This window comes from Homo sapiens, chromosome 4 (assembly GCF_000001405.40).
Source record: "Homo sapiens chromosome 4, GRCh38.p14 Primary Assembly".
Lineage (NCBI taxonomy): Eukaryota > Metazoa > Chordata > Mammalia > Primates > Hominidae > Homo > Homo sapiens.
Window position 1 is genome coordinate 165,156,604 of NC_000004.12, and position 220,619 is coordinate 165,377,222.

General features: G+C 38.6%; 3 protein-coding genes, 1 long non-coding RNA gene, 1 other non-coding gene and 1 pseudogene across 18 annotated transcripts, besides 11 other annotated features; 4 read left to right on the forward strand and 2 right to left on the reverse strand.

Annotated features, from left to right (window-relative positions):
• Positions 50,579-51,079: an enhancer, noted in NCBI's record as "H3K27ac hESC enhancer chr4:166128334-166128834 (GRCh37/hg19 assembly coordinates)". NCBI's record gives its function as "activates a minimal SCP1, AML or CMV promoter by ChIP-STARR-seq in primed H9 embryonic stem cells {active_cell/tissue: H9 hESC(primed)}" and the evidence as "EXISTENCE:reporter gene assay evidence [ECO:0000049][PMID:30033119]".
• Positions 50,579-51,259: a biological region, named in NCBI's record as "H3K27ac hESC enhancer GRCh37_chr4:166128334-166128834".
• Positions 50,610-51,259: a silencer, noted in NCBI's record as "silent region_15783". NCBI's record gives its function as "represses an Ori minimal core promoter by ATAC-STARR-seq in GM12878 lymphoblastoid cells {active_cell/tissue: GM12878}" and the evidence as "EXISTENCE:reporter gene assay evidence [ECO:0000049][PMID:35858748]".
• KLHL2 (kelch like family member 2) lies at positions 50,958-166,553 on the forward strand. Of its 12 annotated transcripts, none has more exons than XM_047449560.1 (16): positions 50,958-51,299; positions 61,422-61,612; positions 63,331-63,456; positions 72,204-72,310; positions 82,175-82,296; positions 106,594-106,756; positions 137,756-137,865; positions 141,006-141,122; positions 142,904-143,053; positions 149,005-149,122; positions 153,950-154,147; positions 154,861-154,962; positions 156,635-156,763; positions 157,423-157,563; positions 161,223-161,366; positions 165,429-166,553. In XM_047449560.1, exons 1-16 carry the CDS (start codon positions 51,219-51,221, stop codon positions 165,455-165,457), a joined length of 2,028 nt encoding a protein of 675 aa, XP_047305516.1. In that variant the 5' UTR covers positions 50,958-51,218; the 3' UTR covers positions 165,458-166,553. The 12 variants fall into 12 exon arrangements, with proteins under 12 accessions (XP_047305516.1, XP_016863163.1, XP_011529874.1 ...); XM_017007674.2 differs by lacking the exon at positions 61,422-61,612 and adding an exon at positions 63,041-63,119; XM_011531572.3 differs by lacking the exon at positions 61,422-61,612 and adding an exon at positions 67,335-67,454.
• Positions 57,660-58,204: an enhancer, noted in NCBI's record as "NANOG hESC enhancer chr4:166135415-166135959 (GRCh37/hg19 assembly coordinates)". NCBI's record gives its function as "activates a minimal SCP1, AML or CMV promoter by ChIP-STARR-seq in naive and primed H9 embryonic stem cells {active_cell/tissue: H9 hESC(naive and primed)}" and the evidence as "EXISTENCE:reporter gene assay evidence [ECO:0000049][PMID:30033119]".
• Positions 81,675-81,744: an enhancer, noted in NCBI's record as "active region_22117". NCBI's record gives its function as "activates an Ori minimal core promoter by ATAC-STARR-seq in GM12878 lymphoblastoid cells {active_cell/tissue: GM12878}" and the evidence as "EXISTENCE:reporter gene assay evidence [ECO:0000049][PMID:35858748]".
• On the forward strand, positions 95,977-96,058 carry RNU4-87P (RNA, U4 small nuclear 87, pseudogene; annotated as a pseudogene).
• On the reverse strand, positions 121,204-123,101 carry GK3 (glycerol kinase 3). Its single transcript, NM_001395953.1, has one exon. The coding sequence runs from the start codon at positions 123,040-123,042 to the stop codon at positions 121,381-121,383; it is 1,662 nt and encodes a 553-aa protein (NP_001382882.1). The 5' UTR covers positions 123,043-123,101; the 3' UTR covers positions 121,204-121,380.
• Positions 123,484-123,985: an enhancer, noted in NCBI's record as "H3K4me1 hESC enhancer chr4:166201239-166201740 (GRCh37/hg19 assembly coordinates)". NCBI's record gives its function as "activates a minimal SCP1, AML or CMV promoter by ChIP-STARR-seq in primed H9 embryonic stem cells {active_cell/tissue: H9 hESC(primed)}" and the evidence as "EXISTENCE:reporter gene assay evidence [ECO:0000049][PMID:30033119]".
• Positions 136,520-136,706, reverse strand: LOC124900915 (U2 spliceosomal RNA). The gene has a single exon (XR_007058555.1). It is a non-coding gene; the product is annotated as a U2 spliceosomal RNA (small nuclear RNA).
• Positions 138,653-138,702: an enhancer, noted in NCBI's record as "active region_22118". NCBI's record gives its function as "activates an Ori minimal core promoter by ATAC-STARR-seq in GM12878 lymphoblastoid cells {active_cell/tissue: GM12878}" and the evidence as "EXISTENCE:reporter gene assay evidence [ECO:0000049][PMID:35858748]".
• Positions 170,665-171,004: a silencer, noted in NCBI's record as "silent region_15784". NCBI's record gives its function as "represses an Ori minimal core promoter by ATAC-STARR-seq in GM12878 lymphoblastoid cells {active_cell/tissue: GM12878}" and the evidence as "EXISTENCE:reporter gene assay evidence [ECO:0000049][PMID:35858748]".
• Positions 171,066-186,561, forward strand: MSMO1 (methylsterol monooxygenase 1). 3 transcript variants are annotated; one of them, NM_001440534.1, is made up of 6 exons: positions 171,066-171,343; positions 176,737-177,022; positions 181,186-181,334; positions 182,049-182,175; positions 183,618-183,772; positions 185,148-186,561. In NM_001440534.1, exons 2-6 carry the CDS (start codon positions 176,768-176,770, stop codon positions 185,341-185,343), a joined length of 882 nt encoding a protein of 293 aa, NP_001427463.1. In that variant the 5' UTR covers positions 171,066-171,343; positions 176,737-176,767; the 3' UTR covers positions 185,344-186,561. The 3 variants fall into 3 exon arrangements, with proteins under 3 accessions (NP_001427463.1, NP_006736.1, NP_001017369.1); NM_006745.5 differs by having other exon boundaries at positions 171,066-171,161; NM_001017369.3 differs by lacking the exon at positions 176,737-177,022 and having other exon boundaries at positions 171,066-171,161.
• Positions 171,095-171,364: an enhancer, noted in NCBI's record as "active region_22119". NCBI's record gives its function as "activates an Ori minimal core promoter by ATAC-STARR-seq in GM12878 lymphoblastoid cells {active_cell/tissue: GM12878}" and the evidence as "EXISTENCE:reporter gene assay evidence [ECO:0000049][PMID:35858748]".
• Positions 189,434-189,728: a silencer, noted in NCBI's record as "tiled region #3657; HepG2 Repressive DNase matched - State 13:Ctcf". NCBI's record gives its function as "represses a minimal TATA promoter and a strong SV40 promoter by Sharpr-MPRA in HepG2 cells {active_cell/tissue: HepG2}" and the evidence as "EXISTENCE:reporter gene assay evidence [ECO:0000049][PMID:27701403]".
• On the forward strand, positions 191,592-204,909 carry LOC105377519 (uncharacterized). The gene is made up of 3 exons (XR_939416.2): positions 191,592-192,012; positions 195,388-195,535; positions 204,487-204,909. It is a non-coding gene; the product is annotated as an uncharacterized LOC105377519 (long non-coding RNA).
• Positions 194,845-196,044: an enhancer, noted in NCBI's record as "BRD4-independent group 4 enhancer chr4:166272600-166273799 (GRCh37/hg19 assembly coordinates)". NCBI's record gives its function as "activates an origin of replication core promoter dependent on BRD2, P300/CBP, MED14 and CDK7 cofactors, and independent of BRD4, by STARR-seq in HCT116 cells {active_cell/tissue: HCT116}" and the evidence as "EXISTENCE:reporter gene assay evidence [ECO:0000049][PMID:35650434]".
• Positions 204,910-220,619: the final 15,710 nt, after the last annotated feature.

Sequence of the window (220,619 nt, forward strand, 5' to 3'; positions counted from 1 at the left end):
ACTAAACCACAAATACAACATAAGCAGCCAACAGAATACATGGAATCAATAGACACTTAATTAAAGATAATAAAATAAAATACTTAAGAGTATAGGTGACCAAGGAGGGGAAAGATCTCTACAAGGAAAACTACAAAATGCCGTTGAAAATCATAGACAGCACAAATGAAAACACATCACATACTCATGGATGGATAGAATCAATATTGTGAAAATGACCATACTGCCAAAAGCAATCTACAAATTAAATGCAATTCCCATCAAAATACCATCATCATTCTTCACAGAACCAGAAAAAACAATCCTAAAGTTCAGATGGAACAAAAAAAAACCCTCATAGCCAAAGCAAGACTAAGCAAAAAGAACAAATCTGAAGGCATCGCATTACCTGACTTCAAACTATACCACAAGGTTAAAGTTACCAAAACAGTACATGGGTACTGGTATGAAAATAGGCATGTAAACCAATGGAACAGAATAGTGAACCCAGAAATAGAGCCAAATATTTACAGCCAACTGATCTTTGACAAGGCAAACAAAAACATAAAAGTGGAGAAGGACACACTATTCAACAAATGGCCCTGGGATAATTGGCAAGCCACATGGAGAAGAATGAAGCTGGATCCTCATCTCTCACCTTATACGAAAATCACCTCAAGATGGATCAAAGACTTAAATCTAAGACCTGAAACCATAAAAATTATAAAAGATAGCATCAGGAAAACTTTTCTTGACATTGGCTTAGCCAAAGAGTTCACGATTAAGTATCCAAAAGCAAATGCAACGAAAGCAAAGATAAGTAGATGGGACCTAAGTAAATGAAAAAGCTTCTGCACAGCAAAAGAAATAATCAGCAGAGTAAACAGACAACCCACAGAGTGGGAGAGGATACTCACAAACTATGCATCTGACAAAGGACTAATATCCAGAATTTACAAGGAACTCAAACAAATCAGGAAGAAAAAAACCGAATAATCCCATCAAAAAATGGGCAAAGTACATGAATAGGCAATTCTCAAAAGAAGATATACAAATGGCTAACATGAAAAAATAGCATCATTAATTATCAGGGAAATGCAAATCAAAACCACAGTAAGATACCACCTTACTCCTGCAAGAATGGCCATAATTAAAAAATTTAAAAATAGCAGATGTTGGCATGGATGTAGTGAAAAGGAAACACTGTTACACTGCTTGTGGGAATGTAAACTAGTACAACCACTATGGAAAACAGTGTGGAGATTCCTCAAAGAAATAAAAGTAGAACTGCCAGCAATCCCACCACTGGGTATCTACCCAGAGGAAAAGAAGTCATTACATGAAAAAGATGCTTGCACATGCATGTTTATAGCAGCACAGTTTGCAATCGCAAAAATATGGAGCCAACCTAAATGCCCATCAACCAAAAAGTGGATAAAGAAAATGTGGGGCCAGTGGTGGTGGCTAACACCTGTAATCCCAGCACTTTGGGAGGCCAAGGCAGGTGGATCATGAAGTCAGGAGTTTGAGACCAGCCTGGCCAAGATGGTGAAACCCCATCTCTACTAAAAATACAAAAATTAGCCAGGTGTGGTGGCGGGCACCTGTAATCCCAGCTACTTGGGAGGCTGAGGCCACAGAATCAATTGAACCCAGGAGGCAGAGGTTGCAGTGAGCCAAGATGGCACCACTGCACTCTAGCCTGGGTGTCCGAGCAAGACTCTATCTCAAAACAAACAAAACAAAACAAAACAAAAAATGAAAATGTGGTATACATATATACACACCATGGAATACTACTCAGCCATTAAAAAGAACAAAATAATGGCATTTGCAACAACTTGGATGGAGTTAGAGACTATTATTCTAAGTGAAGTAGCTTAGGAATGGAAAGCCAAGCATCGTATGTTCTCACCTATAAGCAGGAGCTAAGCTATGAGAATGCAAAGGCATAGAATGATATAATGGACTTTGAGGACTTGGAGGGAAGGGTGGGAGCAGGTGAGGGATAAAAGACTACACACTGGGTCCAGCATACACTGTTCCGGTGATGGGTTCAACAAAATCTCAGAAATCACCACTGAAGAACTTTTCCATGCAACGAAACACCCAAAAACTATTAAAATTAAAATCATAATAAAATAAGGATAATAATATCAGATAAGTAGATTATTGGTTCTGAAAGTTTTATTTTTTAAAAAAAAACACTTCTCTGGTCTTCTTCTCTTAAACTGATTTTCCCTTCTACTTTTTCCTATATTCTCTTTGCATATTCATCTGCTTTAAGGTAGTTTTGATGCTGAATTCCAATTCCCAAGTCCAAGTTTGTACAAGAACCTTGACTATCTGTTGATAGGTACAAAGGTCAGGATAACTCAAACCATGCTAAAAGGTCATTGTAATTCATTCCTATTTCCAAAATTGCCCACAAAGTGTTGAGAATTGAGTTACCCAAGTTATGTGAGTTTTTTAACCTCTAAGTTAAAACTGCAAATGTACCTTTTTTTTCCAGGGGATAAAGATACACATGAAAAGTGAGAATATACTGTAGAAAGTGGGATGATACTAAATGGATGAACTGAACAGAAAACTGTAGCTAAGATGCTATTAAACAGAAAAATGTACTGGAGAGTGGGAAAGTAAATTAACTAAAAGATAAGAAAAAAAGTTTAATGTAATATAAATCCCAAGTAGATCCTTTCTTATAAGAAGATAAAATTTAACAATGATGTGAAATAAATGAATTTAGGAGCTGATGATAGAAAAGAATTAAATAATAAGGGGAAAACTGACATTAAAATATATGAATACAAGTAATATTTTAGACATAAATGTACTTAGAGGAAAAACAGTGAGAAAAACAAGAATAAAGCCAGCATCACTGCAGAGAAGGAACTCTAGCCCAGGAGTAGCTGCATGCATTTGCCAAACCAGTCTGGAATCCCTCTCTTGGAGTTCTGGGTAAGCTGGTCTGGACAGCCTGTTGTGCCAATCACAGAGGGGACCTAATGTGGAGAGGCATAAGAGAAGCCAACAATGCTTTAGAACAATCAGAGATTAAAAACTGCAGAAAGAGAAGATAATGTTTTATCAAGGATTTGGGGGAATGACCTCCATTCTAGTTTTCCCACCATGGCTGCATCTTTGTGAACATGATAATATCAGAAAGACAAAAATGTTCATTTTAAAAGTTTGCTGAATTATATTGTCATTTCCATTCAATTGTTGTTTTGTTTTGCTTTTTTTTTTTTTGGTAGAGATGGGGTCTTGCCATGTTTCTCAGGCTGTTTTTGAACTCCTGGCCTCAAGCAATCCACCTGCCTTGGCCTCCCAAAGTGCTGGAATGACAGGCATGAGCCACGACGCCTAGCCCCATCTCCATGCTAGTCAGTGGTCATATGAAAATAGTGGTCTTGCTGCTCCAATATTACAATGATTCTCCAAACGTTAAGATTCAGTTCAATGTGTTTCAATCTTTTCCGTGTAGTTCTGACTACTGTTTTTGTTTGTTTGTTTGTTTGTTTTTTTGTTTTTTTTTAAGATGGAGTCTCACTCTGTTGCCAGGCTGGAGTGCAGTGGCATGATCTCGGCTCACTGCAACCTCCACCTCCCGGGTTCAAGTGATTTTCCTGCCTCAGCCCTCCGAGTAGCTGGGACTACAGGTGCCCGCCACCACACCCAGCTAATTTTTGTATTTTTAGTAGAGATGGGGTTTCACCATGTTGGCCAGGATGGTCTCAATCTCTTGACCTCGTGATCTGTCTGCCTCGGCCTCACAAAGAGCTAGGATTACATGCGTGAGCCACCATGCCTGGCTTCTGACCACTGTTTTTATATCTGTAAGTAGTATCATACACACATTATTACATGAATATTAACTACCTAGCTACGAGAAAGTGTTGAGCAATTGCTTATCTGGTGAATAAAATGCATATTTGGAACCAATTGGTGTAAATTAGTAACCATATTGTAGTTTAGAAAATATATTTTTTCCTCCAAGTTATTTTTAGGGGCTTGATTTACCTGAACAATGCCCTAATCCCTCCATTCTGACTAGATGATCTGAGACAGATTATTGAAAGCACAGGTGTGGATGAAGCGCTCAGGTTAAGGGTGAACTTTGCTGCAATTGGTAAGATCTGTTCTCATTTGAAGGCACACAAGCCAAACATAATTGTTTTGATTCACTGGTCTCTGGCTAGATTTCTTGCATAAAAAATAATAACAGAAGGCAATTAAACACATGAACAGACTGAGTAAAACTGTAGTGCATTCACCCTAAAAGAGAGCACACCTAAAATGCCATTCTCCTGATTGTGAGATCTCATCACACGTTAAACAGTTCTTGCAGATGTGTGTCTCGCAGAGAAGATGGTTTAATTTCATAAATAAACCTAAATCATACGAGTATATATAAATTCAACACATTCATGACATTGAAACACCTTTTCATTCTTCTCCTAACTAGAATTTTTTTTCTTTGGTATTATTCTGGTTGTTGTTCACTGAGTAAACTCCATAGAGATTTTTCTGTTTTAAACTATTACATAAATAATTCACCTGGCTTTAAAAGCCAGGAAAATAAGGGTTATAATCAGTCATATGATCATCTACATTTTAACAATAAAGTACTTGAACTCTAGTTTGTTGTATAAAGTTAAGAAGCTCAAGATCTTCAAAGGTCAGAGAGAAACCAAGTCTAAGTATGGTTGGACAGCTGGACGGAGGCAGGTAAAACCATGCTTTCCAAATGTTTCTATCCATCCTACCTCTGTGTACCTCTGCCTTGTTAGTTCTAGGAATATTCATTTCTTTTTTCTTTCTCTCCCTTTTTTTTTTGTGTGTGTGAGTATGTGTTTGTGTGTGTGATGGAGTCTCACTCTTCGCCCAGGCTGGAGGGCAATGGCACGACCTTGGCTCACTGCAGCCTCCACCTCCCGGGTTCAAGAGATTCTCTCACCTCAGCCTCTCAAGTAGCTGGGATTATAGGTGCGTGCCACCATGCCCAGTTAATTTTTGTATTTTTAGTAAAGATGGAGCCTCACCATGTTGGTCAAGCTGGTCTCCAACTACTGGGCTCAAGCGATCCACCTGCCTCGACCTCCCAAAGGCCTGGGATTACAGGCGTGAGCCACCGTGCCTGGCCGTGCACATTCATTTCTAGATCCAGCTAGATTTTCTTTAAACTTATTTTTCTTAAACTGTAAGCTTGGTGACTATTTTTCTTTTTTTATTTTCCTGTGTGTCTCTAAAATGGAACTAAAGGCAAATGGAATGAAAGGAACATATTTTCCATCTTCCGACTCTTATAATGAGGGTTGGCAAATAACTATGTGGTACACATTTCAATTTAAAATGTTGTAAACAGTCAAGTTTATTATTTCAGTTTTTGATACAAACCAAAATACACTTACATTTACCCACTACTGGGCTTCTTTTTATAAAAGTGTTTTATTGGTATATATTGTCAACACATCAGTAAAGATCTTAAAACATATATTTTACTTGGATCATTTGCAGAGTAACCATGTGCTTCAATATGACTATCAAGATTGAAATAAAATTGGCCTCAAAAAAAGGAGAGTATAATCTATATGTTTATATCTCTCTTTCCACATATTTTCTATTTCCAGACAACATGTAAAGAAATTAAGAGGTAATGACAGTAAAAGGGTAATGATGTAGTCTACATTTGGCAATGTGATTTTTTTTTCCTTTTAAAATAGAGTTTTGAAAGAGTGTATTGTTTTAGAAAGGAACTAAGATCACCTGGAATTTGAAGAGCTGCTATGAATACATTATCTAGAAATAATTCATTTGCCAAGTTGATGTGATTTCTCTTTTTCCCCTGAGCTGATTTCATCCCAATTCTTTACTTTCCCTTTTTTGGTAACAGTAGATCTTCTTGTTTAGGCACTAAGACACTCATTTTGTTATTTTGAACTATCAGAGACTTGGCTTATCGGCATAATAATTCAAAAATTTTAATTAAAATTTGTTGACGGGGTAATGGGGAACATTGCCCAAATATATGATAAGGACAAAAATCCTTTCTCTTCTTTTCTTTGTTTTGAGACAGGGTCTCACTCTGTCACCCAGGCTGTAGTGCAGTGGTGCAAGGATCTCACTCTGTCGCCTAGGCTGGAGTGCAGTGGTATGACATGGCTCACTGCAGCCTCAACCTCCTGGGCTCCAGTGATCCTTCCACCTCATCAGCCTCCCGAGTAGCTGGGACTACAGGCGAGCACTACCATATTCAGCTAATTTGTTTTTGTATTTTTTGTAGAGACAGTTTTCACCATGTTGTTCAGGCTAGTCTCAAACTCCTGGACTCAGGTGATCTGCCTGCCTTGGTCTCTCAAAGTGCTGGGATTATAGGCATGAGCCACCATGCCGGGCTGGGACAGAAATATTTTTAATGGGTAAATCATGTTTTTTGTTTTTGTTTTTGTTTTTTTGTTTGTTTTTAATTATGTAAATACTTGGCACCTCTAATTCCTGGATTCTAAGCAAGTAAAAGTATATTGAGACACTGAGCACAATGGCTCACGCCTATAATCCCAGCACTTTAGGAGGCTGAGGTGGAGGTATCACTTGAGGCCAGGAGTTCGAGAGCAGCCTGACCAACATAGTGAAACCCCCTTCTCTACTAAAAACACAAAAATTAGTAGGGCGCTGTGGCATGAGCCTGTAATCCCAGCGACTCAGGAGGCTGAGGCAAGAGAATAGCTTGAACCCGGGAGGCGGAGGTTGCAGTGAGCGGAGATCATGCCGCTGCACTCAGCCTGGGCGACAGAGTGGGTGAGACGCCGTCTCAAGAAAAAAAAAAAAAAAGTATATTGAGAATGCTTAAATTTAAGCATTTCTAGTTAGTGACAATTAGCATATTTATAGTAATCATCACTCCATTTACAAAGATCTGAGTTTTACCAACCATTTGCTTGACCTTGCAAACCTGTCAGTCTTAGTCAGCATCCAAGGCAGATTCAGAAGCAAGGGAAAATCTAATTTGGCCACCCTAAGATTCTTAAAAAGTAGTAGATTCTATATTTCTACAATCAATATCTAAACGATGTTTTGGTTTTCTTTTTTTTCTTTCTTTTTTTTTTTTTTAGATAGAGTCTCATTCTGAGGTGCAGGCTTGAGTATAGTGGCGCCATCTTGGCTCACTGCAACCCCACCTCCCAGGCTCAAGCGATTCTCCTCCCTCAGTCTCCCAAGTAGCTGGGATTATAGGCATGTGCCACCATGCCTGGCTAATTTTTTTAGTACAGATGGGGTTTCACCTATGTTGGCCAGGCTGGTCTCAAACTCATCACCTCAAAGGATCACGCCCTCCTCGGCCTCCCAAAGTACTAGGATTACAAGAGTGAACCACCACGCCCAGCCTATGTTTTGGTTGTCTTAATGCCCTTTTGACCACTATATCCACATCTTTTTTACTGCAACACTTTTAGAGCTGTTTGTTAGAGGTGTTTAGAGCTTCTCCGAGGACTTAAAATGAGATAAACTACTTCTGATTCCTTTTAATATCATGACTTCCTTCTTTTACTCCCCAAGATTACAACCAATGTCACCTTTCATATTTACTAAACATTTATGATGTGCCAAAAACTACATAAAAGACAAAATTTCTTCTCTTGAAATATTAGGTTGGTGCATAAGTAATTGTGGTTTTTGCCATTAAAAGAACCAATGCACCAACCTAATAGTAACTTAAAGTATCAACTTACTTTGATCTTATTGTGGCTATTTGGGAGCTGTTTTTCTCTATCACATGTGCACACATATATGTATTAGCAGTAACTACAGGAGCTGCTATCTGTCAGAGAATGGGACATTTTGTTCACGTATTAGACAAGGTGATTGTGAAAGGAAAGGTAAGCAAGGGCTGTTCCTCCCAGTGTTTGCAGTGTGACTTGAAACTGGTCAAACATTGGCAAAAATGGAAAAAGGAGGTGTGGTAGGACCGTGGAAGAAGGAGGAAAAGGACAAACAACTGATGCCCAAGAGTGAGAAAGAAAAAAGTGAGATTAAAAAAAAAAAAAGAAAAAAAGAAAAAAGTGAGATAATAATACAGTTTTTTTAAGTAAAAAAAAAAAAAATTAGCTAAATGTGGTGGCATGTGCTTGCAATCCCAGCTACTCAGAAGGCTGAGGCAAGAGGATCCCTTGAGTTATGCTTGCGCCACTGCACTTTAGCCTGGGTGACAGAGCAAGACCCCGTATCTTAATTTAAAAAAGAAAAGAAAAGAAAAGAAAAATGAAAGAAAAACACAGCTCTTAATAGCTGGGAGCTGACCTGGTACTAGCAACTGGGCCTTAGGGCTGATGGCACTTGCAGCTAAGCCACGGATTCCCCCTGCTGAACATAAACAATCTCCTAGAGCACCTATATTAGATGAGATCACTCTGTGTCCATGATGAAGTGAAACAAAAACAAGACCACTTTGTAACTGTGTTTGAGTGCAACAGAAAAAACCAAGGCTACTGTAAAACCATAAAAACGCCAATTCACCCAGTAAGAGTAACTGCCAGTTTTCTACCAATTGAATTTAGCCCCTCTTAATTTCTCCTGACTTCTAGATAAAAATTATCATGATACCCAATCATGGAATTGTTCGTTTCCTGACAGCACCCAATCCATAGCTAATGCCCACTCTCTTGAATCCTTCCCCATAATACCTAACAAGCTGAATTCCTTGAGAAAGTTTTTTCTAACTCTTAATGCAATACTGTCAAAGTTCCCCCCATGGTGTGTGGGCTCCCTGGTTGCAATGAGCCAAGCCAATGAACTCAGATTTGTTTGACTGTAGTTGTGTTACTGGTGGTCTTTGGCTGCAGCTCATCAATGAAAGGCAGGCCCAGATTTCTATATATTTCTGTATATGTCAGAATTTCTATGTATTTTCTTTTCTAAATGCATCAGAATCACTGGAACCTGCTTTTAGAAATGATTTCTGGGCTCCAAAATCTCCTTAAGCTGATAAGCAACTTCAGCAAAGTCTCAGGATACAAAATCAATGTGCGAAAATCACAAGCATTCCTACACACCAATAACAGACAAACAGCCAAATCATGAGTGAACTCCCATTCACAATTGCTACAAAGAGAATAAAATACCTAGGAATACAACTTACAAGAGATGTGAAGGACCTCTTCAAGGAGAACTACAAATCATTGCTCAAGGAAATAAAAGAGGACACAAACAAATGGAAGAACATTCCATGCTCATGGATAGGAAGAATCAATATTGTGAAAATGGCCATACTGCCCAAAGTAATTTATAGAGTCAATGCTATCCCCATCAAGCTACTACTGACTTTCTTCACAGAATTGGAAAAAACTACTTTAAATTTCATATGGAACCAAAAAAGAGCCCACATAGCCAAGACAATCCTAAGCCAAAAGAACAAAGCTGGAGGCATCATGCTACCTGACTACAAACTATACTACAAGGCTACAGTAACCGAAACAGCATGATACTGGCACCAAAACAGAGATATAGGCCAGTGGAACAGAACAGAGGCCTCAGAAATAACAGCACACATCTACAACCATCTGATCTTTGATAAACCTGACAAAAACAAGAAATGGGGAAAGGATTCCCTATTTAATAAATGGTGCTGGGAAAACTGTCTAACCATATGCAGAAAGCTGAAACTGGATCCCTTCCTCACACCTTACACAAAAATTAACTCAAGATGGATTAAAGACTTAAATGTAAGATCTAAAACCATAAAAACCCTAGAAGAAAACCTAGACAATACCATTCAGGACACAGGCATGGGCAAATACTTCATGAGTAGAACACCAAAAGCAATGGCAACAAAAGCCAAAATAGACAAATGGGATCTAATTAAACTAAAGAGCTTCTGCACAGCAAAAGAAACTATCATCAGAGTGAATAGGCAACCTACAGAATGGAAGAAAATTTTTGCAATCTATCCATCTGACAAAGGACTAATATCCAGAATCTACAAACAACTTAAACAAATTTACAAGAAAAAAACAACCCCATCAAGAAGTGGGCAAAGGATGTGAACAGACACTTCTCAAAAGAAGACATTTATGCAGCCAACAAACATGAAAAAAATGCTCATCATCACTGTTCATTAGAGAAATGCAAATCAAAACTGCAATGATATACCATCTCATGCAATCATTAAAAAGTCAGGAAACAACAGATGCTGGAGAGGAAGTGGAGAAATAGGAACGCTTTTACACTGTTGGCGGGAGTGTAAATTAGTTCAACCATTGTGGAAGACAGTGTGGTGACTCCTCAAGGATCAAGAACTAGAAATACCATTTGATCCAGCAATCCCATTACTGGGTATATACCCAAGGGATTATAAATCATTCTACTATAAAGACACATGCACATGTATGTTTATTGCAGCACTGTTCATAATAAATGCCCATCAGTGATAGACTGGATAAACACAATGTGGCACACATACACCATGGAATACTATGCACCCATAAAAAAGGATGAGTTCATGTCCTTTGCCAGGACATGGATGAAACTGGAAACCATCATTCTCAGCAAAGTAACACAAGAAAAAGAGAAAACCAAACACCAAACATGTTCTCACTCATAAGTGGGAGTTGAACGATGAGAACACATGGACACACAGAGGGGAATATCACACACTGGGGCCTGTAGAGGGGGTGGAGGGCTGGGGGAGGGATAGCATTAGGAGAAATACCTAATGTAAATGACAAGTGGATGGGTGCAGCAAACCAACATGGCACATGTATACCTATGTAACAAACCTGCACGTTGTGCACATGTACCCCACAACTCAAAGTATAATAATAAAAAAAATAAAAAATAAAGAAATGATTTCTGGGCTCAACCCTAGATCATCTGAACCTTTGCAGAGCCACAGAACCTGCATTTGAACAAGGTTCCCAGGTAATTCTTATATGCATGAATGAGTGTGAACACTGATACGTTTTCCAAGCAGGCTGAAGAAGTGTACATCCAAGCAAAGCCAGAATGATACTATGCCCCTTACCCATATGTGTACCCATCTTATTGGGGGATCACTTCCAAACCTTGCCAAATCTAAAAATACAATTTAGTAAATACAGTTGATCCTCCTCATTATGCACAGATTCTATATTTGCGCATTCCCCTACTTGCTAAAATTTACTTGTAATCCCTCTAAATCAACACTTATGGCACTTTCATGGTCATTTGCTGACATATGCAGAGCATGGAAAAATTTGTCGCCTAACGCAAACATATCCAGCTGAGGTCACACAAGGCAACTCTGCCTCATTTCAGAGCTCATGCTGATGGCCAGAGGACGAGGCAGTGCAGGGTAGTGTGAAAGCTGCAGCTCTGTGGCCAAATGGAACCAGTTTGAAATCCAACTCGCATCTGTTAGCTTATTCGTGAAGCAGCCTCAGGCACCTCACAACACTTTTGAACTACATTCTCATTCTCTCTCTCTTTCTCCCCCATCCCCCATGATTTTCTTTTACTTTGTTCAAATATACATAACATAAAATTTACCATTGTAACTATCTTTAAGTGCACAGTTCAGCGGCATAAGTACATTCACAAAATCCTGCAACTATGACCACTATCCAATTTCAGAACTTTTTCATCATTCCAAACAGAAGCTCGGTATCATTAAACAGAAACTCCCTATCCCCTCCTCCCTGTAGCCCCTGGTAACCTCTATTCTACTTTCTGTGAGTTTGCCTAGTCTAGAAAACTTATACAAATGGAATTAGAAAATACTTGTCTATTGTCTGGCTTATTTCGCTTAGCACAATGTTTCAAGTTTCATCCATGTTGTAGCATGTATCAGAATTTTATTCCTTTTTCCAGATGAATAAGATTCCACTGTATGCATTACCACATTTTATGGATCCATCTGTTGATGAACATTTGAATTGTTTCCACCTATAGTGAATAGTGTCGACATGAGTATTGGTGTACACGTTCTCTGAATTTTTTTTTTCAATTCTTTTAGGTATATACCTAGGAGTGAAATTGCTGGGTCATATGGTAATTTTGTGTTTTAAGATTTTTGAGGAGCTGCAGAACTGTTTTCCACAGCAGCCACGTCATTAAAACATTTCCACCAGAAATGCACGTGTTCCAATTTCTCCATGTACTTGCAAACACTTGCTATTTTCCATTTAAAAAATAATAACAGCTATCCTATTGAGTGCAAAGTGGTTGTTTTCTCTTTTGTAAAATAAAGAAAATAGGATCTATCAGAATGCCTTGCTTTCAGGTTTTAAGATTATACATGATGTGAGATACACACACACACACACACACACACACACACCTCCAATCCCCAGAAGCAATGGCTCAGTATATATTTCCCCTAGGAGCAATGGCTCAATATTTGCTAATTCAATGTTCACTAGCTACTTTATAGAACATAACTACCATGAATAATGAAAACCAACTGTAACTAAAATAAATGAAGATGCCTAAGAAGCTACGAAAGACAGAATATGCCATTTGATGAACTCAGAGTTAAGTGAGATTTCTCCTGTTTGAAGGATTTTTGCTGCCTGAGCAACAATTTCCTATTAACTAAAATGAGAATATTTATACCAACATATGTTAATAATGTAGCACATGGTCTGGAACATAGTGCACACTGGAAATATGAGTTCTTATTAACGCCCCGAGAATAGATCCACAGATACAGTCCCAGTTACCACTGCTCTTCAGAGTAAATAAGCAAAGTGAATTGGAAAAAACAATGTTGAACTGCGTTTTGATTATTTACATACTAACCAATACAAAACTGTACAATGTAAAATAGCAAATATCCAGGCTGTTGCTACCCAAGGTGGTTTTATTTGTATTAGATGAAAACAAACAAACAACAAAAATTATTTTTTTGAGACAGGGTCTCACTCTGTTGCCCAGACTGGAGTGCAGTTTAGTGATCTTGGCTCACTGCAACCTCCGCCTCCTGGGCTTAAGTGATTCTTCCACCTCAGCCTCCTGAGTAGTTGGGACTGCAGGCATGTGTCACCACACCTGGCTAATTCTTTTGTATTTTTAGTGGAGATGGGGTTTCAGTATGCTGCCCAGGCTGGTCTTGAACTCATGGACTCAAGAGATCCACCCACCTTGGCCTCCCAAAGTGCTGGGACTACAGATGTGAGTCACCATGTCCCGCCTAGAATTTTTTAAGAAATAAACTTTGTAGGTGATGTTGAAATGCCCCTGTCTTCCTCTCTCCAGTTCTATTTTTTCCCTCTGTTTCCAGACATAACTACTATAATGAATATAGTATATTTCCAGTTAATTACTATATATTTGTAATGCACATACAGAATTATAACATGACCATTAAGGACACTGGCCCTGAAGCTGAGATATGAGTCTTTGCTCTACCACTTTCCAGCTGTGTTACCTTGGGAAAGTTGTTGAACCTCTCTGTGTCTCAGTTTTTGTATCTATAAATGGAGATGTGTTAGATTGAGTCCTCCAAAAAGCATATTCTAAAATGACATTAGACACCCAAAGGATTTACTGGGGGAACACTTGTGAGAGAAAAAGAGGATAAGGTTTATTGTCTATTGCTGCGTAACAAATTACCCCCTGGAATTTAGTGGCTTAACACAATATACATTTATTATCTCAGAGGTTTTGTATGTCAGGAAACTGGGAGTGACCTAGCTGAGTGCCTGTGCTTCAAGATCCCTCAGAAGGCTGCAATCAAGATGTCAGCCAGAGCTCTTGTCTCTTCTGAAGCATAGAGTGGGGAGGAGCCACCTCTCATTTCCCTTACATGGTTGTTGTCTGGATTCAGTACCTCATGGGCTATTGGACTGAGAGCCTTAGTTCCTTACTAGCTATTGTCCAAAGTCTTTCCTCATTTTTTTGCCCTTTTCTACAAAGAGCAGCTTGTAGCATGGCAGCTGGCTTCCCTCACAATTTTTTTTTTTTTTTGAGGCAGAGTCTTACTGCATTGCCCAGGCTGGAGTGCAGTGGCGTGATCTCAGCTTACTTCAACTTCTGCCTCCCGGGTTCAAGCAATTCTCCTGTTTCAGCCTCCTGAGTAGCTGGGATTATAGGTGCGTGCCACCACACCTGGATAATTTTTGTATTTTTAGTGCAGACAGGGTTTCATCATTTTGGCCAGTCTGGTCTTGAACTCCTGACCTCAACTGATCCACTTGCCTTGGCCTCCCAAAGTGCTGGGATTTCAGGCATGAGCCACCGTGCCCGGCCCAACTTACCTCACAGTTAAGGAGAAAGCTAAGCACTAGTGAGTGCATTTAAGATGAAAGCCACAGTGTTTTTGAAATTGACTCTCAGAAGTGGCATTCTACCTCTTCACTGTATTCTATTTATTAGTAGCAAGTCTCTAGGTCCAGCTAACACTCAATGAAAGGGTTACACAAGGATATGTTTACCAGGAGGTAGAGGCTGTCTCAGACGCTGCCTGCCACAGAGCTAGGGACTTTGGAAGACCTGACAGCCAGTGACGTATGTCTGATCCCTGTGAAGGGGAGAGGAAAGGAAGAAGAGTTGAATTGGCACAGATTTGGATGAAGCATAGTTTTAATAATATTTTAGCTAGGCTGCTGGACCAAAGTCACCTATCAGAGGAGTCTCCATATCACCAGAAGAGTCTTGCCTTTAGAGCCCTGCTTCAGTCACTGGCCGAAAGCAGCATGTGGGAAGTATGGTCTCAGAGTGAAGGACGTGGTGGATTCAGCGTACAATAGCTAGGTGATCAGTTAATTACATGCTCAGCAGATCTGAGTGGCACATTTTCATGGCTGCAACAGGGAATAAAAGTAGTACCTCCCGCAGAGGGCTAGGGAATTAGACAAATAGACTATTTGGAAGGGCACATAGAATAGTGAGGGCACATAGACTATAAGCCCTATATACGCTCTACTTATTTATTATTATTACCTCAAAAATACAGTATCGCTTTCTTTTTTTTAGTTTACATTTTTAGTATTTCACTGTATATAATGTCCTGCAGCTTCCTTTTATAATTCAGCGTTATGTTTATGAGGTCTCAGATTGTGTGTTACGTATTATTCTTTTGCAAATATTTTCTCCCAGTCTGTGACTTGTCTTCTCGTCCTCTTGACATTGTCTTTTGTAGATCAGAAATTTTTCACTTTACTGGTGTGATCCTAGAGACAAAGCACAGTCAAAGCAATGGCTACCAAGAGGCAGAAGTGGTCCAGTCAAAGCAGTAGTGGGTGGGTCAAGAGCAAATATCATGGCAATAGTTTTTTTTTTGGATGTTCAAGCCACTTTGCTTGTTGACCTTCTGGAGGGCCAAAGAATGATAGCATCTGCTTATTATGAGGCGGTTTTGAGAAAGTTAGCCAAAGGTTTAGCGTAAAAATACCTGGGAAAGGCTGGGCGCGGTGGCTCATGCCTGTAATCCTAGCACTTTGGGAGGCCGAGGCGGGTGGATCACGAGGTCAGGAGATTGAGACCATCCTGGCTAACACGGTGAAACCCCGTCTCTACTAAAAATACAAAAAATTAGCCTGGCGTGGTGGCGGGGGCCTGTAGTCCCAGCTACTTGGGAGGCTGAGGCAGGAGAATGGCGTGAACCCGGGAGGTGGAGCTTGCAGTGAGCCGAGATTGCACCACTGCACTCTAGCCTGGGAGACAGAGTGAGACTCCATCTCAAAAAAAAGAAAAAAAAAAACCTGGGAAAGCTTTCTAATGTGTTTAAGATATGTCCTTTTGTTTGTATGAGTTCGTGTGTTTTATTTACATAGTGTTATGTGTGATTTGTCTCATTTTGTTTCTTGCTCTTTTCAGTCAGCACAGGTTGTTGGGATAATCCATGTTGTTATGCATATATCTGGCTTTTTACTTCTAACTGTGATACTTCAAGTTACGCATCTACCTTAGTTTGCTCGTCTGTTTCCCCAGTGTTTGATATCCCGATGGCGTCCAACCACCTCCATCATCATCAGTACTGCAATGAATGGAGTGAGACATGCCCATTCGTGGACCTGTGTGAGGATGTGTTTGGGGTATACACCCAAGAGGGAGACTGCCAGGCCATAGATTATACTTGTGCTTAATTTGACTAAGCATTGCCAGACTCCTCTTCAGAATGTACATGAACCTACCTCACATCCGTAGTGCATAGTCCTATAATCTCTTCAAAATATTATTCAGCTTTCCCATTTTTGCCAGTCTAACGGGTGCAAAGTGATACCTCATAGTTGTTTTAGTTTACATTTCTTTAGTTTTTAATGAGTTTAAACAGCTTTTTTATATGTTTGTTAACCTCTTGGGTTTCTCTGTTGTAAATTCCCTATTCTTATTCTTTGCCCATTTTTCGACTGGGATTAATTCTTTCTCCTGTTCATTTGCAGGAGTTCCTTGAAGATTCTAAGTTAATTATTCTAGGTTAAACCCTGTTGAATTAAGCATTGCAGTTATCTTCTCCCAGTCTGCTATGTGTCTGTTAATGCTGCCCATTGTGTCCTTTTTTAAAGTAAAAATCTTTTCTTTTTTCATAATCAAATTTATCAATATTTTGCCTGATAATTCTTGCTTTTAAAATTTGAATATTTTTTCCCATTTTTAGATTACAAAGATAGGTTTTTCTTCTGCTAACTTTATAGTTTTTACCTTTTCTGTTTAGGTCTTTAGTCCATCTGGAGTCCATATTTGTATGCAATGCTAAGCATCCAGTTTTATATTTCTCCATTTGTAAAAGCAATTTTCCAACGCTATTTAGAAATAGTCTCTCTCCTTTAATTTTTTTAAAACCCCTATAGCTTTCTAGTATATTTTGTTATCTGGTGGGGAAAATGCTCCCTTTTATTCTTTATTTTTAAAAAGCAGATTACTGGAAAAATTACCAAAAAATTAAAACAGTATTATTTTTATTTTATTTATTTATTTATTTATTTTGAGATGGAGTCTCGCTGTGTCACCAAGGCTGGAGTGCAGTGGCGTGATCTTGGCTCACTGCATCCTCCACCTCCCAAGTTCAAGAGATTCCCCTCCCTCAGCTTCCTTAGTAGCTGGGATTACAGGCACTTGCCACCATACCTGGCTAATTTTTGTATTTTTAGTAGAGACGGGCTTTTGCCATGTTGGCCTGGCTGGTCTCAAACTCCTGACCTCGGGTGATCTGCCCGCTTTGGGCTCCCAAAGTAGTGGGATTACAGGCGTGAGCCACTGCACCTGGCCTAAAACAGTATATTTTAAAATGTAATACACACATACATAAAACAAAAATATAGTTTCACAAATTATTATAAGGAAAACAACTGTGTAACCAAACTAGGTCAAAAGAAATCATCACTAGTTCTCCAGTATTCTTTCCCAAATATAAACTTCTCCCTCCCTTCAAAGAGCCATTCTTATAGTTTTAATAGTGATACTTTCTTTGCTTTCCTTTACAGTTTTATTATCCACATATCAATTCCTAAGTAATAGAACTGCTATTTTTAACAGTATATAAATGTATAAATGTATTCAACATTATATTTTTAAAGTGATCCATTTTGTTTTAGTAGCTGTAATTTTTAATTTTTCATTGCAGTATGGTATTCCATTGTTCCTTGGACCTTTATGCTTTCATGTAAATGGTAGCATAAATTTATTAAATTTCTCAAAAAAAAATCCAGCCAGAATTTTAACTGCAGTTGCCCTAAATATATAGATTTATTTAGGGAAAATATCCATGTATGTATAAAAACATTGTCCCAGTGAAGCATGTAGAATTTATCTTCATTTAATCCATCATCTTCTATGTTTATAATTAGAGTCTAAAAGTGTTCTCTATAGAGATCTTGTGTTCTTTGTTAAATTAATTCCTAGATGCCTTATAGATTTGTTGTAGTTGTGAATGGTATCTTAATTTTTCCAATATTTGTAATTGTTTTTTGATATGGATAAATAATTTTGATTTTAGAAAATTATGTGTACAGTAACCATACTGAATCTATTTTATTAATTCTAATAATTTATCGATTTTGTTTTTTTGTAAGTATTTGTATTACCTAAAAGAATGACAGTTTTGTTTCATTTTACTTCTTTTTGTTTCCATTTGCTTTATCCAGGGCTTCCAGGACTGTTAAACAGCAAAACAGCAACAAGAGTAAGCATTCTTTTCTAATTCTTTTTTTTTTTTTTTTTTAAGAGACAGGGTCTCATTGTGTTGCCCAGGCTGCTCTGCTAGAGTGCAGTGGCACAATCACGGCTCACTGAAGCTTCAACCTCGCGAGCTCAAACAATCCGCCCACCTCAGCCTTCCTAGTAACTGGGACTACAAGCATGTGCCACTATGCCCAGCTCATTTTTTTTTTTTTTTTTTAGAGATGGGGTCTCACTATGTTGCCCAGGCTGGTATTGAAATCCTGGGCTCCAGTGATCCTCCTGCCTTAGCCTCTCAAAGTTCTGGGATTACAGGTGTGAGCCATCATACATGGCCTCTTTTCTAATTCTTGAACCCAAAGGCAATGCATCTACCAAATACTGCTATAGATTGGCATATAACCCTAAGGAAATTCTTGTCTATCCCTGCTTTGCTGTTTAAATCATGAACTGCTGTTGAACATTATCAAATACTTTTTCTACATTAATGTAGCTAAGTATATAATTATTCTCCTTCAGTCTACTAATGTGGTAAATTATACTACATTTTGTTTCTGATGTTGAACTATCCCTGCATTCCTAAGATAACTTCAGCCTGATCATTAATTTTTTTTTCATTTCTGCAGCATCTTTTTTTTCCCAATAGTGTTTGGGGAAAAGGTCATATTTGGTTACATGGATAAGTTCTTTAGTGGAGATTTCTGCGATTTTCGTCCCATCACCTGAGCAGTGTACACTGTACCAACTGATCATTAATTTTTAAATACACTGTTGGATTTAGATAGCTAACATTTTAGTTAGGTTTATAAGCAAAATAGGCCTATAATTTTTAAATCCTTGAATCTTCCTTACCTCATTTTGAAATCAAGAACTAATTTAGTCTCACAAAATCAGCCATTCATCTTTCTCTCTTTGTGCCAGCCAATTGCCTGTTTGCTTTCAGCTCCATTTCTGTCCTTCTGTGTGCCCTGCCAGTACCTGGTTCACAGTAGAGACTTCATAAATATTTGTTATGGGCTGGGTGCAGTGGCTCACGCCTGTAATCCCAGCAGTTTGGGAGGCCGAGGTGGGAGGATCACCTGAGGTCAGGAGTTTGAGACCAGCCCTGGCCAACATGGCAAAGCCCTGTGTCTACTAAAAATACAAAAATTAGCTGGATGTGATGGTGTGCCTGTAGTCTCAGCTACTCGGAAGGCTGAGGCAGTACAATTGCTTGAACCAAAAGGCGGAGGTTGCAGTCAGCTGATATTGTGCCATTGCACTCCAGCCAGGGTGACAAGAGTGAAACTCCGTCTCGAAAATAAATAAATAAATAAAATAAAATTTGTTACGGTGGGGAATGCCATCAAATCAAAAGCGGGTCAAGCTCGAGTTGGTTTGGGCAGCTGGCCAGCATTTCACTGACCTCATTCTTCTCGGCCTTGTTGCCTGTTCATCCATCATCTGTCATCTTGCCTCCAGATCACCAGCAAGAAAGGAAACTAACAGTTTCTGTGTATTGCCTTTTTGTTTTCTTGACTGTATCTTTTAAACATCAGAAGTTTTTAATTATGATGAACTCCAGTTTATTAATTTGTTTCTGTTTTGGTTTGCACCTTCTAAGTATTCTAAGAAATCTTTGCCTAACCTAAGATCATAAATATTTTTTTCTACATTTTCTTCCGGAAGTTTTAGCTTTTACATTAATTCAAGTTAATATTTGTTTATGGTGTATATGGTCTTTTTTCATATAGAGATTCAATTATGCCAATGCTGTTTGTTAAAAAGACCATGTTTTCTCAACTAAATGGCCTTGGCATTTTTGTTGATAATCAATTGACCGTATACATGTGGATGTATTTCTTTACTTTTTATTCTGTTCTATTCATCTATCTCTATATGTCTCTCCCCATTTCAATATCACATTCTCTTGATTACTGTAATATTAATAGTAAGTCTTGAAAGCAGGTAGGGTAAACCCTCTCACTTTCTCCTTCAAACCTAAGCTTTTGTAAGTAAAAGTTGATTATTAGGTAATTTGGGAAATAAGCACCCTTCTCTATATATGAGCCTCAAACCATCTCTGTTCTTTTCCCTACTACTGAGCTTCACTGAGTTCAATGAAGTTAGAAACGGATGAGGGGAGGGATGGTGAAGCTCCCATCCCTGTTAGTTGGCAGACCCAACCCAAAGCACAACCCCAATCTTCCCAGCCAGTACCCTGCGTATGTCCATGTGACCCATTTCTGATTAATAAGACATGATATTTCAGCTGTCACATCTGTCACACAAATATTTCCCTTATGAGAAAATCTTGGCAAGAAAGGGATCATAAGTCAGTATAAATTCATCCCTACTATAGGAAAGAATCTTAAAATTTACGTCTATTAATAGTAAATAAATAGTGACATCTTCATCCTTGAGGACATATTTTATAAAATTTTCCCCCTCTGTGATTCTTGTTCTTATAAGAAATGCTACCTTTTGTGTGATTGATTACCAGGAATTCTATGGTAATGAATTATAGACTTCAAGGGTATTGGATAAGGATATGTCTAGCCCTACATAAGTATCATTTTACTACTACTACCAGTAATATAGCCTGAAAGTAATGACAATATAGTTCTGGATTGTTTTTTAAAAAAAACAAGCATTCTTCATGTGATGATTGTTTCTCAAAGCAGTCCTGTAAGGCAGATACTGAGCTATCACAACAGTTAGATCATAAAGCCCCTTAAAATGATATTTCAAAAATTAAATCCAAGTTTCTCAAAGACATATGGCTGCATACACAGTGATTGCAGGTGAGGGCAAACACAGAGGTAGAATTTTTCCTGTGTAAGAATTAAAATCAGTGCTACTGTGCCCTACAGTATTATAATTTCCAAATTAGTCAGTGTTCATTAACACACCCTACTGAATTGGGAATTCAGTATTAAACACAGACTTGATTATGTTTTTCTAAAAGATCCCTAGACCAGACTCTGACTGATTGCCTGAAACAACATGATCTTTTAGACAACAACAACAAAAAGATAACTTGGGTTTTGACTGGTGACTTGCATGAGTTGGTGTGGTTTTTTAGGATTGCAGTGAGGAATAACTGTCTCAGGATGGTTTTGGAGTCTGACAACAGGAACTGCAGTCTTTTTTTAAATTATTATTATACTTTAAGTTTTAGGGTACATTGCAGCCTTCTTAAGAAGGGTGTGAAGCCTGGACAACACTTCCGTGGGTGAGAACACCTTTCCCTGACAAACAGGTCACTGTTCTCTTACACGGCTTCTTTTGCCTTTTGCATATCCTTCCTACCTATCCACCTCCCAACCCACTGCCAGCAGTTTTGTCATTACCTTTGTAGTCAGAAAGACACACAGAATCCACTGGACTTGTGCAAATGTATTTTAAGTTTATGTCTTCCAAAATGTAAAGCTCTTTGTTAGCAAAATTGTACAGATCAAGAATATTATTAGTCTGTCATTTTCTGGTGCTAAGCCATGGTTGTTGGCTGGAAACCCCCATACAGTTCTCAGTTTGCATAACACAAGTGGTTTAGAGTGTTTTTTGCTCCTTTTGAAGCAAAACTTCTGTTTTTAACAGGGGATTTCAAAATTCTTAGGCTAGCCTTTGGAAAGAGGGAGGAAAAGGAGCAACTACTTCTCATCTGTGATGGTTGATTTTGGGTGTCAACTTGACAGGAATATGGGATACTCAGCTAGTAAAGCATTATTGATTCTTAATGCTTCGGTAGGCACTGAGCTTGTTTTTCTTCTGCTGAGAGCCAAACCCAAGTAGGTTTGCTTTTGATTAGAATGATTAGGCTGCCCCAGGGGTGACTGGGAGGGTGTTTTCAGAAGAGACTGGCCTGTGAGTCAGTGGACTGAATGAGGGAATATCCACCCTCAATGTGACCAGGCAGCATCCAATCAGCTGGTGGTCCAGCTGAATAGAAAGGTGGAGGAATGGGCTGGATGTTGTGAGAGGCTGAGGCAGGAGGATTACTTGAGCCCAGGAGTTGGAGGCTACCCTGGGCAACATAGTAAGACCCCAATCTCTTTCTAAAAGAGGGGTTGGGGGAGGAAGGATGAATTCTTGCTCCCTCTCTTCCAGAGTTGGGATGCCCTTCTTTTCCTGTCTTTGGATGTTCAAACTCGAAGTTCTCTGGGACTCCAACTAACGGCCTCTCAGGCCTTCAGCGTCAGACTGAGAGTTACATCAGCTCTCTTGGTCCTAAGGCCTTCCAACTTACACTGAGCCATGATACCAGCTTCTCTGGTTTCCCAGCTTGCAGACAGCCTGTTGTGAGACTTCTCAGCCTCTATAAGTGAGCCAATTCCCTAATAAATCCCTTCTCATATACCTCTCTGTATGTGTCTGCTATCAGTTCTGTCTCTCTGCAGAATCCTGACTAAAACACCATCTGTGACTCCTTTCCCCTCATATAATTTTTTAAATAAGAGTTTTATTGAGATATAATTTACATATAATGAAATTCAGTCTTTTAAAGTGGGTGATTCAGTGATATTTAGTATATTCAGAGTTGTGCAACCACCACCACTATCTAATATGAGAACATTTTTATCAACCTAAAAAGTAATCTTGGCTGGGTGCGGTGGTTCATGCCTGCAATCCCAGCACTTTGGGAGGCCGAGGCGGGCAGATCCCCTGAGGTCAGGAGTTTGAGACCGGTCTGGCCAACATGGTGAAACCCCGTCTCTACCAAAAATACAAAAATTAGCTGGGCGTGGTAGTGGGTGCCTGTAATCCCAGCTACTGGGAGGCTGAGGAAGGAGAATCACTTGAACCTGGGAGGTGGAGGTTGCAGTGAGCCGAGATCGTGCCACTGCACTCCAGCCTGGGTGACAAGAGAGAAACTCTGACACACACACACACACACACACACACACACAGATATCTTATACCCATCTGCAGTCATTCCCTATTTCCCACTCTCCCCAGTCCCTGGCAATCACTAGTCTGCTTTTTGACTGTGGATTTGCCTGTTCTGATGTTTTATATAAATGGAATGTGTAGCCTTTTGTGACTGGCTTCTTTCATTAACATATGTTTTCAAGATTTTCATCCATGTTGTACCATGTGTCAGTACTTCATTCCTTTTTATTGCTGAATAATATTCCATTGTCTGGATATACCACATTTTGTTTATGTAGTCATCAGATGACAGACATTTAGGTTGTTACCAATTTTTGGCTATTATGAATAATGCTATGAACATTTGTGAACATGCTTTTACGTGGACATGTTTTCAATTCTCTTGGATATTCACCTGTGACTTCAAAGTTTCATTGTAATTAAACTATTGTTTAACAACGTCATGTAGACTGTTTCACTAAGGGTGAATTCATATGTGATAGTTGTTCCATTTTATAATACATAAAATATTTTCAGTTAATTGACTACGAACTTACTCTTCGAAGTTGGACTAAAAAATTGTGGGACTGAAGAATTAAATGTTGTGATACATTGTTTACAACTGAATTATAAATATAAAAATAATACTGAGTATCTTGAGTCGAAACCAGAAGCACATTAAAAGACTGATACTCCATGGCCAAGTAGGATTTATTCCAGGAATGTAAATATGGCTTTATAGCTTTAAAAAGCTATGAATATAATTCACCATATTAATAAGTCAAAAGAGAGAAACCATATGATCATCATAATAGATGCCAAACATGGATTTAATAAAATTTAGCATTCATTTTTTTAATTGGTACTCACTGGTTATAGCAAGCATTCATTTACTTTCTTTTTTCTTTTTTTGAGACAGAGTTTCGCTCCTGTTACCGAGGCTGGAGTGCAATGGCGTGATCTTGGGTCACTGTAACCTCCACCTCCCGGGTTTAAGCGATTCTCCTGCCTCAGCTGGGATTCCAGGCATGCGCCACCACACCCAGCTAATTTTATATTTTTAGTAGAGACAGGGTTCACCATGTTGACCAAGCTGGTCTCGAACTCCTCACCTTAGGTGATCAACCCACCTCAGCCTCCCAAGGTGCTGGGATTACAGGCGTGAGCCACCGAGCCTGGCCAGTTCAATGGTTTTTTTAAAACTCATTAACGTCAGGAATAAAATAGAGATGCCACTAATATATTAAGTGAAGGAATCAACTAAGAGCTGGAGTGGAGGCCACAAAAGGTTTATTTTTCAGGTGATTTTTGAACTATATATACAAAATTAATAGTCTGATTATACATAATAAAATTACCTAGTTTAGAAAACATATTGTCAGAAAACACACTAATTTATAATAGGAACTAAAATGTAACTGACATCAGAAAACCTTGACGAGAAGGGTTATGTAAACAAAATGATCAGGGCTGGGCTGGTGGCTCACTCCTATAATCCCAGAACTGTGCGAGGTCAAGGCAGGTTGATCACTTGAGGTGAGGAGTTCAAGACCAGGCTGGCCAACACGATGAAACCTCGTCTCCACTAAAAATACAAAAATTAGCCGGGTATGGTGGCACACGCCTGTAGTCCCAACTACTCAGGAGGCTGAGGCATGAGAATCTCTTGAACCCAGGAGGCGGAGGTTACAGTGAGCCAAGATTGCGCCATTGCACTCCAGCCTGGGTGAGGGAGTGAAATTCCATCTCAAAAAAAAAAAAAAAAAAAAAAAAAAGAAAATGATCAAATTTTACTGAGTTCTGTCGTCTGATTCCAAATACAATTAATCACTATTGTGGATATATTTATACATATTCACTTATATGATAAAGGTAAAATTTCAAAAAACATGGTAAAAAATTGATTACTCCGTAAGGGTTTTGGACAACAGGTCAGTTATCTGGGAAAAATAAAACAGATCAAGATTTCAACTCCCAAGCAGAATTGTGGTTATCAGGGGCCGGGGGTGGGGTAGAGTGGGGAGCCCTTGGTCCAGGGATACAAAATTTCAGTTAGACTGGAGAAATAAATTCAAGAGTTCTATTGTACAATATGTAGCTATAGTTAATAACAATGTATTATATACTTGAAAATTGCTAAGAAAGTAGATTTTAAGTGTTCTCACCACACACAAAATAATGATAAGTATGTGAGGTAATGCTAATTAGCTAGATTAAGCCATTTCACAAAATATACATATTTTACAACATCAGGTTGTACACCATAAATATATATATATTTAGTTCTCAATTAAAAAAAGATTTCAACTCCTTACACACAAATGTCTTCTAGATGGATCATGGATGCAAGTGTGACTGATGAAATGTCAGAAGTGCTAAAAGAAAAATAATGGATATTTTTCCTTTAAGGGATGGCAGGCCTTTTAAAACAATATTACAAAAATTCAGGAACCAAAAAGAATAAAATTGATAACTTTGACATTTTAAAGTTCTGTGTTGCAAACGATCAAACAAAAAACAAACTCACAACTCACACTATAAAGAAGGAAGAGAGAGAGGACAAATTGAGAAATGTTTTTGCAGCATGATCTATAACAAAGGGCTGAAAATAAAAATATATCTTACATACAAGGAAGAACAAACAAAAGAAAAATGACAAAAGATAATGGACAGAAAATTTATAAAAAGAAGATATCCAAATGACCAATACATATATTAGATGGTCTAGTTTATTAGAAACCAAAGACCAGTCAAACAATATTAAAACCATCGTTGAAATACTTTTTTTTTTGTCCAATTGTTAAATATTTTAAAAGATAGTAACATTCAGAGTTGGAGATGATTTCAGGAAATGGATACTCTCATATCCTATTGGTGTAAATGTAAATTAATATAATACTTCTAGAGTACAGTTTGGCAATATGCATAAAAATAACCCAAACTGCCACATATAGGAATTAATACAAAAGGAATAACTGAAAACATGAGAACAGCTGGAACCATAAGGATACTCACTGTGGCTTTGTTCATAATAGAAATTCAGAATCAGCCCAGATAATTAAGTAAATTATGGTACATGCATTCAGTAGAACACACTGCAGCCTGTAAAAGAGAAAAGTAGCTCTGTACTGATAGGTATGGAAAGATGTCTGGGACAAATGGTGGACTGAAAGGAAGCATGTTTCAGAACAGCAAGTGCAGTATGATTTCATTTATGTGAAACTGTGTTTGTCTATAAACGTGTGTATTTGCACAGAGAAATGTCTAGAGGATATTCACCACACTGATATCAAGCTTTCTCTATGGTGATGAATTTTAGGTATATGTTTACTTTCTTTTCTGTACTTTTCTGTTATGTGAGATTTTGTTTACATTGAGCACGCATTATATTTAAAAACAGTAAGTTGGTTTTAATATATTGCCCTACATGTGGCTCCTTTTCAACATGGCAGTGCATGTGTTAGCAGTCTTGTACAGACATGAGAGCAGTGACCATGTCAACAGTATTTCTACCCTAAAAGCACACTTAGTCCTAAAGGAATACGTAAAAACAGCTTGGTGGCTAGAGGAAATACTGGAAGGTACATAGTACACTGGAAAAAAAAGGTGGTTCATATACACTCAGATAACTCCATTTCCCAAAATGTGGCCTCGAAGAGTTCAAGTAGCATTCACGTATCCCTTTTTAGAAATTATTTATTTATTTATTTAGAATAGAGATGGTGTTTTGCCATGCTGGTCAGGGTAGTCTCGCACTCCTGGCCTCAAGCAATCCTCCTGTCTTGACCTCACAAAGTTCTGGGATTATAGGCATAAGCCACCATGCCTGGCTTCATGTATCCCTTTGAAACATTCTACCACCAAAATATCACATTTATATTCAAAAGTGACATTCAGTGTTCAGAAACTTAAATTTTTTCAATTTGCAGACATTCTTGTGGCGAAATATTAAAAAGTAATATATCACAAGACCAGAAAAGGCATTACTGTAAAGCATCATTGACTCCCATGAAAGAAACATATCTGCAGCCAGAAGCCAAAGAACAGTATTATGGCAAGGCCAAGTTCATTGCACATCATTGCCAGAAACGTATTTCTGGCAAAGAAACAAGAATTGGTAATTGAACTACCAAATATATTTCAAGAGGTTATTATGTTCCAGAGAGAATTGAATACATTTAGAAGTAGATTTCGTCTGATTTTCCCTGACCTGAAGCATGTCTGAATGCCAACATCTATTAGGCAAGATCTCCATAATATTGAATGCAATAGAAGTCCTTTATATTTCTTATAAATTTTTACATATGCTTACTTAGGAGGGTTTTTTTTTTTTTGTATAACGATGTCAACAGACATCCTCTAAAGAAAATTTTGTCTTTACTAAGTTTCCTTGAAACCATATACAGTCAATAAATTTGTTATTGTATTAAAACATGATTGAGAAATTTTAGACCCTGTCATCTTGAATTATATTTCTACCTGCAGCACTGTAACACTGTTTAGCTTGAACAAACTTCTTTATTTCTAGATTCTGTCAGCCAAATTAAAAAAAATTTTTAAAAAGATAACATTACTGTACTCCACAGGGAGCAGTAGGGTTTATGATGAGATAATATTGATAATTTATTTTGATCAAAAAGAAAAAAATACTATGAATAAACTTATTGTATATTGATAACTAAAAGGAAAAATATAGTTCCACAATGAAAAACATGTGTAAATTTAAATATTTTCAATATTTCATGTTCATAGATGAATCCTAGCTCAGTGCCTTGCCAAGGAAGATTAAAAAAAAATTCAGTTTTAGAAAGCTCAAAGTTCCCAAAGTCAGAGAAATGCGAACAGAGTCAAGCTTACTCCATTGTTCCAATTTGTTCAGCTTTATCCATTAGGCTGTCACTAACTTCCGGCTTTTATTTTTTTTTCCCAGTAATGTGCGTAGGCCAATTTAGTACGAAAGCTACAGTGCAGAACCACATATTTTGAATAAGAGATTGAAAACAGAAAATTTGTTTCAATTAGTCAAACAGCTCTCTAAATTTTCTTTAGCATGGATGGAAGCACAAGGATTACCATGGGCTGCTAGTTTTTATTAGAATCTAAAGTCATTATTGTAAAGTTCTAGTATCAACTTAGAACTTAAACATTTTCCCCAGGGACCAGCTACATCCCTATTTATAGCCCAAACTCTTGGTTTAATGCAATTTAGAATATCTACAACAACCACAACTTTTCTTTAGGGTTTCTTTCTCAATTTTGACAGTTCACTAGTCAAGCTCCAAAGAACTGTACAGTTAGTTGGACTGGTGATTCTCAAAGTGGGCCATGTTGGAAAATGGAGAGTCAAACCCCTCCACTCCTCAGGATGGATGAGAGGAAAATAATTCAACATTATATTTTTATGTTTTTGAAGGAAACACTTTGATTTTTGTAATAAAACTATAGAAAGCAAAACTTCAGGGAAAAACTACATATATATGTTGAAAATGATTGAGAAGCACTAGCAAATACTGATAACTACTGTAAAGGAAGGAGAATGTAAAAGAACTGGTCATTTAGATGGAAGCAGAGGAAAATTTTCGGCTGGGCACGATGGCTTACGCCTGTAATCCCAGCATTTTGGGAGGCGGAGGTGGGTGGATCACGAGGTCAGGAGTCCAAGACTAGCCTGACCAACATGGTAAAACCCCGCCTGTACCAAAAATACAAAAAATTAGCTGGGCATGGTGGCATGCGCCTATAGTCCCAGCTACTCAGGAGGCTGCGGCAGGAGAATCGCTTGAACCTGGGAGGCGGAGGTTGCAGTGAGCTGAGATCACACCACTGCACCACAGCCTGGCTACAGAGTGAGGCTCTGTCTCAAAAGAAAAAAAAAAAAGAAAATTTTCTTGGTGAAAGAGGTGACAGAGGGACGAATAGGATCATACAGTACCCAGAGTGTTCTGTTCCAGTTTCCTCCTCCATTCCATACTTGTCTAGTTCATTAGCAAGCTGTGAATTTGGATGGCTTAATCTGTGACTTGATTAGCTTGATTAAAGGCCGAGTTAAGTTGAAATATTTGGCACTGAATTTCAGAACTGAAACAGATAATCATTACCCTTGCCAAGTGGCAATTCCAAAAGTTCACGGGTTTTGTTGATTGGGGCTGGAGGTGACCAGAAAAGTAAAGACGGGGAGATTTGGTAATAAGGACGGTGGTGGAGGGAGCACTTGGAGAGAGACAGAAAATTAAGAAAAATATACTTGATTTTTAAGTTTAAAAAGAACCACAAGATCAAAATTAAAAATCGTCATAAAATTGGATCTATGGTAACAAGTAGAAAATGCTGTTCACTACAATGCACAGGGATTTAACATTTTAGGATAACAAGTCTATTGCTGCCAGAAACTGGAATTACAAAATAACAATCAAAAGCATATATAATTTGGAAGCAAATAACATAGGAAATACAAACATTTTCACATTTATACCCATCTGTTTCATAATAGCTATGCTGAACTCTTCGAGAAGAAACACATTCCTGAGAGAACAAATGGGGCATTCCACCTGTATTCCACGGAGGAAGACTTATTTCAAGACATAAGCAGAGCCACTTGTAGAAGGATACTGCTCTTATCTTTTTGTGTTTTTCATGACCTTTCTTTTCAGGCAATGTGTTGCAGTTTGGTCCCATAATATGCAACTAGGTTTGTCTGGGCTGACTTATCTGGGTTAAAATATTCAAAGTAATTCTCCATTTGCTATCCTTCCCAAAACACTTTGTTAAAAGTTATCAGTACATAGGTAAAATAGCTTAACACAGTGAAAATTCTAATTCAGAATAATTATCTGAAAGGCTTAAGTGAATTAAAATCTGATTTATAAAATTCTTTTTGATATCTACGAATGTATTTTTAAGTTCTCTCAAAATATGAGCTGATTCTCAGACATTTTCAAGGAGAGTTCCTTTTGGACCTGTTTTAACAAACAGGTAAAAATCATTTTTAATTAGTTCATCATTCATATGCAAATAAATGCTGCTACAGAATTTCAAGAGTGCCTGAAAGGACTTCCTAAGGAAAGCTAATAGTTCCCTCGTGATTTTTTTCTATTTATAGTTTATTTATCAAACACTTTCATAGAAAAAGTACAAAGATCGTGATCTTACCTATGCTAGAATTATCTCAGCTTCTTAAATACTGTTTATTTAATGAGATTTTACTGGAATCCTCATCGTTAGTTTTATCACACAGGAATGGTAATTGTGTCATGTGTATAAACCTTCTGGAAAACATTCCAGACCTCAGTTCCTTATGGTTTGATTTTAGCTATTTCTAGGACATTTATTTTAACATTAAACAGGATTCTGAAAATTTTGTGGATTTAGTGTTGATTTGTCTAATGCATATTTGTCGGCATCTTTTTCCTCATAAGCAACATGTTGGGAGATGGTGTAGACAAAGGTAAGGATCCAAATCATCAGTTGAAAGTGACAGTGAGAATACTAAGGTTGGAGGGTGAAGCAGGCCACCCAGCAAAGTCCAGGCTGGGTCAGTGTATTAGTTCGTTTTCACACTGCTGAAAAAGACATATCTGAGACTCGGCAATTTACAAAAGAAAGATGTTTAATGGACTTACGGTTCCACGTGGCTGGGGAGGCCTCCCACAATCATGGCAGAAGGTGAAAGGCACGTCTCACATGGTGGTCGACAAGAGAAGAGAGCTTATGCAGGGAAACTCCCCTTTTTACAACCATCAGATCTTGTGAGACTTATTCACTGTCATGAGAACAGCATGGGAAAGACCTGTCCCCATGACTCAATTACCTCCCCCTAGGTCCCTCCCACAACACATGGGAATTCAGGATGAGACTTGGGTGAAGACACAGCCAAACCATATCATTCCACCCCTGGTTCTTCCCAAATCTCACATCTTCACATTTCAAAGCCAATCATGCTTTCCCAACTGTTCCCAAAGTCATAACTCATTTCAGCATTAACTCAAAAGTCCACAGCCCAAAGTCTCATCTGAGACAAGGCAAGTCCCTTTCACCTATGAGCCTGTGAAATCAAAAGCAAGTTAGTTAATTCCTAGATACAATGGGAATGCAGGCATTGGGTAAATACAGCCATTCCAAATGAGAGAAATTGGCCAAAACAAAGAGGTTACAGGCCCCACACAAGTCCAAAATCCAGTGGGGAAGTCAAATCTTAAAGCTCCAAAATGATTTCTTTGACTGCATGTCTCATATCCAGGTCAAGCTGATGCAAGAGGTAGGCTCCCATGGCCTTGGGCAGCTCTGCCCATATGGATTTGCAGGGTATATCCCTCCTCCTGGCTGCTTTCACAGGTTGTCATTGAGTGTCTGTGGCTTTTCCAGGTGCATGGTGCAAGCTGTCGGTGGTTCTACTAATCTGAAATCTGGAGGATGGTGGCCCTCTTCTCACAGCTTCACTAGGCAGTCGCCCAGTAGAGACCCTGTGTGGGGGATTCAACCCCACATTTCTCTTCTGCACTGTCCTAGCAGAGGATCTCCATAAGGGCCCTGCCCCTGCAGCAAACTTCTGCCTGGGCATCCAGGAGTTTCCATACAGCCTCTGAAATCTAGGCAGAGGTCCCAAACCTCAATTCTTGACTTCTGTGCACTGGCAGGCTCAATATCACATGGAAGCCGCCAAGGCTTGACGCTTGCACCCTCTGAAGCCTCGACTCGAGCCCTATATTGGCCCCTTTCAGCTTTGGCTGGAGTGGCTGGGATGCAGGACACCAAGTCCCTAGGCTGCACACAGCATGGGGACCCTGAGCCTGGCCCACAAGACCACTTTTTCCTCCTAAACCTCCAGACCTGTGATGGGAAGTGCTGCCATGAAGACCTCTGAGATGCCCTAGAGACATTTTCCCCATTGCCTGGGTGATTAACATTTGGCTCCTCGTTACTTATGTAAATTTCTGCAGTCAGCTTGAATTTCTCCTCAGAAAATGGATTTTTCTTTTCTATTGCATTGTCAAGCTGCAAATTTTCTGAACTTTTATGCTGTGCTTCCCTTATAAAACTGAATGCCTTTAACAGCACCCAAGTCACGTCTTGAATGGTTTGCTGCTTAGAAATTTCTTCTGCCAGATACCTTAAATCATCTCTCTCAAGTTCAAAGTTCTACAAATCTCTGGGGCAGGGGAAAATGCCTCCAATCTCTTTGCTAAGATATAACAAGAGTCACCTTTGCTCCAGTTCCCAAACAAGTTCCTCATCTCCATCTGAGACCTCCTAAGCCTGGGCCTTATTGTTCACATTACTATCAGCATTTTCGTCAAAGCCATTTAACAACTCTCTAGGAAGTTCCAAACTTTCCCACATTTTTCTGTCTTCTTCTGAGCTCTCCAAACTGTTCCAACCTCTGCCTGTTACCCACTTCCAAAGTTGCTTCCACATTTTCAGGTATCTTTTCAGCAGGACCCTACTCTACTGGTACCAATTTACTGTATTTGCTCATTTTCACACTGCTGATAAAGACATACCCTAGACTGGGCAATTTACAACAGAAAGATGTTTAATGAACTTACAGTTCCACATGGCTGAGAAGGCCTCATAATCATGGTAGAAGGTGAAAGGCACATCTCACATGGCAGCAGACAAGAGAAGAGAGCTCGTGTAGGGAAACTCCTCTTTTTACAACCATCAGCTCTTGTGAGACTTATCCACTATCACAAGAACAGCACGGGAAAGACCTGCCCCCAAGATTCAATTATCTCCCACCAGGTCCCTCCCACAACACGTGGGACTTCAAGATGAGATTTGGGTGGGGACACAGCCAAACCATACCAGTTGGATACCCTAGAAACCTGTGAATGTGAGAAGTACTGTCAAAGCCACTAAACCATGGGGGCAGGAGTTAAATGCAGCATAATCATGGCAATGGCTGACAAAGATATAAGTGGTGACCATTTTATTATTAACTTAAAGAAGATAAATGGGAAGAAATTAAGACAAAAGGAAGTGTTATAAAGGCAAGATAGGTGGAAAAGATCTTGGTCAAGATCCAGGCAAATGTCAGCCAAAGTTCAACTGGAGTCTGTATTGCATGCTAGGACATAGATGAGTTCAACTGAAGTCTATACTGCATGCTAGAACAGAGATGAGTTGCGGGTAGGGGGGGATGGTGTGGGCAGGAGAGCTTCAAATTTTCATTTTATAGAGGAAAATTGAATCTCAGGGAGATGGAGTTACAAACTTACTGGATGGCAGAAGTAAGTCATTATTTTTCTTTATCTGTCATCTCTGCAATGGAAATCCTACCCATCCTTCAAAGATCAATTCAAAAGCCACCCTCTGTTACTCACTTCCCTGTTTTTCCTAACTCCTGATCTCTTTCACCTCTGAATTTCTGCAGATTTTAGTAGTGTTTATGTAACAATTTCTACTTATATTTTGGTTATTTGTATGTAATGTCTTAACTTTCATAGTCTTCAGACTGTATACACCATGTACGTGACAACCATAAACTTTTGTTGATATGAATAAATGAATGGACCAGGCACAGTAGCTCATGTCTGTAATCACAACACTTTGGGAGGCCAAAGCGGGAGGATCTTTTGAGCCCAGGAGTTTGAGACTAGCCTGGGCAATATAGTGAGACCTTGTCTCTGCAAATAATAAAAAATTAGCCAGGTGTGGTGGCATGTGCCTGTAGTCCTAGCTACTCAGGAGACTGAGGCAGGAGGGTCATTTGAATCCAGGAGAGACTGCAGCGAGCTATGATGGCACCACTGCATTCCAGCCTGGGTGACAGAGTGAGATGTCCCAAAAATAAATAAATAAATTTCAAGACCATTTAATGGACAGATTCCTTAGCCCTGTCTGAATTTAAAAGCAAAACAGTTTTATTTTGTTTTTCCTGGCTTACTATCCTGTTCCTGTTGCAGGCTGCTTGAACTCAAAGAAAGAGGCTCACTGATGAGTATGTAGGTAGGGAGGGCCTTCAACGTAGTGTGTCCTCTTGCTGGAGAGAAAAGAACAGGGAGAAAAAATGAAATGTACCCTGACCTCATCATTTTTTTCTCTTTTTCAATAAATGACCTTCATGAATTCTATTTGTTTTATTTCTCCCTGTTCCTATGAAACCAGAAGGTAAGTTTTTTAGGGTTTCTCCTCAGAGCATTCTATTACCTCCATGTTATGATTCCAGTAAATAAACAAATTCTAGGGACCTTTGGTAGACCAAAGGCCAGACAATGTCAGCTTTTCTCTGCTTTCTACTTTGAGTGACAGTCAGGTAGTACAAATGCAGCCCAGTGTGGTGTGGGGTCACAGGACCAAATTAGTCAGATGTATGGTAGCTAACTGATCATTTCAAAGTAAGAAAGGATGGATTTAAAACTTTTGCTATTATTATGATGGTAAAGGAGAAGTCATTATGAAATTACATTAAAAGTAAAAAAGATGGTTTATACCTAAAGGAGGAATTAACAGCTCAGAAATAAAGATGTTTTTTTCCTCTCAGTGAGCACTTGTGAATTTAGAAACCCCAGGAGTGAGTCACTGAAAATGTCCCAACAGATAACATATTGTTAATCTTTTTCTTCTCCTAGAAAATCCAATGTGAGAGACTAAAAAATCTAAAATAAAGTCCACTGCCTATCAAATATCTGGAGAAACTAATGGTAGAACAGTGATGAGATCAAAACAAAATAAAACCATCAGCTGATCTAATTCCAAGAACTAGAGAGGGTGTGTTTTGGTTTCTGCAAAATTCTGGAAAGCAAAGCAGCTGGTCAAATTCTTAACTCCTTCAGGGCAGAGCTGTGTTTTATTTTACCTATGAATTCCCTTTAGCGCTCAGCAGCACAGAGTAGGTGCTTGGGACATGTTTGCTGCATTAAAAGCGTTGAGCCATACTTGGTATAGCAAAGGCAACCATGTGCTATGTTAGTTATCTCTCATATCAAGCCTTTCTGAGTCTCTGCCAATCTTCTGTGTTCTTTGTACTTCACAAATTGGTGACAGAAAAGCAGATGCCCGTAGTCTTTTGTACTATCTGTTCTAAGCCTGGGTTTCACAGTTACTTCTTGCCTTTTGTGTGTGTGTGCTAGTGAAAAAGTGATGACTTTTCTGGTAAATGATATATGTCTCCACTGCCTCTAAAGATGCTACATCAAAAGACCTCCAGGACTCCTATTTTTCATGCCTAGCAACTATTATTGATTGGAATTCGGTCTCAGAGTTTAATAATTTCATTCCCAAATCTCTGGGGTGCAGAGAGCTAGTCTCAGGGGTGGGAGGAGGTCCACGTTTGGCTGAAATACCTGTTCCTCTTGTTCCCACTCATAGGCCCGTTTCACATTAATGAGCCAGACAGCTCTGCCTAGAGAGCCTATTGCTTTTTTTTTTAAATAAGTTTCTTGATCTTAAAAACATACATTTTATTGTTAAAAGTGATTGCAGACAACCGTATAGAGTAAAAAGGAGGAGTGTTCCAATCTTTTGCCATCCTATCATTGATCCCTTTCACCAGAGGTCATTGCTGATAAAATCCTGACCTTCAGAGATTCAGACAGATTACATCACTGCCAATGTTTGAAAAAAGAAAACTCTTACATTCAAAATAATTCTGTCTGCATGCCTTGCAATAGTTATTTTGCAGTTTTGATGAAACACTGGTCAGGTACTGTAAAGGATCTCAAAGTTATTACTCCCAGTACATCCTGTGTGTGGTACAGACTGTCAAACGTACACCTTGTATTATTCTTCATACATCCTGGATTCCTGGGGAGAGGGTGTATGATGTGGGCGTGTTTCGTGTGCTTGATATCTATAAATATACTCAGAGGCTGCTCAAAGCTGCTCACTGTTATTTCAGCACATTCACTATTCCCGGTTTTTACATACACCCGCACCCTCACAAAAAAGGAGTAAAACTGAATTTATTTCTGCTATCATGATCATGATTCCAGATAAATTGCTACAAAACTAGTCATCATTTTCTAGGTGTACCTCACCCCAAAGATACAAAATTAACTTCTAGTTTTTCAGCAGCAATGTGTAGAACACTCTGTTTCTACTCATTTTCTTGACCTCCTTCAGGGCTGACTTGAGATGCTGACTTCTATTTATGCCTCCACCTGCCTTCTGCAGTTTGACTCAGGGATCATCTTCTTTTAGCTCATGACTCTGACTCCATTTTTCCGCTAAAGCTTTTCCTTTTTCTTTCTCCAGGAATCCCAGCCCACAAGTCTTCCACCCACTGCTGCCTGTACCCTGCCCTTGCAGTCTGCACTTATCTGGAGTATGGGACCTTGAGAGTGTTCAGGGCCCATCATGATCAGCCCCTATTCACCCAGCCAGTCTCACCTCCCATGGCTCTTTCTCATATGTAACATTGTGGTTAGGAGCATAGATTCAGGAGTCAGTGTCTGGGTCCAAATCTTGGCTTTGTTTCTTATAAGTTATGGGTTACTTAACACCATATGGACTTCATTTTCCTCATCTGGAAAATGGGGATCTTAGTCCAGTTACCTACATCACAGGGTTTTTATAAAGACGGTGGGTGGACTGTTGCAGTAATCGCAAACCCAGCAAATCATGCCTGAAACCATGCTCTTGCGAAGTCCCCTTTGACATTGATTTTGGGTTTGGCCATGTGGCCTGCTTTGGCTGATGGCACAAGCAGATATTTGATATGTGCTTGCACGTTGAGTTTTGTACTCATTTGCTTGCTGGTTTTTGGAACTCAACCACCACCTGAAAAAGCCTAGGGTAGCCTGCTGGATTCTGAGAGATGCTTGTCTCAATAGACTCCATCCCCCAAGTCAACTGAGACATGTGGGTGGGGGGACATCTGGGACTAGCCAGCCCCAGCTAACTTGCCAAGTGACTACAAATACATGAGTAATTCCAGCTATTATATGGAGCAAAAAGATGGACTGTGCTAGCCCAAATTGCCAACTCACAGAATCTTAACCTAATAAATGGTGAAGGAGTCACTAAATTTTGGGGTGATTTGTTATGTAGCCATAGTTAACTGATAGAAAGACAAGTGAGTTTTTACTTGGTACATGCAAAGTATTTAGAAAAGTGTCCGACATTTGGCATGTCAGTAGTTGTTTATTATTATTTATCATTAGCTTGAGTCGTAGGGGTCACCCTGGAAACTCCTGAATAGGCTGAGCCTTCTTATGCTTCCATGCCTCTGCATATGATTACAGTTTTCAAAAATGCATTCACTGACTGCCTACCTCCTATGTGTCCCTCAAGAAGGGGGATATTTAAAATATTTGACAATTAGTATGGTATGGGCACCATTAATCAGAATCAGGTGTGTACCACCTAAATAAATATCAGGTCTGCCTTCAAGACTGATGAAGCATCACCATCATCAGTCACCTGAGTTATTGTAATACCTCATCAGATTTCTCTGCTTCTTTTCTTACATCTCTCCATCCTCACCCCATAGTTTGCTCTAAACATGGTTGTCATTTTTCAATGGAAATGATCCTTTAAAAATATAAGTCAGATCATATCACCACGCAGAGAATCAAAGCTGCAATGGTTCTTCGGTTCACTCAGAGTAAGATCTAAGATCCTTGCAATGGTTCACAAGTCCTGCAAGTTCTGAGTCTTCCACTCCTGCTCCTTACCTCTCTGATTTTTCTCTCCTTCCTTCACTGTGCTCCAGCCACATTGGTCTTCTTGTTCTTTCCCAAAAATCCTACCTTAGAGATTTTGTTCTAGCTGTTATTTCTGCTCGAAATGCTTGTCCTGAAAGAACAGACTTGCCTAACTACTTCACCTTTTCTAAGTCTTGCTCAAATACTTCTCAATGAAACCTAAACTGAGTATTAATCTGCAATCTGCTCCCTAATGTTACCCTACACTCTCACTCTCCCTTTTACTCTATCACCTTCTATAATAGTCAGGAATCCCCCAGAGAAGCAAAACCAGAAGGATATATATATATATATGAATATATATACACAGAAGGATGTGTGTGTGTGTGTGTGTGTGTGTGTGTGTGTGTATATATATATCCTTGCAAGGAACTGGCTTATGCAACTGTGGGGGCTGGCTAGGCAAACCAAGATCTGTAGGGCAGGCTGTCAGAAAAAACAGATTGAATTCCCAAGCACAAGCTAAGGCTTCAGTCCATAGGCAGAATTATTTGTTTTTTAGGGAAACTGCAGTTCTATTTGTAAGGTCTTTCACCTCACTGAATCAGGCCCATCCGGATTTCTAGGATGATGGTCACAGCAACACCTACACTGGTGTTTGACTGAATAACTAAGGACTATAGCCTGGCCAACTGGCACATAAAATTGGCCATCACATCTTCTAATATATTATATAATTTTCTAATTTCTTATGTCTATCATCTGTCTCCTTCACTAAAATAAAGTTTCCATGACCATTGGGGATGTTTTTGTTTGCTGATACATTTCATAGTAAATATTCAATAGATGTTTGTTGAATTAAATAGAAACATCACATCCCCAGGAAGTCTTTTGACTACCTGCTATCCCCAAAACAGACACCTACCTACCCTAAGTTAGGTGCCAATCCTCTTCTTTCTACCTCCTAGTTAGCTAAATCCATCCACTTTAATTAGACTGATTTAACTTCATTCCAAGAGATTAAGTAAAGCACCAGGAATAACTAAGCATCTTATGGTTTCATTTATTTAACTTATTTATCTCTTTGCTCCCATTAGCCTCCTATTTTGCATCTATTCCTTTATCTTTCTTCTGCTTCTTTCTTCTACTTCGAATCATTAGGAAAAATAAAAAGGAGGATGCATTATGATGAAATTTATAAAAAGAAGCCTTACACTAAAGGCAGTGTTGACTTGTGTGATATCTCCACCTATAGAAATAGTCTTTCAATTTAGCAACATGCCTCCATTTATTTTACCAGCATTTATTAAGCACTAAATATGTCAGACATTGTATAAAGTACTGAGACCACAGAAATAAAAATCAATGTCACTGCCTTCAAATTGCTTATAATCTTTAGTAATTGTTAATTATCATATATTATCAATCATTACAATTATTAATGATTCCTATCAATTATTTATTGTTTATTACTCATTACTTAAGCCTTTATTAATTATTAGTTAATTATTGGTATACACAGTGTTTGATATTTAAATCAGCTGTCGACATTGAAAAATTAGGCCGGGTGAGGTGGCTCATGCCTATAATCCCAGCACTTTGGGAGGCGAAGGCAGGTGGATCACCTAAGCTCAGGAGTTCGAGACAAGCCTGGCCAACATGGTGAAACCCCGTCTCTACTAAAAATACAAAAATTAGCCGGGCATGGTTGTGGATGCCTGTAATCCCAGCTACTTGGGAGGCTGAGGCAGGAGAATCGCTTGAACCTGGGAGACAGAGGTTGCACTGAGCTGAAATTGTACCATTGCAATCCAGCCTGGGTGACAAGAGGGAAACTTCATGTAAAAAAAAATGGAAATATTAGAATATTTTACATAGAAATCAGAATTTCTAGCTTCCCTTGAAATATCAAAAGAGGTAACAAAATGGCCTGCATTTTTACACAGCATAAGCAGCTCAGATTTGAGGCATGAGCTCTCCATTTCTAATTCACCATATTCACTACTTCTCTGTATTGCTTCTCAACATTAAGGTCAGATATCAGTTGCTATTTATCACCTTACACCTAGCCTGATTAGTTATTTAGCTACCTTCCTGGCCTCCTGCATGGATTTGGTTTGTGGATCTCTAGTCTAGTTCGTTGTATTTGATAATGTACTACTAAAACAATTTTTAACTCTGCAAAATAATTCTGCTTCTATGATATAATTTGATGTTCACAATAAATCTAAGATGTAGGTAGGCCAAGTATTATTGGCTCCGTTTTTTACACAACATAATGAAAAATTGAGGTGGTTAATTTACAGATTTGGAGTGTAGTGGTGGTTCTAGAATTTACATGTCCTCCTTAGCTACCTTAAGTCTAAAGAGTATTGCAGAGGGATTTCACCCCCTTCCTCACTTTCCTCAGTACAAGATTTTAGACTGAAGTAGGTCAATGATTGGGAGGGGCAGAAAAATGAACACAAAGTTACATTTGGAATTTTAACTATTACTTAAGGCTGAGTTGTGGCATTTTAGCACTAAGTGGCTGGGGGACTTTTTATTATCTGAGAGTCATGGGCCTGTTCAATGTTTCATCTTAGGATAGAAAAAGATCACACCAATGAATACATGTGTAAAGGGACAATGGAAGCAAATATTGAATTTTTCTATGCAATCAAAATGTGTCACATTTATTCAGCTTACCAGTTACAGAGATGCACACACACCACACACACACAGACACTTTTTTTCTTTTACATAAATAGGCTCATACTGTATACAGTATCTTTTACTGTTGTCGTTGTTGAGACAGGGTCTCACTCTGCCATCCAGGCTGGAGTGCAGTGGTGTGATCATGGCTCATTGTAGCCTGGATCTCCTTGGACTCAGGTGATCCTCCCGCACCAGCCTCCTGAGTAGCTGGGACTACAGGTGCATGCTACTATGCCTGGCTAATATTTGTATTTTTTTTTTTTTATAGATACAGGGTTTCATCATGTTGCCCAGGCAGGTAGTATTTTCTAACTTACTTTTTCCTTTCAACAGTATGTCATCTTTTTATGACATTAAGTTTTCTTATACTGTGTCAATTTTAATGGTCCCATAGTAGTCTACTATATGGTGGTTTTATAATAATATTTATCCAGTAACCTGTGGGCCAATTTGGTTTTCCAGTGTATTATTATATAAATAAGTTGCACTAAATATTCTTGTAGCTGACTCAGTGCATGTATGAATATTTCTTTTCTTTTTTTTTGAAACTGAGTCTCTCTCTGTTGCCCAGGTTAGCATTCAGTGGGGCCATCTCAGCTCACTGCAACCTCTGCCTCCCAGTTTAAAGTGATTCTACTGCCTCTGCCTCCCAAGCAGCTGGGATTACAGGTGTGTGCCACCATGCTTGGCTGATTTTTGTATTTTTAGTAGAGACTGGGTTTCACCATGTTGGCCAGCTGGTCTTGAACTCCCGGCCTCAAGTGATCTGCCTGCCTCGGCCTCCCAAAGTGCTGGGATTACAGGCTTCAGCCACCACACCTGGCCATATGATTATGTCTTTAGGATAAATTCCTAGAAGTGGAATTGCTATATCACAGGATACATCTATTTTTAAAATTTTGATGCACATGTAATGACTCCTTAATCAATATCCTTCCTTCCAAAATCTCCCAACTCCTAATTAGGTCTAACTACTTCAGCCAGATAAATCTCACTAAATATCATACTTGAATATTGTACTCCCTTGTTAAAAAGTCTCAGTGGTTTCTAGCTTATTAGATAAATTTAAAAGCTTTGGGGGTGTGGGGGGAGGCCCAGGGAAAATATCTCATCTTAACTTCTTTAATCTCACTTACCGCTCTTCAATTCCAGTTAGGGCTGACCTATAATTTCTGCCAGGTCCAACATTTCTATTTTTTTTTTCCCCTACATGAGGAAGCTGCTCCCTTTTCTTCTCTGCTAATCTAAATCCTATATGTCCCCTGAAGTCCAGATCAAATTATACCTCTTCCAGAAAGTGTTACTGGAATAATCCCACCCCCAAATTATCATTGCACCCATAAATCATATTCCTCTATAATTTTAGTATGTATATCCTAAAATTTCCTCGGGGTGGGCAAGCTGTTTCTGGGCAGGTTATATTTTGAATCTGCCTCCACAGCAAACACAGTGCTAAGTTCTGAATCTTGAAAAGGACTGTAAAATTGTACAATGAGTTACTGGAGAAAGTTCTTGAATATTCCCTGAATGCCTTTAAAATCGGTTATACTCCCATTTGAAATTAGGTAAATGGACTAACTGAGTTTTCAAAGAGGCTTCAGCCATATTTTTCTAAGAGTATAACTATAATTAGTTGTTGGTGAAGTATGAATCATTTTCAGCTGGCCCTGTGAAAGATACCTCCACTTACTCATAAAAATTATTTGGTGTGGAATAAGGTATGAGAGAAAAATCTCTCAAAGATGATTTAATCACCACAATTACCAAAGTAGTTGGTGGTGGTCACATGATGGATTTTGAAAACCACATAAGTGAGGTTCCATTGTATAAAGATATTTTTATTCATAGCTTATGATACAAAACTGAACCAATGAATTTTCAAATTATCCTAGATACTGAACATTAAGAAAAACTTTGATTCATTTAAAAATACATAAATTATTTTCATTTCACCCCCCAAAGTATGGTGCTTCACTGTTCCAAAAATACTACACATTCAAATAAACTGTAATTATGAACACATACAGCTTCCCACAGTTAGAACTTTAAAGATGAATTGTGTTAAATAAAATGCATGTTGCTGCAATATTTAAATATGCTTTAAAGTAAATCATTATTATAAGTAGGTATGTAATTACTATGGCTTTAGGAAGGTTTAACTGGGAACTAAAATACAAAAGAATAAAATTTCTGCAGCTTTTGACCAAAATACAATGAATAGATATCCACCATAAATCTGCTCTCTAATCCCTCATTCCAGGTCTTCCTAGATGAGGTAACTGGAATGAAAAATCATAGAGAGAAAAAGTAAAATTTGGAACAAAAGATATGAAAAATAGAAATAGAGAATCTAGAAATATTAAGAACTTCAGGCAATGTAAAATCCAATTTTTAAAAAAACGAATCTTTACTGGAGGAGTAGTGGCTTTGAATCTATCTCCCTAAGGATTAGAGCAAAAATAAGATTTCCAAAAGAGTGGGTATGTTTTGGTCAGAATGGAGGAGGAAGTTGTCTGTGGTACTAAGATGCAATGTAGTACCCACCTGGCACTAGGTACTCTTTAACCTAATGCATTAGTCAACCTTCTAGTATTCAAGTTTTTCCCTGAAATTTGCATCATTTTAACTTGTACATGTACTGGCAACTGGCAGCTGAGCTCTCCCTGCCTGGGTCTCCCACAGTTACAGCAAATTGGCAGTAAGCCTTCCTTAGCAGCTGCTAATGGGCTGAAGGTACCTACAGCATGATTCCACTTACATGAAACAAATACAAACCCACCTATTTCCATGTGTACCACATATGTATGCAACTACACAGAAAAATGTTTGAAAAGATACACTTAAAACTGTTAACATGTGCTACTTCTGGTGAGGAGATTAAGGGAAAGGTCAATGAGAACTTTCATTTTATGGTTTGAATTTCTACTATAAGAATGTAATCATTTTCTTTCCAGTAAAGCCTTGTGAAAAAAAAAAGGATGTAATCCTGTATTATTTGCTTTGAATTATTTTAAAAATTAGCAACCAAGAAAGCAGCCCTGGGACGCCAGCCAATGCCCAGAGCAATGTGAAGAACAATGTAGTTGACCACAGAAAGCTGCATTACCAGTTTCTTCAGGGGCCAATAACTTTATGAGAGTGAATCTATCTTTGTACCAGGTGTCCTTGATCTGGCTAATCTACAACTTTCCGCTGGACATTTCACTGGGATATCTTGAGGTTCCTGCAAACTCTGTAGGCCTAAAACCACACACCATCATCTATCCCATGTGACTTTCTTATTTTTACCAACTCTATCATCATATTTTCAGGCTACTTCATCTTCCTTGCCCCCCATATCCAATTAGTCACTGAGTCATGTTTATCCCACCATTGCCATTTGGCTGCTTCTTTTCATTTGTGCCACACTACACTACTTCATGCTTTTATCATGGATAAACTTTTTTTTTTTTTTTTTTTAGATGGAGTCTCATTCTGTTGCTCAGGCTGGAGTGCAGTGGCACCATATCAGCTCACTGCAACCTCTGCCTTCCAGGCTCAAGTGATTCTCATGCTTCAGCCTCCTGAGTAGCTGGGATTATAGGTGTGTGCCACCACACCAGGCTAATTTTTGTATTTTTTAGTAGATACAGGGTTTTGCCATGTTGGCCAGGCTGGTTTTGAACTCCTGGCCTTAAGTGATCCACCCACCTCAGCCTCCCAAAGTGCTGGGATTACAGGTGTGAGCCACCGCGCCCGGCCACTTTTCTCTTTCTTAAGTGCTCAAGTCAGAGTTTATCTTACTTGTGAAGACTCTGTTGTCTGGTATTTTTGTTTAATTAGTTTTATTTATTTAAAAAAAAAATTTTTTTTTTTGAGATACAGTCTTACTCTGTCGCCCAGGCTAGAGTGCAGTGGTACCATCTTGGCTCACTACAACCTCCAATTCCCAGATTCAAGTGATTCTTCTGCCTCAGCCTCCCAAGTAGCTGGGATTACAGGAGCCTACCACTATGCCTGGCTAAGTTTTTTGTATTTTTAGTAGATACGGAGTTTCACCATGTTGGCCAGGCTAGTCTTGAACTCCTGACTTCAGGTGATCCATCTGCCTCAGCTTCCCAAAGTGCTGGAATTACAGGTGTGAGCCACTGTGCCTGGCCTAGCTTTATTTTTTAGAGACAGGGTCTGGCTCTGTCACCCAGGCTAGAGTGCAGTGGCACAATCATAGCTCACAACAGTTTTGAACTCCTGGACTCAAGCAATCCTCCCACCTCAGCCTCCCAAAGTGCTGAGATAATTAGTTTTATTTAAAATTTGGATTTATTTTTATGACTGAAGTTGATTACAGTTATCTTAAGGGGAGAATCCTTGTCCTAAGTTTCATATTACTCCTAACTGCTCCCCCAGACGGACTCACCTATCACAGTGTAATCATCAAAGAAGGCATTCAATAAATTTGTTGGCTGATTGACTCACTGAAATCAAAGAAAATTTCTCTGTACCTTCTTTATTTCTGGGTATCATTGTTTATATGCTTCCAAAAGTAAAAAAGAATAAATTTGATACATTGATGTAGCCATATATCTATTAAAATGCACATTGCTTGAATTTTGAGTTGGAATATATGTTCCTGGAGGTAAACATTTTGGTTGGTGCCAGTTCATTCATTCAACAGTATTTCTTGAATGTATAATATGTGTTAGGTATTTTGCTAGGCCCTGGGACTGAACAGACTAAAATTCATGCCTTCATAGAGCTTACATTCCAAAGAAGAGAACAGAAAATACGTGAAATAAATAAGACACAGAGTTGGTCAAATTGTGATAAGTGCTTGGGGAAAAAACAAATCCGAAAATAAGTTTAGGGAGTGTTGAGGGTGCAGGGGGAGTGCCAGTTGCAATTTAAAATAGGGTGGTCAGTATTTTCCGTATGTGACATAGAAAAAAAGTTGATACGTATATCTAAATATAATACAATCAAGATCAGCTTGAATCAGTTTGCCTCAGAAAATATGACTTTGAATATTTTTCTCATGATTTAATTTTAGTTGGCTTTTAACAAAGACTTCAAAATGGCAGCTCAGGTTCATTTTTAGTTCAATGAAGAATAGTTCTCATACATATGCAGCCTGGATTTAATTCTATTTCTTGGGTTGGATTATTACCAAGATCTTAACAAGGAAAATGAAGAAATATGGATGCCTCAGGAATTGACTAACCACTTATATCCTGCATTAAACATGCTTCTCTGCATCCAGAAGCTGACTAGTACCAGATTAAGAACTAGAAAGGATTTCTTGGCAAAGGACTCTTTCTTGCAAAAATAATTCCAAGACTTGGGCCGAGCTCAAATTTTAGGATTTATGTGGAAATTCAAGACTTATCTTTTTGTATTAGCATGTGAACAATTTGAACAAGTAATACAAACTCCCTGAGGTATGGTCTCAAAAGGTCTAGAGTTTAAGAAGAATACTTTTTATCTCCTATACTCTGCATTGTCCCTTATCAAAGTAAAGCATTCATTTCACAGTGTTATTCAGTAATACCTATATTAATGAAAGACACATTTAAACATCACAACTTGTAAATAATTTTGTAATTAAAATAATATAGATGACATGGGAATGCATTCTAGGAAAGACAATAGGGGTAGGGTATAAAGATATTATTCAGCTCAAATGATACTAGTATGAGGTTACCCCATGTCTAAAAGCCATTTGTTTTAAAGTGTAGTTCACTAATCATTCTGTTGGCTGATGTCTGATCATTTCTAAGTTTTGATTAGGGATGGAGAGAGGACACTGGAGACCTGTAGATGGTGTCAAAGGTGAGAGATGTATTGACACATGAAAAAAGAGAAGAAAATGGGAAAAATGAGAATGCCAAGGCAAACTTATTTCACAATTTTGCTTAGGGCCTGTGCTATTAACAGTCAGCTGTAATGGACAGGCAGAAGCTGTGGGGAGAAGTTTTTGTGTATGTGTGGATGCATAATTTCAGATGAATGACAACAACCTAATAATGCTTCGCATAATTTATCAAGAAATTTTACTTGCTTTTTCTTCCCCCCAGCACTGCTGACTGTGTAGAAAGATGTTCAGTCCTAGATAATTCTATGAGGGATTACATCACCAGACTACATAAATAGATACCATAAAGCTATATATAAGTAAAAATAGATTAAGTAAATTTCCTTTTCTTAAAACACAGAGAAATTGCTTACCTGATATACATTAGTGTGAAACCTATTTTTGGATACTTCCTGTACCAATTCCAACAGATTTTCAATTAAATTTTGCAGCAAACAATTTGCATTCATTTCTCCAGGAAGCTCAGATACGGGGTAATGGGGAGGTATGCTGTGTCGGAAGTAAAGTTGCTATCTTACAGACTACAAAAACAAGGAGGCAAGCATTTGAAGAGTAAATTGGATTCATGGAAACAATGGACTCCATCACTTAAGGATTGTCTATTGATCTGGAGCACAAGACGCACGTCACCCCATTTGACACCATAAAGCTTGTAATACATATCTTAATGTATTGACAAATCCATTTGCTAAACCGCAAAGTATCAAAAGAACATTTTGAAATGCTTCTTAATATATTATGCTGCTAAGTTTCTCCTAAGTCAAAATATTAAAAGCAAAATCCCTAATTTAAAATTAGTAAAGCAACTTAAACTAAGTCTTTAGGATAGAAAATGCGACTTTTTAGAAGGCCTTTATCTTCTTTAGTACCTAATTTTGAATGAGTGAATCTTTTCATACTTGCCATCTTTGCACTGGAAGGAATTACAAATATAGCATCTAATGGTTTTGTATTCTTCAGCGAAGTTAAGTCTTTTCTTTATAGGAGCAATTCTTAGCTCCCGGATACTTGCCATGAGATGTGTTTGTGCCTGCCATGTCATGTCATTAGTTCTATTGCAACATCTGATTTCAGCTCAATCTAAGGGATTTTTGCCACTAGCCACTGTCACGGACTTGTTCATCTGAGTGGTTCCATTTTCTTTACAAGTGATACATTCCATTTACTTACATTAGCTTTAGATTATGGTTACTAACATGCTTAAGGAATTGTTCTATCTTAACAGCATAGGAGGCAGATGGACTTTTGTAAGATCTCATTCCTCTGCCAAGGGTGTGAAGGGCTCAGCTAAAGAATGATGAAAACGTGGGTGGAGGTAATAACCTACGCAAGGGGAGGTCAACACCGTTGCATGTTCAGTCAGACCTTATGTCAAGGGAAATGAAAAAGAGAAGAGCTTGGTGGTCTTAGGTAGCCGCTCCTAATCCTTAGTGTCCTTCACTTGAGAAGATAGTGAAACTGAGAGTCAAAGGAAGAAGTGTTAAAAAGTTTCTTCCCCACTGTAATGTTGGATTTGGGCTCAGCCTGTCAAGCATTTTTGTTTACTTTCTCTTGTGAGCAGAGAGACAGGTTAAGGGTGGAGGCTGTATCTGGCTGAGGACCAGTTTTGGTGTGACATTTAACTCCAAGTAAGGCTGAATTGTATGTGGGTAATGTACTCTTTCCCAGTATACTTGTGAAGCCTACAAATGGGGGTGGTTGTGAAAAAAGAAAGGTTTGGGTTGACATTTAGCATGCTAGATGAGTCGAACCCCTTAAGCAAAGAATTATGATAGACAAAACTAACCCAGAGGAGGATGTGAGAGGGGCTATGGTTTGAAGTTATGTGCCTAGCTGTCAGACGGACACATCGTAATTTTTTAGTATTTATTTGTACACATAACACTATTTTGGGTGGGAAGATACAAAAGCAATAGAAAAAGTCCACCTCCCACCCCCCGCCTCAAAAGAGTTCCTGAAATGGCTGATGAGTCAGCCCTACTCACTGAGTTTGCATGCAGAAGGAAGTCAGGCCAAAGGTTTGGTAAAACCTAAGTCAGTATCTCCTGGCTCTAGGACTTAACCCAGTTCCTAGCAGAGTAAGGTATAACTGATGGCCACAGAAGTGTACAGAAATAATAGCAGCAACTAACATTTATTAAGTGCTTCCATTATACATTTATGTGCTATATACTTTACATCAATTATTTCACTTAATTCTTAAAACAACCTTGTAAAGTAGGAAGTTTTATTATGGCTCTGAACAGAACCATCATACAGAGAAGTTAGCTCATGCTGAAGTGTACTAAGGGTTTTTTGTTTGTTTGTTTGTTTGTTTTCTGGAACCCTTCACTAGGCTGCCAAGACACCTGCCTTGGATCTCCTTCTACTTCCCTGGTTGTTCCTTTACCATCGCCTTTGCTGAGTCCTCCTCCTCTTCTTTTTTAATGTTGGAGTGCCCCAGGGCTTACTTCTTGGTCTACTTCTTTTCTCTAGCTACATAATCTAGTTGATCTCAATACCCATCTGTATACTAACAACTTCCAAATTTATATCTACCCCAGATACATATATCTAATTGTCTACACCTATCTTCACATGGATGTTTAACAGACATCTCAAACTTACCATATCTAAATCAGAGTTTACAAATACAATCTCCACCCCGCCCTCCAATATTTGTTCTTTCTCAATATCCCCAATCCCAGTAAAGGGCAACTCAATTCTCCCCAGAGATCAGAACAAAACCCTTAGGATCATCTTTCTTTTATATGCTAATCTGTCAGCAGTTCCTGAGTACTTTACCTTCTAAACAGATTCAGAACCTGTTCACTTTTCTCAGTCACTCGGACTCTAATCCAAGCCATCCTTACCTTTCATCCCAGCTAGGCTAATCTCTTTGCTTGCTCTCTTGCCTCGCTATGCATGTTGCCCATACAGCAATCAGTCATCTTTTTTTTTAAAAAAAACTTTGTATTATGAACTTTTATTTATTTATGAATTTTGAGACGGAGTCTCGCTCTGTTGCCTGGGCTGGAGTGCAGTGGCCCGATCTCGGCTCACTGCAACCTCCGCCTCCTGGGTTCGAGTGATTCTCCTGCCTCAGCCTCCTCAGTAGCTGGGATTACAGGCACCCACCACCACACCCGGCTATTTTTAGAAGAGACGGGATTTCGCCATGTTGGACAGGCTGGTCTTGAACTCCTGACCTCAGATGATCCGCCCGCCTCGGCCTCCCAAAAAGTGCTGGGATTACAGGCGTGAGCCACCGCGCCCGGCCCATTATTATCTTTTAAAACATACACATAAACACACATAAATGATGACCACCCCTATGCACCCAACACTTAGCCTCAAAAATTAACATTTTGCAAATATTCATCTATTCACTTCTCTGTCCTTTTTTTTTTTTTTTTTGAGACGGAGTTTGTTTCGCTCTTGTTGACCGGGCTGGAGTGCAATGGCACGATCTCGGCTCATCGCAACCTCTGCCTCCCTAGTTCAAGCGATTCTCCTGCCTCAGCCTCCCGAGTAGCTGGAATTACAGGCATGCACCACCATGCCCGGCTAATTTTTTGTATTTTTAGTAGAGACGGGGTTTCTCCATGTTGGTCAGGCGGATCTCGAACTCCCGACCTCAGGTGATCGGCCCGCCTCGGCCTCCCAAAGTGCTGGGATTACAGGCGTGAGCCACGGCGCCCGACCTCTGTCCTTCTTTTTGTGGGATATTTTCAAACAAATCCCAGAAAAGTCATCCTTTTAATGATCAGATCAAGCTACTCACCACTTTCTAATTGCTTCTAATCTCAGTAAAAGCCAAGTCCTTTATCACGGCCTGCAAGGCCTGGGTGATCTGTGATTACTCCTCGCCACACCCATTCCTGCCGCCGTCCTCCTGACCTCACTCTGCTTCATTAGAGGGTCTCCCACCCTCGCGGCCCCAGCAAGCATCATCTGGAAAGCTTGTTAAAGCACACGCTGCTGGGCCCCACCCCCAGAGTTTCTGGTTCAGTAGGGCTAAAGTGGGACTGGAAAATTCGCATCTCTAACAAGTTCGCAGGTGCTACTGCTTCCAGCGGGCATACTTGGAGAACCACCAGCTGCACTGTTCTCCTTCCCGTTCCTCAACAAGGCAGGCAGGATCTTGCTTAGCAGTCTCCACGCTGCTCTTCCCTCTGCCCTAGGCATTCTTTGCATTACTCAAAGCCCCTGTTATTCCATCTCTTTAACTCATGCCTTTTGAGAGGCCTTCTCTGACCACTCTTTCTAAAATCTCTTTCCCTCTCCTCATCCTCATTTATGTTTCTTCATGGTAAGCATCACTTACTGTTTCCGTCACCCCGTCTAGATGGACAGCTCCACAAGCAGAAAGACTTGGTTTTGCTGTCACAGCCGCAGCACTAAAACCTTGCTTAGCAGGTGCTCACTTCACTTGTCCAAGGAATGGCTAGCATACTGAGGAGGGAGAGCCTGCTTCCTGCCTGGGACACTGGACAGGCAAATCACTTCTTCTTGCCTCAGTGCCACCCTTTGTAAGGACACTGGTTGGTTATGCCTACCCTTCCCATCTCCCTGGGTACAGGCACAAATGAAAAGAATAACGTGTACACGCCCGCGAAGCAGAGCAGCAAGTGGATACCGAGCATTATTACGCCGTGCGTTCGGCCGCCCTTTTTCTGCACGGAGAACCCCCTCCGCTCCCATTTTCCAGCGCCCCCGTCCCGGCGATCCAGAGACCCGCTGTGGGCGGCCGCCGCCCGCGTCCCGGCCTGCGGGCCAGCGTCTGGGCACGCCCGCCCCGCACCCGGCTGGCGCCCGCCCGCCCGCCTCCAGAAGCAGAAGCGGCAGCGGCAGCGGCAGCAGCAGCAGCAGGAGGAAGGGGAGGCGCCGAGGGAGGGGTACTCGGCCGCCGCGGGAGGCCGCATCGCAGTCCCGTCACAGCGTCGGCGCCGGCCGGGGCCGAACCCGGAAGTGGCCGAGCCCGCGCGCCCGCCGGTCCCGTCGCCGCCGCCCCGCACTCGGGCGAGCGCGGGAGCCGCGCAGTAGACGGAGCGCGCCCGGCCGAGCGGGCCATGGCCGCGGGGGCCGCCGCCGCAGGTGGTGGCGCGCGGTGAGGAGAGCGCGGCGCCCCCTCCGGGGCGGATGGAACGCGGCTCGGCGGGCGGGCAGTGCCGGCGTCCGCGGCTGGAATGGTGCTGGCTGTGTTGGTCGGTGCCTGCGTTCTGAAGCCCGAGAGGAGCCACAATGGAGACGCCGCCGCTGCCTCCCGCGTGAGTGAGCGGGCGGGCGGGCTGCGCCGCTGCGGATAAGCGCGCCGCTGCGGCGCGTGTCGCCGGCCGCGGGCGCAGCTCTGGGGACAGCCGCCGGGGCCGGCGGGAGGTGGGAGATGCGGGGCGTGACGAGGCGCTGTGCCCGCAGTCCTGAGCGGACGCGGACGGAAACTCAGCCTGGCCAGGCGGTGACTTAAAACGCTGCCCAGGATTTCTGGGGAAGGGTCTTCCCCATCTCGGGCGGATAGAAGATTCGGGGTGGGGCTGTGCATGGGTGACCCTGCAGGTCCTGTGTGTACCTCCCTGAAATGCATGGGCACCTGGTGCCGAGTTTGCCTACCCCTTTATAAGAGATCAGGCTAGGATGCACTGAGTCCGTTGAAAAAAGGAAACTGGAAAGTACCAGTCACCCGCTGTCTAAATGAATTGATCTTAGGTTGCTTGATTCCCCGAATTTCTAACAAAATTAATATCTGAGGAGCTTTTGCATCACTCTAAATGAGCGGCGGCCGTTCAGGGCATGTGACCTCTTTTACCTGGCACTGCAGAACGTTTTATCCAGAAATCAGCATCTTCTGTTTCGTTCGTACCTCGGGCAAATTAGTAGCGTATCGACCTGCCAGGCACAGGTGTCTTTTTTCTTTGGTACCCAAGTACATTCAAGATCACTGGCAACAGAATTACTTTCTAGAAATAATAGCTGAAACATTATGTAGAAGACATTATTGCATTATTCAGAACAAGGGTTTTTTTTTTAAATTTTAGTTTTTAGTTTTAAAAACATCTTGGTAAAAGTGAACTGTAAATACCCAGGAGTTTCGAAAATTTCAATTTTGGTTCCCTCTTCTCTTAGGAAGGAACAAGAGTCCTTTGAATCTGACTTTTCAAATCGCAGACAAACCTCATCCTGAAGAATGGTTTACCTTTTCATGAGAGCTTATTCATGGAGGCTTGTCGTTCTCCGGTCAAATTTGGCAAGCTTCACTCCATGCCGATTGTACCGCACCAGTCTCTTGTGGTTATTTGGCAGAATTCCAGCCAAAATAAGGATACTTGGCTTGGGTTGAATAATTTTTTGATGTTCAGCCCTTTTAGGAGAGCTAATGGGATTCTGGAACGACAGTTTCTAAAAGTGCGTTTCAGAATTTTTAGCTTGAGTGGAACAGGTCGTGGAAATCTAGGGGGTAGATAAGACTCTTGAATTGGCCTTCCTGGGCTGACAGAAGCAGGGGCTTAGTCACCTCTCGATAGCTGTGGCTTTGAGGGCTCTGAGATTTGGTCATGTTCTTCAGCAGGCTGGAGGAAGGCACCTGAACCCCTAGGAAATATGATGGTGGATGGTTCACATCAGCAGCATGAGCACACGGGGGTCTGCCCAGGCTCAGAAGCACTTAAAGCAGGATATGCTAGCTGTATTTAGCCAACATATGGTATATAATATGTAACATGTAGGTATGCTATCTGTAGTAAACCTGCCTTCTACATAAGTTCCTGCAGTTCGTTTTTACTTTTGGAACAGAGGGAGCTAAAGGAAAGAACAAGGGAATACTTAGAATGCAGGTGAAAAGAAGGGTGTGGGAAAGCAGCCTCTGGAGGGAGGGAGGGAATAGAGACACAGATGATTTAAATTGAAATAATAAAAAATAGAATTGATGTATGCATTGAAACATTGATAAACTGACTCTAGGGTAGATCAGCTAATCATAATTTTGATGACCAGCGCCATTTTTGGCATTGAGATTCCATCAATAGTGCTGGAACAATGAGAGGCTGAGATATAATGGAAAACTTGGAATGCCAGCATGGATGAAAGAATTGTTAAAACTCCTTTCAATCAGGGGTGGCTAAAGTTGGTGAGACTTTTTCATTGTTTCTGTCTATTTAATTATAAATACAAGTAGGTTTTTATTTTCATTTGGTTCTGTCCAGGATTAAACCTAATTCAAGAACTCGTTATGGTGTTATTTGCCATTCTGTGGATCAGAAATAGTTTTTTTCCTTGCCACCCCTTGGCCTGTTTGCCTCCACTCCCATTAACATCCCTCCACCATGGATCCCGTGTGCCGGATTTGAGACTTGCAGGCAGTGTCTTTAGGAAGGAACTTTACCGGGCCTCACTGCCAGAGCTGGGCTAGAACAGAGGCCAGTGGAAACTATTAGGAAGACTCAGCTTTTCATGAAGTTAGATTTTTAGCCTGAGCTTTAAGTCAAAGAAAGATGACCTGGACTTAAAGTGCCTTATGGTATGGTTGGAAGCACGGCCCCAGATTCTCTTTGTGTAAGTGTCTGTTTATTAATTCATTCAATGTGCAAATATTTGAATGCCTGTCTCTGCCTGGCACTGTGCGTGGTGCTTTTGCTTGTGTTCTCTTTTAACATCCAAATTTACATTGTTCTCAGATCCCACCTTGTTCTCCACTGGCCTGTTGGCACATTGTCTTGGAGGGAGGTCAGGCATCTGTACCCACCATTCCTGGTTCCTTCAGGATGGACTCCTTGAAATTAGCTTTTGATCTTTTGTGCTTTTTCTATTCCTTGCCTCCAACTTTCATCCTTTTTAATTCTCATATAATTAAAAATTGTCGTTGGACTATATATTTGTGCTTATTGTTTTTTGCATACTTGAGTATATGTGGCATTTAGATTCTGTTGCATTCTGGGTCTGGGTGATATTGAGACTGTGTTACATTTGCTTCTGATCAAACCTGAAAGATGTGTAACTAAAAGATGTAGCTTAGTAAAGGAATTTCAGGTAGTAAATTGAGAGATGTAGTTTAGATGTAGATTAGTAAAGGAATTTCAGATGGTAAACTGAGATGTGCAAAAGGAAATGTAAATTGACCAGCCCTGACCTCAGGAATGTATTTTACAGTCTGGCTTTTATAGTTATTTGTATAAAGGATTTTCATAATAAGTTGAAGGAAGACTGTGAGGTATAGGCCTGAGTGCATCCCTCTGATCTTCTCTTACTGATCAGTCTTCTTGGCACTTGTTTTTTTACTGGCTCCATTTTCACAAGTCGGCTTACTCTCTGTAAGCCTTGATTTTTTTGCTTTTCCTTCACAAAACTAAGCAAACATCCCTCAGATAGAACCATATCTTTTTTCAGTTGATGGTTCCACATTACTAGAGACTTGTCGTCAGAGGTGGTCATGCATAGGCAGAAAAACAACTTGTTGACCATGTTCTAAGGCATTTAGGCAGCAGAAAATTGGTTGGATTAGAGCAGAGGTTCTCACATTTTTGAATTTAACTGACCTGTAAAATTAAAAAAAGAAAAAAACAATTGAAGTCTAACAATTGCTAAGTTTTTTGTTTTGCTAAGTAAAAGAATTATTTATGAAACAACAATGATCAACTATCACCATCTTTTTATGAAAGAAAAAAACATTTTAGTATCCTTCCTCAAATATAAGGAAGAATATAATCTGACTAAAGGATTGTCTTTAAATTTAAAAAACTTAGCCTTATGAAAACTTATTACATTGTCCTCATTTTGACATAGATCAGTAAAAAGTTCACTGAAGCCTGACATTTGCAGTCCGCTGGACCGGATGACCTTTAATGTTCTTTCTAAGATTCAATTGCTGTGAATTTGGAACCTTGCTACAGGATACCCAGTATTCATTTGTTTGTCTGTTATAGTGCATTGGAGTGTATTCTTATTTTTGTTTAACTAAATGTACATTGGGCATCTCTCATATCACAGGTGAATCTCCCCAGTGATAGACAAAGACATTTAAAATATTTAGGAGTAATAATGGCCCACAAACAAGGTAATGGTGAAAGAAGACATGTGGATCAATGTGTGTTGAAGGAAGTGTTACATATAGAGACAACTTTGAGGTGCATTTGGGAACTTGAGAAGTGAATTCTGGAAATAGGTAGCATTTATGTAGTAGTTTAAAAAATTTCTGATGCTGGGAAATCACTCCACCTACTCCCTGCAAAATGCCCCAAACCTTTTGTTTCTGATGTACATGGTAGGCATGCAGTAACTATTAGTAAATGTGCTTTTCTGAAGGTGACTGTAAGTTTACTCATCTATGGCTGTTACGGATTTACACTAGTAGTGCTTATGAAGACCACTGAACTTCTTTCTTAAGATCAGGCAGGTTTTTTCAAGGTGATCCAGAGAAGGAAATTCACTTTATGTTGCATTTCTGTAGTGTTCTACCAAATCCAAATGCATTTACTCTTTATGATGAGGTAGTTTGAGTTTTTAATTTATATTTATTGAGTGCCTACTATGGCCAGATTTTGGGGATATCTCAGAAAACAAAGTTCCTTTTCCTATGATTGAAACTAATAGCAAACAAATATGTAATATTGTTAGTAGTATTACAGTAAACAAAAATGAAGCAGGATAAAAGGGTAGAGAATAATAAGAATAATAGTTCAGATAGGGTCAGGGTGTCTTTGACGAGGTGATATTTTAGCACAATCCAGAGGGGGAATAGCATTCCAGGGAGAGAGAATAGCAAGCACAAAGGCATTCTTGAATTCTTCCCCTGATGAGATAATTGCTGCAGTGAGTGGGTCCGTAACTTTTTGTGTGTTACGCACTGTACTTTCTTACATTTCAGACTATTGGCATTTGCTAAAATATTCCTTTGACCAGTTCCATTCTCTGATTTTACCTTGAAAAACAAGCCCCTGCTTTTTATGATAGCTCTTTTTCTTGTTTTCCTACTCTGGTTTTTAGGTTGCTAAATGTGATTTGCATACTTTATCACTTAATCTCACTTAGTCTTGTCAACAACCTTATAGTGGTAGGTGTCTTATTTATCAGATGAAGAAGTAGAGTTTAAGTTACTCTCTCAAGCTTATCAAGTATTAGAAAAAGTGGGATTCTAATCTCTCTGTTGTATCACTTTTTTCTGTCTTGCATGACTTCTCTTCTATCACTGCTTGTGGGCAGTATTTCCTCACGGAAGTAGGCCTTGGCCAGTTCTTTTCAATCACCTGTTAATCATTGAGCTCTAGCTCCATCTATATCTTAAGTCGGGGCTCTAGGTCTGTGCTTTGGTGTGGAATTTTGAACTTCTCACATCTCTACTCTTAGCTCATGCCTCTAAACCCAATATATCCAAAACTGATGTTTGTTCACAAACTGACTTCATTTTATAACATTTCCACTTATTCAATGGGATAACCATTCTTCTGGTCCCTGATAACCAAAGCATTGGAATAGTCTTTGATTTCTCTCTCTTTCTTCATCCTCCACATCTTATCAGTCCCCAGGAACTGTGGTCTTGGTTTCAAGTGTCCATTCTGGTTGCTACTATTCTGATGAATGGATTTCATCACTTGATACCTGAACTTTTTCACTGGTCTTCTATTGAGCTCTGTGTATTCTCTCCTCATCCTTCAGTCCCCACACTGTTTTAACCCTCCAACATCTTAGAGTCATGTGAAGTGACTTATCAAAACCAGAGACTCAGGCAGTCACAGCCTTTCATCATTTTATCTTATCCTATATATCCAAGATCATCATGTGCTTTTAAAACTCTCCCTTGTCCACAAGCCAGGATTCTCCAGCCTTTTCCTATGCTTCTCTTCTTCTCTCCCCTGTTACAACAACTTGAAGTTCCTCCAAGGCCCCATTGGAGCCCCATCTCCTTCACCAAGTCTTTCCTCTTTACTCCAACTCATTCCAGCTCATCGTTGCATTCCTATGGTGTTTGTCACTGCACCTATGTACTGACTTGTGCCATTCCTTAGTGGTTTCCCATGTACCTTCCTGTTTAGATGGTAAATGGAGGAAGATCTCAATTCAGCCTTCCTAATGTTTCTTACCCTTCTTAGTACATGGCATGCAGTGGGCATCTAGGCAGCACTTAAATACTTAATTTATTGGCTTTGGTCATTTTGAATATTGCTATTAACTTTGAATTGAATGTTGCAATTAAAAATGAAGGCCAATAAGATCCATAAAAATATATCTGCATATTCAGTTTAGATCCTGAATTCAACAATTTTCTTCTAAACTTTGTTTACATTCATATAGTGCCTAGTGCCTATACAGCTCCCTGAGATAGGTAGGTGAGATATTACTATCTTTGACTTTCATATTACATTTCACATCAGACATATTTGTGAAATAAATTTTATAAGTAGTCTGAAGCCCAGAGAGGCTAAGTGACTAATCCAGGGTCTCTTGGTTAGTATTTGGCATAGACAGAACTACAATTTTGGGCTTCTTTCTGATTCTGGTTCTCATCTAGTACCTTTTCATTTCAGTGCTGGAAAATGTATCCCAGTCAACTGAATTGCGGAGTCGTATTGCCGCCCCCTTACCAACGAAGTGATGGCAATAGTAGGAAGAGGGGCAAAGGAAAAGTCAGAAATATAAGTGATAAAATAAATGGAAATGTTTGAAATGGATCATCAACCTCCTTTTCCCTATTTTAGCACCTCACAAATATCCCACTCTGACAATGCTTTGTTAGTTATTTATAAAATATTCCTTAGGAGATTGATCTTGCATAAGACATGCTTTTACCGTGGTCCTTTTCCTGGTAATAGTCACTGTCAGGGACAAAAAGTGCCTGATTGTGTTCTGTTTGTCATGTAGGTGGGAGGGAAAGAGGGAGAGAAAGCTGAGTTGAACTGAAGCAGAGCTTTTTACAGCTCCATTGTTCTACTATCAGAGAGCAATTATACTCCAACTTCCATCCACCTCAGACATCCCAACCTCCTCCTCCTGCCAATGCTTCCCCACACACTTAACATACAGCCGCACAACTGAGTTCTCCAGAGAGAATAGGGTGCTCTTTAATACCTCCCTCTGCCCTTCAGTGAGTTCAGGGCTCTGCTTTTTAACTGCTAATATATTTTAGTAAAGTTTGGCAATTCAAGCTTTTCTAGATGTTTCCTTTTCAGCTCTGGAAAATTGGAAAAATAATTTTTAACTATATATGTTTAAAATATTCAATGGCATTATGATATTGTCTGAAAGGCATTCTGTGACTTGATGCAAGATCAGAAGTTTTTTTTTTTTCTTGGAGAAGTAAGTAATACAAAGAAAAAAGAGATAGAAGTTTTTATCTCACAAGATACCTCATATTCAGTTCTACATACTGAAGACCTAATCCAAGTTCTTACATGTCTATAGGGCAAATGTTAACATTTTTAAAAAGCTCTATTTATTTGGTAATATGAACATATGTTTGTAGATTAGTCTACTGTTTCCATACCTAATAAAAGTTTAAATTCCAGACATGTGAAGAAAATTTGCAGTGTGTCTCTTTGCCTTAGCTAACTGCAAAAATTGAAATCACAACCCTACCATAGACCCAAACGTGTTTCCAACTGAGAAAGTCTTCTACCTTCACAGCCTCTAAGTAATATAGTGGTTATTTGTTTGAAGGATGTGAGAGTATTTTGTTGAGAAACTGTAGAATGACATAACAAATTTTAGTTAAAATGTTAGTTATGGTTGACTCTGTACTTCTGATATCCTGGATTTGTTTATGAGAGCAATGCTAGTAAGATGCCTGCTTCTGAATGCAAGTTTGGCTGGGAAGACAGCAGAGAAATAGAAGAAATATTATAAAGTAATGGAGAAACCTCAAAACATTACAGCATGGATGTTGACTTTGAAAACAACAGCTGCTGACGTGAACTTGGCAGAAATTTGTGAGTAATGGTGGGTGACTCATTGCAAGCAGGGGAGTCTTGCAGCTTTTGAGGTGAACAGGCAAAGGGGAGAACAGTGATGGTGGCCACCCAAGGGCCAAGTATTTATGTCCTAAATGTCAAAATGTCTTTGATCTCCTGTTAAACTTTGCAGCTGCATCATTCACATGAATGGTTGCATTTTTTTTTTCTAAAAATACAACATATTTTCTAAAGCATTTGTTTTTAATCTGGGATGATTCTGAGGTGGGAGGTAAGTTGGTGGCAGGACATATTACATGACTTTTGTTATTATTATTATTTTTAAAAATCACGCATTGCTGGCTTTCTCCTATACTCCTGGAGATGCCATCATGTATGTATAGCTAATTCTAAAAAGGGCTTGTGTGACTCTTCATGTGAGAAGGGGTGGTTATTTGTGGCTTGAAAAAATTGCTTGGGTGATTCTGATCTTTCTCTTTCACGCTGCTGAAAACCATTGTTTCAAAGCCAATAATAAATATCTAAAGAAGTTTTACTTCATTTCTGTGGTGTTCTCAGAATTGTTACAGCAGGTTTAAACCTTTGCCTGGTTTGGAAATCTTGACTATTTGAGAGAGACAGCCCTGTTAGAGTCTTTGTTTTCTTCCTGTCTGAGAATTCAGTTATCATCAATAGTGTATTCTTAGGCAGAGTCAGAAAGTCACCTCATCTGAGAAGCCACCTGTGTCCACAGCTGGGAATTTGCAGAAGTCAGTCACTGAAGGAAGGCTTTAGGATATCTATGATAAAACATAGCAGTACACTGGGATCCAAACCCTGGGAAACCTCAACTATTTTAGAGTATGTGTTGATAACAATAGGCTATTGGATAATTGCCAGACTACTTGAGGAGTCTAAGAGTTGCATAAAGACTTAAAGGTGAAAGGAACTTGGAAAAATATCTTCTTCAGGTATTTTAAGGGAGACAGTTCTCAGAATGAGAAGCTTTTCTGGAAAAGGCTAGCACTTTGCTTCAGAAGAGAAGCAGGGCAAAGGTGTAATTCTTCATTTAATGTGGTACAACCTAAAGGGTAAACCTTTACCTCTCACTTAACTAGTTATTCCTAGTATGTATATGTATATATGTCTCACATCTATAGTTTTAGACATTATGCATCATTTTCTGTTCTGCTTCTGAATGAGAAGCCATCTAACACAAAGCCACACAGGGAATGGAAATTTATGGAAAGGGCATTCGTTTTGAAAATGGACGTTTGCAGAAGGGGTGATGTATTTGTAAGTGACTCTCGGTACAGAGAACACTTAACAAAATTCAGTGTTTTTTCTTACTTATTCCTTTAAGCCTTTGAATAAAGTCTTCTTTGCAGGGTTTCTGTAGTACATCAGAAAAAGGAGGAGCTGAAAATAGGTTTAAGAGAGCACCAATGTGGGCATTGATTGTTGTATGGCAACTGTCTTAAAGTGAATTCTCCAATGCAGGGAATTTTAATTCCTAAGTTCTTAAGCAAATATAAACACTCCTGACTCTTAAATCATGACATTCTTTCTGGGGCAGAGTTGCTTTTGCTTCCACTTTCAAGCATTGAAAATTCTTTTATGATAGTTTTGCTAATCCTCAGTATAACATTCTTCCTTTGTTGCACCTTCTAAATTATTAAACTAGAAGCAAATATAGAATAAGTATTACCTTGCTATCGTATATAGACATGCAGTGTTACATGGTTAGAAAGTTTGCATGGGTTGCATATATCTACGCATTTTCCCCTTTCCCTGGTTTCTTACTGTTTCCTTTACAGGTAGAATGAGAATATCTGTCTTATACTATAAAGTGTTTCTCCAGTTCTCTCCCTCCAGACGTGAATGTTCTGCCATCTTTTTGGCTTCTAGACTTATCAGTGCTTTTCCTTTCTTAGACTGGGTGTAACTAATTCCCTACACACACACCTTCAAGAGGGCATAGGGAGTAGAGTGGCACCTCCTTATTCTCCCACTTCAGCTGTAGGCTTTCCCTGTGGAGGTAAAGCCTTGCGCTAATTCATTTGTTAGGCCCCTTAAAAACTCTCAAGCGGTGAGGAAGTAGAACTGATGTGCACTTGTAGTAGGCAAGCCCTCAGAGAGTCAGGTGCTTCAACTAGTGCTGATTCTGGGGTTTGGGGTTTGCTTAATTTTAGAGGTTATATTCATGTTGAGTACCTGTTTCATGGCTTCGTGTACCATCCATGTAACCAGTGATTCCCACATTTCTGACTCCAGCTAAACTTTTCTCTCCAGCTCTAGACTCCAATATTTATCTGGTGATTTGATGCCTTCACTTGGATGTCTGATGTTTTAAAACCATTAGGTATAAAAACAGCTCTTGATCTCTGCCTATCTCAAACAGTTTCCACCTGCAGCCTTCTTCATCTCAATGAACAGAAACTCAGTCCTTTCTCTTGTTCAGGCCAAAAGACTTGGAGTCATTCTGACTTTCTTTGACATGTCATATGGTTGTTTCAACAGATCTCGTTGGCTGTATCTTCAAAATGTCCAGAACCCAGCCAGTTTTCATCACCTCCACTGCGACTGTCCTCCCTAAGCCACTGTCATTTTTTAGTGAATTATTGTAATATCCTGCTAAATAGTTGCCCCCTTTTCATCTTTGACCCGTGTAGAGTGTTCTCAACCAGCAGCCAAAGTGGTCTTTGGAAAACGTAAGTCGGATTGTATCACTCTTTTGCAGTGTCTCCTCATTTCACTCAAAGTGAAAGGCCTTAGGATATCCTAAAAGGCCCTTTGTGATCTGCACTCCCCTCTCCTGCTCAGCCCCAGCCTTTTGCCAAAGCTGCATGGGTCACAGTTCCTGGAACATACCAGGTACATATTGGCCTTTGCTGTAGTTACTACTTCCATCCGGATGTTCCCACACCCCCTAGTCTTTTGTTCAAATCTCAGTTCTCAACTAGGCCTTCCCTGAGCACCCTATTTACTGCAGATTACACCCCTCCACCGTCCCCACATTTCTCTCTCTCTTCACGCTGCCCTGCTTTTTCTACTTCCATAACACCATTTCCCAACATGCCAGTTGCTTCCCTGACTTGTGCTGTCTTTCCCTTTCCCCCCACCAGACTCCAAGCTCTATGAGGACAGGGATCTTTGTTTTATTCACTGATATATTCCAAGTGCCTTAAGAGTAGTGATTGGTACATGGTTGGTACTAAAAACAATTGCTGAATGAATTAATGAACGATAATGTTTAAAAATGAATCATCCTTTTAGAAATGGGTCAGGAAAGGAAGAGAAGTGCAGCAATTAATAATGATGTTTGCTTGTTCTTTGATATATATACAAGTATGATATTTTTAGACTTCATTTTTTAAGCCTAGTTAAAAAATTGGTGCCCTGATTTTTTATGTAATAGCTTTATTGAGGTATAATTTACATACCATAAATCCACCCATTATAATTGTGCAATCTAATGATTTTTATTAAATTTATAAAGTTTTATAACCATTGCTTCAAAAAGTTGTCTTGTGTTCATTAATTTGCAGTTAATTCTTGCCCCCCTCCTCATGGGACCCTGATTTTTTTGGTTAATTTTATGTCCTAAGTCTTGAAAGAATAATTCATGTAGCAATGCTAGTATAGCCTTGTGTGCTTAAAAAATGTAAATTTAAATATTCACTGTTCAGTGTAGGAAATGGTATTGAAATATTAGTGAAAAGAACAAGATGGAGAATCAGACTGGCCATACTCTTACCCAGCCCTACCATTTACCCCGTTACTCAAACTATTCTCTTCATCTGTTAAATGGGGATAATAATAGTAATTTGCTCAGAGAGTTGTTGTGAGGATTAACCAAATAATGAAAGTAAACTACTCAGCACAGGGCTGCCATATGGTAAATACTCAATAACTATTAACTAACATGATTAATCTCGATTAATCTCTTGTTAGTATAGGTCAAAATATATGGGGTTAATATATCCTGGCAGGTAGAGAGCAAAATTTAAATCAGATTCTAAGTTTCTGAAGTTTGTGTAAAATATGATCCTGCTCTGTCTTGGTTTGTTAATAACGTATGACTATAGAAGTTTGTAAAAGCAAGTTAATTTCCAATGGAGAAGATCATTTCTCAACAGTTTTATTTGGAGATATCTGCTAAGCCACTTCTGCTGAATATTCTGTGTTGATCTTTGACGGAACTTGGACACCAGGGAGGTAATTACCCACTTTTTAATTGAAACCATAGTGTCCATCAGAAACTGTTCTTAATTGTCTTAACCTTACATTGGGATATTCTGTCCATGAGACTTCCTCTAAATAAGTAGGGGAAGGAGACATTCATTGTCTCTCTTGTAGCTTGATAAGCTGAACTAAATGATCTTTAATAAGATCTTTTTCTGTTTTTGTTCTTTTCTTTTATGTACAGATGCACAAAGCAGGGTCATCAGAAGCCTCTCGATTCAAAAGATGATAATACCGAAAAACACTGCCCAGTGACAGTGAATCCTTGGCATATGAAGAAAGCTTTCAAAGTCATGAACGAATTAAGAAGGTATCATTATACTAATGTACATGCAACCATTGGTTTCGTCCCTTTATTTTTCAGTTGTTTGTAGTGAATATATAATCAACCTTCCATTGTTGCTTTGTCTGGTACACAGAACATTAAAAGCTTTTTCTGCAAGTTTTTTAAAGGAAAAGAGCAAATAATTTATCAGAAGTGTGGATGGTGTGGGGCTCCTCTATTAGTGTGGTAGCCGCTTAGCCACATACAGCTAGTCTGATGAGATAGTTTGGAGGTGAAAAATACACAGGGGATTTCTAAATGCAAAAAAAAGAAATGTAAATATTTTATTAATACTTTTAAATATATTGATTCCATGTAGAAATGATAATATACTAGATATTTTGAGTTAAAAAGAATACAGTAGGCCAGGTGCGGTGACTCATGCCTATAATCCCAGCACTTTGAGAGGCCAGGGCAGGAGGATCACTTGAAGCCAGGAGTTTGAGACCAGCCTGGTCAACACAGTGAGACTCTGTCCCTATTTTCTTTCTGTTAAAGTTAAAAATAAGAGAATATATTATTGAAATTAATTTCTCTTGTTTCTTTTTACCTTTTTAATGTGATTACTATAAAATTGTGACTTGCATTATGTTTATATTGGACAGTGCTGGTCTAGGGCTTCTAACTTACTGTGGCAAAGAGTATGGAAAGAAACTTTTAGAGAAAAATGTAACCATTGTTTTGTGGGAGTGGTGGTAGTTTTGGGGGGCAGTGACCTGCCTGTTGCTGAGGTAATTCTCAAGTGTACTAAGGATCACTGCAACTTTTAAGTAGTATTAAAAGTTGATTGAAAAATGAGTAGCTTTTTTTTTAATTAAAAGGGTAATATATGTATTAAGAGTCTTGGTTTTATTTTCTTAGCACTTTATGAAAGATCTGCTTTTTCCCAGCATTCCGTTTGTGAAAGTACTCTACGTATATCTATCTGAAATGCTGAAAGCCTGGCTAAGAAGGGATTAAACCTTCCCTTAATCTTTCTGTGCTGCCTAAAAGCTCTCCCTTTTAGGCCCATCATTTGTTTGTTTCTTCTTTAATTAAATTAGGGATTCAATAAATATTTATCTGCTAGGTACTGTAGGTACAATGGTGAGCAAGAACAAATATGGTTGCCACCCTTGTGGGCCCATAGCTGACTGCAGGAAGCAGGCATTCATCAAAGAATCACAAAAATAATTTACTGTAATGATAGTAAGTGTTGCAGAGGAGGGCTGCTGGTGCTAGAAAGGTGGATAACAGTGGTCAGGAAAGGCTTTCTTGAGAAGACAGGAATAATTATGCTGATATCTAGAAGGAAAAGAAGATAAGGGGATAAAGTCAGGATGGGAGTGAGGAGAGGGAGAACAGTGTTCCAGGCATTGGGAATGCTGTGCCACATCTTAGGGTAGGAAGGAGCTGGCCTCATCGGAGGAACTGACAGTGTTGCTGCAGTGCACGTGGCGGTGGAATCACACAGGAGAGGCAGCTGAGTAGGTAGGAGGGGCCATTGGACTGAGGTCCTGAAATTTTGGTCTTAATCAAGAGTTGCCTTGAGAGAAAGCCAGTGGAGAGTGTTAAGCGGGAATGTGACCTGATCAGATTTATATTTTGAACACACTGGCTGCTGGGTGGAGAATGGATTGGAGAGAGATAAGAGAAAGTTAAACTGAATATTGGATCATTTAATTTGCTTTCTAGTACCGCTTTGACAACATTTTCAGAATGTGGGTTTTCACTTATTCTTTGGGAGAATATATAACTGGGATAATCCAGCAAGTCTGAGGGTGCTGTTTCAGGATTTTAATCCTGTTTTGACAGTAGTTATTAGAATGTAAAATGCATTGGTTACTAAGTGGAACTGCAAGAAAAGTAAGAAAAATAGTCTGGTTGTTTTAAGACTGGGATCTTTAATGGCTCTTTTTTCTCTTTGAGAAGTCTAAAAAGACTGACTTTTAATAGGACTATTCAAATGTTCTTTTTCCCCACTCCTATGGGTGGGGCACGGGTAGCCTTGGCTTTCTGCTGGTGTTAATGTGAGTGGGTCTCTGTTGACCTGGGCATGACTCACTAAACTGCAGGGAAGGTAACACCAAGTGCTCCTTCCCTTGGGGTGAATGACCTGAGTTTTGGGACAGACTCTGGTCTCGAGCCAATTATTTTACTTGTTTGAGCCTGACTAAAATGAGAGGAATGGACAGGATGGTGTCTAAGGTTCAGTGCTGCTCTGACATTCTCAGCCTAGAGATGTTTTTCCTGCTTACCTGCAAGCCCTGTGGTGTCCTTGCCTGGCCCTAGGATTATTTATAAGCTCCAGTCTTCATTCATCTGTTTGCCCCTTTTTGGATGTGAACTCTATAACTGTGAGATAGTACCTTCTTGTTCTTTGTGTGGCACCCTTTCAGCAGCTGGGTCTGGTATGTCACTGGGCTGGTAGTCGATGCTGATTTTCAGAACAAAGAATGACCTTTGAATAGCCAGAGTGTTGGCTGCCAGGTCTATAACCCGGATTGTTTTAATGAAAGTGCCAACAACAACAGTATTTTTAAAAATGGACTGTCGTTGGAGTTCATCAGACCTTTTTAAAAATGTCATTCCCTTCCACTCTTAAATCTTATAGCCATTTTGAGTAATTCTTTAAAAAAAAATCTCTAAAGAGGCCTATTCCTTATACAGCTGAAAATCATTAATTATTTCCTGTCCTTGCGTCAACTTCCTCTTGCCCAGAAAGGGTAGCTGAGAGTGGTTTCCTGACTTCTGGGAAGGGAAAACTTCCTTGTTCTCACCACTCTGCCCTTGGGCTCTAACCTCAAAGTGGTAGAGCAACAGCTGTACTCCGAACAATGTTAATGTGAACCTTTGGCTAATGGAAGCAAAATTTTAGGAATAAAAGTCACTTTCAATTATGGCTGATGTAAGGTGTGGTTGTGGGAATGGGGGTAGGAAGACAGGAGTTCTGTAAGGTTTAAGTTACAGAATTAAAATTGTTTGATAGAAAAAGTACATGACATTTTATTGTTTTCTTAAACTAATTGTTTTTAGACAGGAGGCCCAGAGACCTAGCTTTATATCCCAGCCTGGTAAGAGCTTGAATATCTTGAAATTATTTGGTTTAAAAACCCTGCAGTCATATGTAAACAATGTATTCAACAAGTATTGGTGAGCACCTAATCAGCTAATATGCCTGAAAGGCTGTGTGGGATCCAAAAACAGTATCAGACTTAGGCCATGCCCTCTGAGTGTCTAGAGAGCTGCTGGACACATACAGAGAGGAGGATGAGGCAGTGAAAAAGTGTGCAAATCGTGGGTGCCCAAAAGAATTCTCATGGGGAAAATTCACACAGCCCACAGAGGTGGGCTTCAGTTGGGCCTTGATGGGAGTGCAGCAGGATTCACTGAGGGGATGGAGTGGGAAGGTCTTCCTGGCATGATTAATTGCACAAGCCAGGGAGGGAATAAACGTCATCTGTTGGATAAAGTGAATCAAGGGTTCATCCTGGGGAGTCTGTGCAGAAAAGGTTAGGAAGCAAGAGAAGAGCAGAATTGTGGCAGGCTTGAATAGTATGATGAATTCGGACTTAATCCTCTGGGCAGTGGGATTCAGTGAAGGCTTTTGAGAAACGGAGCATCATGCTAAGATTAATGATGTTGGAGTTGTGAAAGGATGGCTTTTAGGTCAGCAGTGCATCTCTGGTGGGAAATTCAGATCTTAACTCTAAATTTCCCAAGTGTGGATGGGGGAAATTTTTCAAAACACCAACATTTTCAAAATCAACCCAATAGATCTTCACAGAATGCTTATAATGTGCAACACACTGTATTAGGTCTATAGAGGGGACAGAGAAGCAGACTGTACCCCAGGTAAGTTTTTTCTTTTTCTTTTTTTCGAGACAATCTCACTCTGCCACCCAGGCTGGAATGCAGTGGCGTGATCTCAGCTCACTGCAACCTCCGACTCCTGGGTTCAAGCGATTGTCCCACCTCAGCCTCCCGAGTAGCTGGGATTACAGGTGCGTGCCGTCACACCCAGCTAATTTTTTATATTTTTAGTAGAGACAGGATTTTGCCATGTTGGCTAGGCTGGCCCAAATAAGTTTTATTGACAAAATTAGATTGCTAGCTTTTGGAGAAGACCAAAGAGCAACTGTTGAAAGGTGGCATTTTGTGTTTAAAATAAATTAAAAAAAAAAAAACCTACTGTTTTTTAGGCTATAGGATAAGACTGTACTTGAGCTTTAACAATTTCAATGAGTATTAGTGGTGGGGGCACAACCTATTAGCTTTATTTACAAGGAATGTAAGTTTGATCCTTAATATTTAGGAGTTGAAAGTGTTCAGTAAGGATGAATCATATGAAGCAATTCAAATGTTCACCTTTATATCCTGTACAACCCATAAATATTGAGTTGTTCGTTCATAACAGCAGTTCTTAACATTCCAGAAGATATTTAAGCAAAATAGCCTGACCTGCCCTCTTAAAGGAATGGTTATTGTGTTTTTCCTCCAGGATTTTAGGCATCATGGGACCTATATCACTACTAGGATTAGATTATCTGATGTGCATCCATAAAAACATTTGATTTGTGGCTGTTGAATTTTGGCTAAATTGTTATTGTGGCTGTTGTATGAATTCATACTTTGTTGCTTAGATGGCAAGTGAATTAAACAGTGAACTTAAGTGAGTCTCCCTTTTTCTTCAGGTATACCTGAGATATTTTGATACAGGTTTATAATGTATAATAATCACATTAGAGTAAATGGGATATCCATGACCTCAAGCATTTATCCTTGGTGTTATAAACAATCCAGTTATAATCTTTTAGTTATTTTTAAATGTATCATTAAATTATTATTGACTACAGTCACCCTATTGTGAGACATATTTTACTTTTAAGAAGATAGACACCGTGCATTTTAAAAGCAGTGACAGGTTTTTCTCAGTCTTAGGAATTCATTCATTTTATATCAGAAGACCCAAGGATGCCTTAGTATGTTCAGGCATGTTTCATACCTTTTCAAAGCAGTTTCTTTTTTTCCTGGGAAGGACCAATTTTCATGATATAATTTTATTTAGGAGATGGAGTGCCTTTCTTTATTCTGTGCTATTTGAGTTTTATATTAAGCCTATCTAACTCCTGTTCTTTTCCCTTTAGATTTGAGCTTAGAAGCCACTTTCATTCTGAAGCTTTTCCATAAGGTTGGGCCTAGCTTCTCCTGTGTGTTTCCAAATATCCCACACTTGCCCCATCTTAAAGTCATGGGTTCATTTTATAATCACTTATTTCCTTGTCTGTCTCCCTCACATGACTGTAAACTTCATACTGTCATGGCTGTTAATCTTGTTTATTTTGGTAAGCTCACACAGTCCTTGATAAGTGAATGAATACATGCAAATTTTGCTAAATAACAACTTATTTATACCATTATTTTGGAGGCGTTGTTTTCCTACAGTTTATTCCCTCATTAGATTTCAAGTAATAGGAACATAAACTTAGAAATTCACCATGGAAGACTTTGCATATGGGCTGCTAAAAGAAGTTTTTCTTATTTTTAGTGCCAGACTTTTCATTCGTAGCTGTCTCACTCAAAACATTCAGCTTCTTGTAAGCATGCAAATTTGGAAAGAGGTAAGGGCCAGACTCAGTGTACACACACTGATATACACTCATTTTATACTCAGTGACCCAAACTAGTAAGAGTTTGTTAGCTCTCTCATCTCTGAATGCTGTTTTAAAATATGTTATTACTGAAGACAAATAAAAAATTGAATACTAAAACTAAACATGTCCTTAATTTGTAAAGTGTCTCTGAGACCTAACCCAGGATGTGGCTGCATAATATTTTAGCAGTGTTTTAACCTTATTAGTTAACTAACATCAACTAATAAGTCAGTAAGGCCAAGTTAATTATGTAAGTGACAGCCAGCAGGTATTATGTTAGAAGGTTTGGATCAATGAATAATTGTAATTGAAACCAAATGTAATTAGTTATGTGATTTTTGAGGTGTTCAGGTGTAATTCCACTTGTGTTCCATCTTGAAACTAAAGCACTAGGAAGGATTACTGACAAAAGGAAAATAGGCATAAAGATGCACTTGACTCATGTTTGAGTTGTGTTCAAATCCCCAGGTCACAAAAGAGAAACCTGGATTGCTTTATTCTAGAGAGACCATGCATGCTCTGCTGACCCTGCTTACCTGCCTCCAGAGTTTCTTCGCTCCCACCCTTCTCTGTCCCCACTCTTCTTGGCCCACAGTTCCGCATTCTGCTTTGCTGCTTCAGGTCTCCATGCGATAGTACATCATGTTCTCTTTGGGATTCTTTTGCTCCTTCTCGATCCAGCTAACTCTTACTTGTTTTTAGAACTCAGCTTAAGGCCAATAGCTGCAGGAAGCCCTTTCTGATCCCCAGTCTGATTTAAATGCAGCCCCCCACCCCAGCCTTTCCATAACATCTTTATTACGGTGCTTTCCACTTTATCCTATAATTTTTGCATTGCCAGTTTTTTCTGCTCGTCTTCTTAAGGGCAGAGATGGTCTTGCAGTACTTTGTTGAATGAATGAACAAACTTTGATTTTTAAAAATATTCTGTAGAGGTAGTGCTTAAAACCCACTAAAATTGGAGCTTTTATTAGCTATATATAGAACTTAAAAATACTTTCTAGTATATATTATGTCAAAAAATAAATTATTTATTATTTATTTATTATTTCTCTTTCTTGTTTTATTCAAACTTTAACAGATCTTAAAACCGTATAGCTTTAGGTTTTGTGTAGTGGTCAAGAGGCTCTGGAGTCAGCCTGTGGATTCGAATCCTGGCACTGCCTCTAGTTGGAGGACTTTAACCTTGGTTTCCCCAGCTATAAATTTGGGGATAAAAATAATACCTTATAACATTGTGGTGGGCACTAAATGAAATAATACATGCAGGTAAAACTCTTGCATAGTACCTTCCTGAAAACACTGCTGACACCACTGACTTTTCCACCCTAGTTATATGTGAACCCATAGAATTCATAGAATTGCAGAATGGTTTTATATTCTCAGAGCAGATGGTAAACTTTGTCAGTTCTCTAAAATGATCTGGAGGAATTATAAATTAGTGATACTGTGCCACCTTTTATGACTCCAATACGGGACCTGCTTTATGTCTCATACAGCATCATGAGCCATTAAACTGGTAACACACAAGCCATACCATAATCTAAATGGCATAGCAGTCTCATCAGCAATGAGGCCCTGGGATGCAGTCATCACTGATGCTGGGGTACTCTTTTTTTCTTCCATTTCTCCTAAACTGGAAGGAGAATAGTTACCAGTAGGCTCTCCAAAAAGTTTTGGCATGAACTTTATGGGAACAAGTTTGCAAGCAGTATGGACAGGTGGAAAACTTCAAGGACTTGGTCAAGCTCATGGGAAATGTTGCTTGTAAGCTACTAGAAAATTACAGAAGTAGGCAGGCCACCTTTTTAGGAAATAGAACAGTAGAGGAGGGTGCCAAGTGTGACCTGCATGCACTATGCACATAGACATAAATTCAGTGCTTGGGTATGTAAGGTGTGGAAGGGACATTTGCTTTCACCACACCTGTTTCAGTCATTCATAGTATGACTACTAGCAAGGCAGGTTTTAGGCTTTGGAGCCTTTTTGCTTGTTCTAGAATAAGCATCAGCAACGTTTTCTGTTAAAAATATTCTGTGACATTATTAATTACCTGGAGAGTATGATCTGGCACCACGCATTGCATGTCAAAAATGCTCACCACATGTTTTTGAGTGAATTATAATGGATGTTTTAAAATTAGAGATATAATAATTATGGTTGCTGAATAATGGTTTTGAGGTAACAAAATGCTTTTTTTTTTTTTTTGAAACAGAGTCTCACTCTGTCACCCAGGCTGGAGTGCGGTGGTGCGATCTTGGCTGAATGCAACCTCTGCCTCCCAGGTTCAAGTGATTCTTGTGTCTCAGCCTCCTCAGTAGCTGCGATCATAGGTGTGGTCTACCATGCCTGGCTAATATTTGTATTTTTAATAGAGGCTGGGTTTCGCCATGTTGGCCAGGCTGGTCTCAAACTTCTGGCTTCAAGTGATCCATCCATCTACCTTGGCCTCCCAAAGTGTTGGGATTATAGGCATGAGCCACTGCACCTGGCCAAAGTGTTTTTTAACTTTAGATGTAATATTTTCTGGCCTTGAAGGATGAGATATTTTGCATTGGTAAAATGTTGTGATTAAGTTAAGCTTCAAATGTGCAAAGCCTTTTAAGCAGCAAGTGTAACTGAATATAATTTTACCATTGCTTGATGAACTAGCGTCTTTTAAGATTTTTTTTTTTTTTGAGAGGGGATGGGTATTTGACCCAATTTAGTTTTCGGTATGTGTTTTTTCTTCATCTTCATGTCAGACTACACCTGCCACTTCTGCCACTACTTCTTATTCAGACACCCTCTTCTTTTGCAGTCCATTGATGGTTTGCTGCCAGTAATTGCCTTTAGGTTGAGAAATCAGTAATCAAGTTTGGGAGGATTTCTGTGTTTTTCAAAGGCAGGATTCTTAGTGAGAGTCCAAGGCATGTTGGACCTTTATCCCAGCTGTTTTCTATGTACTTCATGTTTAGGGATCATGTCCCAAAGGATGGCTGTCTTTTACGTTAGTCTCCACTTGATGAAAGTGGGCTTTACTGTAATATTTTTGCATAGGATGTTCAATACATTCGTTGTTGATATCATTTAAATTTTTTCTCTCTGCTTTTTACACAGTCAAAATTTGCTGTGCGATGTCACAATTGTGGCAGAAGACATGGAAATTTCTGCTCATAGAGTGGTGCTGGCCGCCTGTAGTCCTTATTTTCATGCCATGTTTACAGGTATGAAATATTTTAGTTATAGGCATTTTAAAAAATGTATTCAGATCTGTGCTTTTCTTACCACATTTTCTTTTGTTATTGACATTTTACTTTTATGAAATGAAGAATTATAGTGGAAGAAAATGTTCTTGCTTTGTTCCAAATTCCTCCTCGTCTTTGTTTTGCATTGTTGGAGGTCAGTAAGCCTATACATAGGTACACTCACAATTTTATGCTCAACTTTCTCCCTGTAAGTTATACTTATGTATATTAGTTTCTGCCATTTATAATAGCTTTTTGGCACTTTATTATTTTGACAAAAGGAAGCCACTTTACATTTTTTAAAATGATTTTTACATTTGTTTCATCCAGTGTTACATTGAACAAAAAGATGTTTATTTAATATCCTTCATTTGGAAATATAAGAAAATAAAGCGATTTATCTACAAGCTCATGTTCTACTTTGGCAACTGTGAAAATATATAGAATGATTTTAGTACTTCTGGAAAAGAAGTAATTTATGTCTGTCACACTTGAATCCCTTACTCTCATTCTTTTTTAAAATATACTGTACAAAGAAACGAAGTTTTTATCTGTTACATCAATGAGTTTATAATCTTAGGGTATTGGTATGCCAAATAGAAAATACAAATAGAAATGTAGTTATACCAAAAAGCAAAAATACAAAGCTCTTCTTACTTTAGAAACTATTAAGTATTTCTGGTGCTACTGTTTTACTAGATACTTCAAGGCATACAAAAACAATGTGAACAGCTTCCTGCCCCAAAAGCTTCCTGTGTAGCTAGGCAGATGGATGTGCACCCTTTAATAGGTAATAGTGTATGGAAGATCTGAGTGCTCACAGCAGTGGTCAGACGTTGACGGCTGTGATGGGCAGCACTGAGAGAAGGATTTCCCCAGACCTGATGGATTGAGGGGTTTACACAGATGAAGATGAGTGTAGAAGGTCAGATGGAGAAGACAGACTGAGTGAAAACTTTTCTGGGTGTCTTGGGAGTAGTGAGGAGACCAGAGCCCCGCTCAGTTTTCAGCCTTTTATGATCTTGCTCTTCCAGAACAGAGTTAAATAATCAGGAATGAAGAAGGATAGCAGGTGGGCTCTGAGCCAAGTTTGGGAGGGTTGCCTTTCAGCTGAGAGCTGAGGTTGATCTGAAAAGTCAATACCCGTGAAGTGAGACTAGTCAGATTTTTATGTCTTGGGGTTCACTCTAGTCTCTTCATTTACATCTTATTTATTACTGCTGGACACTTTTCTAGAGAGAGAGAGTCTCTAAGGCTTGTAAGAGAAGGATTCGATCTGGAATGTGTTGGGCTACTTTAGGAATTACCTTGTAAAGTGCTGTCCCCTTGGTGGCCTTCCTTCAGATGACACTGCTGTTGCCACTTACTTGTTGGAACTACTAGGTCTTTGGAAAACTTAATCTGTGCTTCAGTTTCCCCATCTGGAAAATGGGAATAATAATATTACCCACATCCTAGAGTTTTTGTAAAGATTAAATGAGATCATATGTGTGAATTTCTTAGCACTTGACGCATAGAAAATGATCAGTTAATTTTGACAGTAATTATTATGGTCATCATCACCATTCTTTTTTACTCTAACTTCCTAAATTTCTTTATATTCTGTACAAGATTGGAAAGCTTTAAGCTAGGCTCTTTTTTTTTTTTTGATAAATGTTTTATTGTCCACAGAGTGACAAAAATAGAGTGATTAACTTACACCTGTAAGATCAAGGTTAGTTTTCTTTCCCCTCAAATGGCTTTGGAGACTTAGTGTCTCCAAACTCCCTGAGCCTTAGACATCCAGTGAAATGGATGCTAGGTGGAGATAGGAGAGCTTATTATGTTTTTAGCTCTCTTTTCTGTTTGCTTTATAATCTAAACTGCATTTCAGTTTCCCTCTTCTGTTTTTGTCTAATGGTTCTCTATGCTTCATGATTTAGCTGACGTGGTTTATGAATATGTGAGCTTTGCCTAATGAAGGGAATGAGGCATTGAAGACATTCTGATTTTCTAAGTATTTATAGTGTATTACAACTAACTAGTAGGTAGGTGCTTTTGCAGTTCAACTGGTTTCTGTCTGAGAATATACCTTTTATGCTTAGCCAAATTTTAGATTGCTATGCGCTAAAGTACTTGAAAATAGGAATACTATGTTAATTTCTGGCACATATACAAAATGTGAATTGAGTACCTAACTTTTTTTTTACTAGTTTATTGAGGCATATTTTATATATCATAAAATTTACTCATTTCAGGGCTGGATGCAATGGCTCACACCTGTAATTCCAGCACTTTAGGAGGCTGAGGCAGGTGGATTGCTTGAGGGGTTCAAGACCAGCCTTGGCCACATGGTGAAAACCCATCTCTATCAAAATATAAAAAATCAGCTTAGTGTGGTGGCACTAGTCTATAGTCCCAGCTACTCAGGAGGCTGAGGTGGAAGGATCACTTGAGCCTGGGAGGCAGAGGTTGCAGTGAACCAAGATGGTGCCATTGCATGCTAGCCTGGGTGACAGAGTGAGAAAAAAAAAATTACCTATATTAAGTGCACAACTCACTGATTTTTAGCAAATTTACTGAGTCGTACTGCCATCACCATAAATCAATTTTAGAACATTTTTGTTCTCACATAATGTTTTTGAGGTTCATCCGTGTCATAAATGTTTCAAAGGAAGGTTTGCTGTTCTTATTGCTAAATAGCATTCTCTGTGGATAGACTGCTTTTGACTTTCCATTTACCAGTTGATGGATGTTTTTGTGTTGTTTCGATTTTTGGCTATTATGAATAATACTGCTATGAATATTCATGTGCAGTTCTTTGTGTGGACATATATTTTTATTTCTCTTGGGAGTAGATATCTAGGAGTGTAATTGCCGGGTCACATGGTAAATTTATACTTAAAAAATTCTGCTAAGCTGTTTTTCCAAAGTTACTGTACCATTTTACATTCCTACTAGCAATGTTTGAAACTTCCTATTTCTCCACATCCTTGCCAACACTTGGTACCGCTTTTTAAAAAATTATAGCCCTTCTAGTGGGTGTTGAAGTAGCATAGTATTGTAGTTTTAATTTGCATTTTTCTAATAACCAATGATGTCAAGCATCTTTCTATATGCTTATTATTTAGGCTAAACTTTTATGGTTTTTCAGCAGTAGATGTTATTTGACTTTTTAGCAATCTTTGTACTGTTTTTTTTCTTCTACTTTTGAATCTACTGTTTAGCCAACAATTTGGCAGAAATTAGATAAGATAAAGGCCACTTTGGGAAGCTGAGGCAGGTGGATCACGAGGTCAGGAGATTGAGACCATCCTGGCTAACATGGTGAAACCCTGTCTCTACTAAAAATACAAAAAAAAAATTAGCCGGGCGTGGTGGCGGGCACCTGTAGTCCCACCTACTCGGGAGGCTGAGGCAGGAGAATGGCGTGAACCCAGGAGGTGGAACTTGCAGTGAGCCGAGATAGCACCACTGCAATCCAGCCTGGGCGACAGAGCAAGACTCTGTCTCAAAAAAAAAAAAAAAAGATAAAGGCAGGGCGCAGTGGCTCATGCCTGTAATCCCAGCACTTTGGGAGGCCGAGGTGGCAGAATTGCTTGAGCCCATAAGTTCTAAACCAGCCTGGGAGAAATAGGGAGATCTCATCTCTAAAAAGATTTTTAAAAAAATTGACTGAGCATGGTCACACGTGCCTGTATAGTCAGTCCCAGATACTGGGGAGGCTGAGGCAGGAGGATCGCTTGAGCCTAGGAAGCAGAGGTTGCACTGAGCTGAGATCATGCCACTGCCCTCCACCTGGGCAACAGAGTGAGAATATGACCCTGTCTCAAAAAATGAAAAAGAAAAAAAGAAGACACGGGGATTGGGTCTAGGTAATTTAGTGTATGTAGACTCATTTAAGTATTTGCCAGAGTATGAGTACTTTGTTTCTTTGTTTTTCATGGTCTGAAACCCTGTTAAGCTTTTTTTTTTTTTTTTTTTTTTTTTTGGTAAAAATTATGGTGAGGTTAACAAGTAGACCATTGGATGCTTTCATTCCACCAAACATCATGTACATTTACATTCTCTTGCTCAGGGACAGGGAGTTTCCCTACTCTTCTTTTGTTTTCCTGTGACTAACCTATTAGGAAATGGGGAATATGCAGATGTTCTTTGTTGGGTCTTACTTTTAATCTCATAAACTGTAGGTGAAGTTTTCATTTAAATTATGTCACCTAAGAAATAATTCTGTTACTCGTCATAGTTCCAAGTATTTGAGTAGAGAAGGGAAGTGAAAAGTAATTCTGTGAAGTAGTCACAGGGTTTTACTTTGTGAAGTATGGGCCTATTTAGAGCAAGGCCAAGTTGTTTAACTGTTACTTAAGAAAGAACATACCAAATTGGGTTCTCGTGTTTTTAGATTACTTCTTGGTTACAAATGTGGCATTTAGAAAGCTGTTTGCTTAACACATACTTTGAGATTTATTTGTGCCACAGGCTAACATTTCTGAAATCTGGTGGGAAGTACTGAATACTAAATTTTTATTTTTAGCCTTTTTTTTGGTGTGCTTTTTGATTTCTTTTGTCATATTGAACATGATTCAGTAAAATAAATTAGAATAGGAAAAGACAGATTATTGTTTGAGTGACTAAGAAGTAAGATTTTAAAAAGCTATATACATGGTTATGTTTGTCTAAGATTCATGCTTTCATTCATCAAGGAATATTTATTGAGAATCTTCTCTGCTAGGCATTGTCCTAGGCTTTGGGGACTAGAGTGATGAATAAAACAGATAAGTTCCTGTTCTCATGATTATAGTTAGGAAGAAGAAGAAAGGTTAGACAGTAAGTAAACACACAAAAGATAATTTCTGATATTGATGATGGCTCTGAAAAAAATTAAATAGAATGTTGCACAAAGAACTTAAGTTGGAATGCTTTAGGCTGCCTGTAACAGCAAATGCCACTCAAACTGGTTTAAATACTAAGAAAGCAGGCTGGGCACCAGACATGATTGGATCTACAGCTTGAAAATTTCATCAAGAATCTTCTTCTGTCTCTCTACCCTTCTATCCTCAATAAAAATATCCTAAGGTTTGTTCCTCTCCTAAATGAAAGATGCCTGCAAGAGTGGACCCAACATCTCAAGGAAGGAGGACTCTGTCTTTTAGGAGCTAAGAAACCTTTCTCAGAAGTTACCCAAACCAGAACAAAACTGGCAGGGCAATGCAGTTACCATGTTGGTCTTAGATTTGCTGTAGAACTGGAGAGTTACATACTCTGACCATCACAGAGAGTGGCTGGTGGGCCACCCAGATCAGCTTGCCAAACTGAAAATGCCTGTGTGTCAGTAACTGCTTTGTAACCTAAGAACAAAAAGGTGGTAGTAATTAGAGTAGATGACAAGTGGAACTTGCAAAGTAATGGAATAAGATTTGTTTATTAAACATAGCTATAAATTTGTTATTTATTTCTTAGAGTTTCAGCATAGTCAGAGTTTCTGTGTTACACTTTTATTTTTTTTCAGATGTTTTGTGTGCTAAATAACTGAAATTAGAATCATAGAATTTTTAAAATGAAATGAATTTTAGCGTTTATCTTTTTAAACCTATTCACTTTTCATTTATACATTGGATAAATTCATTTTGCAATGGATAAGTGAAGTTACCAGTTTATGTTGGGCTTCAGGAGTCCTGATTAAAGATCCTTGAGTTGGAATTTTTTTTTTTTTTTTTTTTTGAGATGGAGTCTCGCTCTGTACCAGGCTGGAGTGCAGTGGCATGATCTCAGCTCACTGCAGCCTCCGTCTCCCGGTTTCAAGCGATTCTCCTGCCTCAGCCTCCTGAGTAGCTGGGACTATAGGCATGCGAGATGGAAATGTTTTTAGCCATATATGTGTTCTTACACTTTCATGATTTGGAGGACTTCCTTTTTTTCTCAATAAAAGTAGATAGGAGACTGGGTACGGTGGCTTATGCCTATAATCCCAGTACTTTGGGAGGCCAAGGCGGAAGAATCATTTGAGGCCATGAGTTCAAGGCTGCAGTGAGCTGTGATTACGCAATTGCACTTCATCCTGGGCAACAGAATGAGACTCTGTCTCAAAAAAAAAGGTAGAGATGATGTGGTATTTGCTAGTGAAAGTGCTTGGCTCACTCTGTAATGTACAGTGATGTTCAATAAATGTTGACTGAAATCCTACATAGCTAGAATATCCGTGTTTAAGACTAATTTTAAAGTGCCATTAGTTACGTTAAGTAAAAATGCTATATTTTATGTATTTATTCAGTTAATTTATTTATTTACTTATTTATTTATTTGGTAAGATAGAGTCTTTCTCTGTCACCCAGGCTAGAGTGCAGTGGTGCGGTCTTAGCTCACTGTAACCTCCACCTCCCGGGTTCATGCAATTCTCCTGCCTCAGCCTCTCACGTAGCTGGGATTACAGGCATGTACCAGCATGCCTGGCTAATTTTTGTATTTTTAGTAGAGATAGGGTTTCGCCATGTTGGCCAGGCTGGTGTTGGACTCCTGACCTCACATGATCCGCCTGCCTTGGCCTCCCAAAGCACTGGGATTACAGGCATGAGCCCCTGTGCCCAGCCAAAATGCTACATTTTAAATTGGCACTTGCTTTACTTTTTATTCATCTAGTCATTTACTTATCTAACCAGTATTTATTGGGTATCTACTAGATGTCAGACATGTTATACAGAGATAAGAAAGGCTTCATCCCTGTTCTCAGTGAGCTTAAGAATTCAGAGGAGGAGAACTAGGTAAAGAGTTGATTATGACAGAGTGGATTTGCATGAGGTACCCAACTGTACCTAATCCAGCCATGGGCCACTAACAGATAAGGCTACCTAGAGAGGTTCCAGTGGAGATTAGCCTGGGAAATGAGTGGGTGGGGAGACAGAGAGGACAATGTTCAACAAGAGCATCAGGGGTAAGACATTGCTTGGTGTCTGTAGAAAACAACAAACAGCTTCTCAATAATGTATTTCAAGTTTAGAAATAGCGGGAGGAGAGAGAGAAGGCTAGGTAATGAATCAGGGGCTGGACATGTGTGCTTGGACTGGGAGAAACCAAAGGATTTTTGAACTCCGTGCCCAAATTTGTGGAGTCAGTACTGGAGGCAGGAAAATAATTAGGAGGTGGCTACATTGGTGTTAGCAAGAGATTATAGGATCCCCAATGGTGAGAAGGTGAGAAGATTTATTTGAGATCTATCCAAGGTTAGTTCTGCAAGTTTTAGTGAACTGTGGGACTGGTGGGTAAGGAAGAGGAGAGAATCAAGGATGACTCTCACTGAGGTTTTTAGTATAGGTGTTTGTATGGATAGCATAATGTAGCTTCAGAGTTCTGATATAACCTCAGAGTTATGTGATCAAAACATAAACAATAAACTATAATCTCTATAGAGACTATGGGAGGTTACAAATGGTAAGGATAAACTATGTACAGTATCATTGGGTAGCCTAGTTTTTTTTCTGTTTGTTTTAAATAGGACAGAGTCTTGCTGTGTTGCCCAGGCTAGTCTTGAACTCCTGGGCTCAAGTGATTCTCCTGCTTCAGTCTCCCTAGTAGCTGGGATTACAGGAGTGAGCCACAGCACCTGACTCTCATTCATAGTTTTTAAAATGCATTAGCAATCAGAAATCTCACAAAGCCATACTGTTTAAAGATTTCCTCTGAAAACACAGCATAGGGCAAAAACTAAGGTAATAATGTAACAACTGGAATTAGATATAAATAACTTTTACAATACTCTTTAGTATGGGCTTTGATTCATAGTAATTAGAATTTTTAAACCATTAATACAGTCATGGGCACATTTTTTATTTTTCTTACTGTTTTTGTAAATTAATATAAAAATATTCAAAACAGTATATAATTGAAATTGAATTTATTGGAAGCAGATACAGTTCTCTGGGGAGAAAAATAATCTTAAAAATGACAAATATTTGAACTAGCAAAATGCATCTTATAGCAATACCTTAAAAACTATAATATTAAAAACTGTTTGGCAGAGAACTAATTATTTTTCAGTCATACATGTAAATTAAAGTCCCACTTGGTTTTGCCTAAGGTAAGTCACGCTTAACTGAGTACTGGCTGTTTGGCTTTGTGCTCATGTGGCCCCAGGCCCTGAAGGGCTTTGCATATTATTGGGGCTCTGTAGGTGAATCAGTTATGGCCTTTGTCTCAAGTCCAAGTGGGAATCACCAGAATGTCTTAACTTTTGGCACAAAAGAGGCTTCAGTTTATACAGACTATCAGTTTATACCCCAACTATTCACAGGATCCAGCAAGAATAGGATAGAGAAAGGTGCCTTATATGTGGCTGAAGACTTATTTTTCTGTATTCCTTGACCTTCCTTTTTCCTCCTTTCTGTAAGCAGGGGAAAAACATTTGCCGTAGCACCAGACATACAACTCAGTCCCCTTTCATCCTGCTATGTAGGTATAGGTACATCTTTCTCATTAACTCTCCTACTTCCCTTGTCATACAAAGAGATGTTTTTCTTCCTGGGAAGTAGCAGGGTAGTTTTTTGGGATATTTTAGCTCTGAGATGAACAGCTTCTTTCTGAGATCTTGTCAAAGATAATCTCCAGGGAAGCACGCAGTTTTGTACACCACTATTGTTATTTCTCTTCTCCCAGGGTTTTGTTTACAAAGGAATTTTGTGTAATTATGATTTCCCATAGACTTTTCTGATAGTTTATGGTCGCTGACAGTGCATTGTATCAGAAAAAGAAGTGAGCTTTCAAGAAATCTTGAGGCTATGTTATGGTTTAATAAGAGATGCTGGGTTAAAGTGAAGGTGATGAATAGTGGCACGTTCTCATGCTTCTTTTACCTTTGAAACTTAGTGAATTCTAGAGCCAAATCTTTTTTGCCCATGGCCCTCAGCATTATTCTTGGACTGTCCTTTTAGTTTTTAATTGAATCCCTCCCCACCCGCATTCAATTGCTTGTGTCTCCATGTATCATAGTTCACTTATGTTGTCACACCTCGGTGCTTAAACTTGCCTCCTACTCTCCCCAAGTCTCCTTGGCTTAGGGACCATCCCTTCTCTTTCCTCCTTCCCTATTTCTTTTCCACAAGTGGGTATTAGGAAGAAAGTCTTTTACTGTTTTCTTTGCAGGCAGTTTTGTAGAAGGATACCTGGTTTTAGTAATAAAGCTGGTATGGAAATGACTTCAGCGTGAAGTTGCTGCAGTTGACAAACAGGAACTGAATCTGAGCTAGAAGATCTCTGTAACAAGCTTTGTTGTTGACTAACTCTTTGTTATTATTGTGATCCCTGTTATGCCTTGCATTCTCTAAGCATCATAAGTAATTTGTTTTCTCGTTGTCTCTGGCATGAGGGTTGTGACCTCTCACTGAGGGTGGAGCCTCTGTGTCTGGTGCAGGCTATGCATGCCCCGGCAGGCATTTGTGTGTTTGTTGAAGGAGTAATGCTAACCAGGTGGGTCCTTTTCAGCAGCTGTTCATTGCTATTAGCCAAAGGCAGTAACATCGTTACTCTTCTAGTCATGACTGGAAATCCATAAAGACAACAAGTGCCCAAAAGCAGGGACAGCCTCAGCTACTGATCCTATAGCCACAAGAATAGTTCATGCAGCTGGACATATGGCACGTTCATTGTTGTGATATGATTTTCAGGTGCAAGTGGGTAACAAAAGTACATTTTATGATTTGCTCAGGTGAGCTTTTGGAAGAGGAAGGGGGGAGTATTTTCGGCCTGCAAAAAGTGGCTGATTATGCTGCCTGTTGAATACAGTGAGTGGCAAGAAGATGTATCAATCTACATTGGCATTGGAACTTCCACAGCAGTGTCTTGCTGTAACATCACTCTTATTCCTTTGTGTTTTAGGTGAGATGAGTGAGAGCCGAGCAAAGAGAGTTAGAATAAAAGAGGTAGATGGCTGGACCCTGAGGATGCTAATTGATTATGTTTACACTGCAGAAATTCAGGTTACAGAAGAAAATGTACAGGTAAGAGTAAACACTTCACACCATCTAGCTTTTTATGCATACAGTTTTTTTAATAAAAAAAGCACACCCACACAGTATACAATTTGCACCAAAATAATAGGATTCATTGTGAAAATTGTATTTCTAAAAAATATTTGGAATGATTACACCTTTTTAGTAATGTTTCTGAGTTCAGTATCTTTTATATTCCTTAAGATCTGAGATACAAATCCTTTAGTTCTCTGAATGATGCTTGTTCTTTCATGAAAACACTGTCATATTCATTTATAACTGTTGATTGATGCTGCCCACAATTTTTCTTTATTCCTTGGAAGGATATAGTCTACAAAGTATGTTTTTGACTGCCAATATTTTTTATTTCTGTCTTTTTTTTTTTTTTTTTGATACCCGATCTTGGTCTGTCTCTCAGGGTGGTGTGTGGTGGTGTGATCATGGATCATGCAGCCTCGACCTCCTAGGCTCAAGGAGTCCTCCCGCTGCAGCCTCCCAGCTACTTGGCTGGGACTACAGGCGTGTGCCACTATGCCCAGCTAATTTTCTTATTTTTTTGTAGAGAGGTCTCACTGTGTTCCCCAGGCTGATCTCAAACTCTTGGGCTCAAGTGATCCGCCCTCTTCAGCCTCCCAAAGTGCTGGGATTATAGGTGTGAACCACCATATGCCCAGCCTATTCTTTGTTTTACTATTTGAGCATCCTCTTTAAGTGATTCTGGAGTTTAGGTAAAAGTTGATATTGCATCTTATTTTCTATAAAGAACAAATGTTTTATGTGTGTTACATAAATGTTTAAATAATACAGATGGGTGTGGAGTAAAAGGTGAAAATCCCTCTTTAGAAAACGGACCTTCTCTTCGAACCTACCCCAGTCCACATACATTGATTCACTTCTTCTTCTCTAGAGGGCAGCTTCTGTTATATACTGTGAATCCCTTCAGACTGTTTTCCATGCATTTATTCACACAAACGTACACACAATTTTTTTACATAAGAAATACTATACTTGTTCTGAAACTTGCTTTTTGAACTGAACAGTGTCTTAGGGGTCTTCACACATTAGTGTATATGGGTCTAACTCATGTTAATCAGCTATATATATATATGTATGATTTTTCACCTTTATAAAAACAGTGCAATGAGTGAACATTTTTATATTTGCATCCCCAAATTTTATAAGCTGGATTCCTCAAAATGGAATTGGTGGATCAAAGAGTACATGCATATATTAATTTTTTGATAGCAATGCCAAATTGCCATCTGAAAATGTGTGTTTATTTATATTCCTTCTAACAGGGACACTGTGTTTTGAGGACAACAAAAATAACTAGGACTAAATTCTTAAGAAATAATCTTTAAATTCTACTTGCACAAATAGGAAGTTGTTGGCTCAATCCTTATCCCTGCTAACTAGTTGAAATATGCTACAGAATGAATTCGGAGACTGAAATCTTTGCACTTGTTAAGACATGCTATCGATTGTTCCATGTGAAATACTGGCAGTAGTAAGGCCTCCTGGTGATCTTTCCCAGATGGCCTCATTAGCTTTTGCTTAGAAGTTCCAGTTGTGAGGTAAGGCATTTGAAAAACCTTGGTCAATATTGGGGTTGTTTCTAAATGTATGCATCAGATGCTAGATGAACTTTTTTTTTTTTTTTTTAACATGGAAGAAAGTGTTTGGTATATGTCATGAGATCACTGAACTAATATGTCATCTCGTTCTGGTCTTTTAGGTACATTTAGACTATTTGCTAGATTCTGGGGCATTGTTTTCAACAAGAGTTTATCTTGGTTTCTTTTTGTTCATTCTTTTTATTCATTTTAGTGCATGGGCCTCATTATGTCCTTATATTTGACCTTCAACAAATGAATTACTGATTTCTTTGATTCACATAATGGGCCACATGGGAGAAAATTGAGAAAACTCATTTAGGCCTTAGAGACTAAACTGTGTGAATTCAGCCCTGAATGTTGTTTGTAGTAGTTCTTGTGGTGGGGACATGGGCCTATTAGGAATTAGGAGAACACCTCTCATGTTTCTTTTAATAACTATCATGTTCCAGTCCTGAAATATTAGTCATCACAGCCTTTCAGAAAACTCTTGCCATCCTAATTTGCCTCTTGTGTATATATTGCTTAGCTTTTAGAATATGCAGGAATACATTCTAAGAGTTACATTTGGCAGGCTTATTAAATGCTTAACATTTGTATAGTTTTGTTTTGTTTTAAGTTTTTAAGAGGGAGAGGGATATCTCTTCAGCATAGGGCTATCATGATTTGTAAAGCTTTCTTTTATTTTCAATTGAAAAATACTTGTTTTGGAAAAGGCAGTTGAGAAATAAATTAGATTAAAAGTAGCTACTTTTTCCATAACATGTGTTTTTCAATGAAAAAAATAAGACTATACCATGTAAAGATACACCAGACTCCTATTTCCTGCTTTGTATATTTTTTGTCAATCTATATTTTGTTAAATCTTTCTTGTAAAGTGCTGTCCACCTTAAAGAAGAAGGTGTCTGTTGTTATTAATGTTAAGCTGAAGTTTTAAGTGGCCCTAACTGGAAGCCATGCTCTGAATTTATATGCCCTGAAGGTGCTGACAGTGGGAACAGAAGTTTCTGTAATTCAAATGTTTCTTGGTGGTGGTATATTTTTCTCACTGGACCTAGACTCAAATCTTTTACCAGGTGACCTCCCTTTTGAAAGTTTCTGTTTTAGTAGTAAAGTATAATATTGGGCTAGAAAGTATCTTTGGGATTGCATGTTTTGATGCAGAATCATTGTGCCGTAGAATGCTGAGGTCCAGCCATCTGTTGGCAGTCAGTTGGCGACAGAACAGGGCCATACCCCTGGTTTCCCAGATTACTAGTGTAGGGTCTCTTCCATGATACCATATGGTCTCCTTATTACACTAATTTTAAACAATATAATACCTATTTGAAGTGAAGGTTGTTAACTTGGAGTCAGAATGAGGGAATGAGTAATTTAAAAAATTAACTCCAAAGAAGGGACTATTGTTATTATAGTCCCTTCTGATTTATACAAGCAATAGGGCTTTAATTCTTGGCCATTCCAGGTTTCCTAGCTTTTTGTGTGTTTGTTGCTGCTGTTGTTTTTTTGTTTGTTTAGGTTTTTAAACTTTGGCTTTAAGTTTGGATATTTGGTTTTATTTATGGCAGAATTGGAGGATAATTTGAGCTAAATGAATTTACAGGTTTTTTTTTAAAGGGAGATAAAAGGAGAACCAATATTTTACCTATGACTACACTTGTAATTCAACTTTTTTGTTGTTGTTGCTGTTGAGTGAATTAAAATTTAACTTGTGTCTAGAGTTTCAAAGCAAACTTTATGAACTGCATAAATCTGGGAAATAGAGAAAATACAGTCAAAGGCTATTGAAAAGTATGCTCTTTGACATTTGGTGGTTATGGACACCTTTGAGAATATGATGAAAAACTGTCAACCCTTTTCTAAGGAAAGGGCACATTAGCTTATCTGCACAAAGTTTTGCATACATTTTCAATACACTTTCAGAGAATCCATGTACCTTGCTGCTTGCCCCACCTTCCACTGTTAAGAATACTTGGCTTTATTTTTAAATTTTTAAATTTTTTTATTTTATTGAGACAGAGTCTTGCTCTGTTGCCCAGGCTGTGGTCAGTGGTGTGATCTTGGCTCGTTGCAACCTTCTCTTCCCAGGTTCAAGCAATTCTCCCACCTCAGCCTTCCAAGTAGCTGGGACTACAGACATGCACCATCACGCCCGGCTAATTTTTGTATTTTTAGTAGAGATGGGGTTTCACCATGTTGGCCAGGCTGGTCTTGAACTTCTGACCTCAAGCAGTCTGCCAACCTTGGCCTCCTCAAGTGCTGGGATTATAGGCATGAGCTACCACTCCTGGCCAAGAATACTTGGCTTTAGATATAAAAAATATAAATATATAAGTGTGTGTGAGTCTGTGTGTGTATGTGCATGTATGAAGGATTTTCACATGAGTATATCTCTAGTTATATGCTAAGCATTTTATATGTAGCTCATTTGATGTTTTTGCCTCCATATAAGATAGGTGTTACCCCAATGTGATTGAAGAAATAGGCTTAAGAAGGTTAAATAATTTGCTCAGCATCACACAGCAACTATTAAATCGTCATTAACTAGTATTGCTTACAAAGAGAGTTTATAAATTCAAAAATGTAAATGTCTTTATAACTGAAAATTTTTTTCACGATCCAAAAATTATTCAAGATACATGCTATGTCATTAGATGTGTTAATTAACACTTTTGGAGAATCCTAAAGGATCTTGAACTTCTTAAAGCATTTACTTCATTGCTAAATTTGTAGTTTTGTTACATGAGTTTGACTTCTCCGCCTTTGGGTATTTGTTTTGGCTTCCTAAAAGTAGGTAAGAGTTTTTCACTTGATGTAAGTGTTACAAACAAAGGTAATGCTGTTAATAAACAGTGCCCATGAAAGTAAATGCTTTCTATTCCTAAATTAATATTATGAGTACTCATCTACAGATTCTTTCCATATTAGAACTGTTATCATCTAGAAGAATTTGAGAAACATCTGACAGTTTTGAATGGATGGGTTTTAAAAAGTTCATGAAATATATGTTGGATGAATTGGAATTATTTGAGACGGACACTTTCTATCTCTTTAGAAATGAAACAAAATTTAAATGAGAGTTTTTCAAGGGACATCTAAAATCAATTATTGGTAATAAACAGACTAAATGTTTAACACAGTCTCAGTATAGTAGAAAATTCAACATAGTGTGTCCATTTTATTGGTGGTATAGGGCAGGTTGTTGTTGTTTTACTTCAAACCACAACTGCTAGGAGTATGCTGTATAGATAGTGTTTTACTCTGCATGTTCCCGGAAGGAGGACATCACATGGAGGGGCTTACATGGTACCAGGCCTGTTGACATAGTTGAAAAAGCTTTAAGTTGGCTTAATCAATAAAAAGCCAGCCAAAGTAGGGAAATCACCAAAACAGAATACATGTGTACCCTAAATATTTTAACCTCAAATATGTAGGTTTACAATTGTATTCCAATCTTTGTTTGTAAAACTAAGTGTGGTAAGCTGTTTCAAGAGCCACATGTCCTTTTTTGCACAAACCACACCATAATCATGCACCAACTATAATTTCCAGGCTTTTTTTTTAAGTGCAGCAAGAACTGAGACACTTGAAATCTCAATGCAAAATCTTCTATGAATTATACAGTTTCTCTTTCATTCCTCCCGTGTCTAATTGGATTGAAAACATTTATTTTTTTTCCAGTAGCACGTTGATCAAGCCACTCCAAAGCAGCCAACTTAGTTTTCATAGAAAGAGCTCTTTTTACATTCACATTTCATTGAATTCATTTACTTAAATTGTGTAATTTCAATAAGTGCAAGTGTCATAAACAGATGTGGGAGCAAATCCAACATGTATGAGTTGGTAAAATGCATCCCAGCTGGAGGAGCAGACGTGTGCAAGCACAGTAGAATGTAGTTACTGAGGGCATGGAGAGAATTGGTTCATCAGGTGAGTAGGTAAAGTAGATTTTGGTGAAGAGTGCTTTTGCTTTGTGTATTTCTATATTGTGTGGGTAAACATTGAAATGAAATTCCCATTAGGTGGAGATTTGTTTTAAAAATCTGTCTTAAAAATATTTAAGACACCCTATCAGTTAAACAGTCATTGATGGAATATCTGATAAGTACTCGGTCCTGGTGCTACAAAAACAAACAAACAAACAAACAAACAAAAAAGGAACAGGGAACAAAGCGTAATGAATAGAGTATATACTTAGACTGGGTTTGGATCTTGGCTTTGCTGTTTAAATGCCATGTGACCTTGCCTAAGTTGCTTAACCTCTGATTGGCATTGGAGCTTGAGCCAGGGATGAATAGGGCTAGGCGTAGGAGCACTGACCTGATGGAACAAGCACTCAACAAGTATTTTTTTTCTGTTTGTGTTTGTGTGTGTGTTTTTTTTGACATTTTCAAAAAATAATTTTAAAACTGAGGGTAGGCTGGGCACAGTGGCTCATGCCTGTAATCCCAGCACTTTGGGAGGGATGCCAAGGGAGGCGGATCACCTGAGCTCAGGAGTTCAAGGCCAGCCTGCCCAACATGGTGAAACCTCATCTCCACTAAAATTACAAAAGTTAGCCAGGCGTGGTGGTGCACACTTGTGGTCCCAGCTACTCGTGAGGCTGAAGCAGGAGAATCGCTTGAACCCGGGAGGTGGAGGTTGCAGTAAACGAAGATCGCACCACTGCACTCCAGCCTGGGCAGCAGAGTGAGATTTCATCTCAAAATAACAACAACAAAAAAAACTGAGGGTAGCATGCAGTCCAAACTGAAATGTTTAGAGGTGAGTTACAGATTCAGGTCTGAATGAGATGCTGCAGAGAACCTGGCCTCAGGACTTTCGTGGTGTTGGTAGTGGTGGTAGCATATACTCTTAGGCTGATGGCAGTGCCTTTATCCAGGAAGAGCTGCCCTGGGTGAACACTCAAGCCTATAGCTCTTATGTTTCTGGCTAGTCTAGAAAGAGACTTGGTAAGGGCTGGGCAATTGTAATGACCACAACCAAGTAATATTGAGATTGTGGAGGGTCTGCATTCCCGTAGGAAGCTGGGCAACAAACCCAGGATCTGGGGCTTGTTATGTGGGGCATTAGGAGTCACGCTGTGGCTTGGCAAGCATGAGGGTACTTGGGGGGCACATCACATTTAGGGCAGCAAGATTAACGCCAGACTGTAAACACTGATATGGTGCCCAATAAGCTTTGTGGTATTGGTCAGGATTAGTTTAGGACCGAATTGAACTGCACTTGAAGATCTAAGATTTGTAAGACCTGTAGCTGGATCAGGCCAGATCAGGTATGGATGAAGAACCACTTTACTGCTTTTTATACATGGCTTGCCCTTTCCCTTCCCTATATCTAAGCTGTTGAGCTTACCTCTTTTTTTCACTGCCAGTATTGATCCTGATGAATTTCATCTTTCAATCAATAGTTTACTAAATATTTATGGGGTATCTATTCTATGCCAGACACTGTTCCAACCATTGGTGTTACAATGTCAAGCAGGATAGATAAGGTCCCTGTCTTGAAAGGCTTTACATTGTAGAGGAGGGGTAGGGACGAGACAGATAATATACCCATAGATAGAGAAACAGGTGACTTTTACGTTATTCTCTGGGGAGGAGTCATTTGAGCAGAGACTTGAATGAAGAGAAGGGAGTGATGTAAAAGTAAAGGCAGATAACATTCCAAGCAGCAGGAGCAAAGGACCTGAGATGTGAATAAGTTTGGCGTGTTTTATGGGCCAGAAAGAAAAGGACGATTATTATTTGAGCAGAGTAAATGATGAGAGAGTGGAGAAAGATGAGATTAGATTAGAAAGGTAAATAGGGCCAGACAAAGTGGGTTTGTAGACTATGATAAGGAGGTTTGATTTTGTTCCAGTTGTAGTTTGGGCAGGGAATTCATGCTTTAGACAGTTTGTTCCCCTTTCCCATCTGCTAGCTGGAGGATGGACTGTGGGGGCAGTAGAAGAAGTTGGAGGCCCTTTAGATACCTGTTGGGGTAGGCTAAGTGAGAGACTAGTGGCTTGGGCCTGGGTTGTTGGCGTGAGATGGTGAACAATAGATTTGGGAGATATTTGGAGGTAGGGTCAGTGGAATTTACTAATGGATTTGCATGACGGTATGGAGGAAGGAGAATGATCAAGAATGGCTCCTGCATTTTTGGCCTGAGCAACTGGGTGGATTATAGTGCTGTTGTCTGAGATGGTGAAGACATGGGATGGGGACATATTTTTGGGGTGGTGGGAATTAATGGTTCTATTTTGGTTGTGTTAACTTTTACCAGTTGGGCTTACAAGTGGAGATGCTGAATAGGTTGGTTCTGTGATGGGAAGGGTCAGGTTAGGGAGGTAGATTTGGTGTATTGGTGGCATATTGAAGTGGATGAGGTCACTTTAAGAGGTAGTGTAGACAGAGAAAGCAAGCAAGCCAAAGACATAATCTGGGGCATTCCAGATTTTAGATGAGCAGATGAGGGAGATGGAGTACTGGTGATGTAGGAGGAAAAGCAGGTGTATGTGGTGTCACAGAATGCTAGTTCTAGAGAAGAAGGTGCTTCAAGGAGACAGTGTTTGGCTGTGTCAGATGTTCTTGATAGGTCAAGAAAGTGAATTGAGCCATATCAGTGTAGGTGTCATTACATTCGTTTGCCTGAGACAGTCCTATTTTATGCCTGCTAATCTGGTGTCTTGTCTGATTAGTGTTTACTTTACTCAGAAATGTTCCAGTGTGGATGATAAATTATATGGTCACACTGGTCATTAGTGACCTTGGGAAAAGCTATGTAGAGGTGATGGTGAGAATGAAAACTGGTTTGGAGTGGACTAAGAATAAGTGGACTCAGAGAGTACCGAAAGTTCTTTTAATGCCCTTTGCTATGAAAGGGGAGAGAATGTGCTGGCTGAAGGGGATGATGAGTTTAAGGGTGTTTTTGTTTGTTTGTTTTGTTTTGTTTTTTGATGGGTAATATTTTAAAGCATTTTTTATGTTAATTAGAATAACCTAGTAGAAAAGCGAAAGTTGATGTGATAAAGGGGAGAAAGAAACAAAGGGTATAATTGCAAAAGTGAGAGGGGTTGGCATCTAAAACAAAATGAAGGGGTTTACCTTAGATGGGAGCAGGAAAACTTCTCTGTTAACCAGAGAGAAGGCAGACTGTGTTGTTGTCAGATACAAGTTAGTGGCTTGGATGGTGGAAAGGTAGGTATTTTATCAGCTTGCATATAATTATAAAGGCTGTGGCAAGTAATTAGCCAAAAGGAAGATGAGGAAGAGGGATGCTGGAGATTTGAACTAAACATGATAAATCATTGTCTTGCAAAGGATGAAGATGAATTTACTAGTGAAGTGTAGTCGAATTGTCAGGCCATATTGGGAGCTCATTTGAGATTCGCAGTCATAAATATCAGGTAGAATGGTTGTGTGATTTTCTTCAGCCATGTTAAACCACTTAATACTTAGTATAGAGATGATGAATGTGTTAGTTAGCTATTGCCACAAAAATGCCACAGAACAAAGTATGCCAAAGCTCAGTGGCTTAATAAAAAAATCATTTATTCTTACGGATTTGCAGATTGGCTGAGGATCAACTAATCTAGGCTGAGGTTGGCTGGGTGATTGGCTCTACACCATGTTTTAAAAATTATTCTGGAATAAGAAAGTCTAGAGCAAGACTACATGAGTGGGTAGTTGAGAAAGAGTGGAGGAGGAAGTGGTAGTTGGAACTCAGGAAACCGAGATGTTCTATTTGGATGTTTATGTCATCAAAAATTGTCAGCAGTTGTGGTGGAGAGAATGGTGATTTAGGTTTTAAAAAGTTCTCTCTCTTGTGTTTGAGTTAGCATGATGACAACACTCTGGGGTGATTGTAGTACCATACTAAATCTTTGATTTAGAACCACCTGTTCCATCTTAGTATACTAGACGAAGTTGGCCAAGTAAAAAAAGTCATCTGTAAATGAGTAGGAGTGACTGAGTTGTGGTTAGATAGTCCCAATGAGGAAGGTGAGCAGACACGTGCTTCCAAGGAGCGGGGGTTTTTGGAGAAAGGAGAAAGGAAATAGCAATGGGGAGCTGCATCTCCAGGCCTTAAAGCAGCATTTTTGTTTTTCAGGTGTGGATGGTGATCAACTAGTGGGTCAAGAAATAAACTTAGTAGGTCATTATTAGCATTTAAGAGAAAAATTAGAGACAAGAGTAGGAAATGCTATTCAAGCTTAAAGTCTGTTTCAGAAGAAAATAGCAGATCCTAGCAAGTCTGCAGGTTTTGTGAAACTTTGAGTTCTAGGTTGTGAGGTAAAAAGTCTTACTATGTAGTGTGGTCAAAAGAATTCGAAAATTCAGCTATAAGTTACTTGGAGTGTGAGAGAGAAAAGTTTCATGAACAGTAGAGATGTAACTGAATATATGTTATTGTTTATGCATAAATACAGTGATTTTTATGTTATTTGTGTATATATTTTATTTTTCTAGACTGTATTCTTCAGCATGCATTTCTAGCATGGAAATACCCAACAGATGACTAATAGATGTTGACTGCTTAGATATCAGGAAGACATAGGTACTCAGTGGTAATCCAGAAAGTATACTTTGTTTTCTATGCTGGCTCATGGTGCAATTCCTGGAACAGGGCACAGAGATTCAGATGGACCTGCTTGAGATGGTGAGCAATGAAGGTGATGTCACAGTGGGGGTTAGACATCGCTTGCCCAATCTATTTCTTGGCTTTGCAGGTCTAGAAACTATTTTGTTAGCTCCTTCAGAGTTGATCAGACTTTTGGGAAATAGCTCAGAGTAGCCAAAATCAGAACACTAATACATAAACCAAAATGATCTTAAACTAATTTTCAGTGGGTAACAGGTGTTTCTAGGGACTGTGTTTACATTATCCGGTGTGCATCATTCTCAGGACCTAGATACCTAAGTGATAGAATTAGTAATCAGAGCTTCATTTGGTGAGCAGGGAATCACAAGGAAAGGGAATTTACTTCAAAGTGGTAATGGAAAGTCTTACCAAACTGGCATCCCACTGCAAAATATACCTTTCTAGTGATTTGAGTATTGATTACATACTGTGAAATCCAATGTCTCCTTACCTTTCATGGTACTGGGAAAACTCTGACAAATAATTGCTCTTTGGATAACCCATTTCTGAATTTTTTTGTAATCTGGTAGTTGTCTTTTTCTGTCCCCAAGCACTTGAGGATGTGCCAAACTCCACCAGACACAGTGGTTCATTGACACAGAGATTCTCAACTAGAGGGCAGGGTGCCCTGGTATTTTTAATTCTTATTTATCTCCTTGTGGAGATTTAATAATGTGGACCATTTTAAACCTCATGTTAAAAATAGTTTCTTTTGGCCGGGTACGGTGGCTCACGCCTGTAATCCCAGCACTTTGGGAGGCCGAGGCAGGTGGATCATGAGGTCAGGAGATCGAGACCATCCTGGCTAACACGGTGAAACCCCGTCTCTACTAAAAATACAAAAAATTAGCTGGGCGTGGTGGCGGGCGCCTGTGGTCCCAGCTACTAGGGAGGCTGAGGCAGGAGAATGGTGTGAACCCAGGAGGCGGAGCTTGCAGTAAGCCGAGATCACCCCACTGCACTCCAGCCTGGGCAACAGAGTGAGACTCCGTCTCAAAAAAAAAAAAAATAGTTTGTTCTGACAGAGACTATCACTATATATTTGATTATGTTTTGAGCTTTGTTACAGTCATATTCCAGATCTGCTCCTCCAACATTGCCCTCCACCCATTTTGAGTGGATGACCATGCTTCATTCGTAGCCACACATCTAGAAGTTGCCAAGTAGCAAGGAGTTCTGTAGAAAGTTCATCTTCAAGGTGAACAGAAACATCTACTGAGCAGTTTTTTAAAATGTTGTTAACAACTCCTCAAGGTAAAATCATTTGAATTATACGTATAATGCTGCATATTTACATTAATGTGGAACAACTCAGAAAATAATAAGGAGCCCTTAGATTGGCTTTCTAGTAAACTTCATGGCCCAGTGGACTTTGGCTAATTATAGTATTAAAATTCAGAGCTCAAATCTTGAATTTATTACTGACTTCAAGAAGGGCCTTGAGTAAGATATTAACCTTTCTGTTTCTCAGCTATTAAATGAGGCCAACAGTGCTTTGCCACTGCATTGAAATCGTGTAAAAATATACCAGTTAAAGCTTGCAAAAATATCTAAATGCTCTATAAATGTTGAGCAGAAATAAGAGATGGGCAGGAATAAAAAGACTTAAGACCAAGAAAAAGAATAACTCATTAAAATTATTTGGGATCACTGGGTAGAAAATAGCTCCTATGACTTTTCCTTCCCTCTTTATATTCTGAATCAGGTCATATAAAAAATGTCCCTAATTTGCTATAGAGTTCTCTCCCTCTTGTGCATTTGAGTTGGCATGGAGACCACACTCGGGTGATTGTAGTACCATGCTAAATCTTTGATTTAGAATCACCTGTTCCATTGGTTTGACATGTAATGGTTAGAGAAAAAGTTATGTATCTCCCAGCAGTGTCTATGGAAGGCTTATTGCTTTTCCATTTCTGTTTTCTTTCTCTTATGGGATAGAAGTCCTTTGTGAGTAAAAAAGGGTTTGGCAGATGATGTGCTTGGAAAACACAGGTTAAAACTTAAAAAAAAAAAATACATAAATTCCTGTATCAAACCTTCAGGATTAGTGGTTGTTTATGATATAACCATGGGTACTTATATCATTGTAATGAATTTATCTGACATTCTAGCACCCAGAAATCAGTTACCTTGATATTTTATCACTTTACCTGGTTAGTACTAATTTATTATTATCCAGAGGCATAAAAATTTAAATTATTTACCATTTGAGTTTTGATGTTAATTGTATTTTATTATATTTTAAGTCTGAATTTGGTAATCCTCATAGTTTTAATCAAAATATTAGACCAACTAGAACATCCATTCTCCATTCTAGTTAAATTATTTTTATTCAATATAAGAATATAGAATAAAAAAAGTCTTATTTAAAATTTAATATGGAATGGCCATTGAGGTCAGCTAGTTTGAGAAAACCTAGAAACCTTAGTATAAGAGCATCTTATAAAGCTAGATGGATACGAAACCCAAAGTGGTTTTTTTTTTTTGTTTTTTTTTTTTGAGACGGAGTCTCGCTCTGTCGCCCAGGCTGGAGTGCAGTGGCGGGATCTCGGCTCACTGCAAGCTCCGCCTCCCGGGTTCACGCCATTCTCCTGCCTCAGCCTCCCAAGTAGCTGGGACTACAGGCGCCCGCCACTACGCCCGGCTAATTTTTTGTATTTTTAGTAGAGACGGGGTTTCACCGTTTTAGCCGGGATGGTCTCGATCTCCTGACCTCGTGATCCGCCCGCCTCGGCCTCCCAAAGTGCTGGGATTACAGGCGTGAGCCACCGCGCCCGGCCCCAAAGTGGTTTTTAAAAAATTTATTGTTCGGAGCAAGGCTAGGTACTCTAGAAGCGTTAGTAATTGAGTTACTTGTGGCTTTGTATTATTAAAATATATGGTCCTTGAAGATGTCTCCATGGCTGAATCATTTTGAGAGTCACGTTTTAAGTAGTTTCATGTGGTACATAAAAGGCATTTATCTTGATGAACAAAAAAATGACTCCATCCTGATTATGATTTAGCATCTTATAACAGCATCTTTGTAATTTGAACTCGAACAAGACAAATAGAAACAAATCAAAGTCCTTACTAGAAATATATCCAGTTCAAAGTGGATTTTTTTTTTCTTGTTTGTGATGTTGTTTAGGTATGGAGCCTGTGTGTGGGATAGCACATTTGTATCAGGCTAGTTGCCAGTGTTCAGGGTACGCCTCTCCAATCCAGTCCAGGTGGTCACAGTCTAGAGTTGTTAAATTATATGTGGTTCTGGCATGTTTGGTTTGACACCAGCCAAAGGTTTTATAAACCCTAGCATTATTGACATATAGTCTTAAAAATATTATTACCTCTTGGACCTTAATGTCTTAATCTCATTGTTAGGTTAGTAAAATTAATGTGCTTCTGATAATCTGGCTTAAGTGTATTATGCCTTTTCTTAGGCTATATAATTTATGAAAACTTTATTTCTAGCTTTGTACAATGGCAGTATCATAGCCAATGAGGTTTATCTGAGGCATGATTATTGCTAATTGAAAACTTTATTTCTTGCGAAAATAGAATATAGCTATATCACTGACATGGATGCACAAGCTACTGTTTTAAAATAAGTTTATCAATGCTAGTGTAGCAATTTGGTCATGTAAATGCATTTTTGCGGGGTTGCCTCTTATTTTGGATTCTATCAGGTAGGATTATTATTTTCTATTTGAAAATTTATTTCATGGCTTATAAATGCTGTCCGTTGACCTCTGGTTAATCTATTAGTATGGATTTAAAGTACAGCTGTCCCTCAGTATCTGTGGGAGTTTGGTTCCATGACTTCCCTTGGGTACCAAAATCTAAGCATGCTCTGGTCCCTGACTTAAAGTGGCATAGTATTAATATTGGCATATAACACATGCACATCCTCCTGTATACTTTTTTATTTTTTATTTTTTTGAGACGGAGTCTCGCTCTGTTGCCCAGGCTGGAATGCAGTGGTGCGATCTCGGCTCACTGCAACCTCTGCCTCCTCCTGGGTTCAGGCGATTCTCTTGCCCCAGCCTCCTGAGTAGTTGGGATTACAGGCACCCACCACCATGCCTGACTACTTTTTGTATTTTTAGTAGAGACAGGTTTCACCATGTTGGCCAGGCTGGTCTCGAACTCCTGATCTCAGGTGATCCAACCGCCTCGGCCTCCCAAAGTGCTGGGATTACAGATGTGAGGCACTATGCTTGGCCCCTCCTGTATACTTTAAATCATCTCTAGTTTGTGTACAATACCTAATACAATGTAAATGCTGTGCAAATAATCATTAATATGGTATGGTTTAGGGCATAATGACAGGAAAAAAAGTTTGTATATAATCAGTACAGATGCACTATTTTTCCTGAATATTTTTGATCTGAGGTTGGTTGAATCCCATGGAGGGTTCACTGTACTTGATTGTTTTTCCCCTAGTGGGATATAATTTACATACTGTAGATCTTAACTGTACAGTTTGCTAAGTTATAACAAATGTACACATCTATTAATCCACACCCAAATCAAGGTATTGAGCATTTATAACCTCAGGTCTCTTCCCAATAAATCTCCCACTCCCTTTCCAGGCAACCATTGATGTGATTTCTATTATAATAGGTTAGTTTTCCCTGTTCTTGAACTTCATATAAATAGAATCATACAGAATGTATTTCTTTTAAGGCTGACTTCTTCCTCATAACATATTTGTGAGAGTCATCTATGCTGTTGTGTATTTCAGTAGTCGTCCCTGTTTATTGATGAGTATTGCATTGTAAGGGTTTATTACAGTTTAGCATGTTAATGGATATGTGTCTCCTCTGACTAGAGACGGGATGGGATCCAGATCCAGATCCAGTGCTGCAAGCTGTAGGAGTGAAGGATGCAAGGGCAGGAGCCAAGCTGTCATTAAAAAAGCCAGTAGAACACTTTCTTTACTCTGTCCACTATGTGTTAAAAATACTTGGTGTGGAAGTGTTCAGTAGTTCGTTCTGTTTGTGTCAACATTGTTTTATTATTTAAGTTTCCTGAGATCAGAGGAGCTTGTTGTCCATTAAGTTGTTCTAATATGATGATAGGTTAAAGCTGTGTGCCAAGTCCATTTAATTTTATAATAGGATTGTTTGTTATAGCAAATACTTTAGAAATGTTAGTTATTTTTAAAGCCATTATTAGTCTTTATTATTACTGATTATAACATTTCATCATGTGGATTTATCATATTTTACTTAATTGTTGCCATATTGTTAGATCTTTAGTTGGTTCTGGTTTTTTTTCTACTAAGTAATGCTAAAGTAAAAGTCATTTACGTATCTTATTCCATTTTTTGGACTTTTTTCTCAAGGTAGATTTTCAGAAACATAATTTTAGGGTCAAATGTTTTAAACGTTTATATTTTTTGGTATCTATTGATCAATGTTCCTTATTTGTTTTCTAAGACAGTTGATTAGTTTACAGTGACAGCAAAGATATGCTAAGGGCCAAGGCTTACTGTACTTTAGTTTGAATATATATTGTCTGGAAACATTTTGTTGTTTGAATTGGGAGGTGCTAGAAAGAAAAGTAAAAACATTTTGTATTGTAGTTATAAAATGCACTCTCATGGTTCTATATTCGCTTGATAACTAATGAGGCATCAAATACATTTATCATTTTTGTATGCTATGTTTCTTCTTTTGCAAATTTTCCCTGATTACATCTTTTATGTTGAGAATATTTGATCAAAAAAGGAAGCTACCTATATTGTGAATGATCTGGGATAAAACATCATCTTATGCGGGAGAGAGTAAATCTTGGTGTTCAATTCTCATGAGGTAGAATGTTCAATCCAAGAAAAAAAGCGCTGAGTCAGAGCTGATGTGCTACATGGTCATTGCCATGCATTGTGTTAAATCGTTGACTGACATTTAATTTTTCAATAACCCTGAAAGGTAGGTGGTGTCTTCATTATCCATTTGAGCCACTCTCAAATAAGTTGGACTTTTAAGAGAAACCTTGGGTTAAAAGTAGTAGAAGTAGCAACTGGAAAAAGGATAGTGTAGGAGAGATGGCTTTCAGTCTGCCTGAGGCTGCTTTGCCCCCAAATTTCTCCTCTCCATACTACCTTTGCTTTTCTACTTCATTAATTATAACATTGGAAATGCCACCAATTGCAGTTGTATTCTGCTTAAGAGTCAACCTCTCTTAAAATGTTAAAAACCCCTAGAAGGGATTTATTCTGGAAGATCTTGTGTTATTAGCCATTAATATGAGCTAATCAGACAGTTTTTTTGTGGGGAGGGGGAGGTTGTTTTTGTTTTTTTTAAACTCTGTGGGACATACCTATTCCTAGGGGTGGAGTGTTGGGAGGAGGCAGGCGAGGTTGCATGTGGGGTACAGGAAAGGAGGAGGAAGAAAGTTTCCTTCCTCTTTCTGGGATGTAGGGGGCTGGCCCGGTGCAGAGTTTTGACATAGGAAATGTTTGTCCTTGGCACTCTGCCATCTCCTTATTCATACTTCTACATCTCAAAACCCTACTCCTTGGCCGCAAAACCCAGCCCTCTGCTATGTGCATCCAACCATGACTCTCCACCCAGATCTGCCTTTCTTGTCACTAAGCGTTTCATCTTCTAAACACATCACCCTTGCCTACCTTCTCCCCACACTCCTCCCCAAGCTCCACCTTGCAGGATAGCTATGGCTAGCTGAGTCAAAAACAACAGCAACAACAAAAGCTGTCTTTTCATGCTTGCATGTTTTCTTAGATATTTAGAAGTTATATATATGTGGAGCAATCGGACCCTTTGGTAGTCTCTTCCTAATAAGCAAACTGCTAATGGCTCAGGATTTAAAAGACATACTACATAAATTATTTCCCCCTATGGAATAAATATGCAAGCTGAAAATAAACTACAGATCCTAATAGCCAAGCAGAAGGAGTATACTTGTCTAAGCGAAACATCTTCTATGTAATTTGGCTTGTCAAACAATGTGAAGTAGGATGAAAGCATCTTTACAATGTGCAGCTGGTGTGAGAGTGTCACACAGATGCTAATTGTTTGGCTTGGGTGTCTTCCATTTCTCATGCTCTACAGTGTCTTCTCTGATCAGTGGTGGCTTCTCCCCTCCGTTTCTTTGTTTATTGCAGAAAGCATCTCCACGGTAAAAAATGTGCAGCCTTTTATTTGTCTCCATTGGTTGGAAATCAACATGTACAAATAAAAAAGCTTTTTTTTCCCCGTTTTTCAAAATGACAACATTTTAAGTTAGATTTATTTAATCAGGTGCTATGTCCTTCTACTTCATGTTTCTCCAAACACTTAAAACTGTTGCTGTTCACCGAACAGGAAGAGTAACGTGTAGAGCCTGGTTACTGTTCTACAAAACACTGGCTTGATGATCAAAGGCCTTTCAGACTCCAAAGGCCTTTCAACACGCCAAAGTGAGGCAATCTCTAGTGAGTGGTGGGTAATATTTCCCGGAGAAGCCACAGTCCATATATAGCTCCCCTTAACCCTTGTTATATTTGCTAGCATTGTAGAGATCCAGAAAGAAATTTCTTTACTTGCTTCTCCCTGACTTTCTTTTAAATAATATTTGACCATTTAAATGGTACATAGAAAATGCACCACTTAACAAATACATAAAATTTAACAAATATGTAAAAATAAATAGGAAATGTTCATATCACACCTAACCAGAGATAAAACATATTAACAATTGTGGTATAGCCCTCTAATACTGTTTGTTGTTATGTACACATGTGTTTACCCAAAAAAGGGGTCATACTGTAGATTCTTTTAGAAACTAGCTTTTTATACTAAATGTATTAGAAACATTTTTCCAAGTCATTAAATATTTGTCTACTGTATCTCTTTTAAGAGCTGAAAAATATTCAATTTCATTGATATTATAGAATTGACTTTATTTTTCTCTTGTTATTGGACATTTAAGTTCTTCTCAATTTTTTATAATTTAAACAGCACTATAATTAATAGTTCTTTAGCTAAGTATATTCACATTCGCAGTTTGTTCCATTGTGTAATATAACAGCTTGGGGTCCTTCTGCAAGCAAGGCTTATGTGCAGTTCATTTATTTGGGAAGTGATCCCAAGGAGCCACAGTGAGTGAATGGAGGACTTGAGCTGGAAAGGAGGGAAAACCGGTTCATAGGTGCAGTACAGATCTGGCCATAGCTACATGTGACGGGACCTTTGAAAGCCTTATAAAATATGTCTCAGAACTGTCTTCTAGGAGAATACCAGGGGGAAGTATTTCTCTTCCTTTGATGCATTCTCCACTAGTCAAGGGTGGTCCCACAGCATTATTTCCTGCATGCTTCCAGACTGTGTGGGTATGAGCCCAGTGCATCACTGAAGGCCTAGGATAGGAAGCCAGAGAGAGGTATGGCCAGGGGCTGGGGTGAGGCCCTGTTACGTTACATCTTCAGAAAGGTGGTCAAAGCCTGCTTGGGCCTGGTTGCTGCAGTGGTGGGTTGGGCAAGAAGTAAGGCTGAGAAGATTTGTGGTAGGCTACAAGAAGTGTCTGGTACATATACATTCCTAGAAACAGAGCTTGTAATTTTGTCTCAAAGGACATGCACAATTGTATCTCAAAATAGAAATACACATGGGAGTCATAAAATTATGTTCAGGTTGATTCATTTATGAGGTACACATTCTGAGACCTGAGGATGTGGCAGGGGGTAACAGACGTGATCCTACTGCCACAGAGCTTACATTCCTTTGCAGGAAGACAGTAAACATGGGAACAAATACATAACATCAGTGCTGACAGCAGTAGGTGCTGTGAAGCAAATGAAATGGAGCAGTGCTGTTAGTAGTGACTTGAAAGGGACTGAGCCCATGGTGAGAACACCAGGGTTCTCATGATTTTAGATGGCACACAGATAAACTGAGAGTGAAGAGACTCAGGGTTCGGTTGATGGAATAGAACTAAAGGAGAAGGATGTAGGAAGGAGGGGCGAGGGCCTCTTTACATTCACTGTCCGCTTTACATTTTTCCTAGAGGCAGATGTACCCAAGAGAGATATTTTGGCTTTTGGAGTGTGGCCTTCCCTCAGTGCATACACTATATGGAATTTAATCACTCTTAGATTCTTAGAAAATATTTTTAACATTCAAAATATATATCAAATTATAATTGCTCCATCTTTGATGTTTTGGAATATACTTAAATCCAGAGAATAACAAAATTTAGGGCAGAATTTTTTTTTTCATATCATACCAAGAGTACTGTATAGAAATCCAAGGTACTGCATGATGGTCTGTGCTTAACTATGACAAAAAAAAAAAAAAAAAAGGATCATAGAGTGCCTTGGGGTTATTTTTAATCAATCTCAGGGTTAACACTAGTGCAACTCTGCACTAGATGGAAATTTCCATTAGATGGTGGCTGGGGGTTTATTGTATCAATGTAATTCTACCTCATATGAGAAGCAGCACTGTTCAACTGCTCCTTTGCTTCAGAGAGCTCAGAAAATAAGTTTCAAAGACATAAATTTATTCATTGGACCTTTTAGTTACAATGCCCAAGATATTTTTGTGACCTAAATAGCAAATTAAGAAATCACCTCTTTACATTGCTAGGTGTTTCTCACATTTGTTACCAATAGTACAATGTATCTACTTCAGTAGAAAGTAAGCCAAGGGATTATGATAGCTCCAGATTAAAGCACATTCTTCATTTTCAGTGATATGTAAAACCACAGGATCAGAATTACATTAGATATTGAAAGACTAGAATATTAAATCTGATCTCCTAAATCAGGGTTTTCCAAATTCTGATCACTTGTAATCATTTGTGGGCCAGCTTCAGGATTTTGCTATATTCTACAAGTGCTGATGCTATTAAATTTTTAATGTTTTTCTCTACAGTGAGTCAATTTTTGCTTAAATAAGTTTACTTGAGAAGGAATGTTTATATTATTGTATTATTGAAATAAATGGAAAATAACTTAAAAAAATGTATTTCTAACTATGAACCTATATTCTTTTTTTTTTTTCTTTGAGATGGAGTCTCACTGTGTCACCCAGGCTGGAGTACAGTGGTCCGATCTTGGCTCACTGCAACCTCCGCCTCCTGGGTTCAAGCAATTCTCCTTCCTCAGCCTCTCAAGTAGCTGGGATTACAGGTGTGCACCACCATGCCCAGCTAATTTTTGTATTTTTAGTAGAAACGAGGTTTTGCTATGTTGGCCAGGCTGGTCTTGAACTCCTACTCCTGACCTCAAATGCTCTGCCCACCTTAGCCTCCCAAAGTGCTGGGATTACAGGTGTGAGCCACCAAGCCTGCCCTGAACCTATATTCTTAACTATTAATGCAAGAAGTTTATCTGTATGTCATCTAAAATCATTATGCACATTTTGGTTAGTACCGCTCTCATAGCAGGCTTGGCCTGTCCCATACCAGGTGTGTGACCTTTAGCAAGTTACCCAACTTCTCCTACCCTCTGTATTCGCTTGTGTATGATGGAGATAATGAGATATTATTGTCTGGCAAGTGCTTAGCACAGTGCCTGATGTAGTAATTACTCAGTAAATGGAAGTAACTGCAATAATGCATTGTTGAAGTGGTTGTTGTCTTTATTATTCTTCATGAAAAGGACAGTGTTGGAGATTTAGAAATTATACAAATACTTCCATTCTGCACCTAAATTTGGGGTTGAAGGTATTAGAACAGTAGACCAAAGAGCTGACCAATTTGATTATATCCCTAGCTTTCCATGACTCGCTGTATGACTTGGTCAAGCCGTTTAACCCCTCGAGGGTGTGGTTTCTTCATCACACAAATTAGAAGGTTTGATTTGATTTGATCTCAAAACTTTCAGCTTGCAGGGTGACAGCTGTTTGAGTGGTTTTGATCATGGGATGTGGTTCATCTGAAGTCAGAGCATTTTAAATTTTGTTTTAAGTGGCTGTTTGGCACCCAAAATAAGCTAGGAGTTGATGTGGCCCCAGCTGTTTTCCTGTTTTCATTATCAGTGACTGATGGTCACCAGGCGTCATGTTAGCAAGCTGGGTCAATTAGTAATTGCTTTTGAAGCTGTATATAATTAATTACATAATTATGAGCTATTGAAGTTTAGTCCTAGTAAAACTACATCATAAAACCAAGGCAATTTCAAAAGATTTACTGACAAAAGAAAAATATGAACAAACTTTTTGTACATTTGACTTACATTTATTTTATGTTTAGCATATATTTGTCAAGCATGTAACCACGTTTCACTGTCATCAAAAAAAATTATATGTGAATATAATCTAGCCACATGGACCACTGTTGAAATAACTTTATATTTCTACCTAGATGACTTGTTATGCCCCTTCCAGATAGGAGAATCTACAATTTTATGAATTTCGGTCTCCTAATACGGTAGATCTGAACTTGGTAATGATTAAGTTGAAATCAATAAAGCAAAATGAAATTTTAAAAGCCTGCTACACACACATATATGTGTGTGTGTGGGGGGGGTGTATATGTTAGCATAATATACCAACGACTAATTTTTTTTTCACTCAGGAATATATTTTAGAAATTATCTCATTTATTAGTTTCCTCTTTCGTTTGAATGACTGCAATTGAATGGATGATTCCAATTATTTGATCAGTCTCCTTATGATGGACATTAAAGGCTTTTTTCTAACTTCTATTAGCCACAATAATGCTGTAATGAATATCTTGTGCATGTGAGATTTTGTGCATATGTTAGCATATCTATAGGTTAAATTGCTGGGTCAGAGGACATGTGCATTTGTAATTTTGAATTTGAAATAAACAAATTGTTCTTCATGGAGGTTGGACCAATATGTGCTCCCACCAACAATGTGTAAGTGAGCCTGTTTCCTGCCCAACCACTTTTTCCTCATCGTTCTGTGTGACCAAACAATTTAAGTATTATACTGTTTTCTCTAGGAAAATGCTAATTAGAGGAGTGATCATACTATTTGTGCAGATTTCACAGAGATTGAATTTTACACTGAAGACCACTTTCTAAACTATATGTAGAAATTTAATTTGCTGAATTAAATGGCTGTACTATTAAGCATCTTGGAACGCACTTTATGTTGCTTCAGAGCGCAATTACACTGGCATGGAAAAACCTGCAATTTGAAAATTATCAACAAATTAAAGCCTTCTGTGGATATTCATTCTCATAACATAATGAAACCTACTATACATATCATGCAAAAAGTTTGGCTGTAACGTTATTTATACTTTATTTTCTATTTTTATTTTTATTTTTTGAGACGGAGTCTCTCTCTGTCACCCAGGCTGGAGTGCGGTGGTGTGATCTCGGCTCATTGCAACCTCTGCCTCCAGGGTTCAAGTGATGCTCCTTCCTCAGCCTCCTGAGTAGCTGAGACTACAGGTGTGTGCCACTACACCCAGCTAATTTTTGTATTTTGAGTAGATTGGGCTTTCACCATGTTGGCCAGGTGGTCTCAAACTCCTGACCTCAAGTGATCCACCTGCCTCGGCCTCCTAAAGTGCTGGGATTACAGGCGTGAGCCACCACGCCTGACCTATTTTTCTTAAACTCAGAAGGAAAAGGCCTTATGTCTGGATACTGTTTCTATTTTTTCTTGAGCCTTTAGATTCAGGAGTTAAAGCTTCTGTGCTTCCTTTAAGAAGGTAAGAAGTTTGTTACAGAGAGATGTGAATGATGTCTTTCTTTTCTATGTTTAGGACTTACTCCATAGATTTAGGAAAGTCATAACATATAGTCATAAACCACTATTATTTTTCTGTCTTTGGGCTGCAGTGTGGCATATATGAAAGTCAATTTCTGAAGGAACTTAGATCTTTTTTTAATGCTAATGTAGTCTTTTCTAAAATTTACCATTGTTCGAATAGTTGAAGGTTTTTTTGTGGGGTTTCTTTGGCTTTTATAAAGGATCACCAGAATTCGATAACCTTTTTTTGAAGTTTTTCTCCTTAATTTGACTTTCAAATATGGTCCTTTATATAACACTGTAATAATTCACTTACAAGGAAAAATGTTTTTCTATTATTGACTTATTTGAAAAGCACTTGTAGTGTTGGATATAGTATTCATAGTGAAGATAGTGGTTCAATCCCACAGAATAACCTATAATTAATATAAAATTGCTTGGAGTTACTCAAATAAAAATGCAAATTAAAAAGTTATTAGATAATCACCTATTACATTTTCCTTGTTAGCACATATATTACATTCTAGAGAAACTGTCTGCTTATAGGTAGAGACTGTTGTTGAACTTTAAATTGTTCTACCCCGTAAGGAAAGCAGTTGTTATGATACTCATACAGTGGAAAAACAGGCCTTCAGCAAAATGAGGCTTTGTTGTGATATGGATTACTCTGGGGCCACTCCTTCCCCACAGATAACTGAAGTGCATGACTGCTTGAACTAAGAGAACAAAACCATTTTCATTGAATCATAGCACCCCCTAGCATCCTAATAATTTACGGGCTTTTGTTGTTGTTGTTTTGTTTTGTTTTTGAGATGGGGTCTCACTCTGTCACCCAGGATGGAGTGCTGTGGGGTGATCACAGATTACTACAGCCTCGACCTCTCAGGCTCAAGTGATCCTCCCACCTCTGCCTCCTGAGTAGCTGGCACTACAGTTGCGTGCCACCACACCAGGCTAATTTTTATATTTTTTGTAGAGATGAGGTCTTGCTATGTTGCCCAGCCTGGTCTCAAACTTCTGAACTCAAGCGATCCTCCTGTCTTGGCCTCCCAAAGTGCCGGGATTACAGGTGTGAGTCACCATGCCCTGCCAAGAATTTGTGTTTTTAGAAGTCAAAATAACATTTTGTTTATGCTTATGAAACAAACCATTAATCTTATAAGATCTGATATCTCATATTCTTCTGACCAAGGAGAAGAGGCCTTTGAAAGATTACATGGAAATTATGGGGAATGTGAAGAGTCATCATTGTTATTAAAAATAATTTTTATATTTGTTTTCTAGGGAATATGGGGGTATGGACGCAGATAATAAACTATGGCTGAACATCTTGTGTCCTATGTAGAAGTGGTCAAAGAGGCAGTGTTTTTCCACCCAAGTGCCTAAGAATATTGATGTGTGTGTTGCAGGTACTTCTCCCAGCAGCTGGTCTCTTACAGTTACAGGATGTGAAGAAGACTTGTTGTGAATTTTTGGAATCCCAGCTTCACCCTGTCAACTGCTTAGGAATCCGGGCTTTTGCTGATATGCATGCATGTACCGACCTTCTGAACAAGGCCAACACCTATGCAGGCAAGTGGAGTAGACCTCAGCTGAATTTGGGAGGAAACTGCTTGGTTTTTGATATGATTCCACAGTGGTCTCTGGAAAGTCATGTCATATTTCTGGATCTGGGCTTTATAAAAATACATTTAAAATCTTATAATGGTCACACTGCATAACTGAAGCATACTCATAAAATTCTGAACTTAAAAAGCAAGCAACTATACATTGGGATTGGGCCTGAATAATAGAATAGCTAGGAATAGCTAGGTTTTTTTGTTTTTTTTTTTTTGAGACGGAGTCTTGCCCTGTCACCCAGGCTGCGGTGTGGTGGTGCAATCTTGGCTCATTGCAACCTCCGCCTCCAGGGTTCAAGAAGAATAGCTGTATGTATTTTTCTTTCAAATTGTTAAATGAATAGGCATATGAGAAAGTATATGCATGTGAAGTTATTTTAGCTCTGATTTTTTACATTGTTTTTTTTTTTTTTTTTTTTTTTTGCATCCATGAAAACAATTTTGTGGCTTAAAAAAATCTTCAAAGCAGTGAAATATAGATACATTTGGTGGAGTAGAAAAGTAGACCAATAGAAGCAGCCCACTCCTTGCATGCTGGTTCCATGGCCTACTGCTACTGCTGGCATTTCCCTGTGGCAGAGGGAGGGCCTGTTGCTGTTTTCAAGGAGCCCTTGCTTTAGCTGCTCTTCAGGCCCTTCAGACCCCTCATCTCTGCAGTTGGGGAGGAGACATTGTTATAGCTTTGAATGCACACACATAGTTCACAAATGTAATCTATATTTTATTTGAGTTTATAAACAAAAATATATATTAAAAGTGATTATTAGGAAATTTCTTTTTTTAGTTTATGCTTTCATTTAATGATTACATCCTTTTTTTTTTATTCTAATAGCTTTAGGAGTACAAGTGGTTTTTGGTTACATGAATGACTTGTATAGTCACGAGGTCTGGGATTTTAATGTACCCGTCACCTGAGTAGTAGACATTGTACTCTAATCGGTAGTTTTTCATCCATCACCATCCTCTCAACCTCCCCACTTCTGAGTCTCCCATGTCCATTATACCACTCTGTCTGCCTTTGCATACTGATAGCTTAGCTCCCACTTATAAGTGTGAATATGTAGTATTTGGTTTTCCATTCCTGAGTTACTTAACTTAGAATAATGGCCTCCGGTTTCATCCAAGTTGCTGCAAAAGACATTATTTCTTTCTTTTTTTATGGCAGAGTAGTATTCCATCATATATATATATATATATATACACACACACACGTACGTATATACACGTATATATGTACACACATGTATATACATATATGTCTACATACGTATATGTATGTGTGTGTGTGTGTGTGTGTGTATATATATATATATACATATATATATATATATATGTATATATATATATATATATATATATAAAACATTATCCACTCATTGGCTGATGGGCACTTAGGTTGATTCCATATCTTTGCAATTGTGAATTGTACTGTGATAAACATACACATCTGGGTGTCTTTTTGATTTAATGATTTCTTTTCCTTTAGGTAGATACTCGGTAGTGAAATTGCTGGATTGGATTTTAATTTCTTTGAGGAATCTCCAGACTGTTTTCCATAGAGGTTGTACGAATTTACATTCCCACCAGCAGCATATAAGCGTTCCCGTTTCACCACATCCACACCAACATCTATTGTTTTTTCACTTTTAATAATAGCTATTCTGGTTAGGGCAAGGTGGTATCTCGCTGAGGTTTTAATTTGCATTTTCCTGATGATTAGTGATGTTCAGCATTTCTTTCATGTTTGTTGACCATTTGTATATCTTCTTTTTAAGAAATATCTGTTCATGTCATTTGCCCACTGTTTAATGGGATTATTTGATTTTTTCTTGCTGACTTGTTTGAGTTCCTTTTAGATTCTGGATATTAGTCCTTTGTCAGAGGCATATTTTGCAAATATTTCCTCCCATTCTATAGGTTGTGTGTTTACTCTGGTGATTATTTCTTTGGTCTTGTGGAAGTTTTTTTTGTTTAATTAGGTCCCATTTATTTATTTTTGTGTTTGTCACATTTGCATTTGGGGTCTTTGTCATAAATTTTTTGTTTCGGCCAATGCCCAGAAGTTTTTCCTAAGTTTTCTTCTAGAATTTTGATGGTTTCAGGTCTTAGATTTAAGTCTTTAATCCATCTTGGGTTAATTTTTATATATGGTGAGAGATAGGGATCTCTCACCATATATAAAACGTGTACACGAGCACAACGTGATGGTTTCCAGCTTCATCCATGTCCCTGCAAAGGACACGAACTCATCCTTTTTTAATGGTTACATAGTATTCCATGGTGTATATGTGCCACATTTTCTTAATCCAGTCTATCATTGATGGACATTGGGAGGTTCCAAGTCTTTGCTATTGTGAATAGTGTCGCAATAAACATGTGTGCGTGTGTCTTTATAGTAGTATGATATATAATGCTTTGGGTATATACCCAGTAATGGGATTGCTGGGTCAAATGGTATTTGTAGTTTTAGATCCTTGAGGAATTGCCACACTGTCTTCCACGATGGTTGAACTAATTTACACTCCCACCAACAGTGTAAAAGCATTCCTATTTCTCCACATCCTATCCAGCACCTGTTGTTTTCTGACTTTTTAATGATCGCCATTCTAACTGGCCTGAGATGGTATCTCACTGTGGTTTTGATTTGCATTTCTCTGATGACCAGTGATCATGAGCATTTTTTATATGTCTGTTGGCTGCATAAATGTCTTCTTTTGAGAAGTGTCTGTTTATATCCTTTGTCCACTTTTTGATGGGGTTGTTTGTTTTTTTCTTGTAAATTTGTTTAAGTTCTTTGTAGAGTCTGGATATTAGCCCTTTGTCAGATGGGTAGTTTGCAAATATTTTCTCCCATTCTGTAAGTTGCCTCTTCACTCTGATGATAGTTTCTTTTGCTGTGCAGAAGCTCTTTAGTTTAATTAGATCCCATTTGTCAATTTTGGCTTTTGTTGCCATTGCTTTTGGTGTTTTAGTCATGATGTCTTTGCCCATGCCTATGTCCTGAATGGTATTGCCTAGGTTTTCTTCTGGGGTTTTTATGGTTTTAGGTCTAACATTTAAGTCTTTAACTCATCTTGAGTTAATTTTTTATATGGTGTAAGGAAGGGATCCAGTTTCAGCTTTCTGCATATGGCTAGCCTGTTTTCCCAGCACCATTTATTAAATAGGGAGTCCTTTCCCCATTGCTGGTTTTTGTCAAGTTTGTCAAAGATCAGATGGTTTTAGAGGTGTGGTGTTATTTCTGAGGCCTCTGTTCTGTTCCATTGGTCTATATCTCTGTTTTGGTACCAGTACCATGCTGTTTTGGTTACTGTAGCCTTGTAGTATACTTTGAAGTCAGGTAGCGTGATGCCTCCAGCTTTGTTCTTTTTGCTTAAGATTGTCTTGGCTATGTGGGCTCTTTTTTGTTTCCATATGAAATTTAAAGTAGTTTTTTCCAATTCTGTGAAGAAAGTCAGTGGTAGCCTGATGGGGATAGCATTGAATCTATAAATTACCTTGGGCAGTATGGCCATTTTCAAGATATTGATTCTTCCTATCCATGAGCATGGAATGTTCTTCCATTTGTTTGTGTCCTCTTTTATTTTTTTGAGCAGTGGTTTGTAGTTCTCCTTGAAGAGGTCCTTCATATCCCTTGTAAGTTGTATTCCTAGGTATTTTATTCTCTTTTTAGCAATTGTGAATGGGAGTTTGCTCATGATTTGGCTCTCTATTATTGGTGTATAGGAATGCTTGTGATTTTTGCACATTGATTTTGTATCCTGAGACTTTGCTGAAGTTGCTTATCAGCTTAAGGATATTTTGGGCTGAGACAATGGGGTTTCTAAATATACAATCATGTTATCTGCAAACAGAGATAATTTGACTTCCTCTCTTCCTAACTGAATACCCTTTATTTCTGTCTCTTGCCTGATTGCCCTAGCCAGAACTTCCAACACTATGTGGAATAGGAGTGGTGAGAGAGGGCATCCTTGTCCTGTGCTGGTTTTCAAAGGGAACGCTTCCAGTTTTTGCCCATTCAGTATGATATTGGCTGTGGGTTTGTCATAAATAGCTCTTAGTATTTTGAGATACGTTCCATCAATACCTAGTTTATTGAGAGTTTTTAGCATGAAGGGCTGTTGAATTTTGTCAAAGGCCTTTTCTGCATCTATTGGGATAATCATGTGGTTTTTGTCATTGGTTCTGTTTATGTGATGGATTACGTTTATATATTTGCGTGCATTGAACCAGCCTTGCATCCCAGGGATGAAGCTGACTTGATCATGGTGGATAAGCTTTTTGATGTGCTGCTGGATTTGGTTTGTCAGTATTTTATTGAGGATTTTTGCATCGATGTTCATCAGGGATATTGGCCTAAAATTCTCTTTTTTTGTTGTTTCTCTGCCAGCCTTTGGTATCAGTATGATGCTGGCCTCATAAATGAGTTAGGGAGGATTCCCTCTTTTTATATTGATTGGAATAGTTTCAGAAGGAATGGTATCAGCTCCTCTTTGTACCTCTGTTAGAATTTGGCTGTGAATCCATCTGGTCCTGGACTTTTTTTGGTTAATAGGCTATTAATGATTGCCTCAATTTCAGAACCTGTTACTGGTCTATTCAGAGATTCAGCTTCTTCCTGGTTTAGTCTTGGGAGGGTGTATGTGTCCAGGAATTTATCCATTTCTTCTAGATTTTCTAGTTTATTTGCATAGAGGAATTTATAGTATTCTCTCATGGTAGTTTGTATTGCTGTGGGATTGGTGGTGATATCCCCGTTATCATTTTTTTATTGCATCTATTTGATTCTTCTCTCTTTTCTTCTTTATTAGTCTTGCTAGCAGTCTATCAATTTTGTGGATTTTTTTAAAAAACCACCTCCTGGATTCATTGATTTTTTGAAGGGTTTTTTGTGTCTCTGTCTCCTTCAGTTCTGCTCTGATCTTAGTTATTTCTTGTCTTCTGCTAGCTTTTGAATGTGTTTGCTCTTGCTTCTCTAGTTCTTTTAATTGTGATGTTAGGGTGTTGATTTTAGATCTTTTCTGCTTTCTCTTGTGGGCATTTAGCACTGTAAATTTCCCGCTACACACTGCTTTAAATGTGTCCCAGAGATTCTGGTACATTCTGTCTTCGTTTTCAGTGACTTCAAAGAACATCTTTATTTCTGCCTTCATTTCGTTGTGTACCCAGTAGTCATTCAGGAGCAGGTTGTTCAGTTTCCATGTAGCTGTGTGGTTTTGAGTGAATTTCTTAATCCTGAGTTCTAATTTGATTGCACTGTGGTCTGAGAGACAGTTTGTTGTGATTTCTGTTCTTCTACATTTGCTGAGGAGTGCTTTACTTCCAATTATGTGGTCAATTTTAGAATAAGTGCAATGTGGTGCTGAGAAGAATGTATATTCTGTTGATTTGGGGTGGAGAGTTCTGTAGATGTCTATTAGGTCTGCTTGGTCCAGAGCTGAGTTCAAGTCCTGGATATCCTTGTTATTAACCTTCTGTCTCGTTGATCTGTCTAATATTGACAGTGGGGTGTTAAAGTCTCCCATTATTATTGTGTGGGAGTCTAAGTCTCTTTTTAGGTCTCTAAGGACTTGCTTTATGAATCTGGGTGCTTCTGTATTGGGTACATATTAGGAATGTTAGCTATTCTTGTTGAATTGATCCCTTTACCATTATGTAATGGCCTTCTTTGTCTCTTTTGATCTTTGTTGGTTTAAAGTCTGTTTTATCAGAGACTAGATTGCAACCCCTGCTTTTTTTTTGTTTTCCATTTGCTTGGTAGATCTTCCTCCATCCCTTTATTTTGAGCCTGTGTGTGTCTTTGCATGTGAGATGGGTCTCGTGAATGCAGCACACTGATGGGTCTTGACTCTTTATCCAATTTACCAGCCTGTGTCTTTTAACTGGGGCATTTAGCCCATTTACATTTAAGGTTAATATTGTTATGTTTGAATTTGATCCTGTCATTATGATGTTAGCTGGTTATTTTGCCTGTTAATTGATGCAGTTTCTTCATAGCATCCATGGTCTTTACAATTTGGCATGTTTTTGCAGTGGCTGGTACCGGTTATTCCTTTCCATGTTTAGTGCTTCCTTCAGGAGCTCTCTTGTAAGGCAGGCCTGGTGGTGACAAATTCTCTCGGCATTTGCTTGTCTGTAAAGGATTTTATTTCTCCTTTACTTATGAAGCTGAGTTTGGCTGGATATGAAATTCTGGGTTGAAAATCCTTTTCTTTAAGAATGTCGAATATTGGCTCCACTCTTTCCTGGCTTGTAGGGTTTCTGCCAAGAAATCTGCTGTTAGTCTGATGAGCTTCCCTTTGTGGGTAACCCGACCTTTCTCTCTGGCTGCCCTTAACATTTTTTCCTTCATTTCAACCTTGGTGAATCTGACAATTATGTGTCTTGGGGTTGCTCTTCTTGAGGATTATCTTTGTCTTTGTGGTGTTCTCTATATTTCCTGAATTTGAATGTTGGCCTGCCTTGCTAGGTTAGGGAAGTTCTCCTGGATAATATCCTGAAGAGTGTTTTCTAACTTGGTTCCATTCTCCCCATAACTCTCCGGTACACCAATCAAACGTATATTTGGTCTTTATCCATAATCACATATTTCTTGGAGGCTTTGTTCATTTCTTTTCACTCTTTTTTCTCTAATCTTGTCTTCTTGCTTTATTTCATTAATTTGATCTTCAATCAGTGATATCCTTTCTTCCACTTGGTCGAATCGGCTATTGACGCTTGTGCATGAGTCACAAAGTTCTCTTGCTGTGGTTTTCAGCTCCATCAGGTCATTTAAGGTCTTCTCTACACTGTTTATTCTAGTTAGCCATTCGTCTAACCTTTTTTCAAGGTTTTTAGCTTTCTTGTGATGGGTTAGAACGTGCTCCTTTAGCTCAGAGAAGTTTGTTATTACCAGCCTTCTGAAGCCTACTTCTGTCAATTTGGCAAACTCATTCTCCATCCAGTTTTGTTCCCTTGCTGCCGAGGAGCTGCGATCCTTTGAAGGAGAAGAGATGCTCTGGTTTTTGGAATTTTCACCTTTTCTGCTCTGGTTTCTCCCCATCTTTGTGGTTTTAACTACCTTTTGTCTTTGATGTTGGGGACCTGCAGATGGGGTTTTGGTGTGGATGTCCTTTTTGTTGATGCTGATGCCATTCCTTTCTGTTTGTTAGTTTTTCTTCCAACAGGCCCCTCAGCTGCAGGTCTGTTGGAGTTTGCTGGAGGTCCACTTCAGACCCTGTTTGCCTGGGTATCACCAGCAGAGGCTGCAGAACAGCAGATATTGCTGCCTGATCCTCCCTCTGGAAGCTTCATCCCAGAGGGGCACCCACCTGTTTGAGGTGTCTGTCATCCCCTACTGGGAGGTGTCTCCCAGTCAGGCTACACAGAGGTCAGGGACCCACTTGAGGAGGCAGTTTGTCCCTTCTCGGAGCTCAAACGCCATGCTGAGAGAACCACTGCTCTCTTCAGAGATGTCAAACAGGGACATTTAAGTCTGCAGAAGCGGTCTGCTGCCTTTTGTTCTCCCCAGTTTATGTTTTTGTATGCTTTGTCGAAGATCAGTTGTTTGTAAATATTTACTTTATTTCTGGGTTCTCTATTCTGTTCCATTGGTCTACATATCTACTTATATGCCAGTGCCATACTGTTCTGGTTATGATACCCTTATATTAGTATAATTTGAAGTCAGGTAATGTCATGCCTCTAGATTTGTTCTTTTTGCTTAGGATTACATTGGCTATTTGGGCCTTTTTAAAAAAATTCCATATGCATTTTAGGATTTTTTTTTTATAATTCTGTGAAGAGTGATGGCATTTTGATAGGAATTGCATTGACTCTGTAGATTGCTTTGGACAGTATGGTCATTTTCATGGTGTTGATTCTTCTAGTCTGTGAACATGGGATGTATTTCCATTTGTTTGTATCATCTATGATTTCTTTAAGCAGTGTTTTGTAGTTCTCCTTGTAGAGTTCTTCACCTCCTTGGTTAAATATATTCCTAAGTATTTTATTTTATTTTGTAGCTATTATAAAAGGGATTGAGTTCTTAATTTGATTCTCAGCTTGGTCATTGTTCGTGTGTAGCAGTGCTACTGATTTATGTACATTGATTTTGTAACCTGAGGCTTTACTGAATTCATTTATCAAAGCTAGGCGCCTTTTGGAGGAGTCTTTAGGGCTTTCTAGGTATAAGATCATATCATCAGCAAACAGAGATAGTTTGACTTTCTCTTTTCCAATTTGGATGCCCTTTATTTCTTTCTTTTGCCTGATTACTCTGTCTGGGACTTACGGAAGTTGCTAATTTGTTTTTAAACTATATTTCTGGAAGATAAATCTGGTAGAAGTTACAATCCACCAACTGCCTGCAAGACTCTGCTTTGCATCTATGAGACTCAATAGGAATAGTTCCTGTGGAAGCTTCTGTGTTCACTGCTCCTTTAATAGGCTCTAGAACTGTAACTTCCCCAGATTTCAAATGCAGGAGCCTTTTGTCTAAACTGCTTCAGTGTGCTTACTCTGATGAGTAAGGAAGCTTTTGGTACATAGATGTGGGTAAGGGAGAATGCATGTGTGTATATATATGTGTGTCTCTGCCTGCACAGAGCATTGGAGAGTAGTAGTCCTAGAATCCGTATTTCATTTACCAAATAAATAATGGTTCAAAGTGGTTAGTTGAAAAAACAAAAACCACAGTGCTTCACTAAATCACAGTAGGTCCAATAAATTTAGACCTTATTGATTTCTATTGGGTGGCCTGATGGCCTAACTGCCCTTTAGAAAATTATTTCAGTGAAAAAATGTGATCTGAGTTCTAGGAAGCCGATTTACAGATGAGCTTTTAGAACACAACCCTTCTGTAAGTTGGGGAATGCCTGTAGTGTGTAGCACTATTCATGCAGCACTTTTGAATAGAATGAAGCATTTTATGAAAAACCAAAGACAAATATGAATTTATTGGTGTATTCCAATGCAAGCAATTCTGTTCAACTAAGTAGAAAATATTACTTCTAAATTCAGATTCCATTAACTGCTAGACTTAATGCACCTGTTATAAGTGACTTCTATTAGGAAAACCAAGAAAGCTTTTGTATTTTTAGATATTTTTTGCTGCATGAAACAATCACTATTTAACCTTTTATCTTTCCTGGGCTGCCAGTTTTCTCTATAGTGATTGATAAATGTTACTGACTGCTAATGGGGAGAGGAGGGTCAGTGCCTGGGGAGAGAATGAATAAAGTAGGATTAATGCACAGGATATCCAAACATAGTTCATATGATGTACTAGAACTCTTAGTTTTGCTTATATCAGAAGCAACTCATTTACTGTGTTTTTAGGAGATCATTAGATTTTTAAAAATCTTTCTCTTATTTAAAATCTTAAATTTATTCTAGTATACTACAAAATATAAAAAATTTTCCACCAGAATTAGAACACTTCTGTTTCTTAGTTTGTAGAATCCTCCTTTGTAATTATGCCAAGAATTTTTCATGAAAAATTATTCACTTTCAGTAAAATTATAAAGAAGCATTGATTCTTCATTTTTAATGCACTATATTTTGCATCTGAATCTAGCTTTAAAGGATGTACTGCTTTTATACCATGCTTCTGAATCTTGTATTTGCTTGAGTTTCTTAGGTTTTAGGTAACATTTTAAAACATCTTTCATTATGAAAAATTGCAAGCATGTACAAGAATAGAATAGTACTCATGATCCAACTTCAACAGTTGTCAACTCAGGGACAATTTTGTTTTAATTATAACCTTCGTTACTCCCCTTCCCTTTTTTTTATATGCAAACATTTTACTGAAGTCTAATGTACGTATAGAAAAGTACACAAATCATGTCTACAGCTTGAGGAATTTTATACATCCTCTTGTATTATCTTGAAGCAATTGTCATGCTTTACCTATGTATTTCATCCTTATATTTTAAACAAATGCCATTACAAAGACCATGCTTGTATAATGAAGTTATTTCCATATCTTTGGTGTATTGATAACTAGTTGTAATAAACTTTCCAAAATAATCCAGAATAATACTATAAAACAGTTTGATATGGTTTGGCTATGTCCCCACCCAGATCTCATCTTGAATTCCCATGTGTGGTGGGAAGGACCCAGTGGGAAGTAGTTGAATCATGGGGGGCAGGTCTTTCCTTTGCTGTTCTTGTGATAGTAAGTCTCACAAGATCTGATGGTTTTAAAAATGGGAGTTTCCCTGCACAAGCTCTCTCTCTTTGCCTGCTGCCATCCGTGTAAGACATGACTTGCTCCTCCTTGCCTTCCACCATCATTGTAAGGCCTCCCCAGCCATGTGGAACTATAAGTCCATTAAACCTCTTCCTTTTGTAAATTGCCTAGTCTTGCATATGTCTTTATCAGCAGCATGAAAACAGACTAATACGCAATTGTTCCTCATAGTGAAACTATCTGATTGTTCTTGACATTTTAAGCAAATAGGAAGTGGGGAGATAAGGAGTCCATGCAGTAAGATGTCTATAGCTCCTTTTCTACCATAAACAAATAATTGTTGTTTAGGTGATTTGTCTTTAAAGCACTCTATTTGTCCAGAAAATTTACCCAAACCTTCAAATTACTTTCAAGTCAAATCACATAGCTTGTGAAGAACTCCAAGAGGGTGACAGGACACAGTGGCAGTAAAGTTAATATTTTTCTTTTTCTTTTTCTTTTTCTTTTTCTTTTCCCTATCATAGGCAGTAGGACTTGTGACAGGCTTTTCTAGGTAGGAAAGAAAAGAAGGAAGGGAAGAAATAAATAGCAATAGATGACTCAATACATACATACATATATACATGTAAAGCAGAAGGGAGGAGAAAGAAGCTGAGGGAAAAAAGGATGGATAAGGAGAGAAAGCCTGCAGGACCTCGGGGTATTGTCTGGTCCATGGTGTGACTGCACATAAGAAGAGCACTCTCGGGCTGGGCGCAGTGGCTCATGCCTGTAATCCCAGCACTTTGGGAGGCCGAGGCAGGCAGATCATGAGGTCATGAGATCGAGACCATCCTGGCTAACATGGTGAAACCCTGTCTCTACTAAAAATACAAACAATTAGCCAGGCGTGGTTGCAGGAGCCTGTAGTCCCAGCTATTTGGGAGGCTGAGGCAGGTGAATGGCCTGAACCCGGGAGGCGGAGCTTGCAGTGAGCAGAGATCTCTCCACTGCACTCCAGCCTGGGTGACAGAGTGAGACTACGTCTCAAAAAAAAAAAAAAAAATGGAAGAGCACTCTCTATCCTTTGAAAACTCACTGGAGATTCTGGACGTAAGAACTGCTTCATTTCTTTCTCTTGCCCATTGGAAACAAGCTTTCTAGAATACATTATAATTAAATTAAATTGTACAGGTATAATGAAAAAATTAACAGTGTTCCATGGAGATCTCTTCCATGAACTCCTGCTTATTTTTAATAACATCAGTATCTTTAGGGAAAGTAAAAATGTGAGCAACCAAATGGGTAGGTTAGAGAGTGAGAGCAGGGGAGGATGTGGAATCCACGCTGCTCACCCCGAGATGCTCTCGTGGCTTCAGCAGCGTGGCACTGGCAGTGACAGCCTGTCGCACTGACCACCCTGCTTCTCCAAGGCGTGGAGTGACAGCTCAGTGTGACCAGACCGCCCAGGTTAAATGGCCTATGTGCTGAGGCATGGTGTTCTGGACTATGGTCAGCCTTCGTTACACTCCTGAAAGATTTATTTTATTTTATTTTATTTTATTTTATTTTATTTTATTTTAGCTTAAAAAGCTGTATGAAATTATTTTTTGTATCATGTCTAAAAATGAAATTTTTCTCAGTTAACCCCAAGTGTACTAACTTATTCAGAGAGTGCTGGTTTGTGGACTCTTCTCATGTTTGTTGGGTGGTATCTATATTTTAACCATTTCTCAAATCATTAGCACCTTTATTTTTAGCATTTTTTGCAGGCCAAAAATATAGAGGAGATAAAAATTGAACTCATTGGTTTAGATGCATTTTAATAGTTCTAGCAAAAGACTCTTTGGAAATTGGATTTTAATTATAACTTGAAATATGAATTTTATTCAGTATTTCTTATTGATAGCCAAGCACATTTAAGGGGACAAAAATTGTTTCAGATTTTTAGTCATTCCTATACCTCACCACTTCCCATACTGAAAATTTGAGAAACTACTTAGTACTAGTTCTAACTGATCTTTGGGGAAGTTTGTGGTATCATTTTCTTTTTCTTTTTTAAAATAGAGACGGGCTCTTGCTGTGTTGCCCAGGCTGTGCTCGAACTCCTGGCCTTAAGCAGTCCTCCTGCCTTGGCTTCCCAGAGTCGGGATTACAGGCATGAGCTACCACACCCAGCCTGACTACCATTTTCAAGCTAGAGCTGTAGCTGAAATTCTGGGCTTGGTAAGCACTCAGCATTCCTCAGTAACAGGACTACCTGTGGAGAATTCCTTCAGAGCTGGGCATGGTGGCCCACACCTGCAATCCCAGCACTTTGGGAGGCTGAGATGGGCAGATTGCTTGAGGCCTGGAGTTTGAGACCAGCCTGGCCAACATGGTAAAACCAGGTCTCTACTAAAAATACCAAAAAAAAAAAAGAGCCAGGCATGGTGGCATGTGCTTGTAGTCCCAGCTATTTGGGAGGCTGAGGCAGGCGAATAACATTAACTCAGGAGGCAGAGGTTGCAATGAGCTGAGATCACACCACTGCACTGTAGCCTGGGCAACAGAGAGACTCCATCTCAACAATAACAACAACAAAAAAGAAGTCCTCCAGTTACTGATATGCTTTCATTTTATTTTCCATTCTTTGGCTCTTAACTCTGTTATTAGTTTATATATCCCAGGCCCCGGCGGTAGTAACTACTTTACCCAGGCCTGTTCAGGCACCCCTCACTGTCCAGCTTCTGTCCTTTCCACTAGGCCTATAAAATGATCAAACTTTTTTATATGCGCAAGTATTTTCATGTGTGTCCCCTCTGTCTTTGTCATAAATGAAACTTTGTGTTTCCCCCAAACCTGTATGTCGTGAGCAGACTTCTCGAAGGGATCACTCCCCACAGCCCACTGGGAACCTAGGTAGAAGGGTACCACTTCCAGACCATTGCTCTCACTGCCATCAGCCTAACTTTTTTTTTTTTCACTGTTTATTACAAAACAAAGTAATTTTAAGATATTTTTAAAGATTGACGTTAAGAAGCTAGATTAGGTGACTTCTTATAATATGTGACATTAAATATTTTGAGAAATTCTTGGTTTCCTTGGAAGGCATTTATAATGATAAACCTTTTTTCAGTTATAATAAGATACTAAGCAGAGATAATTTTGTCATCCCAGATAGCAATTTCTTATTCACAATTGATAACATTTGAACTGAAAGAGATTCCTGGCTTTATTTCTATATTTTTTTCTACTTAGGTATTTAACTTTTTTGACATCCTCTTATCCCCTCAATAGGATCCAAAATATGTCTAAAATTAATTCAAAAGAAAACTATTTGAATTATTGCTTGTGTTTGAAAACAGTATTTACTGTAGTATTCCACAGTTTCTTCTTTTTTTAGGCTAAGACAATTAAATAAAAATGTAAGGGATAAGAAATATAGTTGAAGTCACAATAAAGTATATTTTCTTTTATGGACATAAAACATAAATTTTAAATGTTGGCTGTTTAAGAAAAAAATTCTGGTAGATATTATGCATAACCATTGCCCAAAAATGTATACAGCTGTTTTCCAACATATTGATATACATAGTGGTTCACTTAAGACCAGCCCTGTTAGAACCTTCTGAATATAATGTGCTCTTAATTTATAAATGGGCTACCCTCAGTGTATAAAATATATAGGCATATATGTTATACATACAAAGTAAAAAATATAAAAAGGAAAGATGGAAGAAAAAAGAAAGTATCCTTTCCTATAAGATCTAGACAGAAAGTCATTATAATTAATGGGACCATGGAAAATATTGGAAGGATTTCAGTTTTGGCAAATACTTTTCAGAAAAATATCCAAGCTATGAGAACACTAAATGTCTATTTTAATAATTTAGTAGATATTTCTATTCAAACATTCAGTAAAGGTGTTTCCGTCTTCTACTATGTAGAAAAGAAGACTTTTGGGGTATCTGTTAAAAGCGAAGAGCTGCTCATTTTTAACAGGTTAGTAATAACCTTTTAATCAAGTATATGTCATGCAAAGACTCAAGTCCTGTTCCAGTAGTGTTTGAGTATGTTTGATGGAAGATTCCAATGGTGAGGATCTGAATTCTTCGTACATCTTAGAGGGAATGGAGCAGGATGTTATGGCAATGGAGGGGGTCAGCCCCAAAGGTAGCTGGCCCAACCTTAACTGTGGATGTTAAAAACACACACACACACACACACACACACACACACACACACCAAATATTTCTATAGCATTCTTTTTGCTGCATTTTCTTTATTTTAAGCCACAGGTCTACTTGGAGGGTCACGCAGCAAGTGGCTTATAAATAAAATCAAAGTCTATGAATAGTGTCATCGCATTAAGAGACAATTGCTGGGTTGTTCTTTCATTATGTAAAAAGCTCGCATCTTGGGAATCCATGAGTTGGTAGGTTTTATGGAATACCTGAGATGTACCTTGCTCCGATTAACATTGCCATGCTACTCACTATAAAAAAGCCCAAGGGCAGACTACAGAAGACACTAGGGTCACCACCTTCTGGAGATTGAGTTGTAACCCAACCCATTGACTTCATCACAGCTTTCTTCCATGTAGAATAACGAATTTCACTTTCCTCAGCATTAATCTGAGGTTCAAACCGCTCCATCGTGACGGCGGACAAATCCTCAGGTTCAAGACTCCATACGTCGACTCCTTCTGCAGCCCCTGCCGCCATGGCAGCACCCAGTGCAGTGGTTTCGGGCATCAAGGGCTTCACTACTGGAATATACAGAATGTCTGCTTGTAGCTGCATAAGAATTTTGTTGCTGGTCATTCCTCCATCAACCTGCAAATGACTGAGTGGAATTCCACAGTCTCGATTCATGGCATCCAAAATCTCTCGAGTTTGGAAACAAACAGCTTCTAATGCAGCAAAAGCAATATGGCATTTATTCGTGAATTGAGTGAGTCCACAGATTATCCCTCTTGCGCTGGGCTCCCAATAAGGTGCATATAACCCCGAAAATGCTGGGACGAAGTAGCAGCCATAAGAAGTACCTACTTCTTTAGCAAGTTTTTCAATTTCTTCTGAGGTCTTTATAATTCCAAGATTGTCTCTTAGCCAGCGAATAACAGCACCAGCTATAGCTACAGAACCTTCCAAAGCGTAATATACCGGTTTGTCTCTGCCAAGTTTGTAAGCCACTGTGGTGAGAAGGCCATGATCAGAAAATACACACTTATGGCCTGTATTACATAGTAAGAAACATCCTGTTCCATACGTATTTTTGGCTTGTCCAATCTGGAAGCACATTTGTCCCACCAGTGCAGCAGACTGGTCCCCTAAACACCCAGATATTGGCACACCTTCCAAGGCCCCCGCTTTCATTAGGCCATAGATCTCAGAAGAACTCCGAACATGTGGAAGAATTTCCATTGGAATTCCAAAAAATTCACAGAGTTGTTTATCCCATTCCAAAGAATGAATGTTGAAAAGCATAGTCCTACTTGCATTTGTTACATCTGTACAGTGGACACCTCCATTGACGCCTCCTGTCAAACTCCAAATAAGCCATGAATCAATAGTCCCAAAAAGAGCTCGTTTTTCTTCAACGGCCTTTTGAACTTTTCTCACATTGTCGAGGAGCCAGCGAAGTTTCACTGCACTGAAGTAAGTGCTAAGTGGAAGGCCTGTCTTGGACTTGACAAAGTTATTATTTCCTGGAATTCTTTTACTAAGACTCTCAACGGTAGACTGTGTTCTTAGATCAAGCCACACCACAGCATTGTAGAGAGGCTCTCCAGTTATCTTGTCCCAGACTACGGTGGTTTCCCTCTGGTTGCTGACACCAATAGCTTTTATGTTGGAAATACCAATATTGAGCTGTCCAAGTTTCTCACATGTTTTCTCTATACACTCATAGACAGAATGTAGAATTTCCTTAGGGTCCTGTTCCACCCATCCTTCTCTTGGGAACTCTTGTTTTATTTCCACTTGATGATGACTAAGTAGTTCAGCTGTTCTTGAATTGAAAACCAAAAAGCGCGTGGAACTGGTGCCTTGGTCCACTGCCCCCACCAATGGCCCCAAAACTGCCTTCTTTGAGGCTGCCATGAAACCAGCTTCAGGTCCGCCCGCGTTTGCGGCCGGTTTCCTGGGTGACGGCGGCGGGAGGGGGAGGGGAGGGTGACGAGTCCAAAGAGCGAGGCCGCGCGAGTCCGCTGAACTAGCCTCACTTCTTTACTGGCTGGCTAGCAGGCTACTGCGTTCTCTCTGCAGCTCATTTTCTGTCTTGGCCTCCAGGCATACATCTGTCTTTAACACTGAGATTATCTTTCCCTGCGTATTTTGTTTCTCCTGCCATAAACGCCTTCAGAATCTATACTGTTGGCTCACGTGAGACTCCTTCATAGCTCCCTGTGACTATCATCTTCCCCCCACAAACCCATTCATCACCTTAGACTGCAGTTCCAGGGTCTGTTGGACCTTTCTGGTATTTAGAACTCTGGGGTCCCTACCTTGGTTCGGACTAGATGTGTGCCTTCTCATTCTCTTGTATTTCTTCATAAATCTGTGCTCTTTGGCCCTTGTTCTTCCAGCCAACTCTTGGCCGTTCAGCCTAGACCCAGTAGTCAGTCATTTCAAAGCTATCCTCTTTATGTGCCTGGCATTGCCCACACTGTTGTGGGTGATAGATAATAGGCTCAGTACAATTTAACCCTTGCTTATAATCTAACTTTATAGTCCAGTAACAATAAACTCACACCCTAATTAAGTATATTTGGAATATGCATTATTCTCTGTAAGACCAGTTTTTATAACAGTTTCTTCTACAGAAAATTTCTTCAATCATTTGCCCACCTTTCTGTAATTTAGGCTAGGAATCACTGCTTGGAATAAACATCGGTTAGAATAAGCTCATGATTTGAATGCCACCCTCTTGAAAGAAATTGTGTTGAGTGAGTGGTTTTAATAATCGTATTGCTAGCCTTAGCCATGGGATATGCATGCCAAAGAATAGATGCTGATTATTCAAGGGTCTATTGCAGTGTTAATTTACTGATACAGAAGATTCTTCCTTTGGAGAACTGTGAAAGCACTTGATACACAGCACTTTTTAGCTGAAGTCATGCCAACTCAAATGATGCTTCTTAAAAGAGTTAATTATTTGTATATTCATGCATTCATTATGGTCCTCTTTATTCCTTAGTAAACTACATGCAGTCTCTGCTATGCCTTGTTGACAGGAATTTTTTCTAGCTTACATGAGTTAACTGTTTTCAGGTTTCATTAAAACTGCCTTATGTTAATAGAACTTCTGGAGACATACATGGTTTTTTTCTCCTAAAGATTAATAGTGTTGAAAGTCAAAGAATCACAGAGTATTAATGTTATAGGAAATCTTAGCAGTTATCTAGTCTAACACTTTCATTTTATTAATTAGGAAAATGAAGACCAGAGATATTTCTGTTTTCCCAAAAACACTTTGTCTGTTAGGGATGAGCTGCTTGTGGATCTCAGAGACTATTGTTATTCATACTTTTGCCCTCACTATTCAAATGGGACTTTGCATTGAGTATAGAGGAATTGTGGAGACCCATCATGGCATTTTAATTTTGTTCAAAAAGGTGCTTGGTGTTTAGAAATCAAATACAAAGGGTACTTTGTACCTTATTACAGGATACAAAACAGAACAAATAACACTTGAGACTTATATTGTTGATTTTATTACACTTATTTGGGATGAGGGTCCTAACCTGATGCTCTCTCTCTCTCTCTTTTTTTTTTTTTCATTTTTTATTGAGATGGAGTCTCGCTCTGTCACCCAGGCTGGAGTGCAGTGGTGCGATCTCGGCTCACTGTGAGCACTGCCTCCCGGGTTCACGCCATTCTCCTGCCTCAGCCTCCCTAGTAGCTGGGACTACAGGTGCCTGCCACCTCGCCTGGCTAATTTTTTGTATTTTTAGTAGAGATAGGGGTTCACTGTGTTAGCCAGGATGGTCTCGATCTCCTGACCTCGTGATCCACCCGCCTCAGCCTCCCAAAGTGCTAGGATTACAGGCGTGAGCCACCGTGCCCAGCCCTGATGCTCTCTCTTGACCTGGTATGGCAAATTCTAGGGACTGTCTTTCATTTCATGATTAGCTTATTTTATTTCCTAGAGGGAAACAGAAAAGTTCAATTGCTTTAGAGAGTAATGAGCATATATGTTCATTATAGAAGGAATGGAATGTATATTCCACATACATATATGGAAGGATTCATATGTATATTATATATTATGTGTGTGTAGTTTATGTGTTTAACGTATATAGCATATTGATGGCATAGTCTTTACTACTTGGAATTGTGCCCTATTGCAGTTATGGTATTTGTTTAGAGATAAGCAACTGATGATTAAATGTCAGTATAACTATGTTGGGCTTTATTCAGTGGCCAGTGGTGAACTACTGAAGGTAAATTACTAATGTCACAAGCTATGATCCATAAACAAAATGACCTGTCAGTATGTGGGTGATAGGTTTGGAAGCAATAATTGAGGTTGGTAATAGCGTTAGAACTAGGGCAATGAACACAGAGGGGAGGTGAATGAAGCAAGATCATAGATATGGGAACTAACTCTGAGTATAAGTAGAGGAAACAGATTAAACTCTGAGATGACCTGCCTTTGAGCATTACATTTTAGGTAAATTCTTTGTAGGTACATTTTAGTGTGTGCATATTTACAGCAAGTGTGCAGTAACTGTTGATTTTTACTGTACCTTACTGAGATACAGTAGGATGAAAAAGAATTCATTCACTGAAACGGAAGAATTTTTCACTTTGGCTGTGTTGTGTTAGGCTTATATTAACCAAACTGATGCAAAGATGTTAGGCTTTTAGTTGATGGTATATTCAGTGGGAACCAATTATGTATTCGTGTCCAGAAAGGTGTAAGGTGATTATCCTGTTCTGTTCTGTCCAGATCAGACCATAGCTGTGAAATTGAGTTTATTTTTCGGTTCAGTGTTTTGAGAAAGACTGATGCACTAGAGCCCTGAATTTATAGTCAGGGTGATGATGAAGACCCCAAATCATGTTGTGCAAGCAGTGGTTGAAGGACATAGGACTGTACAGACCATTGAAGGATAATTTGGGAAAATATAATGCTCTCTGTAAGATTTTGAGGAATTTCATAAGAGACAGATTAATCTTGTTCAGTTTATTGTGGTGGCAGAATTATCAGTGTTGCAAAATAAGAGTGAAAAAGATTTTAGAGCAACGTACAGAAGAACTTCTAATAGTAAGTGTTTGTATTAGTCCATTTCCATGCTGCTGATAAAGACATATCCGAGACTGGGCAATTTACAAAAGAAAGAGGTTTATTGGACTTAACAGTTCCACATGGCTGGGGAGACCTCACAATCATGGTGAAAGGCAAGGAGGAGCAAGTCATATCTTATGTGGATGGCAGCAGGCAAAGAGAGCTTGTACAAGGAAGCTCCCATTTTTAAAACCATCAGATCTCATGATACCTATTCACTATCACGAGAACAGCATGGGAAAGACCCATCCCCATAATTCAGTTGTCTTCCACTGGGTCCCTCCCACAACACATGGGAATTATGGGAGCTGCAAGATGAGATTTTGTGGAGACACAGAACCAAACTATATCATTCCACCTCTGGCCCCTCCCAAATCTCATATCCTCACATTTCAAAACCAATTATGCCTTCCCAACAGTCCCCCAAAGTCTTAACTTATTTCAGCATTAACTCAGAGGTGCACAGTCCAAAGTCTCATCCCAGACAAGTCAAGTCCCTTTCGCCTATGAGCCTGTAAAATCAAAGGCAAGTTAGTTACTTCTTAGATACAATGGGGATACAAGCATTGGGTAAATACAGCCATTCCAAATGGGAGAAATTGGCCAAAACAAAGGGGCTACTGGCCCCATGCAAGTCTGAAATCCAGTGGGGCAGTCAAATCTTAAAGCTCCAGAATGATCTCCTTTGACTGCATGTCTCACATCCAGGTGACACTGATGCAAGATGTAGGTTCCCACAGTCTTGGGCAGCTCCTACCTCCTGGCTGCCTTCAGGGGCTGGTGTTGAGTGTCTATGGCTTTTCCAGGCACATGGTGCAGGCTATCAGTGATACCATTCTGGGTTCTGGAGGATGGTGGCCCTCTTCTCACAGCTCCACTAGGCAGTACCCCAGTAGGGATTCTGTGTGGGGACTCTGACCCCACATTTCTCTTCTGCACTGCCCTAGCAGAGGTTCCCCATGAGGACCCCGCCCCTGCAGCAAACTTCTGCCTGGGCATACAGGCATTTTCATACATCTGAAATCGAGGTGGAGGTTACCAAACCTCAATTCTTGACTTCTGTGTACTCACAGGCTCAACACCACGTGGAAGCTGCCAAGGCTTGAGGCTTGCACCCTTGGAGGCCACGGCCTGAGCTCTATGTTGGCCCCTTTCAGCCACGGCTGGAGTGGCTGGGACACAGGGCACCGTGTCCTTAGGCTGCACACAGCACAGGGACCCTGGGCTCAGCCTATGAAACCACTTTTTCCTCCTAGGCCTCTGGGCCTGTGATGGAAGGGGCTGCTGCAAAGGTCTCTGACATGCCCTGGAGACATTTTCCCCATTGTCTTGGTGATTAACAGTCAGTTCCTTGTAACTTATGCAAATTTCTGCAGCTGTCTTGAATTTTGCCTGAGAAAATGGGATTTTCTTTTCTATTGTATTGTCAGGCTGCAAATTTTCCAAACTTTTATGCTCTGTTTCCCTTTCGAAACTGAATGCCTTTAACAGTACCCAAGTCACCTCTTGAATGCTTTGCTTAGAAATTTCTTCCACTAGATACCCTAAATCATCTCTCTCAAGTTCAAAGTTCCACAGTTCTCTAGGGCAGGGACAAAATGCCGCCAGTCTCTTTGCTAAAACATAACAAGAGTCACCTTTGCTTCATTTCCCAACAAGTTTCTCATCTCCATATGACACCATCTCGGCGTGGATTTCATTGTCCATATCATTATCAGCATTTTTGTCAAAGCCATTCAACAAATCTCTAGGGACTTCTAAACTTTCTCACATTTTTCTGTCATCTTCTTCTGAGCTCTCCAAACTGTTCCAACCTCTGCCTGTTACTCAGTTCCAAAGTCGCTTCCGCATTTCTGGGTATCTTTTCTGCAGCACCCCACTTTACTGGTACCAATTTACTGTACTGGTTCATTTTCACACTGCTGATAAAGACATATCTGAGACTCGGCAATTTACAAAAGAAAGGTTTATTGGACTTAACAGTTCCACATGGCTGGGGAGGCCTCACAATCATGGTGGAATGTAAGGAGAAGCAAGTCACATCCTACATGGATGGCAGCAGGCAAACAGAGCTTGTGCAAGGAAACTCCCATTTTTAAAACCGTCAGATCTCGTGAGACTCATTCACTATCATGAGAACAGCATGAGAAAGACCTGCCCACATAATTCAATCATCTCCCACCAGGTCCCTCCCACAACACATGGGAATTATGGGAGTTACAAGATGAGATTTGGATGGGGACACAGAGCCAAACCTTATCAGTGTTCAAGGATGATATGACTGTCTTGCCATCTGTTGATGTGTGTAAACTACAGCCAGATAACCATTTATTGTGAAAATTTTTGAGGTTACGAATACATATTATAGAAGCTGTGTCAGGTGACCTTTCAGATCTCTTATACCATTAAATCTTATGATTTTTATGGCATTACTGAGAAAGAATTAACAGGGTTTATGAAATAATTCACATTAGGGGTTAAAAAAGAGTGGGATGATGAGGGAAAGGGTAGTTACTTAATGAATTTCATATTTGCAAGATGAAAATGTTAGATCTTTTTCATAACAGTGTGAATATACTACTTTTTTTGAGATGGAGTTTCGTTCTTGTTCCCTAGGCTAGAGTGCAGTGGTGCAATCTAGGCTCACTGCAACCTCTGCCTCCTGGGTTCAAGCAATTCTCCTGCCTCAGCCTCCCAAGTAGCTGGGATTACAGGTTCCCGCCACCATTCCTGGCTAATTTTTGTATTTTTAGTAGAGACGGGGTTTCATCATGTTGGCCAGGCTGGTATCGAACTTTTGACCTCAGGTGTTCCACCTGCCTCGGCCTCCCAAAGTGCTGGGATTACAGGCATGAGCCGCCATGCCTGGCCCAGTGTGGATATACTTAACACTGTTAAACTTTACACTTAAAAATGGTTACGGTGGTAAATTTTATGTTTTTAATCACATAATAGAGGGAGGGAGGCAAAAATGACTGTGACTAAGACTTCATTCATCCTTGGAATCAGAGTGAAGCCATTAGGATACAAAGGGAACACGGGAGGTCCAGCAGGTGTCTGGAGGAGGTCACTGAAACGGTTTGAAACGTAGGTATATCCTCATCTTGTTTGCTTGAGGGAGAGCCAGCAGTGAAGTGCAGTATCAATTTAAAGGTTCTCAGATTGGGCAAGATGTTTAACAGTAGCCAAAGACAGCTTGGCCAGAGGAAGAACTTGATTTATGTTGAGAGGAATATCAACAGACATTAGAGAATCTTTATCAAAGTATCAGGCCAAAGAGTGAAGCATAGCATCAGTGGAAAAATGCACAATGATGAAAAGTCAGACCACAGAGCTCAAAACAGGCCAAGGTAAGTGGCCCAAGGTAGTAATTAATCTGAAGGTTTTAGAGGACTGCTTGTATGTGGTACTGGTTTCATGGTGTATGGGTGGCTCTGTCTTGTTTAAAAGAGCCATGATGATTAGATCATATTCATATGGAGACTAACAGACAGCTAGAAATTCAAACATTGGGGTTTGGGGGGAGAGGTTGGATCTGGGAGCAACAATATTAGGGTAATAAAGATAACTGTGGACAGTAATATACATTAGATAGTTAAGACAGAACAAGTGGAGAATCAAAAGGAGGCTGAAGGCAGGCAGGACCATAGTAATACCTAGTTTTAGGGAGGTAAAGGAGGCAGATTCAGTGGTCAGAAAGGTAGAAACATATATAGAATCCTAACCAGTAGAGAAGGCCATTAAGCTTAAAATCAGCAGAGAGGTTGAGAAGGACCAATGCCAAGAAAAAGACTTCCAAAGAACTATTTCAAGGTAAAATTGAGCCAGAGGCTATGCCATAACATAAAGATGTGAGTGTGCATCAGCACGCAGAGGCTTCAGAATTGAGATCTGCTCTTGAGAAGTCTGGTGTGGAGGCTGACAAGGTAGGACAGCAGCCAAACATAGGGATGTTAACCCAGTGATCTTTCTTTTTTAGCAGAGCAGGTATTTGTCCACTGAAGTCAAGACAGTGACATGCATTGACTGTCTATAGCAACACTTCCTTTCTCACTGGGGAAGGAAAGTAGTTGGATCTAGTTGCTTGCTTTGTTTTTATTTTTGTTTTTTAATTTTCATCACCAGTGTTTTCAAATGGTTATAAACTTTTAAAAATATTTGTGTTAAGGAACATATAACATGAAATTTACCACCTTAGCCATTTTAAGTGTTCCACTCAGTAGTGTCATGTATAAGTACTTGCTTTATTGTGAAACAGATCTCTAGAACGTCTTCATTTTGCAAAACTGAAACTCTGTACCTTTTAAACAACTCGTCTTTTCTACTTTCCGCTGTCCCTGGCAAGTATTATTATACTTCCTGTTTCTATAAATTTGACTCCTTTAGATACCTCATATTAGTGGAATCATACAGTATTTTTTTATTTTTGTGACTGGCTCACTACACTTAGCATAATGTTCTCAAGCTTCATCCATGTTGCATTGTGACAGGATTTCCTTCCTTTTTAAGGAATTGTATGTATATATAGTGTATGTATATACCAATTTCATTTATCCATTCATTAATCAGTGGATACCTGCTTCTGCCTCTTGCTATTGTGAGTCATGCTTCTGTGAACATGGGTGTACAAATATGTCTTCAAGACCCTGCTTTCCATTCTTCTGGATATATACACAGAAGTGGGATTGTTGGATCATATGGTAGTTCTACTTTTAATTTTTCGAGTAACCTCCATGCTTTTTTTTATAATAGTTGCATTATTTTATAATCTTACCAACAGTGCACAAGGTTTCTAGTATCTTAACATCTTTGCCAACAATTGTTATTTTCTGGTTTGTTTGTTTGTTTGCTAGTAGCCACCCTAATGGGTGTGGGGTAATATCTCATTGTGGTTTTGAGTTGTATTTTCTCTGATGATTAGTTATGTTGAACATCTATCATCTATTCATACGCTTATTGGCAATTTGTATATCGTCTTTGGAGAAACGTTTATTCCAGTCCTTTGCTCATTTTTAAATTGGGTTATTTGATTTTTGTTGTTGTTGAGTTGTAGGAGATATTTTTATATTCTGGATATTAACTCTTTGTCAGATACATGACTTGCAAATATTTTCTTCTCTTCTACAGGTTGCCTTTTTTCTTTATTGTGTCCTTTGATGCACTGAACTTTTAACTTTGATGTAGTCCCATTTGTCTTCGTTGCCTGAGCTTTTGGTGTCATTTCCAAGAAATTATTGACAAATCCAGTGTCACGAAACTTTCCCCCCTGTGTTTACTTCTAGGAATTTTATAGTTTTGAGTCTTACATTTAGATCCTTAGTCCATTTTGAATTAATTTTTGTGTATGGCGTATATGATCCACCTTCATTCTTTTCTATGTGGATGTCTAGTTTTCCTAGCACAATTTGTTGAAGAGATTGTTCTTTTCCCATTGAGTGGTCTTGGCACTCTTGTCAAAGATCATTTTACCATATACATGAGGATTTAAAAATATTTGAACGGTATACATTGAAAGAGTCATCCTTTCACCCTTGTTCCTCATTTCTCTCCCCTCTAAAGATAATCACTATTATTAGTTTCTCGGTTTTGTTTTGTTTTCTTGCATGGAGAGGATAAGTAATCCATTCACATGGTTCATAGAACAAACAATCTAGCCACTGAAAAAATGCATTCTCACATCTGTCGTTCTTCCTTTCTAAGCTGACAGTATTTCCTAAAGCTTTTTTCATATCATGAGCTTCCTTGTTCATTTTTACAGATGCAGAATATTCCATTGTATGGATATACTATGTTTTAAACTAGTGTCTACTGATGAACTCTCTTTTGTAGTTGTTAAAAGCAGTGCTACAGTGAATAACTCAGAGTGTGTCATTTCATGAGTGGTCAAGTATATTTGTAGGATGAGATTTCAAAATTGCTCTCTGTAAAGATTGTGCTGATTTATACTCCCACCAGCAGTATGAAATAGCATACTGTTTCATAATAGGGTTGTTGCTTTTTTTTTTTTTTTTAACTTTGATCCTCATGGTTTTGTGGCTTGAGGCCAGGGAAGGAATGTTCATGTTACATCATTTTTATTAGTACTAGTGGTAATATAAGAGCATTTAATGTCATGAACTAAGCACCAGACAGACTAATAGTGATTGGCATCAAGAACATATAAAATAACAGGTGAGCTGCACTAGGCTTCTTGCCTTTCTTCCTATAGAATTTTCCATGCATGCCTTAGAGTGACTTTGCCAGTCATCTAGTGCTTCCTGACTGTGTAAAGTGTTGGGTCCTTAGGAAGTGTGTTACAAGCAACAATCTCATTAAATTGCCTATCAGTAAATACTGTAGAACACTTGAAGAAATATACAGTTAATATAAATAGAAGAAAGGCAGGCCCTAAAGTAAACTAATTTACTCCAGATGTTGCCAAATAGTGCCCTCTATATTTTAGTAATGCTCCATATATGTTAACCACATCCTTTCCAAAGAAAGCTCAGTATAAGAATGTAAACATTAGATATCAATACTTAAAAATTTTTCTAAGGAGGAGGGATTGTTCCAATAGAAAATAAAAGTATTTGAGAATTAGAATTATTTAAAAACATGTATATGTACACAATGAAAGTTACTTTTAATTTGAACATTTCTTCTTCACTTTTCCTTTAGGCTAATTTTTGGTTTGGTTTTTTTTTTTTTTTTTTTTTGGTAAGTGGTGAAGGGGTGGTGTTTGAGTGACAGCTGTGTTATGGTTTTGTCAATAAAGTTGTAATAGTTGACTATTTTCCTTGCCCTCTTAACCTTCTTTGATACACTAGGAAAGAATACACAATGAATTTAGATCCCAGACTTGGTTTTGGATAGAGTTTACTAATGCCCTTCTACATTTATGTAATTGCTGACTTTTAAAAAATCACCACCAAGTTGGCTTTTTAGCAAGTCCATTTTTTTCTGGTCAGTGAAGCAGAGACTAAGATAACATGTAGTCACAGTATGGAAAAGTTCTCTCAGTTATGTTTGTTACCACTGGAGAGTTCTTTCCCCTCATGAAAAGCATAAGGCGGCCAGCAATCTCTTGCTTTGATTCAGATTTAAAATATACAGAAGAAACTTAACCCAAAATCACTGTAGACATACATTTGAAGGTGAAAATATTTTTATAATGGATAGAAAGAGATTTATGTTAGCTTCTCTTTTGTTCAGTGGCTGCTGTGTTTTCTGTTTGAATTTCCAAGTTGGTATTCATAAATGTTTCTAAATTTATATGCTGTTTGCCAGCTTTTCATTAAAATGAATTTATTTCTCAATATTTTAGAGCTCTTTTTTTATTTGTTTTTTTTTGAGACAGGGTCTCACTCTGTCAGGCAGGAGTATAGTGGCACGATCATGGCTCACTGTAGCCTTGACCTCCTGGGCACAGGTGATCTTCCTACCTTAGTCTCCCAAGTAGTTGGGACTACAAACATGCACCACCATGCCCAGCTAATTTTTTGTAGAGATGGTGTTTTACTATGTTGGCCAGGCTGGTCTTGAACCCCTGGACTCAAGTGACCCACCCTCCTCAGCCTCCCAAGATTCTGGGATTACAGGCGTGAGCCACTGCGCCTGGCCTACTTTGGAACTTTTAATATAAAGAACCTTGTTTTTTGTTTGTTTGTTTGTTTAAATATGTTCAGTCTTTAAAAAACAAACTCAACTATTGAAAAAGTTTTCCCTTTTTTCTTAGTGTATAAAGAAAACTTCCTTAGTGTATAATTTTTTTATATAAACTTCTGGTAAAGTCAGGAATTAGCGGGATTATATTTTAGATATAGAAGGTACTTTTGCAATTAATCATGATGGCTTTTTAAAATCTATAATCCAGCTGGGTGTGATGGCTCATGCCTGTAATCCCAGCACTTTGGGAGGCTGAGCCTGGAGGTTCACCTGAGTCAGGAGTTCGAGACCAGCCTAGCCAACATGGTGAAACCCCGTCTCTACCAAAAATACAAAAATTAGCTAGATGAGGTGGCAGGTGCCTGTAATCCCAGCTACTCAGAAGGCTGAGTCAGGAGAATCGCTTGAACCCAGGGGGTGGAGTTTGTTTGATTTTGGAAGAAACTGCCAAACTGATTTCCTACCAGCAGTGAATGAAAGTTCCTGTCATTCCACATCCTTGTCAGAATTGGTGTTGTCAGTGTTTTGGATTTTAGCTATTCTGATAGATACGTAAATGGTATCTCATTGATGTTTTAATATGCAGTTCTCTAATGACATGTAATATTGAGCATCTTTCCATGTGCTTATTTGCCATTTGTATATGTCTTCTTTGGTGAAGTGTCCATTTAGATCTTTTTGCCCATTGTTTAGTTGAGTTGTTTATTTTCTTCTTGACCTTTAAGTGCTCTTTTTATATTTTAGGTAACAGTCCTTTATGAGATATGTGTTTTGCAAAGATTTTCCCCCAGTCTGTGGCTTGTCTTTTAATTTCTTAAGAGCATCCTTTGCAGAGCAGAGAAGTTGTTAATTTTAATGAAGTCCAACTTAACCATTTTTTTTTCATGGATAATACTTTTGATGTTGTATCTAAAAAGTCATTGCCATACCCAAGGTTAGTTAAATTTTCTCCTATGTTATCTTCTAGAAGCTAAATTTTGTGTTTTACATTTAAGTTGCTGATCCATTTTGAGTTAATTTTTGTGAGAAGTGGAGTCTGTGTCTAGATTTACTGTTTTGCATATGGATGTTCAGTTGTTGCAACATCATTTGTTGAAAAGACTCTTCTTTTTCTATTGAATTGGCTTTGCTTCTTTGTCACAGATCAGTTGCCTGTGTTTTTGTGGGGTCTCTTTCTGGGCTCTCTATTCTGTTGTGTCGACCTACAGTCATCCCTTGGTATCCACATCCATGGGGTATTGATTCTAGGACCCCCAACAGGTACCAAAATCCGTGGGTTCTCCAGTCTCTTATATAAAATGGGGTAGTATTTGCATACAGCCTACTCACATCCTCCCGTATACTTTATTTTTAATTTTTTTTTTTAAAGAGACAAGCCGTTACCCAGTTGCCCAGGCTGGAGAGCAGTGGTGTGATCCTAGCTCACTGCAGCCTCAAACTCCTCTGCTTAGGCAGTCCTCCTGCCTCAGCCTCTCAACATGGTGGGATTACAGGTGTGAGCCACTGTGCTCGGTGTCCCATATACTTTAAATAATCTCTAGATTATTTATAATACCTAATATAGTGTATGTGCTATAGTTGTTTTTTATTGTATTTTTTTCGCAATATTTTTGATTTGAGGTTGGTTGAACCACCGGTTGGTTGAATCTGCAGATGTAGAACTTGTGGATATGGAGATCCAACTGTATTTGTCATTTACATCTTCAATTTCATATTTATTTCAGTGCAATACCTTGCTTTGTCAAGTCTGAGTTTTAAACAATTGTGTGTCAAAAAACTTTTGAGTTTCAAAAAATTTTGTAAATACAAACATTTTAGAGCTGCTTGTTTTTTTTATAGTTATCTTGGGGTGAACTTTTTTATTTTTTTTTGAGACAGAATCTTACTCTGTTGCCCAGGCTTGGGTGCAGTGGCGTGATCTCGGCTTACTGCAACCTCCTCCTCCCAGGTTCAAGCAATCCTGCCTCCTCAGCCTCCCAAGTAGCTGGGAGTACAGGTGTGTGCCACCATGCCTGGCTACTTTTTGTATTTTTTGTAGAGACGGGGTTTCGCCATATTGTCCAGGCTGGTCTTGGACTCCTGACCTCAGGTCATCCGCCCACCTTGGCCTCCCAGAGTGCTGAGATTACAGGCGTGAGCCACCATGCCCTGCCAACCTTTTGTAAATTGAATAGTTTTTCATGAGATTTATGAAAATGCAGGTTTTATTTTTCAAATGTCATTGAAGGGGAAGCCAACTGTTCCTTTTTATGGTATGTTGAAATACATATTTGAAATGAATCTTTTATTTCACCTTATAAAACAGTTTTATAAACTCTATTTATAAGGGTTTTATAAGGTGAAATAAATATGGTTCATTGTGACGACCTAGAAATTAACCTAGATTTTCTAGCAAAATTTTACTTTAGAATTTATAATATTAACAAGAGCTAAGTTATTGAATCCTTACTCTCTACAGACACAGTTCTAGGTGCTTTATAAACCACTAGCTTATTTAATCCTCACAGCAATCTTATTTTTATTATCCTCATTTTACAGATGAGGAAACCAAGGCTTAGGGAAATTACGTTAACTGCCCAAGGTTGTACAAGCTAGCATATGGCAGAGCTGGGATTCAACCCTGGTATGTCTGAATCCGCAGCCCAAACCACCACATTCCCTTGTGAGGCAGATTTGCAAGAAAGGTTATTTTACAAAAGATTCGTTCTTTGTAAGGTTTTCAATCATTGCACTGATAGTCTTTTCCCCCCTTGGATGGAGGACGTATCGGATATTAAACTGATAAGAACAGATACTACACTTGATCTTAGCCAAAAGGCCAAGAAGCGATCTTTTTTCCCCTTGGGAAGAGTGGCCATATTTGTGAAATCAAGGGAAAAAAATTTTTTAAGTATTTAAGAATTACTAATTTTACAAGTTTCTGGAAATGGGTTGAGGCATAAAATCCTGGAATTTGATCCGAAATAAACTATTTATTTAGAATTCAGAGCTATCTATATCATAAACCAATTCTGTCTCTCTTTTTTTTTTTTTTTCTGAGACGGAGTCTTGCTCTGTCTGTCATCCAGGCTGGAGTGCAGTGCTGCGATCTCAGCTCACTGCAAGCTTCGCCTCCCAGGTTCATTGCCATTCTCCTGCCTCAGCCTCCTGAGTAACTGGGACTACAGGTGTCCATCACCATGCCTGGCTAATTTTTTTTTTTTTTTTTTTGTATTTTTAGTAGAGACGGGGTTTCACTGTGTTAGCCAGGATGGTCTCGATCTCCTGACCTTGTGATCCGCCCGCCTCTGCCTCCCAAAGTGCTGGGATTATAGGCATGAGCCACTGCGCCCGGCCCAATTCTCTCTTTTTAAAAAAATGTTGGTCATATATTCAGATTGGCTAGCATTTGAGATTTCTTTAGTTTCCAAATAAAGCAGGGCTTTTTTCCTTACTCCATAAGGAACAACCCTCTAATGTTTCACATGATATGACATGTAGGATATGACAATATGACATCATGTTCTTTATCTGATTTATATAATCAAAAGGTTTTACAAATTTAAGTACTGATGGTGTCATACCATATAAGGAATAGATTTTTTTAAGCCTAAAATACCACCATGTAAAACAAGAATGATTCAACTAAGTGCGTGTATATTAAGGCAGCTTCCCTCCTTGCACTGCTACTGTGCTGTTGTATAAACAAATCACTGAAGGTACATCCCCAGGTGTCTCTGAGTTTGTTTGGGTTTGTCTTGTTAGTTCTTGCCTGGAGGTGTGCAATTGGTTTTCTCATTCTTAAGTTAGATTAAATTAAGAAAAACCTTTTTTAAGCAGTTTGAAACTATGATAATGGAATGTTGATGTTAGTGGATTTTCTTTTTAATTCCCAAACAGAGCAACATTTTGCAGATGTTGTACTTAGTGAAGAATTTCTCAATCTTGGCATCGAACAAGTGTGCAGCTTAATCTCAAGTGACAAACTTACCATTTCTTCAGAAGAGAAGGTAAGGATATTTTTCTTTTCCCAGTGTGCAATGATGTTTCCCTTTTTTTTTTTTTAATTTCACTTTTTTTTATAGCTTTGTGATCCTGTATGTGTAGTGACAGCCAGTGATGTTTCAACTGGAAGTTAAGAAACTCAGCTAGTTACTTCAGGAAAGGATTCCAGGAGAAAAAAAAGAAACTCAGGACTTGTTGATTGTCTATGTAAATTACTCCCGGTCTTCACTTTGTGGGAGGTTCCCTAAATTTTTAGCCACTACAGTTTTGTACTTGACCTCCACAGCAAGAGCTTGCACACATTAGACTATCTGAAACAAATGCTTTTTTGGAAACTAGTTTCTTCCTACAACTCAATGCCTGTAGGAATTATGATGTGAACATAATATTTGTCACTAAATTAGTTTCCTTGTCTTCTGAGTTGAAAGAGGTTACCTAGGATGGCGAAGTTTTGGTAGTTCTAGACTGAACATTCTTGATTGTCACCTTCCTTTAGATTGATTTCCTGTGACATAATACCTCACCCCTGCCAGTCCGTTCAGCCTGCCTGCCTCCCTGACTCTCTCCCTCCCTGCCTCCCTCCCTCTCTGTGCAGCTACTGCTTCTGGTTGTAGTCTTTTGTCTCTCCACGTTTTGAATTACCTTTGTCAGCCACCTGCACTTTTCGTATAGTTGGAGAGAGAAGCTCCTTTTAGTGGGCTGTTTTTCCTTGGGTGGGTTTTGTAGCACACGGGAATCAGAGCACAAAAGCTGTGCTTAGAGGAAATGAAACTTGAGTTTCTCCTTTGTGTGCTTAGCATTTCAAGTTGTGTAAATTCTGATTCTCTTTCTCAAGGCTATTCATTTCACCTGGGGTTAAAGACACATTTACTCTAATATTTACAGTATTAAAAAATGTGAAAGCATTTGTGACATATATAATCTTAGCATCCTAGAAATACAGAGGAAGATGACATTACTTTCACACTTAATAGACATGTATTGAGTGCCTTCCATGTACCAGACACTGCCATGGGCTCCTAGAGAAGAGAAGATTAGCAGAATAGAATTTGTTACTCATAGACTAGTGGGACAGCCAGTAGAGTAAATAATTGATTACAGAATGCTGTAAAGGGTGCCTTAGGAGCATTTAACTTTTCCAGGAATGGGATAGGTATGGGGATGGTAGTTCAACTTGGTTCAGATGTATATTTCAAGTCTTTTAAAAATGAGTCTGAGTTTGCCAGAGAAATAGGGATGGGTGGGAATGCAGAGGGCATTCCAGGTAGAAGAAGCAGAATATACAAATGTAAAGAGATATGAAAGAGTAATTGTATTCAATGTGTTCAGTATGATGGGAGTTTAGAATATGAGACATTGGTGGAAGATAAAATTAGAAGATGATATAATAAAATATCTTCTCAGCTATGTTAAAGAAAATTAACTGTATTGTAGTGATGAGCCTTAAAAGGGTTTTAAGCCAGAGGAGAAAACCATGCCAAAACCTGCATTATAGAAATATCATGAGGGCTGTTCTGGTTTTCTGCTGCTACTCAAGTCATTGCCAAATGTAAAAGCATAAACAATAACCATTTTATGCTAACAATTCTATGGTCAGAATTCATGCAGAACAATAGGGACAGCTTGTCTCTGCTCCACAGTGTCTGAGACCTCGGCTAAGGTGACCCAGATGCCTGGAGATACCTGGCATGGTTCTACTGGAGCCATAGATCTGGAGCTTCAGTTCTTCTGCACATGGCATCTTATGGGTCTGTAATGTCCAAGGTGGCTCCTCCACCTACTTTTGTCTGGCTCCGGGGCTCCCGGTTGATTGGTCTCTCTCTAGGTCTCCCTCCTCTCCCCTCCTTTCTTCTCTGTAACTTGCATGGGTTTCTCATGGTGTGGTGGTTTCAAGTAGCCAGACTTCTTACATGACATTTGGCTTCCTTCAAATGAGCATTTCAAGAGAGCAGAGTAGAAGTAGTGAGGCTGCTTAAGACCTACCTTCAGAAATTGCACAGTGTCCCTTCCTCCGCACTCTACTGGTTAACAGGGCCAGCTTAGATTCAGTGTGGAGGGTTACTATATAAGGGTATGGATCTGGGAGATGTGGTTTATTAGGAGGCTATCTTTGGAGACTAGCTATCTGGTGGTGGTGGGCAGTATGGACCAAAAATGAGGTGAGGGCCAGATGAGAGGATGTTGAAGTCATACCAGTGAGCAGCAGGTTCCGATATGGGATGATAGAAGCAGGGGGGAGAGAAGACAGAACTGAGAAATATTAGATAGAATTGCCAGAAGGCCGACTATCTTGTTCACCTAATCTCTGGCACCTGGCACGTAGAGACACTTGATAAATACTTGTTGACAGAATGAATTAAAGAGGGGTGTTAATTTTAATGTGCATTATTTTTAGTTTCTTGCTTTTTTTTTTCAAACTTTGCAAAATGTTTTACTACCTCCATTCTGTTCATTCTTGTTATTTATTTGCAGAAATCAATAAAAGGTTGCCAAAATGTAAGCTGATCCACAAAGTATGAGAGAATTAGTTTCTTGCTTTATTCCTGGATCAAAATAACCTATTTTTGGTCTCAGTTATCCAATTGCATATTGTCAAACATTTCCTGCAAACCTTTAAAGATTATTAAGTGATATATTCATCAGTTGAGAAGAAAATTATGTAGACAAACAGTGTCTTCATATTAGCTTATTAGCTTTCTCACAATTATGTATTGTAAAAAATAATGCCCTTATTTTTTAATTTGTAAAAAAAAATTTCAAAATACTACATTTTAATATATTCTGCTATTACAGAGCTGAGTCGATCTATTGTACAAACCTTCGATTTATGTGTATGGTCTAACATTTGTTTGTAAACCTGAAGAAAAAGCCAAACATGAATTGTTTATAAGGATACATGATTTTCATTCCAGAATATCACTTTGCTTTATTATTTTGGGTAAATAAAAAAAAAAAGAACAGAAAAGAAATGGGGTGAATGGCTTTGTAAGTACATTGCAAGTCAGGATTTTGAAAACACTTGAGCTGTGAATTAAACTTGGATGTCTTAGCAAGAGTTATATATAAAATGTAGTCTCATATTTTATCCAGATGCCTTGATACACAACTCATTTCTTATTTTTTCTTCTCCTATATTTTCTGCAAGGTATTTGAAGCAGTAATAGCATGGGTGAACCATGACAAGGATGTGAGGCAAGAGTTTATGGCCCGACTGATGGAACATGTACGGTTACCTTTGCTTCCTCGGGAATATTTAGTTCAGGTAAATGCATATGCAAAACATATGAATCCACACAGCACTGTGTCACTGGCCTGACAGCATGTAGATCCCTATCAAGCAGTGATAAGAGCTGTAGAATGCAGATCTGTGGAGTACAGGACAGAAGACAGTAAAGGACCCCGCAGGCTGGAGTGCAGTGGCGTCATCTCGGCTCTCCGCAACCTCCACCTCCCGGGCTCAAGTGATTCTTGTACCTCTGCCTACTGAGTAGCTGGGACTACAGGTGCATGCTACAACCCCAGCTAATTTTTGTATTTTCAGTAGAGTTGGGGTTTTGCCCTGTTGGCCAGGCTGGTCTCGAACTCCTGACCTCAAGTGATCTACCCGCCTCGGCCTCCCAAACTACTGGGATTACAGGCCTTGTGAGGCACCACACCCAGCCACCATTCCCCGTTCTTAGAAATTTGCTTTTGCCCCTATTTTTGATTTGGGTAAGCAAGTACTAGAGCTTATCAAGGTAGTATTTGTGGTCACTTAAATACATGTAAATAAATGTCCCTGTGGCAGTCACTGCTTTGCATCTTCTTTACTGTTTTTTTCTTTCCATAGTCTCTTCTGATTCCCCTGCAGACCTGGAATTTTGAGGTCTGACCCAAATACCGTTTAATTTTACTTCGTAATTTAATAGTGGCATGCATTTGATTTCTGTCTTTATTTCTAAGCTGAGGGAAAACATTATTTGAAATAAATGTGAAAAATGATTCTTTAGTGGTCTCCAAATAATTTTAAATTTACTGTTTTTTTTATTAGAATCCCGCTAGGAACATTTCAGCATTATTTTAATAATTGAAACCATTGAAAGAATCATTTATTAAGAAATTAGATTTGAACATTTTAGGATTTCTTGAAATCTCATTACTTTTTGTGATCTGTGTAATCATGGGTCTTCTGGTATTAAGAAGATGATCCAAAAGGGTGGGTGCGGTCAGTGGCTCACGTCTATAATCCCAGCACTTAGGGAGGCGGAGGCAGGCATGAGGCCAGGAGTTCGAGACCAGCCTGGCTAACGTGGTGAATCCCCGTCTCTACTAAAAATACAAAAAATTAGCCAGACATGGTGGCAGGTGCCTGTAGTCCCAGCTACTCAAGAAGGTGAGGGAGGAGAATTGCTGGAACCCGGCAGGTGGAGTTTGCCAGGATTGTACCACTGAACTCCAGCCCGGGCAACAGAGTGAGACTCTGTTCCCTTCCCCCCGCCCCCCCTCCCCCCCCAGAAAAAAGAAAACGAACCCAGAAGCCTGTCCTGCGTTTGAGGTCAGGCTAGGCAGTACAAGATTTATTTGTGTTATGGGTACGTTGCTTTAAGGTATTTCTAATCTCTTTTTGGGATATTTTACTTGCCCACTTGTGTTTGAAAAAGGTATCATTAACTTATTAGTATTGTCTTCACCTGAAGGATGTATTATCTAAACTTTGTTTCTTGTTTTGCTTACTTTTTGTCTTAAAGGTTAAAGATACACAGGTGGATATAATATCCGAAGAGTTCATCATATTCCATAGCTAACATTGAAGTTTATCATTTTTCACTGTGGTTCTTCTTTTTATTACCTATATATGTTTTTCTCTGCAGGCCAGATACTTGAGCATTTTTTGGTTATATTTATTTTTCTCTTAGATGTATTTATAAACTTTCCTCGTTTATTTTTAGACTAAACTAAAGGATATAGTTACTGCTTTTTTCCTCTCCTTTACTTCTTTTTCTTTGGCAATTTAATTATGAAATAGCCCTACCCTCAGTGGGTGTGTCTGATTTCTTGTTACAGAGGGTTGAAGAGGAAGCATTGGTCAAGAATAGCAGTGCTTGCAAAGATTACCTCATTGAAGCAATGAAGTACCATTTGCTGCCAACAGAGCAGCGTATATTAATGAAGAGTGTCCGGACCCGGCTGAGGACACCCATGAACCTTCCCAAAGTAGGATCTGTTTCTCATGCTTGTTATTACCTCATGCAAAAGGCTTATAAGTGAAGCTGTTAGTATTTTGCTCATTTGAATTTCCGTGATTTATTGTTTTAGTTTTCCTTCAAGAGAAAATGTGCCTAAGAATGCATTGTAGTGTATGTAATTCAACCTCTATTGATTTTATATGTTAAGGGTGGGGATTCTTTGGTCCGTTTAATTTTTATAAACTGCATGATGTCACTCTTCTGGAACAGAAGACAACTGGTTTTTGTCCCCTCTGAGTTTTATTAGCTCTAATTATAGTAGAAAGCTCTAATTATAGTCCAAAAAAATCAGACCAGGTAGAAGGATTTCTCTGTAGGCCTGGGGTGCTGTGATTCATGCCTGTAATCCCAGCACTTTGTGAGACTGAGGCCAGTGGATCACCTGAGGTCAGGAGTTTGAGACCAGCCTGGCCATCTACGTGAAACCGTGTCTCTACTAAAAATACAAAAATTAGCCACGTGTGGTGGCAGGTGCCTGTAATCTCTGCTACTCAGGAGGCTGAGGCAGAGAATCACCTGAACCCAGGAGGCGGAGGTTGCAGTGAGCTGAGTGGAGTGCCCACTGCACTCCAGTCTGGGCAACAATGTGACAGGCTCTGTCTCAAAAAAAGAAAAAAAAAAAAAAAGAATTATTTTGTAAGCTAGGTGTTTGTTTAATAACTGAAAACCCAGTAGTTTCACAGAATTACACATTAGAACTACAGATGATAAAAATAGCTTGTTCAGTTCATCTCATTGCTGTTCCCTGCTGTATACCATTTGATGGTTCCCTGCACATCATATGTAGCCATTTCAGCATACATTCCCATGTCTTCCCGTGTGTCTCGTGTTCATATTTTCCTATGTGAATGTTTATATTCTACCTTGGTCTTTTTAGCTGTGGCCATTCATATTTTACCAATTCAATTTTTCTTATGAAATAACCCCTCATTTCTGTCTCTGTTGGCAATTCCTTCTGCTCTGTTTACATCTTTATAGTACGACCAATACTTTAAGCACCATTTTGTGCGTGGTCTAATCAGAATGACTCATAATATAAAGACTTTATTTATGTATTTATTTTTAACTCTTGTATATGTTTCGGGCAATGCTGGATTAAGAAATAAGAATCTGTTCTCTCGTTTTCTTATATCATCTTCAGTTATTACTCTGTCCTTTCCATTGAATTGTTTTTTAAATTCTTTCACTTTAATACTTTAATATTTTTCTAAGTTTTACTTTGGAGTCTACATTTTTAATTGCTGCAAATCTATATTGGTATTGTTTTTCTGTTTTGCCTATTACTAACAACAGTTCTCAATTTATAACTAACTGCAGATTTGCCAGGATGCTGTTGACTTATTTTTCTAGATCGTTAGCAAATATTTTAATTTAGAATTGATCTCAAAACTCTCTTGGTGGCACCTTGTTAGAAGTAGCCAGCCACTGACACAGTCTATTTGTGGAAAGTTTCATTCTATATGATTATTATCTAAGCCAAAATAAGTAGTTTGGCATATAACATCTGATGAGGTTGAGGATCAAATGGATTCAAATTTGGCATGACTTTTTAAACATTCTTCTGCATGGTATTTTATTGGCCCCTAGAAGTTCAAATGCTTTTCTCAAAATCTTCTAAATTTTTACTCAGAATTATCATCACTTAACAAAGTGTATTTACAAGGTATTCACTTCCTATCCTGGTTTGAAAATTTGGTATTTGCTTTCTTTAAATTTTCTGATCTATCCTCAGTTCTCTGAGATTTTTCAGAAATAATTGTAAGTGGCTCAGTAAGTACATTAGCTAGTTCCCTTAATACCTCAGTATTCATGCCAGGTCTGCTGATTTTATATGTGTTTACATTTTTCAAATACCCTTACACCTGCTTTTATAAGTACCCATCTTTTAAGTCTTCATTAATTCATATTTGTCCATCTTATTTGGTGTCAGTTTTTGTTCTTACAAAATAATCCATTTATAAAAATTGTTCAGTCTTGGCAGTGAGTTTAAGGTTGCCATTTATTTTATTTTATTATTTTATGTAAGTCTTTCCAACTTCCTTCTAAATAATGTGCTATATCTTTAATACTTTTTAAATACTTCATATTTGTAAAAAAGAATTTCTTCTTGTATATTCCTTCCTCTAGCATCTTCAGACTTTCCTATATTTAGCTATGCTGCAGAGACCTTTAGAGTGAAAGTGAATTCATTTTTGATTTCTGGAATAAACATGTCATTTTTGAAACCTAGAGTTCTCGGTAAAAGCCTATCAAGTACTTACTTTCTCTTTTGTGGTGTTGTGTTTACATTGTTCCTGGACTTCTCTGGTTGTGGTTTTGGAGTAGGACTCCTATAGCTGTGTTATACTTTTAGATTTCTCAGTTCTCTAGCTGTTATTTTGTGCTGGGTATGTGGGTCCCTGGAGGTTCTCTTTCATTCTGCTCTATCAGGGTGGTGGGTGGGGCAGCAGACTTGCTGGATAGCAGTGAGCAGCCCTGTTGCTTTGACTTTGCATGTTTACTTGTATGATCCCTTCTCAGTGTGTTTGTTTATCCACACATATTTTCGAAAAGGTGCTGGTGATGAACAATTTTCCAACACCACCATTTGTCATTTTAGAGTTGTTATGTTCAGATTAAGTCTAAGGAGTTGGGTAAGAATGAAGCAAAGATTAATTTCTTATGCTTATTATTTCATAGTAATGATGCCTTTTATCATCGTAATAATGAGTCAAATTGAACAAAATGTGGTAGTCGTGCTGAAGAAATTACAAGGTTTTGATAATATTTTACCATGAGAGTGAATTAGTACTTTTTATATTACACTCTGATTTTTAATTTGCATGAATGATTCTTTTCATATCTCAGACATTAGTTTTGGCTTCTCAATAAACAGATTGTATAAGGTATCCTTGGATTTGCACATCATAATAAAAATTGTGTGTGTTTTGCTTCTTTTGTATTTTGTTAGCTTTTCTCTTTGGAATCTGTATTTTTATAAGGGCTGTCATATTTCTGGGTATATATTATATTTTAAAAATATTTTTACCCAGTATATTTATTGAAGTTTTCAGTTAGAATCTTGATTTTTCAGGAGTTAATTTTCAACTAATATTTATTTAATAGGTAAAATAAAAGGAACAAAGTTTAATTGACGTACATTTCAGGATGATTAGTGAATTTGCTTAACCTCCTACCCCTTGCCCTCTTCAAATATGTTACTTTTAACTTTTCCTTACAAAAGGTCTTCTTTTCTTGTTCCTTCATAGCATAATTAGTATGGTGTTTCTCAAATACCTGTGTCTTTTACAGATAACTGGGATGTCAGCATTATGAGCAACTCTTTTGGTAGCCACACAATGGTTTATGACACAGTCTCTTGGTTTTATATAAATATTCCTGCCTTCCTGTCCCCCCATTGCACGTTCTCCTTGTCTCCTTTATCCCTGATTCCTGGAGACCCAAATCGTTACCCCATTTTCCCTCTCTTGGGTGAGTAAAGGACAAATATTACTACTGTTCTCTGTATGTAATAGCACAGTTTTCCTTTTCATCTTCATTTTAATGTGTAAAAGTGAACTATTGCGTGGAAATAGAAATCTTATATTCAAACTTTGAGGATTATGAAATCTATAACTCAGTGTTATTTATCAAAAAATTTAAAAAATGTTCCCTTCTGAAATTTTAGAAAAATTGGTCTTCATCAGATATATCATCTAAGACTCTTTCAACTATTGTCTCTTGGGCAGTTTTGAAGTTTTGAACAGAACCCTAAATACAAGGTTTATCTTAACATGCATCCCAATTCTGTAATTTTTACAACCTTGCCCCCCCCGCCGTTTTTGGGTGGTCAGAGGTGAGGGTATTGTATATTTTCTTTATTAATTATGTTTATTTTATTTATTTATTTTTTGAGATAGAGTGTCGCTCTTTCGCCCAGGCTGGAGTGCATTAGTGCAGTCTCAGCTCACTGCAACCTCTGCCTCCCAGGTTCAAGAGATTCTCATGCCTCAGCCTCCCAAGTAGCTGGGATTACAGGCACGCACTATCATGCCTGGCTAATTTTTGTATTTTTGGTAGAGACGGGGTTTCGCCATCTTGGCCAGGCTGGTCTCGAACTCCTGATCTCAAAGCGATCCAACCGCACTGGCCTCCCAAAGTGCTGGGATTACAGGAGTGAGCCACCGTGCCTGGCCAACCAAAATGTTGTCTGTTTGTTTGTTTGTGAGACAGAGTCTCACTCTGTTGCCCAGGCTGAAGTGTAATGGTGCAATCTCGGCTCACTGCAACTTCCACCTCCTGGGTTCAAGTGATTCCCATGCCTCAGCTTCCCCAGTAGCTGGGATTACAGGTGTGCACCACCATGCCTGGCCAATTTTTAATTTTTGTTATTTTTTGTGGAGAAAGGGGACTTGCTGTTAACCAGGCTGGTCTTGAACTCCTGAGCTCATGATCTGTCCGCTTCAGCCTCCCAAAGTGCTGGGATTACAGACGTGAGCCACCATACCTGGCCAAGAAGAATAACAGGCCTGAAAAAAATTATGTAGTTGGTTTATGTTCAGTCTTCTTTTAAGACTTTTAAAATTCATTCTGCTCTCCAGTTACCAAAAACTAAAATGGGCTTCTTTTTGGAAATTTGGGATTTGCTCTCTGATTCAGGAATCATTTTTTGCTTTGTACCCATCTTTCTTTAATTCTAAGTACAGGTAGGTCATTGCCTAGTCAAGGCTGCAAATCTCCTCTTTTTGTGTATATGAGTTACTCCATATTCTGTTTGTTTTTATTTTTTGTTTCTTTCTAACATCTATTTTTCCAATCATTATCTCTTCTTTTCCTGAAGGTCCTTGCCATTCTTTACAGTTTTTGATTTGAGACATCATTAATGTTTACATTATTCTGATTTGATGGCTGTTATTTTCACTGTTGCCAGAGAGTGTCTGTGCATACTCAGTAAAAGGCAGACACATTGATTTCTAAATTCTATCCATTTAGCAAGACCATAGATCAGGTTCCAGGAAGCTTTCACTAAATTACGGCAGCTTTTCATTTTCTGATCAGCAGTAGCAGTTACGTCTATACTAATCACATAATTTTTCGATCATATGTAATTGTGTACTCTTCTTGAGTTACTTCATAAGTCTTGTCTCCTTAGTGAGATCTATCAAGTCTTGAAGGGTAGAGACCATGTCTTATATTTCTTATGTATAACACCTAACATAGTTCTGGACACATATAGACCGTAGGCATTTAGTAAATAGTTGTTGGATTGAGTTGAGGGAACTTATAGACCTCATTTATTCTCAAAAGTAGACTTTTATGTATTTGTTCATTATGATATCTAGCATCTCCATTACATGTCCTGTTAGGTTGTTTTATTTGTGGGGCATCAGGAAAGGTCTCTACTGGAGATTCGGGAATCTGTACTCTTGTGAGCTCCAATTCAATTACTCCTCCTTTTTCAATATTTTTTTTCCTTCTTCCATCTTTCTTTTAATACTTACTGTCCGTTTCACTTCACCTACCCAGTAACATATGTTTCATTTCTATCTTCTCTCCTGGATTATGGAGTTCTAATGCCTGGTCATTGCAAAAACCAGGATCTAGTTTATAGCAAGCCCTATGACATACTGCAGCCTTGCCAGTAATAACTGCGTGCTGTTTTTTTGCTTAAATAACTGCTTTTGCTTGAAGGATCAGAAACTTAGTTTCTGAAGTCCTTATTTTTGACTAAATGTGCTGGACGATAGAATTGTATTTTTAACGTGTGTCCCCTTGGTTGATGTTTATGAAATGTTGGTTAGGTGGTTAGATGTTTGTATTCGCCAGCTCACCCTATCATCTTCATCCTAACACTTCCCACACCAGTGTCTTTGTAGGACATTTTAAATCCTGAATATGTAATAGTCATTTGTTCAAGTGCTTACATTTCTGCCCTTGTAGTTGATGGTGGTGGTTGGGGGCCAAGCACCAAAGGCTATCCGGAGTGTGGAATGCTATGACTTTAAAGAAGAAAGGTGGCACCAAGTAGCAGAGTTGCCTTCCAGGAGGTGCAGGGCAGGTAAGCATGATGCATCATGGTCAATTCTCTACTCCTGGGTCATTGGGAGCTTCTTTTTCAGGTCTTATTTTATTAATTAGAAAAATCTCTATCAAAAAAGCTTTGAGTAAAATAGCTATGTAGTTAAACAGTAATTCAGGGGCCTCATATGCCTCTCAAGACATTGATGGGATAGCTACTCTGTCTCCACCTTTACATATCTTTCTGATTGTTTAGTGTAAGGTGGGAGAGCTAGTAATTTGCCGGATATTTCCTAGTTACATTTGCCTGAAGTGTTGAGAGGGGAATTCTTTAGGTTGGGACCCTTAGTTCTAGGAGATTCCCTCAGCTATAAGGTACTGTTAAGTCCCTCAGTTATAAGGCATAATTGCCTTCTTCAAGGCATCTGTTTTACAAACATTTGTTGAAATAGACTTTCATTTAGCCAAAGCTGTGATCAAAAGAAGCAGTTATTATACAAACTCAGAATTTTTCCTGGGACTTAAACTTGGATCCATAATTTCTGTCTCCCATAGCGAAATGAGTTCTGTATGTAATGGAACGTTTCTATGATGGTAGTACTTTAACAATACATCTTGGAGATTGTTACATATCAGCATATCTGGAGTTACCTCATTCAATAAGAGCTGTCTAGTGTTTTATTTTGGTCTGGACATAGTTTTTACTAGTTTTTAATAGAGCATTACAAATGTTTTTAATCTTAATGTTATAAACAATGCTACAACAAATCTCTTATACATACATCATTGTGTACATATGCTAATATATTTTGGCAGGATAAACTAGACTTACTGATTCAAAGGATGTCTTAAAAGGATATGCCAATTATTACTCCCACTAACAGTAAAATATGAAGGTGCCAGTTTCCCTAAACTCCTGACAGTACTTTGTAATTAAATGTTTTGAGCTTTGCCAATCTGGTGGGTGAAAAATGCCTTAATTTGTACTTATGTAATTATGAGGGAAGTTAAATATCTTTCTCTCTGAATTGTCAGTTCATGATTTTTGCCATTTTAATAGTTTTATTGATGTCACAGATACAGTTATGTTAAGGAAAGTAGCCTTTTTGTCTGTGATATGTAGTGTGAATACTTATTTGTATTAATCTTTTATCTTTTGACTTTGTGCTATTTTTGCCATGTAAAAACTTTATCTTTTAATGTAGTCCTGTATACCAAAGTTTTGTGTCTCTGGACTTAAAATTTTGTTTCTTGCATAGAAAGCCATATGCCAAAGTTATCTATATGTGCGTGTGAGTGTGTGTATACACACACAAACATATTTTTTAAAAACTTTATGTGGGGCCAGGCGCAGTGGGTCATGCCTGTAATCCCAGCGCTTTGGGAGGCCAAGGTGGGCCGATCACAAGGTCAGAAGCTTGAGACCAGCCTGGCCAACATGATGAAACCCCTTCTCTACTAAAAATACAAAAGATAGCTGGGTATGGTGGCAGGCACCTGTAATACCAGCTACTCAGGAGGCTGAAGCAGGAGAATCGCTTGAACCTGGGAGGCGGAGGTTGCAGTGAGCCAAGACCTCGCCACTGCACTCCAGCCTAGGCAATAGAGTGAGACTCCGTCTCAAAAAACAAACAAACAAACAAAAAAACAAAAAAACTTTATGTTGAAATAATTTTACTTACAGAAGAGTTGCAAAGATAGAACAAAGAATTCTGGTATATTCTTTCCCCAATATTAATATCTTACTGTGATACAGTTATCAAAACTAGAAATTAGCATTGGCATATTAATATTAACTGAAATACAGACTTCATATTTACCATTTTTCCATTGATTCTCTTATGCTGTTCTAGGATCCTGCTTTGCATTTAGTTGTCATATCTTCTTATCTGAGATAGTCCCAGAGTCTTTTCTTATCTTTTATGCCCTTGATTCTTTGAGGAGGACTGGTCAGATATTTTGAAGAGTGTCTCTCAAGTTGGATTTGTCTGATATTTTTCCATGGTTAAATTGACTTAGTATGATTATTTTTTGTGAGGGTAACCTTGTTCTCTTGGTTAAGGTGGTATCTGCCAGGTTTCTACCCTATGACAAAATTATATTTTAAAAACATTTGTTGTTCTAGTACCTTTACAGTTTTATTTATAAATATATGTATCTAAGATATCTGGGCTGTATTTTAGTCTAAGATGTAAGGTATAGATTTTGGTTTTTAATGGCTAGTCAGTTGTCCAAATACCCCTTATTGACTTATCTGTCTCCATTCATTTGATGAAATGCTGCCTTTATCATGTATTAAATTTCCACATTTACTTGGTTTTATTCTAAATTTTCTGTTCTCTTCCATTGATTTGTCTTGCCTATTCATGCATCAAGACAAAGCCAATTTTAGTTACTGAGCTTTATAATATGTTTTACTATGTTATGAAACTAGTGATAGGACTCCTGTCTTCTTTTATATCCTTCAGTAGATTTTTAACATTTTCTTCCAATGGTCCTCTGTGTTTCTTGGCAAGTTTATTTTTAGGTGTTTTATCTTTATCGTTACTATCTGAAATGGAGTCTTGTATGCCATTTACTAACTGGTTTCTTAATTCATATCTGATTCCTAATACAGTTCCCTTTTCATTGAGGCCATAAGTCATTTGACTCATTTTATTGCAAAATGTATTCTTTACTTATTGGGTAACTATGAATAAATTTTATCTTCATCATGCCCTCTTTCCTCTCCCTCCTTCAGATTAGAGCCAATGTCCTTAACTGTGTAAACTTGGCCAAATTTTAATAAACTGTGTAATTAAACTTCTGGGCACTTCAGTTTCCTGATAACTTTGGGAGGTTATCATACTTCTTTTAGTTCAGTCCCTTCTCCAGACCCAGAGCCTTTGGTAGGGGGCACTTCATAGATTGATTCATTTATTTTCTTCCTCTCTGTGACCTAAAATTCTCTAAACCTTGGTAAGCATACTATGTTACTTCTAAGAGATGGCATATTTGTAGTGTTATTTTGTGGGTAGAGAAAGGAAAATGAAAATTGCAATGGGCAAGATTCCCACAATGAACATTCCCTGGAGTTAGTTATGATTTTGGGATACAGGATTGTTTCATGCTGAAACATGCTGCCTGGTATGTTGCTGCTCACGAGTCTCCAGGCCCTCTTAGGATGTCTGTTAAATTCTGTGCTAGCAGGGGGCCAAAACAGGCAACTTCATCTGAACTGGAAAGGTCTTGTTGCCATATGGAGGACTGCATTTCCGTGTATTTTTACAGGGGTGGGGGAATAAAGCACCAGAGGTTAAGACAGTAAGGGGCAGAGGTACATCTCTTGCCTGATAACATCTGCAAAACATTGAGCTCGTCAAACATATCTGGTGATTCCAGTTCTCCCTACAGGGATTCAGAGAACTGTGAGCCACATTGCCTGCCCTCAGGCTGGCACAGGGACATAAACATTATAGAACTAAGAACAATAAAAATTTGAACAATTTAAAGTAATTATATTATAGACGGTACATTTATTAAACCTGAAGTACACAACATAGATGTTATTTGCTATAGGGTTCGGGAGCTGGACATAATCCCTTTTAGGCTAAAGTGGACAGGGAAGGCATCATAGAGAATGTGGAACTTTAACTGAGGATTCAGAGTTAAAGAGAACAGAGTAGATGGTGATAGGAGCCTGTCCGATTAGGACAGCAGCATGAAAAAAGTTGAGAAAAGTGAAAAGATGGTTGAAACCTGAGTCTAGCAGTCTAGTTTCTCCATTCACTGATTCCGTAATATCTCTTTAGCCCAAGGATCAGCAGACTTTCTCTTGAAGGACCAGAGAATAAGTATTTTAGGCTTTGTGGTTATATGGTCTCTGTCACAGCTTCTTATCTACTGCTATAGTGCAAAACCAGCCATATGTAAATGAATGAGTGTGGCAGTGTTCCAATAAAACTATATTTATGGATGGTGAAATTTGAATTTCATATAGCTTTTTACATGTCATGAAATATTATTCCTCTTTTGGTTGTTTTTCAGCCATTTAAAAATATAAAAACCATGCTTAGCTTATGGGTTCTACAGAAATAGTTCGCTGGACCAAATTTAGCCTGTAGCTGTAAATTTGCCGACCCCTGATTTAGCCCACTAACATGATAAACTAGGAATACGTTATGCAAATAAATTATAAGCGTATGGAGTTTCATTCTAAGAATATCCACTAGAAGATCCAAAATTGAAAGCTATGGGAGGTGAGTACAGGTTCAAGTAGTTGGAAAATAATGGCTCATTATTTAAGCTTGTAAATTGATATTTAAAAAAACCAAGAGTCAACATGGTACTTTAGCCCATGCCATTGCATTTTTTAATAACCTTAGAAAGAAGGCCAGGTGCAGTGGCTCACGCTTGTAATCCCAGCAGTTTGGGAGGCCAAGGCGGGCAGATCACGAGGTCAGGAGATCAAGACCACAGTGAAACCCCATCTCTACTAAAAATACAAAAAATTAGTTGGGTGTGGTGGCGGGCGCCTGTAGTCCCAGCTACTCAGGAGGCTGAGGCAGGAGAATGGTGTGAACACGGGAGGCTGAGCTTGCAGTGAGCTGAGATGGCGCCACTGCACTCCAGCCTGGGCGACAGAGTGAGACTCCGTCTCAAAATAAAGAAAGGAAGAAATAATAATAATAATAACCTTAGAAAGAAAGACAATTTAGTGATTGGATGTTCTTGCAAATGAATAGCATTTTCAAGGATTTATTTAATCAGGCTCCTCCTAAGAGTAGCATGTTCTGACAACAGCTATAGATTTATCAGAAAGCAATCTTTGGATATTGGTGGTAGTTGAGTTGCATGTTGATCATTAAATGCTGTACTCCTTTTGCAGGCATGGTCTACATGGCTGGACTTGTTTTTGCTGTTGGTGGCTTTAATGGCTCATTAAGAGTTCGCACTGTAGATTCCTACGACCCTGTGAAGGACCAGTGGACCAGCGTTGCTAACATGAGAGACCGGAGAAGCACTTTGGGAGCTGCTGTGTTAAATGGATTATTATACGCTGTGGGAGGCTTTGATGGGAGTACAGGTAATTTCCTTTTCATTTATTCTACATTGCTGCTAAAATTAACGTAGTAGTCATGTTTATGGAATAAATTGTGGCAACATTAGGGCACATGTGAGGTTTTTTGTGTTTTTTTTTTTTTTTTTGAGATGGAGTCTTGCTCCGTCGCCCAGGCTGGAGTACAGTGGCGCAATCTCGGCTCACTGCAAGCTCCGCCTGCCGGGTTCATGCCATTCTCCTGCCTCAGCCTCCCGAGCAGCTGGGACTATAGGTGCCCGCCACCACGCCCGGCTAATTTTTTTTGTATTTTTTAGTAGAGACGGGGTTTCACCATGTTAGCCAGGATGGTCTCAATCTCCTGACTTTGTGATCCGCCCACCTCGGCCTCCCAAAGTGCTGGGATTACAACATGTGAGGTTTTAACTGGTATTTAAAGATAAGTTTAAAATTTTATCAAGAATTTCCTTAAATGATATGAGTGGTGAGTATATAAATTTTCTTTCTTATGCATCAGTATCAGTCATCAAATTTTAAAAGCTTATAAATATCAGTAGCTTAGGTAGGAGCCTTCTGGAAAACAAGCTGTACCTGTTTTTCATGTAATTGCTGTGTTTATGTTCCACCATTTTCTTCTCTTAATTTTAGCCCAGTATAACATACCTGAAGTATTTTTCCATATATATGAACTATTGACATTTTTTAGAGAAGGAAATGAAGACTATTGTGCTTTATTATAGGTTTGTCATCTGTGGAAGCATACAACATAAAGTCTAATGAGTGGTTTCATGTAGCTCCCATGAATACAAGGAGGAGCAGTGTTGGTGTGGGTGTTGTTGGAGGTAGGTGTTGACAGTTCTTTCAGGTACATGTGGCATTTTGATCCTTGAGAGTGGTTCTTCCAGTAATCTCAACTTTAGTTTTCTGAATGGGCAAGCTAATTATCATTTTAAAAAGAAAAGTCGTAATTACTGTAAAATTTCAGTTATCCTCTTTTTAAAATTAGCTTCTCTATATAAATCAACCTATATAAAGCCTTTTCTCTCCCTCTCTATCCCCCTCCCTTTATCCCTCCTCCTTTCTCTCTGTGTGTGTGTGTGTGTGTGTGTGTGTGTGTGTGTGTTTGACTTATATAACTGTGTGTGTTTGACTTATATAACACGTGTGTGTTTGACTTATATAACAGCAGTCCCCAACCTTTTTGGCACTAGGGACTGGTTTTGTGGAAGACAATTTTTCCATGGACAGGGGTGGGTTGGGGGGATGGTTTTGGGATGAAACTGTTCCCACCTCAGATCATCAGGCATTAGAGTGTCATAAGGAGTGCACAACCTAGGTCCCTCAAATGTGCATTTCAAGATAGGGTTCACACTTCTGTGAGAATCTAATGCCGCTGCTGATCTGACAGGAAGTAGAGCTCAGCTGTAATACTTGCTCACCTGCCGCTCACCTCCTGTTGTGCAGCCCGGTTCCTAACAGGTTCCAGACAGGTACCGGTCCATGGCCTGCGGTTTGGGGACTGCTGCTGTATAAGACTGTCAACTGATTTTAACAGTTGCTTGGGGGAACAATTCAGGTGACATAAATGTGTAATTTTATATCTGGAGAAGGGCTGTTAAGGGATGGATTGCCACAGTTATTTATTTATATCCTACTTTGTCTCCCAACAGAAGTTAAGGAAGGCTCTAAGTATTATTATTATTATTTTTTTTTAATTGACTTGGGCAAATTTGCAGGTTTCCACCCCCTCCTCATCGTAGGTGTAATCTGTGCACTTAGAAAAAAACAGCTTTATTGTGATATAATCCACATCATACAATTCACCCATTTCATGTATACAGTTCATTGTGCATCCATCACTGCAATTCATTTTAAAACATTTTTATTATCCTCTAAAAGCAATCCTGCTTCCCTTGGCTCTTACTCGTATCTTACCCAACCTTCAGCAACTGCTAGTCTACTTTCTATCACTTAGAGATTTGCCTCTTCTGAATATTTTAGTCATACAGTATGTGATCTTTGGTGACTCACTTCTTTGGCTTAGGGTGATGTTTTCAAGATTTGTTTATTTATACTGAGGCATTTATTAGTACTTCATGCCTTTTTAATGCCAAGTAATATTGCATTGCATTCTGTTATTAATTTTTGATTTAACCTTTTTTCCGATTTCCTAAGATAACTTTGGTATTTAATTCTGTCTTACAGGATGTTGTTCACTTATCAAATAGTGTTACCTAAAGATATAATGAGTGTGCTATTTTATCAGATTATTGATGAAAGTATAAAATTAACATCATCAGCTATACCCTGCAGATCTTCATAACATGATTTGATTACCCCATCTGTCACCATTAGGCAAGACCCTAATATATTTCATAAAAATCAGCAGCACTTTAAGGGGAAACTCTGCTGCCATGAAGGAAAATATATTAATATTTTCTGGCTTGAAAAATTAGTGTTTTTTGTTTGTTTGTTTTTTAATAAATTTGGCTTTCTATGTGATTTTATGTGTAGGTTTGCTCTATGCTGTAGGAGGTTATGATGGAGCATCACGTCAGTGTCTTAGCACAGTAGAATGCTATAATGCTACAACAAATGAGTGGACCTATATAGCAGAAATGAGCACCAGGCGGAGTGGAGCAGGTACATGTGAACCTGTTTTAGCAACTGAAGCACAAAAATGATGGAAAATAGTTAAAGTAAAATGATTCAGTGGCATCACTTTACATTATCTGAAAATATATGATATGCTGATTTTAGTGGCACTGCTAAATGTCTTTTGAATTGTGCAGGTAATGGGAGTAATTACAAAGTAATTTTACTTTAAAATTTAATGTCTAAGTGCCATAGACATTTCTGTTTCATTTATATATTCAAGTTGTTAGCACTCCTTTTAGTTTTTTGTTTTTAGTGCTTATTGGGGAACTTGCTTAATAATCAAGTCTTTTCATGTATATTTCTTAAAATTTTGTGCTTTAATATGCGGTTATTTTACTATGGATATTGTTTTCAAAAGGATTACATTAAAGGACTTTTTCCCTCCCTGTGTTTCACCTACATGTTATTAATATTTTTATTCTGTTTGACATGCCTCTTTTTTCAGAATAATAGTTTGTTGAGATGCTTATTTAATCATCAATTGTATTGATTTCCATTTCTTAAATTGTAGGCTATAGTATCAGCTTGCTTTTATTATGAATTATAACTTCGAAAGTTTTAGTTACAAGTCATTTAAATAAACCTAATATGATATAAATCTCTTGTTCTTTTTGCCCCTCTATTTGGCTGGTTGTGTTTTATAGGTGTTGGTGTGTTAAACAATTTATTGTATGCTGTAGGAGGTCATGATGGCCCTTTAGTACGAAAAAGTGTTGAAGTATATGATCCCACCACTAACGCATGGAGACAGGTTGCAGATATGAACATGTGCAGAAGAAATGCAGGTATCTGTCAGTTTAAGGTTATAAAACTTATGTTGAATTTTATTTTAAGTTTCACTGGTATCACTCTATCAATGAATATCAATGGTATTTCCATTGTTCTTTTACTGATCTGGGTTCCCTGATAGACTCTGAACTCTTTAAAGCCAGAAACTTATGTAATAATCCTATAAAGTGAATGCCTGCCATAGTCTCTGGAACATAACAGGTTGTTGTGACACTTCAGTAAACTCATCATTTCTACTAGCTGCTACTTTTTGGTGATAAATGTGGAGACTAATTAAATTAGGTGTAGACCCTTTAAATGATACTGAATTCATTCATTCTTACAACAGATATAATTTAGTGCCTACTATGTATCTATCATACACTGGAGATCCTAGTTCTCAGGAAATTTAGTCTAGTTGAGTAGATATTTATACTAGGTTAAAAAGCTAGTTGATTATCTAAATCTAGAGGGGAAGTCTGCAAAGGTAACCCTAGCTTAATACAGTTCAGGATTTCCAGAAAAATGGAAAAACTAAAGCAACAACAATAACAACAAATAATTTTAAGAAAGTAGAGAACTTCAAGATTAGGGAACTAACCACTTAAAAAGAAGAATCAAGAAAGGGAAATACAAATGGAAAATAGACTCAAGATAGCTACATAGCCTTTCAGGAAATGCTAGGATTCTTCAAAATGCCATTATCTTCATGTCATTTCTCATAGTGTAAAATAAGTTCCTGGTGAGTCTCAAACTTACTGTACACCATTGGACACCCCCCTCCATCAGCGCTCATCTTAGTTTCTCTTTAAAGAAGGGTGATTACTAAGAGAGACTAAGTATGTGGAACTGCAGATACTGTTGGCAGCAGACCAGAATTTATAGTTAATTCTGTTTGGCCTTGCACGTCATCTAGTCAGTTGTATATGGTAATCAGTTCGTTAGATGGTAAGACCCTCAAATATGGGTCCTTAGTAGAATAAGTGACTCCAGTATACATTAAGTTAGAAAAGCCATGGTGATTTGTGCATGTGTCTTCCTGGATTAGGAAATTTAGTTGCAATTTGAGCTTTTTATGAATATTTTCTTAAAGGTTAGACTAATTTATTTTTTCTCTATATGTGTTTATTGTTTTCATATCAAAATTCACTCATTTAGGTAGAAGAATAAAGAGATAATTTGTATATATAGAGCTACCATTATCCTGTTCTTCAAAAAATTGTGTGGGAAAGGGTAGGATTTAGGAAAAAGACGTAAGTCTCTGTTGAAAAGTTGTTTCATATTTTGATTTAGACAACATTACTTGAGTTTATTTGATAATCAGGAAGAGAGAGAAATCTGAAAGCTTACTTTTCAGTTTGTTTTTCCTTCTCAATCAATGATGTTTATTTTCTATGCAAATAACAAAATTTGAATTATTTACTTCTATAATTTACAAGATACAGTATAATCCAATTGAGCATATATTTTAAAATTATTTAAGTTCATAAGAGTATTTTAAAATCTCACCCTCATTCCATATTCCTGATAATCTGAAACAAACTTCTGATAAGATCTGTTCAGCTCTTCCTTTTTAATAACCTAGGCTAAGGACCTCATCCAAGCACCTAAATTATTGGAAAGAAAGAACTAAGCTGGCAAAGAGTGGAGGACATGTATTCAATGTTAAGCGGGGAGAGGTGAAAGCATCCATATAAATTTGAAATAGCAAGCAGCTTACAAGCCAGATTTCAAAAGTTTTCATAAGTATGGTAAATTATGACACCAAGAGTGGAGTAAAAATGAAATAAATTTGAATTAGATGATTATATATAGACCTTTAATACCTAGCACATCTGTAATAGGTTCTCAATATGAATTTGATTGTGTTGAAGTAAACTGAATAAACTGGAACCATCAAACACTGCAGGAAGGTGCATCCTTTTGGCAAAGTGATTTGGCTCCTATCGCCTAAAAGGAATCTGGTGTTGTGAGTTAGTGGGTTAGTAAAATTGATGTCTTCTGAATGTATAGCTAAGATATTCAAATGGATGTATGGACCAACCTCCCTTTCTGCAGTGGGATGCTCTTTAATCTGTGAGCCCCTCATAGATATGATTGGGAAAACTCTTTAGAACAATATAGTCTCCTTGTTCATGCCTTCCATCATAGCAGGGCCATTTTTGAGATCATTTTTTCTCTCACAGTCCTATGTTGTCCATCAATAGGCTGAAATACAGTGTTGCATACACATGTAACTACTGTGTGGAGCTTGTGTGGCAGCAGCATTTGATTCTTGCTTTTAAGTATTTGAACAACTTTAAAATGGTATGAGTTTTTTTCCTACAAAGTTTTGTAGATTTGGGCAGCATTATTCGGGATTCTTTGATGCCCTCTAGTATAAGTTCATAGTAGCACTGAACTTTTTATAAGAAATTAAATGTACTTTTAAAAAATTACATTGAAATAGCTTTTTAAAAGCATTTACCATTAGACTCAGCAGTTTTCCTTCTAATAATTTATATTAAGAAAAATTGCTCAAGTATTCAAAACACTGTTCAGGGGATCTTTGTTCATTGCAACATCATTGGTAACAGCAAAAAAATCAAAATTACTTAAATATCCATCAGTAAAAAAATGATTAAATAAACTGTCATACATAAAAATTACATTTATATTTATTAACTTGAGGAAATGTCCAAGGTAGGTTGGTTGGCCAGGGTGGGTAAGTTATTTAATAAAGTAGCATGTGTAGTGTGAGCTACTTTGGGGTTAAAAAAGAAAGTGTCTGAGTATATATGCATGGAGAAAAGTTAGCCAGAGTAGAGATCAAAATTTTAATGGTCATTATTCTAAGAGACATAAGGTTGGAGGTCATCTTTTTTTCTTATAATACTTTTCTAGATGTTTTGAATTTTTGCAAAGAAAAGAGTTATTTTAATAGATAAATAATATTGTTCTCTTTAAAGGGAGATAAAATAGCTAACCATTCAGTGTGATAATTAAAATTAAGAATATTTTTACCTTCTACTAACATATATTTTCTTCCTTAAGATTCCCTAAGTAGCTGACTTTGACTTTTTATTAAAAAAAAAAAAATGAGGGTCAAAATAGTTTCTAACCTATAATGTTGTGAAAATTAGGTAGAATAATGCATATATAAAGTAACTACTGCATAAATGACACTCAGTAGGAGCTTAGAAGTGGTATTATGGTCTCCTAATATAGAAAGAATTCTTTTTTTTTTTTTTGGAGACAGAGTCTCACTCTGTTGCCCAGGCTGGAGAGCAGTGGTGTGGTCTTGGCTCTCTGTAGCCTCTGCCTCCCTGGGTTCAAGTGATTCTCCGGCTTCAGCCTCTTGGAGTAGCTGGGACCACAGGCACACTCCCCCATGCCTGGCTGATTTTTGTATTTTTAGTAGAGATGGGGTTTTGCCATGTTGCCCAGGCTCATCTCGAACTCCTGACTTCAAGTGATCTGCCCACCTTGGCCTTCCAAAGTGCTGGGATTACAGGCGTGAGCCATGGTGCCTGGCTATCCTAATATAAAACGAATTCTTTTCATGCTCACTATTTTCTCTTCTTGCCTCCTTTCAAAGAAATTAGTGTCTCTGGATTACCTCACTAAACATGTACAGTGATACTCATATTCATCCCAATTTTTTAAATAATTGTTTTCTCTCTGTAATTTTTTAAAGGAGTTTGTGCAGTTAATGGTCTGTTATATGTTGTTGGAGGGGATGATGGTTCCTGTAACTTGGCGTCAGTAGAATATTATAACCCAACAACCGATAAATGGACAGTTGTGTCATCGTGTATGAGCACAGGGAGAAGTTATGCAGGTAACAGTTGTCTCTAAAGTCAATTTCCGTACAAAAAGATGACCTCATTATGAATGTTATATTAACGAAGTTTTTCTGTTATAAGAATAAAGTCTTTTCTCAAGGTATAGTTTATATCTTATTCTTAAGATGATTAACATTGGCTGTGTATATTCTGAAATAAAGCACCAGTATACTTTTGTCATTCTACAGTCATTTGTATTCAAAATCCCAAATCTTTGATATACAAAATCATATAATAAAATTTAATGTAGCTAAAATCTGTATGCAGAGGAGAAGAATTCATATGTGGCAAGGCTTTAATTCCTGAGATGTCCAAGAAATAGGATAGGATTCCTACATCTCCCCATGGTGTGGCTCCATGAGATAGTATTATAGTGAGGCTGTGGAATAATTTTTCTTTCTTAAGCATAGTACTGGTTGAGTTATAAAATGTGATTTTTTGGTCCATTCTCTTAGTAAGATAAATGTTAATTTTAATAAATATTATGGTGAGTCTTTATGTTATTTATTTCAATTATATTTATCTTGCTTTTAATAGTATAATGTTTCTGTAACAAAATTGATCCAATAGTGGAGGAAGAAAATGTTTAAGCTCATTAACCATCACTGTTGCTTATGTATCATTCAAAACAGTACTGAGAAGAACTATGTACAGTAGAATTCCAGTATAACATGGGTGAATATTAGATGAATTTTTAAAACAACTTCATTGAGGTATAAACTGACAGAATACATAGCGTACAGTTGACCCTTGGACAACACAGGTTTGAACTGTGTATGTCCACTTACATGTGGATTTTTTTCAATAATTATGTTGGAAAAATTTTTTTGGAGATTGGTAACAGTTTGAAAAAACTCAGATGCACTGCATAACCTAGAAATATTGAAAAAATTAAGTTTAAGATTATGAACACATAAAATATACGTAGATACTAGTCTGTTTTATCATTTACTACAAAATATCTACAAATCTGTTACAAAAAGTTAAAATTTATCAAAACATATGCACACAAACTCTTATGGGAACAAACACCCACAAACCATAGATGGTGTCATTCACAGTCCAGAGAAATGTGAACAAACCACAAAGATACAATATTAAATCATAACTGCATGAAATTAACTGTAGTATGTTACTGTACTACTATAATAATTTTATAGCCGTCTCCTGTTGCTGTATTGGTGAGCTCAGCTGTTGTGAGTATCCACTTAAAAAGCTGTGGGGGGCTAATTACCTTTGAAAGAGCAGTTTGTCTCTTCAGCGATGCGTATCTCAGTAAAAAGTTCTCTCTCATGGTTCTGCCTTATTTTTCATCATGTTTACTGCAATATCATAAACCTTGAATAATACCATGGGACCCATACAAAGTGCCACCGGTGATGGTGCTAGGAAGTGCTTCAACGAAGCAGAGAAGAGTCATGACATTACAAGAAAAAGCTGAATTGCTTGAGATATACCATGGATTGAGGTCTGCTGCTGCACTTGCCCACCATTTCAAAATAAATGAATCCAGGGTAGGGATCATTGTAAAAAGGAAAAAGGAAATTCATGAAGCCGTCCCTGCAGCCATCCCAGCAGTTTTGAAAACTTCACACTTTTTGTGAAATCCCTTTTTATCTTGTGTTGAACATGCAGCTTTTATGTGGGTGCAGGATTTTTGTTTTTGAGACAGAATCTCACTCTTGTCGCCCAGGCTGGAGTGCAACAGCGTGATCTCAGATCACTGCAACCTCCGCCTCCCAGATTCAAACGATTCTCATGCCTCAGCTTCCTGAGTAGCTGGGATTACAGGGATGTGCCACCACACCTGGCTAATTTTTAAATTTTTATTATTTTTATTATTTTTGACTTTTTGGTTTTGGTTTTTGGTGGGTGCAGGATTGCTGTAAGAAAGGCATACCTGTCAACTCTAATATGATTTGAGAAAAAGGAAAGTCATTATGTGACAACCTGAAGCAAAAGGAAGGTGAAGGATCTAAAGCTGGAGAATTTCCTCAGCCTACTCAAGCAAAGGATGACTTGATAATTTTGGAAAGGGGTTTGGCTCAAAAAATGTCAAGATAACAGGAGAACACTTCTGTCAACCAAGGGGCCAGCAGATGAGCTCCCAGATGCCATGAAGAAAGTTGTTGAGGAGAATGGATATCTGCCTGAACAAGTTTTTAATGCAGACAAATGTGCCACCAGGGACATTTATTAGGAAGATAAGCAAGCACCAGAATTTAAGGCAGAAAGGGATAAGCTAACTCTACTATTTTGTGCAAATGCAGTTGGGTTTATGATTTGGACTGCTCTTATCTAAAAAGTTGCTAACCCCCAATCCTTGAAGGGAAAATATAAATACCAGCTGCCAGTCTTTTGACTGTATAACAAGAAGGCCTAGACAAGAAATCTTTTCCCGGACTGGTTCCATCTATGCTTCAGGTTCAGGAAGTACCATGCCAGTAAGGGACTGCTTTTTATTTTGATATTGGACAGTGCCCTTGGCCACCCAGAACCCCATGAGTTCAACACCAAAGGCATAGAAGTGGTCTACTTGCCCCTAAACACAATGTATCTAATTCAGCCTCTAGATCAGTGACCATAGGAACCTTAAAGTTTCATTATACATGGCACTCTATGGAAAAAATTGCCAGTGCTATGGAAGAGAATCTCAACAGAGAAAACATGAAAGTCTGGATGGATTACACCATTGAATATATCATTGTTATAGAAAAAGCTATGAAAGTCATCAAACCCAAAACAATAAATTCCTGCTGGAAAAAAACTGTGTTCAGATGTTGTGTATGACTTCACAGGAGTTATGACAGAGCCAGTCAAAGAAATCATGAAAGAGATCATGGATGTGGCTATAAAGGTTGATGGTGAAGGGTTTCAAGGTATGGATCTTGGAGAAATTCAAGAGCTAATAGATACCAAACCAGAGAAATTAACAGAACATGACTCGACGGAGATGAGTGCTTCTTAACCACTGCCAGACAATGAAGAAGATGTAGAAGCAATGTCAGAAAACAAATTGACATTAGACAGTCTGGCAAAAGGGTTTGGTTATTCAAGACTGTTTATGACTTACTTTATGAAATGGGCCCTTCTATGATATGTGCACTGTAACTGAAGAAAGTAGTGGAAAGACGATTGGTATTATGTGGAAACATTTTTAGAGAAATGAAAAAAACAAAAAAGTCAGACAGGAATTAACAGTGTATTTCCTTAAAGTTGCACCAAGTGTGTCTGCCTCTCCTGTTTCCCCTGCCTTCCCTTCCACCTCCTCCACCTCTTCTGCCTCTGCCACCCCTGAAACAACAAGACCAACCTCTCCTCTTTCTCCTCCTCCTCAGCCTGCTCAATGTGAAGAGACAAGGATGAAGACCTTGATGATGATCCACTTCCCCTTAATGAATAGTAAATATAGTTCCTCTTCCTTATGACTTTTTAAATAACATTTCCTTTTCTGTAGCTTACTTTAAGAATACAATATATAACACATAACATGTTATGACATACATAACATATATTACATGTAAAATATGTGTTAATTGACTGTATCAGTAAGGCGTTTGGTCAACTGTAAGCTATTAGTAATTAAATTATGCGGGAGTAAAAAATTATACATGGGTTTTTGACTGCGTGGAGGGTCAGCACCCCTGACCCCCATGTCGGTTCAAGGGTCAACTGTATATTTAAACTATATAATTTTATTACTTTTGACAGAGTATATACCCATGAAACCATCACCACAATCAAGATAATGAACATATCCATCATGCTCAAAAGTTTCTGTGTTCCCTTTTGAGTATATTTTCCAAATTGTAACTACAAAGAGGAAAAGACTAGTTCTGGATTAAATAGTCTTATATTTAACTAGCCCATAACTAAACAGAGTTTTCACTGTCATTTAGATTCAAATGATAATACTACTAAAGTTTAAGAAAGAGATTCTGAAACATGATTTGTACAGTTCCTCCTGCCTTCGTATTATAATGAAGAATTGAGTGTTTTCTCAGAGATACAGAGTGCTGCCTGTGACTTCTTTTTTCTCTCTTCATTTCTTTGCTCAGGGGTCACAGTTATTGATAAACCATTATGAGCCTGAAGGACATTTTCAGCATATTTATACATGAGAAACAGCCTTCAACAAGTATTTGTGAAGTGACTGAGAATCTAGCACTTCTCCACTTGTAGCTGCACTTTAAGTCTCAGCAGAAGATACGATCGTCTGCCTTTATAGGCCTCAGATACTGAAGATTATTTTTGGTAGAAGCACCGTGTAGGCTTTTTCTGCAATGAGCAGCAGCTGACTGAATTTTCATAAGAAACTTGGACTGCAGGACTTAATCTGTAGTCTTTAGACAACAGTTGCTTTCATAAAGACTAGTTCTTATCAACCTTGAATGACTACAGATTATTTTGTGAAGGAGGATGAAGTAATGTGTGTTCTTGTAAAATTAAATTTTATCTTTATTTCTTCTAAAAATCTGTATACCAGGAACTGAAAATCTTTGAACAGATATTAAAATCTACGTAAGTATACAAACTAGTTGAGGGATACACTGTTTGCTTTTATAAAATAACTTTGATTACATGAATATAATAAATTATGTGCATATAAATGTGTGTCTATATGCTTTCCTTTAAATATGTTTGAAAAGATGTTTGAAACTTGATTATACTATTTATAATTGGCACAGTACTTTGAATTATGCCAGTACTACATTGTAAAACAGAGTTGTATTTTTTGATATTTAACAATGCTTAACACTTTAAATGCCACTTCTGAGGAATGGACCTGGTGTAACACACTTGAATATGTGTGATGCCAAACTTTTTAAAATACAATATAAATTATGCTTATTTATTATTTTCTTTAGTTTAATCTTGGTCATGTTTTGGTGTGTATTTTTAATTTTTTTCTTAAATTAACACTTTGGCATGAACATTACTGCAGGTTTTTGATGAATATAATGAATGTATGGAATTCAATTGAATTTGCATGGTCTTCGGAATTTTTTCTGTGTGTATAAATTTAGCTGCTATTAACAGAAGAGAGAACTTTCTGTGAGTAGCCATGTGTGTTGATCAGATACAGTTTTTCTGAGATCTTCAATTAATCTCACTTTAAAAATGACCAAAACATGTCTTTCTTGAATTAACTTTGAATAAAAGTTTGTATATTATTTGTTTCACAGTGTTCTTGATTTTTATCTATTTAGTTTTGTGTTAAAGTTTCCTGTTAGTTTTTTTGCTCTTTTATAGTTTGCATTTTGTCACTTCACAAATCTGCATTTTTAATTTATTGCCAAAGTGACCTCACCTACAAGACAAAACTATTAAATGAATAACCGAAGTCAATAAAAATGGTTCTGTTTCCAAGGAAAAGTAACTTCAACTATCAAGGAGAGGTCTGTCAAGGATTGGTAAAATTTAAACCTTTTATATTTTTGTGTCCCTGATATGGGTAGGGCATGAGATAAGGATAAAACAAGTAGTATTAGACCAAAAGGAAAGTCAAAGAAAAAAAATACCTACTCCAAAGTAACTGAGAAATAAACTGTGGTTTTGATACCAAATAAAAGGAATTGAGGAAATAGGAATAGTGGAGTCAGGTAGGCAGCTGAGGTGCTGGACACAGCAGAGGAAGGGAAGAGGGGGAAGGAGGAGGTGATGGGATATTGTGACCATTCCTCAGGAATTAAAAAAGTTGGCATGAGCTGTTGCTAGACCAGTTGATAATCAAGAGGAAAGATTGCTATGATAACATTTCGATTCAAATTTAAACATGGAACCACATTTAATACTTAGTTGAACTTTCCATTATAAATGAATTTAATCAGAAAAAGCCTATGCTCAGTTGATGAAAACATGAATTTCTGCCTTACAGCACATCATTGTCAACAAACATATTGAAGGTCTAATGAACTTGGAGTAGTCAGCTGTTTCTGACAGAGGCACCAAGAAAAATGTATGAGGTCTCTGTCTGTCCTGATCACTTCCAAACACTAATGTTCTATATGAATCTATCAATTAAAGATTTATCTGAAAAATCTTAAAGCTTTTCTTAAAATATAATCTCAGCCTATTAAAGTAACAAAGACTTAACTACATAGCATGTCAAATACCTCTATCTTTACTTTCTTAATCTTTGAAGCTTTAATAGCTATACTATAATTGCCAAGGTTTGTCAGTAGCTGGATTCATAGCTATGATTTCAGAGACTTTAGACATACCTCCTTCCCCCATGCCAACCTTTGTCTTTCCAGTTTGAAATTTTTTTAAAGGCATATGGAAGTGTTCTCAGCCTGTTCCATTGTTGTATGAAAAATAAGAAGGCAGAGAGGTGTCTTAGAAATCCTGCCAAGGAAGCAGCCCCACGTTTGAGCAGAGTTCAAGGCTGGATCCACATACCTGCGTTGTGAAGCAACTCGTCTGCCTGCTTTGTTGGGATCTATGCCTCCTTGGCTGAAAGCAGTGATGACTGTGGTTAAGGCGGAAGGTGTATTTACTGTCAGAAGACTATCAGTTCTTTCCCTGTTTCTTATGGAGTCTGGTGTATGATTCCTGGTATTTATTATCTCTTTATCGTTCCTTACAGCATAAGAACCCAGGTATTTGTAATCCTAACTGCTGTTGCGTTATGAGACTTAACTTTATGAGGTGTAAAAGGGTCACATGAAATTACATAGCAGTGTGCTGACACCATCTTGGTTTAGTTTTGTCTTAAGCACACTGCCTCCTACTGACTTCCATGGCTGCCAGTGTCTCATTTTGGAGAGGAGGCTACGCTGGAGAATGGAACTATATTTTGAGTCAAGATTCTGGGGTTCTAATCCTGGCTTTAAGGAAAAAAGCCATGTGGTATATTGGAAAGCCCATGGGCATAGAAACAAAAGGGTTCTGGGTTTGCAGCTCCCTCTATCAATTGCTAGCTGTGACTTTCAACACATTACTTAACCTCTAATCCTTATTTTGTTTTTAAAATGGCAATAGGAGTGTCTGTGTCACAAGGTTGTTGCGTTTGAAAGAAATGATGCATGTTAATATGCTTGAAATCCAGCGGGCCCTCAATAAATTACAGCTATTGTTCCCTGAGCCCCCTGTTAATCTTCATTGTAGGGAAATAAGTGAGTTGAGCTGCTGCATCAGCATTTTTTTCCAGCTCTAAGCCTTTAAGGTTTAAAATAATCTGACCCCTCCATACACCTACACCTGCTCTGATTTAGAAAATGTAATACTGTGGTAGAATTCCAAATCAGAAATAATTGCTGACATTTACTGATCATATCTTGTATGCCAGAGACTGTGCAAAGGGCTTTACATACGTTATCTCATGTAATCATCATAAATAACTCTTCGAGGTGTAGGTATTATTATTTCACAGAAGTACCAGATAAGACAGAGAAGTAACTTATCCACTGCTAATAAAATGCCAAGCCTAGTAAGTGTGGCCCGATAGTGTGTGCTATTGATGCTCACCTGATAGAGGATGGCAGGTTTGGGCAGAGAGAAAAGTTGGGTGGCAGTGCAGTCATCACACAACCAATAGGATGGGGAGCTCTGGAGCTGGGATGGCCAAGCAAAGTAGCCCTACATTGGTTTAGGGGATTTTATACCCGTTTCAACCAGTTACTTGACTAGCTGTTGCCTAGAAAGGGGGTATACCCGTGGGGAGAGGTGCTTCTCTTTGGCAGTACTCAGCAGCTGGAGGAATGCCTGCTTAGGTCTTGAAGAGGGGGATCTGGGTGGTGTGCCACAGCATCCACTACAGGACCAACAGATTCATATGCCCACTGCACAGTATACACTGAGACAGCAGGGTTTGCAGAAGAGAAAGAGTTTAGTGATGGCAGGGTGCCGAGAGGAGATGGGAGGAAACCCTCAAATTCATCTCTCTGAGGAGTTCTGTGCTGGGGCTTTTAAGGGGATCCTGGAGGGCAATGGGCTGGAAAATTAGGGTCCTCGATTGGCTGGGGTAAGGAGGAATGAAACCATCAGGATGTGGGAACTGCATTCTTTGGTGAGTCAGCTCCTTGTCAGACCAGCTGAGTCAGTAGTTTCATCAGTACGAAGGACCTGAAAGGTTATCTCAAAGCACAAACTTAACGTTTCATAATGTTCAAGTTGTTGTCTATAGAGCAGTTAGGGGAAACTATAACCTTGTAACAGAGTCTACATGATTCTGAAGCAATAGGCAAACAATTATGAGGAAGGGGTCAGACAGCAAGCTGACCTAATTATTAATCCTCAGTGTGCTGCAAGCTTGGTTTAATTTCGTTCCCCCCACCCCTTTTTCCCAGATTAACTTCATAAAGTATATAGGCATGGTTTCAGACACCACTGTAAAGGCATCCTAAAGACAGGGCTGACTCTGACAACCAAGGGACAGATCCCATTTCTTTTCATTTGACGTGACCGCTGTCATGATACTTTACAAAGAATGTGTGTGCCAAACATGAGGGATAGACGAATAAGTACAGGTCACACTGAATCTAAAAAAGACACTTTTCAAGAGGGAACTTCCTCAAGGAGATAGTACCTGAATTGATGGGGCGGCATGGAGATGGCTGATTATTCCAGGCAGAAGGGCCAGTTTGAGCAAAAGCATGGAGGAATGAAACAATAGTATTCTGTTTTCAGAAGCTGTATATATTTGACACAATATACACATAATCAAAACATGTGTACGCCGTAAACACAATTTTTGTCAATTATACCTTAATAAAGAAGGAGGAAAAAGGGCCTTCACTAGCCCAAATGATGCCCCTGTGCGGTTTTTTCTTTAAAGGCACCTCTTCCGTTAAGTGAAAGTTTTAGTATATTATCACATCTGTACAGTTTTATTATTAAACCCCAGTACACAATATTTTAATGTTGAGAGATGGTGTAAACTGAGCTTTAGAGCTGCAAAGACCTGCGTCAAGCCCCCGCCCCCGCCCCCGCCCCCGGGCACTCATCGTCCAGCACAACAATTGCAACAACACCTGGGCGTTCTCTGCCCATGTAGCGAGGTCAAGGTCCTGGGAGCCGAACTCTCCCTTGATGTTCAATCTTTTTAAATCTTTCCCAGCCTTTATTTCTCATCTGCAAAATGACGATAATCGCATTTGAAATTCTCCGTTTTCAAAATGCAGGAATTTATTAAAGGATACGTAGGCTGGGGAAACAAGGGAGACGAAAGATCTAAATCTAAATGGTAGACCAGAAAAAGGAAGGCAAGGGTGTCTGGAAACACAAAACAGTCAACATAGATTTTAAGACTCATCTATACTCTCTTCTTCCCGGGTTTGGGAACTGCGGTTGCTACACAGGTCACATTTGAAATAAAAGTCCTGGGACGGCGGCCGGCGCGACACTCTCCCCCGCACAGCGCAGGCTCTCACTGGGAATCTGCCGGGACCGCAGTTGCCAAGGCGACTCCGCGCTGCAGGGCGAGGCGGCCATCCGTCTGTGCCCGCCCCCTCACGCCGTGGCGCGCTCTCACGCTTCCCCGCCTCCGGGCGCTCCGCGGTGCCGACCATTGGCTGGCTCTGCAGGTCTCACTATCCTCACTCCATCCGCGGAGCCAATGGCTGGGACCGCCAGGAGCTCGTTCGCGCGAGTCACACGATGTCGGCAACTGCACAGACCAATCACCGCGCCGAGAAGGCGGGGCGGGAGCTCTCGCAGGCCAATAACGACAGGACGGGCCGCCTGGCCCACCCGGCTCCACCCCCAAGCCAGGCGAGGCAGGTTCCGAGGTTGGAACACCTGGCGAGTCCTCGGTGTCGGTGGCCGGCAGTCATCTCGCGGCCGTTCAGGTGAGGGGGTTGGAGGAGTGGCTCATGAGCGAGGAAGGGGGAGCAGGCGGGCTCCCACCCGGTGCTCCGTGAGATCGAGGGGAGCGGGTTCTGGGTGCGGATGCACGCGCTGGGCGGGACGCTGGCAGTGGTACCCGAGACGGGGCGGAAGGAGACTGGAGTGAAGGTGGGCCTAGGCTAAGGTACGTGCTAGAAAGGATGAAAACGGAGTGAAATTCTTAAGTGATGGAACTAGGCTAGGGCATGTTTCTTGCCCTTTAAAATGTGTTGTCTTCGGGAGACAGGACGTAGAAGATAGTTGCAGCACAGGGTGATAGGCTGGCGAAAGTTATACAAAAGCAGGAACCACTAGAAGGAGGTAAGATGTAGTGTGCTTTGGGAGTAGTGGGGTTGGGAAGGGCGTCCGAGAGGAGGTTACTGAAGGATGACTAGGAGTTGAATGGGAGGACATCACCTGTAAGGGAACGATATTTCCGTGGGCAGAGAGGAATGAAGCAGTAGCAACCATGAGTGATCAGATACTGCAAAAATGTGAAGTGTAGGATGGCGAGAATGTAAGAAATGAAGAGTGAAGAAGTCTGGAAGGGCCTCGTGTGCATCAATCACAGCGGGGCTTGATCTTTATGCTTAGGGCAAGCACTCCCTTGAACTTTGAGTGTTTTAAGGAGGTTATCTCTGATGTTTAAATTTATATAGATCGTGGCATTGCATCTTAGAAATAAGGTTTAGGAAGGGCAAGCTTGGAGGCAGGGCAAGTCCAGAAAATGAAGGAGCTGGTGAAATCCGTGTTAAAGTGCCAAAGGACAGAGACTGGCTGACAGCTAAACTTCAAGGTTTCTGAGAATCCACAAATAACTAAATTTATCTAGTCAACCTGTTCCAGAACAGGCTTCCAGTCATTTAGGTTGCCCAAGAATGAGTAAAGGAAAAGGAAATTCAATTTTCCAAGACCTTGTTTCCCCTCTCCTCTTTAATTCCTTGTTCGGTTAGCAACAGTATATCCATTCCCTCGCTCCTTTGTGAAAAGTAAATTCCTGAATGTTAACTAAACCAAGTGTTTCTAAATTGGGTAAGAGTTTGAAGACTTAAGGCAGCAGAATGGGAGAGACTTAAAACGTTATGTCTGAGAATTAGGCATTAAAGGAGGCCTAGTATTTGGGCGGGGGTTGTGAGGAGCACATACTGAACCTTTGGACCTGTTGAGTGAGTTCATGTGCCTCTGAACTCTCTGACTGGATATGACCAGTAAACTTGGATAATTAGATCCTGGAGTTTAGGGGAGAGGGCTAGAGATAGAGATGATGGATGTCAGCATATTTTTAAAACAGAAAATAGTTAAGATCACCCAAGACAATCTGGAATCGTTAGAAGGGAGTAAGGAAGGCATTATTGGGAAACTTTCCAGCTTCAATTCTCATATTTTTTCTAATCTCCTGGTTGAGTCTTTGGAGTTGCTGTTCTCTCTATGCAAAACCCCTCCCTTGACCCTCTCTCCCTCACTCTATTTTTTAATTTGTCACCTCCTTCTCCTGTTCTAGGTCTCAGTTTAGATAGCACCTTTCTCTAGAAGTTCATAGCACTGTGTATTCCCCCCTTTATTGTTCTTATCACATAATTTTTGATGGTTTGGACACTAGTTGTTATTCCTCACTAAATTTTATGTTTTATGAACTCAGGGGTAAGGGCACCAGCTAGCACAATGAATGCACAATACTTGTCAGAGTGAATGCATTTAAGTTCCAAGAACCAAGGAAAGGCGGTATTTCAAGAAGAGAAGTATCAAATCTTCCAGATTAGTCAAATAAACTCCAAAAAAAAAAAAAAAGGTTTATTGGATTTGGCAGCTGGAGATCCATAGCGATTTTTTTTTTTTTTTTTTTTTTTTTTTGAGACGGAGTCTCACTCTGTCGCCCAGGCTGGAATGCAGTGTCGTGATCTCTGCTCGCTGCAACCTCAGCCTCCCGGGTTCAAGCAATTCTCCTGCCTCAGCCTCCCCAGTAGGTGGAATTACAGGCATACGCCACCACACCCGGCTAATTTTTTTGTATTTTTTTGGTGGAGATGTTTCACCATATTGGCCAGACTGGTCTGGAACTCCTGACCTTGTGATCCGCCCACCTCAGCCTCCCAAAGTGCTGGGATTACCAGCGTAAGCCACCACACCCAGCCTCCTTAGTGATTTTAGTAAGAGTAAGTTCAGTGCAGTGATGACAATAGAATGCAGATTGCAGTTGCTAGAATATAAACAGGAAATAAGAAGATAAAGACAACTCGTGGAATACCTTTTCATAGAGCTTAGGTAAACTGTAGGAATTATTCTCCTTGTACTCTAATACTTATTATGGGTTTTATTTATAATTATAGTGTAATATAATGGATGAGTGCATGGGCTTCCCCACTTAGCATTTGTTAAGCATTAACTTAACATTAAGCATTAGACTTTGGGCAAGTTGCTTAATCTTTCTAAACCTCAGTTATTTTATCTATAAAATGGTGATAAAATAATACCTACCTCACGAAGGTGTGGTAAGGATTAAAGTGAAAATGTAGAGAGCAGGTAGCATGCTTTGAACACAGTTCTTGGCACAGAAAGTGCCCAATAATTGTTAGTTTCTTGTAGCTATTACATGCCAGGTCCTGTGCTAACTAAGCGCTTTATATGCATTGTCTCTTGGACTCATTGGAAGACCTACTGTTTTAATTTTTGCTGCTGATAAAACTGCATCACAGAGAGGTTACCTAATTTGCCCAAGGTCACAGGACAGGACTAGTAAGTGGTCTTGGTTCATTATTGTCAAATTTACTAATCACCTTGAGAAAAATTAAGATTGGATGGTTGCCTTATTTTACAACTTAGAAGATGATTGAAGACATTTTGGTGCAGGTGGGGAGCCAGATTGCAAGTAGCTCAGTGAGTTGTGTGGGTGAGTTAAGCAACCTTTTTTATTCTTTTTTTTTGAGACGGAGTTTTGCTGTTGGTGCCCAGGCTAGAGTGCAGTCACAGCTTACTGAAACCTCCACCTCCTCATTTCAAGCGATTCACCTGAACTCCTGACCTTAGGTGATCTGCCCGCATCAGCCTCCCCAAGGTGCTGGGATTACAGGCGTGAGCCACCATGCCCAGCTGAGTTAAGCAATCTTTATGTAGAGCTCTCCTTTGAGAAAGAAGTTGGTTGGTTCAAAGAAAGATAAATGGGACAGTGGCTTGGAAGAGGTAATGGAGGCTAGGAAGGTGTTTATCAACAAAGGAAGATGTAGGCTGGGCGCAGTGGCTCACACCTATAATCCCCACACTTTGGGAGGCTGAGATGGGAGGATTACTTGAGCCTAGGAGTTTAAGACCAGTCTGGGCAACATAGGGTGACCCCTGTCTCCACAAAAAATTAAAAAAATTAGCCAGGCGTGGTGGCATGTGCCTGTGGTCCCAGCTACGAGGGGCTGAGGTGGGAGGATTGCTTGAGCCTGGGAGGTCGAGGCTGCAATGAGCCATAATTGTGCCACTGCACTCCAGCTTGGGTGACAGAGTGAGACCCTGTCTCAAAAAAAAAGAAAAAAAAAAAGAAAAGACGTGAATGTGTTTTTAGACCTGAAGGAATGGATTCCATGAAGGGAGAAGGATGAAAGATGGGAAAGGATAAGTGATGGACAAGTTCTTGAGGTAAGATAAGAACACAGGAAGACTAGTCAGTCTTAGAGGAAAGAATGAATGAGCAAAGAAATTTTAAGGCCTGTAATGACACAGGATGGAACACTATAGTCACTGTGGTGTAAGTCATTTGAGATGAGTAGGACAGAAGGAGGACGGCCTGAAGTGAATTCAGATGCCTGGAGGAGTTGGCTAGGTTCTCAATATTCCTTCTGTAGAATGGGATAAAAGGTCAGTTTGAGAAGTGTTGGGGAAGGGGACTTTTAAAGCACTATTTAGAATGCTTCTGAGGCTTTAAAATACTCATTTTTAAAATGGTCCAAAAAATTCATAAATTAGAAGCAGCAGTGGTGAACATTTTTAGGAAAGTGACCCTTGAGAAGTTTATTTTTTGGTTAGTGACCTATTGAGCTTATTTATTAGGTAAGTAGAACATGCTCATTTAAAAAGTTTAAATTGTGCAAAAGACATATGTCAGATTTTTTTTTCTGTCTTCCATAACACTATTTCCTACCCCGCCGCGCTCTGTCTTCCGTAACACTCTCCCCTACCCCGTCGCCACTCTGTCTTCCATAACACTGTCCCCTACTCCACCACACTGTCTCCTACCCCGCCGAGCTGTCTTCCATAACACTCTCCCCTACCCCGCCACGCTGTCTTCATTAACACTATCTCCTGCCCTGCCACACAACTCTGTTTTCCTAGAAGTCACCAGTGTGAATTTTTCCCTTTATCCATATGTACATTTTTTGTTTCTGTGTGTCTGTGTATATACATATGCATAAAAGTGCATAGATAAAATACATATCCTTTTCAAAAAATCTTAAGTGGGGCTCTTGCTATGCATACTGTTCTGTAACTTGTTACTTGGATTAACACTGTATCTTAGACATCTTTCTATGTAGAGCGTATAGATCTTCCCTGTTCTTTTAAATGGCTGTATAATTGTCTATGGAAGGACTTAATTTATTTAACCCATACCTTGTTGATGGCTTATTTGTGTTTTGCTTTTATTTTTTCCTCTTTGTTTTTGCTGCTACAAGCAATGCTTCCTTCCATCTTAGCGGATCTGTCTTTGTACCCTTGAATGAGAAAGTTGCTGGATCAAAGGATGTATTCATTTTGAATTAGGTGTTGCTAATTTTTCCTCCAATGATACACTGATGTATCCCCCCTGCCCACAGTGTGTGGTCATGCCTGTTCTCTCACCCTCTTACCAGTACTGGACATTAATAAGCTTTTAAAGATTTGCTACTCAGGCTAAAAGTGTCTCTTTGTTTTAGGGTGCATTTCCTCATTTAATGAAGTGAAGATTCTTCCTTGTTTAGTGACCATTTGCCTTTATTTTTCTGTGAACTGCTTGTGAATGGCATTTGTCGTTCTTCTGTTGTCTTTTTAGTCTTTTTTCTAAAGCACACTTTGTAGCCCTTTGTTGTAAAATGTTGGAAATATTTTTCCCAGTTTGTCATTTAATCTTTGACTTTGTCTTTCTATTCCCCAGTAGGAGGTACTTAATTTTTATATACTCATATTTGGCAGGCTTTTTCTTTATAGGTTCTTTTGGCTTTAAGTGATACTTTTAAACCCAGCTATTGCTCATTTAAATTAGAACCTTTTCCATGAGAACCACACTGACGATTTCTTTAAATATAGCTTGAAAAAATTTTTCCCCTATTGTTCTTTTAGCTATTGTTCTTGAAAATAATGTGTTTTTTAAAGGAATATCTACAAATAGAAATGGTGATGATATCCAGCAAATGTTTTAAAATGGTGTAAAACCATTTGTACTCCTTTAGTAATTTTTTGGTAAAAAATTTATACTCCTTTAGTAATTATCATTTTTAAAATGATCAGAGGATGCATTTTTTAACTGTTTTATTTTTTGAAAGCTCATTGTTTAACTTATTATATATGTATTCATTTCTACAGAATTATAAGGCTGTCTGCAGAGATTTGAAAAATGGCAACAAATGAAAGTGTCAGCATCTTTAGTTCAGCATCCTTGGCTGTGGAATATGTAGATTCACTTTTACCTGAGAATCCTCTGCAAGAACCATTTAAAAATGCTTGGAACTATATGTTGAATAATTATACAAAGTTCCAGATTGCAACATGGGGATCCCTTATAGTTCATGAAGCCCTTTATTTCTTATTCTGTTTACCTGGATTTTTATTTCAATTTATACCTTATATGAAAAAATACAAAATTCAAAAGGTGAGTATAAGGGACTAGAAATAGAATATTATCATTAATGTTGCTGAATATTTTAAAAGTACATAGGGCTTTGTTTTGTGAGGCTAAAGCAGTGATATCCAATAGAAATATGAAGCCACGTATGTAATTTTAAATTTTCTAGTAGAATACATAGAAAAGGTAAAAAGAAATAAGGAAATTAATTTCATAATGTGTATCATTTAGCTCAATAAATGTAAACTATCGCTGGGTGCAGGGTCCATGCCTGTAATTCCAGCACTTTGGGAGGCCAAGGCAGGAGGATTGCTTGAGGCCAGGAGTTCAAGACCATCCTGGGAAACATAGCAAGACCCTGTCTCTACAAAAAAGATACAAAAATACCCAGGCATGGTGATGTAAGTCCTAGCTACTTATGAGGCTGAAGCAGAAAGATTGCAGCACTATACTCTAGCATAGGCGACAGAGTGAGACCTTGTCTCAAAAAAAATAAGAAATAAATGTAAATTATTATTTCAATCAGTAATCAAATTCTAAAAAATACTTAATGAGATATTTAATAAGTCTTTGCAATTCCGTGTGTATTTTACATTAATTTTAGTCTATCTCAATTTAGACTAGCCATGTTTAAAGTGTTTGGAAGCCACATGTTACTAGTTGCTCCTGAATTGAGCAACACAGTCCTAGGTCATTATTGATAACATTTCAAGAATACTTTGTTAAATTGGGCTTTAAGTAGATGTGATGGTTATCTAACTTAAGTTTATGAATTTTAATGTTTAAGCTAGCTGGAAAGGAAAGGTGTGGTGATTTGCGCATATTTTGCAGTTCACCCCAACTCTATGTTCCAGTAAATCTAAGGGACTGTTAATACACTACGACCTTGATCAGGGCTATTCAAGTTTTTTTTCCCTAAATATATGGTAGGTAGTTCTGCAGCATTCGTATCATCCCAAATAAGGAGGTGATGCTCCTCGTTTCTGGATATTTGCTTCATTGCACTAAATGTTGAGAGGTCGCTATGTACATGACAAGGTGAAATCTCATATGTAGCCTGTGAGCTTGACGTGAGAATTTGGAGTAGCTTATTAGAAAGATGAATTATTTGTTAGAATTTGTAAGCTGATGATAGTTTCTAGTGTTTGCTGTTTACTTTTCATAAAAAGTCATTCCAAACTAAAACTCAGGGGCACACAGTCTTGGTAGAAAGTAGACCATTGAGAGTATTCATCTATGGAAAGTAATTTACATTCACTTAGTACAATTGGCCCTCCATATCCATGGGTTGTTGTATCCATGGATCCAACCAACTGCAGATCAGAAATATTCAGGGGAAAAAAATTGTGTCTACACTGAACATGTACAGTCTTTTTTTTCCTTGTCATTATTCAAAATGACAACTATTTATAGAGCATTTGCATTTTATTAAGTATTATAAGTGCTGTAGAGATGATTTAAAGTATACGAGAGGATTCGTGTAGGTTATGTCAAATACTATGTCATTTTATATCAGGCACTTGAGCATCTTCAGATCTTGGTATTTGCAGAAAGTCCCAGAACCAATCCTCAAAAGATACCAAAGGACAACTGTATATATTTTGGATGGCAGTCTGTACACATTCTCTGTTATCATTCTGTTAGTTTCACAGCCTCTCCCAGAGTCTCACTTTAAGCAGGTATTAATATTAGTCCTCTCTGGGGATAATGCAGGGGTCAGATGACTGTGGACTCCAGGCCAAAGGAGAAAAGAGCAAAGGGTAAAGGCGAAGGAAATAAAAAATAGGAGGGCCAAAGGAGAGTACTCTGTGACCCTCAATTAAGGTCACAGAAGCTCCAAAGTGCTTTTTAGGAAAGCAGCTGCTTTGAAAGGCAGAATTAAGTTTGGACGTCTAAGTTCTAATGCACCTTTAGGGTGATTGTGGCTGCCGTGTTTCACCCAGTGATTTATTTATAGGGCTTATTCATTGTAATTCATTGTATGGCTGGCCAGGCAAAAGCATCCTTTTTCTCCTTCACTGCAGTTTGTAACTGACTCACTGGTTAGAAGTAGTAACCTTTGCAGAGAGACAAAGGACTTTCTCAGGCAAGGGTATATGAGCAGCTTTAAAATATAATGTGGCAAAGGAAAGAATAAGCTGTAGTCTAGTTGGTCAGAGCTAGTTGTTTATGAACAGATTGTAAGGCTGGATAATTTGACTTCAAGTCTGTACTCAGCAAGTCTTTATGTTTCATAACCATTAAAGTCCATGCTTTGAGCATTTTTGATAAAAAATGTGATTTTAAACCAGGACTAGTTTTCACAAGTTAAAGGAGTTTTAAAAGAAACCAAAATATTGGTACAAATTAATTACAGGTTTATGCATTTCGAAGGCAGATACCCTGATTAACATTGAGGGTATCAATTGTTTAAGATAAAATATTTGAGAATTATATTTAACATATGCAATAAATGTTTTTATTCTTAAAATTGTCGAAAAGAATAGAAGAAGTTGGTGGTGGTGATGAAATAGTACTAAAGACTTTCTGCTTTCAAACAGAACAGACAACTGGAGAGCTAATGCACATCCTTGCTAGTTAGGCGAAAATTTCACAGGAATGAAAAAGTAAAGCAGACTTTGCAGGATCTATTTCTTTAAAAAAAAAAAAAACATACATCTTAGTAATTCTCCAAAAATTTTCCTCAAAGATAAATGTACTAAAAATATTATTTCTGAAGTTTGTGGCCCTTGTAAAGGTATTCCTTTATATTAAGTACAGTTATGCATAAAGAAAGTAAAATATGGTAAACTTTCATATTGCACTAGGTATGAATTTGTATTGCTAACTGTCTTTGTAACTAATTTATGTATACTGTAAATGGTATAGCATGTGATTTTATTATAGTTGATTAACTTTGTAATTTCTGTAACTGCATCGATATCCCAGTCTACCTGGAAAATTAAGTCTATTAACCATAGTTGCTGTAGGAGACAGTACTATTGCCAACTGAAGCCTGAATCCTTCATTTATTTTGTCCCCAATTACAGAGTGGAGGTTTAGAGGAGTGGGGTTAGATAATGCTCAGATTAGAAATACAAAGGCAGCTGTCAGATCCTCCCATTTTATTGTTGAAGAAACTGAGTTGTAAACATCACAAGAGCTAGTTAACTGGTGAGTAGCAGCCCTGGTATTAGAGCACAAGTCTCTGGATTGATTCTTAGTTCAGTGCTTTTCCTATTTTTGTCAGGAAGATAACCCTTAAAGAATTTCAAGAACAGAGCTGGATCTGGAGACCTAGATTTTAGTTAGTCCAACTTCTGCTAATAACTGCGTGTGTGACCCTGCCCAAGCTGGTTGACCTCTTTGGGCTTCTGCTGATGCGCAGTAGTTCCCGTACTTTGGATATCGTGGTTCAATTAAAAGAGTTTTGTTGGCGGATACCTGAATTTTTCAGCAGTGACATTTAAAACAAAGCAATAACTGATATTTATTGTCACCATCGTTTTGTTAAGCCCAAAGCACTTTTTTAAGTGCAGTCCTATAAATTGAATACATTTAGTTAGTGTTTGTTTTGTTTTGCTTTGTTTTTTATAATGACTTGCTAAGCAAATGGGTATCCTGATGAGGTCTTAACGAACATCCCATGTTGATCTAACTTTTCTCATTTTGACTTGAATCTGTGAACTCCATAATCAGGACATATCTGTGTACTTCTCAACTCAGAGAGTTTATAATTCTGTCATTGGATTTGAACAAAAGTGCATTTATTTGTTGGAATGAATACCACTGAGTGCCTGGAAGCATCGACTTACTGTGTAAAAGGCTTCCAATGCTTCGTATACAACTTCTTCAATTGTGGACACCCAACAGTAATCTTAGCATATTATATTTCTTCTTCTCTGAAACTTCTGGTAAAAGAAGTGAAGTGAATGATCTGTGGCAGCAAAGACTGGAGAATTATTCATTCCATAGTGTTTCTTAGTTTGTTTGAGATCATCATGGCTAGGCGCATCTGTTAACAGTTTCTTCACCTGAAGTAGTGATAGTAGTTGTCAAGAATTTAGAAGGCAAAGATTCCTGAGTCTTAGTTATATAAAGTTAACATAACTGACGTAGAATTAAGGTCCAACATAAACAGAGAACAAATTAGGTCAAGTTAAACTCTGATAGCAGAGACTAATATTAGATATTGTGATTTTTCTTCGTAGGATAAGCCAGAGACATGGGAAAACCAATGGAAGTGTTTCAAAGTTCTTCTCTTTAATCACTTCTGTATCCAGCTGCCTTTGATTTGTGGAACCTATTATTTTACAGAGTATTTCAATATTCCTTATGATTGGGAAAGAATGCCAAGATGGTACGTAGATAAAAATTTGGCTTTTACACCCAATTGTGGCTTATTCAGTTAAGTTATACTTAATGTTTACCCGTTTTCTTAATTTTAGTTAATGTTTGTTCTAAACTTTGGAAGTAAATAAATAGTAGAAAAGTAAACCACAGTAAAATCTTAAAATGTTTCCATTTTTACATCTTTTAAATATTTTATTGGAAGGTGAGCTTCTAGTATCAGAAGTTTCCATAACGTCTTTTGTATGTTTATATACATGTATAAGTGCTTATGTTGACAAAAATATATTACATTTTAATTTTAAAATGAATGAAATATATGAGAATCATTTATGAGGTTTATAGAAATTGTGTTTACATGAACAAAAATATGTATGTGTATATATATATATATATATATATACACACATATATATATACACACACATATATATACTCATGCGTCACTTAACGGATATCTCTTGAGAAAAGTGTCATGAGGCAAGTTGTGTGAACATTGTAATGAAATGAAATTGGTCTAATGGGCAGTCTCTTTAACCTTATATCAAGTTATGTAGCTGTATCTGGTGGTTTTGAGAATTTATTTATGAATATATCCAATTAGGTCAACCTGGTAAGTGGGTGGGTGGTTTTATGTAATGTCTCAAGCAGTGATCCCAACTAAAAGTCTGGATAGTTTAAGTAAAAATTATTTCTTACACATTACAACATTTTTATCTTAAAGGTATTTTCTTTTGGCAAGATGCTTTGGTTGTGCAGTCATTGAAGATACTTGGCACTATTTTCTGCATAGACTCTTACACCACAAAAGAATATACAAGTATATTCATAAAGTTCATCATGAGTTTCAGGTATGTGAGAGTTATATTTAATTCTTTCTGTTAGAGGCAAAATGTCTATTTTAATTGCCTGAGCATTTTTCTAAAATTGTTGGTGACGTTTTTATTTTCTTTTCCTTTGGCATGATTATTAAGAACAATACACACACATACAAACAAGCCATTTCTACACATTGTTTTCATTATTTAAATTTCATGGTAAATTGAGATCTGAAAGAAAAATATTATATGAAAGTTCGGACTTCCATCCTTGTGGACAGTGCTACACTGGCACAGCTAGATCCTCACATTGCTAACTCCCACAAAAACAGTAACTTCTATGAGCACTGCTTTTTTTTTTTTTTTTTTTTTTTTTGAGATAGAGTTTTGCTCTTGTTGCCCAGGCTGGACTGCAATGGCATGATCTCAGCTCACTGCAACCTTCACCTCCTGGGTTCAAGCAATTCTCCTGCCTCAGCCTTTCAGGTAGCTGGGATTACAGGCATGCGTCACCACGCGTGGCTAATTTTGTATTTTTAGTAGAGACAGGATTTCACTATGTTGGTCAGGCTGGTCTCGAACTCCTGACCTCAGGTGATCCACCCGCCTTGGACTCGCAAAGTGCTGGGATTACAGGCGTGAGCCACCATGCCCGGCCAATTAGAATTGCTTTGATGTAGCTTTGTCAACTGGTTATGTGAGTATGTTTTGCATTGACCGTGATTACATGGTGTGCCAAATCAAGCCTCTCTTTATTAGAAGAACAAATATAAATACTTAAGTCAAAATTAGAGTTCAAGTCAATTATTTAATGCCTTTATCTTAAACCATCAAAGACAGCAAGATTTTATATCCCTAGACTTTTGATGTGGAGTAAGGTATTTTTATTGAGAATTGCTAGTATTATTTATAAGTGTATGACTAGATAAATCATCACTACATATAGAATCAATATAACTTTGTAAAACTTTATGCATAAATAGGATATATATATTAGTGAAGTCTCCAGTGAAGCAGAATCATTGGGGTATATATATGCAGAGAGAGATTTATTTTAAGGAATCAGCTCATGCAAGTGTGCGGCTGTCAAGTCTGAAATCTGTAAAGCAGGCTACAGACTAGAAATCCAGGTAAGAATTGTTGCAGCCTTGGGTCCAAATTCCATGGAGCAGCAAGTTGGAAACTCAGGCAGGGTTTCAGTGTTGCAGTCTCGAGAATCCTTCTTCAGGAAACCTCAGCCTTTTATCCTGAAGGCCTTCAAATGATTGGATGAAGCCCACCCTCATTATGAAGGGTAATCACCTTTACTCAGTCTACTGATTTAAATGTTAACAACATCTAAAAAATACCTTCACAACAACATCTAGACTGGTATTTAATCAAACAGTTGGATATCATAGCCTAGCCAAGTTGACACATAAAATTGACCATCACAATAGCTAAGAAATTAAGAATTTCTTATCTGTTTGTCTTAGGCTCCATTTGGAATGGAAGCTGAATATGCACATCCTTTGGAGACTCTAATTCTTGGAACTGGATTTTTCATTGGAATCGTGCTTTTGTGTGATCATGTAATTCTTCTTTGGGCATGGGTGACCATTCGTTTATTAGAAACTATTGATGTCCATAGGTGAGTATTAATTTCTGTTCAGGTATAAAGCATAATGAAATATATTTATTTTCATGGCCATAAGATTATCATATTTCTAAGGAGACTAATAGGAGAAGTTAATCTTCTTAATGTTATATTAAGAAAACATAACTGTTGGATAAAAGTTTAAATAATAGATGTTTTTACATTCTAGCCTATGCTGTTATAATTTTTATAGTGATAATGTGTTATTAGGGCAAGTATATATTCAGGACCAGCAATTTCCTTATCCTTCTGTAATAAACCTAAACTTAACTCATATTTGAAAAAAATATCAAAGCATTCAGCCTTCCTTGAATAAGACTTTCTAATCTCTACTGTTCAGCACTGATAAAGGCACTTGCAAGATGAAACTACTACTTGTAACACATACATATTTCAAATGCATCCTTTCTGTTGATTGGAAGACATTTTGTGGTAAATTATTTATATTGAATGCCTTCTTAAATGCTTATCCTAATTGTTCATTATTTTTTAATTATATGTTCATTGCATTTTGACTTGGGACATACTTCTGTACTCATGAATGCAGAATATCAAATTCTAAGAATTATTTTTAAAGTGCTAAAGTAGCAAAATTAATGCTTCTAGTCCTAGGCAGAGAATATTCTTCTGTAGAAAAATTGTAATTGACATTTCTTTCTTTTTTTTTTCTATCCATTGTTTCTTTCTGCCTTCCTTCCTCTAAGCTCCTCAAAGGAAGAGAGGGTTAGAGTGATTCAAATAAGTATAACTGGATGTCTGATTGTAGATATGTAGTTGGAAATAAAGGAGCATACTTTAAATGGGACTCTTTTTTGAAGCCATTTGTCTTCTGCCAACTATAGAAAAGTACACTGGTATTTTGATTAATTGTGGTACATTTGATTCCAACTTGTCATTGCCTAAAAAAGTAAATGAAGTTGCTATACAGGGATTCATGGGCCTGCCCTTTTTAATACTTGATACTAATTTTATGTGACTTTTCCTAAAAAACATATTTAGTATTTTGGGCTTTATTTACAACTGTTATACATGATGGTGAGAAAGCTTCCTCTAAAACATAAAAGAAAATTAATTCTTAAAAATCTGTGTCTAAAGATTCATTACTATAATCCGTCTCTTCCATCATTCATATATTTTATCATAAAATAAATGATTTTCTTAGTTTTTTTAAGGATTTTTTTTCTTAGAGTGGTTTCTAGAATATACACCATTTTCTGTGTTTGCTGTTTGTGAACACTTAGAAATAAAGTGGTCTAGGCAAAGTGGCATGTTATCTAAATTGGTTAATGTGAACACATGATTATTAATAAAAACAACAATCATTTGAGATGTATTTATTCCTTAATAATCTTTATCATTTTTGTTTCAGTGGTTATGATATTCCTCTCAACCCTTTAAATCTGATCCCTTTCTATGCTGGTTCTCGGCATCATGATTTCCACCACATGAACTTCATTGGAAACTATGCTTCAACATTTACATGGTGGGATCGAATTTTTGGAACAGACTCTCAGTATAATGCCTATAATGAAAAGAGGAAGAAGTTTGAGAAAAAGACTGAATAAATATCTCACGTAAACCTTCCTGAAAGATAAACGTTTTCCTGAATTCAGAAACTAGTAGCTAACATTGCTTCTGGAGAGCAGAAATAAGCATGTCTTCTGGCTACTAAGTGATAAAAAGAACATTAACAACCTTTAATTACCTTCCTAGTGGGAACTTTTTCTACTTTACCTACAAGTTCTATATATGTAGAAATGAATAAATATATATTTAAGTACAGTTTTCATGAGGAAGTTTTAAAAGACCATGTTCCTAAGCTTCCAAGAAGGTTTTGGATACTAGAAGTATTAATCTATGGCTTTTCTCCCAGTAAAACCATAGGCCTGAAGTTCACATTGGGTCTTTAAATCTTTTAGATATATACTGGTCATTTCAGAAAATTCTTCATAGTGGTATTGGCCTTATATTTAACTTTTTTTTTATTTTTTTTTTGAGACAAAGCCACACTCTGTCTCCTTGGCTGGAGTGTGGTGGCACAGTCTCAGCTCACTGCAACCTCTGCCTCCCAGTTCAAGCAATTCTTCTGCCTCAGCCTCCCAAGTAGCTGGGATTACAGGCACCCGCCACCACGCCCAGCTAATTTTTGTATTTTTGTAGAGATGGGGTTTCACGATGTTGGCCAGGCTGGTCTCAAACTTCTGACCTCAAGTGATCTGCCCACCTTGGCCTCCCAAAGTGCTGGGATTACAGGTGTAAGCCACTGCGCCCGGCCTTTTTAACTTTAAACATGTTTTAGAATTCACCTAAAGATCAAAATATCATGGATTGAACCTCATCAATTGATAGCAGTGAGTGACTGAAGCTTCCAAATCAAGAAAAGCCGGCACCAAGAACTTCCATTCTAATCTAGAGCTGACCAGTTTGAGCTGATTCTCTCTTTGAAGAGTCCTTCTTGATTGCAGTGCAGTACTGGCATTTCTGAATGGATGTAAGTGGAGTATTTTAGTCTAAAGGCTTTTCAAATTACTTGAATTTTTTTAAAAATTGAGGAGCTTTATTTCTATTTACCCTTCCATTTTTGTATATCAAATTTCCATTGTCATTAAAAACTGTATCTTGAAACTTTGTGAACTGACTTGCTGTATTTGCACTTTGAGCTCTTGAAATAAATGTGATTTTTGTGTGATTATCTGGTTTCCAGTTTTAAACATTAACTGTCACCTTTTATTCTTAAACTTGAAAGTACAGAAATCATTAAATTATTAAGTTGTACAATAAAAGGATTGGTTTCTTTTCTTTTTTTTTTTTTTAAGTGCTTCCTTTGCCGAAATGTTTCCTGGCTGTTTGAACATGAATTTTTCAGGTTTAAGTATTGTGGGAAATCATCTTGACCTAATAAAGCAATACATACTGAAGCAGTTCTTTGCCCTGCTTAGATAATGTATGTTTTCTGTACAGTTGAAGAATAGAGCTAAACTTTTCAGGGCTGATAAAATCTCAACTATCTAGTTTGTAACTCATCAAGGGTTGGGAATTCTTAGTATGTGGTGTTAATTATTTTTATTTTTTTAAGCTGCGGAGTCATTATCTGGTAACTTCCTTTTTTTTCTTTTTCTTTTTTTGAAACCTTACACGGTAAAGATGTCCAGGTGTAAGGGATTCAGATACTTAAAACTGAGAATGTTTTGTTTGTAGGTCATGCTTTATACCTTGTATGTGGTTCATATGCCCACGTGTGTGTGTGTGTGTAAATTTGTTGTAATCCTCAAGCAACAAATTTGGGGCTGGCTGCAATTAAAATTGTGCTATGTGCTACAAATAGAGCTACCATAAGATCCAGAAATCCCACTACCGGGCATTTATCCAAAGGAGATGAAATCGGTATATGGACGAGACATCTGCACCCTCAAGTTTATTGTAGCACTTCACAATAGCCAAGATACCGAATCAACGTACCTTTTACTCCCTAATCAAGGAATGCCCAGCATCTGAATTAGCAATAAAAGGTGACTCCCTGTCAGCACTTAGGGAGAGAGTGACACCTGCTGCTGGAAGCGCTGCGAAACGTTTTAAAACAACTTGGTAAATTCCAACTCATGCTTCATACTACACATTTATTGAGCACTTTGTGTCCTGAATTGTGCTATGTTTAGTGTGCTGTGATTTTAATGCACGTTCTCATTTGATTTCTGAGATAGATGCTATTGTCCCTATTTGATAGATGAGATAATTGAGAGGTTCAGGTCACAGGCTTGGTCTTTTTGACTTTCGAAGCTGTGCTTGTGGCTACTATGTTCACTATGCTGGAGAGTTGCATCTTCTATAAAACTCGTAGGGAATACTTTTAAAAGTGATATTTGAAGAGAAATAAGGTTCTAAACTAGTAGTCATCCAGGAAGTGGTAAGACACATACAAGTATGTTGGTATGGAGTAGACTTTAAGCTAACTTACCAGCCAAACCTTTCTTTTTAAAATTACTTAAATTAAGCTTTTAACTATACTGGCATTTGATAATTAGACAAAAATAAATATGAAGACTAGAATACAAAACGGGGTACATAACTGACTCTAGCAAATAATTGACAAGATTATTTTTTATTTATTTATTTTTTAAGACAGAGTCTTGCTCTGTCTCCCACTGGAGTGCAATGGTGCCATCTTGGCTCACTGCAGCCTCCACCTCCTGGGTTCAAGCAATCCTCCCATCTCAGTCTCCTGAGTAGCTAGGACCACAGGCGTGTGCAGCTACATGCAGCTAGTTTATTTTTTGTAGAGACAGGGCCACACTATGTTGCCTAGGCTGATCTTGAACTGGCTCAAGCGATCCTCTCACTTCAGCCTCCCAATAGTGCTAGGATTATAGGCGTGAGCCACCGTGCCCAGCTGACAAGAGATACCCTTTGTTTCTTGGATTATCTATTTGGATTTTTACTAATTGTTTAAAAGTTTAGTTAATATTATAATTTAAAAATTAGTAGTAGAGTATGCTTAGAATTATAATTAACTAGTATTTTACTCTTTGCTACATATTTGGCTAACGACATGTAGACCTTTGGACAAGATTGGTTCTGTGGAGACTCTTACCCCAACTTCTAATTCTCATGCTCTTACATAAAACCTAGTAGGTTTTTTTGTTTTGTTTTGTTTTAGATAGAGTCTTGCTCTGTCGCCCAGGCTGGAGTGCAGTGGCACAATCTCGGCTTACTGCAACCTCGCAACCTCCACCTCCCGGGTTCAAGCGATTCTCCTGCCTCAGCCTCCTGAGTACCTGGGATTACAGGTGCCCGCCACCACGCCCAGCTAATTTTTTGTATTTTTTAGTAAAGACGGGGCTTCACCATGTTGGCCAGGCTGGTCTTGAACTCCTGACCTCGTGGTCCGCCCGCCTCAGCCTCCCAAAGTGCTGGGATTACAGGCGTGAGCCACCGTGCTTGGCCTAGTAGGGCTTTTTAATTCCACATTTAAGTTCTGTATTTCCACAGAGAGAGATAGTATCTAAGCTCTTCCTGAAGAGTGAGCACCTTGTTTCTGAAGGTTTAGCTCCTAATCCATTCTTGCAAAAGAATAGAATTTTTCAGCCAATGTTAGAAAGAGTAGCATGCTATTAGTCTAATGAATGCTGTCTCTGCAAGTGACTGCCAAATGTTGACATTCTTACATGAAATCATCAGAGGGCCATGGTAAAATGTCTTTAGTACATATGCTTAGAGGTCTGTTGCATTCTAAAAGTCTAAAGAAAAAGGACATGAATGGCTAGAATCTAAGATAGGAAATGTTACTTTCAAACTATTAGGAAGATAAGTAATTCAACTCAGGGACACAGGCTGCTTATTGTGCACTCACAAAAGGAAAGGGACCATGACGGAATGAGAACATGGGATAACTAACCTGCAAGCTGCGTATAGGATGCTGAAACCAGCACTGCTGGGATAGTAACAGGAGAGATTGCCATGTATGCCCTGCCAGCCGGTCTTGCTCCCTTGCATTATGAAGCTCCTTGGCTCCTGGTGATTGGCTCACTCCCTGGAAAGCCTTTCCCCCTCCTCTCTCTGGAGAGCTATTTCCTCATCTATGAAATGAGGATAATAATACTTCATGGGCGGTTTGTGAGGATTCAGTAAGATGCACCATGTGAAGTATGCGATGCGTGTAATGAATGTTAGCTATTTTTTTTAAATTCCCTCCCTTTATTTAAAGATCCGGTTCAAGACTCACCGCACCACTCCATCAGCCCCACTCTTCTTTCTGAGGTCTTATTTCTGCTTCAGATTAGAGAAATCTCTCCCACTCTCCCTCACTCAGAGTTCTGTAACACTCATCTCTACCACCTCTCAGCATACGCCACCTTGTGTTTTCTGCTTCAGACAGAGATTGGAAGATATTTTTGAAGAAACTGAACCCAACCCACAGAAAAATACATCCAAAGTTTGAAAAGATTGACTTGCTGCCTGATTATTTAAAATGGTTTTACAATCACATTTGCAAATTGTATTGCTACCTCTTTTTTAGCCAAAGATCTCTCTTTTGCACCGTGTGCTTTCGTTCTTCTGCACATTTGCTCATGCCTAACCTTCAGCCAGTGAATGTTATTAACATGGTCAAAGGCACGCGGGTAGTTCATGGCAAAGCTGACTGCAGAGCTGAGATCTTCCCACTGTGTGTATTTTCTCCCTTGGTATGTATACCTGGCACCTTGCCTTGAACATGGTAGGAGTTCAATAAATATCTGTCAATTAAAACGAAGAGAGGACATTGTAATAACATCATAATATAGGAGTGACAATTAAGCTGCCATTTTAGTAATCAGTTCAGAAGGTTTTTAGTAATTAACAGCAAATGATGGGGAAGGAGAAGACAAGGAAAGAAGAGGGTTCTTGAAATACAAGCCAGAGCCAGAACCAGGTGCAGGGGCTGCCGGGTTCAGTTGAAGTCTGGCTACATTCTAATGCTTTGGCATCTTAAAGTTTGATTTCACTGGTCATGTTCTTGTGGGATATGCAGCTTGATATGCTCTTTGAAGGAACAAATTATGTATCAGAGCACGTTCATGTCCGTTTGAGTTCGTGTCCAGCTAATAAAGAAAATTTAGAACTATTTAGTCTGTTGGCAGATTTCAATCAGACCTCTTGTATTCCATGAAGGTTCTCTGAGATTTTTTTTGCTATAAAATAATTCATCTGATAATAATAAAATATCATGATGGTATAGAGGTAGAAGAATAAGGAATTGGTCACTGCCCAGGAGTAGGTAATATACCATTAACATATTAGAATGGGAGGCTGAGCTACCTAATTTTTGCATTTCTATGTCACAGGAAAATGATCTTCAAGTTGGAAAAGGAAACAAACTAGCCCCGTTCAAAGGGAAGCAAATCCCAAAGAGGAGGAAATTTTTAGCAAAGTGTTTCATACATTTTAATAAACTTTTTTTTTTTTTTCGAGATGGAGTCTCGCTCTGTCACCCAGGCTGGAGTGCAGTGGCGCTATCTCGGCTCACTGCAACCTCCGCCTCCTGGGCTTAAGCAATTCTTCTGCCTCAGCTTCCCGAGTAGCTGGGACTACAGGTGTGTGCCACCATGCCTGGCTAATTTTTTGTATTTTTAGTGGAGATAGGGTTTCATCGTGTTAGCTAGGATGGTCTTGATCTCCTGACCTCGTGATCCACCCACCTCGGCCTCCCAAAGTCCTGGGATTACAGGTGTGAGCCACCGCGCCTGTCCTTAAATAAACTTTTAAGTCTCCAAAGTCAGATAACTTGCATTCCAGGTGACAGAAAGAATTTGTAAATGTGATTGTAAAGCCATAGATGATCAGGCAGCCAGTCAATCTTTTCCAACTTTGTTAAGTATTTTTCTGTGGGTTTGGTTCAGTTTCTTCAAAAAAATCTTCTAATCACTGTCTGGGGCAGAAACTGCTCATATGTCTTCATGCTGGGAATCACATATGTGGGAGGAGACAGGATCTGACAGTTGAGTGGGTTCCCTTTCACAGAATCCCTCTTCTGCCACCTGCCTAGCTCACCCAAGGCCTCCTCAGCATCAGGAGAGTCTTGAGCCTCTTCTGTTCCATTTCTCCAAAGAATAAATCTGCCCCTTGGGAAGTGTGGCTCTACAGAGTTGGAAAAGGGACCTGTGGCCTAAAGGCTTTGTAATAGAGTTTTGAAGTGAAATTGAAATGCTGGCTTTTAGTATTACACAATACCAGGGTATTTAATTTTTAATGGAACCACACCATACAAACACACCAGAAAAGCACACAGCTTGATGAATGGTTACATCCATTTGATCACTACACAATCAAGAGCGTGACTACTTCCTTTGTCAATTGTCCACTTTGGACCAGAAATGTAGTTAGAGTCTTACCTGGTTCAGCAAGTGAATCCAAATTCTCTTGACCAAGGAGAGTTTCTAGTGTTGTGACTTGAGGCTTTGCCTGTAGCCTTGTCCTGTTAAACATGTTTATCATTGACCTAGATAAGGCCACTGCTGCCAAGCTTATCAAATTTAATACTGAGGCAGAAGAAAAACAGCAACTGACACTTTGTTCTACAGGACAGAATCAAGATCCTGCAAAATGTTTGCCTTGATTTAAAAGTTCAGCTGCACAAATGGAGGAGAGGAAACATAACCAGGATTAACAGCGATACATACCCAAGAGCCGTAAGGATTTTAGTGGACTACAAGTGCTCACTTCCCCACAACTTAAGACAACCGTACGCTAAATTATTAAAGGTAAGCCTAAATTACAGAGAAGACAGTGATCTCCTTTTATTCTGCTTTGGTTGGTTACGGGTGGAAAAGCATATTATGCTTAGTGCATCATATATGACTAACATCCACAGGAGACAAGAGAGTAATCAGGATTTTTGTTGTTATTTTGTGTTTGTTTTTGTTTCTGAGACAGAGTCTCACTGTATTGCTCAGGCTGGAGTGCAGCGGTGTTATCTCAGCTCACTGCAACCTCCACCTCCTGGGTTCCAGTGATTTTCATATCTCAGTCCCCCAAGTAGCTGGGACTACAGGCACACACCCTCACACTCAGCTAATTTTTGTATTTTTAGTAGAGACAGGGTTTTGCCATGTTGTCCAGACAAGTCTTGAACTCCTGGCCTCAAGTGATCCACCCACTTTAGCCTTCCAATGTGCTGGGATTACAGTCATGAGCCACTGTGTCCAGCAAGGAATTGCTTAAGGTCTAGCAGTAATTACACAAGATAATTTAAGGAAACAGAGGGATAGTCTAGAGCAGCTCTGTCCAGTACAGTAGTCATGAGCTGATGTGGCCATTGACATCTCTGAGTACAGATTATAGAACATTTCCATCATTACAGAAAGTTCCATTAGACAGAACTGGTCAGAGAAAAGAGGACTAAATAGAAATATCAAAGGTGTGTTCAAATGTCTGAAATGATATTATGTAAAAGAGGGTGAGTCATTCATTATTGCCCCAGAAAGCATAAGTGTATCAGGAAATAAAGTTCTAGGTGTTTGCTGTTTAAAAATTCAAACTTTGGAAGAACTTTCTTAAAATTAGAGCTAGTTATCTTCCCCTTCATTGATGGTTTAGGCAGCAACTATAGGATTCTTAGTCAGTATATAACGAAAGAGATCCTTAAAATGAGGATGAATTTCTAAAAATAAATTTTATTTTATTATTTTATTTATTTTGAAACAGAGTCTCGATATGTTGCCCAGAGTACAGTGGCACAATCTTGGCTCACTGCAACCTCCTCCTCCCAGGTTCAAGAGATTCTCCCACCTCAGGCTCATGAGTAGCTAGGACCACAGGCGTGCACCACCACTCCCAGGGCTAATTATTGTATTTTTTAAGTGGAGAAATGGTTTCACCATATTGGTCAGGCTGGTCTCAAACTCCTGACCTCAAGTGATCTACTTGCCTCAGCCTCCCAAAGTGCAGGGATTACAGGCATGAGCCACTGCACTGGGCCTAAAAATGAATTTTAATTGATACATAATAATCATATGTATTTATGGGGTACAGTATGATATTTCATGATATAGTTGTATAGAATGTGTACGATCAAATCAGGGGAATTAGCATATTCATCACCTCAAGCACTTATCATGAAATGAGGATGAATTTGAACTGGATTATATCTCTTTTTTGAGACAGGGTTTCACTCTGTCCTCCAGGCTGGAGTGTAGTGGCATGATCATGGTGGCTGCAGCCTTGAACTCTTGGGCTCAAACAATCCTCCTGCCTCAGTCTCCTGAGTAGCTAGGACTACTGGCATGTGCCACCATGCTCAGATGCTCAGCTAATTTAAAAAAAAATTTTTTTTTTTTTTTTTTTTTTTTAGAGATGTGGTATTGCTATGTTGTTCAAGCTGGTCTCAAACTCCTGGCCTTAAGCTATCCTTCCATCCTGGCCTTCCAAAGTGTTGGAATTACAGGGATGAGCCACCACAGCTAGCCTGAACTGGATTATTTCTAATGATACTTCCAGCTACCATGGTTCTAATGTAGATATTTTAGTTTATTGTTGCAAACATTTTTAAGTAAAGCTTACAAGGTTTTTTTTTGTTGTTGGTGGTGGGAGGTTTTGTTTTGTTTTGTTTTTTGAGATGGAGTCTCGCTCTGTTGCCCAGGCTGGAGTACAGTGGCATGATCTCAGCTCACTGCAACCTGGGTTCAAGCGATCCTCCTGCCTCAGCCTCTCGAGTAGCTGGGGCTACAGGCATGCACCACCATAACTGGCTAGTTTTTGTATTTTTTTTGTATTTTTAGTAGAGATGAGGTTTCATCATGTTGGTCAGGCTGGTCTCAAGCTCCTGACCTCAGATGATCTGCCTGGGTCAGCCTCCCAAAGTGTTGAGATTACAGGAGTAAGCCACCATGCCCAGCCGGAAGCTTTGTTCATTTTTAAAAATTCTTTTGTCTTTGACAGATTGGGTTAATTCAAAAACCTTGTCTTTGAGCTCTGAAGTTCTTTCTTCTGCTTGTTTGATTCTATTGCTGAGACTTTCCGGTACATTTTGCATTTCTCTAAATGTGTTCTTGATTTCCAGAAGTTGTGACTGTTTTTTATTTATGCTATCTATTTCATTAGAGAAATTTCCTTTCATATCCTTTATCACGTTTTTGATTTCATTAAGTTGGACTTCACCTTTCTCTTGTGCCTCCTTGATTGGCTTAATAATCGACCGTCTGAATTCCTTTTCTGGCAATTCAGACATTTAATCTTGGATTGGATCCATTGCTGGTGAGCTGGTATGATCTTTTGGGGGTGTGGAAGACCCTTGTTTTGTCATATTACCAGAATTGTTTTTCTGATTCCTTATTTGGGTAAACTATGTCAGAGGGAGGATCCGAGATTCAAGGGCTGCTGTTCAGATTCTTTTGTCCCACAGTATGCTCCCTTGATGTGGTGTTCTCCCCCTTCCCCTTGGAATGGAGCTTCCTGAGAGCTGAACTGTGGTGACTGTTTGTGACCTCCACCCAGTGGAGCTACCGGGCTCTGGGCTGGTACTGGGGAGCATCTGCAGAGTCCTATGATGTGACTGGTCTTCAGGTCTTTCAGCCGTGGATACCAGCACCTGCTCTGGTTGAGGTAGCAGGGGAGTGAAGTGGACTCTGTTGAAAGTCCTTGCTTGTGTTTTTGTTTAGTGTGCTGGTTTTGTGTTGGTTGGCCTCCAGCCAGGAGGTGGCGCTTTCAAGAACTCATCAGCTGTGGTCCTATAGGGAGGATACGAACTTGCCCTAGGGACACCTGTTTAAGTATTCAGGTTTCTCAGGTGGTGGACAGGGCCATAGAGCTCCCAAGAGATAATGACCTTTGTCTTTGGCTACCAGGGTGGGTAGAGAAAGACCACTAAGTGGGGGTAGGGATAGGTGTGTCTGAGCTCATCCTCTCTTTGGGCAGGTCTTGCTGTGGCTGCTGTGGGGGATGGGGATGTGGTTCCCAGTCCAGTGGAGTTATATTCCCAGGGGGATTATGGCTGCCTCTGCTGAGTCATACAGGACTCAGCAGGGAAATGGGGGACAGCTGGCAGTCACAGGCATCACCCCACTCCCACTCAGCCCACAGTCCTAAAGGCTGATCTCACTCCCACTGTGTCCCCCCAACAGCACCAAATCTATTTTCAGGCAGCTGATGACCAGGGCTGAGAACTTGCCCCAGACCACGAGCCTCTCTGTTGATAAAGCAAGCAGACTTACAGTTTTTCGGCATCTCAGGGAGCCTGCAGCAGTGATCCAGTTCTTTCAAAGGGTCTGTGGATTCTCAGCTTTCCAGGTATGTTCCTGCGGTATTTCTCAGAGCAGAAGTTCATGATGTGCGTCTCCACAGGCTGCTCTGTCCATCCAAGCGGGAGCTGCAAGCTAGTCCTGCTTCCTATTCACCATCTTAATACATTCTTATTACTCAATAAAATACTTTTGATATACATTTAACAGAGAAAGTGAAAGTCTTACACAATGAAAACTACAAATATTGTTGAAAGAAATTAAAGCAGATCTAAGTAAATGCAAAGACATTTTTATGGATGAGAAAACTTAATATTGTGAAGATGACAATACTTCCCAAATTTATCTGCAAATTCAATGCAATCTCTATCAAAATCCAAGCTGCCTTTTTGTAGCAAATTACAAGCCAACCTTAAAATATATATGGAAATTCAGTAGACTCAAAATAGTCAAAACAATCTTGAAAAAGAAGAACAATTTAGAAGACTCATATTTCCCAATTTCAAAACTTACTACAAAGTTACAGTAAGCAGACAGCGTGGTTTTGGCATAAGGGTAGACATATAAAAATGGCGTAGGTTTGAACTTCAGATGTAAACCCTGATAGTGATGGCAATAGATTTTAACAGTGTTCCAAGATAATTTAAGGAGTAAAGAACAGTATTTTCAACAAATAGTGAAGGAACAACTGGACATCTACATGCAAAAGGATGACATTATAGATCTACCTCACTCCATACACAAAAAAGTAACTCAGATGATAGCACTAAATGTAAAAGCAAAATTGATAACCCTCTTAGAAGGAAGTGAAGGAGTTGCCTTGGATTAGCAATGATCCCTTATTTATGACCCCAAAAATACAAGCAACAAAATAAAATGATGAATACAATGGACTATGTGAAGAATTTTGTGCTGCAAATGATACCATCAAGAAACTGAAGACAATACACAGAATGGGAGAAAATATTTGCACATCCTATATCTGATAAAGAATTTGTGTCCATAATATATAAAGAACTCAAACTCAATAATAACAACAAGAGATAACCCAATTCTCAGCAAACTAACACAGGAACAGAAAACCAAACACCACATGCTCTCACTCATAAGTGGGAGCTGAAGAATGAGAAAACATGGACACAGAGAGGGGAACATCACACACTGGGGCCTGTTGGGGGGTTGGGGAACAAGGGGAGGGAGAGCATTAGGACAAAGACCTAATGCATGCGGTGCTTAAAACCTAGATGATGGGTTGATAGGTGCAGCAAACCACCATGGCGCATATATACTTATGTAACAAACCTGCACATTCTGCACATGTATCTCAGAGCTTAAAGTAAAACTTAAAAAAAAAAAAAGATTTGAATAGACATTTCTCCAAAGAAAATATACAAACAGCCAGCCAGGCACAGTGGCTCACGCCTATAATCCCAGAACTTTGGGAGGCTGAGGCAGGTGGATCACAAGGTCAGGAGATCGAGACCAGCCTGGCCAATATGGTGAAACCCCATCTCTACTAAAAATACAAAAAGTTAGCTGGGTGTGGTGGCAGGCACCTGTAGTCCCAGCTACTCAGGAGGCTGAGGCAGGAGAATTGCTTGAACCCAGGAGGTGGAGATTGCAGTAAGCCAAGATTGTGCCACTGCACTCCAGCCTGGGCAACAGAGCGAGACTCCATCTCAAAAAAAAAAAGAAAATATACAAACAGCCAACAGCCAATATGTACATTAAAAGTTGCTCAACATCATTACTCTTTAGGGAAACACAAGCCCAAACCACAATGAGATGTTACTTCACACCCATGATAATGGCTGTAATATAAAAGATAAGCAATAGCAAGTGTTGGAAAGGATGTGGGGAAGTTGGAACCTTTCTATGTTGCTGGCGGGAATGTTAGATGGTGCAGCTGCTTTGAAATGAGTTTGGCGGTTCATCAAAATATTAAACATAGAGTTACCATAGGACCCAGCAATTCCACTCCTAGGTATATACCCAAGAGAAATGAAAATGTATGTGAACACAAAAATTGTACATGAATGTTCATAGTAGCATTATTCATAATAGCAACAAGAGGAAACACTCCAAATGTCTATCATCTAATCCAGTGGTCCCCAATCTTTTTGGCCCCAGGGACCGGTTTCATGGCAGACAATTTTTTCACAGACGGGGTGGGGGTTGGTGGTTTTGGGATGAAACTGTTCCACCTCAGATCATCAGACATTAGATTTTCATAAGGAGCACACAACCTAGATCCCTTGCATGTGCAGTTCACAGTAGGGTTTGCGCTCCTGTGAGACTCTAATGCCACCACTGATCTGACAGGAGGTGCAGCGCAGGTGGTAATGCTCACTCACCCACCACTCACCTCCTGCTGTGTGACCTGGTTCCTAACAGGCCATGATGGGTACTGGTCCACAGCCCGGGGATTGGGAACCCTTGAACTAATGAATGAATTAAAAAATATGGAATACTCATACAATGGCATGTCATTCAGCCATAAAATGAATACAGTACTGATTCATGCTACAGCACGAATGACCCTTGAATATACTATGAGAAAGAAGTCAGTCACAAAAGACCATATATTATATATATGATACCATTTATATAAATTATTCAAAAGAGATAAATTTATAGGCACAGAAAGTGGATTTGCGGTTGCTTAGGGCTGGGGGTTGGGGCTTAGGAGGGAAGAATAGGGACTGACTGCTTATCCACTAGCAGGTTTCTTTTAGGGGAGCTAAACATGTTCTAAAATTAGATTGTGGTGATGGTGGCATGGCCCTATGAATATACTAAAAGACATTGAATTGTATACTTTAAAAGGGCAAATTGCATGGTACATGAATTATTCCTCAATAAAGCTGTTTAAAAAACAAAAAGGCAAACAGTTAGCAGTGTATTAGTTTGTTAGGGCTGCCATAACAATAAGCAACAACCTGGATGGCTTAAACAAGAGAAATGTATCGTCTCACAGTTCTGGAAGCCAAAAGTGAGATCAAGGTGTCAGCAGGGTTAGCTCCTTCTCAAGTCTCTGAGGGAAAATCTTTTTCATGCCTCCCTCCTAGCTTCTATATTTCTTTTTCCATTCCTTTTTTTTTTTTTTTTTTTGAGAAAGAGTTTTGCTCTTGTTGCCCAGGCTGGAGTGCAATGGCATGATCTCCGTTCACTGAAATCTCTGCCTCCTGGTTTCAAGTGATTCTCCTGCCTCAGCCTCCTGAGTAGCTGGGATTACAGGCGCCTGCCACCATGCCCAGCTAATTTTTATAGTTTTAGGAGAGATGGGGTTACATCATGATGGCCAGGCTGGTCTCAAACTCCTGACTTCAGGTGATTCACCCACCTTGGCCTCCCAAAGGGTTGGGATTACAGGCATGAGCCACTGCGCCCGGCCCCTCTTAGCTTCTAATAGTTTGCTGGCATGCCTTTTGCATTTCTTGGCTTGTAGATGCATTACCCCGGTCTCTGCCTTCATGTTCACACCGTATTCTCTCTATGTCTATCTTTCTTTGTGTCCTGATTTCCCATTTTCATAAAAACAACAGTCATATTGACCCACCCGTATTACCTCATCTTAACTCGATCATTTGCAAAGGTCCCTTTTCCAAATAAGATCACATTCACAGAGAGTGGGGGTTGGAGTTAGGACTTCAACATCGTTTTGGGAGACACGATTCAGCCTATAACAAACAATATGGACATGATTTCCTTAATTGTAAGATCAGAGATGCTAGAATAATGCTTACTTACAAATAGCTCATCCCATTCTCTAAGACTGTAATACAGAAGGAAGATTTTTTTTTCTATCTCTTCTTAGCTTGAACACTTATCTGGAAGGCAATGTGATTTTCTGAGACAGGCAAAGACATTGCATAATAATTCTGTGTCCTCAATGACCTTAAAAGTCATTTAGTTTAGTTATCTACTCAGAGTTTGAATCTCCTTCCTGTGACAGACAGACTATTTTTTTTTTTTAAGGGGGCTGTGAGCTGAGACCACTGGAGAGCAAATTCAGCATTTGGCAATAGTTCACTCACCAGCTGGTGGCAGTATTTTGCTTGAAGCTGTGAGGCCCGAAGACTGAGCACAGGAACTACTTAGACCTCAGTGTGGAGTCAAACTCTGCCATTTACTGTGTGACTTACTTGTGTGCCCTTAGACACGTCACTCAAGTGAATCTCTGTTTCCTTGTACATAAAATGGGAATAATGATGCTCCTCTTGCAAACTTTTAAGAATGAAACACAGCCATAAAGAAAAACACACCAAACAGCAGAGTGCCCAACTCATATCAGAAACAACAGCAACAAAAAACCAACAAATTTTTAAAAAAGCAAATGATGCTTAATTTTCTGAATTACTTAATTAGTATTTTAAAAATAGACTGCCAGCCAGTTGGACCCAAGAATATGGAAAATCTGAGAACCAGTGCAGATCTTTTTCACTGGAAACTATTATTTTCCCATGCACACACTGATTATTACAGGTTTGCCAATTTTTTTCCTGTAAAATGTGATGGGTAGATATATGCAATATATAAAAATAATTTGATATAACTACCAAATATATGTTTAAACTTAAAATATCCATTAGTTCACAGTATACAACTTTTAATGGTTGTGTTAAGAACAAAAACTTTTACATTTTTTCAATTTGGGAATTTTACATTAAAATGATTTTTATCAGCTATTTTATCAGTTTTTTCTGATTTTCATTCAAATGAATAATCTCTTATCATGTAACATCTGTTATAACACCTCAAAAACAAGAGTGATTTTCCTGCTGTGAGGAGTGCTGTGCTGGATGGAAAGCATAAATAACCCGGGACTAAGTGGTTCAGCTGACTTTTCCCCCCAGACAATTTAGGTTACCCAAATGAATGATCTTTTCATGGTTTTGTTTTTTCATTCTATTCCAGTTTATTTTTACCTTTTTTTTTTTTTTTTTTTTTTGAGAGAGTGTCACTCTGTCACCCAGGCTGGAGTCCAGTGGTGTGGTCTTGGCTCACTACAACCTCTGCCTCTTGGGTTCAAGTGATTCTTCTGCCTCAGCCTCCTGAGTAGCTGGGATTACAGCATGTGCCACCATACCCAGATAATTTCTGTATTTTTAGTAGAGACAGGGTTTCCCCACATTGGCCAGGCTGATCTCGAATTCCTGACATCAAGTGATCTGCCTGCCTCTGCCTCCCAAAGCTCTGGGATTACAGGCTTGAGCCACCATCTCCGGTCTATTTTTACCATTTAATCAAGGGTTTTCTCTAGCCATCCCTGGGTTCTGCACAAAACTCACATATTAGAAAGCGTTCCTCAGACAAGACTATGAAGACTAAGAATTATTCTCGAATGTGCTAGTTCAGGGCAGTGGGGATGAGCAACAGGATGGCAACAGTATTCTGAGAACTGGCTATTGAGAAAATTCCTTTTTAATAGGGCAGCATGCCTGCTTTACAGCTTTCATTCTTTACTGAAGAGTCCCAGACTAAGAAATCAGCAGTGATTAACATCTAATCCTGGCCACCGGGTGTTAGGGGAAAGTGGTTGTCCTTCAGAAACAAGGAGCCAATTAGAAATAAGTCATGAAGCATTTTCTTGGTCTTACTGAAATAGTGAATCTCCTTCCCTCCCTCCCTCCCTCCCTGCCTCTCTCCTTCTTCCCTTCCCTTTTTTGAAAGAGAGTCTTGCTCTGTCACCCAGGCTGGAGTGCAGTGGCGTGGTCTTGGCTCACTGCAACCTCTGCCTCTTGGTTTCAAGTGATTCTTCTGCCTCAGCCTCCCGAGTAGCTGGGATTACAGGCATTGCCTTCCCTTCCCTTCCCTTCCCTTCCCTTCCCTTCCCTTCCCTTCCCTTCCCTTCCCTTCCCTTCCCTTCTTATTTAAGCCATTTAAATTTAGTTTAGTTGCAATAAACCAAGTCTAATTCATCTACTCAGGACTTCGAAGTCAGTACTGTTGCATTCCAGGTTTCTTTGGTTACAACCTGTATCTCCATATAAACTGGCAGGAGTAGGTAGTGGTGATGGGTTCTTCATCAAGCCCAGCAACATTGCTCTCATACCTGCATTAAGCCACAACCATCAACTGTTTCCCGCAATTATGGAAGGAGTTGCAGCTTAATGAGTGTAGATTTTGAGCAAGTTATTTTTGAATTGTTGAGGTTCGACTTAAATAGCAGCATATCAGATGTCAACTGAGGAGCATAGCTTGATCTCTAAGAATTTATGTATTCATTCATTCAATCAATAATATTTACTTAGTTTTCCATTATGTGTCAAATGCTGCTAGGTGCTAGGGTACACTAGGGGCCTTGAGAGACAAGATTCCAGCCCTCGCACAATTTATAGTACAGGGGAGATTATGGACAATGAAATAAGTAATTATTAAAAACCTCTGAAACGTGAGAGAGGCTTAAGGAACTCTGAGATCACATAGCAACAGTATCTTTTTTGCTTAATGGAAGCTGTTAGGACAAAGCTCCCAGAGGAAATAATGTGTACCATGAGACCAGAAGGACAACTAAAAGCTAACCAGAAATGAAGGGGGACAGAGGGGAAGAGTGATTCAAGTAAAGGCAACAAAATATGCTAAGATCTGCTGGCAAGACAGAGAATAGAATAAACCAGATACTGAAAGAAGATTGTATGATTGGAGAGGATGCAGAGATGGCGGGACAAGTTGGAGAAATGTGCAAAGCTAGGTCATTATGTGCTTTGGAGTTTGTTTCTGAAGCTTTTTAGACAAGGGAGGCTGCCCTGCTGCAATGCTGTGCACAAGAAGCAAGAGAAGTGGAAGGAAGACCATAGAGCTTTGTGGCTTGTTTCCATCAGCAAACCTGTGTGACTAACCCTCACCTGTCCTCTATTTCCTCTCCTGCATAATCCTATCAGTTCAAGGCACCATTTGTGCCATTTATTTGTTTATTTACTTATTTATTGAGACAGGGTCTCTCTCTGTCGCCCAGGCTGGAGTGCAGTGGTGCAATCTCGGGTCACTGCAACCTCCACCTCCTGGGTTCAAGCGATTCTTGTGCCTCAGCCTCCCGAGTAGCTAGAGGTGCACACCACCACGCCTGGCTAATTTTTCTATTTTTTGGTATAGATGGGGTTTCACCATGTTGACCAGGCTAGCCTCGAACTCCTGGCCTCAAGTGATCCACCCACCTCGGCCTCCCGAAGTGTTGGGATTACAGGCGTGAGCCACTGTGCCTCGCCTGTGCCATTTATTTTGATGGTGCTTTTGGCACAGCACTTGTTGGCTGTCTGGACAAGCATGGGTTAGTGGTAGATACCTAGGAGTGGATTTATTAAATCGCTAATGAACTAGCATAGGTATTGGGAGTCAGCCTGAACAAGCTAAGGAGATAAGAAGCTAGTTCCCAGGAAGAGCTAAAACCAAGTTCAAGTAGGGATGGTGGTGGGGTTGTTAGGGTTTCTGCAAGTAGTAAATAAAATATAAGAAAACTCAAGGAGCCAAAATATTGGTTTGCCGAGGCAAGGAAACAGAAAGAACAAGTTAAAAAAATTGAAGCTTGGAAGAATCCTTTATTAAACAATTTTAAGCAATGTGGCAGCCGAACCTAATTTTTTTACCCAACCACACAGTATTAATGACTCATTGTGTTTGGTAACACTTCCTGCCATAAGTGTCCCAAGGAGCTGGGGTGTGGTGTGTTCTGAATCTGTCAATTCATTAATTATTTAACCAATCTAGTTATTGAACATTCATTATACAATTAGTCCTCATTTAATGTCATCAGTAGGTCTTGGAAACTGCAACTTTAAACAAAATGACATATAAAGAAACTAATTTTACCATAAGCTAATTGATATAAACAAGAGTTAAGTTCCTACAGCATACTTCTGGTCATAAAACCACCACGAGCTTCTAAATAAAGACCCCAAACACTTCTAATATTAAACACGGAAAAAATTGTGAGCTATATGTACATTTAGGAAAGATTAATTTTAAAAAGTAAGATTATTTACTTGCTTATTTCACTTCAGGGTCATAGGTGGCTGGAGGCTGTCCCAGCAGCTCAGGACATAATGTGGGAACCCACTGGCCAGGATGCCATTCCATGGCAGGGCACACTCATACACACACCCACACTGGCTCAGACCGGGACAATGTAGACACATCAATCAAATCAACATGCACATCTCTGGGATGTGGGAGGAAACCGGACTACCAAGAGAAAACCCACGTAGACACAGGGAGAACGTGCAAACTCTCCACAGATGTTGGCTGGCTCCAGCTGGAAATCATTTTTCTTTCTCATCAATGTTGGAACAAAATGACATAATTCAAGGACCTGCTGTGTATTGTTTTCAGAGTGTTCAAAATACTCCAAAAATCACTTCTTAAAAGCATATGTTTTTCCCAGCCCTCACTTCTGCTAAATCCCAATTGAAATAAACTCTCCTCTGCATGATGATTGGTTCTAGACAGGGAATGTGCTTATCACTGGATGAGGCAATCTTGTTTCTTCAGCCTGGAGAGGGAGGTCTGAATACTTCCCTGGTAGGAACTACAACTTAATCAATTTCATATTCCTTTCTGACCACATCTTACTCAGTAAAAGCCGAGCCCGTGGCATTTACTAGGTCCTAAATAAAAGTTTGTTGAATGAATGAATGGAAAGCCCTCCAGTACACCATGGAAATAATGCTGTTTTCCTGCCACCCTGTCTTCACTATTTCCTATTTATATGAACTTGCACAGGTTATTTAATGTTTCTAAACTCTATTTTTCTTATTTGTAGCATATGGTAAGTAGGTGGAAGATTAAAGCCGATGACTAGCACAGAGTCTGGTTTAAAGACATTAGCTATTAGTAAGGTTATGAGGAATTACATTCTTTTAGAGGTAGATGGGTTCTTTCCTTGAAATGTTTAAAGTTTAAATTAGAACCTTTGGCATATAGTTCTTGAGGATTTAAATGAAAATGTTAGGACATATGAATTATTCATTCTTTCAACAAATATTTATTGAATCTCTTTTATAGACTAGGCTCTGGTGATAGGTCACCTTCCATCGGGAAAAGAAAGCAACGCAAGTAAAGAAACAACATCATTTTGTGATGATGCAATGAAGGAAATAAACAAGAAGATATGATAAATAGTACCTGGAGCGCCTACTTCACAAGAAAGCCTGAGAGAGTCCAGTTGTACTCAAGGAGAGGGAGAAGTAGCCAGGAGACAGATCCGGTAGGACTGTGAAAGCCATGGTAAGAAGCTGGGAACGTATCCCAAGTACGTTGGAAAGCTGCTGGAAACTTTTAAGCAGGGAAGTTATACAATCTGATTTACATTTTGAAAATGGCTCGCTGTTTGAGTAACAAATTCTAAGTGGGCAGATGCAGAGGCAGGAAGACCAGTTAGGAAGTGACTGAAATGGTCCATGTGAGAGAAGTTAGTTGGTGGCTTAGTTTAGGGTAGTGGCCAAGGCAGTGGTGAGGAGTGGGTGGGTTCCATGTATAACATGAAGATAGAATTGATAGAGATTGCTGATGTGGGATGTGGGAAAGGGAAAGGTCAAGATTGCAAATGAATTTCATTTAACAAATATTGAGGCTATTTCTGAGATAAGAAAGACTGGGAGGAAAACAGGGTGGGTTTTTTTTTTTTTTTTTTTTGGCAGGGGGAGGAGAGAGGGTCACAAGTTTGGAAATCATATCATCCAAGAAGATATGATTATAGATTATAATAAAAGATTAGTGTACTGCTGTGAACATCTGTGTCATTTTCAGAGCTACCACCGTGGATTCCTGAGCAACTTAATGCATGCTGTAAATAAAGAGGCTGACCCACATCTTGTGGCTAAAGAACAAATCAAACATCCTTTGTGACATTTGTCTGAAAAGAGGGTACCATGTGATTTTCATTTTGTCAACTTCACTCCCAAAGGGTATTTAAGAGAAAATGCACGTTTAGCATTTTCTGAACATTATATTAGTGGAGGGACTCACATAACATTTTGTAAGTAGACCATTCTAAGTAACATCTTTTTAATTCAGTTTTTTGGTATCTTGTTTTTAAATAGCAGAGTATACCATTAAAGTTAAATCTGATGAACACCACCAACACATTTTAGAGCTAATAAAGGCATATCACACTTTATATGTCTTTGGTAAGGATACAAGAATATTAATTTCTAGCCGGGCACAGTGGCTCATATCTGTAATCCCAGCACTTTGGGAGGCCAAGGCAGGCAGATTGCTTGAGCCCAGGAGTTACAGAGGAGCCTGGGAAATATGGCAACACCCCATCTCTACAAAAAACACAAAAATTATCCAGGTGTGGTGGCATGTACCTGTAGCCCCAGCTACTAGGGAGGCTGAGGTGGGAGGATCACTTGAGCCCGGGAGGTCAAGGCTGCAGTGAGCCGTGATGGTGCCACTGCACTCCAGCCTGGGCAACAGAGTGAGATCTGTCTCCAGAAAAAAAAAAAAAAGGAAAGGAAAGAAAAATAATTTCTTTTTAGATAGACAGGAGGAGAACATAGAAAGTTAATTTGTTCTTGGCTCCTTTAGGTTTATAGCATGTTGTTCTAAAATAGAATTGGCTCAGCTCCAAAAACTTAAATAGAAGGTAATTCTAAAGTATATTTTTAAGCCAATAATAATGTATATTTTGACCCAGCATTTGCTTGCTTTGAAATGTATTCTTTACAAATTTAAGTGGCTTATCAGTCAATGTAGATAATAAAATGAGGTCATTGTGAGGATCAAGTCAGAAAACGCAGATGAAACACTTTGTAAACACTGAAGTACTTTGTAACATAATTTTTAAATTATTATTATACTATTGTGTATCTTTAGTAAGATGCAGAGATGTCTCAGTTTGATTTAGGACTAATCATAAGAAAGGTAAATTTCCCACACTTACTACATTGAAATAGGTGAAGTGCATAAAGTTCCTAAGACCCCTGACTAGATAGATATTAGTGATTTCATTTTTCAACAACCTTACTTTTGCTTTCTGTATCCATTTTACTTTTTTACTTCTTCCTCCTTTTCTTCTCCCATTGTCTCTCCCTCTCCCTGTCCCTCTCCTTCACTCCCTGTGTCTCCCTCTTCCCTGCCCTCTCCTGTTCTCCCAGCCCTCATTCTTTCCATATAGATTCTCAGCTAAACTCTATTATTCATTTGACCACAGGTTTCCCTCTGAAAGAGGTAATCTATTAAGTCACTCATGACAGAGCAGATCTAGCCTCAAGACATAGGCTGAGCCACCAATAGAACTTGGCTGAGCAGCTACCCCTCCATACCTCTTGGGCCCTCATCTACCTAGTATGTTGGATTCTGCCCCCTCCCAGGTTATGGATTCAGGATGCATGTTGCTGTAGTAAACCATGCAACCAAGTGGAGAGCAAACCATGCTGCCTTTTTCCTTGATTTGGAATAAGACTCCAGATATGAGTTACTTTTCAACAAAAGGGGCAATACAAATATTGTGGTTGGGGTGTAGGAGAATCCTGATTTAACTTCAAGGACTTTGATGAATCTACACTGAGGTGCACAATAGCAATAATCATGTAAAACTAAGCCATTGTTATTGGTGAATATTCTTTGATCATACACTTAATAAATGTGCTGTTTCACTTACTTCTAAATGATTTTGTGGCAAATGATGTTGATGTGACTGACCACTCGCTCACCCACAGGCATCTGCTTTAAGCTGTCATTTCTTCAGTGAGGTGAATTTGTTGTATCCACAGAATTTTGAAATTAAGGATGCAGTTCTGGGAACGAGTAAGAGGTTTGTTTTTCTCTCTGTGTACATAAATCATTGATTAACCTCAATGATCTCGTTAGCACCATGGTCAGTCCATCCAGAATCAAAGAAGCTACCAAAATGTTGGTCAAGGGAAGAGACAATATAATACATATGCATAACTACTACATGTGTTTACATACACTTATTATGTTGTAGGCTAGCAGCGGAGTGAACGGCTTTTATTAAATAAGATACCATTTCACCCTGACATCATATGTTATATAAAACAAAAAGGCTTCCTATTTTGGACTCTTCAGATTAAAAAAGGTATTAAGAAATGTTATGAATTGAAAAGTAACATAAGAGATAAGGCATGGTTATGGTTGATAATGAAATATTCTGGTACTTTTTTGTACACCTGGATGGTGTTTAATATTCCTGAGCAAGTTTATCTACATTATAAAGTTGTTGTGCATTGTGTTGGTCAGCTTCCAGCAGCTGAAGGGAAAACCAGTCATTCTTTGAGGTGTTTACTGATGGAAGTTGGCTACTTGATTTTCATTTCAGTAATTTGGTTTCCAAAGGTAAGAACATAGTAGAAATTCTACTTTTCTCTTCTGAATATTACATTTGTAGTGTGGTAGACTTAAAATTATATTATGAACAAAGTAATAATGTAGACAGAAATAGGAATTACACTGAATAATTACACAGGTAGAATGAGAAAATTGGTAAATGATGTATATTACATGCAAGCAACTTGGTAAATGTGGTTGATGAGTGAAAAGGAAACTGTAGTTATTGCATCACACTTAGGAAGGGATCCTGTAGGATAGTGTGGGAGTGTAAGAGCTTGCTGAGTAAGGAGACCATTCACAACAGTGGGAGAAGTCTGAGTGCTGTAGCTAGAGGAAAGTTGGTAGTGAATTTTCTAATTCAGTCATTCATTTGCAAACATATACTGAGCACCTATGACTGTGATTCTCACTGTGCTGGGCTTTGGGCGTAAACACTAGTTAAGAAAGGCTGGTTTCTGTCTAAGCAGAAGACACAGGACTCTGAATCCTGGGAGCTATAAACATGGGAGGAGAGAGGTGATAAGTGAAACTATGAGGGTGGATGAGGTCACCCTCCGTATGTGAAGAGGGAGCAATACAATGGGCCAAGTGTGGAGCCCTGAGGAAATCCAGGAGGGTCATAAAGTTCCTGCTAGCAAATTATGCAGACACCAAAGTCAAGGGAAGAGAAGGTTTCAAGGAAGGAAGAAGCATTTAATACTGCATTTAGTATTAAATGCAGCAGAGTGCTCCAGTAAAATTAGAATTTAAAAGCATTCAATAGGTGGCCCTTTAGGAAATCACTTGGTAACACCGCATAGTGGATCAAAGCACTCAGGCTTGTGGGGTCAGACTGCCCAGGTTCAAAACAGGCATCTGTTGCTTCCTACCTCTGTGACTATAGCAGTTATTTATGTTGTCATAAGGAACGATCTGGGTTCCAGTGAAACGGATTCTGAGATGGAGTTTACCATGCAGGATGTTTACTAGGGAGTGCTCATGAGATCAGCACCAGTGGAAAGGAAGGGAAGGAAGCAGGATTGGGCAGAGGGAGAAGTTGAGCTGCAAGGCAGTCTCAAGAAAGGCCTCAGTTGAACCCATTGGGTGCTCTGAAGCTGGGTTGACCCTTGAGAGTTGCTCTGATGATGGGTGAGGACATTCGGCCTTTATACTGCTGCATGTAATGTACATATACTGTAAAATGAACAATTGCTGGATGTGTGCTAACTGGGAAGGCAGTGTAGTGTGGTCTTGGACTCTCCGCAGCTAAGGCCATCCTCCAAAGAGGTGGACAGCTGAGGCCCTCTGATGACAGCACATCCATTTGCTGAAGTAACAGCTCTTAATTCCTGAAGGAAGACCTGGACAATCACTTTCTAATGTGCACATGTGGATTTAGTAAGATACTATACATAGAGTGCTTAGTGTAATACCTCACACACAGTAAATAATCAATGAATATAAAGTTTTATTAAATGGCTGGAACCCACAGAGTAGACGTTGAATAAAGAGTGAATGAGACTTGAGAAAGCTGAGATGTTTGGCTCCCGAGGAAAGTGGACTCAAGTGAGGATTTCACTTTTTTATAAAGGATAGGAGAGATTCATGTAATGAGAAAGTTCAAGGAGAGAAAGAGGACCTGAAAGTATAGGAGAGAGGAAGACTTCCTGGTGGAGAAGAAGATCATAGAAACAGAGTCTTGGGGATAGAGCTGGCCTGGGGGTGAAGAAAGCCAGCTTAGGAGGTAAGGATGGTGTAGATACAAGTGTGGGTTCGACTGAGGCCTTTCCTGAGACTGCATGGCAGCTGAACTTCTCCCTCTGCACAATCCTGCTTCCTTCCCTTCCTTTCCACTGGGCTTGACCTCATGGGCACTCCCTAGTAAACCTCCTGCATGGAAACCTCCATTTCTGAATCTGTTTCCCTGGAGCCCACCTGGTTCTTCATGAAGATGTAAATAATTGCTGTAGTCACAGAAGTAGCAAGCAACAGATGCAAGTTTTGAAGGTGGACAGCTTGATCTCCAAGCCTGAGTGCTCTGATACACTATGCCGTGTTACCCAGTGATTTCCTTTGGAGGGGGCGTGGTGGTTGCAGAAATTTGAAATAATAGCTTGAGAGATAAAATGAGGTTATGAAAGAAGCAGGAGTAAATATAAAAAGTAAGATTGCCTAGGGCTCTCTAATCAAATTCTTTGAGGAAGAAGATCATGGCTTTGTTCTGATCCACTGAAAGATGACATGACAGAATCCTAGATAGTGCAGTCAAGGTGAATAGTGGAGAATGTGATTTTGGCAGCAAGATTAGAAATGAGATTAACCAGTGAGGGAGAGGAGTAATCTCAAGAGGAAGATGTTACCATGGTCCAGGCAAGAAATAACCAGAGGCTGCACCAAGATATTACCTGTGAAGATAAAGCAAAAGCAATAATTATTAAAGATGGGACTATAACAAGAGCAAGATTTGTCAGGTGTTCAATACAGTTGTCACTAGCCGATTGTTGCTACTAAGCACTTGAAATATGGCTAGTCTCTCTGTGATGTGCTATGATGTAAATTACACAATGGATTTTCAAGACAGTATATCATTAATATATTTTATATTCATTACAAGTAGAAATGATAATAATTGGAATATGTTGAATGAACATTTATTATCAAAATTAATTTTATCTGTTCCTTTTTACTTTTTTTAACATGGCTACTATTTAACATAAAATTTAAAATTACATATGTGGTTCATATTGTATTTTTGTTGGGCAGTGCTGCTGGGAGGTTGCTGATACTGGGGTGGTGACTGGAATACAGAGAAATTGGCACAGGTTAGAGTTGTAGAAAAACAATGCCGGGTGCGGTGGCACATGCCTGCGGTCACAGCAGTAGCTGATGCAAGAGGATTGCATGAGACCAGCAGTTCAAGGCTAGCAATTTAAGGCCAGCCTGTGCAAAATAGAGGCACCCCCTCGCTCAACAGTAAAAATAAAAAATAATTCTAAAAAGCAGCAATAAGCCCTTTGGACCACATTTGAATTGGTAATTAAATATTCAGGTGGTCACAACTTGTAGATGGAGTACTGTTCCACCGATTCAAGTGGCATGTTCAGAATGTCACTTACATTACCTGTTTGGTCTGGTACATATCTACCTTCTTGACTGATGTAACTGGAACATATAGTGGGTTGATTAATGGAAAAAAAATCAGTTAAAGAAGATAATTGTTTTAAAAAAATGAAGCATACAAGAACAATTTTGATAATTTATTTTAACTTAAAACATAAGCAATACTGATTCATCTGTTGATTGTTGGATATAGGATCAAGGCCTTTTCTATGCATATGGGACCATTGACTTGAAGTTTCTTTCATTTTTCTTGAAAATATCACATTCATAATTCATTTTCTGTCATTTCTAGTTTTAGTTTCTTAAAAGTGGAGTGATAAGTTTTTGAACAAATCTAAGGGCAGAATGTTTAGAGATTTTTGTTTTCTTTAGTCTACTACAGTTTTCTCATCCATAGCTGATTCCATTTTCAAACTTGAAGTGTTTCCAAAGCATTCAACCTTCTTCTACTCTCATATTTACCAATTTACCTAATTTTTAATTAATTATACAAGCTCGAGTAAAAGTGGCATAAATATTTGGTGACATACCTGCCTGACTCTCCTTATGCACAGAATCCAGCGGTGACAGAATCATGATCTCCGCTGGAGCACTGGCCAGAAATGGTCAGGGGACCTAGACAACCACCAATATGCTTCAGAATGTGGGTGAGGAGCTGCTTCAGTGTAGGCTGGCTAAGAGAATTTCTTTGGCGCTTAACAGGGAGGGGCAGGCATTTGTGTTTGGAGTTCAGAAAGTAGAAGAAAAAATTCTGGAACAGCAAGGCCTGGACAGGACACTGCAGTGGCTGGTAAGAGGCTGTGTAATTGGAGAGTCTGCCCCAGCAAGGGGTGAAGGGGCACAGCAGGTTTCCATTTAGTGAGCACTTCTCCTGTGTTAGGTGCTGTGCCTACCCATTGACAGGCATTATTTTATGAATAAACATTCAATGGAGTGCTCACAGTGTAGCCTCCTGTTCAGATGAAGTCATTGAGTAATCTTCCAAAACAAGTAGGCCTGATATTAAAAAACTCTGGCCAAAAATAAAAACAAAAATAAAAAATGCTGTCCATCAAACTTCTCTTGAACCATTGTTCCTGCAATCTTGTGTGCATGAGAATCACCACCGGAAGTGTGTATGTTTGGGGCAACCCAACCACTTACTCCAATGCAGATTTCCAAGTCCCCATTCCCTGCAAAATGGATCAAATTGATCTGGAATATGATCATGCTCTCCAGGTGATCCTAATGCAGACAGTTCATGAAAACTGAGTGATGACACAATACTACCTTTACAGAGGAGGGCCAGCCAGAGAGGGAGGGAGTGCTGATGAGTGAGTAATGAAGACTAGAGATGGATATGCAGTGGTCTGCTGAAGCCAGCTCATACCACTTGCAAGAGCCAAATGTTAAAATTAAAGGAATTTTGTGCATCATTTGTTGAACAGAGCCATTATTTAAAAAATAATATAAATGATATAAACTTGCAATTGAATTGATTATGTTAAAAACAAATGTAATAAACACACGTACTTATCACTTCTATGTTGCCGTATTTATCTTCTATATTCTTTTTTCCTCCAAGGGTAGAGACTCAATAAAATTAATAACTTGTAATATTTTATCAAGAAAAATTTTAAGTGAAACTCTCTTTTATCTTTTAAAAAATTTTTTTTTTAGGGTGACAGAGCCATGGAGAAAACAGTAACTACTGATGCAAGTTAATGCCCTGCTTTGATTTGTGCTACAGGACAAGCAGCTTTACAGTCAAAGAGGCTAGTGACAACCTAGTATTATCATTAAAATCATTTAAATCAATTAACTAATGTATAAGCACTTAACATGAGATCTACTGTTTTTCTTTTTTTCTTTTTTTTTTTTTTTGAGATAGAGTCTCGCTCTGTCGTCCAGGCTGGAGTGCAGTGGCACGATCTCAGCTCACTGCAACCTCTGCCTCCCGGGTTCAAGCGATTCTCCTGCCTCAGCCTCCTGAGTAGCTGGTACTACAGGTGCCCACCACCACGCCCGGCTAATTTTTCTTGTATTTTCTAGTAGAGATGGGGTTTACCACGTTGGTCAGGCTGGCCTTGATCTCCTGACCTCAAATGATCCACCCGCCTTGGCCTCCCAAAGTGTTGGGATTATAAACGTGAGTCACTGCACCCGGCTGGTACCTACTCTTTTACAATTTTAAGTGCATAGTACAGTTTTGTTAACCATAAGCACAATGTTGGGCAATGTTGGACAGCAGATCTCTAGAGCTTACTCATCTTGCGTAATTGAAACTTTATGCCATTGAATAGTAACTCCAGGTTTCCTCCTTGTCCCAGCCACTGGCAAACATCCTGCTCTCTGTTCCTATGAGTTTGTCTATTTTAGATATCTCATAGAAGTGTAATCATGCAGTGTATGTTTTTCTATGATCCTCTAGGATCATTCATGTCAGGTACTGCAAAATTTTCTTTTTTAAAGGCTGAATAATATGCTATTATATGCATGTACCACATTTGCTTTATCCATTCATCTGTCCATGGATATATGAGGTTGTTTCCATATCTTGGTTATTGTGAATAATGCTGCAATGAATAGAAGACTGCATGCATCTCTTTAAGATTCTGCTTTCAATTCTTTTGGATATATACCCAAGAAGTGAGATTACTGTATCATATGTTAATTCCGTGTTTATGTTTTTTGAGGAACTACCGTACTGTTTTCCTTAGCAGCTGCATCATCTCACATTCCCACAACAGTGTACAAGGATTCCAATTCTCCACATCTTGGTCAACATTGTAATCTTTTTTTACAGTAGCCATCATAACATGTGTGAGATGATAACTCATTATGGTTTTGATTTGCATTTCTCTGATGATTAATGATGTTAAGCATTTTTTAATACACCCAATGGCTATTTGCATGTCATCTTGGAAGGAATGTCCATTCAATTCCTTTACCCATTTTAAATCAGATTATTTGTTTTTTCACTATTGATTTGTATGGGTTCCTTATATATTTTAGATATGAATATTTTATCAGACATATGATTTGCAAATATTTTCTTCCATTCTGTAGGTTGCCATTTCACTCTGTTGATTATATCTTTTGCTCTGCAGAAGCTTTTTAGTTTGATGTGGTCCCACTTCTCTAATTTTGCTTTTTTGCTGGTGCTTTTGTTGTCATATCCGAGAAATCATTGCCTGGACCAATAGCATGAAGATTTTCCCCTATGTTTCTTTCTAGGAATGTTATAGTTCACAACACAATTCACTCTGTGTTGACTTTTGTGTATAGTGTAAGACAAGGGTCCAATTTCATTCTTTTGCATGCAGATATCTAGTTTTCCCAGCATTATTTGTTGAAGAGACTATCTTTTCTCCACAGTGTATTCTTGGCATTCTTGTTGATTAGTTGACTGTATATACCTGGGTTTATTTCTGGGATCTCTATCTATTGATGTATGTGTGTGTTTTAATGACAGTACTATACTGCATTAATTACTACAGCTTTATAATATATTTTAAAATTAGGAAGTATGAATATTCCAGCTTTGTTCTTCTTGCTCAAGATTACTTTGGTTATTTGAGGTATTTTGTAGTTCCATATGAACTTTAGAAATTTTTTCTATTTCTACAAAAATGCCGTTGAGATTTTGATAGAGATTACGTTGAATTTGTACATTGTTTTTGGTAGTGTAGACATTCAAAATATATTGTCTTGCAATCTATTAAAACAGGATATCTCTGCATTTGTTTGTTTTTCTTTAGTTTCACTGTGAAGTTTTTCGTCTTCTTGGTTGACTTTATTCCTAAGGATTTTATTCTTATTTTTATTCCCAAAATGGGACTGTTTTCTTAATTTCCTTTTTGGGTAGTCCATTGTTAGTATATAGAAATGCAACTGATTTTTTTGTATCTTGATTTTTGTATTCTGCAACTTTACTATGTTTGTTTATAGTTCTAACACTTTTCTTGTGAGTCTTTAGAATTTTCTACATATAAGATAATGTCATCTGCACACAGAGACAATTTTATTTCTTCCTTTCCAATTTAGATGGCTTTTATTTCTCTCACTTACCTAATTGCTGTGGCTAAGACTTCCAGAACTATGTTGAATACAAGTGGTGAGAGTAGGTATCCTTGCTTTCTTCCTGATTTTTGAAGAAAACCTTTCAGTTTTTCACCATTGAATATTATGTTAGCTGTAGACTTTTCATATATGGCCTTTACTAATGTTGAGGTAAATTCTTTCTATATCTAGTTTGTTAGAAGTTTTTTTTTTATTATGAAATGGTGTTGAATTTTGTCAAAGCTTTTTATTGTCTTTATTGAGAATTTTTCCTATACATTCATCAAGAATATTGACCTGTAGTTTTCTTTTCTTGCAGTGTTTTTTGTCTGGCTTTGGTATCAAGGTATTGCTGGCCTTATAGGATAAATTTTGAAATATCTCTTCTGTTAATTATTTTGAATAGTTTAAGAAAGATTGATGTTAATTCTTTAAATGTTTGGTAGAATTCACTGGTGCAGCTCTTTACTTTTCGTTGTTGAAAGGTTTTAAATTATTGATCCTCATTTTGTCTGTTTCAGTGTAGAGAGATTTTACATTATTGAACTTTATTTTTATTTGTCTGTTTAGACATTTTGTCTCCTCTTGATTAAGTCTTGGTAGGTTGTATGTTTTTAAGAATTTATCCATTTCTTCTAGGTTATCCAATTTGTTGACATATTGTTGTTCATAATAGTCTCATGATTCTCTATTTCTGTGGCATTTGTTTTAATATCTCTGCTTCCATTTATGATTTTATTTATTTGAGTATTTTCTCCTCATTTTTCTTAGTTATTTTAGGTAAAGATTTGCTGATTTTGTTTTTCTTAGAAACTCAGTTTTGTTGATTTTTTCTATATTCTATTTTATTTATATTTGCTGTAATCTTTATTACTTCTTTCCTTATGCTAGCTTTGAACTTAGTTTGTTATTCTTTCTCTAGTTTATTGAAATGTAATGTTAGGCTGTTTATCTGAGCCCTTTTTTTCTTTTTTTACCATACATGTTCATTACTATAAACTTCTCTCTTAGTACTGCTTCTGCTGCATCCCATAAATTTTTGTATATTGTGCATTCACTTGTGTTGAAATTTTTTTTTTTTTTTGAGACAGAGTTTTGCTCTTGTTGCCTAGGCTGGAGTGCAATGGTGTGATCTCGGTTCACTGCAACCTCTGCCTCCCAGGTTCAAGTGATTCTCCTGCCTCAGACTCCCAAATAATTGGGATTACAGGCATGCACCACCACGCCTGGCTAATTTTGTATTTTTAGTAGAGACGGGTTTTTACCATGTTGGTCAGGCTGGTCTTGAACTCCTTACCTCAGGTGGTCCACCCACCTTGGCCTTGCCAAGTGCCGGGATTATAGGCATGAGCCACCGTGCCCTCCCCTTGAAATATCTTCTAATTTATCCTTTGATTTTTTTCTTCGGCCCAATGGTTATTTAAAAGTGTGATGTTTAATTTCCACATATTTGTGAATTTTCCAGTTTTCCTTTTGTTTTTGATTTCTAGTTTCATTTCATTGTGGTCAGAAAAGATATTTGGTATGATTTCAATCTTAAATTTGTTGAGACTTATTTTATAGCCTAACATGTGATCACATGTGAATTTGACACTGTTCTGCATGCACTTGAGAAGAATGTATTTTGCTGCTATTGAGTGGAATGTTATGTATATGTCTTTTAGGTCCATTTGGTCTATACTGTTGTTCAAGTCTGCTGTTTCCTTTTTGATTTTCTGTCTGAATGTTCTATCAATTATCGAAAGTAGGGTATGAAGTCCCCTATTTTATTGTGTTGCTCTCTACTTTTCCTTCAAGCCTGTCAATGTTTGCTTTATATATTTTGGTGCTCTAATGTTGGGAGCATATATATATTTTTTTTATTATACTTTAAGTTTTAGGGTACATGTGCACAACGTGCAGGTTACTTACATATGTATACATCTGCCATGTTGGTGTGCTGCACCCAGTAACTCGTCATTTAACATTAGGTATATCTCCAAATGCTATCCCTCCACTCTCTCCCCACCCCACAACAGGCCCCAGTGTGTGATGTTCCCTTTCCTGTGTCCATGTGTTCTCATTGTTCAATTCCCACCTATGAGTGAGAACATGCGGTGTTTGGTTTTTTTGTCCTTGCGATAGTTTGCTGAGAATGATGGTTTCCAGCTTCATCCATGTCCCTACAAAGGACAAGAACTCATCATTTTTTATGGCCGCATAGTATTCCATGGTGTATATGTGCCACATTTTTTAATTGTTACGTCTTCTTGATGATTTATCCCTTTCATCATTAAATAATGGGGACCTCCTATGCCAGTTTCTGACTTAAATTCTATTTTATTTGATATGATTATAGTTATCCTTGATCTCTTTTGGTTATCATTTGCATGGAATATCTTTTTTCATCTCTTTACTTTTAGCCTATGTGTATCTTTGATTCTAAAGAATGCCTCCTGCTCACAACATATAATTATTTTTTTAATCCATTCAGCTATTCTACGTACTTTTATTGGAGCATTTAATCCGTTTACATTTACATTATCGATAGGTAAGGATTTACTATTGATATTTTGTCATTTTCTGTTTTGTAGTTCTTTTGTCTCTCTTTTCCTCTGTTGCTGTCTTCCTTTGTGTTTTGCTGATTTTTTTGTAGTGATATGCTTTGATTCCCTTATTTTTTCTTTTGTATGTATGTATTTATTTCTTTTTCTTTATCTATTGTATGTATTTTCTTTATGGTTTCCATGTTTCTTTGTCTCTCTCTTCTCCTTCTGGACACCCATAATCAATATATTTGTTCACTTGGTGGTGTCTGATAATTCCCTTAGACTCTCTTCACTCTTTTTGATTTTCTTTGCTTTTTGCTTCTCTGACTGGATAATCTCAAATGACCTGTCTTGGAGTTGACTAATTCTTCTGTTTGATCAAATCTGCTGTTAAACCCTTATGATGAATTTCTTATTTCAGTTATTGCATTCTTTCACCTCAGAATTTCCATTTGGTTCTTCTTTATCTTTTCTATTTCTTCATAATATTCTCATTTATTTAATGTGTTATTTCCCTCATTTTGTTTAGTTGTCTATCTGGGTTCTCTTGTAACTTGTTGAGCTACTTTAAGATGATCATTTTGAATTCTTTGTCAGACAATTCATAGATCTCCATTTTTTTAGGGCCAGTTGTTGTATATTTATTTTGTTCTTTTGATTGCGTTTTATTTTCCTGTTTCTTCATGTTACTTGTAGCTTTGCATTGATGTCTTTACATGTGACATCCATGTCTTAATGACATGTTCTCCACTCTTAATGAACTGGCTTTGATAGGGAAAGACAGCCCAGATAGAGTTTCTGGGTCTTGTTCCTAGGTCCTGATCCAGGTGTTCAGTCTTTTTCTTTTCTTTTCTTTTTTCTTTTCCTTTCTTTTCTTTTCAGCACTAGCAATCTCTTGCTCCCTCTGGTTCCCATGTCAGTCTCATCTGTGCTCCATATGAGATGAGATAGAAACTAGCTCTTCAGGGAGCTCACTGAAAGGCTCAGGACATTAGAGTCATGATCCACTCCTCCTTCTTTCCTGAAGGAGAGGCCTTAGTTCTATGCCTTCTACAGATCTCTCCGAGCCTTGCCAGCCATGGGAAGGTGCCCATTCTCCTAGCTTTCCCAGGCATCTGGACTATGCCATGTCTTTAAGCACTCTGTAAGAGGCACAACAGAAGCCAGCCCCTTGAGGGGTGTACTGAAAGGCCAGAAATGTTGGATGCTCACCCTACTCTCTATCCCCTGCCCTCCCTACACCAGGAAAGGATTGTAGTCTCTCTGGTGCTGAGTTGTACTCGCAGGTAAAGTGAAATAGCTTTTCTTATCTGTTTCAGTGTGGCTGATTGTGATTTTTTGTTTGTCTGGGGTACTGAAATTTCTTAACTTAATCCTGAACTTCTTATGAAGCTAATTTGTTACTTATATCACTGTTAAATCTGTGTTTCTGTTGGGAAATGAGGGCTGGAACTTCCTATTCTGCTATCTTGCTGACATCACTCTATCCTTGATGTTCTTGAGGTTATTTATGTCTATTGTATCTGTATGGGGGAGATGTATGTATTAGTGGTGGTTCTGGCTCAGAGTCTCTAATGTGGCTGTGGTAAACCTCAGATGTCAGAGATGGAGCCCTCTTGAGGCTCAGGTGGGGCTGAGATCTGCCCCTGCCCACCCACATGGTTGTTGACAGACCTCAGTTCTTAACTGAATGCTAGACCGAGGATGTCAGTTTCTCTCAGGCTGTTTGCCAGATGCCTCAGTTCCTTGCTATATAAGCCTCTCCACAATATGGCAGACAACTTCCCCAAGACAAGCGATGGAGTGATGGGGGACTGGGGGAAGGAAAGGAGGGAGAGAGAGAGGGAGAGGGGGAGGAGAGAGCGCACACACAAGCATGAGAGAGCAATTAAGATGGGAGCTGCAGTCTTTTTAATAACCTAATTTTGGAAGATCATCTCATTACTTTTGCTGTGTTATGTTCATGAGAAAACCACTAAGTCCTGCCTACACTCAGATGGAAGAAATTAAGTTTCATCACTTGCAAAGGAGGAGTATAAAGAATTGTCCCATCACAACACTATATGATGTCATGCTACTGCATATCTCTTCCTAACACTGTATTCAGTGATACAACATTGGTAGTTTGAAATCAGCCATGGTGGGAATATTTAAACCATGGAAATTAGCAAACATTCTAAGTCAGACTTTTCCCCCCAGACAGCTGACATTTACCAGCACACATCAGGATGAATATAGAGCTATGTGTTCACAAAATTTTTATGAAGTAGACGAATTTTAGGAAGGGCTTTGAAAGAAGGAAATAAAATATTATTGATAAAGAAAAAGATAGTTTCTTAATTTAAAGATAATAGAGGTGAAGCAAGAAGTGGAGGGAGACCTAGGGAGTTTAAATATGCTCTTATGGATGCCTATAATGACATGAAGAAAAAGCAGCTCTTTCTTTCTCTTTTTGTTTCTTGTGTGTGCATGTGTGCACATGATTTGAAATGGAGATTGCATACTAAATTTAACTATGTGTACACACATTAAAGACTTGGCATACAAGATTTTTCTTTAATCCAGCAATCAGGATGGGTATATAATCTTTTACATAATTGCCTATGAAGCCACAAACAAGTAATCCATACGCCAGTAAAGTTGATACAGCTGACCTATACCTAAAATAGCTCAGAAATTCAAAGACCAAATTTTAGTTCATTTGAACTGATGCCTTGGTGTATGTAGTACGACCAATAATATGTGAGGAGTGCCACCATTTATCAAATGAGCAGGAATTCACTTCAAAAAGAAAATTTCCAGAATCATAGCATTTTAGGTCTGAAAGAGACAGTGGGAAACCTACAGTACATTATTTCTCAAAATGTCTTTGTCAATCAAACATCAACATCAGAAATGACTGGTCTTCTTTTTAAAACCTAGAAGCTTGTTAATACCTGAAACCCACCCCAGACCTGATGAATTCATAGGGGCTTAAGAATCTGCACATTCTATAAACTCTCTACATGATTCTGTTGCAAGCAAACGTTAGAGAGTGAAAAATCCAAACCTTTTATTTTATAGATTAGGGAAACAAACAACTAAGCTGTAAAAGAGAACCCCCTGCCCAACAAGTGAGACCACATAGTAGGCATGATTTTACACATTACAATTTTTTTTTCTCCAAAATAAAAT

Coding starts and splice junctions, on each gene's coding strand:
- KLHL2 (XM_047449560.1), top strand. CDS start 51,219: ATGGTGCTGGCTGTGTTGGTCGGTGCCTGCGTTCTGAAGCCCGAGAGG. Junction 82,297..106,593: donor TTACAGAAGAAAATGTACAG/GTAAGAGTAAAC, acceptor TGTGTGTTGCAG/GTACTTCTCCCAGCAGCTGG. Junction 137,866..141,005: donor CCATTTCTTCAGAAGAGAAG/GTAAGGATATTT, acceptor ATTTTCTGCAAG/GTATTTGAAGCAGTAATAGC.
- GK3 (NM_001395953.1), bottom strand. CDS start 123,042: ATGGCAGCCTCAAAGAAGGCAGTTTTGGGGCCATTGGTGGGGGCAGTG.
- MSMO1 (NM_001440534.1), top strand. CDS start 176,768: ATGGCAACAAATGAAAGTGTCAGCATCTTTAGTTCAGCATCCTTGGCT. Junction 181,335..182,048: donor TGGGAAAGAATGCCAAGATG/GTACGTAGATAA, acceptor TTTATCTTAAAG/GTATTTTCTTTTGGCAAGAT. Junction 182,176..183,617: donor AAGTTCATCATGAGTTTCAG/GTATGTGAGAGT, acceptor TGTTTGTCTTAG/GCTCCATTTGGAATGGAAGC.